The sequence below is a fragment of the Capra hircus genome (genome assembly GCF_001704415.2).
Source record: "Capra hircus breed San Clemente chromosome X unlocalized genomic scaffold, ASM170441v1, whole genome shotgun sequence".
In the NCBI taxonomy this organism is placed as follows: Eukaryota; Metazoa; Chordata; class Mammalia; order Artiodactyla; family Bovidae; genus Capra; species Capra hircus.
Window position 1 is genome coordinate 9,969,848 of NW_017189517.1, and position 288,358 is coordinate 10,258,205.

Genomic DNA, 288,358 nt, shown 5'->3' on the forward strand with positions numbered 1-288,358 from the left:
TTTCCACTAGAGCCATTAGCATATCGATCATATTTATTTTAAATTCTCAGTCTGATAGTTTCATAATCTCTGTTATACCTGAATCTGCTTGTGACACTTGCTTTGTCCTTTCAGACCATTTCTTTTTTCCTTTTATCAGGCTATGTATTTTGTTGTTGTTGTTGAAAGCCAGTAATGATCAGGCATTTGGAAGTACACAGGCCTTTGTATGACATCTTATTTTTATCTGGCCAAGAGATATGCTGTGTTTACAGTTTTCTGTATCTGTAGTATCAGAGGATTCAATTTCCACAAGTGTTTTGTTTTTGTCTGCTGGCATCTTTCGTTTCCCATAGAAACTGCTTCTTAAATAGAGTCTGAGCCTTCCGTTCTTTTAGCTGTGACCCACTGCATTATAAGGAGAGCTAGTTGATGTTTGGTCAGGTCTGGGCTGAGGAGACACGTTCTATAATCTTATGGTTTGGGCTCAGTTGTTTAGTGTCCCTGAACCCCTGGACTATGACCTTCACTAGTACTCCTCAGCTTTTTTCTTCTCTTCTGTAAAGGTGAATGTCTAGAGGGTTTGAAGTTTGGTAATTTCCCCTACCCCAAGTCCAAGAAGGCTCTGGTGAAGTTTTCTCCCTTGCTGGGTAGGCCATTGTTACGAAGAATGCTCTTGGCTTGTTTCCAGATGGTTACTTCTCCGCTCTTTCTTGGTCAAACAGGAGGCAATTTTTCTCTGATCTTTACCAAGAAAACCTGTTGAGGATCCTAGGGGTAAACACCATGATTGTAGGGGAGGGGGTTGCTTCGATGTGGTTCCTAGGAATTTTTAATTCTCAAGTTAGTCTACACTCAGTCACAAGCAATTCACTGAAGCTACCTTTTAAGTTCCAGGTTTTTAGATTTCAGCATTTTCTGCCTCAGGTGTGCTGATCTGTGTTCACTATAATCTATAATCTTGAGAATCAGTTCTTTCTCCAGTTCAGGGATTACAATTTGTCCCTGGTTTCAGTTTTATTTGTTTTTATTTATTTTTTTAATCTAAATTTATTTATTTTAATTAGAGGCTAATTACTTTAAATACTGTATTGGTTTTGCCATACATCAACATGAATCTGCCATGGGTGTACATGTGTTCCCCATCCTGAACCCCCCTCCCACCTCCTTCCCAATACCATCCCTCTGGGTCGTCCCAGTGCACCAGCCCTGAACACCCTGTATCATGCATCGAACCTGGACTGGCTATTCGTTTCACATATGATATTATACATGTTTCAATGCCATTCTCCCAAATCATCCCACCCTCGCCCTCTCCCACAGAGTCCAAAAGACTGTTCTATACCTCTGTGCCTCTTTTGCTGTCTCGCATACAGGGTCATCATTACCATCTTTCTAAATTCCATATATATGCATTAGTATACTGTATTGGTGTTTTTCTTTCTGGCTTACTTCACTCTGTATAATAGGCTCCAGTTTCATCCACCTCATTAGAACTGATCCAAATGTATTCTTTATACTGGCTGAGTAATACTCCATTGTGTATATGTACCACAGCTTTCTTATCTGTTCATCTGCTGATGGACACCTAGGTTGCTTCCATGTCCTGGCTATTATGAACACCACTGCAAGAACATTGGGGCACACATGTCTCTTTCAATTCTGGTTTCCTCGGTGTGTATGCCCAGCAGTGGGCTTGCTGGGTCGTATGGCAGTCCTATTTCCAGTTTGTTTAAGGAATCTCCACACTGTTTTCCATAGTGGCTATACTAGTTTGCATTCCCACCAACAGTGTAGGAGGGTTCCCTTTTCTCCACACCCTCTCCAGCATTTATTGCTTGTAGACTTTTGGATAGCAGCCATTCTGACTGGCGTGAAATGGTACCTCATTGTGGTTTTGATTTGCATTTCTCTGATAATGAGTGATGTTGAGCATCTTTTCATGTGTTTGTTAGCCATCTGTATGTCTTCTTTGGGAAAATGTCTCTTTAGTTCTTTGGCCCATTTTTTGATTGGGTCGTTTATTTTTCTGGAATTGAGCTGCAGGAGTTGCTTGTATATTTTTGAGATTAGTTCTTTGTCCATTGCTTTGTTTGCTATTATTTTCTCCCATTCTGAAGGCTGTCTTTTCACCTTGTTTATTGTTTCCTTTGTTGTGCAGAAGCTTTTAATCTTAATTAGGTCCCATTTGTTTATTTTTGCTTTTATTTCCAACATTCTGGGAGGTGGGTCATAGAGGATCCTGCTGTGATTTATGTCGGAATGAGGCCTATGTACTCCTCTAGGAGTTTTATAGTTTCTGGTCTTACATTTAGATCTTTAACCCATTTTGAGTTTATTTTTGTGTATGGTGTTAGAAAGTGTTCTAGTTTCATTCTTTTACAAGTGGTTGACCAGTTTTCCCAGCACCACTGGTTAAAGAGATTGTCTTTTCTCCATTGTGTATTCTTGCCTTCTTTGTCAAAGATAAGGTGTCCATAGGTGCATGGATTTATCTCTGGGCTTTCTATTTTGTTCCATTGATCAATATTTCTGTCTTTGTGCCAGTACCATATGGTCTTGATGACTGTGGCTTTGTAGTATAGCCTGAAGTCAGGCAGGTTGATTCCTCCAGTTCCATTCTTCTTTCTCAAGATTGCTTTGGCTATTCAAGGTTTTTCGTATTTCAATACAAATTGTGAAATTATTTGTTCTAGTTCTGTGAAAAATGCCATTGGTAGCTTGATAGGGATTGCATTGAATCTATAGATTTGGGTAGTATACCTATTTTCACTATATTGAGTCTTCTGATCCATGAACATGGTATATTTCTCCATCTATGAGTGTCTTCTTTGATTTCTTTCACCAGTGTTTTATAGTTTCCCATATATGTCTTTTGTTTCTTTAGGTATATATATTCCTAAGTGTTGTATTCTTTTCTTTGCAATGGTGAATGGAATTGTTTCCTTAGTTTCTCTTTCTGTTTTCTCATTGTTAGTGTATAAGAATACAAAGGATTTCTGTGTGTTGATTTTATATCCTGCAGCTTTACTATATGCATTGATTCAGTTCAGTTCAGTTCAGTCGCTCAGCCGTGTCTGACTCTTTGCAACCCCATGAATCACAGCACACCAGGCCTCCCTGTCCATCACCAACTCTCGGAGTTCACTCAGACTCACGTCCATCAGGTCAGTGATGCCATCCAGCCATCTCATCCTCGGTCATCCCCTTCTCCTCCTGCCCCCAATCCCTCCCAGCATCAGAGTCTTTTCCAATGAGTCAACTCTTCGCATGAGGTGGCCAAAGTACTGGAGTTTCAGCTTTAGCATCATTCCTTCCAAAGAAATCCCAGGGCTGATCTCCTTCAGAATGGACTGGTTGGATCTCCTTGCAGTCCAAGGGACTCTCAAGAGTCTTCTCCAACACCTGGTGGAGTCTTTAGGGTTTTCTATGTAGAGGATCATGTCATTAGCAAACAGTGAGAGTTTTACTTCTTCTTTTCCAATTTGGATTCCTTTTATTTCTTTTTCTGCTCTGATTGCTGTGGCCAAAACTTCCAAAACTATGTTGAATAGTAGTGATGAGAGTGGGGACACTTGTCTTATTCCTGACTTTAGGGGAAATGCTTTCAATTTTTCACCATTGAGGATAATGCTTGCTGTGGGTTTGTCATATATAGCTTTTATTATTGAGGTATGTTCCTTCTATTCCTGCTTTCTGGAGAGTTTTTATCATAAATGGATGCTGAATTTTGTCAAAGGCTTTCTCTGCATCTATTGAGATAATCATATGTATTTTATTTTTCAATTTGTTAATGTGCTATATTACATTGATTGATTTGAGGATATTGAAGAATCCTTGCATCCCTGGGATAAAGCCCACTTGGTCATGATATACGACCTTTTTAATATATTGCTGGATTCTGTTTGCTAGAATTTTGTTAAGTATTTTTGCATCTATGTTCATCAGTGATATCGGCCTGTAGTTTTCTTTTTTTGTGGCATCTTTGTCAGGTTTTGGTATTAGGGTGATGGTGGCCTCATAGAATGAGTTTGGAAGTTTACCTTCCTCTGCAAATTTTTGGAAGAGTTTGAGTAGGATAGGTATTAGCTCTTCTCTAAATTTTTGGTAAAATTCAGCTGTAAGGCCGTCTGGACCTGGACTTTTGTTTGTTGGAAGATTTCTGATTACAGTGTCAATTTCCGTGCTTGTGATGGGTCTATTAAGATTTTCTGTTTCTTCCTGGTTCAATTTTGGAAAGTTGTACTTTTCTAAGAATTTGTCCATTTCTTCCAAGTTGTCCATTTCATTTGAATATAATTGCTGATAGTAGTGTCTTATGATCCTTTGTATTTCTGTGTTGTCTGTTGTGATCTCTCCATTTTCATTTCTAATTTTATTGATTTAATTTTTCTCCCTTTGTTTCTTGATGAGTCTGGCTAATGGTTTGTCAGTTTTATTTATCCTCTCAAAGAACCAGCTTTTGGCTTTGTTGATTTTTGCTATGGTCTCTTGTTTCTTTTGCATTCATTTCTGCCCTAATTTTTAAGATTCCTTTCCTTCTACTAACCCTGGGGTTCTTCATTTCTTCCTTTTCTAGTTGCTTTAGGAGTAGAGTTAGGTTAGTTATTTGACTTTTTTCTTGTTTCTTGAGGTATGCCTGTATTGCTCTGAACCTTCCCCTTAGTACTGCTTTTACAATGTCCCACAGGTTTTGGGTTGTTGTGTTTTCATTTTCATTTGTTTCTATGCATATTTTGATTTCTTTTTTTATTTCTTCCGTGATTTGTTGGTTATTCAGCAGCATTTTGTTCATATGTTGGGATTTTTAATAGTTTTTCTCCTGTAATTGAGATCTAATCTTACTGCACTGTGGTCAGAAAAGATGTTTGGAATGATTTCAATTTTTTTGAATTTACCAAGGCTAGATTGATGGCCCAGAATGTGATCTATCCTGGAGAAGGTTCCGTGTGCACTTGAGAAAAAGGTGAAATTCATTGTTTTGGAGTGAAATGTCCTATAGATATCAGTTAGGTCTAACTGGTCTATTGTATCATTTAAAGTTTGTGTTTCATTGTTAATTTTCTGTTTAGTTGATCTGTCCATAGGTGTGAGTGGGGTATTAAAGTCTCCCACTATTATTGTGTTATTGTTAATTTCCCCTTTCATACTTCTTAGCATTTGTCTTACATATTGTAGTGCTCCTATGTTGGGTGCATATATATTTATAATTGTTATATCTTCTTCTTGGATTGATCCTTTGATCCTTATGTGGTGTCCTTCTTTGTCTGTTTTCACAGCCTTTGTTTTAAAGTCTATTTAAGCTGATATGACTATTGCTACTCTTGCTTTCTCTTGGGCTCTATTTGCATGGAATATCTTTTTCCAGCCCTTCCCTTTCAGTCTGCGTGTGTCCCTTGTTTTGAGGTGGGTCTCTTGTAGACAACGTATATAGGTGTCTTGTTTTTGTATCCATTCAGCCAGTCTTTGTCTTTTGGTTGGGGCATTCAACCCATTTACATTTAAGGTAATTATTGATAAGTATGATTCCTTTGCCATTTACTTTGTTGTTTTGGGTTCGAGTTTATACATCCTTGTTGTGTTTCCTGTCTAGAGAAGATCCTTTAGCATTTGTTGAAGAGCTGGTTTGGTGGTGCTGAATTCTCTCAGCTTTTGCTTGTCTGTAAAGCTTTTGATTTCTCCTTCATATTTGAATGAGATCCTTGCTGGGTACAGTAATCTGGGCTGTAGGTTATTTTCTTTCATCACTTTAAGTATGTCCTGCCATTCCCTCCTGGCCTGAAGAGTTTCTATTGAAAGACCAGCTGATATCCTTATGGGGATCCCCTTGTGTGTTATTTGTTGCTTTTCCCTTGCTGCTTTTAATATGTGTTCTTTTTGTTTGGTCTTTGTTAATTTGATTAATATGTGTCTTGGGGTGTTTCCCCAGGTTTATCCTATTTGGGACTCTCTGTATTTCTTGGATTTGGGTGACTATTTAGTTCCCCATTTTAGGAAAGTTTTCAACTATTATCTCAAGTATTTTCTCATGGTCTTTCTTTTTGTCTTCTTCTGGAACTCCTATTATTCGTATGTTGGGGCGTTTAACATTGTCCCAGAGGTCTCTGAGGTTGTCCTCATTTCTTTTAATTCTTTTTTCTTTTTTCCTCTCTGCTTCATTTATTTCTACCATTCTATCTTCTACCTCACTTATCCTATCTTCTGCCTCCATTACACTACTGTTGGTTCCCTCCAGAGTGTTTTTTATCTCATTTATTGCATTATTCATTATATATTGACTCTTTTTTATTTCTTCTAGGCCCTTGTTAAACCTTTCTTGCATCTTCTCAATCCTTGTCTCCAGGCTATTTATCTATAACTCCATTTTGTTTTAAAGATTTTGGATCATCTTTACTATTATTATTCAGAATTCTTTATCAGGTAGATTCCCTATCTCTTCCTCTTTGGTTTGATGGGCATTTATCCCATTCCTTTACCTGCTGAGTATTTCTCTGCCTTTTCATCTTGTTTAGATTGCTGTGTTTGGGGTGGCCTTTCTGTATTCTGGCAGTTTGTGGTTCCTCTTTATTGTGGAGGTTCCTTGCTGTGGGTGAGGTTGGACGGGTGGTTTGCCAAGGTTTCCTGGTTAGGGAAGCTTGTGTCGGTGTTCTGGTGGGTGGAGCTGGATCTCTTCTTTCTGGAATGCAATGAAGTGTCCATTAGTGAGTTTTGAGATGTCAGTGGGTTTGGTGTGACTTTGGGCAGCCTGTATGTTGAAGCTCAGGTTTATGTTCCTGTGTTGCTGGAGAATTTGCATATGTCTTGCTCTGGAACTTGTTGGCCCTTGGGTGGTGCTTTGTTTCAGTGTAGGTATGGAGGCTTTTGATGAGCTCCTATCAATTAATGTTCCCTGGAGTCAGGAGTTCTCTAGTGTTCTCAGAATTTGGACTTAAGCCTCCTGCCTCTGGTTTTCAGTCTTATTCTTACAGTAGCCTCAAGACTTCTCTATCTATACAGCACCGATGATAAAACATCTAGGTTAGTGATGAAAAGTTTCTCCACAGTACCCGGAGAGGTACACAGAGTTACATGGAGAAGAGAAGAGGGAGGAGGCAGATAGAGGCGATCAGGAGGAGAAGAGGGGGAATCAAAAGAGGAGAGAGCAAGCTAGCCAGTAATCACTTCCCTATGTGCTCTGCACAGTCTGGATTCCTCAGAGATGTTCACAGAGTTATAAAGAGAAGAGAAGAGGGAGGAAGGAGACAGAGGTGGCTAGGAGGATAAAAGGGGAAATCAAAAGGAGAGAGACAGATCCAGCCAGTAATCCGTTCCCTAAGTGCTCTCTACAGCCTGGAACACACAAAGAGACTCACAGAGTTGGGTAGAGAAGAGAAGGGGGAAGGAGGAGATAGAGGTGACCTGGTGGAGAAAAAGGAGAGTCAAATGGGGGAGAGAGGAATCAAGCCAGTAATCTCGCTCCCAAGTAAAAATGGATAGTGACAATTGGGTTCTTAAAGGTACAAAATTGATAACAAATACTGAAAAGTAAAGATTAAAAATCTAGAGTAGAAGTTGGATTCTCAAAAACACAATATTAAAAAAACAAAGTCACAAAAATTATAAAATATATGTATATGAAGTTTGTTTTAAAAATAGAGTCTTTTTTTGCAAGGTAATAGTAGGTTATAAAAATGAAAATTAAAGGAGTAATAAAGGACTTAAGAATTTAAAAAAAATTTAATTAAAAAAATGATAATAGTAAAAATATATCTAGGACTTTCTCTTGAGCTGTTGTGGACAGTGTGGGGTCAATTCATTTTCAGATAGTTCCTTGATCCAGCTTATATTTCTCAAGATCTATAGGCCCCTTCCTATGTGCTGCTGCTGCTGCTAAGTCACTTCAGTCATGTCCAACTGTGTGTGACCCCATAGACGGCAGCCCACCAGGCTTCCCCATCCCTGGGATTCTCCAGGCAAGAGTACTGGAGTGGGGGGCCATTGTCTTCTCTGCCCTTCTTATGTAGTCAGTGCTAACTACAGGGTTTTAATCTGTTGCACCTGTCACTTCCAAAGCAGTTCCCTCTGTTTATTTTAGCTTCTTCTGTTTGCTGGTCTCTTCAGTGTTTAATTTCCGCCCTGACACAAGGGGGCGAAGATGGTCACTTATTTAGGCTCACTTGTTCAGTCGTTCTGTGGGGAGGGAGAAACATTGCAAACAAATATCACTCGCATGTGTGGGGAGTGCTCACAGTGTCTCAGCCACACTGGGTTTGCCCCCGCTCACGGCGTGTGTGCTTTCCCTGTCTACACTGTTCAGGCTCTAGGTTGCTCTGCTGGGAACTGTCTGAGGCAGACCCTGGGTTGTGTGCACTTCCCAGGTCTAAGCCACTCAGGTTGAGGTTCTCAGGTACTCCACAAAGGTGCAGACTCTGTTGGGCCTGTGCTTTGTGCCCTTTCCAGGTCCGAGCAGCTCAGCTGACCAGGTGCTTGGCGAGTGCAGTCACCCCCAGTTGGAGGCTGCGTCTTATCACGTCCCCCATCCCAGCTGCTCGGTTTTCTGGGTGTACAACGGGCGCACCTTCTCAGGTGGGCCTTGTGTCTCTTCTGGGGAACTGATCTCTGGCTGCAACCCTCCCGGCGGATGTCAACCATCCAGAATCCCAAGAAGTCTTGGTTAGCAATGAAGCCTGCTTGCAGTTTGGTAGAGGGTGCCTCTCTGGAGCTGTGATTTCCCCCTTCTGGCTCTGGCTGCCCTCGCCTGCCTGTCTCTGGTGAGGGATGTGCCGGTCCACAGCCAGCTAGCTCTGCTCTGTCCTCTGTTCTGTGAGTGGGCCTGGGGGTGTCTTAGGTTAGGGCTTTTCGCAGGATAGCTATCCCACAGTCTGGTTTGCTATCTCAAGTTAGTTCCCTCAGATTGCCCTCAGGGCATTCAGGCCTGATCCTTACCCTAAGCAATGCAGCCTGCACCTCCCTGTCCAGCCTCTGCTTGCTAGTGGCGGATGCGATGGTCTGGGATGCTTCTCCACTAGGAGTTGCCCTTAGGCATGTAATCTGTGGGGTTTAATTAATTAATTATTTTTCTTCCCGGTTATGTTGCCCTTTGAGATTCCAAGGCTCGCTACAGACCCACTGGTGAGAGTGTTTTCTGGTGTTTGGAAAATTCTTTTTCAAGACTCCCTTCCCTGGACGGATCTCCATCCCTACCTGTTTTCTCTCTTTTTATCTTTTATATTTTGTCCTACCTCCTTGCGAAGACAATGGGCTACCTTTCTGGGTGCCTGATGTCCTCTGCCAGCATTCAGAAATTGTTTTGTGGAATTTGCTCAGCATTCAAATGTTCTTTCAATGAATTTGTGGGGGAGAAAGTGGTCTCCCCGCCCTATTCCTCCACCGTCTTCAACATTATTTTTTAGATTGTGCACATGGATACAGATAGATATAATTCATTTGTTTTAACCACTGTGTGAAAAAAGGCATAGTTTATTTAGTGGTTCTCCAACTGAGAAACGGTACATTATTTCAACTTTCCCACTTTTATATAGAGTAATTCAATAAACATCCTCATATATGTTTTTTACTCACATGTACAAGAGTTTATGTACATGGGCTTCCCTGGTAGCTCAGACAGTAAAGAATCCTCCTGCAATGCAAGATACCTGGGTTCAGTCCCTGGGTGGAGATCACCTGGAGAAGGAAATGGCAACCCACTCCACTGTTCTTGCTTGGAGAATCTCATGGACAGAGAAGCCTGGTGGGCTACAGTCCACAAGATCTCAAAGAGTTGGGTGTGACTGAGTGACTAACACACACAAGAGTTTATCAGGGTAGCCACATAGATGTGGACTTGCTGAAGAATGAAGAATGTTTGGTTATTTATGCTACATAACAAATCACCTTAAAAGTTAGTGGTTTAAAACAGTAACTATCATGTACTTTTGCTTGTGAATCTGCAATTTGGGTGGGAATGGCTCATCTTTACTCCACACAGTATCACCTGAATGGCTCTACTGAACCTGGAGCATCCACTTGCAAAATAGATCCTTCTCATTCTTGGCAAATTGGTGTTGGGTTGTCAGGTGGGCACTCAGACAGCACTGTTGGCTGGGGACCTCAGTTCTTCTCTACATGTTACTCTCCATGTAGCTGCTCAGATTTTCTCACAGCATGGTAGATGAATTTCAAAAAGTCTCAGGCAGAAGATCAAGGTTTCTTCTGATCTTGTTAGTAGAATCTTAGAATGTCACATTGTATTCCATTAGTCAAGCAAGTCCCTAATGACTGCTCTGATTGAATGGGAGAAGTGACAGCCAATATGCAGCCATTTGAAACCTACCACATTTCTCCCTCTAACCATAAATTATTTAAATTTCTCATTCATGCAAAATATACCCACTCCTTCCCAAGGCCTCCAGAAATCTCAGTCCATTTTGACAACAAGTTCAGGTTTGAAGACCAAGATCTTGTTAGCTAAATCAAGTCTGTGTGTGCTAAGTCGCTTCAGCTGTGTCCAACTCTTTGCAACCCTATGGACTGTAGCCTGCCAGACTCCTCTGTCCATGAGGAGTGGGTTGCTGTGCCCTCCTCCAAGGGTCTTGTTTATGTTCATATTAATATAAAGTATTAACAATAATCACCGTCTGCATGGAGAGATTATAACTGATTTTTCAATATGCTTTTCTAAATTTTCTGTAATAAATATATTGCTTCTGTAATCAAGGGTAGAAACAATAAATATTGCCTTTAAATAAAATGTCCTGTTTGAGGGATTCCTACCCTGGGGTCTGTATGAACCCCTACAAGTTTCATAGCAAATTTCTGGAAGACTTTGCACTCCCCAAAATTGTACACTAAATTTGTGTGTGTGGATGTGAAAGATTAGAGCTCATGCACATCGTTTTGAGAGGAAGGCCCATGGCTTTCATCAGCCCATGGCCCAACAAATTTAGAACTCTTAGCAAAATGGTTGGCCTGGTAAATCAAGAAAAATGATTAAGCCTCTGCCTGTTTTACAAAGGCCTTGGGTTTGATTTTCTGTGATTTGAGAGGCTTTCCAGATGGCTGGATTTTATGAATAAACAGTGGTTGTAAATAGGCTCAGACCTGCCAAATGCTATCCAATATGGCATGCATCGATCATAGGTCCCACAGTCATCAAAAGTTATTTTGACGTACTACAAAACATGTTGAATGTAGGCACTTGTGAGCTGGGGCCGATGAATCTCAGGCCCCTTCCTCTCCAAGCGCATCAAAATCTGCAGAGCCCTAACAGAACAAGGTAGATACTAAATTCTACAACTCAATACCCTGCCATTCAGCTAGTCATTGTGCTTCTACTTGGAACATCAAATTTCAAAAGGAGAAATGATTTTTAAAAAACAGCAGCTAGTATTTACCAGGGATTTGCTCTATGTTAAGCACTGTACTCAGTGGGTTTTTAAATTTTATATGTCATTTAGTCCTCATGACAACACTGTGAAATTGGTATTCTTTTAGCTCCATTTTATTGATGAGAAAATCAAGGCTCAAAACTGAGGTTGCGACTACCCAAAATCACACAGCTAGTAAGAGATGAAGATATCAAAACTAATGCTATTTACCTCTCGACTGTAGTGCCCCTCCCTATCCACCAAATTACCCCCTAACACAGTCCATATACTCTCTCAAGATATTGGTATCCACAGGAACAACAACCAAAGCTTTTTAAAAAATACTTAGAATGTGCCAAGCACTTTGCTGTTTTTCATACAACATTTTAAATTTAATGCTAACCACAAAATCCAATACTCTATTGTCAATATTTAGTGTAGGTTTGCTGCTAAGTCGCTTCAGTAGTGTCCGACTGTGTGTGACCCCATAGACGGCAGCCCACCAGGCTTCACCATCCCTGGGATTCTCCAGGCAAGAATGCTGGAGTGGGTTGCCATTTCCTTCTCCAATGCATGAAAGTGAAAAGTGAAAGTGAAGTTGCTCAGTCATGTCCGACTCTTCGCGACCCCATGGACTGCAGCCCACCAGTCTCCTCCGTCCATGGGATTTTCCAGGCAAGAGTACTGGAGTGGGTTGCCATTGCCTTCTCCGAGTGTAGGTTTAGGAGTCAGACTAACATTTTATAGAAGAAACCAACGCTCAGAGAGGTTAAGTGACTTGCCCAAGGTCACACAGGTGGTAAGTGGCAGAGCTGAAATATGAATTTAAGATTATCTGACTCCAGAGGCTTATACACAAGAAAAGTCTTTTTTAAATGTTTTAATGCAAGACAATTTTTCATCAAGGTTTATACTATTTCATGAGGTGGGAAAAAGGTGTAGACACTTAGCTTCATCTTCCCTTCCCCGGGACATATTCTCTTTCCTTTGTCCCTCTCTGTGTGACAGAACTTCACATGCAGTAATTTGTGCTAACATGAGCATGAGACAGAGCCTGGGCCCTGTGCATGCATAAGTCAAACAATGCACGAAACTTCCAGTCAACTAAACCAGTCGTGCCAGATTTATGAAGACAAAAGTGTAGAAGACGTGACCAAAATACACTCTCACTGAGGACTTTTTGTCTACCACCACCCCACCCCCACTTTATTGCCTTGTTAAACAAGAATTATGGCAGAAAGCACAAGGCTTATATCACAAACAGGTCACATGTGGTGCTGGTGATGTGCAGCTCTTATCTACCCCTAGCAGATTCACTTACAGCTCTCTTCTGTCTCTGCACATTTGCCTGAATATAAGCGTGCTTGCTAAACGTTTTGTACCTTGCTTCTACTCTTTCCCTGCACTTGCCTTGGGTGGGGAACACACAGCATCCTGGGATCAAACATGAGGCTCCAGAGTGAGATAATAATCTTCTTTTTAATAGAAAGGGAGAGATCTACTGCATTTTTGTTGCAGATGGCATTAGGGGAGGGGGAGAAGTAATCAGAACACTAAATCATCTTTCTTTCGGCACATGGTCAAATTTTCCATTGGAAATTCAGCAAGCTATGAAAACATGTCGCTGAGCATGGCCTCCAGGCTTGGCAGCTCCTCTTTTTCTGTTGGGATGAGTGCCCAGGCTCAGGGAATAGTTCCTTTAGATGTCAGCTACACACCTTGCCCAGAGAAAGCTTGACTTATTCCAAAGAACCCCATGGCAACTGAAAGGCTATTAGCATGGTTAGATGTCAGGTAGGCTGAGCTGCACTTGGGGAAAGATAGGGAAGTGGAAATGAGAGGGATATAGTTTTAAGAGTGGGGGGAAAGCCACCAATAACTTGTAGATAGCATATTCAAAAGCAGAGACATTACTTTGCCGACTAAGGTCCATCTAGTCAAGGCTATGGTTTTTCCTGTGGTCATGTATGGATGTGAGAGTTGGACTGTGAAGAAGGCTGAGCGCCCAAGAATTGATGCTTTTGAACTGTGGTGTTGGAGAAGACTCTTGAGAGTCCCTCGGACTGCAAGGAGATCCAACCAGTCCATTCTGAAGGAGATCAGCCCTGGGATTTCTTTGGAAGGAATGATGCTAAAGCTGAAACTCCAGTACTTTGGCCACCTCATGTGAAGAGTTGACTCACTGGAAAAGACTCTGATGCTGAGAGGGATTGGGGGCAGGAGAAGGAGACGACAGAGGATGAGATGGCTGGATGGCATCACTGACTCGATGGACGTGAGTCTGAGTGAACTCCAGGAGTTGGTGATGGACAGGGAGGCTTGGCGTGCTGCGATTCATGGGGTCACAAAGAGTTGGACACGGCTGAGTGAATGAACTGAACTGAACTGAACTGAACATGTAGAAGAATCTTAGGCTCTTTTCATCAAGGTAGCATAACGGTCAACATTGAGGTTAACTTCTGTAGAACTCTTCAACTCCAGATTTTATTGTTCCAAGAAAAGTGTACTCTTTAAGAAAGATTAAAATCTTTCCATATGGTACTTGGAAATAGCATTATGAGACTGTCAACTTGAGGATCTCAGCATTCCCACCTTCATGTTCACTCATTCGCACAACCCTTAAGCAAAGGTTACAAAAATATCACACACTGGGGATTTTTCAAGAATTCCCACAGGGAATGTTTTATTCAAAAAAGCAGGATTTACCCATATTTGTAGGCTAATGACTCAGAAATATTTATTGTGAGCTTTAGTGGTTAAAAGAACATGTTAAGGACTTAGACTTAGCTTTGAGTCCCCTCTCTGCCACTCACTGATTGTATGATCTTTAACAGATGACTCAACCTCTCTCTGACTCAATTTCCTCATCTATAGAATGGAGATCTTAACAATCCCATAGAGTTGTTGTATTGAGCAGATAATACATGTAAAATGCTTGGCACAGCACAGAGCACATATCAAGCATTTAATAAATGGTAGATCTAAACAGTAGTGGCATTTTAACCACTAGTCATAGTGCGGGGGAAACAGTAGGTATGAGACACAGCCCCTTCCATCAGAGTTAAGAAAATAAATTATTCCCCCCTCCAAAAATTACTACTAACACTTGACAGTAAATGTTCACTGCCACATGAGTGAAGAATAAGAAATTTCTGGGTGGTCCTGTGGTTAAGACTCTGCCTGCCAATGCAAGGGACACAGGTTCAATCCCTGGTCTGGGAATATCCCACATGCTGCAGAACAACTAAGTCTGTGTGCTACTGAGCCTGTCCTCTAGATCCAGGAACTGCAACTACTGAGTCGAAGCACTGCAACTACTGAAGTCTGAGCACCGAGAGCCTGTCTCCCCAACAAGAGAAGCCACCACAATGAGAAGTCTGCACACTGCAACTAAGAGTAGCCCCTGCTCGCCACAACTAGAGAAAGGCCACGTGCAGCAATGAACACCCACCACAGCCAATAAAAAAATCTTTTCTCCAAAAAAGAAAACTGCTACTCAATAACAAAAAAGACAAATAACTGACTTTTTAAAGGATATGAACAGAGATTTCTCCAAAGAAGATATACAAATGGCCAGCAAACCCATGAAAAATTCTCAGCATCATTAGTCATCAGAAAAATGCTGATGAAACACCACTTCACATGCACTAGGATGGCTAGAATCAAAAAGACAATAACAAGTATCGATGAGCCTTCATACATTACTCATGGGAATATAAAACGGTGCAGGCACTTTGGAAAACAGTCTGGTAGTTTCTCTAAAAGTGGAACAGAGCTACCATTAGTTCAGGCACTCAGTCGTGTCCCACTCTTTGCGACCCCATGAATCACAGCACGCCAGGCCTCCCTGTCCATCACCAACTCCCGGAGTTCACTCAGACTCACGTCCATCGAGTCAGTGATGCCATCCAGCCATCTCATCCTCTGTCGTCCGCTTCTCCTCCTGCCCCCAATCCCTGCCAGCATCAGAGTCTTTTCCAATAAGTTAAATCTTCGCATGAGGTGGCCAAAATTTTGGAGTTTCAGCCTCAGCATCAGTCCTTCCAGTGAACACCCAGGACTCATCTCCTTTAGGATGGACTGGTTGGATCTCCTTGCAGTCCAAGGGACTCTCAAGAGTCTTCTCCAACACCACAGTTCAAAAGCATCAATTCTTCGGCCCTCAGCTTTCTTCACAGTCCAACTCTCACATCCATACATCACCACAGGAAAAACCATAGCCTTGACTAGACGGACCTTAGTCGGCAAAGTAATGTCTCTGCTTTTAAATATGCTATCTAGGTTGGTCATAACTTTCCTTCCAAGGAGTAAGCGTCTTTTAATTTCATGGCTTCAATCACCATCTACAGTGATTTTGGAGCCCCCCAAAATAAAGTCTGACACTGTTTCCACTGTTTCCCCATCTATTTCCCATGAAGTGATGGGACCAGATGCCATGATCTTAGTTTTCTGAATGTTGAGCTTTAGGCCAACTTTTTCACTCTCCTCTTTCACTTTCATCAAGAGGCTCTTTAGTTCCTCTTCACTTTCTGTCATAAGGGTGGCATCATCTGCATATTTGAAGTTTTTTATATTTCTCCTGGCAATCTTGAATCTAGCTTGTGCTTCTTCCAGCTCAGCGTTTCTCATGATGTACTCTGCATAGAAGTTAAATAAGCAGGGTGACAATATACAGCTTTGACGTACTCCTTTTCCTATTTGGAACCAGTCTGTTGTTCCATGTCCAGTTCTAACTGTTGCTTCCTGACCTGAATATAGGTTTCTCAAGAGGCAGGTCAATTTGTCTAGTATTCCCATCTGTTTCAGAATTTTCCACAGTTTATTGTGATCTACACAGTCAACGGCTTTGGCATAGTCAATAAAGCAGAAAAAAATGTTTTCTGGAACTCTCTTGCTTTTTTGATGATCCAGCAGATGTTAGCAATTTGATCTCTGGTTCCTCTGCCTTTTCTAAAACCAGCTTGAACATCTGGAAGTTCATGGTTCACGTATTGCTGAAGCCTGGCTTGGAGAATTTTGAGCATTACTTTGCTAGTGTGTGAGATGAGTGCAATTATGTGGTAGTTTGAGCATTCTTTGGCATTGCCTTTCTTTGGGACTGGAATGAAAACTGACCTTTTCCAGTCCTGTGGCCACTGGTGAATTTTCCAAATTTGCTGGCATATTGAGTGCAGCACTTTCACAGCATCATCTTTCAGGATTTGAAATAGCTCCACTGGAATTCCATCACCTCCACTAGCTTTGTTCGCAGTGATGCTTCCTAAGGCCCACTTGACTTCACATTCCAGGATGTTTGGCTCTAGGTGAGTGATCACATCATCATGATTATCTGGGTCATGAAGATCTTTTTTGTACAGTTCTATGTATTCTTGCCACATCTTTGAACTGCACAGAAGCGTGCTGGCTGCGATGGTTGCACAGAAGCGTGACATAGAGGAGCTACCCCTCGCCCAAGGTGAGGGGTGGCGACTGAGAGCACCAGGCTGCAATGGCGCAGGAGTGGCCGAGAGGAGCTATCCCACGTCCGAGGTCGGGGGTGGGGGGGCGGCCGAGAGAAGCAACCCCACATCCAAGGAGCCGCAGCTGCGTGGCGCAGGAGGGCCGAGAGGAGCCACTCCACATTCAAGGTCAGGAGGGGCGGCCCTGAGGAGATACCCCTCGTCCAAGGTAAGGAGCAGCGGCTGCGCTTTGCTGGAGCAGCCGTGAAGAGATACCCCATGACCAAGGTAAGAGAAACCCAAGTAAGAGGGTAGGTGTTGCAAAAGGGGCATCAGAGGGCAGACACACTGAAACCATAATCACAGAAAACTAGCCAATCTGATCATACTAGGACCACAGCCTTGTCTAACGCAATGAAAGCCATGCCGTATGGGGCCACCCAAGATGGGTGGGTCATGGTGGAGAGGTCTGAGAGAATGTGGTCCACTGGAGAAGGGAATGGCAAACCACTTCAGTATTCTTGCCTTGAGAGCCCCATGAACAGTATGAAAAGAGCTACCATAGGACTCAGCAATTCTGTTCCTCGGTGTATTCCCAAGACAGTTGAAAGCATATGTTCACACAAATGTTCATGTCAGCATTATTTGTAATAACAAAAGGTGAAAACAACCGACATGACCATAAAATGATGAATGAATAAATAAATCTGTCATATGCGTACACTGGAGTATTATTTAACAATAAAAAACCAAAGTATTGATATATGTACAACATGGATGGAGCTGGTGAAAGAAGACATACAAAAGGTCACATCCCATTTATATGATTTCACTCATATGGGCTGTCCAAAGTAGACAAATCCACAGACAGGGTTGTGGTTGCCTAGGTGGTGGTGATATAGTCAAAGCTATGGTTTTTCCAGTAGTCATGTATGGATGTGAGAGTTGGACAATAAAAAAGACTGCCAAAGAATTGATGCCTTCGAATTGTGGTGCTGGAGAAGACTCTTGAGAGTCCCTTGGACTGCAAGGAGATCAAACAAGTTTCCTAAAGGAAATCAGTTCTCAATATTCATTGGAAGGACTGATGCTGAAGCTGAAACTCCAATACTTCAGCCACCTGATGTGAAGAGCCGACTCATTAGAAAAATCCCTGATGCTGGGAAACATTGAAGGCAAAAGGCGAAGGGGACGACGGAAGATGCGATAGTTGGATGTCATCACTGACTCAATGGACATGAGTTTGAGCAAGCTCCGGGAGATGGTGAAGGACAGGGAAGCCTGGTGTGCTGCAATCCATGGAGTCACGAGAGTCAGACACTACTGAGCAACTGAACAACAAGTGGTGGTGATAGTGATGGCTGGGGAGTGTTGGCTAAAATGTTTCAGTTTGGGGAATAGGTAATGAAAATGTTCTGAAATCATAGTGGTAAATATTGTAAACATTTACAGAGTTGTGGCGGGCTACAGTCCATAGGGTCGCAAAGAGTCAGACATGACTGAAGCGACTGATCCCTCACGCACGCATGACCTTCACTCAGAGGAGTAAGGGTCAGGAAAGAAGAGGCCTGGTGATTGTGGATTAAAGAGGAAGTGGGAAGTAAGAAAATGAATATGGTGAATGTAGGCAGTTCTCTGGAGAAGCTTGGATGAAAAGTAAAGAATATCTATGGAGGTAATAAAGAGTTAGAGACATCCAATGCTAAAAAAGCTTTGTTTCATTCTGTCTCTGTAAACTTGCCTTATCTGGACATTTCATATAAATGGACTCACTTAATATGCAGTTTTTTGTGTCAATCTCCTTTCATTTAGTATAAAATGTTGAGGTTCATTCATGGCATAACATGTATCTACAATTTGTCCCCTTTGATGGCTTAATGGTATTTCATTGTATGGAAGAACTTTTTATCTCCATTTTCTGGTTAATGTGCATTTGGATTCTGTTTTTCAGTATTGTGATTAACGTTGTGGGCATTCATATATGTAAGTGCCTGTTTACATATATGAACAAATGTTTGCATTTCTCTTGGGTAAATACCTAGACATGGGACTGCTGAGTCATTTAGTATTTGAATTTAACTTTTTAAGAAATTCTCAGTAGCTGTACTATTTTATATTCCCACCAGCTCCAGTTTCTCTATGTAGCAGCATCTGCCTTTTTATTATAGCCAATCTAGTGGGTGTTGCAGTGGCATCTCACTGAAGTTTTAATTTGCATTTTCCTAATGATTAATGATGTTCAGTATATTTTTATGTGCTTATTATCCATTCATATATCTTCTTTGGAGCAATGTCTCTTAAGACAATTGACAATTTTCAAAATTTGAGTTACTTGTCTCTTATTATTGAGTTGTAAGAGTTCTTTAAATTTTTAATATAAACTCTTTATCAAATATATTATTTGCAAAAATCTCCCAGTCTATGGCTTATATTTTTCACTTATTTAATGGTATCTTTTTAAATTAAACTTTTAATTTTGAGATAAGTGTATGCTCACATGACATTGTAAGGAAGAATACAGAGATACTATGTACCCTTTAACCACTTTCTTCCACTGGTAGCACCTTGCAAAACTATACAGTATCATAACTGGGGTATTGACATTGATATGGTCAAGATACAGAACAGTTCCATCTCCACAAGGATCCCTCATGTTGCCCTTTTGTAACTATACCCAATCCCCTCCCGCATCCTTAACTCTGGCAAATGCTAATCTGTTCTCCATTTCAAGTTTTTTCCCTTTAAGAATGTTATGTAAATTGAGTCATACAGTATAGTCTCTTGGGGCAGATTGTTTTCTTTTTCTCAACTTTATTGGGAGTATATTAATAGTTAAATTAAAACTGTAATATATTTAAAGGGCACAATGTGATGATTTGTTATACATACACATTGTGAAAGGATTACTATCATCAAGTTAATTCACATCACTCGCATATTTACTTTTTTTTTGGTGAGAACACTTAAGTTCTATTCTCTTGGCAAATGTCCATTATCCAATACAAATTTTCAAATGTGTGTGTGTGTGTGTTGAAAGTCGCTCAGTCGTGTCCATCTCTTTTTGACCCCATGGACTATACAGTCATGGAATTCTCTATGCCAGAATGCTGGAGTGGGTAGCATTTCCCTCCTCCAGGGGATCTACTATAGTCACCATGTTATACATTAGATCCTCAGATCTTATTCATCTTATAACTGACGGTTTGTACCCTATTACTCTATTTCCCCTACACCCCAGTTCTGGCCAATACCATTCTGTACTCTATTTCTATGAGTTTAACTCTTTTTAAAGTTCCACATATAAGTGATACCATGCTGTATTTGTTTTCCTCTGTTGGTTTACTTTATTTAGTATAATACTCTCCAGGTTCATACATGTTGAAAATAGCAGTATTGCAAATAGCAGTATTTCCTTCCTTTTAGAGGCTAAATCCTTTGTGTGTATATAACACATTAGCCTTATCCATTCTTCTGTCAATGGATACTTAGGTTGTTTTCATACCTTGGCTGTTGTGAATAACGCTATAATGAATATATAGCAGTATAGCTATTTCTGCTGCTGCTGCTAAGTCACTTCAGTCGTGTACAACTCCGTGCCACCTCATAGACGGCAGCCCACCAGGCTCCCCTGTCCCTGGGATTCTCCAGGCAAAAACAAAGGAGTGGGTTGCCATTTCCTTCTCCAATGCATGAAAGTGAAAAGTGAAAGTGAAGTCGCTCAGTCCTGTCTGACTCTTAGCAACCCCATGGACTGCAGCCCACAAGGCTCCTCTGTCCATGGGATTTTCCAGGCAAGAGTACTGGAGTGGGGTGCCATTGCCTTCTTCAACAGCTATCTCTTCAAGATAGTTATTTTGTATCACACTATGATATTTCTATTTTCAAATTATTTTGGAATCTTCATACTCTTTTTCATAGTGGCTACACCAGATTACATTCTTGCCAACAGTGTACAAGGATTCTCTTTTCTCCACAACCTCACCAGCATTTATTCTTGTTTTTTTGATAGTAGACATTTTACCAGGTGTTAGGTGACATCTCCCTGTGGTTTTGATTTGCATTTCTCTGATGATTAGCGATGTTGAACACCTTTTTATGTACCCATTGGCAATTTGTGTATCTTCTTACAAGATGTCTGTTCATGTCCTTTGTCCATCTTTGAATTGCCCATTTTTTGCTTTGGAGATGTGTTGTTCTTTGTATATGTTAGAAATTAACCTCTTGTTAGATATGTGGTTTGTAAATATTTTCTCCCATTCCATATGTTGTCTCTTCATTTTGTTTATGGTTTCCTTTACTGTGCATAATCTTTTTAATTTGAAATAGTCTCATTTGTTTATATTTTATTTTTTTGCCTTTGGTTTTGGTGTAAATTTTTAAAAAAATTGCCAAGGCCAATGTCAAGGAGCATAATCTGTATGTTTTGTTTTGTTTTTAGAAGATCTCAATTTTAAGTCTTTATTTCATTTTGAGGTTATTTAGTGTTTGTGTAAGTTAGGGGTCTAGTTTCATTTTTTTCCATGTGGATATCTAGTTTTCCCAGCACTATTTTTTTGAGAAATTATTCTTTCCTCATTGCATATTCTTAGCTAGTTTGTCAGAAATTAATTGGCCTTTTTATGTATGGGTTTATTTCTGGGCTATCGATTATGTTTCATTGCTATATGTGTCAGTTTGCATGTCAATACCATACAGCTTGATGACTATATATAGTTTTACAATATAGTTTGGAATGAGGAAGTGTGATGCCTCCAACTTTGTTGTTCTTTCTCAAGATCGCTTACCTATCCAGGGTCTTTCATGGTTACATATGAATTTTAGAATTGTTTTTTCTATTTCTGTGAAAATGCCTTTGAAACTTTGATAGGGATTACATTAAATCTGCAGAATTCTTTAGATAGTAAGGACATTTTAACAATTGAGTGTGGCAAGTATTTCTGTTTCCTTGTGTCATCTTCAATTTCTTTTATTGATGTCTTATAGTTTTCAGTGTGCAGGTCTTTTACCACCTTGGTTAAATTTATTCCTAAGTATTTTACTATTTCGAAGTTATTGTACATGGCATTTTTTTTTTACTTTCTCTTTCTGATAGTTCATTGTTGGTGTATAGAAACACAACTGATTTTGAATCATGCAACTTTATTGAATTTACTAGTTCTAACAGTTATTTGGTGGATTTTTTAGAGTTTTCTAAATATCAATATAATACAATGTCATCTGAAAACAGACAGTTTTACTTGTTCCTTTCCAACTTGGATGCCTTTTATTTCTGTTTCTTGTCTAATTGCTCTGGCTAGACTTAGAGTAGTATCGAATAAAAGTAGTGAGAATGGGCATTCTTGTCTTCTTCCTGATTTTAGAAGAAAAGTTTTTTTTTTCCCCCATTATTAAGTATGATGTTAGCTGTGGGCTTGTCATATATGGCTTTTTTATGTTGGTGTACATTCCTTCTATACTCAATTTGTTGACAGTTTTTATAATGAGTGGATGTTGAAATTTATAAAATGCTTTTTTTTTGCATCTATTGAAATGATATATGATTTTTATTTTTTATTTTGTTAATGTGGACTCCCACACTGATACTGTCCTTGACTGGCTTTGGTATCAGAGTAATACAGGCTGATTAGAACCTGGACCCTCTAGCAGCAGCTGGGAAGTAGTCAAACTCCTACCAGGGAGAAACTGGGAGATGCATGGTTTTTGCCTGCTCCCGCTGCATGAAGAGTGATCCTGTGCTTGTTTAAAGACTGTGTCATTGTTTGCTTTAGTCCTATGGAACTCATGAATGCTAGTTATGTTGGCTTCCAGAGCTAGGTGATTTGGAAGCCTGATACTCAGGTGGCAGCCATAAAAGTTAAGGCACTAGATATGTGGACAAGCTCCTTCAAGGGAAGTACTGGCAAACTGGTTTTATTGTTGGAGAGAACAAAAGGGAGAAATTGAGGAAAGTGCCCACCAGATTTGGGGGCTCCAGGAAGGAATGCAGTAATCAGCTGCATGCTAATTAAAACCTCGACCCTCAGGCAGCCGTTGTAAAATATGCAGTCAAACTCTTTCATGGGAAAGATTGGGAAATGAGCATGTTTGTGTGTTCCCTCTGCACTGAGCCCTGGAGGCCAGCCACAGTTGAGTGCTTGCATGCCTATTACTGAGCTGGTTCTTTGTTTGCCATAGTCCTGTGGGACTCAGGAATGCAAGCCCCATTGGCTTTCAGAGCTAGGTGTTTTGGGGGCCCATCTCTCAGGTGAGCATCTTAAAACTTGGGGCAGTAGATGTGTGGTCCAAATCTTTTCTTCCTCAGGGAGAAGCTAGGAGTTTGAAATTCATTCCTATTTGTATGGTACTGTGCTAGGGGTGGGGTTTATGGCTAGTGTCTCAGTCTTTCCTATCTGTTCCAATGATGGTATTTCCTCAGTCACTTGATGTTTAAGAGTCGCTCAGCTAGTTTCTGGATTTCTCTCAGAGGAAATTGCTCCATGTGTAACTGTACATTCAGTGTGTCCATGAGAGGAGGGAAACTCAGGATCCTCTTATGTTACCATCTTGGTCTGGAATCTTCTTGTACTGAGTTTTTTCACTCAATATAATTCCTTGCAGACTCATCCATATAGATGCATAAAATAATAGTTCATTACTTTTCATCCCCGAGTAGTATTCCATGATGTGGATGCATGTACGTTTGTTTAACCACCCACCTATTGAAGAATATCTGGGTTGTTACATTTTATGGCAATTAAAAATAAAGCTGCTATGAACATTTGTGTCTAGGTTTTTGTATGTACATAAATTTTTATTTCTTTGGGGAAAATGACCAAGAGTGCAATTTTTTAAGAATGTCCTATGAAATACAAGTGCTTTTAATTTTAAGTCCACTTATCGGCTTTTCATGGATTGTACTTTTGATGCTGTATGTAAGAACTCAAGACCATGAGTTCCCAGGGTCATGAAGATTTTCTCCTATGTTTTCTTCTATCAGTTTTACAGTTGTAGCTCTTACATTTAGCTTGATTACCTATTTTGAGTGGATTTATATATATCCCCGAATTAATTCATTTTGCAAGTAGATATCCAATCATCCTGGCATCATTTGCTAAAAAGACTATCTTGTAATTGAATTTCTCTGACACCTTTGTGGAAAATCAGTTGATCCTAAGTGTGAAGACTTATTTCCGGACCCTCAGTTCTGTTCTATTGATCTATATGTCTATCCTTGTGCCATCACTATACTGGCTTGTTAACTGTGGCTTTATAGTAAATTTTGAAATTTAGTAACATATTGCCTCAAATTTTTTCTTTCTTTTTCAAAATTTTTTGGTTCTTCTAAGTCTTTGCATGTCCATATACATTGAGGGTCTATTTATCAGTTTCTGCCAAGAAAAGGATACTAGGATTTTAATAGGGATTGCAGTGATTTATAGATCAAGTTTGTGAAAATGGCCGTCTTTACAATATTGAATACTCCAATCCATGAAAATGAAATATCTTTCCATTTATTTAGATCCTCTTTAATTTCTCTCAACAATGTTTGTAGTTGTTATTATACAAATCTTTTACTTATTTTGGTAAATGTATTCCTAAGCATTTTATTCTTTTTGATGCTATTATTAATGGAACTGTCTTATTAATATCAATATCTAATGGTTTATTGCTAGTATGAAACAATACAATTGAATTTTGTACATTGATCTTGTATCATGCAACCTTACTCAAGTCATTTATTAGTTCTAGTAAATGTTTTGTGGATTCTTCTACATCGTGCAATCTGCGAATAATAGCAGTTTTAAATCTTTCATTCCAAACTTGATGCACATTATATATTTATTCATCATTTATTTACATTTGTTTTTCCCTTATTACACTAGTTAGATATTTCAGTGCAGTGCTGAAAGAAGTGGTAAAAGCAGAAATCCTTGCCCCGTTCCTGAACTTAGGGGAAAGTATACAGTTTTCACCAAAAGTATGATGTTAATTGTGGATTTTTTTGGTAAGCACTGTTTATTAGGTTGAGGAAATTCTCTTTTATTTCTGGTTTGTTGCATCATGACTGCTAGCTTTTGTCACATTCTGTTTGTGTTTCTCTTGAGATGATCATGTTTTCTCCCTTTATTCTATTAATATAATATTGATATATTACATTAATTGATTTTTGGATATTAAACAAATTTAGCATTACTAGACTAAATCTCATTTGTGTCATGGTGTATAATCCTTTTTATATGTTGCTGAATTCTATTTGCTAATTTTATTAGTTTTCTTTACTGTGTAACAAATGATCACAAACTCAGCAGCTTAAAAGAACACCCACTTATTAGCTCACAGTCCTGTAGGTCAGAGGTCTAGCATGTCATGACTGAGTTATCTGCTCAGTGTCTCACAAGACTGAATTCTATCACACTAATATTTTCTTAAGGGCATTTGCATCTATGTTCATGAGGGATATTGGTTTGTACTTGTCTTTCACTGGGATATTTGGATCTAACTTTGGTATCAGGTAACACTCTGAGCATGGACTTTTAAAATTTTTATTATTTCATTTTCTTTACTTGTTATAGCTCAGTTCAGATTTTCTATTTCTTCCTGGATCAGTTTCATTAATTTGTCTCATCCTAGAAGTTTGTCAATTTCATATAAGTTTTTCAATTTATTGACACAAAAGTTGTTCATAATACCCCCCATTGTACAATAATATTGTCTCCCCGCAAAATTCATGTCCACCCAGAACCTCAGAATGTGACTTTATTTGGAAATAAGGTCTTTGCAGGTGCAATTAGTTAAGATGAGATCATCCTGGATTAAGGAGAAGGCAGTGGCACCCCACTCCAGTACTCTTGCCTGGAAAATCCCACGGATGGAGGAGCCTGGTAGGCTGCTGTCCTTGGGGTCACGAAGAGTCAGACACGACTGAGAGACTTCACTTTCACTTTTCACTTTCATTTATTGGAGAAGGAAATGGCACCCCACTCCAGTGTTCTTGCCAGGAGAATCCCAGGGACGGGGGAGCCTGGTGGGCTGCCGTCTATGGGGTCGCACAGAGTTGGACACGACTGAAGCGGCTTTGCAGCAGCAGCATCCTGGATTAAAGTGGACCCTAAATATGCATCCTCTTATGGTTACCTGAAGACGCAGAGTAGACACACACTTATGAAGCCACAACCCTTGGAATGTCAACGATTGCCAGCAACCACCAAAGGCTGGAAGAGGCAAGGAAAAGTTCTTTCCTAGAGCTTTTGGAGGGAGTGTGGCTCTACCAACACCTTAATTTCAGACTTCTAGTCTCCAGAATTGTAAGAGAATAAATTTGTGTTGTTTTAAACTACTCAGTTTGTGGTAATTTGTTACACCAATCCTAGGAAATGAACACACCTCCTTAAAGTCCTTTTAATTTTTGCAGGGTCAGTAGAGTTTTCTTTTTCATTCCTGACTTTGATAATTTGTGTCTTTCCTTTTTTTTATTTTTTGTTAGTCAGTCAAGTTAAAAGTTTGTTAATGATAATCTTTTCAAGGAATAACATTTGTCTTTAACGATTTTTATTTATTTATTTATTTATATAAATATAAATATAAATATATATATATATTGTTTTCTCTTTCATGGTTTCCCTCATAATCATATTATTTCCTTCTGCTTATTTTGGGCTTAATTTCCTCTTTTTTACTCATGGTAGAAGCTTAGATTGTTGATTCAACTCTATTTTTTTAGCATATTTTCTGATATAGGCACATAAAGCTATAGTTCAGTTCAGTCATTCAGTCGTGTCTGACTCTGCAACCCCATAGACTGCAGCACACCAGGCTTCCCTGTCCATCACCAACTCCCAGAGTTTACTCAGACTCATGTCCATAAAGTCAGTGATGCCATCCAGCCATCTCACCCTCTGTCGTCCCCTTCTCCTCCTGCCTTTGACCTTTCCCAGCATCAGGGTCTTTTCAAATGAGTTAGTTCTTCACATCAGGTGGCCAAAGTATTGGAGTTTCAGCTTCAGCATCAGTCCTTCCAATGAATGTTCAGGACTGAGTTCCTTTAGGATGGACTGGTTGGATCTCCTTGCAGTCCAAGGGACTCTCAAGAGTCTTCTCCCAACACCACAGTTCAGAAGCATCAATTCTTTGGCACTCAGCTTTCTTTATAGTCCAACTCTCACATTCATACATGACTACTGGAAAAACCATAGCTTTGACTAGACGGACCTCTGTTGGCAAAGTAATGTCTCTGCTTTTTAATATGCTGTCTAGGTTGATCATAACTTTTCTTCCAAGGAGCAAGTGTCTTTTAATTTCATGGCTGCAGTCACCATCCGCAGTGATTTTGGAGCCGAAAAAGATAAAGTCTGTCACTGTTTCCATTGCTTCCCTATCTATATGCTATGAAGTGATGGGACCAGATGCCATGATCTTATGATATTAATATAGCCACTCTAGCTCTCCTATGGTTACTGTTATGATGGAATATATTTTCTCCATTCTTTTACTTTCAACATATTTGTGTTTTTAAATATAGCATGTGGTTGAATCCTTTTTTTAAAATCCTGTCTGACTGATCTCTACCGTTTGTTTAGGGTATTTAAAGTATTCAGATTTAATTCTTATTATAGTTTAATTTCATTTGCCATTCTCAATTTGTTTTCTATATGACTCCTATCTTTGCTATTTCATTTACGTCCTTCTTTTGTGTTAAATATTTTCAGTGTACCATTTAATCTCTCTACTAATTTTTGTTACTACAGTTTTTGATGTTTTATAACTGGGTACTCTAGGGATTACAATATTTATCACAGTCTACTAACTTATCATAGTATACTATCATGTAAGAATTGAATCGCCAGTCTATGTCTGACGCAGGATATAGCATGCTTGGGGCTGGTGCATGGGGATGACCCAGAGAGATGTTATGGGGAGGGAGGTGGGAGGGGGGTTCATGTTTGGGAACGCATGTAAGAATTAAAGATTTTAAAATTAAAAAAATAAAAAACTAAAAAATAATAATAAAATAAAATAAAATAATAAAAAATAAAAAATATATATTTCAAATTAATGCTAAATTCTGATAAAATAAACTTTGCTCTGATATAATTCAATTTACTTCTCCCCCTTTGTGCAATTATTGTCATACGTATTACATCTCTGTATATTTTAAGCCCAGCAATACAATATTATAATTATTGCCTTATATAATCTCAGGTTGTTTTGAGGATTAAATGAGACAATGTATAAGGACAGAGTAAGTGCTCAATAAATAGTAGTTGCTATTAACTACATGTGTCCTTCTATTTCTTTTTACTTACTAATATTTTCTAAATTTTCTACATTGAGCATATTTTGTGTGAAAAGACTAAAAATGGTGGAATTTAGATAGATGAGAGAGTGACTTTTATTCCTTCACCCTAGAAGAACCATCTCATCCCATTTTTTTCAGATCTTCACCCAAATCATCTTTTGAAGAGATTCATGTGAATTCCCAGCAATAAAATATTTGTATAGTCTCTCCCAACTCTTTCTGATACAGTTTTAGAGAGAGGAACACCAGGTTGGGTTTGAAGCCCCCACTTCTCAAAGATTATAATTCATAAGCCTAAAATGCACAAGAGAGGAAATTTAAAGAGGGAGCCTTCATTCATCTTATTCAGAAATAAAATTTCTGGAGAGGGCTGTGTGTAGCGATGTGTGTGGGGTTCGGAGCGGCGCCGGCACAGCCAAGGGGAGCGGGCGAGCGGCGGCGGCGGCGGCGGGCACAGATTAATTAAAAGAAGAATGAACAGTAATCCTTGAAGATAACTGGGCAGATTTTTCTTTAGGTTTCATTTTTAATCACAGAAATTCAAGTGGATTCAGAGTCTCTTGTTACTGGTGTGAGGGTTTATTCAAGCCTTCATTTTGTTCACACAGACCAACAGATCATTTTTAGAGAAGATATTCCTGCCCCCCCCATTTTTTTTGTGTGTCCTTGGTGCCAAATACTAAATTGGGGTGCATAATTTTGACACGTGATTTTTGACACAAGCATAGACTTTTTGGGTGTTGTGCCTAAAACTAAACCAAACTGTTGCATTGAACTTGGACATCTTGAATTGAGAGAACTGATAACTTTATTTTAGTACATATACCTGAAGATTAAAAAAAAAAAGTTTCCTAGGAGGTGTGCCTCTTAAAATTATTCTTTGTTATTAGACATAATTTTTTTTATAGTACTGGCGGTACTTATACTGAAGTATTAGCAGAACCAAACAAAGTTGCAAAATCTATTGAGTAGTGTAGGGATATCTCTTTGGAAATTTAAATTTTCTTTGAGAATAAGTTACCATAAGAATTGGTACACATTAATTCTCTCTCTTAAAATAAGCAACTAAATAATAATGCAAATTTCAGACTTACTTGTTTAACACAATAGTTTTTAGCAATGGAAAACCTACAGGCGAATTTTTCCTTGGTTCAGAGCTCAAATAAAAAATTGAATGGGATGGAAGATGATGGCAGCCCTCCAGTGAAAAAGATGATGACAGACATTCATGCAAATGGAAAAATGATGATAAACAAGTTGCCAACAGTAAAGAAGGAACACTTGGATGACTATGAAACACCAACGGAAACCGACGAAGAGCATGTCAAGAGGACCTGTGCCTCTGTGCCTGAACCTTTACATTTAAATCCTAGTTTGAAATATACTTTGGCACAATTCCATTTAAGTAGTCAGAGCTCTTTGGGTGGACCAGCAGCGTTTTCTGCTCAGTATTCCCAAGAAAGCATGTCACCTACGGTATTTCTGCCTCTTCCATCTCCTCAGGTTCTTCCTGGTCCACTGCTCATCCCTTCTGATAGCTCCACAGAACTCACCCAGACTGTGTTGGAAGGGGAGTCTATTTCTTGTTTTCAGGTTGGAGGAGAAAAGAGACTCTGTTTGCCCCAAGTCCTAAATTCTGTTCTCCGAGAATTTTCACTCCAACAAATAAATACAGTGTGTGATGAATTGTACATTTATTGCTCCAGATGTACATCAGACCAGCTTCATATCTTAAAGGTCCTGGGAATACTTCCATTCAATGCCCCATCCTGTGGGCTGATCACATTAACTGATGCACAAAGACTATGTAACACTTTATTGCAGCCACGCACCTTTCCTCAAAATGGTAGTATACTACCTGCAAAAAACTCATTGGCCCAGTTGAAGGAAACTGGCAGTGCCTTTGAAGTGGAACATGAATGCTTGGGCAAATGTCAGGGTTTATTTGCACCCCAATTTTATGTTCAGCCAGATGCTCCATGTATTCAGTGTCCAGAGTGCTGTGGAATGTTTGCACCCCAGACGTTTGTGATGCATTCTCACAGATCACCGGACAAAAGGACTTGCCACTGGGGCTTTGAATCAGCCAAATGGCATTGCTATCTTCATGTGAACCAAAAATACTTGGGGACACCTGAAGAAAAGAAACTGAAGATAATTTTAGAAGAAATGAAGGAGAAATTTAGCATGAGGAATGGGAAGAGGACTCAATCCAAGATAGATACACCGCCAGGAATGGAATTGCAGTCATGGTATCCAGTTATAAACCAGGTGACCATGTCTCTCAGACACATTCATTTTTACATCCCAGCTACTACTTATACATGTGTGATAAAGTGGTTGCACCAAATGTGTCACTTCAGCTGTACCTCAGCCTAAAGAGGTCACAAAGACAGAGGCAAGCAAATCTATACCAAGACAGTCAGAGAAGCCTCACAGTAGTGGGAAACATCAAAAAATAGTGTCTTATCCAGATGTCTCACTAGAGGAACAAGAGAAAATGGATCTAAAAGCAAGTAAAGAATTATATAGCCACCTAGATCCATCAGTCTCGAATAATTCTACCAGCAAAAAGAAACCTGAGTCTGCCACTTGCAGCTTAGCCAGAGACACAAGCAAATCAGGAACTGACTGTGATGTTGCAGCTTCATCTCCATTTCTTGTCAAAGATGTCACTTGTGAGGACGATAAGGGAAAAATCATGGAAGAAGTAGTGAGAACTTATGTAAAACAACAGGAAAAACTGAACTCAGTTTTACAGAAGAAGCAACAACTTCAGATGGAAGTTGAAATGTTGAATAGTTCAAAAGCTATGAAGGAACTTACTGAAGAACAGCAGAATTTACAGAAAGAGCTTGAATCTTTGCAGAATGAACATGCTCAAAGAATGGAAGAATTTCATGTTGAACAGAAAGACTTAGAGAAAAAACTAGAGCAGGTTATGAAGCAAAAATGTACCTGTGACTCAAATTTAGAAAAAGATAAAGAGGCTGAATATGCAGCACAGCTGGCAGAACTGAGACAGAGACTGGACCATGCTGAGGCTGATAGGCAAGAACTCCAAGACGAACTCAGACAGGAACGGGAGGCAAGGCAGAAGTTAGAGAAGATGATAAAAGAGCTAAAGCTGCAAATTTTGAAATCATCAAAGACTGCTAAAGAATAGAAACCTTCAAAGAAATCCATCTGTGTGTTCCCAACAGGGTTTATTTTTATTTGTTTGTTTACTTTGGTAAATGGATTCTGAACAATTTATCTGCATGAAATAACGGCATTCTATTCATTTGTAGATCAGAGAAAGTGAAGAGATTATATATTAGTATATAAATTTTTACATTTTCCAAATGAATGAAAATGTATGTTTCTTTGTACTTTTCCTTTCAACCAGCTTCAAACCAATACTTTGCAGTTTCAACTATTAGATATGATGCCTATATTTCTAATGCAGTTTAACGATTGCATACTTTTTAAAAGCTGCATTGTGTGATGGAAAATAGTTTTGATCAATTTTGTTATCCATATTTTAGACTCAATTTTAGATATAATGGTGGCTTCATATTTCATATATAGAGCTACTCAAGGAGTTGTCCATTTTTTTTTCATTAACAATCTCCTTTCTAAGTTGAAAGTATACTCATTATTCATCTTGTGGCATGAATTTCCACCAGTTCCTTTCTATTTAATGTCTCCTAAGAGACATTTTGTCAGTAGAGGAATTTCACTGATGAAGTTATAGCACACCCCAAGGGAAAAGATAACATGCTTTCTTATACACTGCTGTTAAACTCAAGAACCAGTTATAATTAGATTTTCTGTTTAAATGTGGTTATATTTAGAGAAAGTTTTTTATACAGCAACTTTAGAAGAGGGAATAAAATGTCATAATTTTTGAACTTTTGTTTATGTTGTTAATAGTGTTGTGAAAATATTAATGTACTTGAGAAAAACTGATACCATTGATGTACATCAGTTTCTATACAATCCATAATCCTCCTGTATAGTTTTTATATGTAGTTGTGGGTCTTACTGAAATTTATATAATGGATTTGTTTTCCTTTAAATTGTAAGATATTAAACACTTTGAAGGTTATTTTGGACTTTTGTATGTTTAAATGTTAAGTCTTACCAAATGTGCATGAATGGACCATTTTCAATTATTATTTAATATCAAAATCAGGAATTTACAGTCAACTAGTAGTGTATGATAGATTAATATAGGGAAGTTTACTTATCTGCTAGATAGTTTTTAGAAGACAGAAATTCCATAGTTTGGGGAGGGACAACTTCTTCTGCACTTTTTTTTTTTTTTTGCACAGAAAAGTCTATCATTAATGGCAAATTTCATGTTAGTTAATTCTTGGCTTAAAAGATACTAGGTAAAATTCTTAGTATGCATTTTTTAAAAGAAAGTTTCCTGAAGCTACCATTAATTGACATTATTATCCCATGAATTTAATTTTTATATTCTTGTGTATGGTACTATATGAAATTACTTGAGAGCTAAATTTATTTTATAAATCAGTTAAAGTTAAGGTTATTTACTCTTCCCATCATAGACAATAAATGCTTGGTATAGAACTTCAAAAGTAAGTAGGTTATCATTTAACCAGTTATTTTCTTATTTTGCTTAATGGTACTGATATAGCCTAAAAGAATTTTTGTACTTCCCAAAGTATAGTTTCTTTACTAAAGTATCATCTAAATGTGTATTTTCTATTTTCCATTTAAGTTTTACTGTGTTAACTCTGCAATTTAATTGGTCAGTCCTTGGAATCTCCTTAAGGAAGAACACATGTTAAAATGACATACAGGAATAAATATTAAAAATGAAAAAAAAAAGAAATAAAATTTCTGAATTTCAACTCATCCCCTTGTTAAAAAAATAGGAAGGATCAGTTCAGTTCAGTTCAGTTCAGTCGCTCAGTCATGTCCGACTCTTTGCGACCCCATGAATCACAGCACACCAGGCCTCCCTGTCCTTCACCAGCTCCCGGAGTTCACTCAGACTCATGTCCATCGAGTTGGTGATGCCATCCAGCCATCTCATCCTCTGTCGTCCCTTCTCCTCCTGCCCCCAATCCCTCCCAGCATCAGAGTCTTTTCCAATGAGTCAACTCTTCGCATGAGGTGGCCAAAGTATTGGAGTTTCAGCTTCAGCATCAGTCCTTCCAGTGAACACCCAGGACTCATCTCCTTTAGGATGGACTGGTTGGATCTCCTTGCAGTCCAAGGGACTCTCAAGAGTCTTCTCCAACACCACAGTTTAAAAGCATCAATTCTTTGGCGCTCAGCTTTCTTCACAGTCCAACTCTCACATCCATACATGACCACTGGAAAAACCATAGCCTTGACTAGACGGGCCTTTGTTGGCAAAGTAATATCTCTGCTATTCAATATGCTATCTAGGTTGGTCATAACTTTCCTTCCAAGGAGTAAGCGTCTTTTAATTTAATGGCTGCAATCACCATCTGCAGTGATTTTGGAGCCCCCCAAAATAAAGTCTGACACTGTTTCCACTGTTTCCCCATCTATTTCCCATGAAGTGATGGGACCAGATGCCATGATCTTCATTTTCTGAATGTTGAGCTTTAAGCCAACTTTTCCCCTCTCCTCTTTCACTTTCATCAAGAGGCTTTTTAGTTCCTCTTTACTTTCTGCCATAAGCGAGGTGTCATCTGCATATCTGAGGTTCTTTTATATTTCTCCTGGCAATCTTGATTCCAGCTTGTGCTTCTTCCAGCCCAGCGTTTCTCATGATGTACTCATCTCCTTGTTAAAAGAAATAGGAAGGGTACAAAGAGAAAATTCTCCACGTGGAGAATTAACTCCGAACCCGCTTGGAATTTCAGGAACTGTTCATGTGAACAAGCTTAATTTCACACTCTGTTCTTCTCATCTTCAATATCCAAGAAAACAAATTCAACAGGAAACAGTTCTTTTAGGCTAGTGCCACATGGCAACCCACTCCAGTATTCTTGCCCAGAGAATCCTGTGTACAGAGGAGCCTGGTGGGCTGCTGTCTATGGGGTCGCACTGAGTCAGACACGACTGAAGCGACTTAGCAGCAACAGCAGCAGCACGTCAATTTACTTGGTGTTTTTCAAGTGTTGATGCAACACTTGAGAGGCCCCTTTTTTCAATCCAACACTGCAGGAACCTGAGCGGCACTGTGCTTCAATGCCCCTAGTGGCCTAACACGTTTATAAAACAAAGCTGGTTTCTTTCAGTCCCCTTTCTATAGGCTGGATGGTTTCCAGAGTTGAGTGGCCTAGATACTTCCTATGTAGTGACTTTTGACCCAGGACCTCCTGGTGGGCCTCAGGAATTCCATGAACCCACTAAAACTGTATGCTCAGTTTTGTGTGTTTGTGCTTTCCCCAGATTTCCAAAAGACACCATGACCCAAAGGCAGACACTTCTCTCAAAGATGTGATTTTACATCTACCATTGATACAGTTTTTAAGTACAAAATACTGAAACCTTACTTGATTTTTAAAGGCCTAATGAGGAGGACCAGCAACCTGGATTAAATAAATGGTTTAAGTGGTGAGACTGAAAGGCCATTTGCCTTAAATACATCCTTTCCATTGGTTTACCAGGGTGCCCAAAATTCTTTCCATCAACATAGCCCTGTAGGGATCTCCTTTGATGACATTCAAAAGCTTTTAGAGACTTTAGTTTCCTCTTGCCAAGAACAAGAGAAATGCTGCATAATATACAAAAGCATTCCCTTAAAAATATATACATGATTAAAAGATAGTGTGAGAACTGTCAGGTCATGTTTTCAGAAGAAAGCCTGATCCCTGAGAAATAAACTGGGTATCAGAACACATCAAAACCACTTTACCCTGAGAGAGCATTTGCTGATACAAACACTTTGAGCATCAGTTCCACTGTCTCAAGGGACTAAGTACAGAGATGGCAAAGCCCAGGGTCAAACTAAGTAAGATTCACTTCAGTTCAGCTCAGTCACTCAGTCGTGTCCGACTCTTTGCGACCCCATGTACTGCAGCACGCCAGACCTCCCTGTCCATCACCAACTCCCGGAGTTCACTCAAACTCATGTCCATTGAGTCTGTGATGCCATCCAACCATCTCATCCTCTGTCACCCCCTTCTTCTCCCGCCTTCAATCTTTCCCAGCATCAGGGTCTTTTCAAATGAATCAGCTCTTCCCATCAGGTGGCCAAAGTATTGGAGTTTCAGCTTAAACATCAGTCCTTCCAATGAACACCCAGGACTGATCTCCTTTAGGATGGACTGACTGGATCTCCTTGCAGTCCAAGGGACTCTCAAGAGTCTTCTCCAATACCACAGTTCAAAAGCATCAATTCTTCGGTGCTCAGCCTTCTTCACAGTCCAACTCTCACACCCATACATGACCACTTGAAAAACCATAGCCTTGACTAGACAGACCTTTGCTGACAAAGTAATGTCTCTGCTTTTTAATATGCTGTCCAGGCTGGTCATAACTTTCCTTCCATGGAGCAAGCATCTTTTAATTTCATGGCTACAGTCAACATCTGCTGTGATTTTGGAGCCCAAGAAAGTAAACTCAGCCACTGTTTCCACTGTTTCCCCTTCTATTTGCCATGATGGGATGGGACCAGATGCCATGATCTTAGTTTTCTGAATGTTGGGCTTTAAGCCAACTTTTTCACTCACCTCTTTTATTTTCATCAAGAAGCTCTTTAGTTCTTCTTCATATTCTGCCATAAGGGTGGTGTCATCTGCATATCTGAGGTTATTGATATTTCTCCCAGCAATCTTGATTCCAGCTTGTGCTTCTTCCAGCCCAGTGTTTCTCATGATGTACTCTGCATATAAGTTAAAAAAGCAGGGTGACAATATACAGCCTTGACATACTCCTTTTCCTATTTGGAACCAGTCAGTTGTTCCATGTCCAGTTTAACTGTTGCTTCCTGAACTGCATAAAGATTTCTCAAGAGGCAGGTCAGGTGGTCTGGTATTCCCATCTCTCTCAGAATTTTCCACAGTTTATTGTGATCCACACAGTCAAAGGCTTTGGCATAGTCAATAAAGCAGAAATAGATGTTTTTCTGGAATGCTCTTGCTTTTTCCATGATCCAGCCGATGTTGGCAATTTGATCTCTGCTTCCTCTGCTTTTTCTAAAACCAGCTTGAACATCTGGAAGTTCACGGTTCATGTATTGCTGAAGCCTGGCTTGGAAAATTTTGAGCATTAGTTTACTAGCATGTGAGATGAGTGCATTTGTGCAGTAGTTTGAGCATTCTTTGGCATTGCCTTTCTTTGGGATTGGAATGAAAACTGACCTTTTCCAGTCCTATGGCCACTGCTGAGTTTTCCAAATTTGCTGACATTTTGAGTGCAGCACTTTCATAGCATCATCTTGTAAGATTTGAAATAGCTCAACTGGAATTCCATCACCTCCACTAGCTTTGTTCGTAGTGATGCTTTCTAAGGCCCACTTGACTTCACATTCATTCCAGGATGTCTGGCTCTAGGTGAGTGATCATACCATCGTGATTATCTGGGTCATGAAGATCATTTTTGTACAGGTCTTCTGTGTATTCTTGCCACCTCTTCTTTTTAAAAAAAATTTTTTTATTTTTACTTTATTTTACTTTACAGTACTGTATTGCCACCTCTTCTTAATATCTTCTGCTTCTGTTAGGTACATACCGTTTTTGTCCTTTATTGAGCCCATCTTTGCATGAAATATTCCCTTAGTAGCTCTAATTTTCTTGAAGAGATCTCTAGTCTTTCCCATTCTATTTTTTCCCGTTATTTCTTTGCGTTGATCACTGAGCAAGGCTTTCTTATCTCTGCTTGCTATTCTTTGAAACTCTGCTTTCAAATGGGTGCATCTTTCCTTTTCTCCTTTGCTTTTCACTCCTCTTCTTTTCACAGCTATTTGTAAGGCCTCCTCAGACAGCCATTTTGCTTTTTTGCATTTCTTTTTCTTGGGGATGGTCTTGATCACTGTGTCCTGTACAATGTCACAAACCTCCGTCCATAATTCATCAGGTATTCTTTCTATCAGACCTAAGTAAGGTAAGGAGTCTTAAAGGAGATCCAACACACGTGAAGCTGATACTCTAAAGGGCTCTAAGTCAGGGTATGGACAAACCATAACTAAAACAGCTCCCCTAGGAAGAATACTTAGGAAGAATGCCTTCTCCAGAAGGCAATGGCACCCCACTCCAGTACTCTTGCCTGGAAAATCTCGTGGATGGAGGAGCCTGGTAGACTGCAGTCCATGGGGTTGCTAAGAGTTGGACATGACTGAGCCACTTCACTTTCACTTTTCACTTTCATGCATTGGAGAAGGAAATGGCAACCCTCTCCAGTGTTCTTGCCTGGAGAATCCCAGGGATGGGGGAGCCTGTTGGGCTGCCGTCTATGGGGTCACACAGAGTTGGACACGACTGAAGCGACTTAGCAGCAGCAGCAACAGGAAGAATACATGTATATGTATGGCTGAGTCTCTTCGCTATTTACTCAAAACCATCACAACATTGTTAATCCACTATACTGCAATATAAAATAAAAAGTTTAAAAAATAAAAGAGGGGAAATATGCTAAGTAAAAATGAATAAATAAATAAAAGTAGCTCCCCTATATCAATCAGGACTCGGTCAGGAAAACAGAAGTCACCCTGTGTACGAAGTACGAGGAGATTTTTTTTTTTTTTTAAGATTTCTACAGTAGTATTGTTGATTTACAAAGTTGTGTAAGACTTTTAATACAAGGAAACAGAGACTTACGTATCTGTTGGAAAGGCGAGAGGAACAAAAGTCAGGGAAGGTGCTGGCAGTTTTCAGCCTGCAGTACCAGCGCAGGTGATAAGAGCTCACCTAGAAATCTCTGTGAATCTCAAGAACCACTGGGTAGCTCCCATCAATATAACATATTTCTGACTCCTTCACAGTGAAAATCTCAGCTCCTAATAACATTAGCATACTTATTTGCTTTATCTTGTGATACACATTCAATTGTTTCAGAATTCAAGTAGTATTAACAATGAACCTAATGAAGAAAACTAAGATGTCTCAAGTTATTTTTTCTCAGAATATGTCTCACTGAATATTTACAAAATACTATGTTCAAAGGTTACTTGGAAGATGATTTACTCTGCATACACAATTAGGTTCTTTGAATATGTGGTAGAACCCTTGTGGAGCCATCTAGTCCAGAAGTTTTTCTGTAGAAGAATTTTTCCACAGTTAAAAAGAATTCAAAAGGTTGACAGAATTAGAAAGTGTATAGCTATATACCCTCTATTTTTTTTAGTATTTTGCCTTATTTGATTTATGTAGATAAATAGTAGATGAACACCTTTTATTTATAAATAGTAGAGGAACACCTTTTTATTTTTTGCCGAACCATTTGAAAATTGCAGGGGTTGTGAGAGTTCACCTCTAAATTTTTTTTAGCATGCATTTCCTAAGAATAAAGACATTCTGCAGAACCACAATATTATCATACCCAAGACAATTAACAACAATTCCCTAGTAACATCTAATATTTGATTCATACTAAAATTTCCCCATATCCCCAAAATATTTATAGTTTTTATAAAAACATAGTACAATCAAAGTTTGTGAAATGAATTTTGTTTTTTGGCCGCATGGCATGTGGGATCTTAGTTCTCAGATTAGGGATTGCTCTCATGCTGCTGCATTGGAAGAACGGAGTCTGAACCACTGGAGTGCCAGGGAGATTCCATACATTTGGTTTCGATGTCTCTTTTGTCTCTTTCTTTTTTGTTGAGTATAGTTGTACAAAATTAGGTAAGTTTCAGGTGAACAACATAGCAATCCCAACTTTAAAAGTTGTATTCCATTTATAGTTATTATGAAATATTGGCTACATTCCCTGCGTTGTGCAATATATCCTTGTAGATTATTTATTTTATACATAGTAATTTGTACCTCTTTAGTTTCTTTTAACCAAGAACACGTCCTTTACCTTTTTCTCCATAACATTTGCGTTTGGTGGAATCCAGGCCCATTTTCTTACAGAATGTCCCACATTCTGGATTTAACTGATTGTTTTCTTCTGGTGGCTTTAATTTATCCCTCTATCCCCTAAATTTCTTCTAAACTCAAAGTTAGAGATAGAGCTATGCTGTCCAATATGTTAGTAACTAGCCATATGTTTGCAACGTGGTTAGACTAAAATGAAATGCACTGTAAGTATAAGATATACAATAGAATTGGAAGACATTGTTTAAAAAGACTGTAAACTATCTTATTAATAATTTTATATTGATTCCATGCTGAAATAATACTTTGGCTATATCTGGTTAAGTGAAATATATTATTAATATTAGTATCACCTATTTGTACTTTTCATGTGGTTACTAGAAATTTAATATGACACTTGTGGCTTGCATCATATCTCTTTTGGACAACATTGGTAGAAGCTTGAGTAAATTCAGGTTAAACGTTTTGGGAGAGAAAACTTCACTGGTAGTACTGTGTACTTCATATTACATCACATAAAGTGACTGCTGCTGCTGCTGCTGCTGCTGCCAAGTCTCTTCAGTCGTGTCCGACTCTGTGTGACCCCACAGTCGGCAGCCCTACAGGTTCCCCCGTCCCTGGGATTCTCCAGGCAAGAACACTGGAGTGGGTTGCCATTTCCTTCTCCAATGCATGAAAGTGAAAAGTGAAAGTGAAGACGCTCAGTCGTGTCCGATTCTTCGCGACCCCATGGACTGCAGTCTACCAGGCTCCTCCGTCCATGGGATTTTCCAGGCAAGAGTACTGGAGTGGGGTGCCATTGCCTTCTCCACATAAAGTGACTCTATTAGCCCAATCAGACTACTGTAAAAAAAAAATACCATATCTTGGGTGACTTAGAATACAAATATTTATTTCTCACAGTCAAGAGGCTGGAAAGTCCAAGATCAAGGTGCTGGCAGATTTGGTGTCTGGAGAGAACCTGCTTCCTGGTTCCTATACACTTTTCTTCTCACTGTCTCCTTACACAGTGCTTCCACAGTGCTAGAGAGCTCTCTGGGGTCACTTTTACAAGCGTGCTAATCCCATTCATGAGGGCTCCACTCTCATGACCTCATCATCTCCCAAAGGCCCCATCTCCTCATAACATCACATTGGGGTTAAGATTTCAACATATGAATTTGGTAGGGGACACAAACATTCCGTTAATAACATTTTGGCCCCTGAAACTTCATGTCCTTCTCACATGCAAAATACAATAATTTCATCTCAACAGCTCCAGAAGTGTTAACTGGATCCAGAGTTAACTCTAAAGTCTAAGTTCAAGGTCTCATCTAAGTACCACCTAAATCAGATATGGGTGCTAAACTCTCACCAGAATTGCCTTTAAAACTCTGTTCACAAAATTGTAGGCTTTTCCCTCACATGCATCTCAAAACCCTTTCAGCCTCTACCCATTACCCGATTCCAAAACTGCTTCCACATTTTTAGGTATTTATTATAGCAGCACCTCACTTCTCAGTATCAACTTCTGTCTTAGTCCATTCAGGCTGCTATAACAAAAATACCGTAGGCCTCAATAATGAACATCCATTTCTCACAGGTCTGGAGGCTGAGCAGTCTAAGATCAAAGTGCTGGCAGATTCTGTGTCTGGTAAAGATCTGCCTCCTGTTCAAATGACTGTCTTCTTTCCCTGTTCCCACATAGCAGAAGAAGTGAGAGAGCTCTCTGCAGTTCCTTTTATAAGGGCACTAATTCCATCCATGACCTAATCACCTCCCAAAGATCCCAACCATAGCTATATGATATTTCATTCTATCATTACACTAGGCATTACTTAAATCTCCTATGGTATGTCGTTTAGCTTCATTCCAAATTTTTTTAAATTATAAAGAATACTGCACTGACATCACTGAGAACGGCATATTCCTTATTTAAAGTTGTATAGTTCATTAATCCAATTCTAATCCTGAAGATAAGAATTTACTTTTAACATTTCATCTTTGTAATGAGGTTTTCTTTTTAATTTATTTAGCTGGGCCAAGTCTTTGTTGCTGCCTGTGGGCTCTTAGTTACTGCATGCAAGATCTAGTTCCCTGACCAGGGATTGAACCAGGCCCCGTGCATTGGGAATGTGGAGTCTTAACCACTGGACCATAGTGAGGCATTTAATAGGGTATTGTCCTTTTCCCACCACATGACTCTTGAACTTTTAGACGTTGATTTATAAACAGCATGTACCAGCAACAGACATTGCAAAATTTTTACTCACCCATTCTACTTCCAAGGCTTCCCTTACCTCATCTTCTCACATACATTAAACATGAGAGAATATTCAGGAGAACCTGAAGACAAACTCCCATCTGTACAAGTGGGCTCTACTGATGTCCATACACTTTGCCCTCGGTTAAATGCAAAGGCCTTGTGTACCTCTAGACGTCTATGTTTCTATGATATCCTGATTTGGGATTTATACCTACTTCTCGAATAATTTGAAATGGGTTTTAAGATTAAACATAATGCAAAAAAATGGGGGGACCAAAACATGAAAGCAGAACAGAGGCCATTCAGGAAGTAGTGAGACTTGTACTTATCAGAAACCTAAGGAGACAAATATCAAAGTAATGTTTTTCAGAAACCTGGATGCATTTGGAAGCCATCATCAATATTCTGCTAAACCAGCACTGGTGCCATTCTCTTTGTTTCTGCAGAAGAGAATTTTGAACCACTGGCTCCAGAACCACTCTGCCTGTGCTACAGTCCTTGCTAGCACAATGGATGGCCCACCATATCTGCCCCCTATCTGTTCTCCAGACTCATGCCTTCCAGCATCCCTTTCTTGCACTAGGCTCCAGATATACAGAAGCGTTTGCACTTACCAAAATGTGCTGAGTTACTTCAAACCTTTATGCCTTTGCTCCCATTGTCCCTCTTCCTGAAATAGCCTTGTCCCCACCCCAATGTATCCATCTAATGAAAACCTATTCATCTCTAATTTATGAAGCCTTCCCTGAATTTCTCTGGAATAACTGATCATTTCTTCATCTATGGCCCCATCATGCGTTGCAACAGTTTAGAACATATTTCCTGCTACAACACTATGAGCTCCTGAAGGGGAAAGAACATGTCTTTTCATCTTTGTCTCCCCAGTGCCCAGCACATAGTAAATGACTAAATTAATCAATTTTGAGGCTGAATTGTAAAAGTAATTTCATAACAGTTTTTAACATCATTTAAGTTATTATATAATCCCACAGTGACTACTTTGAAGGCAAGAACATTAATTTGGAGGACTGTAAATTTTGGCAAGTTGTTAAAAATCAGTCACATTAACTTTATCTTCACTTTTCACACTGTGTCCTCAAAGATAGTACTAGGTATTAAGTTAAGGGACACTTTGATTTTACTTTCTGAGGCAAATAAATCAAGGTAGGTCATGTTATGCTGCAATAGTAAACGATTTAAAGATCTCAATAGGTTAAAACAGCATGAGTTTCTTTCTCTCCTAAACAGTCCACTGCTGGTCGGGGTGACTTTTTAGGGTAGCTGTCCTCTACCTGATGGCTCAGTATTGCATTTCTGTTATCAATGGGTGCTTCCCTCTTTGACAATGCAGAGGAAAAGAGCACTGGAGAGTGGAGAACCAACGATTAAATGCTTCTACTTAGAAGTGATATAGCTCATATGGCCACATCTAACTTCAAGAGAGGAGAATAGAAAAATTCTCCTCTGTGCGCAGAAGGAAAAACACCAACAATATTAGTGAGCAAATTATTTACCTCCTCTGAGACTCAATCTCCTTACATGTGGAAGGAAGATAATGATAATAAAGCCCATCTCATCACTGCAACCTTAGTAGTAGAGCTTACAAAGTCCTTTATGATGTGACCTGACTTAATTCTCCAGGTTCATCATTTATCTTTCCATGCTCATATTTAACTTTCAATTTAATGAGCTCTTTTCATTTCCCAAAAAGCCTTACCCTATCTCCCCTTTTTGGCCTCTGAATGTTCATACAAACCACTCCTTCTGCCTAGAATGTTCTCTCCTAGTGCACCCCTGTGTTTTTTGTCTAACTCCTACCTGTGCTCCAGCTCTCAACCCAAGTGTCACTTTTTCCAGGATACTTTCTCTGCCTCTTTCCAACTCCATGAGAAAGGGATCAAATCTATCTTGTTCCCACAAATCTTCAGCTTCTAACAGAAAACCTGAAACATGGTAGGATATGTTTGAAGTTGGGTTTAAGATATGCAGGGTATAGAATGAATATTACCCAAGTTTAGCAAGAGTCACATAACGTAAGTATTTGATATAGTTTCTTTGGAGTATAGGAGCATAAAGATATAGTGAACAGGGAAACTGTGGACAGCTTGGGATGCTAAGCTGAGGCATTTTTTACTTAACCTGGTAAACAGATGTAATCATAGAGAGTTTTTGCACTAAGGAGTGACATGATATGCAATGCATGTACAGCTGTATATATATATATATTTGAAACATAGGAACCAATAAATAGGATGATTAGAAAGCACCCACAATTTTACCCTTTGGGAAACAAAAGATGGGCTACCTAACCAACTGTATTACTCAGGATTCTCCAGAGAAACAGAATCAAAATTGTATGTGTGTGTGTGTGTGTATGTGTGTGTGTGTAGGGAGAGAAAGAGAAAGAGAGATTATAAGGAATTGGTTTAAGTGATTACAGAGGTTTGGTTTAAGTCCAAAATCTGCAGGGTAAACTAGAAAGCTGGAGATCCAGAAAGAGCTGATGTTGCAGTTCTAGTACAAGGGCAGCCTGAAGGCAGAATTTCTCCTTTCTCAGGGGAGCCAAATCTTTGTTTTCATAAGGCTTTCAACTGATCAGATGAGGCCCACCCACATTATGGAGGGTCAGTTCAGTTCAGTTCAGTTCAGTCGCTCAGTTGTGTCCGACTCTTTGCGCCAGGCCTCCCTGTCCATCACCAACTCCCGGAGTTCACTCAGACTCACGTCCATCGAGTCAGTGATGCCATCCAGCCATCTCATCCTCTGTCGTCCCCTTCTCCTCCTGCCCCCAATCCCTCCCAGCATCAGAGTATTTTCCAATGAGTCAACTCTTCACATGGGGTGGCCAAAGTACTGGAGTTTCAGCTTTAGCATCATTCCTTCCAAAGAAATCCCAGGGCTGATCTCCTTCAGAATGGACTGGTTGGATCTCCCTGCAGTCCAAGGGACTCTCAAGAGTCTTCTCCAACACCACAGTTCAAGAGCATCAATTCTTCAGCTCTCTGCCTTCTTCACAGTCCAACTCTCACATCCATACATGACCACAGGAAAAACCATAGCCTTGACTAGACAGACCTTAGTCATCAAAGTAATGTCTCTGCTTTTGAATATATTGTCTAGGTTGGTCATAACTTTTCTTCCAAGGAGTAAGCGTCTTTTAATTTCATGGCTGCAATCACCATCTGCAGTGATTTTGGAGCCCAGAAAAATAAAGTCTGACACTGTTTCCACTGTTTCCCCATCTATTTCCCATGAAGTGATGGGACCGGATGCCATGATCTTCGTTTACTGAATGTTGAGCTTTAAGCCAGCTTTTTCACTCTCCTCTTTCACTTTCATCAAGAGGCTCTTTAGTTCCTCTTCACTTTCTGCCATAAGCGAGGTGTCATCTGCATATCTGAGGTTATTGATATTTCTCCCGGCAATCTTGATTCTAGCTTGTGTTTCCTCCAGTACAGCATTTCTTCCAGTACAGCGTTTCTCATGATGTACTCTGCATATAAGTTAAAGAAGCAGGGTGACAAGATACAGCCTTGATGTACTCCTTTTCCTATTTGAAACCAGTCGGTTGTTCCATGTCCAGTTCTAACTGTTGCTTCCTGACCTGCATACAGATTTCTCAAGAGGTAGGTCAGGTGGTCTGGTATTCCCATCTCTCTCAGAATTTTCCACAGTTTATTGTGATCTACACAGTCAACGGCTTTGGCATAGTCAATAAAGCAGAAATAGATGGTTTTCTGGAACTCTCTTGCTTTTTCCATGATCCAGCGGATGTTAGCAATTTGATCTCTGGTTCCTCTGCCTTTTCTAAAACCAGCTTGAACATCAGGAAGTTCATGGTTCACGTATTGCTGAAGCCTGGCTTGGAAAATTTTGAACATTACTTTACTAGCATGTGAGATGAATGCAATTGTGCGGTAGTTTGAGCATTCTTTGGCATTGCCTTTCTTTGGAATTGGAATGAAAACGGACCTTTTCCAGTCCTGTGGCCACTGCTGAGTTCCAAATTTGCTGGCATATTGAGTGCAGCACTTTCACAGCATCATCTTTCAGGATTTGAAACAGCTCAACTGGAATTCCATTGCCTCCACTAGCTTTGTTCGTAGTGATGCTTTCTAAGGTCCACTTGACTTCACATTCCAGGATGTCTGGCTCTAGGTGAGTGATCACACCATCGTGATTATCTGGGTCATGAAGATCTTTTTTGTACAGTTCTTCTGTGTATTCTTGCCACCTCTTCTTAATATCTTCTGCTTCTGTTAGGTCCATATCATTTCTGTCCTTTATCGAGCCCATCTTTGCATGAAATGTTCCCTTGGTATCTCTAATTTTCTTGAAGAGATCTCTAGTCTTTCCCATTCTGTTCTTTTCCTCTATTTCTTTGCATTGATCACTGAAGAAGGCTTTCTTATCTCTTTTTGCTATTCTCTGGAACTCGGCATTCAGATCCTTATATCTTTCCTTTTCTCCTTTGCTTTTCACCTCTCTTCTTTCCACAGCTATTTGTAAGGCCTCCCCAGACAGCCATTTTGCTTTTTTGCATTTCTTTTCCATGGGGATGGTCTTGATCCCTGTCTCCTGTACAATTATGGAGTGTAATCTGCTTTAAAAACACCTTCACAGAAACATCGGGAATGCTTGACCAAGTATCTTGGCATTGTGACCCAATCAAGCTGATATAGAAACTTATCCATTACCCACATGTATTTGGTAACTCGTATATTTGAGAACTCATTATAGGGACTAACTTATCTGCTCATGTTCAGAAGAAAGCCATGCTGCCTATCAGAAATCTAATATTTCCCTGGCAGAGTCCAATTAACATTTTTAAAGTAGAAATGTTATCCATAACCTCCCTATGAAAACCCTTTTCCTAATCTTTTGCTTGATATATTGATCAACTCTTCAATAAGAGAATCTCTACCAACCTCTGCCATTTCAGAAGTAATTTTCCTTTCTATATGTCAGAGTCTTTTTGAGTTTTTTAGTATTAATTTCTTTTAGTGTGTGTGTGTGGTGGGACTCTGGAGAGTGGCAGGGTTGGAGAGCAGGGAGCAGAATGTGCTTGGGGAATGATATACATGAGTCTACAATTGTATTTGTAAATATAATTATTCTATATGTTAAAACTTGGTGATGAGTGCATTTACATTTGCTATTTTATTCTTTTTTACCTTCTAATGTTTTATGTTTTGAGTTTTTCATACTTTTTTGAAATCTGAGGCTCAGTAAATTTAGGTCATATTTTCAAAATCATGCAGAATTCAAACCTAAGACTGGGTGATGCCAGAGTCCTTGCTGTTATCATTCTGCCTCAGAGTACTCCATTATTAATGCCCTCTGTACAGTTATATGAATTCTCATCATTGATTATTTTAGTCAAGGATAGATAACCCCTCTTTCTTCTCCTTGACCTCAATACAGTCTTCATAGCACACTAGTAACCATCTAAGTCTCCACAGCACTACAAACACAGCCTTGGGAAAACACCATCAAAAGTATTAAAAGTTGGAATTATTTATAACAGCCAAGATATGGAAGCAACCTAAGAGTCCATCAAGAGATGAATGGTTAAAGAAGTGGTATATCCATACAATGGAATACTACTCAGCCATAAAAAGAACGAAATTTTGGCACTTGCAGCAACACTGATGGATTTGAAAAGGATTATGCTTAGTGAAATGTCAGAGAAAGATAAATACTGTATGTTATCACCTATATGTGGAATTTTAAAATATAAAAAAACAGGTAATATAATTTAAAAATAAATGGACTCACAGATATAGAGCACAAACTGCTGCTTGCCAGTGAGAAGAGGGAAGCAGGAAGAGGCAAGATAGGAATAGGGGATTAAGAGGCACAGACTACTATGTGTGAAATAAGTAAGCTACAAGAATATATTGTTCGGCACAGGAAATAAAGCCAATATTTTATAACTTTAGAGTATAACCTATAAAAATTTTTAATCACTATGTTGTACATCTGAAAATAATGTAACATTGCAAATCAACTATACCTCAATAAATACATTTTTAAATGATTTCTAAAGATAACCTTTGTATCTGCCCACACAGACGGTGATGCAGAATACAATATAAGGGTTCCCAGAAGAAGGCCTATGCCACATGGTGAGGAAGACACAGAACATTCTAAGAAGTAAGGGGAAATGAGGTCTATTACACTGGTTAGGTCAGGTAACAGCGGAACATTCGACCATTTGATCACATTAGTACAACATGCCCTGACTATGAAGAATCCTTAAATCTTTGGATTGGGATCCAGTGACATTTCTTCTTCCTCTCCATTCTGGATCCTATTTTCCAAAAAAGCAACTGTCAAGGGAGCAGTTAATTGTTTTACAGCTACCTAGGCTCTCTGTTCTAAGCTGTTTATACACATCATCTCATTTTTTAAAAACCCTGTGTGGTAGGTATTAAAACAATGTCCAGCATTTATCATGAGCTCATCTGAGCCTGGTACTTTCATATGCATAATTTATTCCTGCAAACAATACTGCAAAGTACAAAATGCTGTAAGTGCAACAATTCTCTTCTTATAGATAAAGAACTTTAGGTTCAGAGAAGTGAGATAATTTGCTCAGCTTCACACAGTAAATGGCAGAACTGGACTATGTGACATCTAAGCCTAGGCTCCTTGTAACTGTACCATGCTAATTCCCCATTTACAGATGAGAAGAGATGGGGTGAGAGGGAGACAGAGAGAGAGAGAGAGAGAAATATCACGGACCCGATTCTGTTAATTTTTCTCCCTAGAAGAAACAGTGAGAAGGACAAAATGAAGGAAAATAGATGCTATGTACTAACGCAGGAAAACAAATCCATCTTCTATTGAAGTGATTCACAGATCATTTTTATCAATCCCATTCTAAGTGACCACGAGGATTAGAGGGATTATCGGAGGAAGGAGTGGGCCCAAGAAGAAGAACTAGCCATGAGAAGCTGCCGATTAACAACAGATGCACCAAATGAGATTGTGTGTGTGTGTGTGTGTGTGTGTGTGTGTGTGTGTGTGAGAGAGAGAGAGAGAGAGAGAGAGAGAGAGAGAATGAGATGGGAAAATCAAGACAAAATTAGCAGCAGATGCTGAAGTCATGCTCTCCCTTTGCGGGAAGGGAAGTTGAAATAGGACATGCAGCTATAAGGCAAAAGCAAAAACATCCCAAGGAGGACTGTTATTGTGAGCACTTATTATCCTATGGAAATGACCTTCGATCAGGATGCATAATCACCATATTGCATCCAATTACAAGTTGAAGATGACACATGGTTGCTAGTGTCATGTTTATATCTAATCAGAAGTTGGGAGACGATTATGGTAATGATGTGGGGTGGAGGAGGGAGCTCATATCAGGAGAAGAGGGCAAACCTCACTCAAGGACTCATGTCTACTCTACAGGAGACCCGAGTGGTGAAATGGGATTCTAAAGTCATGCAAATTAAAGAATACAAGAGGATCTCAGATGGCAGCATGGAATGGCCAGGGGTGCCATGGGAGGTAGGGAAAGAAGAGAACCCGCTTGCCCATGGTTTCCAAAGTCTGACTTCTGGACCCTGGCATCTCAACCACCTGTGGTGCTTCTGATTCCTGGGCCCCATTCCAATCCTTCTGAGCCTCAACCTCTAAGGATGGAGGCCCAAGAGACTGAATTTGGACAGGATGTGCAAGTGCCAATTCTTCTCATGTGCCCACTAAAAAAATGATGGATCAAAGAGCAATGAGATGTTGCATAGCTCAGCTAATACAAAGTATGGACCCCTAGGTCCCATCACTTGATATATTTTAAAAACATATATATTGTTACCAATAGTTAGAGTGACATTATAAGTTATGGGTGACAAAACAGAAGTTTTTTGCAGACTTCTCTTGAGTTTTGCAAATCCTAGCAAAGAGGCAAATTGCCCTGGTGGCTTCCCTGGCACCTTCCCTGGTGGCTCAGATGGTAAAGAGTCTGCCTGCAATACAGGGGGACCTGGGTTCAATCCCTGGGTGGGGGAAGATCCCCTGGAGGGGGGCAGGGCACTCCACTCCAGTATTCTTGCCCAGAGAATCCCATGGATAGAAGAGCCTGGTGGGCTACAGTCTATGGGGTTGCAAAGAGTTGGACACAACTGAGTAACTTTTACTTTCTCACTTAATTTAGTTTAAAATCTTAATTATGAAACCCTCAGATACAAAGAAAACAGACACATGAGTATATATTACTTATTCATCTGTCCTCACAATTTTTTGTCCTTTTCAAAACACCTTTAATCTGATCAAACGAATTGAATCAACCCCCAAAGCACACACACATCCAATTCATTGCATATTTGCTTTAAATGACTGTTATTGCTTCCATTAGACTATAACCTACTTAGTGCGTACTGTGTGTCAGGCACTGTGTCAATGACTCCAAATGCGTGACCTCACTGAACACTCTCAACAGTTCTCAGAGGTAAGTCCCATGATCTTCTCCATCTTACACAGGAGACACTAAGGTTCAGAGGAATAATTCAACCAAGGTCACACAGCCAGTCAGTGGGGGAGTCACGATAGTAATAAGCCCCTGTATGCATTGCCCTGCAAGAAAGAAGGAAAGCAGTAGTACAGATGATGCAAAATAACAAAAACTCTCTAAGCCCTTTAGGTTTGGCTTTGGAAGGCAGTTCATGATTTTTGGCAGCAGAACAGCCTCCCTAATTAAGTTTGCTTAGGTCGCCATTAAAACGACTCTGCTAGTGCTGAACTCATGTCTGCTGGGGCCACTACAGAAGAAGGCCTGACCTTGTTTTAAAAGAACCAATGACTAATCCAAACTTAACAGGATCTCAAAGAGTAAAAAAGTGATATGAGGTCAGAGCAAAGCTGGAAGTCTGAGCAGCCCGCAGAGTGGTTTGGTGTTCACATCTTGAATAGAAGTACTTGCTTTCATACTGAAAGCTCCTACTTCTAGCCAATTTATCGCTTTCATCTTCATGCTCCACACAGATTTACTCTTTATAGTCATATCCATGTCATCTAATGACAAGATGCGATAACTAATCTGAGCTTGTGCCTGACCCCTAATATTCCCACACTGAAACTCTATTAGATTCTACATTGACAGCTCCTTCTGACTCCAATCTACTAGCTTATCACTGAGCCAAAGAGTACAAGGTCCCTCAAGAGCAAAGCAATTTATTTAAATAACAGAGTTAAGTAGATGGGAAAGTGTGTTGCATTCAGTAAGTCAACATTCTCCTGTGAAAAGCAAAATGTCCAGTGTAGCCGCTCCTGATGCAGTAATATAACTGTCACACATCCCTCTGCCTCCACTTCAGTCCTTCCATTGGGTTGTTTCCCCATTCATCTCAATGGAACCAGCTAAACTGGTTTCTGAAAGATATATTTTCAAGAGGGTGGTAGTCTTTCTATGGGGAAAACCCAGACTTTGGCTTACTGAACTCAACACCCAAGGACCTCACTTAAGAATCCCAAGACAGCCAGAGGCTGGAACAGACACACCTGTGTCCCCCAGGTGGTGCAGCAGAGCAAAAAGCGTGAGCTTCCCACGGTGTAAAGAACAGCCTGGACTCCTTCCTCTTCAGAAAGATTAAAGGGATGCCTGCATCCGGGTGGACGGGGGGGGGGGGGGCGGGGGGCTATTACCGGGTCATGAGTAAAAAAAACAATACTGTAAATAAAACCAAGAAAAAAAAAAAATAAAAAAAAAGTAAAAAAAAAAAAGGATCTGTAGTAATGAAATCTTTCCCCTTAGAGAAAGTGGGAGAATCTACTGTTTCTAAGGTCATGTTTACATCTTCCCCTTGCAGTGGTTGGGGGCGCCTCGACTGTAAGATTGCAATAATCGTGAACGTGGAAATGCAAAGTCTACTCAAGCAGACCTTGAACTGCCATCCATTCCTTTCAAGTGATGGCGGTTTAATTGGCTGTGTGATGAGGCTGCCTAGGCACCGAGTGTAGCCTTTTCTCAGGGGAGAGCCATTTATATTGTCTTTGAAGCCCCACCAGAAATGGTGTCAACAGCACCACAAGAAGAGGCTGAGCCGACCGCCGCTGCCAGGTTGTCTCTGACTGAAGCTGAAGAGAGTCAGTCAGGCCATAAATCTTTTGAAAGAAGCCTGGATGATGGACAGGCTTTGAGAAATGTGTTCTGAGGATTCTGCCAGGAGAGTAGGCTCTGTATGCAGGCCTGAACAAACTTCTGTTACTCTTTCCTTTACTCATGGCTCTTCCTCAAAATATTTCCTTTCAAGCCTCTTCCTTTCATCCCACATCTGAAAAAGCAAATGCTCCTTTCCAAGGAAAACTCTTCCACCAATTCCCATCGCAACCCTCCTCCCCTGTGAATTCTTTGTATGAATTAGCCAGTCTCGCCCACATTTCCAGAGTTTCCCTCTCCACAGGCCCCTTCCTCTCTGGCTTCAAAGATGCTGCCTCCAGAATCCACCCTTCAGGCCCCTGGGCCCTCTAGTTGCTGAGGCTCATTCATCTCCCCTCCATTGCCACACTCACCCTTGTGTATCTTTGAGATCCAGGTTTTGCTCCCACCATTTTACCAAAAGTATTATGTAGGGAGGTATTGAATGCATCAAAATCAACAATATAATGGATATTTTCTTCATGCTTATTCACTTGACCTTTCTCCAATTGTTTAAAAGAATTGGCCACCCATTGACATATATACACCGCCATGTGTAAAATAGCTAGCTAGTGGGAAGCAGCTTTATAGCACAGGGAACTCAGCTTGGGGCTGATGACTTAGAGGGTTGAGAAGGGGTAATGGGAGAAAGGCTCAAGAGGGAGGGAATATATGTATACATATAGCTGATTCATTTTGTTGAACAGCAGAAACTAACACAACATTGTAAAGCAGTTATCCTTCGATTAAAAAATACATTTTAAAAAAGAGAGTGGAGGAGACAAAAAAAAATTGGCTACCAATTTGATCATCAGAGCTATCTAAGGAAATAAATCTATGTTATTATTCTGGTGCATCTCAATCTTCAGTGTCTCCATAATGCCTACTGAATAAAGAGCAAATTCCTTAGTCTGGCATTTCAGCCCATAATCTTCTTTCCCATCCCTCACTCCCCACTCCTCCCTGGCATATATCTTTTACTCTAGCCTAAACCACTTCCTGTTTCTAGGACACATTGTGACCATCCTATCTTATTTTGGTAAGAACACTTAACATGAGATCTACCCTCTTAACAACTTTTAAGTGTATATACAGTGTTTTTGGAGGAGGGCATGGCAATCCGCTCCAATATCCTGGAGAATCCTATGGACAGAGGAGCCTGGCAGGCTATACTCTGTAGGGTCACAAATAGTTGGACATGACTTAAGCGAACAGCACAGCAGCATACACAGCGTTTTTGACTCTAGATGCAATCTTGTACAGATCTCCAGGACTTATTTATCTTGCATAAAAATGTTTATACCCTTTAACCATCATCTTTCCATTCCCCTTCCCCCCAGCCCTGACAACCACCCTTCCATTCTTTGATTCTATGGCTTTAGATACCTCATCATGCAGTATTTGTCTTCTGTGATTGGCTTATTACACTCAGCATAATGTCTTTAAGGATTCATCCGATGTTGTCACATTGTGAAATTTTCTTTTCAAGGACTGAATAGTATTTCATTCATGTATGTATCACATTTTCTTTATCTGTTGATAGACATTTAAGTTGTTTCAATTTCTTGGCTTATGGTGACTAATGTTGCAATGAACATGTGGGTGCAGATATCTCTTTGAGATCTTGATTACCATTCTTTTAGATCAACACACAGAGGTGAGCTTGCTGGATCATATGGCAGTTCTATTTTTAACATTTCTGAGGAACCTCCATACTGTTTTCCACAATGGCTGTACCATTTTGCATTCCCACCAACAGTGCACGAGTGGTCCCTTTTCTCCACATTCTCACCAACACTGGTTGTGCCTTTTGGTGGTTTTTTTTTCTGTAATAGTCATCTGACACTGACTATTTTTGACTGCACAACATTGCTCATACAATCCCCTCCATTTATAATGCCCTTTCTCACATTATGTCTCTCTAACCACAATTTAATAAATGTTTCTTGAGCACCTGTTTTGTGCCAGAGCTGGATCAGACATCACTTCCTTTGTGAAGTTTTATCTGGTCGTACAGACAATGAATTCCCACAGAATTTTGTTTTCCTTTTCTGTATTTTCCTTGTGGAAATTCACACTCTACAAAGACATGTAAGATTGTTTTAACCCACAGTTAACCCATATGCTTTGTAAGGACAGAGACCATGTCTTCGTAATCCTGCAGTATCTCAGCACAGTACATCTTCAGAATACACTTTCAATAATTTTCTGTCAAATAAATTCAGGCCATGCAATTAATAATGATTCCCACTCACAATTCCAATAATTTCTCTGAGACATTAATCCTACTGAATCCTTGCTCTCCCCCAGATTCAGCAAGACAAATGTGCTCCTATTCACCCCTCTACGGGGTAAGAATAGTGAGGCATTAGAAACGCTATATGCTAGCAATACTAAACAGACATATGTGAGTGATACCTTAAAAGGGCATGTTATTAAAAAAAAAAAAGTACCAACACCAAAGCTGCAGAGATGATCAGATGCCAGCAATGCCATGTGCCAAACACTGAAGGCAAAGGTGCGAGTGCAGCATGGTTTAGGGGATGAGGAAAGCATGTAGGATCTTCTGAAAATGTACCTAGAATCCCCTATGTAGAAGCCTGGCACTTAGCATCATCCTCACGAAAGATACTGAGGATCTAGAAAAGATCCTTAGATCTGAGGCCCTTGTATTTGGGGCAGCAGTAATCTACCTGAAAAAATAAAAAAGCTGCCAGTAAAGTGGCTGTTTAGCAAGGAGATGAAAAGGCTGAAACATCAAAAACACCTTTGTTATCAGTGGAAATAACACTAATTTAGTGAAAAGGGGGAAGCAGGCTTTAGAGAAGAAAAAAAATTGCTCCACCCAAAACGTAGATAACAAACAGCTCCTTTTCCCTAGAGTTGAAAGCTGAGCGAAAATGAGTAGCAGGGTACCTCAAGGGCAAAGGAGCATGTTTGGGGTTTGTTACTGTTATTATGTTAAGGTGGTAGCTAACTGTGTGCCTCTCATTTCTGGAATGGGAACAATGTTTCTGGGAAACATCATGGAGTGGTAGAAAGATCACAGGCTTTGGGGCAGATCAATCTCAGTTCAAATTCTAGCCTTGTGCTTATTAACTGTACTTTAGACAAGCTATTTAAGTCCTGTGAGTCTCAGTCTTCTCAATTGTAAAACAGGGTCATCATACCTAATTAGCAGGGTGGTGTGGCTCAGAGGTTAAAGTGTCTGCCTGCAATGTGGGAGACCTGGGTTCAAACCCTGGGTCGGGAAGATTCCCCTGGAGAAGGAAATGGCAACCCACTCCAGTATTCTCGCCTGGAGAATCCCATAGATGGAGAAGCCTGGTGGGCTACAGTCCACGGGGTCACAAAGAGTCAGACACAACTGAGTGACTTTACTTCACTCACTTTGAAGGCAAAGGATAATAAGAACAGCATTTAATAGGAGACAGGCACTATAAGCTTACTTCCCATGTATTATTATCTCACCTGTGTTATCACACAATCCTCTGAACTAAGTGGTACTAGCTTCCCCATTTTGCAGATGAGGAAAGAGAGGCTCTGAATGGTTAAGTGAGTTATCCAAGATCATACCGCTAATGGATGACACAGCTAGGACTGACACTCAAATCAGGATGTTATCTTATTCACTACAACAGTCAGCCTTGCTAGAAACCGTCTCCAAAAGTTGGCACACCCATCCCCAGGGCTGGGAACTGGGGCAGTTCTCAGGCTATCTTTTGCTTCCAGACCATTGTTCCTCTGCCATATCTCTCAAGAAAACTATTCTATTCCAGCTGTCTTGATGAATCTAGCAAGAATTTTGGTTAGTAGCCCCTGAACTGATTTTGGTGTTGACCATCTGGTGATGTCCATGTGTAGAGTCTTCTCTTGTGTTGTTGGAAGAAGGTGTTTGCTATGACCAGTGCATTTTCTTGGCAAAACTCTATTAGTCTTTGCCCTGCTTCATTCCGCATTCCAAAAGCCAAATTTGCCTGTTACTCCAGGTGTTTCTTGACTTCCTACTTTTGCATTCCAGTCCCCTATAATGAAAAGGACATCTTTTTTGGGTGTTAGTTCTAAAAGGTCTTGTAGGTCTTCATAGAACCATTCAACTTCAGCTTCTTCAGCGTTACTGGTTGGGGCATAGACTTGGATTATCGTGATATTGAATGGTTTGCCTTGGAAACGAACAGAGATCATTCTGTCGTTTTTGAAATTGCATCCAAGTACTGCATTTCAGACTCTTTTGTTGACCATGATGGCTACTCCATTTCTTCTGAGGGATTCCTGCCCGCAGTAGTAGATATAATGGTCATCTGAGTTAAATTCACCCATTCCAGTCCATTTTAGTTTGCTGATTCCTAGAATGTCGATGTTCACTCTTGCCATCTCCTGTTTGACCACTTCCAATTTGCCTTGATTCATGGATCTGACATTCCAGGTTCCTATGCAATATTGCTCTTTACAGCATCAGATCTTGCTTCTATCACCAGTCACATCCACAGCTGGGTATTGTTTTTGCTTTGGCCCATCCCTTCATTCCTCCTGGAGTTATTTCTCCACTGATCTCCAGTAGCATATTGGGCACCTACTGACCTGGGGAGTTCCTCTTTCAGCATCCTATCATTTTGCCTTTTCATACTGTTCATGGGGTTCTCAAGGCAAGAATAATCAAGGATAATCACAATGGTGTTATCACTCATCTAGAGCCAGACATCCTGGAATGTGAAGTCAAGTGGGCCTTAGAAAGCATCACTATGAACAAAGCTAGTGGAGGCAATGGAATTCCAGTTGAGCTGTTTCAAATCCTGAAAGACGATGCTGTGAAAGTGCTGCTCTCCATATGCCAGCAAATTTGGAAAATTCACCAGTGGCCACAGGACTGGAAAAGGTCAGTTTTCATTCCAATTCCAAAGAAAGGCAATGCCAAAGAATGCTCAAACTACCACACAATTGCACTCATCTCACATGCTAGTAAAGTAATGCTCAAAATTCTCCAAGCCAGGCTTCAGGAATATGTGAACCATGAACTTCCTGATGTTCAAGCTGGTTTTAGAAAAGGCAGAGGAACCAGAGATCAAATTGCCAACATCAGCTGGATCATGGAAAAAGCAAGAGCATTCCAGAAAAACATCTATTTCTGCTTTATTGACTATGCCAAAGCCTTTGACTGTGTGTATCACAATAAACTGTGGAAAATTCTGAGAGAGATAGGAATACCAGACCACCTGACCTATCTCTTGAAAAATCTGTATGCAGGGCAGGAAGCAACAGTTAGCACTGGACATGGAACAACCTACTAGTTCCAAATATGAAAAGGAGGACATCAAGGTTGTATATTGTCACCCTGCTTCTTTAACTTATATGCAGAGTACATCATGAGAAACGCTGAGCTGGAAGAAACACAAGCTAGAATCAAGATCGCCGGGAGAAATATCAATAACCTCAGATATGCAGATGACACCATCCTTATGGCAGAAAGTGAAGAGGAACTAAAGAGCCTCTTGATGAAAGTGAAAGTGGTGAGTGAAAAAGTTGGCTTAAACCTCAACATTCAGAAAGAGGAGGGTGAAAAATTTGGCTTAAAGCTCAACATTCAGAAAACGACGATCATGGCATCTGGTCCCATTAGTTCATGGGAAATAGATGGGGAAACAGTGGAAACAGTGTCAGATTTTATCTTTGGGGACTCCAAAATCACTGCAGATGGTGACTGCAGCCATGAAATTAAAAGACACTTACTCTTTGGAAGAAAAGTTATGACCAACCTAGATAGCATATTCAAAAGCAGAGACATTACTTTGCTGACTAAGGTCTGTCTAGTCAGGGCTATGGTTTTTCCAGTGGTCATGTATGGATGTGAGAGTTGGACTGTGAAGAAAGCTAAGCACCGAAGAATTGATGCTTTTGAACTGTGGTGTTGGAGAAGACTCTTGAGTCCCTTGGACTGCAAGAAGATCCAACCAGTCCATTCTGAAGCCTGGGATTTCTTTGGAAGGAATGATGCTAAAGCTGAAACTCCAGTACTTTGGCCACCTCATGCAAAGGGTTGATTCATTGGAAAAGACTCTGATGCTGGGAGGGATTGGGGGCAGGAGGAGAAGGGGACGACCGAGGATGAGATGGCTGGATGGCATCACGGACTCGATGGACGTGAGTCTGAGTGAACTCCGGGAGTTGGTGATGGACAGGGAGGCCTGGCATGCTGCGATTCATGGGGTTGCAAAGAGTCCAACGACTGAGCGACTGAACTGAACTGAACTGAGACCCTGAACTTTGCTTTTCAAGGCCGCTGGTTGTGTCTTATCCTAGTAACTCAATAGTAGTAGTAGTAGTAGTGACAATAACAGTAATAATAGCTCACTTATTATGGGCTTGCTATGCACCAGGCATTGCACTAAACACTTCATATGAATGAGCTTATTTAATCTTTATAATGACTCTGTGGTGTGGGTACTATTATTCAATACGATAATGAATGTTAAGTCCCTGGCACAGAGTAAGCTCAATAACTGCTGGTTCTTACTCTGAATATTACTTCTCAGTAGGTCTGCAGAATGCAAAGCACTCACAGAAGGGATGGGCAATCTTGTTTACATTAAGAGTAACTGTCCGTTCAGTCCCTTCAGTCGTGTCCAACTCTGTGCGACCTCATGGACTGTAGCCCACAAGGCTCCTCTGTTGATGGTGATTCTCCAGGCAAGAATATTAGAGTGGGTTGCCATTTCGTTCTCCATGGGATCTTCCTGACTCAGGGATCGAACTGGCATCTCTTATGTCTCAGCATTCCAGGTGGATTCTTTACTACTGAGCCACCCAGGAAGCCCCACTAAATAGGTGAGGTTTTATGGGAAAGAAATATAAGAAATCCAGTTGACTTGCTTTTACAATAAAAGGTAAAACTCTGTTCAATAAATAAAAGTCAATAAAGAAAACTTTGCTAGCATTTTATGTCAACACAAATGATAGAAGAACTAAGGGAAAGTAGACTCAAGGAAATAGGAACTTTCAAAGAAGAGGGTTCTACAGATGCAGAGCCTTGTAGAGCCCTATCCATCCTTCCCTTCAGCGAAATTTCATTGAGCTCATAGCCTCTCTGAAGCCCATCCTTGCCACTCTTACCTTGGGAAGAAGAGGGAGAAAGAACAAATCAACAGAGAGAGAGAGAAAACTGAGCAGAAAGAGAAAAAATGAAAAACAGCCAGTGTGCTCTGCCTGACCATTTCTCAGCTGCTGTTTTCAGAAGCCTTTACCACTATACCCTCTCCAGCTTCGCCACCTTCCCATCATCTCCAGTTGGCACTCAGCAAGCCAGACACATGAAGATCAGCAACTTGCTTCACTAACTTCCTCTCAAACTTAATCTCAATCAATTCAAAAGTGGTATAGACTCCATCCCTTCTCCCATTGCTCTCATCCTCCCAACTCCTCCTCCTGGAGATTAGGTGTCTGCACAAAGCATCTCTCCCTTCAAAGGCTATCTCAGGGCCCTGAGGCCGGCCTTTTCAACTCCCCGAGGTCTCTTTTGAATTCATGCAACATTCATTGAACTCGACTTGAAGAAGTTGTCTGTATGTGTGTATGGGTCAGTGTAGGACGAAAGGTAAGAACTCAGGAAATTGCTTCAGGTTGTGGTTAAAAAATAAAGCCCAGGGTCACANCTGCTGAAGCCTGTCTTGGAGAATTTGAGCATTACTTTACTAGCATGTGAGATGAGTACTATTTTGCGGTAGTTTGAGCTTTCTTTGGCATTGCCATTCTTTACGTGGGGTCGCTCCTCTCCCTCAAGCCCAAAGACATGAACAAATCAATCCCCAAATCCTGTTTTTGTGAGTCTGGAGTTGTCAGTTTTCCGGGTCTATCTCCAGGCCATTTCAGTATTTATTTGGGGAGGGAAACTACACAGCCCTACAGAGCAGGGAAGGTTTGATATGAAGAATTATTTAACATGGATAGAATAATGAGGGATTACTTAGAAGTAAAGAGAACTCTTTAACAGCATATGTAGTAACCACTATTCCTAGGGCCAAGATGGAGTACTCAGGAAGAGCCCCACTCCCACCCCAGGGCTGAAATCTAGACCTTGTTGGGGAGGCATGGCTTTGGCTTGTTGAATGGTAGAGAAGTCACTGTGGTGCCACACCCACAGAACTTGCTAGAACTCTACCCTTTAGGGTACTGAAAGTGAAACTGTCGCTTGCTCAGTCGTGTCCAACTCTTTGAGGCCCCATGGACTGTAGCCCACGAGGCTCCTCTGTCTGGGATTTTCCAGGCAAGAATACTGGAGTGGGTTGCTGTTTCCTTCTCCAGGGGATCTTCCCTTCCAGGGATCAAACTCACGTCTCCTTCATCTCCTCCATTGGCAGCGAATTCTTTACCACTAGCGCCACCTGGGAAGCTTTTAGGGTACTGAAGGAGGCTTTTGGTACTCAGCTGTAAAACTTGAGCAGGGAGGGCAGTTTCTGGGGCAACTGCTGCCCAGAGCACACTGCAGGAGCTCTGAGCACAGTAGGGCCTGAGGCTGGAGAAACCCACCTCCACCAGAAGAAGCTGCCCTGGCTGGAGAAACACATGCTGCAGGAGCCTGCCAGGCAAGCCTATGTCACCCCGAAAGCAAAAGTCCTTTTCTCTTCTTATAATCTCTCTACAGTGTCCTTTACTGACAAAACATAATATGATGTTGTGATGGGATAAGAAGTACGTACTTGAATCTTCATCCCCAGCTTCTTCTGAAACAGCCCCAGAGTGATAGACATGAAAAGAGCATCTTTTGCTGTAATACTTGGTTTTTGTCCTCAGTTCCTGAAATAGTTCCAGAGTGGTAAATGTGAGATGATTTTCTTTTGTTGCAGGCCTGTTTTCACCACACCCAGGGTTTGTGCTAATAGAATGACTTTTGGAAAGTCCCTAAGGGTGTGGGGCTGGTTGCCAGGAAACCAACTCTGTGGTGAGAGGACTGGAACTTTCAGACCCACCTCCTGACCTCAGGGAGTGGAGAGGAGTGGTCAATGATGTAATCATGCCTATATAATGATACCTTCATAAAAACCCTAACCAAAGAGTTAACAGGCTTCCCCCGCTGGCTCAGCGGTAAATAATCTACCTTCAACACAGGAGGCTGGGGTTTGATCCCTGGGTCAGAAAGATCCCCTGGAGAAGGAAATGACTACCAACTCCAGTATTCTTGCCTGGATAATCCCACAGACAGAGGAGCTGGGCAGGATACAGTTCGTGGGGTCGTGAAAGAGTCGGAGACGACTGAGCAACTAAACAACAGCATGAAGGGTAAACTAGTCTTATAAAATGAATTGGGAAGTGTTTGGTCCTCTTTTTTGGCCATGCTGCACAGTTTGTTTAATCCTAGTTCCCTGACTAGAGGATTGAACCCAGGTCCCTGGCAGTGAAAGCACAGAGTCCTAACCACTGGGCAACCAGGGAACTCCCCCTCCTCCTCTCTTTTCTGAGAGTGTGTTCAGGGTTGGTACTACTGTCTTTTCTTTAATGTCTGATAGAATTCATTAATGAAATCCCCTGGACCTGGAAATTTCTTTGCGGAAAGATTTTTTTTAATTTGCAAATTTAATTTATGAAGTAGACATAGATCTATTCAGGTTTTCTATTTCTTTTTGTATCTGTGGTAGGCAGGATTCCAAAATGGCTCCCCAGATTTCCCTGCCTAGTCCCTGGGACATGATATGTCATAGTCACAATTATGTTCCTTGATAAAAGGGATTTTGCAGATATAATTAAGGTTATTAATCACTTGACTTTTACAAAAGAGAGATCACCTGAGTAGGCCCAATATAATCTCATGAACTCTTTAAAAGCAGAGGTTTTTTTTTGCTCTAGCTGTTAGCACAAGAGGCAGTCAGAGAGATTCAGATGTGAGAAGGATTTCATATGCCCTGACTTTCTTGAAGATGGAGGCAGATCATGTTAAGGAGAAAGGGTAGCCTCTGCTGCTGCTGCTGCTGCTAAGTCGCTTCAGTCGTGTCCGACTCTGTGCGACCCCATAGACGGCAGCCCACCAGGCTCCCCCGTCCCTGGGATTCTCCAGGCAAGAACACTGGAGTAGGTTGCCATTTCCTTCTCCAATGCATGAAAGTGAAAAGTGAAAGTGAAGTCGCTCAGTCGTGTCCGACTCTTAGCGACCCCATGGACTGCAGCCCACCAGGCTCCTCCGTCTATGGAATTCTCCAGGCAAGAGTACTGGAGTGGGGTGCCACTGCCTTCTCCGAAGAGTAGCCTCTAGAAGTTGAGAAAGGCCAGCAAGGGAAAGGAACTAAATAATACCATCAACCCAAATGAGCTTGGAAGCTGATTCTTCCCCAGAACCTCAAGAGAATAGCCCAGCCCAGGCAGTGCCTTAATATTAGCCTTAGATGACCCTAAGCAGAAAACCTAACTGGGTTGAAAACATCCGTTTGATTAACTTTCTCATTTCCCTCAAGTCTTTGCTCATCTCAACCCCTCAATGAGGCCTACTCTGACTCTCCTATTTAATGCTGCAATCTGCCCATCCCAGGCTTCCAGGGTGGCTTGGCGGTAAAGAATCCACCTGTCAATGCAGGAGACACAAGAGATATGGGTTCAATCCCTGGGTTGGGAAGATCCCATGGAGAAGGAAATGGCAACCCACTTCAGTATTCTTGCCTGCAAAGTCCCATGGACAGAAGAGCCTGCTAGTCTACAGTCCATGGGGTTGCAAAGAGTCGGACATGACTGAGCACACATGCAAAGCCCATCCCATCTCTCCCCATGCCCAGCAGGCCTGAGCTCCATTACCCTGCTCTAGTTTTCCCCCATAATTTTATTACTTTCTTGCCTACTATTATACCCATTATTTATTTTCTGTCCTTCCTTGTTAGAATATAACCTCTGTGAGATTAGGAAACTACCTGTTTGTTTATTGATGTGTCTTAAAAGTCTGGCAGAGTAAAAGTTCAACAAATATGTCGAATGGTTCAATACCCTTTTCTCCCCTTACTCTTCCCAAAATGTCGCTGCTTAACACACTTTGACTATTTTGCATATACCCCAAATATACTGCTCCATTTTGTTGTTCAGTCACTCAGTCATGTCTGACTCTTTTTGTGACTGGACTGTAGCCCACCAGGCCTCTCTGTCCATGGGATTTCCCAAGCAAGAATATTGGAGGGGGTTGCCATTTCCTTCTCTAGGGGATCTTCCCTACCCAGGGATCGAACTTGCATCTCCTGCATTGGCAGGTGGATTCTTTACCACTGAGCCACCAGGGAAGTACCATACTGCTCCACGGCCAACCCCAAAGAAAGATAACCCAAATTTTGTGAATAATTGCATTGGACTCCAAATGCAGAATTTCTGGGCTCTTACCTCTATATTCTCCTAGATATGGACTAAAAATGCTAACTTTCTCCCCAAACATTCTATATAAAGTATTGGGAGGAAACAAGAGTATGATACAGCAAGGGACAAAATTCAAGTAGAATCTATAGCCCTTGCTTAGGTAACTAGTCACAAGGCCATAACTGGTATTTATAAGATTCTCCCTAAAAGATCCATTTATTATACCCTTTTACTTCAGTTAATGGTATTTTACTTGGTGATATAACCTAAACCTTCATTCCTGAGGAGTCCAACTACCTGTGTGTTGTAGTAATTTTCTTTAGCTTTTAAAAAGCATTTTAAAAAATATTGAAGTGTGACACAGAAAAGTCAAGAAAGCAACTTCCAGCTTTGACCATGATGGAGTAATTGGTACTGAACCCACTTTCCCACCATAAGCAACAGTAAAACTGGATAAAATATGAGACAACTATTTTCAGGCATTGCTCAGTAAATGTTACAGGAGTACAATCCCTGAGAAAAGAGAAACACATGAGGGGAGCCGCATATTCACTCCAGTTCTCTGGCCTGGGACACTTTCCTGACTGTAACATGGGGAGGTAGAGTCCAAGTCCCATCGAGTTAAAGTCGGGGTGTTAGGACAGTTGCATTCCTCTCGGTAGGCTCAAGAAGATCCATTTTCTTGCTCATTTGCTTTGTTGGTAGATTCCTTGTGGTTGCAGAACTGTGGTCCATGTTTACTCACAGGTTGTAAACTGAAGGATACTCCCAACTTCTATGTGCTCAGTAGCTTCAGTCATGTCTGACTCTTTGAGACCTAATGGATTGTAGCCCATCAGGGTCCTCTGTATGGGATTCTCCAGCAAGAATACTGGAGCGGGTCGCCATTCCTGCAGGGGATGTCCCTGACCCAGGTACTGAACCTGGTTCTCCTGTGTCTCCTGCATTGGCAGGCTGATTCTTTACTGCTGAGCTATCAGGGAAGCCCTCCCAGCTTATAGAGGCTACCAGATTCCTTCGCTTGTGTCCCCCTTCCTCCAACATCAGAGACAGCAATGGCAGGTGAAGTCCTTGTTACGTTACATCTCTCTGACCTCTTCGGCCTCTTTTTTCCACTTTTTACAATTCTTGTGATTAGATTGGGCCCACATGGATAATCCAGAATAATTTCTCTATTTTATGTAAACTGATTAGTAACTTTAATTCCATCTATATCTTTAACTCCTTTTCTCCATGTAACATAACATATTTATAGGTTCTGGGGATCAAATGTAGACATCTTTGGGGGCACCATTATTCTGCCTACCATATAGGATATGTTCTCTAACTATAATGGAACCATGCTAGAAATCAATATCAGAAATGCAATAGGAAAATCTATGAGCACTTAGAAATAAATCTTTAGCACTGCTAAATAACCCATGGATCAAAGAGAAACTCTCAAAGGAAATAAAAAAAGACCTAAGAATTGAATAAAACAGATCAAACTATGTGGGACTGAGCTAAAGCAATGCTGAAAGGGAAATTTTTTTTTAGATAGTAGCTTGAGATAGACTTTACCCTTTTAAAGTGTGCAATTCAGTGGTTTTTAGTGTATTCACAGAGCTGTACAACATTACCACTATCTAATTTAAGAATACTTTCATTGCCCCCAAAAGAAATCCCATACCTATTGCAGTTTCCCATTCCTCCTTGCTCCCAGGCCTTAGGAATAACTAATCTACTCTCTGTTTCTATGGATCTGCCTGTTTTTCACTTGCATGTGAATGAAATCATACAATATATATGATTGGCTTGTTTTAGATAACACAATATTTTCAAGGTTCATCTTTGTTGTAGCCTGTATCAGAACTTTCTTTTTTGTCAAGTAACATTCCATTGTATGGATATAAGGCATTTTGTTTACCCATTCCACAACTGATGGGCATTTGAGTGGTTTATTCCTTTTGCTTGTCATAAGTAATACTGTGTGGGTTTTGGTGTGTGTGTGAACATGTTTTCAGTTCTCCTAGGAACATACCTCAGAGTTAAACTGCTGGGTCATATGGTAACACATTGCTTACCATTTCGAGTAAAAAAAGAAAACAAAACACATCGTTTTCCAAAGTGGCTACACCATTTTACAATTCCACGAAAGAGAAATTTATAACACTAAATGCTGTTTACATTAGAAAAGAGAGGTCTCAATTCAATAATCTAAGTTCCTTTTTCAATCAACCAGAAAACAAAAAGCAAAATGAAACCAAAGGAAACAGAAGGAAGGAAAGAATAAGAACAGAAATCACTGAAATTAAAAACAGGAAAACAGTAGAGAAATCAATGAAGCAAAAGGTGATTCTCTAAAAAAAAAATCAATGAAATTGATAAACTTCTAGCAAGACTGACAAAGATTTTTTAAAAGTTATAAATACCAATATTGGGAATCAAACAAAGGATAGAACTACAGATCCTACACACACTGAAAAGATGTAAAAGGGAATGTTAGGAACAACTTGACACTCACATATTTGAAAACAGAAGAAATGTACCAACTCCTCCAAACCCACGAGGTACCTGTGATGTTTAATTTTATGTGTCAACTTGACTGGTCTAGGCGAAGCCCAGATAACTGGTAAAATATTATTTCTGGGTGTCTGTGAAGGTGTTTCTGAAGTAGATTAGCATTTGAGTTGGTAGACTAAATAAAGAAGACTGCCCTCATCCGTGTGGATGGGCATCATAGATTCAAGGCCTTAAAAGAACAAAACAGGCAGAGGAAGGATGAATTTGCTCTCTGCTTGAGCTGAGAAATCCATCTTCTCTCGCCCTTGGACATCTATGCTGGTCCTCAGGCCTTTGGACTTGAACCGACTTATACCATTCAGTTCAGTTCAGTCACTCAGTCGTGTCCGACTCTTTGCGACCCCATGAATTGCAGCACATCAGGCCTCCCTGTCCTTCACCATCTCCCGGAGTTCATTCAAACTCACATCCATAGAGTTGGTGATGCCATCCAGCCATCTCATCCTCTGTCGTCCCCTTCTCCTCCTGCCCCTAATCCCTCCCAGCATCAGAGTCTTTTCCAATGAGTCAACTCTTCGCATGAGGTGGCCAAAGTATGGAAGTTTCAGCTTTAGCATCATTCCTTCCAAAGAAATCCCAGGGTTGATCTCCTTCAGAATGGACTGGTTGGATCTCTTTGCAGTCCAAGGGACTCTCAAGAGTCTTCTCCAACACCACACTTCAAAAGCATCAATTCTTTGGCGCTCAACTTTCTTCACAGTCCAACTCTCACATCCATACATGACCACAGGAAAAACCATAGCCTTGACTAGACGGACCTTTGTTGGCAAGGTAATATCTCTGCTTTTGAAAATGCTATCTAGGTTGGTCATAACTTTCCTTCCAAGGAGTAAACGTCTTTTAATTTCATGGCTGCAATCACCATCTGCAGTGATTTTGGAGCCCCCAAAAATAAAGTCTGACACTGTTTCCACTGTTTCCCCATCTATTTGCCATGAAGTGATGGGACCAGATGCCATGATCTTCGTTTTCTGAATGTTGAGCTTTAAGCCAACTTTTTCACTCTCCTCTTTCACTTTCATCTTATACCGTTGCTCCCCCCCACCAATTCTTGGGCCTTCAGGTTTGGACTGGAACTATACCAGCAGATTTCCTGGGCTTACAGATGGAGATGGGACTTCTCAGCCTCCATAATTATGAGACACTTCCTCATAACAAATCTCTTTCTGTATATCTATATCTTGTTGGTTCTGTTTCTCTGGAGAACACTAATATAGTGCAGGCTTACCTCAGGGATATTGCAGGTTAGGTTCCAAACCACCACAATAAAACAAATATCATAATAAAGAGAGTCACACCAGTTTTTTGATTTCCCAGTGCATATAAAAGTTATGTTTACACTATACTGTAGTTAATTAAATGGGTGTTAGACTGCCCCTTTCAGGCTTACAAGTCCTGTGCTCACCCAGCTTCAAGACCAAAGAAAGAGCCCTTGGTCAGTGACAGAGACATCACTGGTTTGATGGATGGGGGGAGCTTACATGACAGAAGCAAGGTCCTGCAAAGATACCCCACCCACTGTGTGTGGTGGATGGAGGGGCTATCTCCAGTTATAGGGGAATTGACATCAGGTGGGCTCATTAGTTACCAGGGCAACTAGGGGCAAGCCCCTCACCACCCCTTTGACAAGAACAATGACTAGCTGGGGCCTGAGAAAAGTACATAGGAAGGTCAGGCATGTGAGTAGCGTGTAGGTGAAGCACGCACTGGTTGGGCAGGGGATATACAGAGAGCAAGAGAACAGCCATCTTGAGTGGCCTAACCATACAATGTGCAATAGCATTACGTCTAAAATAACAATGTACATACCTTAATTACAAATACTTTATTGCTAAAAGCTAACCATTATCTGAGCCTTCAGTGAGTCATAAGCTTTTTGTAATGGTAACATAAGGTATCACTGATCACAGATGACTGTAACAAATATAATAATGAAAAAATTGGAACTATTGTGAAAATTAACAAAATGTGACACAGAGTCATGAAATGAGAAAAGACTGATGGAAAAATGGTGCCAATAGACTTTCTTGATGCTCATAAACCTTCCATTTGTGAAAAACACAGTATCTGCGAAGTGAAATAAAGTGAAGAACAATGAAATGAGGTGGGCCTGTACTAAAACTCAACGAAGATAAAATAGATCATCTGAATAGCCCTTTTACCACGAAAGACGTTTGAATTCACAAACTAAAAAAGCTCCTTAAAAAGAAATCTTGGGAACTTCTCTGGTGATCCAGTGGCTAAGACTCCAAGCTCTCAATGCAGGGGGCTGGGGTTCAATCCTTGGTCAGGGAACTAGATCCCACATGGCACAGAGAGTTTGCATACCACAGCTGAAGATCCTGCAGGTCGCAATGAAGATCAAATATCCTGAAACTAAGACCTGGCACAGCCATAAACAAAAAAAAAAGTGCTACCTCCATAGCATGGAGTAATGTGCAGCAATAAAGAAGAATGAACTTGATTCATGCCACAAACTAGATAAATCTCCAGAGCATCGTACTAAGTAAAAAAAGTTAATCCCAAATGTTACATAATATATAGTTTCATTTATATGACATTCTTAAAATCACAAGTTTATAGAGATGAGAAGCATATTAGTAGTTGCCAGGGACTGGGCACTGGGGCATGGAAGGTTTTGAGGTTGGTGTAAGAGATTGCATGAAGGAATCTTGTGATGATGGTGTTGCAGAAACCAGTACTCGAGAAAGCAAGCACCACACTCGGAGAGTTAGAGAACTCATGTTAATTACACCGGCAGGCCCAGAGGGGTTAACACTCCAAGCTCTGAGCCCTGAACAAAGGGGTTGCAGAGTTTTTATACACAGACAGGTATGATTAAGTGGGTTTGTGGGTTTGTGGGTTTGCAGGGGCTGGGAGATTGCAAAGAGCAGGACAAGGGTGAGTGAGATAAGCTCCAGTTCCTAGTATTGTGAGTCCCCACTTTCTGAGACCTACGTGATCCAAACTTTGTAAGCAGCAGGAGGTTATGCAAAATTTTAACTTTGCCTCTTCAATGGAACAGTTAGTTCTACACTTTCACTTTCAAAGTACTGAAAGAAAAATCTGTCAAACGAAAGTCCTATATCCAGAAAATGAATATGAAAGTCACTCAGTCGTGTCCGACTCTTTGCAACCCCATGGACTTATATAGTCCATGGAATTCTCCAGGCCAGAATACTGGAGTGGGCAGCCTTTTCCTTCTCCAGGGGATCTTCCCAACCCACGAATCAAACCTGGGTCTCCCACATTGCTGGCAGATTCTTTACCAGCTGAGCCACCAGGGAAGCCAATATCCAGAAAACTTTTCTTCAAACTGAAGAGAGTTGCTAACAGAGTAGATCTTAGGAAAAAATTATCACATCACAAGGAAAATTATTATGTGTTATGTATGTTAACTAGATTTATTGTGTTTATTGTGGTGATCATTTTGTAATTAAACAAATGAAAACTGAAGGCAACACAAATTCCCAGATAAACAGTGAGAGAATGTATTGCTAGCATAATTACTTCACAAGAAATAGCAAAAAATAAGTTAATTAAATTAAATGGAATAAAAATCAAAAGAAGTTTTTTTTTAGTGTGAAAAGATTTGATACCAGAGAGTAAATCAAATCTATACAAAGAAGCAAAGAGCATACTAAAGGTAATTATGTAGGCAGTTATACAAAGACAGAAATTATATATCTATAGTACGTTCTCTTTTCTCATCTGAATAGATTTTTAAAACAACTCCATAAAATAATAACTATAAAATTGTATTATTGGGCTTTTAACATAAAAAGATGTAATCTATATGACAATAGTATCAAGCGGAGGAGAAAAGGAATGAAACTATATTAGAGCAAATAAATGACATAAAACAGTAAGTTGAAACCACAGGGGAAAAAAAAAAAGAATGCCACAAGTGATAATATCTATGTTACTACAAAAAATTCGAGCAACCACTAAGAAAAATAACTCAAAAAATAGAGAAATTATTCAACAAAGGAATGAAAAAGATACAGTAGAAAATGTGTTTAATAAAAAATAAGGCAATAATTAAAAGAGGGACAGAATATTCCTCAGATGACACATACATAAAAAATTAGCAAAATGGCCAACATAAATCCAACCATGACAATAATAACATTAACTGTGAACGGATTAAGTGACTTAATCAAAGGTAATATTATGAGTGGATTAAAAACCCAAGATGAAACTATGTATTATCTATGAGAGATGTACTTTAGTTTCAAAGACACAAATATGTTGCAAGTGAGAAGATGTGTTCATACAATGTGATAAAAATGTTCCTAGAGACAAATGATATTTTATAATGATTATTTGCATGGGTGCTAGGTAGTTTCAGTCATGTCTGACTCTTTGCAACTCTATGGACCATAGTGGGCCAGACTCCTCTGTCCATTGGATTCTCCAGGCAAGAATACTGGAGTGGGTTGCCATGGCCTTCTCCAGGGGATCTTCCCAATCCAGGTATTGAACCCATATCTCTTATGTTTCCTGCATTGGCAGGTGGGTTCTTTTCCACTAGTGTTACCTGGGAAGCTCAAAATGATAAATGTTAGCAAAAAATGTAGAGAAATTGGAACGCTTGTGTATTGATGTTGGAAATATAAAATGTTTCAGCCACTTTGCAAAGCAGTTTGACAGCTCCTCAAAAACTTAAACATACAGTTACCATGTGACCCAGCAATTCTCTCCTAGTTATGTATCCAAGAGAAATGAAAACATGTTCACAGAAAGACTTATGCATGGATGTTTGTAGCAGCTTAATTCGTAATAGCCAATGGTTAGAAACAATCCAAAATCTCCATCAACTGGAGAACAATAAAATGAAATATATTCATTCAGTGGAATACTATTTCCATAGTATTTCCATAGAGATGAAAAAAAACCAGACTACTGTTTCATGCTAAATATGTGAAAGTTGCTCAGTCATGTCCGACCCTTTGTGACTGTATAGTTTACAATGAAATTCTCCAGGTCAGAATACTGGAGTGAATAGCCTTTCCTTTCTCCAGGGGATCTTCCCAACCCAGGGATTGAACCTAGGTCTCCCACATTGTGGGCAGATTCTTTACCAGCTGAGCCACATGGGAAGCCCAAGAATACTGGAGTTGGTAGCCTATCCCTTCTCTAGAGGATCTTCCTGACCCAGGAATTGAACTGGCATCTCCTGCCTTGTAGGTGGATTCTTTACCAACTGAGCTATGAGGAAACCCTGCTATAACATGGATGAACTTCAAAAACATTCAGAAACTAGGTGCAAAAACTACCTATTCTATAATTGCATTTATATTAAATGTCCAGAAAAGACATATCTATATAGACAGAAACTAGGTTAGCTGTTACCTAGGTTTGGGAGTGAAGATTAACTGCAAATGAACATGAAGGTGATGACTGCACAATTCTGTAGAGCTACTAAAAACTGTTGAACTGTTACAGAGATGAATTTTATGGTATGCAAATTATACCTTAATGAAGTTGAAAATATGATCAATATCACTAGTTACTATGAAAAGGCAAATTAAAACCCAAATGTGATAACATCACATATCCACTAGAATGGCTAAAATAAAAAAAAGTAGACAATAACAATTATTGATAAAGATACAGAGAGATGGGAAACCTCATAGATGCTGATGGGGATGTACATGGTGCAGAATGTGCATGGGAATGTGCATTGGAAAACAGTTTGGCAGTTTCTTAAAATGTTTAGTTATAAGTTTACCATATGACCCAGCAGTTATTTTCTAGGGTGAATGTGTACCCAAGAAAAGACTAGTACAAGAATGTTCCAAGGAGGGTGCTACATTATAGCCAAAAAGTAGAAGCAAATCAAATGTCAACTAACTGATGAATTGATAAACAAACTGTAATACAACAGAGTGTCATTCAGCCACAAAAATGTGTAAAGTACTGATACATGCCACTATGCCACTGAACCTCTAAAATGTGATGGTAAGTGAAATAAACCAGATAAAAAAGTTTGCAGATTGTAGCTACATGTATTGATACACATACTGTATCACATGTATTATATGATACCATTTATATGAAATGTCCAGAACAAGCAAATCCATAGAGACAGAAAGTGGTCGCATGGGCCTCATGATGAGAACAAGCATTAACAGTAAATAGGATTTTACTGGGATGATGAAAATGTTCTAAAATGGATTTATGGTGACAGTCATACAGTTTAGTAAATTTACCAAAAATCATGGAATTGTACACTTGACATGGGTAAATTATATGATATGTAAATTTGCAGCAATAAAGAAATATATACATTTTTTTTGCTCTGCCACTTGGCTTATGAGATCTTAGTTCCCTGACCAGAGTTTGAACAAACAGGAAGAGCATGAAGTTCTAACCACTGGCCCACCAGGGAATTCCCAATAAAGTTATATTTTTAAAAAACTGATGTGTGTTAGGGATGTGTAGTCATTACTGTTGTTCTGCCTGGATTCCCTCCAGGGATACTGTGATTTACAATAAGAAATATATACTTGGTTTTCCTCATCATTGCTCGCACAGAGGTGCTAAAACATTTAAAATTTCCTAAGTGATAAGAGATATTAAGGTATCCTTTCTTTTTTTTTTGATGAATAATAAATAACTAATTTTTATTAAAAAAAAACTTTTTTTTTTGTATTGGTTTTACCATACATCAACATGAATCCACCATGGGTGTACATGTGTTCCCCATCCTGAACTCTCCTCCCTCCTCCCTCCCCATACCATCCCTCTGGGTCATCCCAGTGCCCCAGCCCCAAGCATCCTATATCCTGCATCAAACCTGGACTGGCGATTCGTTTCTTATATGATATTATACGTGTTTCAATGCCATTCAAATCATCCCCCCCGCCACAGAGTCCAAAAGACTGTTCTATACATCTGTGTCTCTTTTGCTGTTTCGCATACATGGTTATCGTTACCATCTTTCTAAATTCCATATATATGCGTTAGTATACTGTATTGGTGTTTTTCTTTCTCGCTTACTTCACTCTGTATAATAGGCTCCAGTTTCATCCACCTCATTAGAACTGATTCAAATGTATTCTTTTTAATGGCTGAATAATACTCCATTGTGTATATGTACCACAGCTTTCTTATCCATTCATCTGCTGATGGACATCTAGATTGCTTCCATGTCCTGGCTATTATAAACAGTGCTGCGATGAACACTGGGGTGCACGTGTCTCTTTCAATTCTGGTGTCCTCGGTGTATATGCCCAGCAGTGGGATTGCTGGGTCGTATGGCATTTCTATTTCCAATTTTTTAAGGAGTCTCCACACTGTTCTCCATAGTGGCTGTACTAGTTTTCATGCATTTATTGCTTGTAGACTTTTGGATCACAGCCATTCTGGCAGGCATGAAATGGTACCTCATTGTGGTTTTGATTTGCATTTCTCTGATAATGAGTGATGTTGAGCATCTTTTCATGTGTTTGTTAGCCATCTGTATGTCTTCTTTGGAGAAATGTCTATTTAGTTCTTTGGCCCATTTTTTGATTGGGTTGTTTATTTTTCTGGAATTGAGCTGCAGGAGTTGCTTGTACCTTTTTGAGATTAGTTGTTTGTCAGTTGCTTCATTTGCTATTATTTTCTCCCATTCTGAAGGCTGTCTTTTCACCTTGCTTATAGTTTCTTTTGTTGTGCAGAAGCTTTTAATTTTAATTAGGTCCCATTTGTTTATTTTTGCTTTTATTTCCAATATTCTGGGAGGTGGGTCATAGAGGAGCCTGCTGTGATTTATGTTGGAGAGTGTTTTGCCTATGTTCTACTCTAGGAGTTTTATAGTTTCTGGTCTTACGTTTAGATCTTTAATCCATTTTGAGTTTATTTTTGTGTTTGGTGTTAGAAAGTGTTCTAGTTTCATTCTTTTACAAGTGGTTGACCAGTTTTCCCAGCACCACTTGTTAAAGAGAGTGTCTTTTCTCCATTGTATCTTCTTGCCTTCTTTGTCAAAGATAAGGTGTCCATAGGTGTGAGGATTTATCTCTGGGCTTTCTATTTTGTTCCAATGATCTATATGTCTGTCTTTGTGCCAGTACCATACTGTCTTGATGACTGTAGCTTTGTAGTAGAGCCTGAAGTCAGGCAGGTTGATTCCTCCAGTTCCATTCTTCTTTCTCAAGATTGCTTTGGCTATTCGAGGTTTTTTGTATTTCCATACAAATTGTGAAATTATTTGTTCTACCTCTGTGAAAAATACCATTGGTAGGTATATTTTCTTATTCACAACAAACTCCTTTGAACCACAACCAAGTTTCTATTAATGAGGTGACTTTTGGAAAGCCCCCAAGGATAGGGCTGGTTGCCATGGGAACCAATCTTGTGGTTAGAGAGTTGGACCTTTCAGCACCAACCTCCAACCTCTAGGGATGGGAGAGGGGTAGAGGTTGAATCAATCACCAATGACCAATGATTTAATCATTCATGTCTAAGGAATGAAACCTCCATAATAACTCAAAAGGGTGGGTTTAGAGAGCTGCCCAGTTAGTAACCACATGGAGGTGCTGGAAAAATGGTATGCCTGGAATGTGCATGGAGCTCTGCTTTCTTTCCACAGACCTTGCCCAAGGCATCTTGTAAGTCTTGATATTCCTGAGTTGTATCCTTTTATAATAAACTGATAATAGTAATTACAGTTGATCTTTGAAAAATTCGAGAGTTAGGGGCACTGACCCTGTGAGCAGTTGAAAATCTGCTCCATTTGGGTGGTTCCTCCATATTTGAGGTTTCACATCTCAGATTCGGCCAATGGTAGATGGTATAGTAGGTCATATTTATTACTGTAAAAAAACCCAATGCATATAATTAGATACTCGCAGTTCAAACCCTTGTTACTCAAGGCTTAACCATAAACTTTTTCCTGACTCCTGTGAGCTACTCTGCTGCTGCTGCTGCTAAGTCACGTCAGTTGTGTCCAACTCTGTAGGACCCCATAGACGGCAGCCCAGCAGGCTCCCCCGTCCTTGGGATTCTCCAGGCAAGAACACTGGAGTGGGTTGCCATTTCCTTCTCCAATGCGTGAAAGTGAAAAGTGAAAGTGAAGTTGCTCAGTTGTGTCTGACTCTTGGCGACCCCATGGACTGCAGCCTACCAGGTTCCTCCGTCCATGGGATTTTTCAGACAAGAGTACTGGAGTGGGTTGCCATTGCCTTCTCCGCGTGAGCCACTCTAGCAAACCTCGAATTCTTTTAACAATTTGTGAGCACAATTCCACTGGCTTTTGTTGTCACTTTGCTTCTGTACCTGTGTCTCTACTGCTCTTAGAAGCCTGGTTTTGGGTTAATGGAGCCACTTTGCTTGTACATGCAGAGAGCTGGCATTGTCTCTGAGTTTATAGTCATCCTTACACAAGCCCTTTTCTTCCCATCTGCAAGTCGTGGACAGTCTTTACTCAGTGACTGACTGCTGTGAGAGTATGTGTATGTAGTTCCTTTGCCTCAAGTAGGAACAAGCTCTGAGGCAGAATTTCCATTTAGTGTCCTCCTGCTGGATCACACTGAAGCAACCCTCCACAAAATGTTGCCAGAAAGTACATATTTGTTTAGCTTCTTCCTCTTTCCGGTTCCACTTCCTCCATTCTCTTATCAGGTTGTCCTGGGAGAACTTCCTTAAGTTCATTGCAAGTACATTTCAGCAGCTGCTTCTGGGGAACCCAACCCAAGATGAGGGAGATATTTATTCCTCATTCCCCCAGTTTGCAGGTGGAGGAACACCCACTGAGATAACACTCCAGGCTTCTCTGTCCCCTCACTTGCTTCTCCCTATGGGACTAGGAATTTGGCATGTGTGGTTAGAGCAGATGCTCTGTGAGCCCTCAGATAGAGATGCTGCCTGAGACCTTGTGGGCCAGTCAAGGCAAATCCATACTTTGCATTGTGTGTCAAAATGAACTGTTGACTTTGTCAAAGGGCAGGGGTCATGTAATCATTTTGACAGCAAGTGAATGGTTGATATCCTCAAGGGATGGTGCCATACTGGGGACTTGGTGTTGGTCTCTGTTGCTGGAATGTTAACATTTGGCCATGCCAATGTGTACATCAGTGAAGCCCTGGCTGATGGGCTCATGCATAGCTGCCGTCACTGCCACTGTGCCTACTCCATTGTTCAAGGACTAGGATGGCAGAGGACAGACTGGCTGACATCAACTGACCAGATCATCCTGTCTCCTTGGTCATTTTATGAAAAGACAAAATCCTTCATTTTATGCCCATTCCCATAAGTCTATCCACATGCCTCTCCCTCAGACCTCCTTGACCCCAATCTTTCCATCTTTCCCATCCAAGCTCCTGACCAACCGACCAACCAAACCATTCACTGTTGGCTGTGAACCAATATATATCATAACCTCAAGCCACTTCTTCCACACAAAGTGGATGACCAAGTGTACCATCAAAAGCTCTGCCCACTGTCTTTCAGGGACATCCTTGAGCGGAGTGGTAGGGAAGCAGCTGCACATTTTCAGCTTATACCCAAACACTGAGCCGACACATCCAGGAACCAAGTTTGAGCTCTTTTTTGCTTGCAGCTTGTCATAAGGGATGCTCCATTTCATGTGCCCATAGGTGAGATTTGAAGGAGAGACCCCAGTGCAACAGTGGTGGGTGACATAAATGTCTGGACCACTTGTTCCTACAGCTTCCTTGTTTCCTCTGCTTGATCCCAATCCGGTTGGATGTACCACTTCATCTTAGAATGAATTTCTGCTGGGTCTGCCCAACCTTGTAGCTGGGCAGATCAGACAGGATCCAGCTCATGATAGGCAGTTCTGGGAACATGGTCACTTGATGTCCCAAGTTCAGGTGTTCAATCTCTTTTAGGGCCCAGTAGCCTGCCAGGAGTTCTTTTCAAATGGTATACAATTCTCTCCTTCCTGATGGCATGGCCCTGCTCCAGAACACTGAGTAATAGCACTGCATTGCTCCTATTTGGCCTCGTCAGAGACTCCACATGGCTTTTTTTTTTTTGAAAACCACCAATACCTCTACCTTCATGGAACTTTCTGGATCATGCATTTCACTGACCGAAATAACAGGATTGCATTTACTACATCTGGGGCTTGCTACAGAGGCCTTTCTTGCTCTGCTGCTGCTGCTAAGTCGCTTCAGTCGTGTCCGACTTTGTGCGACCCCATAGACGGCAGCCCACCAGGCTCCGCCGTCCCTGGGATTCTTGCTCTGAGCCCCATTTAAAATGAATAGCCTTCTGGGTCATTCAATAAACAGACCAGTGCAGTATTTCCAAGTGCAGAATGTTGCTTCCAGACCCAAAGGGTCCAACTTGCCTCCTGAATGTTTGTAGGGTTTCTCTCCAACTCTCTAGAGTGTGTGTCTTATCAGGGCATCCAGGGTACTTTTGCGTTTTGCTCCTCACATCCAATTAACATGATACCATCTGTATGGTGGACCAATACGATGCTTTAGGAAGTATCCAGATGGCTTAGTTTCCTTTGTGCTATATTATGAGAGAGAGTACAAGAAATAACATAGCCCTGGGGTAAGACTGTGAATATATAGTCTTGATGTCTGTCCCATGTGAATGGAACCTGTTTCTGATTTTCCTTCCTGATGTGTGTGAAAAGAATCTATCTGCCCAAATCTGTGGCCACCTGTTAATCTGCTCAAGTAAAGAGACCATGTCCAGCTCAATAAGTGTAATTAGGACTGTTACTGGGCAGATGCCAGACTGATTAAATGGGCATATGGTAGAGATCATGGCTCTTTTTGTAAAAAAAGTTTGTTTATTTGTATTTTTGACTGTGCTGGTTCTTTGGCTGTGATACACACGGGCTTTCCCTAGTTGCAGTGAACAGGGGCTACTCTTCACTGTGTAGTTCACTGGTGCACGGGCTTCTCATTGCAGTGAAATCTCTTGCAGCATGCAGGCTCAGTAGCAGTGGCTCCCAGGCTTTAGAGTGTGGTGGGCTCAGTAGTTGTGGTGCATGGGCTTAGTTGGCCCATGGCATGTGGGTCTTAGTTTCCTAACCAGGGATGAAACCAGTGTCCCCTTCACTGGCAGGCAGATTCTTAACCACTGGACCATCCGGGAAGCCTGGGATCATGACTCTTGCATCATTTAATGTTTTGAGAGTGACACTAATCTTTGCTCCCACCCCCATGCTTGTGCAGGGATTTGAGGGTTTTTTTTTGTTTGTTTGTTTGTTTGTTTGTTTGTTTGTTTGTTTTACCATTTTGGCCCTTAGAATGTTTTCTGAGGGAGAGAGTTTCAGGGTCTTTCATAGGGCCTTTCCTATTATAATATCTCTTACTTTGTAGATCAAGGAACTAATGTAAGATATCTACTAACTGCTAATATATTCATTGCAATTATTCATCTGGGAGTCATGGAGATAACTACTGGACCTACAGAGACAGACCTGAGCTGATACTGTTTATCTCATTATTATCTGACCCTCGTATACCCCTCTCTAACAGGGCAGCCACACAGCAGTTTGGGCTTCTGTGTATCAGTGTCAATTTATTTCCTGGTTCCAATAGACCTTGAAAGTGTACTCTCCTTTCCCCAGCTGAGTAAATGGTCATAGATCCTGACTTTTACCAGGTATACGTGCCATGTTTTTATAGGGTCCTTCCTTATGGGAACCTGGCCTTACCTTCACTTTATGGATTTTGGGATCTGAGAACTGTCTTAGTTCTGGAAGTTGGGAAAAGAGATGTGACTTTCCACTGCAGCAGTTAACCTGTGTCTTAGTCTGTTTGACCTGCTATAAATAAAAACACCAGAGACTGGGTAGCTTATAAACAATAAACGTTTATTTCTCACACTTCTGGAGGCTGGAAAGTCCAAAATCAAGGTGACAGCAGATTTGTTGTCTGGTGAAAGTCCACTTCCTGGTTCACAGACAGCCATCTTTTCATTGTAACTTCAAATGGCAGAAAGCATGAGAGATCTGTATGGGGTATCTTTTGTAAGGACACCAATCCCATTCATGAGGGCCCCACCCTCAGGACCTAATCATCTCCCTAAGGTTCCATCTCCAAATACCATCACCTTGGGGATTAGGTTTCAACATATGAATTTGAGGGGGACGCAAACATTCAGTCTATAGCAACCTCAGACTTCTGCTTATTTAATTCATATATATATATATATATATATATATATATATATATATATGTCAGTCTCTCAGTCGTGTCTAACTCTTTGCGACCCCATAGATGCAGCACACCAGAATTCCCTGTCCATCAGCAACTCCCAGAGCTTGCTCAAACTCATGTCCATTGAGTCGGTGATGCCATCCAACCATCTCATTCTCTCTCTATGAAAGAGAATAATCATGCCCCTAGGAATTCAGTGTTCTATGAATCATCTCATTTGAAATGCATGGGTCAGGCACACTTTGGTGAGATTGTACCTTTGGTGCCCGTTACAGTAATTATACCCACCGTGCTTCTCATGCTTAAGTGCTATCACCTGACCTCACATTTTCCAGAATCTTATCACCCCTGTTGCTACTAGGGAGTCCAGTCCTGCATCTTCTACCATAAGCCCTGGCTCACATCCACAGCCTCCCTTCCTCCCATGTTTTCCTCTTTCTTTCTCTCTCTCTTTCTTCCCTCCCTTCCTTCCTTTCACCCTCCTTTCTTTCTGTTCCTCTAGTGGATAAATCTATCTTTATTTGCTTTTGCTTATGAAAGAGTCCATTTAAAAAAATTTTATGTATTTATTTTATTTATTTTTGGCTGTGCTGGGTCTTTGTTGCTGCACAGGGTTTTCCCTAGTTGTGGTGATAGGGGGCTGCTCTCTAGTTGCAGTGCACGGTCTTCTCATTGCAGTGGCTTCTCTTGTTGCAGAGCATGGGCTGTAGGCATGTGGGCTTCAATAGTTGGAGCACGTGGGTTTCAGTAGTTGCAGCACGTGGGCTTCAGTGTGTACAGGATGCAGGCTCAGTAGCTGGGGCACACTGACTTTAGCTGCTCCATGAAGTGTGGAATCTTCCTGGACCAGGGATCAAACCCATGTCCCCTGCATTGGCAGGAAGATTCTTACCTGTTGGACCACCAGGGAAGTCCTCAGGAGCCCAGTATTTATGGCAAAGAATTCCTCATGGGTTTTGAGACTCCTCTATTGTTTTTTTCTAGTCATTTACAGGAAAACAGAGAAATTTGTTCTACTAGTGTTGTATATGGTTTGTCACTAATCTCAGAAACCAAAGAACAATATAAAATTGATTGATACTTTGGCTTTGGTACAGTTCTTTGCTTCAAAGGGGCATAAGGCCTCACTGGACAAATCAAAATATTGCTGATCTGAGTAAAACAGGACATCTGTTGTCAGCTGTAGGCCACAGAGTGTGGCAGTCTGGGAGATAGCCCATTTTGCAGATCTATCTGTTACTTAAAAAACCTGAGATAATTTTGTGATGAGTACAAAAGAGCTGTAGACAGTAGATTCCAGTTTTTGCAGAGGGGACAAATCTTCTGATGAAGCAATTGCCTGGTTCACCTCCAGATTTTCTGGTTTGGTCCTTAGAATCTGAAGAGGCTTTTGAAAAACTGAAATTGATGATAGCCTCTCCTTCAGCTTTGAGGCGTCCAAATTTTGAAAAAAAAAATCCTGACTTGTTTTATGTGCTGTTCTTATTAGAAATGCAGATTTAAGGGAATTCCTTAGTTGTCCAGTGGTTAGGACTCAGCGTTTTCCACCCACTGAGGTGGCCTGGGTTCAATCTCTGGTCCAGGAACTAAGACCCCTCAAGTTGTGTGGGGTGGCCAAAGGAAAATAAATGCATATTTAATGATATTTACCAATGGGCAATGTACTGTAGCCAAAAGTGACCCACTTATGTCCTCCAATGCTGTGCTGACTGGTCATACAGTCATGGAAGCTCATGGTTTGTCTGGAATTAAGCCAACACAAGCAGATAAGTTAATATCAGTTACTAGAGCTACAGTCCTTGGTCTGGGCTTAAATATATAATGTATTGACTAATAATAAAGGGTTTCCCTGGTGGCTCAGTTGGTAAAGAATCCACCTGCGATGTGGGAGACCCAGGTTCAGTCCCTGGGTTGGAAAGATCCCCTGGAGGAGGGCATGGCAGCCCATTCCAGTATCCTTGCCTGGAGAATCCTCATGGACAGAGGAGCCTGGCAGGCTGCATACAGTCCATGGGGTTGCAAAGAGTCAGACATGACTGTGCGACTAAGCACACAGCACTAATAATAAATGTATGTTTGGTATCTGTCATGCAACAGAACAATTTAAAAAATGGAGGATTTTCACTTTATTTAGAAGTAAAAAGCACAAAATATCACGGAAAACTGCAAGGTGATTTGTGGTACCAGTAGTTCACATTGCTGACAGAGTGGCGAAAACTGCTGTTAAAACATGGCAGACTTCACAAACTTAGAAGCCCTATTCTTTTTTTTTTTTAATTTATTATTATTATTTTCAGCTGGGAGATTCTATTCTTTGAAAAATTTAATGTTTTGTACAATTTTTAAGAAGTCACTTTCCACTTGCAGTTATTCCAAAATATTGGCTGTATTCCCTCTGTTATACAATATATCTGTAAGCCTACCTTTTTTCAATATAAATTTATTTATTTTAATTGGAGGCTAATTACTTTATAGTATTGTATTAGTTTTGCCATACATAAACATGAATCTGACACAGGTATACATGTGTTCCCCATCCTGAACCCCCCTCCCTCCTCCCTCCCTGTACCATCCCTCTGGGTCATCTCAGTGCACCAGCCCCAAGCCTCCAGTATCAAGCATCGAACCTGGACTGGCGATTCATTTCATATATGATATTATACATATTTCAATGACGTTCTCCCAAATCATCCCACCCTTGCCCTCTCCCACAGAGTTCAAAAGACTGTTCTATACATCTGTGTCTCTTTTGCTGTCTTGCATACAGGGTTATCGTTACCATCTTTCTAAATTTCATATATATGCGTTCAGTTCAGTTCAGTTCAGTTCAGTCACTCAGTCGTGTCCGACTCTTTGTGACCCCATGAATTGTAGCACACCAGGTCTCCCTGTCCATCACCAACTCCCGGAGTTCACTCAGACTCACGTCCATCAAGTCAGTGATGCCATCCAGCCATCTCGTCCTCTGTCGTCCCCTTCTCCTCCTGCCCCCAATCCCTCCCAGCTTCAGAGTCTTTTCCAATGAGTCAACTCTTCGCATGAGGTGGCCAAAGCACTGGAGCTTCAGCTTTAGCATCATTCCTTCCAAAGAAATCCCAGGGCTGATCTCCTTCAGAATGGACTGGTTGGATCTCCTTGCAGTCCAAGGGACTCTCAAGAGTCTTCTCCAACACCACAGTTCAAAAGCATCAATTCTTCAGCACTCAGCCTTCTTCACAGTCCAAATCTCACATCCATATATGACCACTGGAAAAACCATAGCCTTGACTAGACGGACCTTAGTCGGCAAAGTAATGTCTCTGCTTTTGAATATGCTATCTAGGTTGGTCATAACTTTTCTTCCAAGGAGTAAGTGTCTTTTAATTTCATGGCTGCAGTCACCATCTGCAGTGATTTTGGAGCCCCCAAAAATAAAGTCTGACACTGTTTCCACTGTTTCCCCATCTATTTCCCATGAAGTGATGGGACCAGATGCCATGATCTTCGTTTTCTGAATGTTGAGCTTTAAGCCAACTTTTTCGCTCTCCTCTTTCACTTTCATCAAGAGGCTTTTTAGCTCCTCTTCACTTTCTGCCATAAGGGTGGTGTCATCTGCATATCTGAGGTTATTGATATTTCTCCCGGCAATCTTTTTTTTTTTTCTCCCGACAATCTTGATTCCTGCTTGTGTTTCTTCCAGTCCAGCATTTCTCATGATGTACTCTGTATAGAAGTTAAATAAGCACAGTGACAATATACAGCCTTGACGTACTCCTTTTCCTATTTGGAACCAGTCTGTTGTTCCATGTCCAGTTTTAACTGTTGCTTTCTGACCTGCATACAGATTTCTCAAGAGGCAGGTCAGGTGGTCTGGTATTCCCATCTCTTTCAGAATTTTCCACAGTTTGTGGTGATCCACACAGTCAAAGGCTTTGGCATAGTCAATAAAGCACGAGTAGATGTTTTTCTGGAACTCTCTTGCTTTTTCAATAATCCAATGGATGTTGGCAATTTGATCTCTGGTTCCTCAGCCTTTTCTAAAACCAGCTTGAACATCTGGAACATTGGCTACAGTCCAAGGGGTCGCAGAGTCAGACACAACTGAGCATGCACTCAGGATTATTGTTAGGTAATTCCCACAGCCCAAATTTCCTGCAGAGTTTGGGGCACTGAGTGTAGCAGTAAATTTGGGCTGTGGGAATTACCTAACAATAATCCTTGAGTGCATATTAAAGATATTAAACATATTCAAGAGATGTGCTGTTTGTCAGCAGAATTCTTTACAGGTCTCTCCCAAGTTAACACAGGAGAATCTCCTAACTAACTTTACCAAGCACCTGGTGATGACTGGATTTCATAGAACTAATGGTTGTGAAAAGTAAGAGATTTTGTCTGTTTATGGTATGTATGTTTGGATGGCCTGAAATGTTGCCCACTTCAAAAGCCAATATTCTGGAGATGGTAAACCCCTCTTAATGTATATATTTCCCCCTTTTGAGATACTAGAGCATATTGGCTAGGACAGAGGAAGTCACCTTATTTCTACTGTTGTTCAGGAAGTATGCAAATTTTTGCAGATTCCTGTAAGCCTCAGTCCTCCAGATGTGTAGAGGAAAGAATCAAACTCCCTGGCTAAGACTCAGCAATCTACCCTGTTAACATGGCCTAGAACCTTATTTAAAATTTGAGTGACGCCTGCAGGCAAGTATGGAATTTCTCCCTTTGAAAGTTTGGCAGCTCTATGAATTTGGGTCTGAGACCACCAGGTCCTGTGCCTGCTTTACCTGAATCTTCTCATAATCATGTGCAATACTTGGAAAGCTTTCTCTTGAGACTTCCTTGGAGGTCCAGGTGTTACGACTCCACACTCTCACTGCAGGGAGGGCGGGTTCCGTCCCTGGTGAGGAAACTAAGGTCCCACATGCTGTGAGGTGTATCCAAAAGTAAGTAAATACCTACAGAATTAAATAAAATTTCTCTTCCTTTGGCCTGAGAAAGAGAAGGTGATCTTAATCAGGATCTTTTGGTTTGAATTAGTAAGCCTAGGTTCACTTCCGGTTTCGGCAGGGTAGATTTTTAAAAAATTATTTTTAATACAACATAGTCCATGGGGTCACAAATAGTCAGACACAACTAAGAGACCTCACTTTCACTTTTCATTTTCATGCATTGGAGAAGGAAATGGCAACCCACTCCAGTGTTCTTGCCTGGAGAATCCCAGGGATGGCGGAGCCTGGTGGGCTGTCGTCCATGGGGTCGCACAGAGTCAGACAGGACTGAAGCGATTTAGCAACAGCAGCCTGTGTAAAAGACAAATCTAACTTTTCTTTTAAATCTTGTTTTAAATTAAGTGCTTCTGATAGAAAAACTAGATATGTTAAAAGTCAAGAATCATAAAGTAGGAATTACAGCTTTAAATTTCATATTTACAGGAGGATGCATTTACGAGACTCTTAGAAACTTATATATAAGACCACAGAAAATAGGATAATAATCAAATCCCTGGAAATATGATAACTTGTAAACCATGAAATGATAGAAGTCAGGGGGCTGCTCTGGCTATCCAGTGGTTAGGACTCCACACTGCCAATGCAGGGGACAAAGGATCCAACCCTGGTCAGGGAACTAAGATCTCACATGCCATGTGGCATGGGCAAAAGATTTTTTTTTTTACAACTGAAAAATGGCATAATTTAATACAATCTCATTACTGTGTCATCTGTTATAATGCTTTAACTATTAAAGAAATCATACTACTTACTGAATTAAGACTTTTACTCCTGTTCTAGGTATTCAGAAATGTTCTACGGTCATTAACTCATCACTTTTCATAGCATTCAAATGAAATGATATATGAAATCTGTATTTATACATAAGTAAAATAATTAAAATAAATTTTATGGTTGTTAATAACAGGAGATTCATGTTCACTGAAGAAAATGTAGAAAATACACACGCGGAGAAAATTATAGAATATACACAAGCAAAAAAAATGTTCTCAGACTAAACATCTTCTGCTAATATATGATACATATCTCTGAAATGTTTTTATTAAGGATATACAATTTTATTTGTAAACATGTGTGTATATATATGCATATATACTATACATTTATCTGTGTATATATGTATGCATTTAAAAAGATTTTTTAAAAAAGGCTTCTCTCTTCCCTGGAAACCTTGAGACAATGATATAGGACCTGGAAGGACCCATCGGAGGAAGTCTTCCATCTCTACCAACTGGAAAACTTCATCTGTATAGAGGTATTCCAGTGAAAAAATGGGCTGAGTTGAATGTTTTTAAGTGCTGCTGATCACCCATATGGCTATAAATGTAAAGGAGAAACTTAGCTGGATTCATGCTTCCCACTGCAGGAAAACTGCACTGTTTTTCACAAAGGATTTTTCTAGAACCATGGATATTGATACCGAACTCAATTGAAAAGAGATATTCTAGAAAATTGATTACTATTCTCAGAAGCTACATGGCTGTCCTACTCACAGCAGTGCTTATTCTAATTACTTTAAGAATCAAGTTTACTAAAAAAAGAAACATTATGACATAACTTTTTCTTTCTGCACTCTTAATGGTTCCCGAAATCACATATTTTCAATCAACTCTAACTTGTGCTCTCAGTTTGTACTTGATCTCAGTTTAAAATCTCACAGTCCAATTATTGGCAGAGTACAAGTGGGACTATCCTCATTAATAATTTTTGATTGTTGTTGTTCAGTCACTCAGTCGTGTCTGACTCTTTTTGGCCCCATGGACTGCAGCATGCCAGGCTTCCCTGTCCATCACTAGGTCCCAGAGTTTGCTCAAACTCATGTCCATTGAGTTGGTGATGCCATCCAACCATCTCGTCCTCTGTCATCCCCTTCTCCTCCTGCCTTCAATCTTTCCCAGCATCAGGGTCTTGCATCTATGTACTTGAGCCCTAAATATAACACAGAATATTTCAACTGGTTTGATTGGAAGGTTGATGTAATTTTAAAAATCATCTAATTAGCAGACAAATGGAAAGCTCACATCTACAGATAAAAAATGCAGAAGACAGGTCTGATTAACACTTAGAGACAAGTCTCAGTATTGTGGGATAACAAAGGTGGATGCCTATTATCTATAGATATTCAATTGACTGTTACAATAGTGTGAGTATTGATTTAGACCAACATGAAAACGGCCCATAAAATGGGTTTGCCCTCAAGACATAAAACATTAGAATCGGGTACATGAAACACTACAGTTTCAATCTGTATTTTTTTTTCATTTTTTTTTCAATCTGTATTCTTGAACTGGTGTCTCATAATGAGACTTTGATATTAGATGATGGGCGTGTGTCTCTTTGTATTTCACATTTGAAAAAAAAATTTGGAAAGATGAAACAATTATTGAAAGGCCTAACATCATGTAAATATGATGGTACTTGTATAATCAATGGAAACTCAGGATAAATTTATTGCCCTTAAAAGGAAGACTCTTTGGACTTCACTCATTGGATGCAGTTTCCCAAAATTAAAATTTATTAAGAACTAGTTAGCGACTTCTTGCGTGGCCCAGTTGTTAAGAATCTGCCTGGCAATGAAGGGGACAAAGGTTCGATCCCTGATCTGGGAAGATTCCACATGCCAAGGAGCAACTAAACCTGCGCAATGCGATTACTGAGTCCACAGTTTAGAGCCCACTAGCCACAACTACTGAGCCCATGTGTTGCAGCTGCTGAAGCCCACATGCCTAAAGCCCATGCTTTAGCCACCACGAGAAGCCTGTGCACCACAACTAGAGAGTAGCCCCTGCTCGCTGCAACTAGAGAAAGTCCTCGAAAAGCAATGAAGACCCAGCACATCCAAAAATAAATACATAAATAAATATTTTAAACTAGGAAGACATTTTTTTTAAGCTTATTTTATTAAAGCATAGTTGGGCTACCCAGGTGGCTGTGTGGTAAAGAATCTGCCTGCAATACAGGAGATGTGGATTGCATCCCTGGGTAGGGAAGATCCCCTGGAGAAGGAAATGGCAATCCACTCCAGTATTCTTGCCTGGAAAATCCCATGGACAGATGAGCCTGGCAGGCTACAGTCCATGGGATCACAAATGAGTTAGACACGACTTGGCGTCTTAGCACACATGCACGTAATTGTTAATTTCTACTGTACATGTAAATCAACTATACTTCAATAAAAATTAAAAAAATTCTAATGTACAGCAAAGTGATTCAGTTATACATATATAGACATTCTTTTTCATATTCTTTTTCTATTATAGTTTATCACAGAATATTGAATATAGTTCCCTGTGCTATACAGTAAGACCTTGTTGTTTATTCATTCTATCAATATGTATAATACTTTGTATCTGCTAATCCCAAACTCCTAATTTATCTATCCTCCTCCCTTTCCCCTTCAATAACCATAAGTTTGTTTTGTGTATCTGTGAATCTTTTTCTGTCTTGTAGATCAGTTCATTGTAGATTAACTTGTTTTTATAGATAAGTGTCATATTTTAGATTCCACATGTAACTGATATCATATGGTATTTATCTTTTTCTTTCTGACTTAGTATAATCTCTAGGTCCATCCATGTTGCTGCAAATGGTATTATTACAAGAAGGTTAATTCTCCTGGTTGAAAATAAAGTATGAGATTTCTTTCTCCTTTTTCTCTAAGCACTTATTTTAGAAAACTTGTAATAATAAGCACTTTCTCAGCTCTTTGAAATTTATTTTATTTTTTAAAATTAATATATTTATTTTAATTGGAGGCTAATTACTTTACAATATTGTGATGGTTTTTGCCATAGATTGACATGAATCAGCCACAGGTGTACATGTGTTCCCCATCCTGAACCCCCCTCCCACCTCCTTCCCCATCCCATCCCTCAGGGTCGTTCCAGTGCACCAGCCTGAGCACCCTGCCTCATGCATCAAACCTGGACTGACGATCTATTTCACATATGGTAATATACATGTTTCAATGCTATCCTTTTGACGACTATAGACTTTTTGCCAGCTTTGTGACCCAGGAAGTTCTCTCTTATGGACCTGGGAACCAACTCTTTGATATAAACCTCAGGAGAGATTGCCCCCTTATCTCCTAGTTTCTGTGGGAGGGTAGGAGCCTAACTTTGGTAGGTACTTCACTCAAGTTGCAAAAGCATAATTTGCCATAAAGATATGAGATGTTTGTTTTTTAACTGGATAAATTTGCTAACACAGATGATCACCCCAATTACCGAGTAAAGTTAGGATTAACTGTGTGACAAATGGTGCTGTCAGGTCCTTTTGCTGAAGAAGTAATTACTATTTAGGGACTTCCCTGGCAGTCCAGTGGTTAGGACTTAGCACTTTCACTGCTGGGCCTGGGTTCAATTCTGGTTGGGGAACTAAGATCCCACAAGTCGCATGGCAAGGCCAAAATAAACAAAAACAAAAACAAACAAACCATGTATATAATAGGTTGTATTTGCCTGGCCATACAAAAGGGTGAGATTGCTTTCAGTCTTTGCAATCTCTTAGTAGATTACCTGTGATCCACATCACATTCTGGTTTAATGCCTATTGACTAACATGTGTTTTTCTTTCTCTGCTACCACTGTGGAAGGGATTTCTGAGTTTGGAGAGATTTTGTTTTTAATTGTATTTCTCTAACTTAGGCAAAATCACGCCCACCCCCACCAAGATGCCCATGTACTAATCCCTGAAATTTGTGAATGTTACCTTACATAGCCAAAGATGCTTTGCAGATGTGATTAAAGCTATAAACCTTGAGATGGGGAGAATAGCCTGGATTATCCATGTGCTAATCCAGCTGGGCCTCCCTGGTGGCTTAGTGGTAAAGAACTTGCCTGCAATGCAGGGAGCTGCAGGAGACTTGGGTATGATCCCTGAGTGGGGAAGATCCCCTGGAGAAGGACATGGCAACCCAATCTAATTACATGAGTTCTTAAACAGTGAAAGAGAGAGGCATATGAGTGGGTCAGAGATTCGATGTGAAGACTCAACTAGCTGCTAGCTTTCAAGATGGCGACAGGGGGCCAAAAGCCAGGGAATGGTGTTCAGGCTCTTATAACAAAATGCCATATACTGGGTAGTTTAAAAAACAACCTCTTCCTGGTTCATAGCAACTGCCTTCACATGGTAGGATGGACTGGGAGCGTCTTTTATAGAGACTAATCCCAATAATTCTGGAATTAGTGGTTAGGCCTCAGCATTTTCACTGCCATGGACTGGGTTCAATCCTTGGTGAGGGGAATTAAGATTATGTAGTGTGCAAAAAAAAAAAGAAGAGATGAGATGGATGAAACTGGAGCCGATTATACAGAGTGAAGTAAGCCAGAAAGAAAAACACCAATACAGTATACTAACACATATATATGAAATTTAGAAAGATGGCAATGACAACCGTGTATGCAAGACAGCAAAAAAGACACAGATGTGTATAACGGACTTTTGGACTCAGAGGGAGAGGGAGAGGGTGGGATGATTTGAGAGAATGGCATTGAAACATGTATACTATCATGTAAGAATTGAATCGCCAGTCTATGTCTGACGCAGGATACAGCATGCTTGGGGCTGGTGCATGGGGATAACCCAGAGAGATGTTATGGGGAGGGAGGTGGGAGGGGGGTTCATGTTTGGGAACGCATGTAAGAATTAAAGATTTTAAAATTTAAAAAAATAAAAAACTAAAAAAAAAAAAAAAGAAGACACTAATCCCATTTATTATGGCTCCACCCTCATAGCCTAAGTACCTTCCAAAGGCTTGATCTCCTAATGCCATCATTTTTGAGGTTAAGGTTTGAATAGAAGAATTTAGTGGTGGTTAGGAGGCAACTATTCAGAACATAGCAGTAAGTAACCTCTAAAAGCTGGAAAAGGCAGCGAAATGAATTCTGCCTTAGCATCTAGAAGGGAGCACAGTCCTACTGACACCTTGATTTTAGTCCCATGAGACCCATGTTGGACTTCTGAATTACAGAACTGTAAGGCAAACCAGTATTGTTTAAAGCCCCTAAAATTGTAGCAATAAAAAACTAATACAGCAAGGTAGTCCCCAACAGCCAAGAGCAAATCCAAGGAGAAGGCTGCAGTTGTAAGCTGTTGGCTGCAGCACTCCCAGGAACTGGAAAATGGGTACACTGTTCATAAAAGGGACAGAAACCATGGCTGCTATAATACGTGTATGCATTGTGCTAAGTCACTTCAGTTATGTCCGACTCTTTGTGGCCCCATGGTCCTCTGTCCATGGGATTCTCTAGGCAAAGAGACTGGAGAGGGTTGCCATGCCCTTCTCCAGGGGAATCTTCCCAAACCAGGGATCAAACCCGTGCCTCCTGCATTGCAGACAGATTCTTTACCATCTGAGTCACTAGGGAAGCCCATGGTTTTGTACATAAAGATTTATTTCATTTCTTCTGAAATTTATTTTTGTTAGTGGTATGAGTTGGTGATCTACCTCTTTTCCAAATGGATAGTCAGTTGTCTCAACATCATTTATGGAGAAGTCAATATTTTCCCTGTAGATTCAATTTAATTAAATTAATTTTTATTTTGGTCATGTCACACGGTATGCAGGATATTTAGTTTTGGTATGTGGGATCTTAGTTCCCCAACCAGGGATTGAACCTGGGCCCCCTGCTGTGGAAGTGTGGGGTAGGGAATTCCCACCCTATTGATTTTTTCTTTTTAAAATATTTATTTCGTTTTATTTTGGCTGTGCTAGGTTTTCATTGCGTGTGAGCTTTCTCTAGTTGCAGTGAGTCGGGGCTACTCTCTAGTCGCAATCTGTGGGCTTCTCATTGTGGTGGCCTCTCTCGTTGAGAAGCACGGGCTGTGATGCTCAGGATCAGTAGTTGTGGCACACAGGCTTAGCTGCCCCGAGGCATGTGGAATCCTCCTGGACCAGTGATCGAAACCATGACCCCTGAATTAGGCATATTCTTTACCACTGGACCTCCAGGGAAGTCTTCCTTTTCTTTTTTTTAGGTGTATTTATATTGGAGTATAGTTGCTTTACAATGTTGTGTTAGCTTCTACTGCACAACAAAATCAATCAGCTACATGTATACATATATCCACTCCCTTTTGGATTTCCCTCCCATTGCGGTCACCACAGCTAATTAAGTAGAGTTCCCTGAGCTATACAGTATGCTCCTCTCAGCTGTCTATTTTATATATGGCATCAACAGTGTATATATGTCAATCTCAACCTCCTAATTCTCCCACCATCCCCCTTACCTTTCCCTCTTGGTATCCATACATTTTTTCTCTATGTCCATGTCTCTATTTCTGCTTTGCAAGTAAGATCATATACACCATTTTTCTAGATTCCACATATATGCATTAATATATGTTTTCCTCCCACCCTATTTGTTTTAAATATCATGTCTAGTGAAAGTGAAGTTGCTCAGTCATGTCCAACTCTTTGCGACCCGTGGACTGTAGCCCACCAAGCTCCTCCATTCATGGGATTCTCCAGGCAAGAATACTGGAGTGGGTTGCCATTTCCTTCTCCAGGGGATCTTCCTGACCCAGGGATAGAACCCAGGTCTCCCACATTGCAGGCAGATGCTTTAACCTCTGCACCACCAGGAAAGCCCCAATACCATGTCTCAGTTCAGTTCAGTCCAGTTCAGTCGCTCAGTCATGTCCAACTCTTTGTGACCCCATGAATCGCAGCACGCCAGGCCTCCCTGTCCATCACCATCTCCTGGAGTTCACTCAGACTCACGTCCATTGAGTCGGTGATGCCATCCAGCCATCTCATCCTCTGTCGTCCCCTTCTCCTCCTGCCCCCAATCCCTCCCAGCATCAGAGACTTTTCCAATGAGTCAACTCTTCACATGAGGTGGCCAAAGTACTGGAGTTTCAGCTTTAGCATCATTCCTTCCAAAGAAATCCCAGGGCTGATCTCCTTCAGAATGGACTGGTTGGATCTCCTTGTCTAACATATACCAAATTCCCACATGTGCATGGGTTAGTTTCTGGGCACTCTATTTTTAGGGGAGACACTGATTTGTTCACTTAATTCTGAGTCAACACCACATGTGTTTACTTATTGTACCTTTATAACATTTCCTTATGGAAAGGAAAGTTGCCTTGTGGGTAAAATCTCTTTTTTTAATTTTAATATTTAAAAATAGTCTTCTCTATCTGAGAGGAAATGTAGCATGACCCTAGATGAAATCACCTAGGGAATGAACATAGATAGAAAAGAGAGGGTGCCCAACAACTGAGCCCTGCTGTGCTCCAATATTTAACTTATGGAAGGAGGGGAGGAACCAGTGAAAGAGACAAACAGAAAGCAGTGAGGCTGGAGGAAAACCATCGGGCAGTCTGGAAGCCACATGAAGAATCTGTTTCAAGCGGAGCAACTGCTAAGCCATATTGTTCCTTTGTGAAACCAAAACAAAGCCAATAACAAGACAAACAAGAAGCCTTATCTCTTCCTCAAGTTAAAAAAATGATTGTTAGTGTGCTATTTATTTTCCAATATAACAATTATAAAACTATAAGGTCATTGTGTATAAATTATACAAATCAAATATTGAACACAAGAGTAGAAACAACTCAAAGATTTAATCACAACATTAGGAACTCAAAACTGTCAGAATATAATAATTTATTATTTAACAGTTTTACATCTTGTTTTTATGAAAACAGAAATCTTTATGACAGTTTCAATACTGACTTGCTCTATGTCTATAGAAATAATCGCTGTATATGGCAGTTTTCTTTTGACACTGTAGACATTAAGTAGTTCTTTTTCTTTTCTTAAAGTGTCTTTTGTTATGCTTTTTACTTTATTTATTTATTTTTGTCTGTGCTGGGTCTTCCTTGCCTTGCACAGGTTTGTTTTAGTTACAGTGAATGGGGCTACTCTCTAGTTGCTATGTGCGGGCTCCTCATTGCAGTGGCTTCTCTTGCTGCAGAGCATGGGCTATAGGGTGCAAGCATGCTTCAGTAGTTGTAGCACATGAGCTTAGTTGCCCCGTGGCCTGTGGGATCTTAGTTCCCAGATCAGAAATCGAATCAGTGTCCCCTGCATTGGCAGGTGGAGTCTTAACCACTAGACTCTCCGGGAAGTCCTTAAGTAGTTCTTAATACATTTTAATTTGGGGAAACTGCATTCTCTATTGGTGACCATTATTGATGAAATTAAATACATCCTGAGAGCTCTAGAAGTATTCAGAAATGTATCTGGTGAACTATTGCTACCCAACTGAATGCAGAGTTCCAGAGAATAGCAAGGAGTCATAAGAAGGCCTTCTCAAGTGAACAATGCAAAGAAACAGAGGAAAACACAATAGTGGGGAAGACTAGAGATCTCTTCAAGAAAATTGGAAATCCAAAGGGAACATTTCATGCAAAGATGGGCTCAATAAAGAATAGAAATGGCAAAGACCTAGCAGAAGCAGAAGAGATTAAGAAGAGGTGGCAAGAATACACAGAAGAACTATACAAAAAAGGTCTTAATGACCCAGATAACCACGATGGTGTGGTCACTCACCTAGAGCCAGACATCCTGGAATGTGGAGTCAAGTTGGCCTTAGGAAGCATTACTATGAACAAAGCTAGTGGAGGTGATGGAATTTCAGTGGAGCTATTTCAAATCCTGAAAGATGATGCTGTGAAAGTGCTGCACTCTGTATGCCAGCAAATTTGGAAAACTCAGCAGTGGCCACAGGACTGGAAAAGGTCAGTTTTCATTCCAATCCCAAAGAAAGGCAATGCCAAAGAATGTTCAAACTATAGCACAGTTACACTCATTTAACACATTACCAGGGCTTCCCTGGTAGCTTAGCTGGTAAAGGATCTGCCTGCAATGCAGGAGAACCCAGTTCAATCCCTGGGTCAGGGACTTCTCCTAGAGAAGGGATAGGCTACCCACTCCAGTATTCTTGGGTTTCCTAGGTCACTCAGATGGTAAAGAATCTGCCTGCAACGAGGAAGACCTGGGTTCAGTCCCTGGGCTATGAAGATCCCCTGGAGGAGAGCATGGCAACTCACTCCAGTATTCTTGCCTGGAGAATCTCCATGGACAGAGGAGCCTGGAGGGCTATAGTCCATGGGGTCACAAAGAGTCGGACATGACTGAGTGACTAAACACAGCACAGCACCTCAAAATCCTTCAGCAGTATGAGAACTTCCAGATGTACAACCTGGATTTAGAAAAGGCAAAGGAACTGGAGATCAAATTACCAACATTCATTGGATCACAGAGAAGAGAATGAAATTGCTCCCTTTCCCCTCAAAAAAATCTACTTCTGCTTCACTGAATACACTAAAGCCTTTTACTGTGTGGATCACAACAAACTGTGGAAAATTCCACCACCTGTCTCCTGAGAAGCCTGTATGCAGGACAACAAGCAACAGTTACATGAAACAATGGACTGGTTCCAAATTGGGAAAGTAGTATGTCAAGGCTGCATATTGTCACCCTGCTTATTTAACTCATATGCAGAGAACATCATGTGAAATGCCAGGCTGAATGAAGCACAAGCTAGAATCAAGATTGCCGGGAGAAACATCAACAACCTCAGATATGCAGATGATACCACTTTAGTGGCAAAAAGTGAAGAGGAACTAAGCCTCTTGAGGAAGGTGAATGAGGAGAGTGAAAAAATTGGTTTAAAGCTCAACATTGAAAAAATAAAGAAAATGGCATCCGGTCCCATCACTTCATCACAAATAGATGGGGCAAAAGCAGAAATAGTGACAGATTTTATTTTCTTGGGCTCCAAAACCACTGCGGACAGTGACTGCAGCCATGAAATTAAAAGACGCAAGCTCCTTGGAAGAAAAGCTATGACAATGCTAGACAGCATATTAAAAAGCAGAGATATTAGTTTTCCGGCAAAGGTCCATCTAGTCAAAGTTATGGTTTTTCCAAAAGTCAGGTACAGATATCAGAGTTAGACCATAAAGAAGGGTGAGCACTGAAGAATAGATGTTTTTGAATTGTGGTGTTGGAGAAGACTCTTGAGAGTCACTTGGACAGTAAGGAGATTAAAGCATTCAATTCTAAAGGAAATCAACCCTGAATATTCATTGGAAGGACTGATGCTGAAGCTGAAGCTCCAATACTTTGGCCACCTGACGTGAAGAGCTGACTCATTGGAAAAGACTCTGATGCTTGGAAAGATTGAAGGCAGGAGGTGAAAGGGGCAACAGAAGATGAGATGGTTGGATGGCATCACTGATTCAATGGACATGACTTTGAGAAAAGTCCAGGAGATAGTGAAGGACAGAGAAGCCTGTAATGCTGCAGTCCATGGGGTCACAAAGAGTCAGACATGACTTAGCAACTGAATAACAACAGCAACATTGCTGCAAATATATGGCGTACTTTAACAAGAGGCTTACTAGATTTTAGTAACCAGCTTTGCAGTTCCATATTTTAGTTCCTCATACATCAAAGAGTATCAATATCTCATTTCTTACATAATCAGTTCAGTTCAGTTCAGTCGCTCAGTCGTGTCTGACTCTTTGCGACCCCATGAATCTCAGCACGCCAGGCCTCCCTGTCCATCACCATCTCCCAGAGTTCACTCAGACTCACGTCCATCGAGTCGGTGATGCCATCCAGCCATCTCATCCTCAGTCGTCCCCTTCTCCTCCTGCCCCCAATCCTTCCCAGCATCAGATATTATCAGTCATTTCCATTTTAAGCCTTCCCAGATGTGTTAGCTTATTTATATTATTTTATATACTATATTTATTAATGACATATATATATATATATCAGTTAAGTTCAGTCACTCAGTCATGTCCAACTCTTTGTGAACCCATGAATTGCAGCATGCCAGGTCTCCCTGTCCATCACCAACTCCTGGAGTTCACTCAAACTCATGTCCATTGAGTCCGTGATGCCATCCAGCCATCTCATCCTCTGTCATCCCCTTCTCCTCCTGCCCCCAATCCCTCCCAGCATCAGAGTCTTTTCCAATGAGTCAACTCTTCGCATGAGGTGGCCAAAGTACTGGAGTTTCAGCTTCAGCATCAGTCCTTCCAGTGAACACCCAGGACTGATCTCCTTTAGGATGGACTGGTTGGATTGCCTTGCAGTCCAAGGGACTCTCAAGAGTCTTCTCCAACACCACAGTTCAAAAGCATCAATTCTTCGGCACTCAGCTTTCTTCACAGTCCAACTCTGACATCCATACATGACCACTGGAAAAACCATAGCCTTGACTAGACAGACCTCTGTTGGCAAAGTAATGTCTCTGCTTTTCAATATGCTACCTAGGTTGGTCATACCTTTCCTTCCAAGGAGTAAGCATCTTTTAATTTCATGGTGGCAATCACCATCTGCAGTGATTTGTGAGGCCCCAAAATTAAAGTCTGACACTGTTTCCACTGTTTCCCCATCTATTTCCCAAGAAGTCATGGGACCAGATGCCATGATCTTCGTTTTCTGAATGTTGAGCTTTAAGCCAACTTTTTCACTCTCCTCTTTCACTTTCATCAAGAGGCTTTTTAGCTCCTCTTCACTTTCTGCCATAAGGGTGGTGTCATCTGCATATCTGAGGTTATTGAGATTTCTCCCTGCAATCTTGATTCCAGCTTGTGCTTCTTCCAGCCCAGCGTTTCTCATGATGTACTCTGCATGTAAGTTAAATTAGCAGGGTGACAATATACAGCCTTGACGTACTCCTTTTCCTATTTGGAACCAGTCTGTTGTTCCATGTCCAGTTCTAACTATTGCCTCCTGACCTGCATATAGGTTTCTCAAGAGGCAGGTCAGGTGGTCTGGTATTCCCATCTCTTTCAGAATTTTCCACAGTTTATTGTGATCCACACAGTCAAAGGCTTTGGCATAGTCAATAAAGCAGAAGTAGATGTTTTTCTGGAACTCTCTTGCTTTTTCAGTGATCCAGCAGATGTTGGCAATTTGATCTCTGGTTCCTCTGCCTTTTCTAAAACCAGCTTGAAAATCTGGAAGTTCACGGTTCACGTATTGCTGAAGCCTGGCTTAGAGAATTTTGACCATTACTTTACTAGCATGTGAGATGAGTGCAATTGTGCGGTAGTTTGAGCATTCTACAAGACCTTTTAGAACTAACACCCAAAAAAGATGTCCTTTTCATTATAGAGGACTGGAATGCAAAAGTAGGAAGCCAAGAAACACCTGGAATAACAGGCAAATTTGGCCTTGGAATATGGAATGAAGCAGGGCAAAGACTAATAGAGTTTTGCCAAGAAAATGCACTGGTCATAGCAGACACCCTCTTCCAACAACACAAGAGAAGACTCTACAGATGGACATCACCAGATGGTCAACACCGAAATCAGATTGATTATATTCTTTGCAGCCAAAGATGGAGAAGCTCTATACAGTCAGCAAAAACAAGACCGGGAGCTGACTGTGGCTCAGATCATGAGCTCCTTATTGCCAAATTCAGACTGAAATTGAAGAAAGTAGGGGAAACCACTAGACCATTCAGGTATGACCTAAATCAAATCCCTTATGATTATCCAGTGGAAGTGAGAAATAGATTTAAGGGACCAGATCTGATAGATAGAGTGCCTGATGAACTATGGACTGAGGTTCGTGACATTGTACAGGAGACAGGGATCAAGACCATTCCCATGGAAATGAAATGCAAAAAAGCAAAATGGCTGTCTGGGGAGGACATACAAATAGCTGTGAAAAGAAGAGAAGCGAATAGCAAAGGAGAAAAGGAAAGATATAAGCATGTGAATGCAGAGTTCTAAAGAATAGTGAGAAGAGATAAGAAAGCCTTCCTCAGCAATCAATGCAAAGAAACAGAGGAAAACAACAGAATGGGAAAGACTAGAGATATTTTCAAGAAAATTAGAGATACCAAGGGAACATTTCATGCAAAGATGGGCTTGATAAAGGACAAAAATAGTATGGACCTAACAGAAGCAGAAGATATTAAGAAGAGGTGGCAAGAATACACAGAACTATACAAAAAAGATCTTCACGACCAAGATAATCACAATGGTATGATCACTCACCTAGAGCCAGACATCCTGGAATGTGAAATCAAGTGGGCCTTAGAAAGTATCACTACGAACAAAGCTACTGGAGGTGATGGAATTCAGTAGAGCTGTTTCAAATCCTGAAAGATGATGCTGTGAAAGTGCTGCACGCAATATGCCAGCAAATTTGGAAAACGCAGCAGTGGCCACAGGACTGGAAAAGGTCAGTTTTCATTCCAATCCCAAAGAAAGGCAATGCCAAAGAATGCTCAGTTGTGTCCGACTCTTTGCGACCCCATGGACGGCAGCCCACCAGGCTCCTCCGTCCATGGGATTTGACAGGCAAGAGTACTGGAGTGGGGTGCTATTGCCTTCTCCAAAGAATGCTCAAACTATCGCAAATACATATATATAGGTATGTATAAATTATATATTTATTGTTTGCATGCCAAGTCGCTTCAGTTGTGTTCGACTCTTTGTGACCTCATGGACTGTAGCCCACCAGGCTCCTCTGTTCATGGGATTCTCCAGGCAAGAATACTGGAGTGTTTTGCCATGCCCTCCTCCAGGGGATCTTCTTGACCTGTATCTCTTACATCTCCTGCCTTGGCAGGAGAAGTTTTTTTAAATATAAATCATGATTATATTTTTTATTTGTATTATTACTCTCTAACATTGTTTGCAATACTGAAAAGGCAGATTTGTACTAGGCTGAATTGTTGTTTAGTTGCTAAGTCATGTCTGACTTTTTTTGACCCTATGGACTGTAGCCTACCAGGCTCCTCTGCCCGTGGGATTTTCCAGGCAAGAATACTGGAATGGGTTGCATTTCCTTCTCCAGAGGAACTTCTTGACCCAGGGGTGGAACTCAGGTCTCCTGCATTGGCAGGTGGGTTCTTTACTGCTGAGCCACCAGGGAAGCCCACTAGTCTGAATAGCCAGGACCCTGGAACGTGTAAATGTGATATTATTTGGAAAGAGGATCTTTGCAGAGGTGATTAAGGGCCTTCAGGTTATTACGAATTTTCCAGGTGGTCGCTATATGCCATCACAAGTGTGTTTATAAAGGAGAGGCAGAGACTTCCCTTGTGTTCCAGTGCTTAAGACTGTGCTTCGACTGCAGAGGGAGGGCACAAGTTCAATTCCTGGTTGGGGGAACTAGGATGCTGTGCAGTGTGGCCAAAAAGAAGATAGATGCACAGGTTTTAGTGATGTGGGTAGAAGGCAGGGAATGCTGGTAGGACCAGAGAATGGCTTCTCCCCTAGAATGTCTAAAGAGAGCAGAGCCCTATTTGATTTCAGACTTCAGGCCTCCAGGACTATGGAAGAATAACTTTTTGTTGTTTTTCTGTTCACACTGCTTTATTGATTTAGTTTGGCTGTGCTGTGTTTTCAGGGCTGCACTCGAGCTCTCTATAGTTGCCGAGAGTGCGGGTCACTCTCCAGATGCGGCGCACAGGCTTCTGTCGTGGAGCACAGGCTCTGGGAGCACGGGCTTTAGTGGTTGCAGCATGCAGGCTCAGCAGTTGCGATTTTCTGGCCCTATGGTTCTTGGGCTTCAGTAGTTGTGGCACAGCGGTTCATTAGTTATGGCTCGTGGGCTCTAGAGCTCAGGCTCAATACTTGGGGCACATGGGCTTAGCTGCTCCCTATCCCCACTGCATGTGAGATCTTCCTGGACCAGGGATCACACCTGTGTTCTCTGCATTGACAGACAGATTCCTATCCACTTTGCCACCAGTTCAGTTCAGTTCATTTCAGTCTCTCAGTCGTGTCCGACTCTTTGCGACTCCATGAATCCCAGCACGCCAGGCCTCCCTGTCCATCACCATCTCCTGGAGTTCACTCAGACTCACGTCCATCGAGTCAGTGATGCCATCCAGCCATCTCATCCTCGGTTGTCCCCTTCTCCTCCTGCCCCCAATCCCTCCCAGCATCAGAGTCTTTTCCAATGAGTCAACTCTTCGCATGAGGTGGCCAAAGTACTGAAGCTTCAGCTTTAGCATTATTCCTTCCAAAGAAATCCCAGGGTTGATCTCCTTCAGAATGGACTGGCTGGATCTCCTTGCAGTCCAAGGGACCCTCAAGAGCCTTCTCCAACACCACAGTTCAAAAGCATCAATTCTTCGGCACTCAGCCTTCTTCACAGTCCAACTCTCACATCCATACATGACCACAGGAAAAACCATAGCCTTGACTAGACGGACCTTAGTCGGCAAAGTAATGTCTCTGCTTTTGAATATACTATCTAGGTTGGTCATAACTTTTCTTCCAAGGAGTAAGCATCTTTTAATTTCATGGCTGCAATCACCATTTGCCACCAAGGAAGTCCAATTTTTGTTGTTTTAAGCCACCAAATTCTGTGATAATTTGCTATAGCAGCTCTAGGAAACTAATACAGCCATGATAGTCTTTAATTATTGTAAACTTTTCTTTTAAATATGATACTGTATACAATATAGACAAAAGCTTAGCTTGAAATTGATCACCATAGATATACAGTTTAAATGAGTTGTCTTTCCCTGTTTTATGTTTTTACACTGAAGAGGTTAGTCTCAATTTTAATAGGCCCTACAATTTGTTTAGCATCATTAATATATTTGGCTTAAACATCATGGTTCGTTTTTTGTCAAACAATTTCTAAGTTCCTTCAATGCTTTCAAAGGCACCTGTATGTGGATGACCAATAGTGATAACTGTGATATTTCAATTGTGATAATATGCTACAAACTGATTCTGTGATTCTCTCCAAACTCATTTCTCCTCAAGGAACTGAGAAAACAGGGTATTGAATTGATCATATACATGGATATTGAAATCACCAGTTGAAAAAAGCTTTCAGGTTTTAAACTTAGAGTCCTCAAATTGTAAAAATATGAACACTTTGCTAATAATTAAAATATCTATGATTGTGAATGGCACTTACTTAGATATAAGGCACTTGTGCAGTGGACAACCTGAACAACAGTATGTAGTGACCTTGATTTCAAGGAGAAAGTAATCTGATATTTCAAATGCCACTGAGAACTACTAATGTGTCTTTATAATTGACCACTGGGTTTGATAACATGGAGATTGTGATGGGCTGATTTCTGTCCTCCCAAAATTCATATGCTGAAGTCCTAAACCCCAGTACCTTGGAATGTAATTATATTTGGAGATAAGGTCTTTAGAGAGGCATTTAAGTTAAAGTGAAGTCTTTAGAGTGGGTCTTAATCCAGTATGACTGAAGTTCTTATGAGAAAAGAAGGCTACAGAGACAGCAGACACGATGTGTGTAGACAGCCAGCTGTCCACGTGAAGATACAGAAAGAAGGGAACTATCTGTAAGCCAAAGAGAGAGGCTTCAGGAGAATCCAGACTGCTGAAGCTTTGATCTGACTTCTAACTTCCAAAATTGTGAGAAAATAAATTTTCTGCTGTTTAAGCTACCCAGTCTGTGGTATTTTTTTATGGCAACCCCAGTGTTACTGAGTCCAAACTCATATTGCTTGCAGCACAACAGGTCAATCAATGGAAAAACAAGCTGTTGGGGCAAGCAGTGTTGGCTTTATTAGGAAAGCCAACAGGCTGGGAAGATGGTGGACCAGTGTCCCAAAGAAACATCCTGCCCAGGTTTGGATGCTAGTTTCTTTTATTGTACAAAGAGGGGGAGGTGTATGTGTGTGTGTTAGTCACTTAGTCGTCTCCAACTCTCTGTAGCCCCATGGACTGTAACCCACTAGGCTCTTCTGTCCGTGGAATTCTCCAGGGGATCTTCCTGACCCAGGGATCGAACCTCTGTCTCCTGCACTGCAGGCAGATTCTTTACCATCTAAGCCACCAGGGAAGCCTCAAAAGACAATAAGTTGTTGCAAATATTTCCTGGTTCCGGCAGACTCCAGAGGAGATGTGTTGATGTCTTCTTTCCTGCAGCCTTTTACAGGTGGGCCTGGTCAGAATGTTTCCTGTGAGCTAAGATATTTTAGCTTAACTTCATTGCTTAGGAGGCAGGGTCCTGGGAAATGGACCATTATGTCTACTTTAAGCTATATGATGCTGCGAACATGCTGCACTCAATATGCCAGCAAATTTGGAAAACTCAGCAGTGACCACAGGACTGGAAATGGTTAGTTTTCATTCCAATCCCAAAGAAAGGCAATGCCAAAGAATGTTCACTCTACCGCACAGTTGCACTCATCTCACACACTAGTAAAGTAATGTTTAAAATTCTCCAAGCCAGGCTCAACAATACGTGAACTGTGAACTTCCAGATGTTCAAGCTGGTTTTAGAAAAGGCAGAGGAACCAGAGATCAAATTGCCAACATCTGCTGGATCATTGAAAAAGCAAGAGAGTTCCAGAAAAACATGTATTTCTGCTTTATTGACTATGCCAAAGCCTTTGACTGTGTGGATCCCAACAAACTGTGGGAAATTCTGAAAGAGATGGGAACACCAGACCACCTGACCTGCGTCTTGAGAAACCTGTATGCAGGTCAGGAAGCAACAGTTAGAACTGGACATGAAACAACAGGTTCCAAATAGGAAAAGGAGTACATCAAGGCTGTATATTGTCACCCTGCTTATTTAACTTATATGCAGAGTACATTATGAGAAACGCTGGGCTGGAAGAAGCACAAACTGGAATCAAGATTGCTGGGAGAAATATCAATAACCTCAGATATGCAGATGACACCACCCTTATGGCAGAAGGTGAAGAAGAACTAAAGAGCCTTGTGATGAGAGTGAAAGAGGAGAGGGAAAAAGTTGGCTTAAAGCTCAACATTCAGAAAACTAAGATCATGGCATCCAGTCCCATCACTTCATGACAAACAGATGGGGAAACAGTGGAAGCAGTGGCAGACTTTATTTGGGGGGGCTCCAAAATCACTGCAGACGGTGACTGCAGCCATGAAATTAAAAGACGCTTACTTCTTGGAAGGAAAATTATGACCAACCTAGATAGCATATTCAAAAGCAGAGACAATACTTTGTCAACAAAGGTCCATCTAGTCAAGGCTATGGTTTTTCCAGTGGTTATGTATGAATGTGAGAGTTGGACTGTGAAGAAAGCTGAGCACGAAAGAATTGATGCTTTTGAACTGTGGTGTCAGAGAAGACTTTTGAGAGTCCCTTGGATTGCAAGGTGATCCAACCAGTCCATCCTAAAGGAGATCAGTCCTGGGTGTTCATTGGAAGGATTGATGTTGAAGCTGAAACTCCAATACTTTGGCCACCTGATGCAAAGAACTGACTCATTGGAAAAGACCCTGATGCTTGGAAAATTGAAGGCGGGAGGAGAAGGGGACGACAGAGGATGAGATGGTTGGATGGCATCACCGACTCAATGGACATGAGTTTGAGTAAACTCCGGGAGTTGGTGATGGACAGGGAGGCCTGGCGTGCTGCAGTCCATGGGGTTGCAAAGAGTCGGACACAACTGAACGACTGAGCTGAGCTGAACTAAACTGAAGCTATAGGCAACATCTCTTTAGTGATTAACTTATAGCAAAAGCAATAGAACACAAAGGTTAAAGGAAAAGAAGTGGATACAATATGGAGTAAGATTTGTTCTTCCTTATTATAGTAGCAGACTAAGATAATACTGTTGCAGGAAATGGGGGGGGGGGATAATTGCAAGAGCAAAGTCCTTGAGTGGGTGAGGTTGATCTTCACAAGGAGCACCGACAGTTCATTGATTATAACAGGAGGGAGGACAGAGCAGATGAGTACAGATGCAGATAGCTTGGTTGACTTGGAGAAGAGGAGATAACTGGTTCAATTTTCTCAGTTAAATATGCAAGATTATCATCTGGCAGTGAGGAGCATAGAGAGGAAGATGCAGATCTGATGAGAGAAGCCAGTGTTTTCAATAATCTTCTGATGAAGTGGAACAGTAAGTGAACTAGAGAAATACAGTAAGATTACTTGGTAGTGCTAAACGCCCAATCAAGGTGTGAGATACTAAAGTGAATCCAGAGACTTCCCTCATGATCCGAAGGGAAGGATCGGCTAAGATTCCGAGCTCCCAAGGCAGGCAGTCTGGTTTTGATTTCTGGTCAGGGAACTAGACCCCATATGCAGCAACTAAAAGATCCTGCATGCCACAACTGAGACATGGAACAGCCAAATTAATAAATATATATTTTTTAATGTGTATATTGTACCTATGGCATTGTGAGACCTGTGGGTATCTTTCATTTCAAGAATGTTATATAAATGAAATCATACACTATGTAACTTTTGGGGATTGATTTTTGTTTCATTCAGCATCATTCACTTGAGATCCATGTAGGCTGTTGTGTGTATCGATAATTTGTTCCTTTTTATTGCTGAGTAGGATTCCATGATACGGATGGACCACAGTTCGTTTATCCATTTGCCTGTTGAAGGGAGGACATTTGGTTGATTTCCAGTTTGGGCTGCTACAAATAAAGCTGTTTTGAACATTTATGTATAGATATTGATATTTTTATTTTTTCTGGAATAGATTACCAGGAGTTTAATTGCTGGGTTAGATGGCAAATACATGCTTAGTTTTTAAACAAACTAAAAACAACTTTTTTTTAGATTTTTAAAAAATATATTTAATTGGAGGATAATTGCTTTACAATGTCATATTGGTTTCTGCCACACAACTTTTTTTCCCCACAAACTACTTTTCCATAGTGGCTGCAACATTATACATTCCTCCCAGAGATATAGGAGTGATCCAGTTTCTCTGCATCCTTAGCAGCATTTGGTGTTGTCACTGTTTTTTGATTTTAGCTCTACTGATATGTGTGTAGTCAGATCTCACTGTGATTTTAATTTGTATTTCCCTAGTAGCCAATGATATTTAACATCTTTTTCATGAGTTTATTTGCCATCCACATGTCCTGTTTCAAGAGCTGTTTATGTCTTTTGCCCATTTTCTATTGGATTGTTTATTTTTTAACTATAGTTTTAAATGTGTTTTAGACTTTTTAATATGTATTCTAGATAGTAGGTCTTTATCACATATATGGTTTCTAAGAGTTTCTTTCAGTCTGTAGCTGTCTTTTCATCCTCTTCAAATGGGTGTTCAAAGAACAAAAGTTCTTAATTTTGATGAAGCCTAATTTCTTAACTTTTTTTGTTCTGTAGATTATGATTTTATAATCTTCCAAACTTGCCATTATTTTCCTAGGATAAGTTTCTAAAATGACCTTGAGAAAGAACTTTAGGCATGATATAAAAAATGTACATCATAAAGGAAAAGATTGGTATATTTTATTATGTATAAATTTAAAATTTCTGTATAATAATTGCTAAGAAATTAATAAAATGTAAAAAAGGCAAATACTAACCAGGAAACAATTAAAAAATATATATATCAAAAGATTAATATCCTTAATTGGAGAAGGCAATGGCACCCCACTCCAGTACTCTTGCCTAGAAAATCCCATGGATGGGGGAGCCTGGTAGGCTGCAGTCCATGGGGTCGCTAAGAGTCGGACACGACTGAGCGACTTCACTTTCACTTTCACTTTCATGCATTGGAGAAGGAAATGGCAACCCACTCCAGTGTTCTTGCCTGGAGAATCCCGGGGACGGGGGAGCCTGGTGGGCTGCCATCTACGGGGTCGCACAGAGCCAGACACGACTGAAGCGACTTAGCAGTAGCAGCAGTATCCTTAATATCTAAATAGCGATTATAAGTGAACAAGAACAAACTATATTAGGTCTCACTTGTATGATATAGACGACATAATTAAAAGTAGACTGAGCCAGGGACTTCACTGGCAGTCCAGTGGTTAAGACTTTGCCTTCGAGACATCCTGGTGGTGCAGTGGATTGGAATCCAACTGCCAGTGCAGGCAACAAGGGTTCATTCCCTCGTCTGGGAAGATTCCACGGCCTCGGAGCAACTAAGCCCCCGCACCACAACTACTGCGCCCGTATGCTCTGGAGCCTGTGCTCCACAAGGAGAAGCCACTGCAATGAGAAGCCCAAGCACTGCAACGGAGAGTAGCCTTCACTGACCGCAACTAGAGAAAGCCCACGCAAAAGCCACAAAGACCCAGCACAGCCAAAAAACCCCAACAACTTTGTCTTCCAATACAGGAGGTGCAGGCCTATCCCTGGTCAGGGAGCTAAGATCTCACATGCCTTGTGGCCAAAAAACCAAAGCATAAAACAGAGGCAATATTGTGACAAATTCAATAAAGACTTTAAAAATGGTGCACACCAAAAAAAAAAAAAGTAGGCTAAGCCAACCTCTGCTTCTACCCATGAAGGATTATGTGGTATGGACTTGTCCTCCCAATATAAACAACTTGAAAACCAGTCAGAATATATGAAACAACTCTTTCCAGAAATTGAGACAACCAGCAGTGTAGGACTTTGATCCCCAAGAGAAGGGAAACAAATGGGGAAGAACCCTATGGTCACTCAGATTTTTGCCTAGAGGCAAATTCAGTTCTATGACACGAGGAGGGGTAAATTGATTGGATGCTGTGTTGAAAAAAAAAATCTCTGAAAGACATTTTAGGGACAAATGGGAAAGTCTTAATATGAACTGAAAATTGGATGGCATTAGTGAATTTTGCTTATGTTGAAAATATCCTTAATTTGAGGAGAAGCATGCTGAAGTATTTAGGGTGATTTAGGGTGATAGGATGTCTGCAACATATTTAATCATTTATTTACAAAAATATAGCCACTGCGCCTATTTAGGCAAGTGAAATATGGCAGAATGTTTCCAATGATTAAATCTAGATGGTGGGGACAAAGGAGATCATCATATTCCCTCAGTCTTTCAGTAAGTTATACATTTTCCTTATTAAACTGTGTGTGGGGAGTTTCAGTTTTAGTCCCCCATCCTGACATTTTGGTTGGAATGCAAACATCATGACTAGTGTCCAAGCAGTCTGTTTTATTTACTTTTTTTTTTGCTCATCACAATTGCTTTTTAATTTTATTATTATTATTTTTTGGTTGCACCTCACAGCTTGTGGGATCTTAGTTCCCTGACCAGGGATTGAACCTGGGCCCTTGGCAGTGAGAGTGCAGTCCTACTACTGGCCCACCAGGGAAGTCCCACAATGGCCTTTTAAAAAATAGCAATCTTGTTGAGACATGATTAACATAGTATATAACTTACCTATTTAAACTGTACAATTCAATGGCTTTTAATATATTTACAGAGTTGGGCAACCATCACTAAATCAATTTTAGAATATTTTCTTCACTTCCCCCTCCCCGCCTGGAAGTCCCACTCATATCCATTGGCAGTCAATCCTTATTTCCCCTCAATTCTCACCTCAGTCCTAGGCAACTGCTGTTCTACTTTCTATCTCTGTGGATTTGCCTATCCTGAGCATTTCATATAACTGATCATACGATATATGATCTTTTGTGACTGGCTTCTTTCACTTAGCATAATGTTTTCAAGGTTCATCCATGTGTAGGATGTGTCTGTTCTTGATTTCTTTTTGTAAAATGAATAATATTTACTTGTAACATTTTATTTATCCATTCATCAGGTGGTAGAAATTTGAGTTTTCACTTTTTGGCTATTATGAATAATGATGCTATGAATCTTTGTGTAAAAGATCTTATGTGGACATGTTTTCATTTCTCTTGGAGTAGAATTGTTAGCACATATGATAACTGTATTAACATTCTGAGTCACTGCAAAACTGTTTTCCACTGCAGCTGTACCATTTGACATTTCCACCAGCAATGTATGAGGGCTCTAATTTCGCAACAGCCATGCCAACACTTGTTATTGCCTGTGTGTGTGTGTGTGTGTGTGTGTTTTATCATAGCCATCCTAATAGGTGTGAACTGGAATCTCATTGTGGTTTTGATTTGCATTTCCCTGAAGGCTAATGATGTTGAGCATCCTTTCTTGTGCTTATTAGCTATTTGTATATCTTCGGAGAAATGTCTCTTCAGACAATTTACCCATTTTTAGCTATTTGTCTCTTTGTTGTTGTAAGAATTTAATATATATATATATATATATATATATATATATTCTGGATACAAGTCCCTAATCAGAAATATGATTTGCAAATATTTTCTCCCATTCTGTGAGTTGTCTTTTCAGTTTCTTGATGGTGTCCTTTGAAGGACAAAATTTTTAGTTTTGAGAAAGACCTGTTTCTCTCTTCTTTTCTTTTGTGGCTTGCGGCCTTGGTGTGATATCTAAGAAACCATTGAGGGGACTTCCCTGGTGGTCCACTGATTAAGACTCTGTGCTTTCACTGCTGGGGGCGTGGGTTTGATCCCTGGTCCAGGAACTAAGATCCCACATGTTGCGCAGCCACAACAACAACAACAACAAACCCACTGCTTAATCCAAATTCACACAAAGAATCATTTTGAACTATGAGGTGGGAAGCTAAAAATGGCAAAGTAACTGAAAAGTAGCATCCTGGATCTCTGATGACTAGGAAGCTGCATGCTAGCCTTGGACTGCCAAATTCTGTATTTGTTTTATATGAGAGTGAGAAAAAGTATCTTATTTAAAAAATTGAGGACTTCTGTTTCCTAAAATGTGCTACAGAATGAATTATTTGCAAACAAATAACTGACATTAATTTAGTATACACAAGGTGTGACAAACTTTTTTTTTTTTGGTTGCACACTTCAGCTTATGGATCTAAGGTCTCTGACCTGGGAACAAACACAGATACCCCTTACCTGCCCCCCTTCCCATTGCACAGTGGAAGCGTGGAGTCCCAGTATGACAAAATTTTATGAATCGATAACAAGAAGATAAACAACCTAGTAAAAAATGGGCAATAGAAATGAACAAAGATTTTACAGAAGAGGAAATATGAGTGGCCAATCAACGTATAAAAAAATTCTCAGGACTTCCCTGGTGGTCCAGTGGTTACGACTCTGTGCTTTCACTGCAGGGGTCCTGGGTTCCATCCCTGGTTGGGGAACTAAGATCCCCCAAGCTGTGTGGTGCAGCCAAAAGAAAAAAAAGGCTCAACCTTATTAGTAGTCATACAGGAGTAAATTTCACACCCACAAAAATTTTTTTTAATTAGAAAGTCTGTAATATGGAGTGTTAGCTATGATATGGAGCGACGGGAAATCATACCCTGCTTGTGGGAATGTAAATTTGTATAATCATCTTAGAAAACCATGCTTTGAGGATCGCTATGTGGCTAAGGACTAATTGTAGTGGGAATAACTGAATAAACAAGCTGAAAAGACAGTTGATTGTGGTTAGAAAATGTAGTGCTTGAATTCATGATGCAGGAGGCAGAGAAGTTTGTTCGATGACCAAGTACAAGGTGTGACCTTGCAAGTGGTTAGCTAAAGTGGAGGTGAGTTCACTGAAGATGATGAAGCGTGTTAGTCTGGGTCCAATTAGGACAGAGAAAGCACAGGGGGATTTTAACAGGAAAAGTTTAACATAAAGAATTACTAACGATAACAGGGGACTGGAGTAATAAGAGATTGGCTGGTAAGAAGTCAAAGGAACTCTAAAAGAATATAGGAAGAGCAGATATAATATACAATGGCAGACAATATAAAAACAATATGTAATAGTCACTACTCACAGAGCTGTGATAATCTCTCTTTCCCTGTATAGCTGAGATCCAGGCCTTGTTAGAGAAGTTGCCTGTGGTGTGCTGAGTCAGAGGAACTTGCTGGACATCCACCTTCTGGAACTGGCTGAAAATGTGCTTCTCTAGGATGTTTCCCATTCATAGGGGAGGTATCGCACCAGAAACACTGCTACAGAACCACCCAAGGGTGGTGCCAGGGGAAATTGCCACTCACTGTGCATTGAGGAAGCCAGTGCACAGAAGGTGGGTGCTAGGAAAGAGGAGGGTAGGGTGGGTGGGGGTGAGGTGTCAGCGGGGGTGGGGTAGGTAAGGGGGTGGTCTCACCAGGAGTCTATGGAGGAAACACACAGGAAACAGGAAGTAAAGCCCCTTCTTCCTGCCAGGTCTTTCCACCACCATCTACTAGATAACATATATCAAACCTGCTGGCAAAAGAACACAGCCTGAAAGGCCCCAGATCCATTTTCACAACAAAAAGAGGGACTGAGAGGTACTATATCAATTACAGGCACAGGCGGTCTAGAAACTGAGTGGTCATGCAGTTGGGTTGCTGTTCTTGTGAATACTGAAATTATCACCGGTGTTTGCAGACGTTTTGGTGGAGCATAAGGTTATAAAACAACTTGTTTCTTCAAGTGTGACCTTGGTCCACTGCCTCAGAATCAAGGGGATACTTTAATAATACAGATTCCTTTGTCCCACTGCAGATCCTCTAAACTGGGATATTAGGGAATTGAGCCCCCAAATCTTTTTAACAAGTGCTCTAGATTTAAAATTCCAAAAATCATTTATGATTATTCCAAACACAGAAAAGTAAAGAAAATAACATAATGGGTTCCGATGTACCCAGAAACAACAAATGTTAACACTTGCCTTATATATAATATTACCAATTTACCAATCAGCACAAGTTCCACTCTCATGCCTTTCTCCTCCCTTCATCACAAGAGGTGATTATTTTTGTATGTTGTCATTTGTAAATGACTGCTTTAGGTGATGCAGGGCCTTTGAGGGTTTTTGAGCAGGAATATTAAACTATTACAGAGGTGTTTTTGGAAAATCAACCAAACTGTGCTCTGTAAGGGAATTCATTAAAATGAGAAGATGAAGGGGGAAAGCCAGTGATGAGGCAGTTTCAGTGACCCAAGGTGTGTGGTATTAAGGATCTGAAGTAGAACCAGAAACCTTTGCTCTTTGTATGGCAAAAACCATCACAATATTGTAAAATAACTATCCTCCAATCAAAATAAATTAATTTTTTGAAAAAAGAGCACTATACTAAAAAAATTTTGTGGGAGGCATTTAATTAATTAATTTAAAAGTAATTTTTATAAGAGGATAGTTGTCTTATCTTTTTTAAAAATTTGATTTGCTCATAATTTATGTTCTACTTTATTTTAGGTGAAATCTATATGTAATTTCAAGTTGAAAAAATCAACTTCAGTGCTCCCATTTCATTTAGTTTATGTTTTCCAATTTCTCTCTCTTTCTTTTTTCTTTTGATGTTCTTTCTCAAGCCTTTATCTATCACATATAGTAGAAAAGCTTTTGTATACATATATAACATATGTATAATATATATATTTTAGAAAACTTATGAATTTTTGCCTAGCTAAAAAGTTTATGACAGTTTGATTCCATATGTTTGACTTAGTATGAATAGAATGTTACATTTTTAACTCATATGCACTCAAAATTTTGGTACAGTTCCATGTATTTGGTATCTAGTATTACTGCTAAAAGTCTAGAAAGTTTATTATCTTAGTGATTTAAAAAAAATGAATAAGGCTTGAAACTTCTAATCCAATTCTGAGAATATAAAGAAATACCATGTTGTAAAAAAAAAAAAAGAAAGAAAGAAAATTAACATGTTGTACAATATTATTGATTAAAGTACAGCTTTTGTTCAAATTTCAAAAAAAATGGGGGCATTAAGTTAATTAATTTAAAATTAATTTTTATTGGCATATAGTTGCTTTATCTTTTTATTTTATTTTTTTTAAATTTTATTTTTACTTTATTTTACTTCACAATACTGTATTGGTTTTGCCATACATTGACATGAATCTGCCACAGGTGTATACGAGCTCCTAATCCTGAACCCCCCTCCCCCCTCCCACCCCATATCATCTCTCTGGATCATCCCCGTGCACCAGCCCCAAGCAGCCTGTATCTTGTATCGAACATAGACTGGCACTTCGTTTCTTACATGATAGTATACATGTTTCAATGCCATTCTCCCAAATCATCCCACCCTCTCCCTCTCCCTCGGAGTCCAAAAGTCCGTTCTATACATCTGTGTCTCTTTTGCTGTCTCGCATACAGGGTCATCATTACCATCTTTCTAAATTCCATATATATGTGTCAGTATACTGTATTGGTGTTTTTCTTTCTGGCTTACTTCACTCTGTATAATTTTTAAAAAATTTGCTTATAATTTATGTTCCACTTTACCTTAAGAAATCTATGTATAATTTTAACTTGAAAAAATCTGCAAAAAATATAGTTTGCAAAATAGAGCACATACTGGCTACTTTTTAACAAATCTGAGCAATATTCATTCAGTTCAGTTCAGTCGCTCAGTCGTGTCCGACTCTTTGCGACCCCATGAATCGCAGCACGCCAGGCCTCCCTGTCCATCACCAACTCCCGAAGTTCACTCAGACTCACATCCATCGAGTCAGTGATGCCATCCAGCCATCTCATCCTCTGTCGTCCCCTTCTCCTCCTGCCCCCAATCCCTCCCAGCATCAGAGTCTTTTCCAATGAGTCAACTCTTCCCATGAGGTGGCCAAAGTACTGGAGTTTCAGCTTTAGCATCAGTCCTTCCAAAGAAATCCCAGGGCTGATCTCCTTCAAAATGGACTGGTTGGATCTCCTTGCAGTCCAAGGGACCCTCAAGAGTCTTCTCCAACACCACAGTTCAAAAGCATCAATTCTTCAGCACTCAGCCTTCTTCACAGTCCAACTCTCACATCCATACATGACCACTGGAAAAACCATAGCCTTGACTAGACGGACCTTAGTCAGCAAAGTAATGTCTCTGCTTTTGAATATACTATCTAGGTTGGTCATAACTCTTGAAAACAATACCAAGATTATAGAAATTCAAAGTTACAATCCTGCTCAGAAAACTCAGATTTAAAACATCTTTTCAGAAAGTTCAGTGTCTATCTTCTAAAGTTATTATGAAATCGATTTCATATCTGGTGTCATGTTGTGTGCTTAGTCAATAAAGTAGAAATAGATCTCTGCTTTATTGACTATGCCAAAGGCTTTGACTGTGTGAATCACAATAAACTGTGGAAAATTCTTAAAGAGATGGGAATACCAGACCACTTGACCTGCCTCTTGAGAAACCTGTATGCAGGTCAGGAAGCAACAGTTAGAACTGGACATGGAACAACAGACTGGTTCCAAAGAGGAAAAGGAGTATGTCAAGGCTGTATATTGTCACCCTGCTTATTTAACTTCTATGCAGAGTACATCATGAGAAACGCTGGGCTGGAAGAAGCACAAGCTGGAATCAAGATTGCCGGGAGAAATATCAATAACCTCAAATATGCAGATGACACACCACCCTTAATGTCAGAAAGTGAAGAAGAACTAAAGAGCCTTTTGATGAAAGTGAAAGAAGAGAGAGAAAAAGTTGGCTTAAATCTCAACATTCAGAAAACTAAGATCGTGGCATCCGGCCCCATCACTTCATGGCAAATAGATGGGGAAACAGTGGCAGACTTTATTTTTCTGGGCTCCAAAATCACTGCAGATGGTGACTGCAACCATGAAATAAAAAGACACTTACTCCTTGGAAGGAAAGTTGTGACCAACCTAGACAGCATATTAAAAAGCAGAGATATTACTTTGCCAACAAAGGTCTGTCTAGTCAAGGCTATGGTTTTTCCAGTAGTCATGTATGGATGTGATATTTGGACTATAAAGAAAGCTGAGCACCGAAGAACTGATGCTTTTGAACTGTGGTGTTGGAGAAGACTCTTGAGAATCCCTTGGACTGCAAGGCGATCCAACCAGTCCATCCTAAAGGAGATCAGTCCTGAATATTCATTGAAAGGACTAATGTTGAAGCTGAAACTCCAATACTTTGGCCACCTGATGCGAAGAGCTGACTCATTTGAAAACACCCTGATGCTGGGAAAGATTGAAGGCGAGAGGAGAAGGGGATGACAGAGGATGAGATGGTTGGATGGCATCACCGACTCAATGGACATGAGTTTGAGTAAACTCTGGAAGTTGGTGATGGACAGGGAGGCCTGGCGTGCTGCAGTCCATGGGGCCACAAAGAGTCAGACACAACTGAGTGACTGAACCGGACTGTGTGCTTAGATAAAACAATTGCTAGATTTCTGTATGGCAGAAGGGGAGCAGATAATGTTGTTCATCAAAATGGCTACACTCTAATATTCATATGATGGAAGAGAAAACTTAGGCTTCTGCTTGAATTAAATTAAATGAGTCAATAAGGTAATTTTATGCAAGTTCTGGATACATGTATCCACCTTTACTTCTGCCATTCTCTTCTTGCAAGCTTAACAAGGTAACTTTTGCATAGTGTTTTATTTTTTCATACTCTTACATAAAGCCTGTGCTTTGTGCTGCTGTGCTCTCCTGTCTTTCAGCCTTCCACTCTGTTCCCCCAGGTCCTTAACTTCTTTTCACTGCCCTGGGTTCCGTGGCTAGTCATTTCACCTGTATGGTTGCTACTGTCCTGGAATGCCTTGCTTTCTTGACATTTGCCCATACCAACCCTAACTTCCAATCTTTATACTAGTAGAAGTGTTTTTCTGCTTTGAGATGGTCTTGCCTTTCTGATTTTACTCTATTGCTTACAGTCACTTGCGATAGCCAATGTCTAAAATGAGGCAGATTTTCACCCCAATAACCCCAGTGGGCTCAAGCCTATTTTGAACGAGGCTGGATTCCTGAAATTACCCAGGCTTTATTCTTCAACAAAAAATGTAAGTGATACCTCAATAATACTGCCGGATTTGTTTGTCTGTAGGATACAATTCTGATGAGCATATGTGAGAAAACTGGTCAAATGAGATATCAAAGTATATTCAAGCAGGTTACATTTAAGAATTTCATTGATCAACACATGGATTTTGGTTTTATTTCCATTACATAGATTTGGTCATGGATCAAAAGTCAATGAAAACTTTTGATTGACTATACTTATTTTGCTCATAAATATAATTATATCAAACTGAATATCTGGAGGTCAAATCTTTCTTATAGAACTATTGATAGATACAACAACATGAATGAAACTCAAAGGGATGATGATAACTGCAAGAAACTAGACAACATAAAGTTCCATATTGTGTGATTCCATTTATACAAGATTCTAGAAAATGCAAACTAATCTATAGGATTGAAAAAGGTTGTTCATTGTCTGGGATTTTAAGGGAAGGGAGGAAAGATAGGGTTGAAAGGGCACAATAACACTTTTTGGGGATGACAGAAAAGTTTTCTGAATTGTGTGTATATGATTGTATCATGGGATGTATACCATATGTCAAAATCTATTAAATCATACATCTTAACCATATGCGATTCATTATGTCAGTTATATCTCACTAAAAGTACAAAAATCATTAGCAAGGAAAACATGTTGGTTTTAAGTCAAAATGTCTGCTGTGTACCAGGCACTCTGCTGGGGACAGTGTTCATCAAGGCAGACAAGACCCCTCCCTTAGTGGGGGCTACATTCTGGTGGAGGAGACAGATCAACAAATGACAATAGTCAAGTCTGGATAACTGTTATGACAAGGTAAAAAGGGGAAGCTTTGAAAGAATGTAGCCAGATTTTTTTAAACAAATTTTTATTTGGTTGCACCTGGTATTAGTTGCGGTATGTGGGATCTTCACTGTGGCATATGGGATCTAGTTCCCTGATCAGGGATGGAACCTGGGCCCCCTGCATAAGGCGTGTGGAGTCTTAGGCCCTGGACTACCAGGAAAGTACCCCAAACATGTAGCAGGATTATCTAAGCTGATTATTTGGTAGTAGATGCCTGTCACTGTATTGAAAAGATTCTGAAAGTTAGCATGATCCCATGCATCAGGAGAGGGTAGGGAGTACCATGCATTTGCCCAGATCAGGCTATACTGTTGGCCTTATCATAAATTTCCTAATCATGTGGCTATTATAACTGGTTATGAAGATGTTTTAAGAATAGTGTAAATCTCTTGTTATAGACCAGTTTTTTTCCAGAGCAATATTTTTAAGGCAAAGTGTTTCTTGTTGGGGAAACATCAACCTTCAGACTGTAGTATAGACAGAGGACAAGTGTTCTTTTGTTCTCAAAAATTCTGTTTCCAAGTGCTTTTTACTCACCGATATGACTGTGTCTGAGCCTTTGCTAAGGGCACTGCAGCTGGATTGTGTAGTGGAACCAGGTCCAGAAAAAGAATCGCTCAAGAATGCAAGTAAACAGGATGTCAGATGTTATCCTTAGTCTATTTCCCTAAACATAGCTTTTTGGCTGCAAAGTAAAATGCCATTCTTCTAGTTTGTGCTTACACAGAGTGATGGCTGACAGCAGGCACAGTCTTCATCTGCTTGGCACGTTGTCACCGTGCAATTCAACGTGTTTTGCAGAGGAATGATCATGACACATTATCTCGGTGAGACAGTAAGAGGACATCCGGCCATTTCTTGGAAGAATTTTCGCAGCTTACCTTCTCTGAGCCCTGTTGTGCCAGCACAGCTCCCCACGAGGCTCAGATCTGTCTGACCTAAGAGCCAGTTGGCATCTTCCTCTTGACATAAGCCAGATTTTCACTGGGGCTAGACTATTTATTGACAGCATTTTCCCAGACTGGCCCATGAGTATCTCATTTCCAAGGTCCCCTGAAGTGCTGGCTCGCCTCTGTTTTCCCAGAGCACTCACTGCCTTCTCTTTCCTCCCTCCCCAGCATCCTGCTCACTTCCTTCCCTTACAGCTTCTTGCACTGTTGGTTTTTTTTGGGGGGGGGGAGGGGTGTGAGTGTGTGTATGTATTTCTTCTTTTTTTAAAAAAAAAAAATCCTAATGAATTTGTTTTGCAGCTTTTGAAAAAGAATCCCAGTGTTATCCAGGATTTTCCCCTCATTCATTCTATTTCTACATCTTTGAGTGTGAGCTCTGTGGTTTTCAAATCCCAGAATTGGAGTGGCTTCCACCGTTGTCTAAGGAACGTTGTTTTAGAGCTTTGCTCTGCAAGCACGAGAAGAGAACTCATAAAAAGGAAGACAACAGCAGATGCAATCGCGGATGTGGCTTAGTCCTTGCAGCTGCCCCAGAGAGGTGCTCGGGAGCGTTCAGTCTGCAGTAATGAATCCAGAAGAGCGCGTCGTGACCTGGCTCATATCCTTGGGAGTATTAGATTCCCCCAAAAAGACCATCTGTGATCCGGAGGAGTTCTTGAAGTCCTCGTTGAAAAATGGGGTAGTGCTGTGCAAACTGATCAACAGATTAAGGCCTGGCTCTGTAGAAAAGGTAAGGGAAATTTGCAGTATCTTTAGGGTTGCTCACCACCAGAGAGCAGCGGTAATGTCACTCTGGAGATTTTCGGTTGCCTGGGTCATGGGACACTCCTGCTTTCATCTCTTTTTGAGATTTAACCGTTCTTTCTTACTGTTTTCATAGTCGGAAAAAGTCAGAAAATGAAAGGTTTTCCTTTAGTGATTGGCCACTAGAGGTTAGTACAGTAAAAACCTTTGACACCACTGGTACCAGGGGACAAGGAGAACACCCCTGTCACGAGCTGGCTCTGCCACAGAGATGTGTGTTGTGCCTCTCTGTGCACTGAGGACATGTCTTGAACCTGAGGTTCATGTGAGTCTGTGGAGTAATGGGATGATTTGTAACAGATATTCAGGGTGCTTATTGATGGTATGACTAAATTTACCGTGGATTTACTTCTCAAAGAAATAAAGTATCCATTGAAAGAGAGGCTATTTAGCAATCAGAAGAAATAATCCAAAATGTCACAACGGGTTTGTTAAAACAATAGAAACCAAATATATGTTTTGAATGCAACACGTGTTCAAAGTGAAACTAACCTTACTCATTTTTAAAAATCCAAAATTGTGAAGGTTGGAAACCCATGATCACCAGTAAGAATAATTTTTAAAATGGGCACCTTAACCAAGTTTAAAAGTGGAGCCATAAATTATTTTCTTAAGGTCAGCAGGGAATGAGACACTGAGTACAGTTCATTTCCCTCCTTGAGGCAGTGTTTTTATTGAACATACCGATTTACTTATAATTTCTCAAACTTGGAAAACAGTGATAAAATGGAAAATGTCGAGAAATGTGATCAAATGTAAAGAACAGCGAAGAGGGAAATACAATTTTAATACATTATCATGAGGAGGATGGAGGGAAATGATAAGTTGAAAGCAGGAACCAGGATGAAAAAAACTTGCAGGGTCTCTCTAATTTGCTATCACCATGCTTTGCATGAGAAAGTTTGTTAGTGGAGATGACATGGGGCTAAGGATTTGGTGACATTTGGAACAAGACCAACCGTTTAGATTTTTGCATCACTTCCTTCAGTGGTTAATTTCTCTTCCTGGATTGACAGTAATGTTGGCCCCACCTTAAAAAGCCTACTTTATCTACTTATCAGAGAATGATGCAATGATGTGTCCCACTTGGGATGACAGTCTCCAAGTGATATTTGACTGTGTTTCTTTAGTACTGTCTGGAGCCCCAAACTGAAGCTGACTGCACCAACAACATCAATGACTTCCTGAAAGGATGCGCAGCCCTTCAAGTGGAGGTAAGCCCATCCAGGTTGCCTTCCTTGTGGTCATTTTTCACTCTGCTAATGAACATGGTGTCGTGGTAAAAGGCTTATTTTTACTGTTGAACAGAGGAAGCATTTTTATGGAAACCATGGTTAAGATAGATGGTCCCCAGGCATGGTTTCCTAGTTTGTTTGTTTGTTTATTTTTTTTCCGGAAACCAATTCCAAAGCAAAACAAAATCAAAATTCAAAATATGGTAACTTTTATCTTACTGTATAGCACAGAGAACCATATTCAATCTCCTATGATAAACCATAATGGAAAAGAATATTAAGAAAAAGAATGTCTGTATATGTGTAACTGAATCATTTGGCTGTACAGCAGAAATTAACACAGCATTGTAAATCAATTAAAAAAAGACAAAATATGGTACCACTTAGAAACATCTCCCAAAATTTGTTGTATGACTCAGGGAATTCAAACCAGGGCTCTGTGACAACTTAGAGGGGTGGGATGGGGTGGGAGGTCGAAGGGAGATTTGAGAGGGTGGGGACATATGTATGATTCATGTTGAAGTATGGCAGAAACCAACACAATATTGTAAAGCAATTATCCTCCAATTAAAAATAAATAAAAAAAAAAACACAGCTCCCAAGCTCTGAAAGCAGGCTTTTGGTGCCAGAGGTTGTATGGTATGCATCCCTACTAAGTGGAGCCCAAAGTGGGCCACTGGATGCTGCAGAGGGTTACTGTAATCCTTTTGAGTTGGGAAGGGTGGAAAGATTATAACCACTTTTCCCTACTAACACTTTAGAACAGAGGCCATGAAAGAACTTGGCCCTGAGGTAGAAATTGTATATTAAGTTACACTGTATTCTTTTATGTTATGTGGATCCTTGCAGTAAGTATAGGGGGTGTTGCTGAAAAAGAGGTGACACTTTTGCTTGTATGTCACATTATTTAATGTCTCTGTGCCTTAGTGTTTTAATCTGTAAAATGGACACAATAATAACTACCTCATGGGGCTGTTTTAAGGATCAAATGAGATACTGCATAATAATTTAGAGCTGAGAGCTTGAAATTCCAAAGATCTATGAAGTAACGTAGGTAGAGTACTCAGCACAGGACCTGGGGTGTAAGAAGTATAGACATGCATTAGTAGTATCACTTGTGGAGAAATGTTAGTACTGGTTTGAGCCTGGACTCTTCCCTACTGGCTCAGACAGTAAAGAATCTGCCTGTAATGCAGGAGACTCGAGTTCAGTCCCTAGGTTGGGAAGATTCCCTGGAGAAGGGGACAGCAACCCATTCCAGTATTCTTGCCTGGAGAATCCCATGGACAGAGGGGCCTGGTGGGCTATAGCCTGTGGGCTTGCAAAGAACTGGATACAACTGAGCGACACTTTCACACACCTTCTGATATTAGACTACTTGGATTCAAATCTCAGTTATCTCTTGCTAGTAGCTTTGTGACCTTGGGCATGTTATGGCTCTGTGCCTCAGTCTCCATACCTGCAAAATGGGAAGAATAGCAGCACCTGTCTCATGGGATTGGTGTAAGGTTTCAAAGAATTCACATCCTTGGAAGAGTGCATGGCACACAGAAAGTTTTCTCCAAGTGTTAGTTAACTACTAGTAGTACTAGTACAAGTAACTTTCCCCCAGATAAACTTTGCTTTCTTCAGAGTTTTTCTGAAAGTTAGCCATAGCATCAAGCTATGCTTGTTTCAGAATATTTTATTCCAGATTTCCGTATTGCCAAATTTTAGCTCCTTCCCTCTCTCTCTCTTTATCTTTCTGTGTGTGTACCTGGGCACATGGTGTGTATGGCTTTTAAGGCAGGTGCAACCTACTCTATATCCCTTATGGAATGATGTCTGCTACGAACAGATCATGGCATTTTCTTTTCATTTGTTAAATAAAAACATGGTGAGGTTGCCAAAGATTTATGCACTCTGAAGCTGTCAGAAGGTATATTGAGCTTCTATATGGTTCTAAGAATACTAGGTGATACAGAAACACCTCCTGGGTCTGGCATTTTTGGAGAATGAGTCGTTTCACATAAGTGGATTTTTCTGATAACTAATGCTTATTCCGTTAAGCACCCATACTTAAAATATTTTTGGCCACTTTGGACACAAATCTTTCTTTGAAAGTATAACATAATTTTCATTTCTTACATGAAGGTCGCCAAACATATTTTGATCTCTTTTGGATAATTCAGGCTGGTCTGAGCATCAGATGAATATTGTGAGGAGGCAATATCTGTCAGGATGGTTAAGCACATACCTTCTCCAGTTTGACAGACAGACATGGGTCAGAATTTTGGCTCTGTGTGATTCTGGGAAAAGTTATTTGCCCTCTCTCTGCTCCAGTTTCCTCATCTGTATAATGGAGACATGAGTAATAGGTACTGCATTGGATTTGTTTATTTATTTTTAATATTTTGACCATACCTTGCAGCATGTAGGATCTTAGTTCTCTGACCAGGGATCAAACCCTTGTCCCCTGCAGTGGAAGCAGGGAGTCTTAATCACTAGACGGCCAGGGAAGTCCCTGCACTGGATTCTTTTAAAGGTCAACTGAAATAATGCATCTAAAGCACTTCATATGTCATCGCACATAACACATGCATAATAGCTGTTCACTCATACCATTATTACTAGGTAGTGTTGCACACAAAATTATGCCTGAAAGGGGTGCATAACAGTCATACTGAGGCACTCCTAGAACCCTGAGGGAAGATTAATAAAATCAATACAGGAGGAATGAGGTTGAAAGCTGAGCTGGGTGCACCCAGCAGCCAAAAATACTGACCATTCAGTCTCAAGTTCCCAAGGTAGCTAGAATATAGACCTAAACACAAATATTTGCAAATTAAAAAACATTATTTTAAACATTGAAAGTATTTGACCTACAATATGGTGTAAATTTAAGGTGTACAATGTGTTACCTTAATGCACTGATATTTTGTAATATCATTGCCATTGTAGCGATATTTATCACATCACCTAAGTACAATATTGTTGTCTGTGTTCCCTATAGTGGACATTAGACCCCTATGGTGTATTTACTGCTCGTTGTAGGTTGGTACACTTAAACAATGTCAGTTTTCATCCCTCAGCCTCCACCCCCTGATAACAGCTCTTTTTTTCTGTTTGATTTTTTAAGATTCCATGTATAAGTGAGACCATACAGTATTTTTATTTGACTTACCTCATTTAGCATAATGTGTTCAAAGTCCATCCCTGTTTTTGCAAATGGCAGAATATCCTCCTTTTGCATGGCTGAATAACAGTCCATTGTGTGTATATACCACATCTTTTCTTGAAATCCATTCATCCGTTGATGAACATTTAAATTGTTTCTGTATCTTGTCACTTTAGATAGAGTATCTCTCAGAACTAAAGTACCCAGCACAGTGCCTAGTCTGAAGTGAAGTGAAGTGAAAGTTGCTCAGTTGTGTCCTACTCTTTGCGTCCCCATACATTCCATGGAATTCTCCAGGCCAGAATACTGGAGTGGGTAGCCTTTCCCTTAGGGCATACTTAATACTTTTTTTGTTGACACTATGAAACTGTTAATGTTTAAAAAGCAAAAAGAGCAGGGCTTGATTGTTGCCAAGGACACACTATTATTTATATACAGAAAGAGTGCCAGCTTGAAACGGTCGGTTTGGAAATCTAGAAAAATGAAAGCAGAGACGCAGCAGTACATTGACAATTTGAGTGTTGACTGTGGGGCACAGTGACCACATGAAAGAGCTGCTGCCTTCTGACCCTCTGAGTGGCCAGCTGGTCTCTGCAAGTGACCTCCATCTTTGTGTTCTCATGTGGCTTTAGTGTCCTAGGGTCGCTAGAGGCTCACGCCACTCGCAACTGATCAGGGAAGTCTGCTGAGACACCTGGGAGACAAGGGTGTTTCTGAAGTGCCTCCCAGACTTCGATAGCATCTTCCTAAAAATATTTCCCCATTTTCTTTCTTTTTAATTTAATTAAAATAGTTATTATTATTATTGGCCGTGCTGTGTGGCTTGTGGGATGTTAGGTCCCCAGTCAGGGATCAAACCCGGGCCCCCACCAGTGGAAGTGAGGAGTCCTAACCACTGGACCACCAGGGAAGTCCCTAAAAATGATTTTTTATTACATGAAAAATTATTTAAATTCTATAGTGCTTTCTAATTTTCAAAAGTTTCACACATGTGATTTCGTATAGTCCCATAATAACCCCTTTTATTCCCTTATCCCTATGTTGCCCCCTCCCTCCTTCCCTCTCCCCACAGGCAGTTTGTTTTCCATATCTGTGAGTCTGCCTTTTTTGTTTTAGTCACTAGCTTGTTGTATTTTTTAGATTCCACATATAAATCATATCATACAGTATTTGTCTTTCTCTGACTTGTTTCACTTAGCATAATGCCATCCAAGTGTCCATCCATGTTGGTATAAACTGGCATTATTTAGTTCTTTTTTATGGCTGAGTAGTATTCCATCACACACACACACACACACACACACACACACACACACACACACACACACACCACATTGTCTTTATCCATTCACCTGTTGATAGACACTTAGATTGTTTATACCTTGGAAATTGTAGATAATGCTGCTATGAACACTGAGGTGCATGTATCTTTTGAATTGGTGTTTTTGTGTGTGTGTTTATATATATATATATAAACCCAGGAGTGAAATTGCTGGGTCATATGGTAGTTCTATTCTTAGTTTTTTGAGAAACCTCCATACTGTTTTCCACAGTGGTTGCACCAATTTACATTCCCATCGACAGTGTAGGAGGGTTCCTTTTTCTCCACACCCTCCCCAAATTTGTTATTTGTGTTCTTTTCAGTGATAGCCATTCTGACTTGATTTGCACTTCCTTGATGATTAGCAATGCTGAGCATCTTTTCTTGTGGCTGTTGGCCATCTGCATTACCTCTTTGGAAAAATATCTATTCAGGTCTTCTGCCCACTTTTTAAATTGGGTTGTTTTTTGATGTTGAGTTGCATGAGCTGTTTATATATATTGGATATTAACCTCTTATTAGTCAGCATTTGCAAATATTTTCTCCCATTTAGTAGATTGTCTTTTCATTTTGTCAATGGTTTCCTTTGCTGTACAAAAACTTTTAAGCTGTAGGTTCCATTTGTTTATTTTTAAAATTTCCTTTGCTTTAGGAGATGGATCAAAAAATATTGCTGTGATTTATGTCCAAGAATATTCTGTCTATGTTTTCCTCTAGGAGTTTTATAGTATCTGGTCTTTAATCCATTTGAGCTTATTTTTGTGTATAATGTTAGAGAATGTTCTAATTTCTTTCTTTCACATGTGCTGTCCACTTTTCCCAGAATCACTTATTAAAGAGACTGTCTTTTCTCCATTGTATATTCTTGCTTCCTTTGTCATAGATTAATTGACCGTAAGTGAGTGGGTTTATTTCTGGGCTCTCTATTCTGTTCTACTGATCAATGTATCTGCTTTTGTGCTAGTACCATACTGTTTTGATTGCTGTAACTTTGTGGCATAGCCTGAAGTCAGAGAGTGTGATTCCTCAGCTCTGCTCTGTCTCAAGATTGTTTTGGCTATTTGGGGTCTTTTGTGTTTCCATACAAATTTTTGAATTATTTGTTCTAGTTCTGTGAAAAATGTCACGTTGGTATTTTTGATGGTTTGTTGTTGTTGTTCAGTCTCTAAGTCATGTCTGACTCTTTGTGACCCCATGGACTGCTGCATGCCAGGCTTTCCTGACCTCCACTATCTCCCAGAATTTGCTCAGATTACTGTCCATTGATCAGTGACGGTATATAGCCAACCATCTCATCCTCTGCTGCCCTCTTGTCCTTTTGCCTTCAACCTTTCCCAGCATCAGGGTATTTTCCAATGAGTTGGCTCTTTGCATCAGGTGGCCAAAGTATTGGAGCTTCAGCTTCAGCATCAGTCCTTCCAATGAATTTTCAGGGTTGATTTCCTTTAGGATTGACTGGTTTGATCTTGCACTCCAAGGGACTCTCAAGAGTCTTCTCCAGCACTGCAATTCAAAGGCATCAACTTTTCAGTGCTCAGCTTTCTTTATGGTCCAAGTCTCACATCAATACTGAAAAAACCATAGCTTTGACTAGACAGACCTTTGTTGGCAAAGCAATGTTTTTGGTTTTTAATATGCTGTCTAGATTTGTCATAGCTTTCCTTGCAAGGAGCATCTTCTAATTTCATGGCTGCAGTCACCGTCCACAGTGATTCTGGAGTCCAAGAAGATAAAATCTGTCATTGTTTTCACTTTTTTCCCATCTATTTGCCATGAAGTGATGGGGCCAGATGCCATGATCTTGGTTTTTTGAATGTTGAGCTTTAAGCCAGCTTTTTCCCTCTCTTCTTTCACTATCATCAAGAAGCTCTTTAGTTCCTCTTCACTTTCTGCTATTAGAGTGGAATCATCTACATATCTGAGGTTGTTGATATTTCTCCTGGCAATCTTGATTCCAGCTTGTGCTTCATCTAGCCTGGCATTTCACATGATGCTGCTGCTGCTAAGTTGTTTCAGTCGTGTCCGACTGTGCGACCCCATAGACGGCAGCCCACCCAGTTCTTCTGTCCCTGGGTTTCTCCAGGCAAGAACACTGAAGTGGGTTGCCATTTCCTTCTCCAACACATGAAAGTGAAAGTGAAGTCATGTCTGACTCCTAGCGATCCCACGGACTGCAGCCTACCAGGCTCCTCCATCCATGGGACAGAGTCTGCATATAAGTTAAAAAAATAGGGTGACAATATACAGCATTGTCACACCCCTTTCCCAGTTTGGAACCAGTCCATTATTCCATGTGATGTTCTAACTGTTGCTTCTTGACCTGCATACAGATTTCTGAGGAGGCAGGTAAGGTGGTCTGGTATTCCCTCTCTTAAAGAATTTTCCACAGTTTGTTGTGATCCACACAGTCAAAGACTTTAGCATTGTCAATGAAACAGAAGTACATGTTTTCCTGGAATTCCCTTGCTTTCTGTAGATGATTCTTTCCCCCACTGAATTAATGTAGCTGAGTGGTAAGTTTTCAAATCAGAAATCATGAGTCCTCCAACTTTGTTCTTCATTTTCAAAATAATTTTGGCTATTCTGGATCTCTTGTGTGCACATATGGATCAGGATCAGCCTGTACATTTCTGCAAAAAGGCAAACTGGAATTTTTAATAAGGATTGTATTCAGTCTGTATATTGCTTTGGGGAATATTGCCATCTGAACAACATTAAGTCTTCTGATCCATAAACACAGGATGTCTTGCCATTGATTTAAGTCTTTAAAATTTCATTCAACAATGTTTTGTAATTTTCAGTGTACACGCCTGTACTGCCTTGATTCAATTTATTCCAAAGTATTTTATTTCTTTTGATACTATTGCAAATGGAATTGTTTCCTTAATTTCACATTTGGGTTGTTCATTGCATAGAAATACAATTGATCTTTCACCATTAAGCATAATGGTAGTTGTGGGTTTTCACAGATGCTCTTTATCAGGTTAAAGGAGTTCCATTCCTTTCCTAGTTTTTTGAGTGTTTTTTGTCATGAAGGGGTGCCAGATTTTTTCGAATGCTTTTCTTTGCATCTGTTAAGATGACCATTGATTTTCTCCTTTATTATACCGCAATGTTTATTACATTATTAATTTTCATATGTTAAATCAATCTTGTATTCTTGGGATAAATGCCAGAGGGTCACGTTGTATATGCACATAGAGATTTGTGTACCTCTGTGATTATTCTTGAAGCATCTTTCTTCATAGAAATGGAATACCTGTGTTACAATTTGATACTCTCAAATTCCCCTACAAACATGCTGTATGAAGCTCTAATCCTACCAACAGTGTAGAAAGTGCCTTCTTCCTCATGTCTCTGGTGGCCCTGGATATTATTTATCATTTATGTTGGCTAAAATGTTGGGTGCAAATGGTATTTCTTTATTGCTGTAATGTTAATGTCATGATTCCATGTGCGTTTGGACATCTCTCATGCCTTTATTGTTTATTTGTATTTCCATTTTTGTGAACCAAATGTATCTTTCTTATTTATTTACAGAATGGAGAAGGCAGGGAGGACACTCAGGCCTCAAGAGAAAATCTTCCAGAACATATGGAAAAATCCTCATGTCTAGGTAGAGTGTCACTAATGTGACCAATAAGTCCCTCGACAGCACTGTCCTAGCAATGGTCTTTTTTCTGCCTTTGAACTTGCTGGGAGTCAGGGACAGATACAGTTCTTGTGATCATTTGGGACTGGCCTGGGTGGTACCTCTGACTACGCAGTCCTGGCTAAGCCCCAGGAAGGACTGGTCTGTCCCAGCTCTAGTCCTCTGGTTTTTCTTTCAGCCAGGCTTCCCCCAGCCTCATCCCCAGTAGGCACTTCTTTTTCACCTGCCACTTTTATGAACAACCCATTGCCAGGGATACTCTACCATCTCCTATTCTGCTCCTGGGCCAACCTTACTTCGCCGTTTTGTTTATGAAGGATTTCACTGAAGGTATATGAAGCTCAGTTAGGGCTTCTTTCACTCTCTTTCTCCCTCCTTCACCAGCTGGTATCAGTATGGCTTTTTCTGTGCCCCCACCCGTAACTGCCTCCTGTCTCCCTGAGTCACTCCATCTGCCTTGTCACTGGAACAGCATGGGTGCTCTCCCCAAAGTGGGGCCTGTGGGATGGACGATTTGCCATTTCCCAGGGCCGCTCGACAGGGAAGCAGTTCTGGAAGGAAGGCAGCTCTACTAATGATCATGAGTCAAGGGCTAAATCTCCCATAATCGATCTGAGCTCTAGGAGAGCAAAGCCTCCCTGGAGCAATGAGGCAGAGGCCAGGCAACTAAGCAGTAGCTGCAGTGGGTATCAGGCCCTGAAACGGCGACGTTCTCTCCGAGAACTCAGAGTCCCCTTCTCTCGGCCTCAGTTGACTCATCTGTAAAAATGAGGAGACTGGAGTAAGGATTGGTAATGTCTCACTGTTGGACACTGTTTTTAACTGGCCGTTTCCATCAGTTTCCGCTGGGGAAAGCTTTGTATATTTAGCCGCTCAATTTGAGCTAGTGAGAAGACTAAAGAGGATTTTGGTAAGTTTTTGGTCTTTTTTTTTTTTTTTTTCCTCTTTCTGTCGAGCCAGTCTGACACTCCTACTGGAATTTCCGTGAGTTACATCAAATGACACCCATGACTGGCCATCCTAATCTACCGATTCCATTGCTTTTCGGTAAAAACTGGACTTCAAGTAAGGTCGGAGATATTTGCCTTCTCTCACGAACCTTTTCATTCTCCCTCGAAGAGACTATTTGGTGTGGGGCCTGTTATCCGAGAAGTCCGGGAAGGGCATCCAGGACAGTTCGGGGAAGGGAGGGGTGCGGAGGGCCGCTGGAGCGCGCTTCCTCTCTGGGGTGGCTCAGCGGCTCACCACAGGGTTTAGGGGCTCCAAGCCGCGTCCGGGGCTGGAGGAGGAAGCGGGCCACCTGGCAGGGCTGCTCAGTGAGGCCGGGATTCCCGCCCGAGGCTCTAGCAGAGGCCCGCGGCAGGCCAGGCGGCGGCAGCCCGGGGCTCGGGGTTGAACCCGGCGGCAGCAGCATGCGCAGTGTGGCGGCCGCCGCCGCTGCTCCGTGGCTTCTGCTGCCGCCACGGCTACCGGGCGGCGGCGGCGGCGGCGGCGGCTGCTCTGCCCTGCGCCGCTGTCACTTCCAGTTCCTACTTCGGCGATCCAGGTCCGGGTCACTGCTTCCCCGCCGCTGGCCCGGTCCCTCCAGGCCGCTCTCCCTCCCGGGCTCTGGCTCCCGGCTGGAGGGGGCCGGCGAGGTACTGAGAGCCGGGTGCGGAGCGGCCGCAAAGGCGGGTTCCCAGGGCAGCCGCTGCCCGCCCGTCGCCGCCCCGCGCGCCCTCGGCCGGCTCGCCGCCCGCGCACCCAGCAGGGCGCGTCTCCTGCACCCCGCTTTCGGCCCCGCGCTCCCCGCCGCTTTGGAAACAAGAACTTGAGGGCCAGCATCTGGCTTCCCTTTAGATTAAAAAAGGCGGGGGGGGGGCATTAAAAAAAAACAACAAATAAAAAAAAACCCTGGTCTGGAGAGGTTGCGGGCGCTGCTCAGAGTTTGGAGACGGGCGCCCCCTCCTCGTCCGCGTCCAGGAGCAAAGTTGCAGTCGCCCCTCCCCGCCCCGGCGAGCCGAGCCCAGCTCTCCAGTTTCGCCCTGGTGGCGGCCGCGCTTAGGGCAGAGTCCCAGCTCCGGCCGAGTGGAACCGTTCCCGCAGCCTTGGCACCGGCTCGGCCGCCGGCTCGCCGGCCCGGTGACTCGGGAGGGCGAGCGGCTTCCCGGAGGCGGCAGCGGCGCGGATAGAGCGAGCGAAAAACTGGAGGACCAGAGGGCAGCCGCCAAGCCAGGTGACCTGCCCGGGCGAGGGGTCAGGGGAAGGGGACCGCGCGAGGGCCTGGGGTGGGGCCGAAGGACCCTCGTTGGCGAGGAGCCGCCCTTCCTCCCCGGGCCGTGGCCGCGGGGTCCGTCCTCCGCCAGGGCCTCGCGGGGCTCTGAGCGCCTGGGTGCCGGGAGCGGGGGCGGGGGCCGAGGGCGCAGAGCGGGGACGCGCCAAACTTAGGGGCGAGTTGTCCGGCTCTGGCCGCGAGGTTTGCATCAGACCCGATTCCTTCTTTTCCCTGAAACCAGGGCAGGAATCAACAGTACTATTTTTCTTCTATACTAATTGACATCCCCCACCCCCCCGCCACCGTCCCCGGCATCCGTACATTTGGGGCTATTTTAGGCGTTGAGTACACAGGTCTGTCGCAGGAATGGTTTGTGGATGGGGAAAGTCCTGTATCTACAAGGTGTTCTAACGTACCTGTGGTTAATTTCGAGTTTTCATTTTCCAGTCATTTAGGAACCCAACAGGTATTTGAGCGATTTCGTTTCTCAGCTCTGGAGTGGAGAGCCCTTAAGTTTATCTGTCTCTTCGAAAATCTTATAGTTTTATTTTTGGTTTGTTATTGTTTTTGGATACAGGGGTGACTCACATGATTTTTTTTTTGTCTCTTCTTAATGTGTAGTGGGAGAAAAAATAGAGTCCTAAGGGAATATATTTTTCTATGCAACTATGTACCTTTTGTCAAGAAAAGCTTCACATAAACCAGAAACCATTATAGGAGAGGAGACAATTTTAAAAGCAAGATTCTGAGGTTCAGACTGTTTTTCTAACTTGTATTTGCCTGGGAACCCCACGATTTGTCCTTGAACTTCCTATCTTAATTTTGACATTGACCATGGTAAGAAGAGCTCCGATGACATCATTTGCTCCAGCCACAGTTCTGGTGTTCCGTGACTGAGAGCGCCTGTCTCCAAAACGTAAAGCCTGGGCCTGCCCTTGTAGTTCAGCTGAGGCATTTCCAAGGATTTCTCTTAAGCAAAGTATTATGCTACATGCCAGGCAGTGCTGCAGTCTCTTCTTACATAAGCGAGCTTCAGGCTGGTGGAGTCTCTGGGTGTGCTTGAAGCAGTTAATATCAGAGAGTTCTCAGTCTTGGGGAGGGAGGGTGGTGGTTGGTGACTGGAGTTTGGAACAAAGTAAATTTCCAGCCTAGAAATCTCATCTTGCCTTCTTTTGCTGCTTCAAGTTTTGGAAAACATTCTATTTATCTTATCTAAAACTCACTGTGCCCTTGTGAAGGATGTAGGAGAGATGGCATTGCTTTCACTGGCCAGAGAAACAGAAAAGTTTAGTGATCCAAAGTCACAGAGCTGACGGGTGGTGTCATCAAAACTCTCACCCGAATCTTCTGCTCTCAGCCCATGATTCTGCTTTGTGTTTATGCCAACGTGACATTTGATACAAAAGTGTCTCATTTGGTACATATCGTGGATGGTATGTCGTCCAAGCTACTGTTTCTTTCTGTTCTTTCTTGCCAGCTCACAGGACTGGTACTGTTACTGTTACTAGAAGTGAGGTCAGGGACAAAGCTTTCCACAGGAGGGTCTGTGGTTGGTATTGATCTATGGTCTGCCTCCTCTCCAATCATCTTTGGGGGTAGCAGTGTTGAACAGAGTGAGCCCCCAGGGCCCAGAAATGTCTGACATTCATTTGACATCACTAGCCCAAGTATAATATTACTTCAGTCTTTACAAAGAAACTCATTCAGGAGGAGAAACCGGAGAGTGTGAGTTTTGTTCGTCTGCAGCAATCTGCTCATCACTGGGCTGAGACTTAGGAACTTGGACTTGAAGGAGAGAGAGGAGTTGGGTACCTACCATTTCTCAAGCACATACTGTGTTCTAGGTTGCCTGCTAGGTGCTCTAAGTATATTATTTCATTTCATCCTCACAATAATCCTAGGGGGGAGAGGATATTGTGCCCATTATACACTGGTGGAAACTGAGGTTTGGGGATGATCCAGACAAATGCCACACACTGCCAGTGCAAAACAGAGCCAGAATGTAATCACTGATGTTCCTTACTTCAAAATGTGTTCCATTTGCCACGTGCCAAGCTGTTAACCCAAAGGAGCTATTGAGAATATGGGAACATCTAGCCTTGGTTTTTCAGACGTAGCTGTACATCAGAGCCACTTGGGGTGTTTTTAAAAAAATACAAATATTGGGGTCTACCCACACTGGGCTTTTGTGTTAATTGGTCTGCAGTGAGATCCAGGCCTTCCTCACTATTTCTTCTTTTTTTTTAATGTTTAAGTAAACTTTATATTGACGTACAGCATGAATTCAGGAAACTGCACAAGTCCTGAGTAAAAAGTTCATTGGATCCTTACAAACTGAACACATCTGGAACTGGTGGTTCAGTGGTTAAAAATCTGCCTGCTAAGTGCAGAGGACACAGGTTCAATCCCTGGTATGAGAAGATTCCACATGCCTCAGGGCAGCTAAGCCCATGTGCCACAGCTACTGAGCCCAGGCGCCCTAGAGTCTGTGCTTCGTTGTTCTTTCTTTTTTATTGCTAGTGGTATTCCATTGTGTAGATGTCCCCTATTTTCTTTATCCATTCACCTGTTGATGGACATCTGGGTTGTTTCCAGTTTGGGGTTGCTATGAACAATGCTACTATGAATATCCCTGTGTATGTCTTCTGGTACACATTTCTGCTGGGTTTATACATAGGAATAGAACTGCTGGGTCATAGGGTATGTGTATGCTTGGCCTGAGTAAGCGCTGCCCCCAAATTTTCCGAAGTGGTCTTATTATTTGGTTTTGAAAGCTCCCCAAGTGATTCTAATGTGTAGCCAGAGTAGAAAACGATTTCCCTGGTTTATTTAGAGTTCAGCCGTCCAGCAACCCCTAGAGTCTGCCACCAAGCTGAGAACCTCATCAGCCTTGGATCGTCTAGAAAATCTCTGCTGAACTGGGCAGCTAGCATCCATTTTCCCATAATCCTTTGTGCACAGCTACCTTTTTGCTGCCTGCCCATTCTCAGCATGGTAATCTGTGATTACATTTCTCTCTCTACTAGTCTCAGGGCTTCTCAAAGGCAGGAACTAGGAGTTGATCATCCTTGTAATGCCAGCAGTCATGACAGAACGTGGCACATAGCAGGTGCTCAGTAAATGTTTATTAAATGAATGATTGCTAGAATGACTGAGTGGTCAGGCAAGGTCTGGGCTGCAAAAGAGGTGCCCGCTCTTTGTCCTTGGACATGTGCACTTCATTCCTAGGAGTCTTCCTTAAGCCCTCACTCAGAACCTAATTGCTTTTATTTATCGAAGCCTGTTGGAATTATGGGTAATCTGGTTGCTCATCCCCAAACTGATTAGAAATAGCAAATTAGATTAGATGAGATAAGGTATGTGGAAGCACTTTGTAAACTGGAAAACAGCATCTAAATGGAAAGTTGTGATAAAGGGAGAAGAGACGTTGCTCCAGATTCTACTTGCTGGTGATGGTAGAAAGTCTATATCTATGTGAAACATGGAAGCAATGAAATCAGCAGGAGACACAAACAATAAAAAAGCAGACTGCCAAACGTAACCATCCGGGCATTTTTGGCATGGGGTCAGGTAACCCAACACATGCTGTGTGGTCTAGTGGTCAGAATTTCTAACTTTCTCCACCTTGGTCTAGGTCTGATTCCTGCTCAGGGAACCTTTGTTCTTGAAAAGTCTTGTAGTAGTGCAAAGGCTAAGAGCTTGAGTTTTAGACTTGAACTGACCTGAGGTAGCCACTTGTGAGGTATATGACAATTTCCTTCATGGTGAAAAGCGTTAGTCGCTCAATTGTGACCCTATGGACTGTAACCTGCCAGGTTCCTCTGTCCATGGGATTCTCCAGGCAAGAATACTGGAGTGGGTTGACATGCCCTTCTCCAGGGGATCTTCCCAACCCAGGGATTGAACCCAGGTCTCCTGCATTACAGGCAGATTCTTTACCAACTGAGTCACCAGGGAAGCCCTTTCTTCATGGTAGTGTTAGGTAATGTTAGGTATATATATTACTTTCTTATTATTAGATATATGTTGCTGCTGCTGCTAAGTCGCTTCAGTCATGTCCGACTCATAGACGGCAGCCCACTAGGCTCCTCTGTCCCTGGGGTTCTCCAGGCAAGATTACTGGAGTGGGTTGCCATTTCCTTCTCCACTGCGTGAAAGTGAAAAGTGAAAGTGAAGTCGCTCAGCTGTGCCCGACTCTTAGCGACCCCATGGACTGCAGCCTACCAGGCTCCTCCATCCATGGGATTTTCTGGGCAAGAGTGCTGGAGTGGGTTGCCATTGCCTTCTGCAGATATATGCTACCTCTTAGCATTAAATGAGAGAAGTAAAGCACTTCACACTAGTGCCTGGCACTGAGTAAACACTCATTAGCATCTAATTAGTTCCTAATTTAGCTGTATTTTAGTTTTTTGGCTGCATTGGGTCTTCGTTGCAGCATGGGCCATGTGGGATCTTAGTTCCCTGACTAGGGATTGAACCCACATCCCCTGCATTGGGAGGTGGATTCTTAACCACTGAACCATCAAAGAAGTCCCTGGAATTTTAATATATCCTAGTAGACTAGTGTTCACAAATGATCACATTGCAGTATCCAAAAAAGGTTCACTTTCTTTCTTGTTGACAGGTTAGGCAAACTATTTAAGAAGGGAATCGTGCTTAATAGAAAGATTTGCTTTAGAAATTTTAACATCAAAAAAACCTTGGGACTTCCCTGGTGGTCCAGAGGTTAAGAATCCACCTTGCAATGCAGGGGACATGGGTTTAATCCCTGGTCCAGGAAGATCCCATATACTGCAGAGTAAGTAAGTCCGCAGGCCTCAACAACTAGAGCCTATGCTCCACAAAAGTAGCCACTGCAATGAGAGGCCCCCAGTCACTGCAACTAGAGAGTAGCCCCCGATTGCCACAACTAGAGAAAGCCTGCACAGCAATGAAGACCCAGTGCAGAGAAATAAATAATGAAATAAAATAAAAGCCCTTGGAGACAGGAAAGGGTAAACTGTGGCCTCTGAGGAATGATGGCTTCACCTGGGGTTCTGAAGTTTTACACTTGTTCCACTGAGAATTTAGACGAGGATGAAATGTAAACCAGGAAAAAGAAAATCCAGCCATCTTGTTTCACAGTTCTATGCTTTATTTGGCAGAGATTGCTTGTTTTTGGAAAAAAAGTTGTTAGAAAATAAAGTTGAAGGTTAAAATCCCCACATATTTTTTAATACTTAACATCTTTCTTCCAAAGATAAAACAAAGTTGAACATTTCTGGGAATTTCCGGTAAAAAGTGGTGGTGGGCTTGACCTCTGTTCTCCTAGTGAACAGCAGAACTCCATCCTGCCAACATTATTAACCTCTTTGACTCACTAATTGAAGTGGTTTTTTTTTTTTTTTCTTTTTCGGAACTTGAAATTCTTAGTGTCTCGCATCACAGAAAATAATTTGACTTTAGATTAGAGGGTGTTGAAATGTGTTGAAAATTATCTGTAGGTCATATTTACTGTGTTTACATATTTTATTTGGAAGATTGCGTAAAGACAGTTTAAATTTTGGTGATGTTATAGCCCAGTGATAGCCATGGGACAGAAACTGGAAGCTGTAACTCTAATTTCTGATAATATATGTGTAATCTTAAGAGTTTTATGAACTGGTTATAAAAGTTCCTGTTAAGTCTCCAGCCTAATGTCTTGCTGCTGTTTTTAGTGCTTAGTGTGGTTGATTTTTAAGTTCTGAGAAGAAATTTGTATATGGGTTTCTTTATAACAACTCAGGACACGAAATATGTTTGGGGATCCAGTTCTAAAGAGAAACTGGAGAAGACAAAGCGACTGAATTCTTCTGAGACTATGAATTATTCAGTTGTTAACCACAGTAACTTCTTTAGCTACCATTTTGTGTGCTAATAATAGAAACGGTTTGGACGGATTCCTCTTGGAATTGAAAAATCAGGAAAGCTTTTCACTCTTTTCTAGTCTATGCATAAACTAGGAGAATGTTTAAAAGGATATTTTCAGTTTCTCATGTTTACCTGGATAAAATAGTAGGTGTGTCTTCTAAAACAAAGGTATTGATATTCATTTTTATAATTACTATAGCTTGAAATTTAAAAATCCACCCCAGAGCAGTTTGCTTCTTGTTTTAGTTGAATGAAACAGTTCAACAAATGGTTTTTTGTTTTTGATGATGACTGACAAAACCTTTCCCCTTTGCTCCCAGGAAATAAGTAATAAACCTGTTGAATTGGGCACAGTTGAGGGGGAAAAATAATTAACTGCCTCTATACAAAAAACAAAAACAAACAAAACCCCCATGGTATGTAATACTTAAAAAGGAAACATATAGTTTCTGAATTGAATTGAATGTGTGTTGATAATACCAAAAGGAAGGCATTTTGTTGGAATTAAATCTAAGTCAACTCTAATTTGGTTTTAATGTTGACTCGAATCCAGGCTGTTTCTGGGGGCAACAGAGCACAATACAGGCCTTTATTAAGACCACACAATCTTGGCCAGTTCTCCCCTGCTCCAGCCCATTCTAATTTGGTCGTATGCTATAATTGAGGCGACCCCCGAGGATCGGTCTGAGAGGTGAGGACGTTGCCAACACAGCATAAGGTAGGAGAGCCATTGGTGATGACACTGGGGCTAGCACCAAAGGGAAGTACAAGGTCTGGCCAATTGCTTAGGGCCTTTGCTTAGCTCCGTTTTAAGAGGAGGTGTATGTCCACTCAGCCCAGAAGGCAGCTCCTTATCTACATTTCAACATTGACCTTGCCACTTCCTCTGTTGTCATCTGGAAGAAAGACTTACAACACCAGACATCTGTCTAATTAGTTCCCAGCTTTGTCAGACCCTGGCAAACTGGACCCTACCACACAGAGGGTTGTGTGGCTTCAGATGACATCTAGTCACGTGTCATTTTTATTTGACTTCTTGGCAGAAGATTTACCTTCCTAATTAAGTTCTGCTTAGAGAAATAGAGTAAAATCCCAGCTTTGTACTTTCTTAGGGACTTGAATATTATTACAGAGATCAGACGTGTCAACTGAGAGATTGAATAGGCCAATGGGGAAGAGAAAGAATTAAATTAAGGTGAGATGAAGTGCAGCAGTTTGCAAAGCAGAGAGTGAAAGTGTTATAAGGACTTGCTTGTCTCACCCTAGACAAAACATGAAGGTTTCCCTACCCTTTGGAAGCACGGGCATTACTTCAAGAGGCATCTTTAAGGGGTCAAGCTGTGAACAGCTTTTATGAAGAGCTGGCCCTGTGAAGCAGTCCCTCAACACTGAGGAACATTCTGTCTTGTATTAATAACTTGTCTGTTCTTCATGGCTAGGTTTCCAGCAAACTGGGGCTACTTACCAATGATTTCTGAGAAATGTATGCAAACCAAGAGAATTCGGTATTTTACTAACCAAAGAAATTTAACCACTTCTTTGGAGAAATGTGTGTTGTGATAGTGTAAATCACCATTTTTACTGTGAAATAACCCGCTTGCACTCTTTGAAGATATGCTGGTATTTGGGAATGGATTGGGGATTAAAAAATCACCTTCAAGGAAAGAGAACAGAATGAAAAATAATGTTTGACAGTTGGTGTATACTTGTAGGGACTTTTTTTTCTTGATAGATGTCATATAGCATCCGTTTTGTTTCTTATCTTAAAACAAATTTATGCATTAGTGCCTGGCATATACCAGGTGTTCAGTAAATATTTGTTGAATGGGTAATGAGTGGATGAATTGTTAAGAATTAATTTTAGATAGCTTGAATATCTAACAGCCTAAATGTAGATTATCAAGAGCTGACTTAATTTATTGAAGTGACTCTTTAGTGGATGAAAATAAGGCTAACAGGAAAACTGGGTCTCTCCTAGTCAGTATTATTACTCAGTTTCTTTATACCAAGCTGGAGCACCTGTTTCATGTTTTTAAAAGTTAAAAAAAAAAGAAAAGAAAAAGAAAAACATGAGAGATTAGGTCACACAGTGTCATATGGAAGCTTTCTCTGCCTTTCCTGTCCTCAGGTCACTTCTTATTCCTTGTGTTACCCAAACTCTGTCAATTTCACTACAATTTCAAGTGTGAGATTTGCATATCCAGGACTCTAACTTTGATTCTCCAAAGTGGTCCCATGCAGTAACCACACTTCTTTTGGGTGAGGTAAATGCTTTATCAGCATTCTTTTCTTCTCTCAATCATATTCTTCAAAAACAAACATCTGTCTTCCCATGTGATGGAAAATATATGAGCCCTGATTTAACAAGTTCTATGAGAAAAAAAAAATGACCTCCCCCTGCCTTTCCTTCTGGAGAAGGTAGGCCCAAAGGACAGGTGTTTCTGGTGGAAGAAATAGCCACTTAAATTTTAGGTTGAAAGGAAAGAGGAATAGTCAGCAAATGTTTGTGGATCGTCTGTGTGGCAAGTGCTGAGCATTGTGGAAAAAGGCAGCATGTGTACGGGAAATAGTCATGGAGTTTTGCAGTGGATGTCTGGCTGGGTAGCCATGCTGCCAGAGTCTAGAGCATAATACAGAGTGGAAAGAGAAGCTCATTGTGTACTAAGGTAGAGTGTTGGAGGAAGACCCTATGGAGGAGAGTGGCGGAGGATGGGCCCCGAAGACCTGCTACAATTCAGATGATTGAGGGAACTTGTTCATAAAGAGAAGGGTGCCTAGCAGAGAGCGGCACAGTGAAGGAAGCAGAGGATTCTGGGGCATACATAGAGGTGATGGTAAGAAATGACATACTTGCTAGTGGTGAGACCAGCTTGAGAAGCACTTTGAATGCTGGCTTGAAGCGTGTGGACTTGATCTTGTAGGCAGTCACAGGCAAGGTTACTTTAGGCTGAGAGACGTGACTTTTAACAGAAAGCACTGTTCATGCTGGCTTGGATGTCTGAGCTCCTGAATGCCCACTTTCCTGTGTTTGGATGGTTTCCTAGGCACAGATCTTGTTTGGGGTCAGATGGAGGAAAACTAATTAACTTATTCATTAATTGGTTGATTGATGTCTGCTGGGCCTTGATGGGCATCTCTGAAAAGGGCATAATTTTGAAAAAGTGACTCACATAGAGAAGTAAGCAAAGTATGCCAAAAGTCTTCGCCAAATGAATTGTTGAAGGTGATCTCGAAAGAAAGGAAGAAAGTGGGAGAAACTTTGGCACAACATCCTTCCTACCCAGATTAGCTGGTGTGAGAGGGACTTCAGGCGTGTGATTTGTGGTCTTGCCAATGGCCTGTCACCGCTTCTTCCTTCTCCTGGGTTACTTTGCCATATTTTGTCATGTCCCACTGTGCCCTGCTGGGACTTGGACTCTGTTTTAAGGCAAGGGATAAACAGGTTAATGTGGCTCGTAGTGGCTGTCTTTTAAGCTGTTTTACAATAGACTGTTCAAAAAAAAAAAAAAAAAAAAGATAACCCAGCCAGCCAAACAGTGACATCTCACAGTTCTTTCCAGCATCCCTTCTCTATAGTGCCTACATCATGGTGCTTTGGGAGGAGATTTGTACCACCTGAGACAAGCCAGAAATTGCATGGGCACATGAATCACTGAAATCCATCCCCGTGGAGTTTGAAGCGTCTTTAGTCACCTCACAGTCACTGGGCTTCAGTTTGGGGATAAGCACAGGTGTGTGTTAGTTTAGATAACAGATGTTTCCTGAAAAGTCATATGGAAATGGATTCTTTTTCTTTGCTAATCATATTTCTTTTTGCCTTTACTTGTGATCTTGACAATGCCTTTTCCTCAATTATAATTAATCACCAATTGGTGAAAGCTTCTAAACTGTAATTCATCAATTTTTGAACACCTACTATGTGACACTCTTCTAGACATTGAGGATCCAGAGATGAAAAAAAAATTTAAGACTATTGCAGTATAGTTGATTTACAATGTTATGTTAATTTCTGCTATACAGCAAAGTGATTCAGTTATACATATTTAATATTCTTTTCCTTTATGGTTTGTCCCAGGATATCAAATATACTTTCTTGTGCTATACAGTAAGACCTGGCTGTTTATCCATTCTGTAAGTAATAGTTTGCGTCTGCTAACCCCAAACTCCCAGTCCGTCCCTCCTCCACAACCAGATATGAAAACGTTTTAAAAATCTGGCTTCATGGGGCTTATTTCAGTTTTTCTGATAGTCCACCCTACCAATCCACCAATGAATGGTGGTTTATTGAGTGTCTCATATGTACTGAATGCTGGACCAGGATTGGGAGACACTGTGCTGCAAAGAGTTGGCTTTCCAATGGGAAAACCAGGGCTAATCTTAAACCCTGCAGAATAAGTAGAGAGTAGTACACTGGAGTTGATTGAGAGTTTATGTGTGTGCCATCTATGCAGACAGCAAGAAGAAAGAGAGGCATGAGGGTGGAGGACTTTAAGGAAGGCAGTGGATGAGACTGCCAGAGGGGGGACTCCTGTGTTCATTGCCCACCTCCCTCCCTCAGCTTTGTGCTCGTAAAGGCTATATATCGTCACCCTGCTTATTTAACTTACATGCAGAGTACATCATGCAGAATGCCTGACTGGATGAAGCACAAACTGGAATCAAGATTGTGGGGAGAAGTATCAATAACCTTAGATATGCAGATGACACCACCCTTGTGGCAGAAAGTGGAGAGGAAATAAAGAGCCTCTTGATGAAGGTGAAAGAGGAGAGTGAAAAAGCTGGCTTAAAACTCAATATTAAAAAAACTAAGATCATGGCATCTGGTCCCGTCACTTCATGGCAAATAGACGGGGAAACAATGGAAACAGTGACAGGCTTTCTTGGGTTCCAAAATCACTGCAGATGGTGACTGCAGCCATGAAATTAAAAGACCTTGCTCCTTGGAAGAACGCTATGACCAACCTAGACAGCATATTAAAAAGCAGAGACATTACTTTGTCGACAAAGGTCCGTCTAGTCAAAGCTACGGTTTTTCCAGTAGTCATGTACGGATGTGAGAGTTGGACCATAAGAAGGATGAGTGCCGAAGAACTGATACTTTCAAACTGTGGTGTTGAAGAAGACTCCTGAGAATCCCTTGAACTGCAAGGAGATCCAACCAGTCCATCTTAAAGGAAATCAGTCCTGAATATTCATTGGAAGGACTGATGCTGAAGCTGAAGCTCCAATACTTTGGCCACCTGATGCAAAGAACTGACTTATTTGAAAAGACCCTGATGCTGGGAAAGATTGAAGGCGGGAGGAAAAGGGGATGACAGAGGACCTGGTTGTTTATCCATTCTATAAGTAATCGTTTGCATCTGCTAATCCCAAACTCTCAGTCCATCCTTCCCGAATGCCCAGACATGAAGATGTTTTAAAAAACTGGCTTCATGGGACTTATTTAAGTTTCTCTGATAGTCCACCTTACCAGTTCACCAGTGAGTGATGATTTATTGATATAAGCTTGGCGTGCTACAGTCCATGGGATTGCAGAGTTGGATGCAACTGAAGGACTGCGCAACAACATGTAACACTAGTCTCTCCTGTGCATGGAATTTGTTGCGAAGCAGTTGCTTCTACTAGGTTTTCAGGCTCTGACCCTAAATCATAGCAGGGGCTTTGGGAACCCTGTCTTCACAGGAGAGTCCCCTCCTTCACTGCCTGGACAATTAAACCAGCAGGAGCTCTCGGCTCTTAGACTTTCCGAGCCTCTTCTCATGGTCTTTATACCTATGGCTGGATTCATCATGGGGAGTTCTAAAAGAAATAGTACCTGGAATATCTAGGGTGTTTTTTTATCTTTTTAATTTATCCTTTACATGAAAGGACAAGGAAGAAGTATAAAGGATGAGGATGTTGATTTGGGACCCCATGTTCAGGCATCCTTCAGTGTAAAAATGGATTTTCCAAAAGTTTGTTTTTAAGTTATTGTAAGGAACACGTAGCAGATTTTCCCATAGAAATATGGTGCTACATGGTGACTGTTTGGCCGGCCCACAGGGGCTTGTTTAATAAGTAATGTGACTGAATTACAGATGTCACAGAGACTAAGTGGCGGGAATGACGCTGTATCTCTGGGAAAATATGTTCCTTGTTCCAATCTGCAAGACTAAGAAATAAGTCGCCTTCTCTGAAGGGGTGGGGACTTAGGGCTCAGGGAGGACACCCCCAGCTCCGGTGCACAGATGCTCCAGCGGAGGGGGGAGGGGTCTGGAGGGTCTGTCCGCCCTACCCTTCAAAACTGGCAGCTTGTGTAACTCTAGTGGCAGAGGCACAGGAGGACGGTGGGGGGTGGGAGGTGGGCCACAGTGGCCATCTGGCTGGGCGGCAGCTGGTTCTAGGTCTTCGGCTTCTCTCCTTGGCTTGGCAAGTGCTATTGACAAGAGAGATTTTGTCTTTTCCTTTCTTTCACGTCTACTCTCTTTTTGGTGAGATTATCCAAAGCCAATTGTCCTCTCTCTTTCTCTTTTTAATCTTGGCACTGTTTCCATGCTGCTGCTACTGCTTAGTCGCTTCAGTCGTGTCCGACTCTGTGCGACCCCACAGACTCCGCCGTCCCTGGGATTCTGCAGGCAAGAACACTGGAGTGGGTTGCCATTTCCTTCTCCAATGCATGAAAGTGAAAAGTGAAAGTGAAGTCGCTCAGTCATGTCCGACTCTTTGCGACCCCGTGGACTGCAGCCCACCATGGGATTTTCCAGGCAAGAGTACTGGAGTGGGGTGCCATCGCCTTCTCCGACTGTTTCCATAAGGATGCCCATATCATTCCTCATTCCTTTCCCTCTTTCCTGAACACTTGCTACTCAACTGAAGATAAATTTCTGTCGTAGAGAAAGTGGTTTTTGCCGTAAACATGTGCTCACAAGGAAGAATGGAGATCATAATGCGGTGATGTCAGTGATGCTGAGGAAGCCATCTGGAAGTGGATTGTGGGATTTCGAGATGAGGTGTGAGCAGTCACAATTATGCTCAGACCTTTGCTCATTTTACAGGAGCTCTGTGAAGCTGGACTTCCTGGCTCTGGATATCATGAGGTCCAAGTCATCAAGAAGCCCATATTAGTTATCTAAGGTAACTCTGTATAAATCCACAGAAACAAAAGGACATAGATGGTCAAAGCCATCCCCAGTTGCAACGCGAGTCCCACAAAGCACTGGCAGGAAGATAGAGCCAGAATTTATAAATAAGCCATTTAAAAATGACATTTTGGAAAAAAATAATCGGCTGTAAACAGGTAATAATTATGTTAGGCTGTGATACTCCAGACTCCCTTTGCTCTGATTCTGTATTATCCAACAAATTTCTGATTGTAATTTGGCTTACCATGTAGATTTCTCTGTTGGGAGAGAGTGATCTAGGCTGTAAAATGGAAGGATCCAATCCTCTTAATGGTTCATTTTTTGAAAAATTAGTACATTGGCTTTTCACTTTATGTATTAGCCTTTTGTGAATGTGGTTAATGTGAGTCTATTTTCAAGAGCCTTGAGATTTGAAGACCAGATTCTGGACCTTGGGGACCCAGCCAAGATGCTGCCTTTGGGAGCCCCTGTTCAGAGGATGAATCAGCAGGCCTTTTACTGGGCTCCTTTGGTCAAAGACATCTCTCACCATCCAGATGGGAAACAGAGACACAAAGAAAGTAGTGTTGCTTTCCTTGAGTCCTCACAACTGCCCTGCAGTGACAAATCTTGGATTAGAGTCAAGGTTTCCTGACCCTCACGTCGGTGTTCTTTTCAGCACACCGATGTTATTGCAGCTATGTGCATAAGTCAGACCTTGTTCTCTAAATGGCTGAAGTGTAGAGAAAGGAAGGAAATAAGGGAGAGAAGTAGCGAGCAGGCTTTGCACCATATCAAATTGGAAGAGTTATCATTTAAAACCAAGCAGAGTAGAAATGCTAACTCCTGTATTCTAGTAAGTGGAATACCAATATCAAAGTGAGTCCAGTTTCTGAGATGAGAGGATTATTTGTTGCTGACTGGGTGACTGCTTTCAGGAGGAGCTGGGTGGAAGCATTACAGGTTGGGTCTACAGAACCAGGAGCACTGCCACCCAGTGAAATATGACTAAGCAGCTCAGATGTGCTTGCTCTGTCGCACGACGTAATGACATTTCCTCCAAAGTTCAGGGGTTAACAGAGGCAGTGTGCTCAGCTGTGAGGATTAGAGAATGGGATTCAAGATGGTCTAAGTTAATTTAAGATCTTATTCAATAAGAACAAGAAGAACAAGGAAGAGATGGAATGTTCCTAAAATATTTGAAAAAAGTAATTTTCTTTTTCTAAATGGGCCTGAAACATAAGCTATATACATGTGGTCTCACTGAATCACTTGCTTTGCAGTTGATTAGGCTTTAATAGTTGAGTGATGGAGTCTATTGTGATCCCCCCAAACCCTGAATTAGCTTTAAATGAAATGCACTGAGTGGTACTGAAGCCACATGGTATTAGAGGCATCACGTAGTTCTGAACTGGTTTGTGGTATGGCTTCTTGTCTTAACGAGGATGTGGCGGGGGCTATGACTCGTTAACGCAGATGCTTAGAGCATGACCTGTAACCATGGGCCAGATCCCCCACCCCGACCCCCACCCCCACCCCGTCAGCCAACACTTAACGTATATGGACGATGGAACCAGACGAACAAACAGGAGTAACTTAGTACAGCCCTGAACCCCTTCTGGCAAACACGATGAGGTGCCTGCTGGGTCAGGGCTGCCCCCTGAAATGAGAAAGACAGCACAGGAGTTAAGCAAACCCCTGCAGAGACAGTCTTCTCATACAGGTGAATTTCTCTTTGTCACAATTAGTTGAACTAAGTTGACTTAGAGGTTGTAACCAACTTGCTGCGGGTGGTAAAGGTACTCCTTGTATTGACAGCAGCAAGGGATTTCTTTTCATGTACAAACTCACAGATTTCATTCTCATCTTTTTAATGTCAGGAAAACATGGTGGCTCAGATGGTAAGGAGGCTATCTGCGATGCAGGAAACCTGGGTTCGATCCCTGGGTCAGGAAGATCTCCTGGAGAAAGGAATGGCAACCCACTCCAGTATTCTTGCCTGGAGAATCCCATGGACAGAGGAGCCTGGTGGGCTACAGTCCGTGGGGTTGCAAAGAGTCAGGGCATGACTGAGCAACTAACACACACACAGTAAAACTTCGAGTATGCATACAGGGCTAAAATGCTCCTCAGAGCACTTTCTTGTATATTTTTATTGATTCCATCACATTCTTGCTTTGTGACTTAACTACTTACTTTGAGTCACCATTTACTTATCTATAAAATGAGGGAAAATAACTGTACCTAGATTACAGGCTTGCTGGGAGGATCAAAGGCAATGAATGGATGGTGTCAGCCCATAGCACATAGCAAGGGCTCAGTAAGTCAGGAAATTGTAGCAGTAAGATTACCAAATGGTTGGGGGAGTGTCTTCTGCGCTTCCTTACTTTTGTCAGTTTAGGGAGGATGTCATAAAATAGCATACATGTTGAAACTGAAAACTCCTCCAAAAAGGATCTATTTGTAAAGCCATATAAATATTAACTTCTGTGCAGCTTATACTGGCAGATCCCCAATGGTTCAGAATTAACACCTGGTGTTTAGTGGATGGAAAATAGGTTTTGCTGTCATTGTGGATATCCAAAATGGAAAAATGTGGGGAAACATTTAAAAATGAAGGGCCTTGTCTGATTTCAGCTGCTGATGTAGGATTAGACCTTAGGCTAGCCCTATGTAAATACTTAAAATCTTTAATGAACTTTACTCCTTGTCTCTCCATTGCTTACCCAGTGTAGAGTAAATGTTTTTTTGCTGTTGTTATTCTTGAACCTTGCCTCATTCCATGGCAGGCCTGGGACCTTGAAACCGTTGAGCTGTAGTCTAAGAAGCAATCTTTTCTTTCCTGTCTGCCTCACAGTAGTGGTGAATGGAGGGAGGGAATCCTGCTGTTCATTCGACCTTCACAGATCCAACTGGAACTAAGCAGCTAATTTCTGCACCAAAATAAGTATCAAGAAAGTTCAGCTAGGGACTTCTCTGGTTGTCCAGTGGTTAAGACTCCATGCTTCCAGTGCAGGGGACACAGGTTCAATCCCTGGTCGGGGAACTAAGATCCCACATGCTGCATTGTGTGGACCAAAAAAAATTTTAAAACAGCTAATCTGAAGCTCAGTTTCATACCAGAGACACTAAACAGGTGCATGAAGCTTTCATAAAGGAGCCAGAGATGCGTGTCATCTGGCCACTGTATTGGGAAATCGCATATAGCATCTGAGCAGAAATTTGCATTACCTTTTCACCATCCCAGTGCTTTGCAGATAGAAAACGGGAATTGGTTCTCCATTTTGTACATGTAAATGATTGGGATTAATCCTAGGCAAGTGACTTGTATTGGAGTCTACTTACCTCATACCCTCTCCATGGTGGGGGAGTCTCCCTTGCTTTTTCCCAGATGGATGTCAGTGCCCTTAGTTTTTCTCCACATCATCATCTCTAAACTTGGTTTCACACCTCTCATTTCCACTAAGGTGTAAAAGACTGATAGCAGCTCAAAGTATTGCACTTTCTGTAGACAGTATTTCCATTTTAGTAGGTGACCAATCTCAAGAGCGAGGAAGAAGGTCTGGGACGGAATGTTCAGTATTATTCCATGTGAGGCTCATGAGGGTGTGGTGCAGTGGAGGGTGACATGGTTCTGTCTAACTTTCCATTGGCTCAGAAATCACAACCCTCTGGCTTTGCCTTCTCTACTAGTCCCCAGAGGCCGCTTCCAACTTCTTCCTATGTAGTTCCGAGTGCTTCAGAACAGCATCTGTGGGTAAATTCTAGTGTATTGAGGTTTTCTAAAAAAGGGAACTGTGTATAGTGCAGGCAACTTCCCTCAAGCAGACGCAGTACCTCTTGCTGATGCATGTTTCGTTTTCTGATCAGTGTCTTTATTCTCAAATTCGGCCAAGTACCAACACAAGTGGGCTTCCCTAGTGGCTCAGTGGTAAAGACTCCGCCTGCCAATGCAGGAGATATGGGTTTGATCCCTGTGTCGAGAAGATCCCCTGGAGAAGGAAATGGCAACCCACTCCAGTATTCTTGCCTGGGAAATCCCATGGACAGAGGAACCCGGCAGGCTACAGTTCATGGGGTTGCAAAGAGTTGGACATGACTGAGCGACTAAACAACAACTAATACAGGTGAATATTGCCAGTGTGGTTGCCTATAGGAGGTCAATTAACCTGGATAAGGAGCAACCTCAAAAGAAAGGTGGAGGTTTTTTATCACAGTTCTCAGCCTTTTTCTGCTAATATTTACATCCATTTATTATTTTAGACACTGCTCATCTCCACCACATCTACCCAATGCACACATCCATGTGCATACACATGCTCACACTCCCACTAGGAGTTTTTTGCTTTGTTACCATTTTGGCATGCATGTCATTAAAGTGAAGTTGAAAGTGACGTCGCTCGGTCATGTCTGACTCTTTGCGACCCCATGGACTGTAGCCTACCAGGCTCCTCTGTCCATGGGATTTTCCAGGCAAGAGTACTGGAATGGATTGCCATGTCCTTCTCCAGGGGATCTTCCTGACCCAGGGATCGAACCCAGGTCTCCCACATTGTAGACAGACGCTTTACCATCTAAGCCACCAGGGAAGTCCTTACATGTCATTAACACTTTCCCATTGATATCACTTCTAAGGGAGATACAATAAGTTTGGAATCCCATGGGATACTTGATAGTGTCTCTAGGGTCTGTTGCATCTTGTTCACTCAGGTCTTGGCAAACTAAAACAGAATGCCTATCCATTTATTCCTGGAAACCTTTGCATTTTAGATTGTAGCATTCAGGAACATATTTGGATTGTAGTGTCCTTTAACTCTTTAGTAATATTGACATCTCCCCTTTGCTAGAATTATATTAGAATCTCATTTTTAGATGTGATTGGGCTCATCAGTCATTTTAAGCTTGAATGCAAAACATTCATTGATTAAATGAATAAAGACTTGTGGGTCTCAGAAGAGGCCCATATTTGCATATATTGTTTACACTGACGGCCTCCCTCCCAAATGTGGGAAAAAGAAATGGATACTATATATTTTCACTCAAGAGACAGATTTTAGGTCTTAAAGAATATGTACACAAAGAAGACAAAATTGGATTTTGACAAAGCTCCCAGAAAACATGCAGATTAGAAATGGAACAAATGTCTCTACCTTCCCATCAGGGAAGACAGATCCTTCAGAATCTTAGGCTCATTACCAACCATGCCCCACATGAAAAGGTACATTTTATTCCCATCACCACACTGGGGGAAAAAAAAGGATACAAACTTCTTGACATCCTGGAACAAAATGTTTTAAGGTGTATTTCCATCCAGAAAGTGGGCCTCTGGTTAAGCATTGGAGGGTGGTGCTAGTGGTAAAGAATCCACCTGCCAATGAAGGAGATGTGGGTTTGATCCCTGGGTTGGGAAGATCCCTGGAGAAGGAAATGGCAACCCACTCCAGTATTCTTGCCTGGGAAATCCCATGGACAGAGGAGTGTGGTGGGCTACAATCCCCTGGGGAGCAAGAGTCAGATACAACTGAGCACAGCATGGCACAGCACAATAGATATGTATATAGATCTGGGAATCCAGGTGGCTCGGTGGTAAAGAATCTGCCTGCCAATGAAGGAGATGTGGGTTCGATCCCTGAGTTGGGAAGATCCCCTGGAGAAAGAAATGGCAACCCATTCTAGTATTCTTGCTTGGGAAATCCCATGCACAGAGAAACCTGGCAGGCTACAGTCCATGGGGTCATAAGAGTCAGACAAGACTTAGCCACTAAACCATATATAGATCTGTATCATTGACTGGCGGATTAATAGGTTGAGCCTGTCCTTGAGCAGACTTCTAGTTTCAAATACACATTTATGAGACTAGAAGACATCGCCATACACTTTAATACATTGAAAGCATTTAAAATGTTATTCTTAAATTTGTGAAATTATTTTTTACTAAAGTATAATTGATCTACAATGTTTCAGGTGTACAGCAAAGTGATTCACTTATACATCTATAGATCTATTCCTTTTCAGATTCACTTCCATGATAGGTTATTACAAGATATTGAATACACTTTTAAATGAACAATTGTCTTTAAAACACTAACTGCTTGGTATCTTCCCTAGGGACAGGGGATATCAGAATGATGGTTACAACTGGCCATGTGAAATATTGTATTTCTTCAATGTTTTGCTGCCAGCAGTTGAGCAATACCAGGAAGGGCAGAGGTCATATCCGGAAAAGTTACCTAAGGCCAGGAAGAACCTAGAGGCTCAGAGTGGCCAAGGGTCAGATCCATGAAGATGAGCTGAGAGGGGCAAGATCAAGCCGCAGAAACTGGGCACTGAGGCTGGGAGCAAGAGGCAGGCCTAGGCAGGAAGTTTGGGCAGTGTGAAGTTGGGACCCAGTGTGTGGCCACAGTGAGGATGGGCAGAAGTGAGGAAGGCAGTGCTGATGGCGCCCGGCTGAGCACAGTGAATAAAGTGTACTGAGGGGAGGGTGTCACAAGGGCTCCCCCTCCTTCGGTAGTTGATGGGCACTGACTGTAACCTAGCACAGGGTTTCCGGTAACTGGGCCGAGAGTATTGATGGGTTCAGGTCAGAAGAGCAGGTCTGTGCATTTCCTGGTGGGCGCTGCACTCGGCGTAGTTCTCATTTCCCATTACTGCTTCTCTCTGACTCACTGATGGCTGCCATATGTCATTAGGCGGCTTTGCTGCCGCTTTCATTTTTTCCCAACGGTATACAGAGGTTTGGGTCTTGGCTTTTACATTATTTTCCCCTGAGAGCTGGAGGAAGTAGCCTTCTGATACTTTGGTTTGTTGAGTTGAATACTTACAGTGTCTTAACAGTTTCAATTTCCTTTCTCATAGATATTTGATCCTGAGGACCTTTATGCAGGGGTCAATTTCTCCAAGGTTCTGCACACTCTTTTAGCTGTCAACAAAGCAACAGAAGGTAAGTAGGGCTTGAGATGGGTGGGGGGGCCTGGGTGACATGTTTGGGTTCACGTGTCTCTGATTCCTCTAGGATCCGACTATGGCCACAACTGTGCCCTTGGGACAGATTTCTCTCTTCCCCTTAAAAGAACCCCAGTGGGTGCCAGATGCTTTAATTCGTCATACTTTAGGATTTCAACATAACTATTACAGATGTTTTCTAATGCCCTTAATATAGTAAGAATCAAGAAACAATTTCATTCAAAGCTATCAAATAGACCCCTGAGTATAACAGGCAGAAAATTAAAAGGAAAAAGATCAGTTCCTTTTTTCATAAAGTTTACAAAATGCAGCCGTTACTTCCCTTTCCCCGCCAGAGACATTTTTTTTTTTTTCTCATAGTTTTCAGTATGTCTTTGTCCATGTTAAGGAACCCTTCAGTAACCTCGCACTGGAAATGAAACCTCAGGTTCATAGTGAGAGAAAAGAACATCATTTATTTAAATGTTTAATACCCATCACATTGGCAGAATGAAATAAATATAAATCCTAGTACATGTGAACCAAATGATGATAACCTTAAAGGATAGCTTCATTCCTTCCATGATACAGTATCTTACTGAGAGCAGGGCAGTAATAACCATAGTTAGCATGCGTTGACCCCTTACCATGGGTCATGGCTGTCCTAAGAGCCATCGGTAGTCCCATTCAATCTTTGAAACAAGCCTGGGAGTAGGTGGAGTAGGTGTCAGTAGTAGGTCCATATTACAGATGAAGAAAGTCAGGCCCATAGTGGTTCGAGCAGAAAGTAAGCAGCAGACCTGGAATTCAGACCCACATCTCACTGACTCTAGAGCCCTGACGCTCCAACTTGGGTCTTGCTGCTCAAAACACTGAAAAGTCAACACGCTGTGTGCCCAGCACTGCCAGGTGCTACAAAGAAAGTGTAAGACGTGGTCCCCGCCCTGGAGAAAATTACCATCTATTTAGGGAGACTCAACTTACCCATGTGAAACAATTAAAGAACAAGAACAGACAATATAATCAAGTGCCAAAGAGGCTGGGGCATCTTGGAAGCTATCAAGTAATTACAGTTTTAGTCAAAAGAGCTGTATATAATAGCAATAAATGTAAAAATACTTCTCTGAAGTTGTTCTTTTGCTTTCTGGAAGAAAATGCTTTGGCGCTATTGCAAGGCGTATAGCAGAAAGTACAGCTAATTCAAGTAACTATATTTAACACACATGACAACTATCCAGTTCTGGGCAGGGAGGATCGTATAATTCTAACATTATGCCATACAAATTATATGTTCCTTTGCCAAACTCTCCTAGCAAGTTTTACAGTCTCTTCCCTTGCCACAGATATTTATAAAATACAAGGAGGTGAAAGTTAAAACCCACAGCATCAAGGAAATTACTTGGATACTGAGCTTGTCGCCTAGGGAATGTTTGGGCTTTAGACTTTTGCAGTTTATATCTTTTAAAAATAAATGGAGAGGAAAAGAACTCTCATTTGAATTTGTCAGGAAGCCAACTCCTCCCTTTAGTATGCTCTGGGCATTCTGAAAACACCCAACTCAGCGCTGGGCTGATCGAATTTCACATGGTTTCAAGGAAAAGACTCTTGAATTTGAGTTAAAAAAAAAGATTTTAGTATCAAGACTGCATCTTTCCCAGACACACATTCTGTCTCATTCTTATTCTCCCATCCCCCAGGCACAAAGGGAGATTTGACATTATATGTGCCACATTGCTCCATGTGAGGAAGAAAAGAACCACTCAGTTATGGGCCAAAAAACAAAGCGAGAAATTTAAAATATTTCAAAGTAATAAGAGCCACAGACAGCTGTTTGGTATCCAATATAGTTCTGCTGGGGATCAGAGGGCATACTGTTGCAACGGGTTCAGAAGCAAAGTGTTGTAGAGACATGGGTTAAGAGAAAATGTGGTTGTGTCGCTGTTTTTCATTCTACTGGGGAACAATGGCCAGTAAGGTTAAGAAAGAGAAGTTGGCCACTGCAATGGAGGGGCGGGGGGATGAAATAAGCTCAGCATGTTCATCACGGAACAGTTAGAAGTTTGGTCAGATTGCCTTTGATAATGTCCCGTGAAAGATAATATTTTGCTGGAGACGTTTTTCTGACACAAGGGCCTCTCTTTACGGTGCCTTTTCCTCTTTTCACAGATCAGCTCTCAGAAAGGCCATGTCGACGTTCCTCTTCTCTTAGCGCTGCTAATAGTTCTCAGACAAACCCACAGGGAGCAGTTTCTAGCACAGCTCCAGGACTGCAAAGGCAGTCAAAGCCAGTGGTAAGTATGGTCCCCAATTCCCCTGGCCTGTTTTTAAATCCGTAAAATTCGATGGCTATCTTGGTTACATCTCCATAGGTGGTGACATACCATCCTGTTGGTTTGCGGTGTTGTGATAAAATGAATTTGGAACCTCACCCCAATTCAGGCTGGCCCAAGGGAACGCATCAAAGGCATGTGGGCCGCAGAGTCAGAAAGTCAGGGTTGAAGCCTCAAAGTTCTATCCCTTTCTACTGGAGTGGGTAGCCATTCCCTTCTCCAGGGGATCTTCCTGACCCAGGGATTGAAACCCAGGTCTCCTGCATTGCAGGCAGATTCTTGACTGTCTGAGCCACCAGGGAAGCCCATCCCTTTCTAGAATTGAGCAACTGAGAACCCTATGCAAATGTCAGTTGTTAGTCCAACTTCCTGAGGGAAGTTTGCTGTTATTTCCCCGTCACCAGCCCCTACCCCTCGCCCCCGCCCCCGCCCCCGGCTTATTAGAGAACTAAATAGTGCCTGGCACAGTGCAGGCAATCAATATATATTACTTGCTCTCATCATCATCACTGCCATTTTCTTTTTCTCTTTGCATTCCTATTGAGCTCCTGTATTGGGATGGCTCAGTTATCATTGCATTTGGTCTTAATGGGAGCTTTCGTTTGGAAGGAAGCACCCTAGCTTCTGCTCTTTTGAGACCTTTATTCCCTGTCAAAATCCACCCACTTGCTTTAAGCCATCAGGAGCTATTAGTTCCAAAGTACTTTAATTACTTCCAAAGCACTTAACCTTTTGAGATCAGAGATCCCTTTCAGAAGCTGATGAACACTGTATGGTTCCATACCTCTTGGGCCCTCTCCAATTGTATGCAAAATCTTCTCCCTGAACTTACTAGTCTCTGTTTTGGGTAAAGGCACATTGTGCCATCATCTTCTCAGGGACCTGTGACAGGTTAAGAGCTCCTGACTTGGGTAACTATGGGATATTTGATCTTTGCATATGACTAAGCCTTAGCCAATTTAAGATATTCTTAGTAATTGGGAGGTGGGAGGCAGATTTTATGAGATGAGGTTAGTACCTAATCTTGGTCATGTAATTATGTAAGACTTTGTCTGAGTGTTGGGTACAGGCAGAGTGGGATAGTTTATTAATCTACTTTGTTTCCTAGCTCATTTAAATAAGTATCTTTCAGGAATTCCCTGGCAGTCCAGTGATGAGGACTCCATGCTTCCATTGAGGGGAGCCTGGGTTTGATTCTTGATGGGGAAACTAAGATCCCCACAAGCTGAGTGGTGTGGCCAAAAAAATAAAAGTAGTATCTTTAGATAACTGGTGGGGGACAAGGAGATGAAGGCATGACCCCCTCCAAAATACACATTCTCACAAATGCAAAAGTTTGCCTACAATTTTGAGGGCTTTATTAATCCCCTTCTTCTCACTGCCTGTGCCCCCGCAAGGCCTACCTACATTAGGCCCATTCCTAAGTTAAAGATTCAAGACTGAGATAGACCTGGGGTTTTATCCTTGGTCACCCTACTTTATTTGCCTAAATTCATAGAATTTCTGCCCCAGCCTCATTGACATAAGTACCTAATCTGGTGTGACTTTTATTTCTCCAGGAGATGACGGAAAATGGAAGTCACCAGTTGATAGTAAAGGCGAGATTCAACTTTAAGCAGACTAATGAAGACGAGCTATCTGTCTGTAAAGGGGACATCATTTATGTCACTAGAGTTGAAGAAGGAGGCTGGTGGGAAGGCACATTAAATGGGAGAACAGGCTGGTTCCCTAGTAATTATGTCCGAGAAATTAAATCCAGTGGTAAGTCAATCTTTTCAGAGCTTTTTTGACTCTCAAAGCTTTTTTTGGTCTTTGGACAGAAAATCTTTCAGTTTTCATTGGTTCACAGAATTGTTTGTACTGGTATATGTGAAAAAGACTAGAACAGAACTGGGGTAAAAAAAAATCTGTGATTAGATATTTTGAAGCCAAGTTGTATTTAGATTACATCAAGGCGGCAAGAAACTAAAAAAGCAAAAGAATTCAAAGCTTAGACAACTGTTCCACCTTAACTATGTCCCTTTCTGCTACTAATTCTAGCCCATGTAGCCCATCTACAAAGTCCTTCCTGCTACTCCAAGAATCACTGATGGCAGAATACAATAATAAGAGAGGCCATGTGCTCGCTTCCTTTTTTTATCCCTAAGCTCTTTGAGCAAACTTAAGTCTAAATGTCTCAGAGATATGTAGGAGAAATAACAATCACAAGGCTGCAGGAAGCTGTCTGGCCACTTTGATTCTGAATAAGATTGCCCTTAAAGTCATTGCACACTGCTAACCGTTTACCCTTTTTTATGATGATACCCAGAGAAATGCAATCTAATCGCTCATCAGTAATCATTCTAGAACTTTCTTAGGTAACTCTCTTGCCTTTTATTCTTCAAGAAACTAAATCTTGCTTATATTACAAAACCAACAAAAATCCCTGGCATTATAAAAATGGGTCATAATACAGATAAAATAAGGTTCAGTTATTCACATTATTATTGCTCTTCATGCTTCAAAACTATTTACCCAGGGGCTCCTTTTGAGTAGTTAGCTCCTTGGTATATTTTTTCCTTTGGTTGATGTCTTTTTTGCTTTTTTAATACCTCAAAATTAATACTATTATTTAATAAGATTATAGGCTCACTATAAGTTAAAACTTATCAAAATAGATAATGGAGACAATAAAAGTTCCCCTCTTATCTCCTCCTCCAGATAACCACTGTTAGGAGCTTTTCCCTAAAGTATTTGAGCTGAAATTTAGCTTCACGCTTTTCTGTGTTGTGTGTCAGGTGAAGGCAGAGCATTTCCTTTAGTGGAATAAGTATTTACTAACAGATTTATAATTATGTGTGTGTGTGTAAATGTCTTGGTATCTTTTAGTACTGGGAATCGAGGAGTTTCTGTTGAGCCCTGAAGTATCTTCATGGGCTTTGCCTGGAATTTCCTTGGGTTTTGATGATTTTCACGGCTGATTTTTGCCCCTTTTACATCTTTCAATGTGTATAATCTGGTTGTTAGACTCTCTAAATAATTTGACAGATTCACTGTAACTTTGTTCACTGATTCAATGCCTTCATCAGAAAAGTAAAAGGAACGGCCCTTGCTTCCTGGCCTGGCCTGGGAATCCCAAGCATTGTTGAGGGGATGTAGGTAGCCAACAGACAGCACGCCACACTCCTTATAGTGTCCCTTACTGAGATGCCTTGTAGCATATAGTCTGGCTCCTCCCTTGTGAACCAACCACCCTAAGTTTGTCCTGGTCTTGGACCCCTTCTCTTTGAGTTTTTCTAAACTCTCTTTGGTTTACAACTCAGTTAAGGATACACTTGGCAAGCTCTGGCTCTTGTTTGAGCACCTGGGGAACCTAACCCTTAGAAACTCTTTTCCAGCTGTCAAGAATAGGTCTGCCTAACTGGGGTCAGGAGGCCTGCCTCTCAGGGAAAGCCTAGGACTGGAAGAGTATGGACCACTTCCCGCCTAGTTTACTGCAATAGCTTCTTAACTGGCATCCCTGCCCCTGTCCTTGTCACTCCTATAGTGTAGTTTAAACTCAATAGCCAGAGCGTACTTTTAAAATGTACCTTGAGCATTATTAAAATGATTGAGAAGGTACTTTTAAAATGATCCTTTTAAAATGTAACTTGAGTACTATAATGGCTCCCAGCTCAAAAACAGTGAAGGTCAAGGTCATCCCAATAGTCTACATGGCCTCCAGTATTGGCCTCTGGTGTCCCCTCTGACCTTCTTTCTGACCTCTCTCCCCCTCACTTGTCCCACTTCAGCCATGTGGGCCTCCTGGTTGCCTGTTCCAGACAGGTTCCTGCCTCACCTGCTGTCCCTCCACCCTTACCTACTTCAGGTCTTTGCTCCCTTGTTGGCTTCGAAGTAGCATCTTATCTGATCACCCAGGGGAAAATTGGACCCTGTTGCCACTACTCTTGTCCCCTTTCCCTTTTGTAGGTTTTTTTTTTTTACCATTTATTTCTAACAGTGTATATTTATTTATTTATTTCATTACCATCTGTGTTCTACCATTAGCATATAAGTGCCACAAGGGCAGAGATGTTTCTTCTGTTGATTTGGCTCGGTAAATATTTGTAAAATGAATGAATGTTGTGGGACAGGTTATTCAGTTCTGTTCAGCTTATTTGTTGAGTATTTCCTGGGTACTGGGTGGGGCTGTGCTGTACTTACCCACTGAGACGTGTCTGACTCTTTGCGACCCCAGACTGTAGCCCACCAGGCTCCTCCATCCATGAGTATTCTCCGGGCAAGAATACTGGAGTGGGTTTCCATGCCCACCTCCAGAGGATCTTCCCAACCCAGGGATTGAACCCAGGTTTCCTGCATTGCAGGTGGATTCTTTACCATCTGAACCACCAGGGAAGCCCAAGAATACTGGAGTGGGTAGCCTATCCCTTCTCCAGGGGATCTTCCTGACCCAGGAATTGAACTGGGGTCTCCTGCATTGCAGATGGATTCTTTTTACCAACTGAGCTACCAGGGAAGCCCACTTGGTGGGAAGGGGGTTGTAATAATCTGTCCTCATGGACTCTGCCCCCAAGGACTTTTCAGTCTAGTAGTCAGGATAGGTGTGTACATGACAGGTTAGGACAGAGTCACACAAAGTTATATGTACAAAGCTGTTGGAAGAGTAAAGAAATTATTTGATTAACAGTAACCTAAGAGGAAAGAAGCACTTGACTTCGGTCTTGAATGATGAAAAGAGGCTTCTGATGGGCAGAGGATAGAAGCAGTTACTAAGTTAAAGCTGGGAAGTAGGGAAGCATGGAATGAGTGGTAGGAGGATTTGGGTTGAGGGTCAGGTGAGTGAAGAGAAGGGGTATGGCTGGAGCTACTTTAAGAAGGCTGTCAATGACAAGCTGTAAGCAGGGGATTGCATGTGGTTTAGAGAAATCTTTCTAGTGGTGATGTTGGGGCTGGATGGCAGGGAAGTGGTGGGGATAATCAAGGAGGATGTGGGGAAAGCAGTAAAGACTACTGCTGAGGTCCCAGCAATTGACTTTGATGACTGTGGAGAAGAAGAGAAAGTGGATGGATGCAGTTGCTGCTGCTGCTGCTAAGTCGCTTCAGTCGTGTCCGATTCTGTGCGACCCCATAGACGGCAGCCCACCAGGCTCCCCCATCCCTGGGATTCTCTAGGCAAGAACACTGGAGTGGGTTGCCATTTCCTTCTCCAATGCATGAAAGTGAAAAGTGAAAGTGAAGTCGCTCAGTCGTGTCTGACTCTTAGCGACCCCATGGACTGAAGTCTACCAGGCTCCTCCATCCATGGGATTTTCCAGGCAAAAGTAGTGGAGTGGGGTGCCATTGTGTTCTCCGGATGGATGCAATAGATACTGTGAAAACAGAATCAAGAAAACTTGCTGATGATTAGCTATGAGGAAAAGGAAGAGGTGAACATAATGCCAAGCCTGGGGGTCCAGGTGGATGGTGAGCTCCTTAAGGGCATGCAGTGTCATCCGCCTAGCTGGGCAGCAAAGGTTTATTTGCCAGGAGTAGGATATCAGTTCTATGATGAGGGAACCAGTGAAGCACATAAACCTGAACCATGCCTCTTGCCCTCGTGGTGTTCATAGTCTTGTGGGGAGATGGTCTTACTAGCATATCTAATGTTAAGTTCTAAATACAAGGTAGTCTGGAGAATGGTGAGCAGAAGAGAGGTACCCAGCTCATCCTGACAAGGAGGTCAAACAGAAATTATTCATCTCTGTATATCTTTCTGTGTCCATAGTGCCTAATTGTAGTCCTTTGCTGCTGCTGCTGCTGCTGCTAAGTCGCTTCAGTCGTGTCTGACTCTGTGCGACCCCATAGACGGCAGCCCATCAGGGTCCCCCGTCCCTGGGATTCTCCAGGCACGAACACTGGAGTGGGTTGCCATTTCCTTCTCCAATGCATGAAAGTGAAAAGTGAAAGTGAAGTCGCTCAGCCGTGTCCAACTCTTCGAGACCCCATGGGCTGCAGCCCACCAGGCTCCTCTGTCCATGCAAGAGTACTGGAGTGGGGTGCCATTGCCTTCTCCTGTAGTGCTTTAGACATAGGAAATGTTTGGTAGATGCTGAACTCCCTTAATAGAGAAGATAGGAGGTTGTGTGTGTGTGTGTGTGTGTGTGTTGGGGGTGGGTGATTGGTACTGGAAGATGATGAGTTGTTTTGGACATGTTAAGTAGAGGTGCCAGCAGGTTATCATTTTGAAGATTTCTAGCAGGTTGGCAGGATGAATTTAGAGCATGGGAGAGAAGTAAGAGCTGGAGATTAAACTGCCAATGAACACTACAAAGTGGTAGATGATGAAGTGTCAAATAGATAGCAGATCATCAGTGGACAGAGAGTACACTGTGACTGGAGTGGTTGGGAGAGGCTTCCTGGAAGAGACAGGACTTGAGCTGAACCCTCAAAGACACGGAAGCTGTGTGGATAGGTCCAAAAGAGAGTGGAGGACAATATAAGTTGTAGTGATTATTTGGGGAGAATGAAAACCGTGAAAGATCTGTGGTAGTTCAAGTGGAGCATATTTAAGGGACTGCGGAGGAGATTAACTTGGTGTAATGCAAACATCTTGTTGGGAAAGTAGGTATCAGCTCTTTGCCAACTTGAATCCTTTCCCACCCAAATCTTGCTGCACAAAACAGTAAGAAGGCCACAACCTGCTTAGAAGGCTGCTGAGGGACAATATAAACTCAATGTTATGCTGTTTTATCCCCTGGAGAAGGGAATGGCTACCCACTCCAGTATTCTTGCCTGAAGAATTCCATGGACAGAGGAGCCTGGTGGGCTGTAGTCCATGGGGTCGCAAAGAGTCAGACACGACTGAGTGACTAACACTTATCTTTGGAATGTCTTTCCATAAAATCCATAGTGATGTGTCCACTTAGGAAAGAACATTTATCTTTAACGAGTCTTTAAAAATGATTTCTAGATTAAATGTGTAGCTCAAAGAAATGAAACCTTCAACTTGGAGTTTTCAACCCCTCTGCTATACAACTTCTGGGTCCTTTATAAAGTTGAATCAGGCATGGAACAAAGGACTCCTGTGATCTCTATCTGCTTACTGTTGGGCCAGATGTGTAACATGGAGATCACTGGAAGAGTCAGGAATTCTGGAATACTCATTTACGGTAGTCTGGGTACAATTCAGGCTGATGCTACAGGTTCTTTTGTCTTAGAAATCAAATAAAGGAACTCCAGTCCCAGGCAACCCTCAGCCTGCAGACAGCTCTGCTGGCTCCGCGGTGGAGAGCTGTGCAGAGTTTGGTTCCACTGACAAGAGCGCTTCATGCTCTGGTAAGTTTGCCCTTGGGGAATGGATTTTTAAGTTTGAGAAATCCTCTGTAACTTTTGTCTAGAGATAATTATGGCCGAAGCCCTGGAGACAGTTTCTTCCTCTCTTCAGGAGGAGGTTGATTTCTGAGGACTTACAGAACCACCACTCTAAAACTGTAGAAAGTTGAGAAATAGAATATTTGAGTATAATGTGTTACACACACACACACACACACTAGACACACCTTTTAACATGAGTTTAAGGCTGAAGATAGAATAGCTTTTTGTGACCATGATGACGAAAGCCTCTCCACAAGAATGACGGAACTCAGGCACAGGTGACATTAGGGAGCGCTGGTCACCAGTCCTGCTGGCCACCTTTCAATTTCCTGTCACATGAGAAAAATAAACCCCATTTTGAAGAAAAAATATTTTTTTCAAGGATCTTACTTCTTGAAAAGTACACATATGAATAACTTAGTCATTATATAAACTACAGAAGCTCTTTTTTCTCCATCAGTTCACTTGACCCAGATACATTATAAATAAGAAAATTAGCCATTTATCCTGTTTTCAGTCTTTTTCTTCAAAATTAGTGGTAACTTGTGAATGACCTTGTTGTTTATACACGAAAATCATGTTTGCCACTATATCACAGTAAGTTATATCTCAGTAACACAGTAGGTTATATCTCCCCTTAAAATTTTTGTCTGTTACCGAGATGTTGTGGGGAGGGAGGTGGGAGGGGGGGTTCATGTTTGGGAACGCATGTAAGAATTAAAGATTTTAAAATTTAAAAAAAAATTTTTGTCTGTTACCAAGAAAGGGTGAAGGTTTTTTTTTTTTTAAGGGTGAAGGTTTTATCAGGACTTTGCATTAAAATTTTCCTGGCTATTGAGGCAAATATGACTGGAGCAGATATTTTAAGCAAGTTCTGTTTTCTTCAGCTGATTCAGTTAAAGGGTCAATAAATCCTTCTAAAACTTCTTCTTTGCAGGTAAATATAGATGTCAAATGAGGGGATTAGGTAGATGGCTAATTAAATTGTATTAAGGCAGATTAAGAAATGACTCTTCCTACTTATTCTAATCCAAAAGCATGATGGGGCTTTGTATTTACACTTCCTGTTTTAATCCCCAGGGTGTATCACACAGATCCTTCACATCCAGAGAAAACCAGTTATCACTAGATTTCTTTTTGACTTGTCACCACCAACAGGCATAGGAATCTATACCTTAGCAAGGGAGAGGAATGAATGGAGAGTTAATGGGAAAAGGATTGTTACATAGGAATAAGGGCGATTTCTTTTTTTCCCAGCATTTGTAACTTTTTTTATTGAAATATTTGTTATTGTTGTTTAGTCGCTAAGTCGTGTCCAACCCTTTGCGATTCCATGGACTGTAGCCCGCCAGGCTCCTCTGTCTACAGGATTTCCCAAGCAAGAATACTGGAGTGTGTTGCCATTTCCTTCTCCAGGGGATCTTCCTGACCCAGGGATTGAACCTGGGTCTCCTGCATTGCAGGCAGACTCTACCGACTGAGCTACAAGGGAAGCCCCAGTTGTATAGTATTATATAAATTATACAATATAGTGATCACAGTATTTAAGGGTTATACTTATAGTTATCATAAAATATTTGCTGTATTCCTCATGTTGTACAGTATATCCTTGTAGCTTATTTTATACCTAATAGTTTGTACCTGTTACTCCCCTATCCCTATATTGCCCCTCCCCCTTCCCTCTCTCCACTGGTCACCAATAGTTTGTTTTCTGTATCAGTGAGTTTGCTTCTTTCTTGTTATAGTCACTAGTTTGTTTTATTTTTTAGATTCCATGTGTACGTCATATTGTACAGTATAGTATTTGTCTTTCTCTGACTTATTTCACTTAGCATAATGCCCTAGGAAGGTTACTTACGTCTATACTTATATGACACTGTTGTTGTTTGAGTTATGCTAAATAACCCATTTGAATTCTTCACTGCATTGATTGATTTCTTTTTTGTTGATTGAATTGAATTGACTAGTTTTTAATGGCCTTAGAAACACCACCTAAAAGGTTTATGTTTTCATATTAGTTCTGGTTAGGTTATATTGGGGAGGAAGAAGTTTTCCTCTACCCTTCTAGGTTCTTTTGAAATTGATGAGACAGATCAACAAGTGAAAATCACAAAAAATTTTTAATAATCTGTCTACATGGGAGAGACCCAGGGGAACTGAGTAAGTTGCCAAAATGGTGAAACGTTCACCTTAAATACCATCTTCAGCTAAAGATAAAAGAGGGTGTTGGGGGTAGTGGTTTGAGACTTCAAAGGGGAGGAAGGCAATTGACATAGAGATGGAAAAGCAAATGTTTGGCAAATAAATGTTTGCTGGGCCTTGCAGAGACCATGGAACGCAGAGTGGACTCTGATCTCCAAGAGTTGTCCCCACCACCCCCAGCCCATGTTCTTTCTTTGCAGATATCTCTGCTGATAGCTCTGTTCTGGGAACAAGCCTTCTACCTAAATTCTCTAGGCATCTAAGGGGGAGGTAAAAACCTCATGGCGGATTCATGTTGATGTATGACAAAACCAATACAATATTGTAAAGTAATTAACCTCCAATTAAAATGAATAAATTTATATTAAAAAAATAAAAAAGAGAAAGACTTCCTGAGTCTTTAGAGCCTTGATTGTTTTCAGCTCAATATAATCCACGTGCCAAAGAGACATTTTGGGGAGGGAAAATTGACCCCCCTTTTGCACTTGGAACCACCCCCAGGGACTGAACTTGTCTCTTCTGAACCTCCACGTATTCATTCCTTCTCTGCGTGTCTCGCTGAGAGTGGGTCTCAGCTAAGACCACACGTGGTAAGAGTAGGCGGTGGTGGGCTGGGGGGTAGAGGGCAAAGGAGGAACAAGAGGCAAGAACTGTCGCTGTAACCTAGTACTGGTGTTTTTCTCTTTGCATCCACCCCTTGAGTTTTTTCATGGGGCCGGTTGTTTGCAAAGACTACATTTTTAAAGACTATCCAAGGTTATCCTTCCAAATCTGTTTTCCTTCTTCTCTCGGGATTGATTCCCCATTCTGCACCAAGACTGCAGAGACATCCAGACCTTCCAGCACGACGCTGAGTGAGAGCAGGCATCCTTGCCTTGTTCCTGATCTTGGGGTTCGGAATGCATTCAGCCGTAGGTTTTTCTCCACTAGGTAAGATGCTAGCTGTAAGGTTTTTGTAGATGCTCTTTATTGAGTTGGAGAAGTTCTTTATTCCTATTTCTTTCTGGAAGTTTTTGTTGAATGGGTATTGAATTTTGTCCTGTGCTTTTTCTGCATCCGTTGATATTATCGTGTGATTTTCCTTTTTAGACTATTACTAACATGGGTTTCATCTATTGATTTTTGAATATTTAACCAACTTGTATCCATGGGATGAATTCCATGGTATAAAGTTCTTATAAAATATTGCTGAATTCTATTTACTGATACTTTGTTAAGGTTTTTTCATTGAAATGCATGAGGGATATGGGTCTGCAGTTTTATTTTTTGTACTGTCTTTGTCTGGTTTTGGTGTCAGTGTAGTAGTGACTTTATAAAATGAATTCTTTTATTTTCTGGAAGAGATTGAGAAGAATTGCTATGACTTCTTCTTTCAACATTTGGTAGAACTCTGCATTAGAACCATATGGGCCTGGAGATTTTCTTTTCTCCAAAGTTTTAAATTTATAAATTCAGTTTCCATACTTGTTATAAGGTTCTTCAAATGATGTATTTAATATTGGGTGAACTGTGGTAGTTTTGGTTTTCTGAGAAATTGCTCCATTTCACACCTAATTATCAAATTTATGTGTTTTGAGTTGTTCATACTATTTATTATCTTTTTGGTATCTCTAGAGTCTGTAGTGATATCCCATATTTCACTTCTCATATAGGCAATATGCGTCTTCTCTCTTTTTTCCTCTGTCAGTCTTTCTAGAGTTTGACTATTTTATTAAAATTTTTTTTACTATAATTTTTTTATTGAAGTGTGATTAATTTACAATATTGTGTTAATTTCAGGTGTACAACAAAGGGATTTGGTTATACATATATATATCTCTATATTTTGAAAAAATCTTTTCCGTTATAGATCATTACAATATACTGAATATAGTGCCCTGGGCTATTCAGTAAATCCTTGTTAACAATTTTATTGATCTTATCAAAGCACCAGCTCTTTTAGCATTATGTTCAGCCACCCAGCAATCTCCATGGCAGTCACTGTTTTCTTTCATGTTTCCCTGTTCTTCTTTACATAGTTACCATTTTTTTTCAATTGCAGTAGTTCCTTTGGGCTTTCCTTTCCTCTTCTGCATCTCAGCAGACTTTCCATTACTCTTTACCCTTCCTTTTGGCCTTGCTTTCGAAAGGCGACCACATCTTGCTGATTTCTCTGGAACGTTCTATTTTTAATCAGACTGGTTTATGTCATAATTACACAAAACAACTGAGTTTTAAGTAACATCAGAGCTATACTGTAGAAAACTTGCTTAATAAAAACTAAAAGAATTTGGTAACTGTTGATTTCAAGTATGCTGAAGAGTCAAAAACCATAGTGTGGTGGTGGGGGGCGAACACCAAGCTTGGCAATATAGTACTTGGGTTCATGTCCTGACTCTGCCACTTATGACCTCAAGTAATAGTCTGGGTGGCTTTGAATTGCTCAGATTTATCCAGTAGAGCCTCGTGAAGCCACCATGTGGATCCAGGCAGATCTTAAACTAGATATGCCCCGTTTTTTGTTGCTGAGGAGTGGGAGAATTGGCCCTCATTTCTGCGTTTTTGCTGTATTTCCGCTTTATACAGCCTGGTCCAGATGGACAGTTCACTGTCGCAGGAACAGCCCTGTCTTGAATGTTGCCATTTCTACAGCTGTGCTCCTGGAATCTTCCCTGCTGAGAAAACGCTCTACTGTCTTCTCAGCCTGTTTGAATTCTAGCCCCCATCCTGGGACAGATCAAATATCCCCTGCCCAACAAGGTCTTCTCTGACCATCCCAGATCGAACTGATGGCCCCTCTGAGCTCCGAGGTAGATGGGGAACCACTGCTCCTGCCATCGACCAGGCCTTTCAGTAGCTTCATCTCTGGACGTTCTGCTGCTTGGGAGCACAGGCTCTTGTCAAGACACACCTGGCTTCAGTCTTGGCTCTGCCATTTCCCAAATTCATGTCCTTAGGCAGCTGACCTCACCTTTCTGTACTTTAGTGACCTCTGCAAAATGAGAAGATCATCTCTGCCTCACAGGGTCATTGTAAAGATCAAATAAAATGTCCTAAAAGCTGTTAATTGCCAAGTAAACATAAGGGATATTTTAAATATAAAAATTATTAGAAATCAAGGTTAAATGGAAAAATGTTCATGAAATAGTGTTGTAATAGGAGAGTTAAGCTGTAGATGAATTAAGAAAGATCACTGTGTGTGTGTGTGTGTTCACAAACACATGATAAAAGGAATAGGAAGACATACTTCAAAACGTTACTGTGGATGATGGTTAGCTCTTGGTGACGGGTTAATTGTTGGTTTTTCTTTTCTGTATATTGCATTTTTTAGGAGTGGAATGTCATAGATATAAAACTAGAAAATATTACTTTTAGCAAAGGGAAGATCAAGGCCTGATGATAATACTTGGTTATGTATACTCTACCATACTTCAGAAGGAATTTAAAGCAGCCTGCAATATAATATAACAAGGCAAAAATGGAATATAAAGCAATGATACAAAGGACAAAATGAGAGTAAGGAAGATAGTCTGTAGTAACACTTAAACATTTATGATTGCTGTCTTGTACTTTTTATTTTTAAAATTTCTTTTGGCTGCACAAGGTGTCTTGTGGGATCTTAGTTCCCTGACCAGGGATTGAATCTGATCCCCTTGCGGTGCAAGTGAGGACTCTTAGCCACTGGACCACCAAAGAAGTCCCCTGTCTGTATTTTTATTAAGTGGTTTCTTTGTTTTTTAAAAAAAGCATTCTGGGATGTCTCTTAGTCATGAGTTTAATAGATAAGACAAACTTTGTAAAAGAAAGACAATATTTTATAGCACAATATAATGATATTAAAATGAATTTCCTGCTACTTTTCAGTGTATTCAAGATTCTGATTATTTTATTCTGGGCACAATAAACAGCCAGCCCCAGGAAAGAATGGCTGCTATTATCTGTATTATGTTATTTTTGTATGGTTACTTGCAAGTTACAAACATAATGTATTTGGTTAGCATTCCTTTGCTTATCTGTTTTATAATAAGTCGAATGGAGAGGCAGATGAGTAAAGAAACAGCCCAAACTGGATCTGAAGTTCTTGCCTTGACCCTGTCATTAAGAAGCTGTGACTTGGCCATCTGTAGTTTAGTAAGATTATAGCTTTACTTGTTTAGAAATGTACATTTCCTTTGAGCCTTCCACTTGACAATATTTATAATATGTTAGTTGACCTATGTTATAAGATGTTCATCTTAGACTTGTGTGATATTAACATAATTTAAATGTCTTTTTCACAGAGAGACCTCTCTCCCCCAAGGCTGTCAAAGGATTTGAAGCGACTCCACTTACCAAGAATTATTATACTGTGGTGAGTGTTCAGATGATGAACAAAAATTTTCTTGACTCTCTATATGGAGAACCGCTGAAGTGTCGAGGCGACACCAATGGAAGACTGGAGAAAGTTGCATTGCAAGGGTCTAATGTCAGCTTCATTATAATGGAACTCTTCTACTTGTAGGTTTCTTACAGATGTCTAGAAGTTTTACATCCACTGTACTGAGTAATTCAAGGGGATTCAGAGCAAGGCCTTTTAAACTGCAACAAAAGAGAAATTGGCCGATATGTCAACATTATGCGGAAATTCAGCAGTTAGAGCTTGCCTTACAGATAGGAGGTGAATTCCCAAGTTCCTTTAATGCAGTAAAGTTTACATGATTGCATAGTGTGATTTTATTTTAGAATCAATCAATCTGCTATGATATCCTCGGAAATATTATCAACCTTGTTCTTGAGGAAAGCCCAAAGGGAAGACTGCCCTTTGGCACAGAGGGAGGAATGAAATGGCTCTGGCTTGAACACAGATGTGACAAAATATATAAGCTCTAAATAGGGCATGTGCAATACTCAAAATAAGTTCCTGTTGAAAAAGAAATTGTATAATTTCCCTTAATCTACTCTGTTTTCCTCCGTGTCTTCTTTCCAGACTTGGCCCAGTCACTAATGAAAAGGTCAAGTCCTCATAACCCTGAAGTCTCCCCGTTTGGTAGCCTTGTCATCTTCCTCATCACAGCTGGAATATAGTTTCACTTTTCACCTAATGTACTATGTGTGTTTTTGCTGCTGACTCCTTTCATTCTGTGCATGGATAAAAAGTTTTTATTTTATTTTTTGGCCATACTGTGTGGCTTGTGGGAGCTTAGTTCCCAAACCAGGGATGGAACCCGTGCCCCGTGAGGTGGAAGTGCGGAGTCCTAACCACTGGGCCGGCAGAGGAGTCCCTCAAGAGTTTTAAAATCTTTCTATACATTTGGTTTCAAAAAATGAAATATCATTCTTCAGTGAGTTTGCTTCATAATGATAACATGAACCGTAGTTGGTGTGAAAAATCAGGTAGGAACTTCATACCATGCTTCATTGTAGCATGAACAATAATCATAGGGGATAATTTTGTCACTATTTTCCTTTTACATTTCTGAGGTTAAAATATATCACCCAGCAGAGCTAGGTTCCCTTCTCTCTTCATCCCTGATCACTTGTTTTAAAAAACTGGTAATGTTTTGATGCATTTCCTACACATATATAGCTATATATCATTATGTAGTTGTAATCATGCTATCTATACAATTTGTGTTCTGAGTTGTCATGTAAGGTTATCATATTTTCAATTATTTATTTGCCTTGTATTTTTTCTTCTAGTTTTATTGAGAAAAAATTGACATGCAACACTGTAAATTTAAGGTGTACAGCATAATGATTTGACTTACATGCATCATGGAATGATGACCCCAGTAAGGCATTGAATATCCATGATCTCATAGAGTTACAAAATCAAGGAAATAGAAAAAAAATGTGTTTTCCTTGTGATGAGAACTCTTAGGATATACTATCTTAACAACAGTCATAAAGAGCGTACAGCAGTGTCAATTATATTTATCACGTTGTACTTTATATCCCTAGTACTTATAACTGTGAGTTTGTACCTTTTGACCACCTTCACACAATTCCCTCCACCCACCTCTGGTCCTGGCCATTTCTTTTAGCTTCCAGGTGAACCCCAGTGATTAAATTTTTAATGGAAGGGTGCAGTCAAATGGTGAATGAAAGTGTTACAATAGCTGCTTCTCCCTGCTGGTCTGGAACATACAATCACTCTGCTTTGACTCTTTCTCTGCCTCTGCTGAGTCTATGGGCATTATACAAATCCTATCTATACTATATACCAACTCAAGATGTACTGCAGTTTCTATCACCCACCTCCTGTTGGAGTCCATGTACCTTATTTCCACTTCTCGCTGTTATAAACAATTCTGCAGTGAACATCCTGTGGGTAACTTTGGCAAAGTGTATAAAGATCTGTAAGGTGAAGTCCTAGAAGTTAAATTGTTGAGCCAAAAATATATATATATTTAAATTTTTTCTCAAACCAAACTTAATTTTTAAAAACCCAAAAGGTCTTGGGGAGCCCAGGATGGCCTGAGAAGGAGCTGTAGAGCTGTAGTATGAATATTGCTAGATTATTGAGGCCAATTGGACTTACCATTGTAATTAGATATGCATGTGAAAGGATTTGGGCTAGTTGTTGGTGTTTTTAAAAAATCTACGTTTTTGAGTATTTAGGCAAATTTTTAGCAGCAACAAATTCAAAATATGTTCCGATTCTTCTGATCACCCTCCCAACCTGTGTTGAATACCTGAGTACTCACCCACAGTATTTGGAGATCTGGAAAATCAAGTTCACCCATATGGAAGGTGTCCCTATCTCATCTCACATTAGCTCTTCTTCCTAAGAGTCATTAGTTGTAGATGTTTTCCATTGCTAGTTCTATAAGAGCACTAGTGTCTGATTTTTACTTCATTTTTTTAAAAACAGGAAGAATTTTTTATTATATAAATAATGATTAAAAAATCAGTGCAGGAAAAGTATAAAGAAGAAAATAAATATCACCTGCAATTCCACCACTCAGAGATGATCATCATTAACATCTTACTGAATCTGATGCCAAACTTTCTTTGATGTGTGGGTGTGTGTATACATGTATACATATACATAGCCTGTTTAAATATAAATATAGCTATAAATAAAACAGGAACTATGTCTTCTTCATTATTTCTCCTTCATGGAGATTTTTTTGTTCTCACACCCTAACGATACTGTCTGTGATCAGACATGTTCTGATGCTCTTGCATTCAGCGAGTCCTCACTAGTCTAAATGCTTTCTTTATTTTGGTCTTGTGTATTAGTCAGGGTTCTACAGAGAGACAGAACCAATAGATATAGAGAGATTTACTGTAAGGAATTGGCTTGTGTGATTATGGAGGCTGAGAAGTCCCATGATCTGCCATGTGTAAGCTGAAAACCCAGGACAGGTGGTGGTGTAGTTCAGTCTGAGCCTAAAGGCCTGAGAACTAGGAGAGCTAAGGGTGTAAATTCCAGTCCTTGGGCAGATGTTCCAGCTCAAGCAGTGAGGTACAAATAGAGCCAATTCTCCCTTCCTTCACCTTTTTGTTCTCTTCAGGCCAACAGATTGGATGATGCACATTGGGGAGGGCAATCTGCTTTACTCAGGCTATTGGTTCAAAGTTCACCTTATCTGGAAACACTCTCACAGACCTGCCCAGAAATATTATTTAGTCTGGGCATCTCATGACCCAACCAAGTTGACACATAAAATTAACTGTCACATCCTGTAAGCTTGGACAGGATAGAGACCTCTTGGAATTTGCAGGTCTGCACACATTCTCTCCCCTTTTTCAAGTTTCTGAGGGATTATCAGCTAATCTCAGACCCATTTAAGCCTCAGTTTGCTTCTGGTGGCACATCAGTTCTGAAATGTTTAGAAGTTCTCCAGTATGATTAAAGTGACGTAGGGAGCCCAACTCAGACCTACATCTGCCATGAGGCATGTTTAATGTATCTAACTGAGGCTTGGCCTCTCCTAGCCGGTTGTTTTGAAGGGGAGTTTAGCATCCTTTAGGGACATGGCAGCCTAGAGGAGGCTTTTGCTGTTCCTGACTTTGGTTCCTTCATTGTCCTAAAAATTCACTGTAATTTGTTAAACATCTCTCACCATTAAACAAAAGCATATCGTTTTCTATGAGTTATTTTTCTAATAATCTTCTGCTCAGTGGCTCTCTTTGCCTATTGTAAGTTGATGTTATGTGCCAGGAGGGATTAAAAATAAAGAAGAAAAGCAACAAAAGAAAATGGTGACTATGTGAGGTGATGGATGTGTTAATTAGTTTGATCGTGGTGATCATTTCACAATGTGTGCATACATCAAAATGTCAAGTAAGATATCTTGAATATATATAATTTTTATTTGTCAATTAGATCGCAATAAAACTGAAAAAAAAAAGAAAAGAAAGAGGAAATTATGTAGCTTAGTTGTCAGGCTTCCTTTGCATGCAGCGTTTAGGTCTTGGCATCCATGGTCTCACTGGGAAGACACGACCGATGTGGTGTAAGCCACATGGCAGGCAATGATGTCAAGTGACAAACTGTCCTAAGATGAGTTGCTCCAGATGTGGTTGGGAAATCTTTTGCATTTGAAAGCCCCCAGGGAGACCATTAAAACTGTAGATATCTGGGATCCACATCTGGCTTGTTACATCAGAGTCTTTGGCCACAGGTCCTAGTAAACAGCATTTTTAAACAGTTCCCTCAGCTGCCTTCTCTCCATTCCTCACAGGCGATTCTGATACTCACTAAATTAAAATTCAAAAATCAATAAAGGAAAATATTGGTTTTCCTAGGTGTATCAGTGGTAAAGAATCTGCCTGCCAATGCAGGAGATACAGGAGACATGAGTTCGATCTGTGGGTCGGGAAGATCCCCTGGAGAAGGGAATGACAACCCACTCCCATATTCTTGCCCTCAAAGATATTGCAGGTTTGATTCCATGAGTGCTCAGTTGCTCAGTCATGTCTGACTCTTTGTGACCCCATGGACTGTAGCCCGCCAGGCTCCTCTGTCCATAGGATTTCCCAGGCAAGAATACTGGAGTGGGTTGCCATTCCAGTTGCCATTACTGGAGTGGGTTCCATTCTCCAGGGGATCTGCCCGACCCAGGGACTGAACTCATTTCTCTTGAGTCTCTTGCTTTGGCAGGCAGATTCTTTACCACTAGAGCCACCTGGGAAGGCCCATTTGATTCCAGAGCATTGCAAGAAACTGAGTTACATGAGTTGTTTGGTTTCCCAGTGCATATGAGAGTTATGTTTCCACTTTATTTTTCTTTGAAGTCCTATCCAATTTTTAAATTTTAATTAAAAAATTTTTGACCGTGCTACACAACATGTAGGATCTTAGTTCCCCAACCAGGGATCAAACCCATGCCTCCTGCAGTGGAAGCGTGAAGTCTTAACCACTGGACCTCCAGGGAAGTCCCTGTTTATGCTTTACTGTCATCTGTTAAGTGTGCAATGGCATTATGTCTTAAAAAACAATGTACAAACCTTAATTAACAAATACTTTATTGTTAAAAATGCTATGATCTAAGCCTTCAGCGAGTTGTTATCTTTCTGCAGTAGTCATATCAAAGATCACCGATCACACAATGAATATAATAATAACGATAAAGTGTAGACTCTTGGGAGAATTACCAAAAGTGACACAGAGACCTGAAGTGAGCAAATGCTGTTGGAAAAATGGCACCAGTAGACTTGCTTGATTCAGGACTGCCATACACCTTCTGTTTGTGAAAAAACACGATGTCCGCAAAGTGAAATGAAGCAAAGTGCGATAACACGAGGCTTGCCTGTACTAAACTCTGGAAGTTGCCTCTGTCTGCAACTGTATATCTGTAGAGATATTTCCCTACAGCCAAACAGGCAAATATAATAAGTAAGGCCCAGTATTGTTTATTTTTTCTAACTTTCTTCTACTTTATTGTAATGTATAGCAGATGCCTAACCAGTCTGTCTTCAGTGCCTCCATTCGGTAGGAAAGGTGGGAAGATTTTTTTCTCTATCTTTCTAGTGCTTATCTACCCTTCTTAAAAAAAAAAAAAACCCTTTATATTTTAGAGCAGTTTTAGCTTCATGGTAAAATTGATCAAAAGGGAGAGATGTCTTGTATACCCCTGCCCCCACACATGCATAGCCTCCCCCACTATCAGCATGTCCCATTGGAGTGGTATGTTTGTGACAATTGATGAACCTACATTGACACATCATTAGCACCAAACTCCAGAGCTGACATTGCCATTACTCCTGATGTTGGACATTCTAGGGGTTTGGACAAATGTATAATGACATCTATCTACCTTTAGAGTGTTGTTCAGGGTAATTTCACTGCCCTAAAATACTTCTGTGCATTCTCTCTTTTTTAAACCACTAATCTAAACTACCTTACCCATCTATCCATTTATTCCTTCTCCATATGCCCTATTCTTTTTTGCCTTCTTACTTCCTGTTTGACTCATCCATCTATGTCTTCCACCTGAAGCTGGGGAGATGATGAGAGTTTTCAGAGTCCAATTCTGTTTTGCTGAGTCTGTCAGTTACAGGGCATGGTGCTGCTTGTTGTGTGAAAACCAAGGACCTGGAGAAGTGAAACTGACCACTGCACTTGAATGTAAGCAGGTGGCTCTTCTGTCATATAAGCCAAATATGGTATAAATACAAAATGTATTGCCCTTTCCTGTTTCATAGTAGTTTACCAATACAAACTCATTTTTTGTAGGCATCATGATTATCTCAGAATTCCTATAACACAGTGGTTTGGCTTAGATTTAAGTTTTCCTAAGGCCGTTATAGTTTTCCTTTATCATGGGACTTATCTCTATATTCAGCCTTTGTTTCTGCATTTTAGCCCCGTAAAATAATTTCCTTAGACCTATATGATTTGTTCCCTTTGGAAAACAGAGTTATCAAAATGAATTCACTCTAAAGCCTTTCCAGGAAATGGAGGAAATATATTTTACTGGAAAATCAGTAGCCTAGGATGAGGTTCAAAAGGCCTCTACCTCTTTTTCTATGGCTTCTAACCATCTGTTTTATTCTGAATTTAGTCAAAGGTTAATTGAGCAAAAGGACACTCCGTTGTCCTTGTGAAGAAGGAGTCAGGGAAGCAAAGGCAATGTCTGGACAGTCTATTTTAGTATTTGAGTGGATTTCATCTCAATCAGATTGTACTGCTCTGAAGTTGGTTGGCCTGCCAAACTCCCTGCCTTCTGACTCACCACTGAGGCCTTCTGTTTGGGAACACATAGCCTTCTCTGTCTGCTTCCCTTTTTAATCCTTTTACAGTAGATGCCCTGTGGCCTGAAAAATAAAGAACCAGTCTCCAAAGTTCATCAGTTGGTCTATTGAGATTGAGGAAAGCAGTAAAAGTCCAAGTGAATTTGGGAAAGAATTTTAGGCATCCACCGGGATGAGCATTTCTACTAATCACACCACAGCAAGGGCAATACTGTTTAGTACATCATCATTCAAACACATTTTGCATTATTTAACGAAGGACTCATTAATCCCCTTTGTCAATCTAGCTTATAAAATCAGCATTTAGTTCAGTTCAATTCAGTCAGTCGTGTCCGACTCTTTGCCACCCCATGAACTGCAGCACGCCAGGCCTCCCTGTCCATCACCAACTCCCGGAGTTCACCCAAACTCATGTCCATCGAGTCGGTGATGCCATCCAGCCATCTCATCCTCTGTCGTCCCCTTCTCCCCCTGCCCCCAATCCCTCCCAGCATCAGAGTCTTTTCCAGTGAGTCAACTCTTTGCATGAGGTGGCCAAAGTACTGGAGTTTCAGCTTTAGCATCATTCCTTCCAAAGAACACCCAGGACTGATCTCCTTTAGGATGGACTGGTTGGATCTCCTTGCAGTCCAAGGGACTCTCAAGAGTCTTCTCCCACACCACAGCATGGTTTTGATGCTTCTTCCACATCAAAAGCATCAATTCTTCGGCACTCAGCTTTCTTCACAGTCCAACTCTCACATCCATACATGACCACTGGAAAAACCATAGCCTTGACTAGATGGACCTCTGTTGGCAAAATAATGTCTCTGCTTTTGAATATGCTGTCTAGGTTAGTCATAACTTTCCTTCCAAGGAGTAAGCGTCTTTTAATTTCATGGCGGCAATCACCATCTGCAGTGATTTTGGCCTGGAAAAGGTCAGTTTTCATTCCAGTTCCAAAGAAAGGCAATGCCAAAGAATGCTCAAACTACCGCACAATTCCACTCATCTCACACACTAGTAAAGTAATGCTCAAAATTCTCCAAGCCAGGGTTCAGCAATATGTGAACTGTGAACTTTCAGATGTTCAAGCTGGTTTTAGAAAAGGCAGAGGAACCAGAGATCAAATTGCCAACATCAGCTGGATCATGGCAAAAGGAAGAGAGTTCCAGAAAAACATGTATTTCTGCTTTATTGACTCTGCCAAAGCCTTTGACTGTGTGGATCACAATAAACTGGAAAATTCTGAAAGAGATGGGAATACCAGACCACCTGACCTGCCTCTTGAGAAACCTGTGGATATGGAACAACAGACTGGTTCCAAATAGGAAAAGGAGTACATCAAGGCTGTATATTGTCACCCTGCTTATTTAACTTCTATGCAGAGTACATCATGAGAAACGCTGGACTGAAAGAAGCAAAAGCTGAAATCAAGATTGCCGGGAGAAATATCAATAACCTCAGATATGCAGATGACACCACCTTTACGGCAGAAAGTGAAGAGGAACTGACAAGCCTCTTGATGAAAGTGAAAGAGGAAAGTGAAAAAGTTGGCTTAAAGCTCAACATTCAGAAAACGAAGATCATGGCATCTGGTCCCATCACTTCATGGGAAATAGATGGGGAAAGAGTGGAAACAGTGTCAGACTTTATTTTTCTGGGCTCCAAAATCACTGCAGATGGTGATTGCAGCCATGAAATCAGCATTCAGCCACCCTCAAAACTTGCAACAGTATGAGTTTAGTATATGTTTTCATTCAGCTCTCCAGAACTCAGTCAAAGGCAGTAAGGAGTGTCTGCCTTCCTACTTCTGTTTGTCCTGTATGAGTGATTGCAGCGCAGATAGAACCCTTGGAATACTGCTTTGCTTAGCACACTCCAAAAAACCCATTGGAGCAGGGCAGTTGGCACCTTTCTTGCAAAATCTTAGTCCTTTCTCTTAAGGGAACTTGAGATGATTGCATTTTAAAGGAAGTTGAAATAATAAAACTGTTTCAACAGGGAGAGGGAGGTTGAATTATAGCAACCTTGGAGTTAAAGTAGTGATGTTTAATTGTCTTAAAAAATCACACTTTATGATGTAAATAATGTCTTCAAATTTTCTAATTTAAAAATTCCCTCAGGCAATGATTGTGTTTTGTTTTCTTTTTCGCTTTTTCTTTTTCTTTTTTTTAACGAACATTATTATCTGTGTAGTATGACAGTTTCAGACAACGGTGCTTGAAAGCAAGGTTGAGAATTTGAGACAGTACATTACCAGACATGGTCTCTTCAGAACAATGTGAACAAAGGAAGTGATAAACTGACTTCATTCTCTCCTGGATATAAGTGGGAAGTCAGGCCACCAGCCTCTTTCTTTCAATACGAATACTGTAGACAAATAAATATTGCTAAAAAGGAAATCTGTATATGAGTTTTACCTCTTAATAACTGTGGTCCTGTTGAATTCTAGTGCAGCTCTTTCCATTTCTAAGAATAAAAAATGAATCCTAGGGCTGAGTGTGAGTAAAAGTGATTATTTGATACACTGCAGTGAACAACAGCTCAGCTGGGCAGAGAGGTGTAAGGATGGACAAATTGAGTTTGGAAGGATATTCTACTGGATGAGAACTTGAACTCAGAAAAAACAGAAAAATTTCCATTAACAGATAAGAAATTTGTCCTTTGACTTTAAGATAACAGCTATAATGAAATATAATTCACATACCACAAAAGTCACCACTTTAAAGTGTACAATTCACTGATTTTTAATAAATTAACAGAGTTGTGTGATGATCACCACCGTCTTATTTTATAACATTTTCATCACCTCAATAAGAAACCCTGTACCCATTAGTACTCACTCCCTCCAGCCCTTAACAACCACTAATCTACTTTCTGTCTCTCTAGGTTTTCCTTGTTCTGGATGTTTCATATAAAATGAATCATACAATCTTTGTTCTTTTGTGTCTGGCTTCTTCCTTAGCATAACATTTTGAAGGTTCATCCACGTTGTGTCTTAGTAACTCATTGCTTTTTTTTCACTGATTAATTTTCCATTGTATGGATATAATAGGTTTTGTTTATCCATTCATCACCTAAGGGACCTTTAGGTTATTATTTATAATGCTGTTGTGAAAATCGATGTGCAAATATTTACATAGACATATTTTTTCATTTTTTCTAGTAATGGATTACTGGGTCATATGATAACTCTATGTCTGACTTCTTGAGGAACTGCCGAACTGTTTTCCACAGTAGCTACTTTCCATAGAAAGTTTTTGACTTTCCCACCAGCAATGTATGAAGGTTCCGGTTTCTCCATATCTTCACCAACCCTTTTTGTTTTCTATTTTTTATTTTTATTATAGCCACTCTACTAAGTGTGAAGTAGTATTGTGGTTTTGATTAGCATTTCCCTGCAGAAGGAAATGGCAACCCACTCCAGTATTCTTGCCTGGAGAATTCCAGAGACGGGGGAGCCTGGTGGGCTGCCTTCTATGGGGTCACACAGAGTCGGACACGACTGAAGTGACTTAGCAGCAGCAGCAGCAGCAGTGGTTAACTATGTTGACTATCTTTTTATGTGCATATTGGCCATTTGTATATCTTCTTTGTGAGATGTCTATTTAAATCCTTTGTCAACTTTTAATTGATTACTTTTATTGTTGAGTTGTAAATTCTGAATAGTAGACCCTTTTCAAATACATGATTTATAAATATTTTCCCCATTTTGTGGGTTGTCTTTTTCTTGACAATGTCCTTTGCTGAGCTTCCCTGGTGGCTCAGTGGTAAAGAATCCAAAGGAGACACAGGAGACATGGATTTGATCCCTGGGTTGGGAAGATCCCCTGGAGAAGGAAATGGCAACCCACTCCAGTATTCTTTTTTTTTTTTTATTTTTAAAATAAATTTATTCATTTTAATTGGAGGCTAATTACTTTACAATATTGTAGTGGTTTTGCCATACATTGTCATGAATCCATTCCAGTATTCTTGCCTGAGGAATCCCATGGACAGAGGAGCTGGTGGGCTATAGTCCATGGGGTTGCAAAAGAGTTGGACATGACTTAGCGACTAAACAATGTCCTTTGATACATAAAAGTTTTTAATTTTCATGAATTTCAATTTATCCATCTTTAGTCTCTTGTTGCTTGTGCTTTTGGTGTCATCCAAGAATCCATTGCCAAATCCAAGGTCAGGAAGATTTCCTCTTCTGTTTTCTTCTCAGGGTTTTGTAATTTTAACTCCAGCATCCATTTTGAGTTAATTTTTTAATATGATGTAAAGTTGGAGTGCAAATTCTTTCTTTGCATGTACTTATCCAGTGGTCCCAGCACCACTTTTTTAAAAATATCTCTTTAAAAACTATTTTATATTGGGGTAGAGTTGATTAACAGTGTTCGTGTTGTTAGTTTAAGGTGTACAGCAAAGTGAGCCTCCAGCAACTCATCAATTACAGTTCAGGTTTTCCTACCTTGCTTCCCATTCCTGTGGAGGCTTCTCATGATTTTCTGCTCTAGCAATATATGATCTCTATCTGCTTGTCTGTTTCTCTAATTTTGAGTGTATCATTTTCCCCCTGTGACCTCAATTCCCTGACAAATGTAAGCAAAGTTCTTTTTCCCATTTTTTAAAGCTATTTGCTTGTTTTTAGGGTGGAGTGATGACTAGCAAATGCCTTAAATGCTGGAGTGGAAACCAGAAGTCCTGTTTCTTCCTTTTTGATGTAGGCAGTCTCCAAACACTATTTTAACTGCATCCTACAAGTTTTTTATGTTGTGTTTGTTTTTTTTTTTTTTCATTCATCTCAAGATGGTTTCTAATTTCCTTTGTTGTGCTTTGACTTCCTATGGGGGGTAGCATTTCTATTCCATTATTGGATTAATTTCACAGCACATTGGTACCTCCAGGCCCCTAGGTGCACGCTTATTTTTAGAGTAGCATTCCTTCTTAAGGAACAGAGAAACTGAAAGTAGACATGAGTGGCTGGCAGGAGGGGCTACAACTTAAGCCCTAACTTTTGAGGCCACCCCATAGCCTATGTCCTTGTCAGCTAGGGTGATATTGTCCTTTAGGTGACATTTGGCATGGTCTGGGCACATTTTTTATTGTCATACTTGGGTAGGGGGTGGCGTGCAGCTATCTGATGGGTAGATTCCAGTGATGTTGCTAAACATCCTACAGTGCACAGGGCATCCCCTCACAACAAAGAGTAATCTGTTCTGAAATGTCAATAACTGCCATTGAGGAACCTTTCTTTTAATCCTTTAAATTGGAAGGGACTGTTTCCCAACTCACCCAGCACCTCCATGTACAGTGTCTCCCTTACCTCTTCACAATGGTCCCTGAGGTAGGTGAGATGTCACAATCTGAGATGAGGCAAGTGAAACCTTAAAACTGAAGCAACCTGTTCATTGGTAGCAGAGCCTGGACTACTACCCTTCAGTTCAGTTGTTTCAAAAAAACCCACAGCTACCTGGACCTCCAGGCGGTTTTTCCATTCCACCTTTCCAAAGCAGATCATCATGCACTGTCTTGTGAGTACACATCTGGCATGTTGGTAGGTTAGGGGGCTTCTCCTGGCTAAGAATGCTTCACGTGGTCTTATGAGTCCCCCGTTTAATGTCTCCCTCTGCAGATAGAGTAGAAACTCCCTGAGGGCAGGTATGGCCTTTGTCACCACATAGTGAAAGTTTCTCAGTCGTGTCTGACTCTTTGCGACCCCATGGACTGTCCATGGAATTCTCCAGGCCAGAATACTGGAGTGGAGAGCCTTTCCCTTCTCCAGGAGATCTTCCCAACCCAGGGATCGAACCCAGTTCTCCCACATTGCAGGCGGATTCTTTACCAGCTGGCTTCCCACAAGGGAAGCCCTGTCACCACATAGACACTCAGTAAATTTGTGTTGAATGGATTAGAAGATATGAGAGAAAGTACACCAAAATATTAGCTTGGTGGATCTCTAAGAGCTTGGAATGAAGGTTGTAGCTGCCTCCACAAAAGGCTGGGAAATGGGGCATGACTCCAGGGCTGGTGGGAGAAGAGAAACTGTGGACCTATTTATTGATTATTTTGCCTAGAGGATTCTCTTTTGGCTATCATTAATAATACTGGTAAACATCATTTAATTCCTCACATTTCAGCTTCTTTTTCTCTTTGAAATGTTTATACTAGCACTTTTTACTTTTAATTAAAAAACCAGTTTTAACCCTGTTTAAAAATTCAGTGTCCTCAGATTTTGTCACCTAAAGATCTTCTCAAAAACATCATTAAAAAAAAATCTGTTTTGGTGTTTGATATCAGTTATCATGAAATTATCCTGACATTGAATCTCTGTGTCTTGGGGTAGTTGGTCTCAGTCTTCTCAACCATAAAATGGAAATGATGATCCTTTGTTAGCTGAGACTTTTACTGAGAATAAAATAATTTAAAGCACACAAAAGCATTCTGAGCCATGCTATGTAAATGATAGGGCCCCTCCAAATCAAGGTAGTTCTGAAAAAACATGTTTGTGTGAGTTATACAACCAGTTGTCATACAATTATTAGTTTGCTAGAATGAGTTCAGATTTTGTGTTCCTTACTCACAGTGCTAGCCTGAGTAAATAATACTTTTCTTTCTTATAATTTGATCAAAAGATCTAAAACTGTATTTTATTTTGGACTTTTCTGACAATTACAATACCTTGATGTTTGTTTCTCCATAGGTGTTACAGAATATCTTGGACACTGAAAAAGATTATGCTAAAGAACTTCAGTCTCTTCTTGTTACTTACTTAAGACCCCTGCAGTCCAATAACAAGTAAGTTTTATATTTTAAACCCCTCACTAAGGAAAGCAAGACAATGTCAGCATATGGAGTCATTACTCTTATGTCAATGAATAATTGATTTTGCCCTTTAGAAGAATTTCCACAGATCACAGGTTGCCAAGAACATGGTCAAGGCAACAGAAATTATGCAAGATGTTGCTTTTGGAGAGCCTGACTTTCTCTCTCTTCTGGCTGTGGCGGGAATGAGTCGATCTGCTTTTCTGTCTGTCACCATTTTTGTCTTGTCTGTTTTTAAAGGGATATATTTGGTTTTACCTTCCAGAAAAAGGACTTGCTGATGTTTTTATGCAAAAAGCACAGACACTGGAAATTCTGCTTGCTGTGACCTTTGCTTGCCAGGGCAGAAACTCTTTCCCATGCTCTGAGAGTGGAAAAAGCGTGGCGTTTTGTGAGTGTTCCTAAGAGCCATTCAAGCCAGTATTTCACCCAGGCCAAAGAGAATGAGAAAGAGATGTTAGGATGTTTTGCACAATCCAATATTCAAACCTTATTCTGGTCGTGGAAATCTGAAGGCCTGAATTGCAAACTTACTTTTCACAAAAGAAAACTGTTGACCACTCATTTTTTTCAGTGCTTGTAGACCTGGCATATGTAACAAATAATGTCCAACTGCATTTGTGTGTTTTTATTGTAATGGGTTAAACTTTCCTAGAGATTATGATTTAAGTCAAATAGAAAATTAGCAGTTGATAAGTAGAGTGGAGGACAAAAACCTCTTCTTTTACTTCAGTTTGAGTATATTTTTGACAAACAATTGCCTAAATTGTTGGCTTCTAGCTTAAATAAGTTTAATGATGTATTTCACTATTTTCTTCCTTTTTCTAAATCATGCTTGCTTAGACATAATATCCTATTAAATTTCCCACTTGGTTATTTTCATGACACTATGGGAATCCTACTTCAGTATGAAAGGATTTTGTATTCATGTGTTTTTTCAGAGTTTAAATGATCAACAACAAAGTAGCTTTTGTTATTATTTTGTAGAATATGAAGTGTTCTGTGAATCATAGTTCTTAGAGCTGAATGGAACTTCAGTGAATCATTGGGTCTAGTGCCCTGGAAGAAATGACTTTCCTCACTGAATAAATAAGAAAACCAAATCCCAGAGAGGCTCACTGCCCTGCCCATCACATGGTCTAGTCAGTGGCCAGACTCAACCCACTGTGTCTCCTGCCACTGAGTGAAATGTGGGTCTGTGTTCTAGAGGTGACAGGCAGAAGAGGAGAGGGACACTGATGTGTTAAAGCTGGCAGCAGAGATGGCAAGATTTCAAATAAAGGAGTGATTGATGAGCAATCAAGAACTAGACAAAGGCAAGGAAAGGAAAAGAGCCAGGGCAGAGGAGGTGAGAGAACCGAGCCCGAACCACACTGTTCCATGGAAATTCAAAATGCACTTGCAGTCACTTTCCATTGGTTCTGCCTTGTAGACCCCGAAATGATTTGAGCAAAGCAGACTGTTTACTGTTTAATCCTGAAGGAGCAACAGCCAGGAAAGCTGGCTAAACGGTTTCACTTTTGACCCCCAGGAGAGGGGTTTTTCAGCTTGTGGTTCAAGAGGGCATCAGAGTGGAGGAACTGGGTGCTTTTTATACTCTAGGGGTTACTGGTAACATCTGTTTGGGTCTTCCTTTTCTTTGTCAGCAAAAATAACTCTTCTGTAAACCCTCTCCTAGTATTATTATATTAAGGAGAAATAATGTGTGGCAGACATTGGCCTTTTAAGTCAATCTTCAGAAAAGTTTTCTGTCAAAAGGTGGTTAAGAGCATTTACTCTGGAGCTAGAATGTTTGAGTTCAACTTCTGGCTTCACCATTCACTGGCTTTGTGACTTTGGCTGATTTGCTTAACCTCTCTGTATGGGAGTTTCCTTATGTGTAAAATGGAGACAGCAATAGTATCTATCTCATAAAGTCATTGTAAGGTTAAGACAAGTTGTTATTTGTAAAATGCTTACCTCAGTGTTAAGCGCTATACTAGTGTTGGCTCCTTTTTTTTTTTTTTTTTCCGGTAGGAGAAGAAAAGATGGGAAAATTCTTAGTACAGAGGTGATGGATAAAATTGTTCAGTTTGTCTTTGTCTGATTCCATTCCATTCCAAAAACAAACACACACATCAGTACTATTTCTTCCCTCCTACTTCCTCCCCAGATTTCCTTGAGTTGATTTATAAGCCTTTTAATTTAAGAGAAGCTGGATTTTGCTCTTTTTCCTTGTGCCTTATATGGCATATATAATATCTTCCAATTACTGTCCCAGCTCCTCTAGGGAAGAGAATTCAAAAGTTTTTACACTTATTCCCAACTGTGATGTATTCTACCTACTTTAGATTCTTATTTATTTTTTATTGAGATACAATTGACATGTAAACATTATATTAGTTCAGATGTACAGTGTAATGATTCAGTATTTGTATATATTGTGACATAATCACTACAGTAAATCTAGTTAACATTTATCATCACACATAGTTACACAATTTTTTTCTTGTGATGAGGACTTTTAAGACCTACTCTCTCAGAAACTTTCCAATATGCAGTACAGTATTATTGACTATGGTCACCATGCCGTACATTCCATCCCTATGCCTTCCTTATTTTATAACTAGAAGCTTGAACCTTTTGACCACCATTATCCATTCCACCCACCCCCTCTCCCCACCTTTGGCAACCACCAATCTGTTCTCTGTCAATGCTCAGATGTTAAGCACTTGTTACTTATTTACTCCTTGCTTTGTAAAATACCTAATGTCCCTTGTAAACACTCATTTTCTTTAGGATCATTATTCTTGTTATAGAAAAGGAAACCAAGAAAGAAGTTTTAGAAAGTTATTTATTGATTAAGACCACAGAGTTGGTTTCAATTCAGAAGCAAAAGTTAAAATATAAGAATTGCTTCTTTTGTCCCATTTGCCAGTTACTAGCAAACTATCACCTAACCAGACTAGAGAGAGATAGCTGATGTCATCCCCAAGTTCTCTTCACTGAAGCTGCATATATATATTTTTCAGTCTGAGTACTGTGGAGTTTACATCTTTATTGGGAAACTTTGAGGAAGTATGTACATTTCAACAGACGCTCTGCCAAGCCTTGGAAGAATGTTCAAAGTAAGTATCTCACATTGCCATTAAGATAGCTGGCAACATTGGGTTTTTTTAATGTGCGTTTTGCTTTCTTTTGACTGTTGTCTTAGATATGGGCACTTTGTACTTATGCATTTATACATTTATTACAACTTTAGTAAATTGCCCCAATACAGAGAAAATCTGGACTTCCCTGGTGGCTCAGTGATAAAGAATCTGCCTGCACAGCAGGAGATGGGGGTACAATCCCTGGGTCAGGAAGAGCCCCTGGAGAAGGAAATGGCAGCCCATTCCAGTATTCTTGCTTGGGAAATCCCATGGATAGAGGAGCCTGGCAGGCTACATGCAGTCCATGGGGTCACAAAACAGTTGGACATGACTGAGCAGCTATACAACAACAACAACAGAGAAAATTCACTAGGTGGTGGTATTCACAGTGTCAGACCACTAGTTGCGTATCAGTGTTCTACATCTAGTCAATTACTTCTGGCTCTATTTAAAAATTATATTGACAAATAAGGTCTAAATTGACTATGGATATTAGATGATAATTCGTGCATAGCAAATTACTTTTCCAAGTAATGCCTTTATGTGAAGCACAGTACATCACTGAAGGCTAGCTAGATCATTGAGGTGTTCAACTTCATACTGCAGAGTGAACTGTGATGATCATCAGGCAATTTACTTCTGGGGCAAGATTAGTTGTCCAAGTGGTGGATCTCAGACATTGGTGACTTTTGTTGTCTATAGGGAACTTGGGGGCAATTGCCTGTTTCTTGAACTTAGCGAATCACAAGTGGTTGTCCACGGAGGAAGCTGGTGAGAGCCCTCCCAAGGAGACCTCAAGAGCCACTCCAAATGCTGATAGGGATCCAGATGATTGGTATGGAAAGATGGTGACTAAGAGCAGATTGCCATCTAGATTTGTCATCTTTGTTTTCCATTTTATAGAGAAATACATAGAAGAGTCCAAAGAATAAGCCAAAATTATTATAATCGATATCTCTGAGTGGTGGAATTCCAAGTAATTTTTTTATTGTGCTTTTCTGAGTTTTTTGCAAACTAAGATAGGTGACTTGTAATTTTAAACATCTGGGTGTCACCTTGCCTAGCAACTGCCACCAAGACTACATAACACTTCTTTGTGATATGTCATTTCTGGATTCAGTTAGTTTTGTCTGTGCTTGAAGTGAAGTGAAGTGAAAGTTGCTCTGTCACGTCCGACTCTTTGTGACCCAATGGACTATACAGTCCATGGAATTCTCTAGGCCAGAAGACTGGAGTGAGTAGCTGTTCCTTTCTCCAGGGGATCTTCCCAACCCAGGGACTGAACCCAGGTCTTCCACATTGCAGGTGGATTCTTTACCAGCTGAGCCACCAGGGAAGCTCAAGAATACTGGAGTGGGTAGCCTATCCCTTCTCCAGGGGATCTTCCCAACCCAGGGATCAAACCAGGGTCTCCTGCATTGCAGGCAGATTTTTTTTACTAACTAAACTATCTGTACTTGAACTTCATGTAAATTAATCGGGTATTTTTAGTGTATCTGACTAAATTTGAATATCATAATTTGAATAAGCATCTTAGAACCCCTATTAATGCAAAATAAGTATCTGACTATGTATTGGAGCTATGTTTGGTGGCTGGGGTTTAAAGCAGTGGCCAAGAACTTGCATTTCATAGATAAAATGGTTATAATATAGAAGTTTCTTTTTAACTTTGGCAAAAGAATTCAAAAGGTTTACATGTTGCCAGGTTTAGCAGAAATCATCTTCCTTTATCTTGTTTTCTCTATTACATTGTGTGTTCCATTTGTTTTACTTACAGGTTTCCAGAAAACCAACACAAAGTAGGTGGTTGTCTTCTGAGCCTCATGCCTCATTTTAAATCTATGTATCTGGCGTATTGTGCAAATCATCCTTCAGCTGTAAATGTGCTCACCCAGCACAGGTAAATTATTAACATTTCCCCCCAAAAGCTGTTTTGCAATGATACCCTTTCCTCAGACTACCTATTTGGAAATCTAGAGTCTCCCTCTGAACTCTTGATTATCCCTGTTCATCATACCAGAAATTGATTCATTGTTATATGGTTTTATTGCCCATTCATGTAACAAGTAATTTATTGAGCACCTACTATGTGCAAAGTCCTATAGTAGCTGATGGGGATCCAGTTGTGAACAAGGAAGAGAAGGTCCCTTCCCTCATGGAGTGTAGACTCTTGAGAGAAATAGACATGAAATTATGTGTCATGTACTTTAAGCAAAGATCTCTGATTATAATTATACACGAATATAAGCTTTTGGATTCATGGAGAACAGCAGAACACTGTCTCCTTTAAGAGTCCTTGCAAGGGATCCAGCTGAGCTCACGTCTCTCCTGCCCTTCCTTACCCTCTGACAACTCATCCTTGACACATTCACTGATAGAGTCATCGGGACCAGGATTCTGTAGGATAGACATGAAGACAGTTTTGACTTTGAAATTGTGTGCTAGAAATCCAGGTGGGAAAATAGGAAGAACAACACATAGAGGCTCTTATGAGTGAACTCAGAGTCTAGATTCAGACCAACATGATCCTGGAGGCTGCTATAGACAGAAAAGACTTTTCTCTTAATTTGACTTGAACTCCCAGAGCCAGGCTGGAACACTAGTTGACACCAACCCTCAGAAAGTGATGGAAACTTTGGTTTTGTCCTGTTTTGAGAGGGGCTTGATAGGCTTTATAACGGCATTTTGAAGGTAGAATTCAGTAGGTCCTCCTTGGAGGTCAGTTTTACTTCCCTGATGAAAGTTGTGAATTTTTATGAAATAACAAATATGGACGTTGGAGTTTAAAGAAAGAGAAGCCATGACTCTGGATTATTTAGGCAAGTGGCTCAACTGCTTAGAGCTAATAATAACACTGACAATGTGCCAAGCGCATGATGTAAAAGCCTATGATAGAGTTACTATTATTACCATCTCTGCTTTACAGATAAGACATTGGAAGGTTAAGTAATCTGCCCAAGTACTCATAACTGTTAAGTGGTTGAGCCAGAATTAGAATCCAGGTCTGTCAGACTTCTAAAAAAATGTCTTTATGGAGGCATGTGTTTCACCTACAAAGAGAATACTCTGAATGCAAATTTAAAGGATTATCATAAAATGAACACTTATGTACTTAAGAAATAAAATGTTGCCATTTCCTTTTTAATATAACAGCTTTATTGAGATATAATTCACATACTTTACAATTCACCCATTTAAAGTGTTAAATTAATGTAAGTAAATTCAGAGTTGTGCAACCATCACCATGATCAATATTAGAAGATTTTCATCATTCTCCAAACAAATCCATATTCATTAGCAGTGAGTCTCTATTGCCAGACCACGGCAACCACTGAAATACTTTAGGTCACTATAGATTTGCTTATTCTGAACATTTCATATAAGTGAAATGGCACAACATATGGCCTTCTGTGTCTGGCTTCCTTCACTCAGCATGTTTTCAAGGTTCATCAGTGCTGTTGCACTTATCAGTACACTGCTTTTTAAATTGTCATATAATGAAAAGCATTCCATTGTATGAATACCACATATTGTTCTTCCATTCACCAGCTTGTGGACATATGGATTGTGAATGGTGTTATTATGAAGGTTCATGTACAAGTCTTTGTGTAAACATGTTTTCATTTCTTTTGGGTAGATACCTAGGAGTGAAATTGGTGGGTCATACAGTAACTCTGTTTTGCTTTTAGAGGAACTGTGAGACTTTTCCAAGTGGCTGCACCAATTTATATTCCTACTAATAATTTATGAGGGTTCCACTTTCTCCACATCCTCACCAACATTTGTTATCATTAGTCTTTTTGACTATAGATTATAGCCTTCCCAAAAGGTATGAAATGATACCTTATTGTGATATTGATTTGCATTTCCCTAATGACTTGTGATGTTGAACCTCTTTCATGTGCTTATTGGCAATTGGTGCACCTTCATTTGGGGAAATGTCTATTCAGATCCTTCACCTGTTGTTAAATTGGGTTACTTGTCTCATTATTGAGATATGATTAACATACCATAAATTCACCATTTAAAAATGTACAACTCAGTGGTTGCTTATATATTATGTTGTGCAACCATCATCTCTATTTAGGTCCAGAGTATTTCCATCACCCTCAAAAGAAACCCCTTACTAGTAGCAGTCACCCTCCATTTCTCTAAGGGCTAATGATATTTCCTGTGCTTCTTGGCTATTTTAATATCTTCTGTGGAAATGCATCTACTCAAATCATTTGTCCATTTTTTATGTGAGTTAATTCATCTTTTCATTTTTGAGTGGCAACATTTCTTTGTACATTCTTCTTTATATACTCTTATCCAATGTGTGATTTGCAAAAAATTTCTCCCATTTTGTGGGTTTTCTTTTTACTCACTTGATGGTGTCTTTTGAAGCACAAAAATTTTTATTTTGTTTAATTTTGATGATGTCCAATACATCTATTTTATCTACTTTGCTTATATTTTGGTGTTATATCTAAAAACCTATTGCCTAATCTAGGCTATGAAGATACGCCTTTCTAAGAATTCTATAGTATTAGCTTTTTAATCCTTTTTTGAGCTAATTTTTACATATGATGTGAGGTAGAAGTTCAATTTCATTTTTTTGTATGTGGATAAGAAAGTAGAGAAGACCACTAGACCATTCAGGTATGACCTAAATCAAATCCCTTATGATTATACAGTGGAAGTGACAAATAGATTCAAGGAATTAGATCTTAGATTAGAATTAGATAGACAGAGTGCATGAAGAACTATGGATGGAGGTTCGTGACATTGTACAGGAGGCAGTGATCAAGACCATCCCGAAGGAAAAGAAATGCAAAAAGGCAAAATGGTTGTCTGAGGAGGCCTTACAAATAGCTGTGAAAAGAAGAGAAGCAAAAGGCAAAGGAGAAAAGGAAAGACATATCCATTTGAAGGCAGAGTTCCAAGAATAGCAAGGAGAGATAAGAAAGTCTTCTTCAGTGATCAGTGCAAAGAAATAGAGGAAAACAATAGAATGGGAAAGACTAGGGATCTCTTCAAGAAAATTAGAGATAGCAAGGGAACATGTCATGCAAAGATGGGCTCAATAAAGGACAGAAATAATATGGACCTAACAGAAACAAGATATTAAGAAGCGGTGGCAAGAATACACAGAACTATACAAAAAATATCTTCACGACCCAGATAATCATGATGGTGTGATCACTCACCTAGAGCCAGACATCCTGGAATGCAAAGTCAAGTGGGCCTTAGAAAGCATCACTACGAACAAAGCTAGTGGAGGAAAAAGATGATGTTAAAGTGCTGTGCTCAATATGCCAGCAAATTTGGAAAACTCAGCAGTGGCCACAGGACTAGAAAAGGTCAATTTTCATTCCAATCCCAAAGAAAGGCAATGCCAAAGAATGCTCAAACTACTGCACAATTGCATTCATCTCACATGCTAGCAAAGTAATGCTCAAAATTCTCCAAGCCAGACTTCGACAGTACATGAACCGTGAACTTCCAGATGTTCAAGCTGGTTTTAAAAAAGGCAGAGGAACCAGAGATCAAATTGCTGACATCTGCTTTATCATCAAAAAAGCAAGAGTTCCAGAAAAACATCTACTTCTGCTTTATTAACTATACCAAAGCCTTTGACTGTGTGGATCTCAACAAACTGTGGAAAATTCTTAAAGAGACAGAAATACCAGACCAACTGACCTGCCTCCTAAGAAATCTGTATGCAGATCAAGAAGCACCAGTTAGAACTGGACATGGAACAACAGACTGGTTCCAAATAGGAAAAGGAGTACGTCAAGGCTGTATATTGTCACCCTGCTTATAGTGCATCATGAGAAATGCTGGACTGGATGAAGCACAGTTCGAAGGAAGATTGCTGGGAGAAATATCAGTAATGACACCACCCTTATGGCAGAAAGCAAAGAACTAAAGAGCCTCTTGATGAAAGTGAAAGAGGAAAGTGAAAAAGTTGGCTTTGGAGGTTGGTGATGTTCTGTAACTTTTCCTCCATAGTGTTTAAATTGATGTGTTTGTTATGGAAATATTCCATGAGCTGTACACGTGTAAAAAAAAAAAACAACTCAATATTCAGAAAACGAAGATCATGGCATCCAGTCCCATCAATTCATGGCAAATTGATGGGGAAATGATGGAAACAGTGACAAACTTTATTTTGGGGGGCTCCAAAATCACTGCAGATGGTGATTGCAGCCATGAAATTAAGAGACACCTGCTCCTTGGAAGAAAAGTTATGACCAACCTAGACAGCATATTAAAAAGCAGAGACATTACTTTGCCAAAAAAGGTCCATATTGTCAAAGCTATGGTTTTTCCAGTAGTCATGTATGGATGTGAGAGTTGGACTTATAAAGAAAGCTGAGTGGTGGAAGAATTGATGCTTTTGAACTGTGGTGTTGGAGAAGAATCTTGAGAGTCCCTTGGACTGCAAGGAGATCCAACCAGTTCATCCTAAAGGAAATCAGTCCTGAATATTCATTGTAAGGACTGATGCTGAAGCTGAAACTCCAATCCTTTGGCCACCTGATGCGAAGAACTAACTCATTGGAAAAGATCGTAATGCTGGGAAAGATTGAAGGTGGGAGGAGAAGGGGACAACAGAGGATGAGATGGTTGGATGGCATCACCGACTCAATGGACATGAGTTTGAGTAAACTCTGGGAGTTGGTGATGGACAGGGAAGCCTAGTGTGCTGCAGTCCATGGGGTTGCAAAGAGTCAGACACGACTGAGCGACTGAACTGAACTGATCCAATTGTCCCAGCACCATTTGTTGATTTCTGTTGTTATAAATCTGTTCCATTGTATTTTATGTCCCAGAATTGGATCTATCTTTGTAAATGTTCAAGTGAACTTAAGAATTTGTAATTGCTGTTGTTGAATCAATTTTTCAATAAATGTTGATTAGATCAACTAGATGAATGATACTATTCTTTTCAATTACATCCTTATCAATTTTTGACCTGCTGAATTTACTGATACTGATAGAGGGATGGATTATAATAGCGGAGCCATCTATTTCTCCTTCCAGTTCTATCACTTTCTTTTCCCTGAAGTGTTTTGATGTTCTTTTGTTAGATGCATTTGTGTTAAGGATTGCTTTATCTTGTTGGAGAGATGGCCTTTTTATCTCCATGTAATTCTCTGTCTTTATCCCTGATAATTTTCCATGTTCTGATAATCAGCTTTTTCTGAAATTAACATAGCTAGTCCAGCTATCTTTTGATTACTCTTAATATGTCTTTTTCCATTCCTTTGCTTGTAATCTGTGTCTTATAGACAATATATAATTGAGTCTTGTTTTTTAATCCACTTTGAGAGTCTCTATCTTTTAACTGGCATATTTAGACCATTCATATTTAAAGTGATTATTGTTATAGTTGGATTAATATCTAAAATGTTGTAACTGTTTTCTATTCATTGTACTTGTTCTTTCTTTGCTACCCCCCTTGTACTACCTTCTCTGGTTTTAGTTAAACATTTTGTATGATTTCATTTTCTCTTCTCTTTTAGGAAGAATTTTAGTGATTTCCCTAGAGCTTGAAATATCCATATACAACTACTCTGACAGCACTTACAACAACTACTCACATAACAACATTTCACAAGTAGTAACTTAGAGTATTATCAGTTCTTCCCCCTCATCTCTTATTGTTCTCATTCATTTCATTTATTCATAATGTAAAATCACTCAATATATTGTTGCAATTATTATTTCGAATAGTTCTATTAAAAATAAGAAAAAAAGATTTTATTTTACCTGCATTTATTCTCTGACACTCTTCCTTTTCTATGTAGATCCAAGTTTCCTTCTCTCTGAAATACTTCTCTTAAAAATAGTTGATAGAAAATCTACTGGTGACAATTCCCCTCAGTTTTTGTTTGCCTGAGAAAGTTTTAATTTTGCTTCCACTTTTTTTCCTTTTATTTTTATTGAGTAAAATAAACAAACAACTGTATAACATGAGATCTATCCTCCTAACAAATTTTTAAGTGTACAGAACAACATTGTTAATTATTAGCACAATTTTGTACAGCAGATCTCTAGAATTTTTTCATCTTTTGTAACTGAAACTTTATATCCATTGAAGAGTAACTCCCCATTTCCCCCTTACCTCAGCTCCTGGAAATCACCATTTTACTTCCTGCTTTTATGAGTTTGACTAATGTAGATACCTTATATAAATGGAATCATGTAATGTGTTTCTGTGACTGACTTATTTCACTTAGCATAATGTCCTCAAAGTTCATTTATATTTTCACATGACAGTATTTCCTTCTGTTTAAAGACATAGGCATGTACATAGTACATTTCTTTGTCCATTCATCATCAATGGACATTTAGGTTGTTTTCACAACTTGGCTATTGTAAATAATGCCTCAGCAAACATGGGAATGCAAATGTCTCTTTGAGATTCTTATTTCAATTTATTTGGATAAATACCCAAAAGTTGGATTGCTGGATTAAATAGTAGTTCTATTTTCAGTGTTTTGAGGAATTTCCATACTATTTTCCACTGTGGCTGCACCAATTTATATTCCCACCAACAGTGCACAAAGATTCCAGTTTCTTCACATCTTTGCCAACATTTGTCTTTCTTTCTTTCTTAATTTTAATTATTTATTTATTTTTGGCTGCACTGGGTCTTCATTGCTTTGCGTGGGCCTTCTCTAGTTGCAGCGAGCAGGGACTACTCTCTAGTTGTGGTGCACAGGGTTCTCATAGGGGTGGCTTCTTTTGTTGTGGAGCACAGCTCTAGGCATGTGGGCTTCAGTAGTTGTGGCGCACAGGCTCTGGAGCATAGACTTAGTTGTGGTGCTTGTGGTGCCCAGTTGCTTTGCAGCACGTGGAATCCTCCTGGACCAGGGATCAAACCCATGTCCCCCACACTGGCAGGTGAACTCTCATCCACTGCACCACCAGAGTTCTCTTTCTTCAATTTTTGATAATGACCATCCTAATCAGATGTGAGGGAATGTCTCATTGTGTGTGTATCTCTGTGTGTGTTTCTACAGTTCTTTATCTGCTGCTGCTGCTAAGTTGCTTCAGACGTGTCCAACTCTGTGTGACCCCATAGACGGCAGCCCACCAGGCTCCCCCGTCCCTGGGATTCTCCAGGCAAGAACACTGGAGTGGGTTGCCATTGCCTTCTCCAATGCATGCATGCATGCTAAGTCGCTTTAGTCGTGTCTGACTCTGTGCGACCCCATAGATGGCAGCCCACCAGGCTCCTCTGTCCACAGGATTCTCTAGGCAAGAGTACTGGAGTGGGTTGCCATTTCCTTCTCCAGTTCTTTATGTAAATGTATACAATCTTATGTAGTAAGGATCATGTATCTGTTTTCCTCAGATAAATACTCATGTAATATTTTAATTGAAGTATAGTTGTACAATGTTAATATAAGTTACAGGTGTACAATATAGTGATTCAAAATTTTTAAAGGTTATACTCCATTTATAGTTATTATAAAATATCATCATAGTTCTGATTTGCACTTCCCTAAATATTAGTGATATTGAACATCTTTTCATATACCATTTGTATGTCTTCTTGGGAAAATGTCTATTCAAGTCCTTTGCCCACTTCTAAATTGGGTTATTAGTATTTTTACTATCGAGTTGTAGGAGTTCCTTATTTGTTTTGGAGGTTAGCCTTTTATCAAATATATGAATTACAAATTTTTTTTCCTATTTTATAGATTGCCTTCTCATTTTCTTGATTGTTTCCTTTGCTGTGAAGAAGGCATTTAGTTTGATGTAGTTCCACTTGCCTATTTTTCCTTTTGTTAACTGTGCTCTTGGAGATCATTACTAAGACCAATATTGTAAAGCATTTCTCCTGTTTTCTTCTAGGAATTTTATAGTTTCAGGTTTTAGGTTTAAGTCTTGAATCCACTTTGAGTTGATTTTTGTGTGTGGTGTGAGGTAAGGGTCCAGTTTCTTTCTTTCTTTTTTCACATGTGCATGTTCAGTTTTTCTAGTACCATTTGTAAAACAGTTTTTTCTCATTATATATTCTTGGCATCCTGGACAAAGATCAATTAAATATATATACATAGACTTATTTCTGGGCTTTCCTATTTGTTCCATTGATCTATTGTCTGTTTTTGTGCCAATACCATACTGTTTTAAATACTGTAGATTTGTAATATGTTTTGGAACAAGGAAGTGTGAAGCCTCCAGCTTTGTTCTTTCGCAAAATTCTTTTGGTTATTTGGGGTCCATTTTGGTTCCATATGAATTTGGAGATTTATTTTTCTTTTTCTCTAAGAAATGCCATTAAGACTTTATAGGGATAACTTTGAATCAGTAGATCACTTTAGATATCTAGACATTTTAACAAATAATTTCTTCTGATCTGTGAACATGGGATGTCTTTACATTTGTTTGTTCCTTCTTTAATTTTTTCATCAATGTTTTGTAATTTTCAATGTACAAGTCTTTGGTCTCTTTTGTTATGTTTAGTCCTAAGTATTGTATTCTTTTGATGCTATTGTGAATGAGACTTATTTACTTTCTTTTTTCCCTCCTTTCTTACTCTGTTTCTTTTTATTTTGGATAATTCATTGTTAATGTTTAGAAATGCAACTGATTTATGTATGTTAATTTTGAATACTGCAACTTTACTGAATTCATTTATCAATTTCACCAGTTTTTTTGGTGGCGTCTCTAGGGTTTTCTATGTATAAAATCATGTCATCTGTGAATAGAAGTCATTTTACTTCTTCCTTTCCCATTTGGATACCTTCTGTTATTCTTTCTTGCCTGTCTGGCTAGGACAGCCAGTACTATGTGAATAGAAGTAACCAAAGTAGGCATCTTGTTCCTAATCTGAGAGAAAAAGCTCTGTTTTTCACCACTGAGTATGTTAGCTGTGTGCTTTTCATCTATTGCCTTCTTATGTTGAGGCAATTTCCTTCTGTTTGTGATTAGTTTAGTGGTTTGGTTTTTTTTTAATCATGAAAGGATGCTGGATTTTTGTCAATGCTTTTTCTGCATCTCTTGAGATTATCATGTGATTTTTATCTTTCGTCCTTTGAGTGTGATGTATCACACTGATTGATTTTTCTATGTCAAATCATTCTTGTGTCCTAGGGATATTTCCCACTTGGTCATGGTGTATGATGCTTTTAAAAAGTGCTATTAGACTTGGTTTGCTCATATTTTGTTGAGGATTTTTGTATCTGTGTTCATCAGGATAATGGTCTGTAGTTTTCTTGTGTTTTCTCTGGCTCTGATATCAGGGTAATGCTGGTCTCAAAAAATTAGTTTGAAAGTGTTCCTATCTCTTTAATTTTTTTGAAAAAGTTTGAGGAGGATTGGTGTTAATTCATTTTTAAATGTTTGATAGAATTCAGCAGTGTAGCCATTGAGTTCAGGGCTTTCCTTTGTTGGGAGGTTTTTGATTACAAATTCAATCTTCTTACTCATTATTGGTGTGTTAAATTTTTTTTTAAATTTTTCATGATTCAGTGTTGGTAGGTTGTATGTTTCCAGGAATTTGTCTATTTCTTCTATGTTATTCAGTATGTTAGTTTATAATTGTTCATAGAATAGACATATCTTGGAGATATTGCAGGTTTGGTCCAGGCCACTGCAATAAAGTAACTCACCTGAAATTTTCCTAATGCATATAAAAGTTATGTTTATGCTATACTATAGGCTATTAAGCATGCAGTAACACGTTTTAAAATGTGCATATCTTAATTTAAAAATAATGCTGTTGGAAAAATGGTGCTGATAGATTTGCTTGACGCAGGGTTGCCACAAACTTTCAATTTGTAAAAAACACGATATGTGTGAAGCACAATAAAGTGAAGTGCAATAAAGAGAGGTATGCCTGTAGTCACTTATGGTCCTTTTTATTTTCATGGCATCAGTTGTAATGTCTCTTATTTAATTTTCTTCATTTATCTGAGTCTTTTCCCTTAGTCTACTAAAGGTCAATTTTGTTATTTTTTTCAGCTCTAATTTTTATTATTTCTTTCCTTCTGCTAACTTTGGACCTAGTTTGTTGTTCTTTTTTCTAGTTCTTTAAGGTGTAAGGTCAGATTGTTTGAGCTCTTTCTTCTTTTTAATATAGGCATTTATCACTATAATCTTACTTTTTAGAATTGTTCTGTTGCATTCTGTAAGTTTTGACACGTATTTTTATTATAATTTGTCTGAAGATATTTTCTAATTTCCCTTTTGATTTCTTCTTTGGCCCTTGGTTGTTCAAGAGTGTGTTGTTTAATTTCCAAATATTTGGGGATTTTCCAATTTCCTGTTAATTTCTAGTTTCATTCTGTTGGAATCAGAATTTTTCAGTATTTTTAAAGTTAAGTTTTGTTTTGTAACATAACATATAACCTAACCTGGAAAATGGTCTCTGTACACTAAAAGAATGCATATGCTGCTCTGTTGGGCAGATTGATATGTATATGTTTGCTAGGTCTATATGATCTATAAACATTTTTCAGGTCATTTTTTATCTGGATATTATATCCATTATTGATAGTGCAATATTAAATTTCTCTGGTATTATTGTGTTGCTATCTATATCTCCTTTTAGTCTGTTCATATTCGCTTTATATATTTGTGTGCTCTGATGTTGTTTGCATATATACATATTTTAATTGTTATATCTTCTTGGTTAGTTAATCATTTTACTGTGATACTTTTTTGTCCTTCTTTGCCTCTTTTGACAGTTTTTGATATCAAGTCTATTTTGTCTGATATAAATGTGGCCACCCATGTGCTCTTTTGGTTACTATTTGCATAAAATGTCTTTTTCCATCTCTTCAGTTTCAGCCTGAGTTTGTCTTTAAAGTGAGTTTTTTTAGACAGCATGTATTTGGGTCTTTAAAAAAAAATCCATTCAGCCCTTCTATATCTTTTGAGGACTTTAATCCATTTAAATTTAAAGTAATTATTGAAAAGGAAGAACTTACTATTGCCATTTTGTTCATTGTTTTCTGTTTATCTTGCAGCCTTTTTTGTCTCTAGCTGTCTTCCTCCATGTTTTATTGATTTTTGTGTAGTGACATGTTTTGATTCCTTTCTTATTTTCATTTGTGTATCATCTATAGGCATTTTCTTTATGATCACTATAGGCTTATATAAAATGTGACAATCTCTTTTAAGTTGATAAAAATTTGACTTCAGTCACACACACAACTCTACACTTGACTTCCCCTCCACTTTATGTTATTGATGTCACAAGATACATCTTTTTACATTGTATATCCATTAGCATCTTTTTATAGTTATTTTTATACTTTTATCTCTTAATTTATATGCCAGAATTAAAGCAAGTTATGTACTATAGCTAACAGTATTATAGTATTCTGTATTTGTTTATATATTTAACTTTACCAGTGACTTTATAAATAAGAATGCTATTGTGTTGCTGTTTATTGTCTTTTAATTTCAACTTAAAAGACCCTGTTTAGAATTTCTTGTAAAGGCAGACCTAATGGTGATACAGTCTCCAGCTTTTGTTTATGTGGGAAAGTCTTTATTTCTCCTTTGTTTATGAAGGATAATAATGCCAGATATTATATTATTGGTTGGCAGTATTTTTCTTTCAGTACTTTCAATATAGGGCTTCACTGGTGGCTCAGCAGTAAAAAATCGACCTGCAATGCAGGAGAGGTAGGTTCAGTCCCTGGGTCAGAAAGATCCCCTGAAGAAGGAAATGGTAACCCACTCCAGTATTTTTGCCTGGGAAATCTCATGGACAGAGGAGCCTGACAAGCTACAGTCCATGAGGTCACAAGAGTCAGACATAACTAGGTGACTAAATTCTGTAAAGCAATTATCCTTCAATTATAAAAAATTCAAAACAACTTTCGATATATCATCCCTCTCCCTTCTGACCTGCAAAGATTCTGCTGAGAGACCCACTAATAGTCTTATGGGAATTCTATTATATATGACAAGTTTCTCTCTCTCTCTCTCTTTGAGCTTGACATTTTATTTAGATTCCATGTGTAAGTGATACCATACAGTATTTTTCTGTCTGGTTTATTTCACTTTAGCATTATGCCCTTAATGTTCATCCATGTTGTTGCATATGGCAGGATTTCTTTTTCTCATGGCTGATTAGTGTGTGTGTGTATATATATATACAACTCAATTGCAAAAAAAGAGCCAAACAATCTGATTTAAAAATGGGCTGAAATGTTATATAGATATAGATATAAAACAGCTTCTTTATCCATTCATCTACCCATGAAAACTTAGGTTGTTTTCGTATTTTGGCCATTGTAAATAGTGCTGCTATACTGGGGTGAATGTATCTTTTCTAAATTGAGTTTTTTTGTTTTGTTTTTGGATATATACCCAGAAGTGAAATTACTGGGTTATATGGTAGATATATTTTTAATTTTTTGAGGAACCCCTATACTGTTTTACATAGTAGCTGCACCAATTTACATTCCCACCAATAGTGAACAAGGGTTCCCTTTCTTCTACATCCTTTCCAACACTTGTCATCTCTTGTCTTTTTGATAAGAACCATCCTAGCAGGCATGAGTAGTATTTGATTATTGTTTTGATTTGTATTTCCCTGATGATTTGTGATACTGAGCACCTTTTTATATACCTGTTGGTCATTTGTATGTTTTCTTTGGAAAAATGTCTTTTCAGTTCTTCAACCCATTTTTAAATCAGATTGTGTGGGTTTTTTTTTTTTTTTTTTTGCTATTGAGTTTAGTTCTTTACATATTATGAATATTGCCCCTTAAAGGATTATGACTTGCAAATATTTTCTCCTATTCCATAGGTTGCCTTTCTTTCTATTGATAGTTTCCTTTACTTGTTCAGAAGTTTCTGAGTTTGATATAGTCCCACTTACTTATTTTTTCTTCTTTCATTTGTGCTTTCTGTGAGTACTCGAGGCTTTAGTTTTTTTCTAGTTTCTTTGTTTTTTTCCCCTCCCTCTGTATCTTTGTGTTTCTTAAGAATTTCTTCACAGAGTCTATATCTTGCAGCTCTCTCAGCTGTAATCCACCGTTGTTATATTGGAGCCATGTTGATGTAGTTGGTATAAGGTATAATGGAGGGGATGCATTCTATAATATTATGGATAAATTTTACTTATTTAATAGACCAGTGTCCCTGACCTCTGATCTGTAGAAATGTTTCTTAGACTTTTTTCCTCCTCTTACTTATGAGAGGAAGATTAGAGAGGGTCAGATAAGTCTCTGACAACATAGTTTCCTTTGGAGAGCAAGCCTTTGTTACAGAGAATGTTCTGGGAGCATTTCAGTATGGTCACTTTTCTCTCCCCTTCTCTGAAACACAAAGGGATTTTTCTCTGATTTTCTCTGTGAGAGCCTGCTTGGGTTAATGGATATAAAACACACAAAAGTTTTGGGCTCCCTAAGACTGGATCCTTGGGAATTTTTAATTGTCAAGCCAGTTCCACGCTCAGACTCTTGCAGTGTATCAAAAGTACCGGTGGCTTCTCCTCAGGGAAGTTGATCTTGGTTTTAATTCTTTGTGTTTGACTGTCTTTCTAGATTTGGGGCTGGTGGCTTTCCCTGTGATCTCAATTCTCAGTGGATCTAAGAAAAGTAATTGATTTTCAGTTTGTTCAGTGTTTTTCTTGTTGTGAGAATGGTAATGATAACTTCTAAGCTCTTTGGATGTCAGAGCTGAAACCCAATTTCCTTTAATGATTTTTTAAATTATTTTGTTTTTTAACCAGTTTGCTTAACTTATATTTAGTAAATGTATAGAGTTGTACAACCATCACCACAATTCAAAATCATTTCTGTCACAGCAGATCCCTCATGCCCATCTGAGTCAATCTCTTCTCCCACCCCATAAATTATTTTTTTAGTGTTTGCTTTGAGGCTTTCCATATACATCTTGCCTGAATCTGCTTCATAGTAACAGTAACTTAATTCTGGGGAGATATAAAAACGTTGCTCCTAGTCTAGCTCTATTTCTACTTCCTTTTCTTTTTCTCTACTTCCCTTTTTGTGCTACTTTTGTTATACATATCATGTCTATATGTTATAAACCCAATAATACATTCCCATAATTATTATTAGTCTAATAATTTTCTGTCTATTAATGAAATTGAGAGAAGAATGAAGAGTAAGGATATATTATAGTATTTGTTATTTTCCATTTGTGTGAGGTGATACCTCATTTCAGTTTTGTTTTGTATTCCTCAAATAATTAGTGATGTTGAGCATCTTTTCATGTGCTTATTGGCCATCTGTATGTCTTTTTCAGAGAAATGTCTACTTATTTGACAAAAATGTCAAGTCTATTTTTGGATTGGATAGATTTTTTGATATAGAGTTGTATGAGCTGTTTGTATATTTTAGAAATTAAGCCCTTGTCAGTCACATGGTTTGCAAACATTTTTTCCCATTCTGTGGGTTGTCTTTTCTTTTTGTTAATGGTTTCCTCTGCTGTTCAAAAGCTTAAAAGTTTGGTTAGGTCCTATTTGTTTATTTTTGCTTTTATTTCTATTGCCTTGGGAGATTGACCTAAGAAAACATTGGTACAATTTATGTCAGAGCATGTTTTGCCTATGTTCCCTTATAGGAGTTTTATGGTGTCCTATATTATATTTAAGTCTTTAAGCCATATTGACTTATCTTTGTGTATGGTATAAGGGAGTGTTCTAACTTCATTGATTTCCATGTGGCTATCCAGCTTTCCCATACCATTTGCTGAAGAAACTGACTTTCCCCCATTTTATACTCTTGCCTCCTTTGTCGAAGATTAATTGACCATAGGTATCTGGGTTTATTTCTAGGGTCTCATTCTAGGGATAGTTTTTTGAGACCAGTGTTTGAAGTTTCTTCTGGCCCGCCTTAGTTGTCTCTTTCCCTGGATCTCTCTAGCAGCCTAGCTGGCCTCTTGTGTAGCTTGTTGTTCTTAATTAAGAGGACCAGCCTCCTTTCAGTTTTTGTTGTTGTTCATTCACTGAGTCATGTCCAACTCTTTGTGACCCTATGGACTGCAGCACTCCAGGCTCCTTTGTCCTCCACTGTCTCTCAGAGTTTTCTCAAATTCATGTCCATTGAGTCGGTGGTGCTACCTAAGCATCTCATCCTCTCTTGCCCCCTTCTCCTCCTGCCTTCAATCTTTCCCAGCATCCGGATCTTTTCCAATGAGTCAGTTCATCAGGTGGCCAAAGTATTGGAGCTTCAGCTTCAGCATCAGTCCTTCCAATGAATATTCAGAATTTATTTCCTTTAGAATTGACTGGTTGGATCTCCTTGCAGTCCAAGGGACTCTCAAGTCTTCTCCAGCACCACAGTTCAAAAGCATCAATTCTTCACCACTCAGCTTTCTTTATGGTCCAACTCTCACATCCATACATGACTACTGGAAAAACTATAGCTTTGACTATATATATATATCTTTGTAGGCAAAGTGATATCTCTGCTTTTTAATATACTGTCTAGGTTTGTCATAGCTTTTCTTCCAAGGACCAAGTGTCTTAATTGCATGACTGCAGTTACCGTCCGCAGTGATTTTGGAGCCCAAGAAAATAAAATCTGCCATTAGAGTGGTATCATCTGCATATCTGAGGTTGCTGATATTTCTCCCAGCAATCTTGATTCCAGCTTCTGATTCATTCAGCCCAGCATTTCACATGATGTATTCTGCATGTAAGTTAAATAAGCAGGATGACAATATACAGGCTTGTTGTACTCCTTTTGCAGTTTTGAACCAGTCAGTTGTTCCATGTCCATTTCTAACTGTTGCCTCTCGTACTGCATACGAACTTCTGAGGAGACAGGTAAGGTGGCTAGTACTCCCATCTCTTTAAGAATTTTGCACAGTTTGTTGTGATCCACAGAGTCAAAGGCTTTAGCATAGTCAGTGAAGCAGAAGTAGATGTTTTTCTGGAATTCCCTTACTTTCTCCATGTTCCAGCGAATGCTGGCAATTTGCTCTCTGGTTCCTCTGCCTCTTCAAAACCCAGCTTGTACATCTGGAAGTTCTTGGTTCACATGCTCCTGAAGCCTGGCTTGAAGGATTTTGAGTATAACCTTGCTAGCATGTGAAATGAACTCAACTGTATGATAGTTTGAACATTCTCTGGCATTGCCTTTCTTTAGGATTGGAATGAAAACTGACCTTTTCCAGTCTCTGAAGCTACTTAGCAGCAGCAGCAGCAGCAACAGCAGCAGCAGCCACCACTGAGTTTTCCAAATTTGCTGACATATTGAGTGCAGCACTTTAACAGCATCATCTTATAGGATTTTAAATAGCTCAACTGGAATCCCATCACTTCCAGTAGCTTTGTAGTGATGCTTCCTAAGGCCCACTTGACTCCATACTCCAGGATGTCTGGCTCTAGGAGTGACCACACCATCATGGTTATCTGGGTCATTAAGACCTTTTTTGTATAGTTCTTCTGTATATTCCTTCTACCTTTTCTTATTTTCTTCTGCTTCTGTTAGGTCCTTGCTGTTAGACCCTAAACTTTTTCCCACTTTTATATTGTCTTAGTTTACAGTTCTGCCACTTAGAAGCTGTGTTATCCAGGGTGATTCACTTCACTTTTTAAAAATTTAATGAATTAATTTTAATTGGAGGCTAATTGCACCCAATATTGTGGTGATTTTTGCCATACATTGACATGAATCAGCCATGGGTGTACATGTGTCCCCGCGACCTGAACCCCCACTCCCACCTCCCTCCCCATCCCATCCTTCTGGGTTGTCCCAGCGCACTGGCTTTGAGTACCCTGTTTCACGCATCGAACTTGGACTGGTCATCTATTTCACATATGTTTCACATAAAAGTTTCAATGCTATTCTCTCAAATCATCTCACCCTTGCCTTTTCCCACAGAGTCGAAAGTCTGTTCTTTATATCAGTGTCTCTTGTTGTCCACATATAGAGTCATCGTTACCATCTTTCTAAATTCCACATATATGCATTAATATACTGTATTGGTGTTTTTCTTTCTGACCTACTTCACTCTGTATAATAGGCTCCAGTTTCATCCAGCTCTTTAGAACTGACTCAAATGCATTCTTTTTAATAGCTGAGTAATATTCCATTGTGTATATGTACCACAGCTTTCTTATCCATTTGTCTGCCAGTGGACATCTAGGTTGCTTCCATGTTCTAGCTACTGTAAACAGGATTCACTTCACTTTTAAACCTTAGTTTTCTCACTTGTAAAGTGAAAATTAAACCACCTACCTTGCCAGGTTGGTGTGAGAAGTCAATGAAACAGTGTGCATAAAGTACCCGGCAAGGTAGCTGCTGTCACTCCTCATTTGTACTTTATTCATCTTCTACCAGCTACTTGTTGTTTTTTAGAAAAAAAAATCATGCAATATTTCAAGCACACAAAGAGCAGAGAGAAGATAAAGTACACCGACATTCCCACCATTCAGCTTGAGAAACAAATTATAGCGGCAGTTGGAGCCCTGTGCACACTTTCCAATATTTCCTGCTCCTCCTTTGCTCCCTCCCCCAAGGGAACGCCAGTCTTGAATTTGTTTTCATTATTCCCAGGAATGTTTTCATACTTTACTACTTATCTTCAATAAAGACAAAATGGTTCAGAGGCATTTTTCCTGTGATGGATACTTAAACATCCTGTGTAGATAGGGTGAATTTCTTAATACTTATCCCCATCATGTTAGGTTGCCATTTATATGAGTACATATTCTCTTTTCTGAGCCAAGAATAGCAATCCTGAATAAATACCAGAAAGAAATGGTGTACCTCAGATGGCAGATTTTTGTAGTGTTTAGAGAATTTTCTGTCTTTAAAAAATTATTTATATGTATTTATTATTGTTTTTATTGGAGTATAGTTATTTTACAATGTTGTGTTAGTTTCTGCTGTACAACAAAGTGAATCAAGTACATGTAAATATATATCCCCTATTTTTTGGATTTCCTTCCCATAGAGGCCATTGCAGAGTACTGAATAGAGTTCCCTGTGCTATATAGTAGGTTCTCATTAGTTATCTATTTTATGCATGGTATCAGTAGTGCATATGTGTCAATGCCAGCCTCCCAGTTCATCCCACCCATCACTCCCCTGTTGGTGCCCATTTGTTTGTTCTCTTTATCTGTCTCTAGTTCTGCTTTACAAATAAGTTCATCTGTATCATTTTTCTAGATTTAACATATAAGCAATATTATATGATACAGTAAGTCCCCTACATACAAACAACTTCCATTCTGAGAATACATTTGTAAGTCCAATTTGTTCATAAATCCAACAAAGTTAGCCTAGGTACCCAACTAACACAATCAGCTATATAGTACTGTACTGTAGTAGGTTTATAATACATTTCACACAAATAATACATAAAATACAAACAAAAAATAAAAACATTTTAAGTCTTGTAGTACAGTACTCTGAAAAGCACAATAGTACAGTACGACAGCTGGTATACAGGAGCTGGCATCGAGTGAACAGGCAAGATGAGTTACTGACTGAAGGGCGAAGAGGAGGCAGGAGATGGTAGAGCAATAGGAGACGGAGGGCAAGCTGCAGTTTCACTCATGCCTGATGTTGATGGCACAGGTTCTGGTTCCTTGATGGATTCAACTCTATCTACCCTCTTGAAAAAACAATCCAGTGATGTCTGGCTAGCAGCTCTTTTTCCCTCTCATCAGAGATGCCGCGGTAGCACTGGATTGCAGTCTGAACGGCTGCTGCAACCTTTGTGTACTGTTCTGCGTGTGGGTCCTGTGACTAACAGAGCCTCCTCAAATAAAGAAAATCCCCTTGCCTTTTCCTGCGTCGTGAAATTATTCAGTTCTGCAGTTATTTCTGCTTCCTCTTGTCTCCCTTCATCCTTTCTCTTGGCCCCCATTTCCAACAGGTCTTCATTAGTAAGCTCCACATTCGCATCTTTGAAAGTTCACAACTGAAGAATTTTCTGTTGTATTTCTGTGTGCTAAAATGCTTCTGAGTCTGTATTTATCCATGTTAGGAGTTTGAAATATAAATAACAGTAGAGACTCCTTCAAACGTTATGATTTAAAATTTGTTCCACAGTTAATATAAAGATTCTCAACTTTGGGAGGAAGATTACTGTATCTTATTGGCTTGATTTTGGTTAATGATTTTTTCCATTGAACTATAGTTATTTACAATATTCCACGTTTACAGCAAAGTGATTCAGCATATATGTGTGTGTGTGTGTGTGTGTGTGCGCGCGCACACGTGTGCATGTGTGCTAAGTCACCTCAGTCATGTCCAATTCTGTGCAACCCTATGGACTGTAGCCTGCCAGGCTCTTTTGTCCATGGGATTCTCCACGCAACAATATTGAAGTGGGTTGCTATGCCCTCCTCCAGGGGATCTTCCTGACCAAGTGATCGAACCCGCAGTCTCTTACGTCTCCTGCATTGGGAGACAGGTTCTTAACCACTTGGGGCACCTGGGAAGCCATATATATATATATATATATATATATATATATATATATATATATATATATAGTTCTTTTTACTCTTTTTCATTATAGGTTATTACAAGATATTGAATATAGTTCCCTGTGCTATATCATAGCTCCTTGTTTATCTATTTTACATGTGGTTAAGGAAATGGCAGCCCACTCCAGTACTCTTGTCTGGAAAATTCCATGGGCTGAGGAGCCTGCTAGGCTACAGTCCATGGGATCACGAAGAGTCGGACACGACTGAGCAACTTGAGTTCAGTGATTTTTTTGAGAATTTTATAATATCCCTTGAATTGATGGAAGACTTACTGGAGTCCCATAGAACTGAATTTTTATTTTAGTAACTTATTTACATGTAAGGAATGAAAATTAAAATACTTGGGGTTATCCTCAATGGTGTTTCTAGTATAATCTCAGCTATTTTTTTAGGCATCCTGTGGTAATTTATGCTGACATACTAGAGGCAAAGCATAGTTGAATGAAAATTCAGATTAAAATCCTGTTTTACATGAAGGTTTCAGCTGAAATAGGGACATTGTTTTATTTCGGCTAAAGCTGTAGATATTTAGCAGCTGGACAATCACAGGGGCTTCCCTTGTGGTTTAGCTAGTAAAGAATCCGTGGAGACCTGAGTTAGATCCCTGGGTTGGGAAGATGCCCTGAAGGAAAAGGCTACCCACTCCAGTATTCTGGCCTGGAGAATTCCATGGACTATGTAGTCCATTAGGTCGCAAAGAGTCACAACTGAGCGACTTTCACTTTCACTCACTAATCACCGAGTCAGAGCAAGCCAGTCAGGTGAACATCTTTCTTTCTGCCGGCAGGTGGCAGTAGCATACTAGAAATGTTTATGACGATTGGCACTGAGACCACACAGCCTTAAAATGATATGATCGTGTGTTGGTACCTTGTGAAAAGTACAGTAAGCCATTTTCTGGATTTCGAGATATAAAGCAGACCCCAACCTTGATATGTTCCCCATATTTACATATATTTGAATGACTGCCCCGGTCTTTTGCTCTGCCCTGGGTGAGGTCTTTTGGGATTTCCCCTCTCTCTCCCCTTCTGGCTTCCTATTGTAGCTCTTGTTTCTTTCTGGGAGTAACTTCACCCTTACAAAAATACCCGCTTCTCTCCCATGCTTCAGTGTGGCATCCATTCTTTTTCACGAGGGAGAGCTACCCGGTGTGAAACGACAGAGTAGGGAGAGAAGAGAGAGCATGGAAGCAGATCTGGACCTCACTTCCGGCTCTACTGCGGCAGCTACCACAAGCACCACGTGTCCTTTTCCTCTTGTTAGTTTTATTCACTCTCTTGTTTACCATTATTGTCAGCAGTGAAGACTTTGAGAAAAACTCAGAGCTGTGTACTTGCTTCTGGGACATAAAACATAGGGAAAATTCTGAGACTAGATTCTGTTCTGTCTTTGAGGAACCAGGGAAGGGAGCAAGTGAGACTAATCACAAACAAAAAGTGGTGGGGACAGAAAAGAAGCAGGCAGCCTAGGTTCTGGGACTGGATCAGTGAAAAAAGGGCTAAGTGAGATCCACCCAACACAGTGGGAGTGGCATCCCTGGGACTTTCCACTGGCCAGACCCAGCCTCCCAGCTCCTCATGTCTCATCACCACTTTCCCAACTACAGCAATTCCCAAGAAAGGCTGGTGCGAGAGAGTGAAGCGAAAAGGGGGAAAAACCTGACCCTTTTCTAGCTGCTTTAGATGGAGTTATCATCATTAGAAGTAGAAATCTATGCAGAGATTCTACAGAAACACTGTTAGATGAGATAGTTAAGCCCTGTACTGTTATTATAATGTACAATAATTTTCTTGAGTTTTCCAGCCCAACCCAGAATGTGCCAAAGCCCCATCCACCGTGTGCATTCTGTGAGATAAGGTTATATTGAGTTGCAAACAACATTCACACATTGAAAACTGCTTCTGTTGTATCACATCACAAATACAGAACATGTTAAACTCAAAAGACATTTCAAATAGGCTACATAAAAGTTAAAAGCTGTATTTGAAAGACAGATTGTGTTTTGGTAAAGTGATATATATTTGCATATTATATTTGTGTATAATGATATTAATTTGTGCATTAAATTTATTTGGCTATGTAAAATGTGTCTTTGAGGATCTATTTATCATAATGGGCAGTGGCTTTAAGATAATTTTGTTCTTTTGTTGCAATAGTCAAATGTTATTTTTCCCCCAATAACCAGTGTTTTATTCTGAGATAGCGATCTCATGTTATTTTGGAAAAATTAAAGAAATTCTTTTGTAATATTTGACAAGCCTAGAAGTTAGAATGCTGCATGGAAAGTAGTAAAATACACATTGACATTTGCTTTTAATTGTTGTAACTCTTGTATCAATTTGAGTAGAACATTGAGTATGCGGTAGTTATTTAGTCATGGAAAGGAAAAATAAGACTTGTTTACCAAATTGAAAAGAAGTTAGGAACGCGATTTTCTCAAAATTACATTTCTACTCAAACGCACTCTCCCACTTCGAGTTATTTTCCTAATTATATTTTATATGTTAAGATTTTTTTCTAATTTTAAGCCAATCTGACCCAGAGGCAGGCTAACCTAGGTGTTTCCCTAGTGACTTGCATTAAGCACTATTTTTAAAAAAATTTTATTGAAATATAGTTGATTTACAATGTTGTGTTAGTTTCAAGTGTACAGCAAAGTGATTCAGTTATACATATAGAAACATATTCTTTTTCATATTCTTTCCCATTGAGGTTTATCACAGGATATTGAATATAGTGTTGTATAGTAGGACCTTGTTGTTCATCTGCTTTATATATAGTAGTTTGTATCTGCTAATCCAAACTCCTAATTTATCCTTCCCCCATCCTGTTACCCCTTTAGTAACCATCAGTTCAGTTCAGTTCAGTCACTCAGTCGTGTCCGACTCTTTGCGACCCCATGAATCGCAGCACGCCAGGGCTCCCTGTCCATCACCAACTCCCAGAGTTCACTCAAACCCAAGTTCATTGAGTCAGTGATGCCGCCAGCCATCTCATCCTCTGTCATCCACTTCTCCTACTGCCCCCAATCCCTCCCAGCATCAGAGTCTTTTCCAATGAGTCAACTCTTTGCATGAGGTGCCCAAAGTACTGGAGTTTCAGCTTTAGCATCATTCCTTCCAAAGAACACCCAGGACTGATCTCCTTTAGGATGAACTGATTGGATCTCCTTGCAGTCCAAGGGACTCTCAAGAGTCTTCTCCAACACCATAGTTCAAAAGCATCAATTCTTCGGTGCTCAGTTTTCTTTATAGTCCAGCTCACACCCATACATGACCACTGGAAAAACCATAGCCTTGACTAGACGGACCTCTGTTGGCAAAGTAATGTCTCTGCTTTCCAGTATGCTGTCTAGGTTGGTCATAACTTTCCTCCCAAGAAGTAAGCGTCTTTTAATTTCATGGCTTAACCATAAGTTTATTTATTTTCTATGTGAGTCTGTTTTGTAAACAAGGTCATTTGTATCATATTTTAGATTCCACATGTATGTGATATCATATGATATTTGTCTTTCTCTATCCAATTTACTTCACTTAGTATTATAATTTCTAGGTCTGAAGGACTATTTCTTACAGAAGTTCTCCCTGTGTTATTCAAGTCAGCTCAGCCCCCCCCCCCTCCTTTTATTCATGATTTAGACCTCAGAGGTGGCCCATGCCATTGCTGTGTTCCACATCAAGCATCAGATGGTACTGATTTCCAACAGACTTGGGTATGAACCCCAACTTAGCTATTTACTTGCTTTCACTCACCCTTCCTGAGTCTTATGTTTCTCATCTGTAAAATGAAGATAACACCTGTTTGAAAATGTTGTAGTTAATATTAAACATGAACAAATGCATGCAAAGACTTAGCATGAAGCAATAGCCTTATAAACCTCAATATTTAGGCCTCACGATTTTAGTAGGAAGTAGGTTTTATCCCTGTTTTACAGATGAGTCAGCTGAGGTTGGTAACTGATCCAGGGTCACCAAATTTGTTTTATGATTTCAAGTCCAGGGCACTTTGATCTCCTTGGCTGCTTCTGGACCAAGACTGCAGAAACTAATAAAACAGGCAGCACTGATGGTTAGGTGTGAGCACTCAGATGAGCTCTAGCTGCCGTGGAGGTAGCAGTTCCCAGTTGTTTTTTCTCTGACAATTCCTTTAATTCTGTGTGATCCAAGGTTTCTGTTTAACAACTGAAACTCCATTCTTTTCTCTCCTGCTCGCAAAAGCCCAGGGAGAGGGAGAGTGTTTATAGTAGGGTTAACCTGCAACCCACCCCACCCCCTAGCATGTTATCACTGATAGTGAGTTTCTTTGAACACAATACAACTTATTCCAACATGCCATAGTCAGAAAGTGCTGTGTAAGATGTATTCTAGGGCGAATAAATAGGTCATTTGGTAGTACAGGGTTCCTTTTGGAGAGTGATGAGAAGATTGGTGGGGTCAGTGGGAGTCTAAAAAGTTAAGAATTGATCTCATAGGCAATTGGAGGTTTTTAAGTAGGAAAGCAGCAGGAGTAAAATAGTGGTCTGCAGGAGGTTTCAGAAGCCAGAAAGCCTGGAAGCCAGGGGATCCACTGAACTATTGAAGTGAACTAGACTGAATGAGATGAAGGCCTGAACCAGGTCAGTGGCAGCGGGAATGGAAAGGAGTGAACAGATACAAGAAGGCTTGTGATGGATTGGATATGCATGGGCGAGCAAGGAAGGAGAGGGGTCAAGTGATAAAGCAGATTTCCTTCTTTATTTCTATTTTGCAGAAATGTAAACTATAATGATCTTGCAGCCCTAGGACTCAGAATCCTGATGGAGGAAAGGAGAAAATCCAGAATGTGCTGAAGGGCAGGGAAAACCCAAGGTTACACGTTGGCAGGACATGGTTCCTAAGAGGGTTTTTTTTTTTTTTTTGGCCCCACCACTTGACATGTGGGATCTTAGTTCCCCAACCATGGATGGAACCCATACCCCCTGCCAGGGAAGCTCGGAGTCTTAACCACTGGACTGCCAGGGAATTCCCTACAGTCCTTTATTTTATTTTTGGCCGAGTTATTTGGGTAACCTGCTGCATGTTTTCAGATCCTAGGCTAAGTGACTTTGTGATTAGTCGTGGAGACATGCTGTTGTCTGAATTTAGGACTTGATTCTGGAACATTGCAAGTGATGTTCTGGTGATGGAAAGCACTTGGTGAGTTATTCTCTTTGGCATCTCACCAGCCAGTAACTAAATGTTTGCAGTGACTCAGAAAAGACTTTCTGAACCTGACATTGAAATCATCTGATAGATTGTACACCCCATGACTCTGGGTGTAGGCTTCCTTAAGGGCAGAGATTTTTGTTTTCTTCACAGCTGTATTCCCAACAGAACACAGAGCTTGTCACTTAGTAGATGGTCAATAAATAATTGTTGGATGAGGAAACGAAGCCAGGGGTCATGGGTGCCTGGCTCACCACTATACCCAGTGTTGTGTGCCATGCTGATGGAATTGAGTTGAAATGCGTTGGACAGCATTTGGGCTGGTAACACAAAATTTATTTGGTTTTATATGCTGTGAAATACAGGAAAATCATGTTCAGTCCATAGCTCTTTACATGGAATATTAAGCAATAACAAAACTATATTCGTCCTTTTGCCAGTGATGAGCTGGAACGATTTATGGAAAATCAAGGTGCGTCCAGTCCAGGCATCCTCATTTTAACAACAAGCCTCAGCAAACCTTTCATGCGACTGGAAAAGTACGTTACACTCTTGCAAGAGTTGGAACGGCATATGGAGGTAAGGGAAGGTGAACTGTTTTAAGCTCTCATACAAAGTATGGGCCTCTGCTATGGAGGCAGCAGCCAGTCCGCCTCCAAACTAGCCTTGGTGAGGAGTTCAGGAAAAATCTTGGTTTCAAAATTTACTTGATCCAGTCTTTCCTCTTCCCGGGCTTTTAGTTTTCCTCTTTATGCAGCAAGATAAAAAGGGGACTTTTTTTTTTTTTTTCCCTCTGAAGATTTTTAAATTTTTGGACTTATTTTTTTAAATTTTTTCTAGCTTTGTTTTTGAGGTATGACTGACCGATAAAAATTGTATACATTTAGATTGTATAACGTGACTTTTAAAAGGTGTATAATGTGATTATTCATTATACATGTACTTTGTGAAATGATAACCATACAATCAAGTTAATTAGCACATCCACTTTTTTTGTGAGAACGTTTAATGTCTTTTTTTTAGCAACTTTCAAGTATACAATTCAGTGTTATTAACTATAGTCACCATGCTGTACATTAGATCCCCCAGATTTACTCATCTAAAAACTGAAAGATACTCCTTCTTTATTATGAAATATTCATGGTTATTCTCCCTCCCCTCCCTTCTCCCAGCCTCAGTCTTGCTCACTGGTTGACTCAGATGGTGGTTCTACAGAGAGATCTTTCACCAAGAAATCTTCTATTGCTCTGATATATGAACCAACTTTCTTGTGGGAGATAAACAAAGCAAAACAGCATCAGAAAATGCACAGAAATTTTTTTATTATTATTATAGACAGGAGCATTTATCCCTAGGTCACTGCAGTCATTCAGCTTTCTGAGGCTAGATTACAGTGGAAGATTCTGGTATTTCTTGAAAGAAGAATAAATGGGTCCACTCTCAGTTTCTTTCTTTATGCAGCCAGACATCTCCATCAAAGTCCTCTTGAATTTTTTGCCTCAAGAGCCCAAATCCTCTTATTAAAAGCCAGTCAAGAGGGGTAGCTTCTTGAGTGGTTCTTGTGTGCAGGAGCCTGGGGGATGGGGTTGTGGGTGGGTGAGGGGGGCCTGGAGGCTGCATTTACCCTACTTGTTCTTCCTGTGTCTGGGGAAAGGTTTTGAGGTTTGAAAGGGTTTGAATATCTTTAAAGAAAAAGGTTGCACGCTGCCAGTCATGTCAGCATTTGTAAGGATTGAAAGTGTGTACTCTGAGCGAAACCACATTCTCAGGTTCTTTGACCTGCCAGAAATCTGCAGGCAGTGGGGAGCCAGTGAGTAATGCCAGCCAGAATGAAATTTCAGTTAGAGCCCGGCAAGGTGTTGAGCCCTGGATGGCTTTCCAAAAGCTAAACCAATTTGCTGAATCGTTTGAGGTTGGCCCCTCCTGGTTTCTCACAAAAATTCAGAAATGAGCAGCCTCAGGTTCCGTGATTGCTCAGTGCTGAAGTGCAAATATTAATACACGCTTCACTGGAGGAGATAAAATCCCAGGTGCTCCTCCTGCCTGGATCCTCTGTGTTGGAGCCTGTTTCTACTCCTTCTCCATGTGCTGGTGGTCCCCTGCCTTTGGCTGCCTTTCATTTCCCACTATGAGATTATACATACCCCAAGTATGAATTCACCATCTGGTAAGACACTTTATCCAGCCTTCTGATCATTGAGCATGGCTGCCGGCTCATGATAGAGTAACATTCGAACTTCGCAGTGGTCAGCTGATTTGGGGGAGGATGAGTTTATAAAGGAATACAACCTTTCTTTTCATAAGCAGTGCTGTTCTTGGCTTGGATTAGACCCGTAATCTACTCAGCTCTGTATTTTATCACTGGAGGCTGGTTGCACAGCAGATATCTTCCCATTACTCCAGCTGAAATTCAAAGCTTAGCAGGATCCCTCCCCAAGAAGCTCCACTTTCTTTCATAAAGAGTTATGCAAGTGTGGACCCCTCAAAGCCATTTTTTTTTAAAATGGCTGTTTATTCATTCTGGAGTTAATTCATTTTTTGACTGTACCACCCAGCTTGTGGGATCTTAGTTCCTCAACCAGGGATTAAACTGTTGCTACCTGCCTTGGAAGCACAGAGTCTTAACCACTGGACCGCCAGGGAAGCCCCTCAGAACCATTTTTGAACCTGTTCACTTTTGGGGATTGTAAGTCCCTTGAAATTGCAGATCAAATAAGCTTGCTGAAGAAGGAGCACATGGTATAAACTTGGAATTTTTTCCCATCCGCCAGGTTTAGTCTGCTAAAAGAAAACGGAGGAGGTTTAGCTTATGAGATTGGATTAATTTTTCTCTGAGCACCACTCGGTTTCTACAGTTCCCTACCTCTTATCATTTACTAACAACATGACCTAATGATGACCCCAAATAATTATTATTTATTATCCACAGTATAATAGCAAAAGGGGAAATGGAAACTCTTGCCTCAATAACCAAATATATGTTACCAAATATATAATGTATTCCAAACTGTCTTAATTTCTTTATCACCTAATCATTAAAGGTGCTGAGATTCCAAATGCTCAAGTGCTGTCTTACTTTTTAATCTTGAAGTTAGCATATAGCAAAACTGATTTTTTTCTTTGAGGTACAATTCTATGACTTTCAACCCATGTATAGATTTGAGTTACCACCATCACTAATGCAATACACAACAGTTCCATCATCCCTCAAAATGTCCTCTTTTGATCTCTTTGCAGCCACACCTTCCTCCCACCCCACCCTCTGGCAACCACTGATCTGTTCTCCTTTAATACTGTTTTAAAATGTATTCCTTTGATAGGATACGCATCCAGATCACCAGGATATTCTGAAAGCAATCGTAGCATTCAAAACTCTCATGGTAGGTGATGCTCTAAAATTATTATTCTCTATTTCATAGTCTTTGTTTCTAAAACAGTGACTTGTGTGTAATGTTTCTTTCCTTTTGCAAAGGTCTTTGGAGTGGAAACAGTAAGCTCTAGTGACCGTATTGCAGTGATTGTGTCATTTAATGTTGTCTTCCAAACATCATGCTTACCTGTGAAAGGTTGCCAGGCTGAGGGTATAAAGTACTCACATTTGAAGTCTCTGCCACATTAAGCATGGCTGTGTAGGTGGGGGGTTTCCTTTTGTCTCTTTGTCTTTACCCCTGTGTTGCTCACCTTACGTCTGTGCAACTCGTCCTTCACTGATTGGCATCAATACTGGATTCATTTACTTATGCCAAAAGGTGTGAGTCTATTCTTTGCATAGGAAAAAGAAATCCTTCATCAAATCTAAAAGGAAAAAAAAAACCCAGCTAAAATGCAATTGCCGTATACAGATTGCTATCAAAGATACCTTTATCTTAAATCTCGAGCATGATGGCTTAATGTCCTCTCGAAACCACTGATGTAAAACCGCTTGGTGGCATTTTAGGAGGAAAGTAAACGTTATTTGGGGTGATTGATTAAGTTGAGCTTCATTTTAGACATTTCCGTAGTATTCCAAGTGATGGGATCAATGTTCAGTTATTGATTCTTGCTGTAAGATTATGATGCACCTTTCACCGTCACCTCATTTTTGTTGCTGTTGAAAGATCTGTACCTGACGTGTCCACAGTTAAACAACAAGTTGAAGACCAGAGCGTAAGGTATCAGTTTAAATTCGCTGTGGTAGACAAAAAATGGTCAAATATTGGCAGTTTGACATGGTTCAACCTAATAGAACAGGCCACTGAAACCTGTGGCATTTGTTATTGTTCTTTGTGTCCCCTTTCTTTTTTCCTGTGTAGATTGAATATAACATGTCTCTTTTGAAAACAAATTAATTCTAATCCTTTTACATGTTGTACAAGTTGCTTTGATGGTTACAGTATCCTTATTCCCATTCCAGGTGCTTCAAAAATGTATCAGTTTATTTCTTCAAGCTTCCATTTACCTGAAAGGGACAGCAGAGATTTTATAGAAAACACATCCCAAAATGCTATGACAGTCATTTGGAAACAGGAATATGACTAATCATATGCTTATTTTCATATTCAATTTGGATTGAATACTGTTAAATTAAGATAACTGCATTTTCTGAAACAGTGGTATATATATATAGTAATATAGTAGTGTATGTATATATATATATATATATATTTAGTAATTATAGCCTACATATTGTTTCTTGGCTTGTATTCTCAATTTGTATTTGTGCGATTCAGTTGTATCTCTTTTTCTAATCCTTTTAAGGATAAAAATGAACTTAGTCCTTTTTATAGCAACCTACTACTAGTCCCAAAACAAAGTGTAGCACAGTGCACATTTTTCATTATAAGATCAGTTTGAGTCGCTGTGGCATAAAGAGTTTAATTTTCTCTTTTGCAATAACTCTTGGAGTCATTTTATAAATTAAGATGTTATTTGGTTGGAAACTGAGTTAGAAAAATAAGATTGCCTTGTAACTCAAAGCGCTATTGATGCAAAGATAGACAAGATGGAGGGGAGGTGGAGTCAACAGGAATACCAAGCAGCAGATCTGAATGTGCTGTCCCTGTCTGATGTAATTCTGCTTATTTTCCCATGCTCCTTGCGGGGAGGGAGAGGCAATCCCCTTCTACCAGTTTATCTTGATGTTTTGACCAAATGAGAAGTAGCTCTTTCTTACAAAATGTCTGGGGGCTCAAGGCTAGCGATTTAAGGTAGTAGACCTTTCTGCCTGTCCAGAATGGAGCTGGTGATGGGATTCGCGATGAAGAACAGGGACTCAGTGGAAATCTGAGAGTCAAGAACCACATCTTATTTTAGTCTTGTTTTAGGTCTGTTTCGGAAGATTCCTATTCCATTATGTTCTGCTTTGGTTCTGTAGGGGCAGTGCCAAGATCTCAGAAAGAGAAAACAGCTGGAGCTGCAGATCCTTTCGGAACCTATTCAGGCATGGGAAGGGGAGGATATTAAAACCTTGGGAAATGTGATCTTTATGTCACAGGTCATGGTGCAGTGTGGAACAAGTGAGGTAAGAGGTTTCACAGCTCAATACCACTTCTTCCATCTCTTCTTCCATATGTTTCTTCCTTTATGTTTTCTCCCATCAAGGTCAAACACTCGAACTTTCGCATCAGAAACTGAGGACCTCTTCTTTGCCCAGGCCTCTGCTTGGTGCTGTGGGAGGGAGGTAGGAGGAAAGAACAGCCATGATCTTGATCTGTGCCTTCAAAGTACTCATTAGAGACAGATGAAAACCCAAACTGCAACTAGAAAACGAATCAAAATAGTCCATGACAGATTGTGACATCCCAGCAGTAGATTCCACAGAAGTTCAGAGAAGGGAAAGAGCAAGGAAAGACTATATGGAGACAGGACCCGAGGAGGGGGCCATGAAGAGAAGAGGGGAAATTTTTGTAAGGGAGAGGTCCTTATTGTCTCCGGAGAGAGCAGGAACTTGGCGGCCTTTGTTCTTCAGGGCACTTGATTGGGAGCAGAGGAAACCTCCCAGGCAGAGTGCAAGAGCAAGCTGATTGAGAGGCAGGTTGTGAAGAATGTCAGATGTCAGGCAAGGGTAGTTCAGATGGATGCAACAGGCAGCATGAAACCATGCCAGACCTGAGTGGGAGAGAAACACAATGAAAGGGCTGTTCATGACGCCATCTGGCAGCCGTACTGTCCACTAAACTGGAAGGGATGGGGCTGGAGACAGGCCAGCTGGGTTGGAAAGTGGTAAGTAAGTATCTCCCCCCCACCAAGAAGGTGATGGTGGAGAGAATGAAACTTAAGGGGCAAGTCTGAGACCTGTTTGGAAGGGAAAGCCTATAGGAAGTGGGGAGCCATGGGCTAAAAGAGATGACAGGTGTCATTTCAGACCTGGTAACTTTCACGTGGTGGTCGGTATACAGATGGAGGTGACTTGTAGGCAGGTGTTGAGAAGGTATAGAAATGTGGGTAGGAGGTCAGAATTAGAGGCAGAGGCTTACAGGTCGCTGATAGATGTGCTTTCTTGGGAAATAAATGTCCGGAGAGAAGCACAAAGGCCTGAAGATGGATTATATCTTTTAGGAAGAGGGCAGGGTAGGGGAAGAAGGTTGATTACATCATCTGGCATGATTTATTGGGTACTACAATCATCTTCTCCTTCCCTAAATATCTTCTTCTACTCCCTGACAGGTCTGTGTCAGAGATTCATTACTTTGGGTTAATGTGGTTACCAAAGAGGAAAGTGGGGAGGAATAAATTAGGAGTCTGGGATTAACACATAAAGCAGATAAACAACGAGATTCTACTGTATAGCGCAGGGAACTATACTCAATAGCTTGTAGTAACCTATAATGGAAAAGAATCTGAAAAAATATATATATCTGAATCACTTTGCCATACACTTGAAACATTGTAACTCAACTAGGCTTCAATAAAAAAAAAAAACACTAGAAGAAAAATAAGCAATCTTATGTAAAATGCAGATACCCTGGGGAAAGTTAATGTAGCGACTCTAACAGTCTTTCATATCTTTGGGATAAGCCTCTTGGGTAAAGCAAGAAAGAAATAGTGCCAGAAAAAGAAAGTGGAAGATAGAGGGAAATTATGGGAGTGTGTTGTCATGGAAATTCCAGAAAGAACATTTGAAACTGGTCAGACTGCTGAGGGCTGCAGAGGGTTCAGAGTATGGAGACCGAGAAGCCATGAGATGTCACAAAAAGGCAGTGATTGATGACTTTGAGAGAGCGACAAGGGTGCAGTTATGGAGGGATCAATGGGGAGAAAAAGAAAGCAGCCAGTAATTTGGCAATAAAACGTCAAGAAATAAAGCCACAGGGGGCAGATGAAAGCCTATGAAATGGACAGACATTTCATATGCTAAAGGCAGCAGAAAAAGCGAGTTAGACAAGAGAAGTGGTTGGAAGCAGGAGCAGGAGATAAGATGTCTGTAGAAGGAAGCCAACCAAGAGAAAGATGGGAGAGAACGCAGAACACTTGTTAGAAAAATTAGCCTTGAAACGTTGCTCTTCTCAAGCAGGAGGAAGGAGATGGAACTGGGCTTGAGGATCTTTGGCATTTACTCACTGCATATCTGCTCAAGGAGTTCAGAGAAGCATTTGTGTCCAACATTTCCTTTCAGTTCAGTTGAGTCGCTCAGTCCTGTCCGACTCTTTGTGACCCCATGAATTGCAGCATGCCAGGCCTCCCTGTCCATCACCAACTCCCGGAGTTCACCCAAACTCACGTCCATCGAGTCGGTGATGCCATCCAGCCATCTCATCCTCTGTCATCCCCTTCTCCTTCTGCCCCAATCCCTCCCAGCATCAGAGTCTTCTCCAATGAGTCAACTCTTTGCATGAGGAGGCCAAAATATTGGAGTTTCAGCTTTAGCATCATTCCTTCCAAAGAACACCCAGGACTGATCTCCTTTAGAATGGACTGGTTGGATCCCCTTGAAGTCCAAGGGACTCTCAAAAATCTTCTCCAACGCCACAGTTCAAAAGCATCAATTCTTTGGCACTCAGCTTTCTTCACAGTCCAACTCTCACATCCATATATGACCACTATTTCCTTCTTTGTTTTATGTGGGTATAATAATTATTGTGTAGTTACTGATTAATAGTAATTTTAGGAAGAGTTTAACACATGAGTTAAGAGCAGTGGTCCCCAACCTTTTAGGCACCAGACATGGGTTTTGGGGATAACAATTTCTCTACGAATGGGAGAGGGGTGGCAGGATGGTCTGGGGATGATTCAAGCACATTACATGTATTGTGTACTTTATTTCTATTATTATTACATCAGCTCCACCTCAGATCATCAGGCATTAGATCGCAGAGGTTGAGGACCCTTGTGTTAGAGCATAATAAATTTCTTATCACTTGAACCCCTTTATTTGGCCACTTTTCAAAGTAAAATCATTTTCACTTTGAGAACCTCAAGACTTATATTGTGCTATATGGTTGCATCATGGGCAAGAAGGCATTAACAGTGTGACTTTTCAGGCTTCATGCTTGGGAAACAAGCATGGTCATTTGTATTTAACTGTTATGTATAGATGGACTTACCAGGTGGTACTAGTGGTAAAAAACCCGCCTGCCAGTGCAGGAGATGGGGGTTCAATTCCTGAGTCAGAAAAGTCCCCTGGAAAAGGAAATGGCAACCCATTCTGGTATTCTTGTCTGGAAAATTCCATGGACAGAAGAGCCTGGTGGGCTACAGTCCACGGGGTCACAAAGAGTTGGGCACAACTGAACGACTGAGCACACACGTTGTGTATAGGAAGGAGACAGATAAACTGGATTTATATACATTTCAAAGTACAATTAAATGAGTTGTGTACTTTTAAGTTGGGTATCTTTTTTAAAAAAATCACTGTTTGTGTTTCATTGCCTTATATAAGATCTATCTTACAAAAACGATTCCAGAAATTCTTAATAAACAAAATGTGCAATTTCTGTTTACATGTAATCTTTTTGCCTCCACTTCAGGAAAAAGAGGAGCGGTACCTCATGTTATTTTCAAGTGTTTTGATAATGTTATCTGCAAGTCCTCGGATGAGTGGCTTTATCTATCAGGTTAGTAGATTTCATATAGAGCAACAAGACAGATAATGAAAATAGGTTTTCATCTAGATGCCCTGTTTCCAGTCTGGCTCCAGCCAGAAAAGGCAGAATGTTCTGACCCTTTGTATAATTAAACAATTTATGAGAGCAGATATTCCTTTGAACACAGACCTTTGTGTTAGCATAATGAGTTTATCCTGAACCTCCACTGCTCTGGTTATGAGATAGGTCATGAATGTGTAAACAGAAATCACAGTCTGCAACTAAGTAAATTAACAGCAGCATTTTCCAGGCCTAGATCATATCATTATTGCTGAGAAGATACAAAGCTGACAGTTGCCTCTGTGATTGTCTTATTACAGTCACATCCTATGACCCAAGTTTCTGAGATGGAAGTCATTCAACTCCTTAGGAAATTCAGCTTCTTTCAGTTGACTCCCAAGACACTGAGTATTATAAGTTATTGTTGCCTATCCTGTCTTGCCCTAGCAATGACTAATTTTCATGAAATTTGAGTTTTTGCTTTGTTGATGGACTCTCCTGAAAATCTGTTAGAAACGTAAACTGTGATTTAATCCTGACCTCATGATTTATGGTGTGTTAGCAAAACACAACCCACATTTTCCCGTTGCTTTCTTGTCTGATTAAAATTTAAAGCAGAGAAACACATTATCTATTGACACACTGGAGAAATATGTCTCACCATAATTCAGCAGTGGTTCCTAAGAGGGTCAGAAAATCCAACAAAAACAGAGACATGTATAAGCACAGAATTAATGGGGATGTTCTTTTTCTGCTAGGGAAAAATACCAATAGCAGGAATGGTGGTGACTAGATTAGATGAAATTGAAGGGAATGACTCTACATTTGAAATCACAGGTAGGTAATTTTCTCTTCTTCAAATCCTTTTTGAAATGAACTGGGGTTTAAATAAATAAACAGTATTATTTTCTGTTATATAGTCCATGAGCAAGTTTTCCATGGACATGGTAAAGTATATTCCATTTCCTTGGATAATTAGGTTACAGCAAGAGGAGGGAAGACTCATGGTCATTCATGAGCCTCAGCTTGGCCATTAGTTTCAATCTTCTCTTGCATAAGAGCTACGAAATAACAAGATGAACTGATTTAAATAGTTTTCTCTCCCTTCTGTCATCTATTCCCTGGTGGCAGAGGAGCCAAAGATGTGAACTTTTATCAAAATTTTATCATCAGCCTATGAATTAGCAAGATTTGTGTTTCTAAAAAGTGCTGAAAAGCCATGAAACTTTTCTCACAGATTGAGCAATATGCCACACCTTGGTCACGCCCCCCAACTGGCCTGCTGTCCCTTTTCCCAAACCTGTTTGATGTAATGGTTGCACGTTTTTCACTGATACAACTCAATGGCTAACACTAGGATCCTGGCCCCAGACCTTAACCCCTTCTTTCCCAATAGGGAGCCCGAGATTTGGTATTGGCCTAAATACCAGTCTTAGTTGGATCTGGCTTCATCTTTGATATTGGGTAAAGCAGTATGCTATTTGCCTTTTAGACTATGAACTAGATGGGCCCTGTGCTTAAATTTGGGGACTGTGAGTTTGTTTGGAGTGAAGTTTTATATTACTTCCAAGATTCTATAAGCAGTAGAAATCAAGGATGGTTTTTATAAATCAAATACGAGTATTTATATCTTTATTATCACGGCTTATCTGTTCCTGATAGAAGAGTTTCAACAGGGTTAACTCATAGGTATGAAAACTTCTCAAGGTAGACACCCAGGTCCTAGCTGCACGAAGTGTGTTTATGAATGAGGCAAGCTCAAGGTCCTCCTTGTCTTTTGTTTCCAAATGCTCCTAATCGGGTAATCCAGGTAACACAGTAGAGAGAATTGTGGTCCACTGCAGCAACAACCAGGACTTCCAGGATTGGCTGGAGCATCTGTACAGGCTGATCAGAGGACCTGCCTCTTGCAGTTCATTATCCAAAACATCATCGTCATCTTGTAGTGCTCACTCCGTAAGTAGCGTGTCTGTCCTGTCCGGGGATTATTGAGTCTCTTGTCAAATCCTGCCTACTGAGGACTTACAAGAGTGGTGAGCATGCCCTTAGCCTTTGGATAGTTTGGATTTGTAGGATTAGAAGTACAGTCAAACCTCATTAATTCTGCTTTCTTTTTATGGGGGAGGCCTATCCCAATTAACACAGAGTTTGAGATATGCAGCCTTATTTGACAGTTATACTCCAACTGAACTGCTAGCAGAGTTTTTCTAACCAGAAGTCCTGCTAAGATGTTTTAGTGATAAACAGGATTTATTTTACTTAGCAACCGTTATGCTCATCAATGCTTCGGCTCCAATCCTTTGGCCACCTGATGCGCCGAGCCGACTCATTGGGAAAGACCCTGATGCTGAGAAAGATTGAAGGCAAAAGGAGAAGGGGGTGACAGAAGATGAGACGGTTAGATAGCATCACTGACTCAATGGACATGAATCTGCACAAACTCCGGAAGATAGCGGAGGACAGAGAAGCCTGGGGTGCTTCAATCCACGGGGTCGCAAAGAGTCAGACACAATTTAGCAACTGAACAACAACAGCGTGCTTGTACTGATAATGTGCTAAGGCAAAAGAGATAGTTTACCTTCTTAAGTACTGAAACATCTCCATGCAATCCCATCTATGCTATCACATTTCTTCATTAACCTTTAAGGGTAAACTTTGAGAGCTGCCTTCTTCTGCTTTATCACAGAGTTCACAGAATTTGAATTGATGAGATTTTACTGTACTTGCTGAGTGAGACTGAAGATGTGCTGTGTCGTCTGTTAACATTCAAACCTGTGATGCCCAAATTCCAGTTTTGAGCATAGTGTGTCGTGAGAAGAAAAAGGGCTTTTGGCATCAGATCTGGGTTCAAATCTTGACTTTGCCGATTGCTGACTGGTTACTTCACTTTGCTAAAGTTTGCCTTCAGCTTTTCTGAAAATAACCTATGTAAGCACCTAATTGAGTGCCAAACACATAACTGAACTCATTAAATGTTGACTGTTATTCCACTTTCCTCCCTTTCAGGGGAAAAAGAAAACTTCTGACTTGAATGAAATTGCAGGACAGAGGGAGGGCAGGCTCATGGGATGTGGAGTCATTGTTGTGCTGTTCCTTTGAGGCCCCAGGTCTTGACTGGAGAATGCCAGGTCTCCAACTGGAGACTTGTTTTCCCATCTTTTCCTTTCTGGGCCTGGCTTTTCAGATCCAACCAAGCTATTGTTCTTTCAGTGTGTGGCCCAGGGTTGGGTTCATATGGCCAATTGCTACCATCTCATCAGACATTTTCCCAGTCTTTTAGCTCTACTGGACAGCCCCGAGGACCCTTGGAGCCTCCTCAAATTATAAAACCGTGGAGCTTAAGTTGTCTACGACCTGCACCTCCACTTAGACCATCAGCAGCACTAGGTTATAAAGAGGTAATTTTGCTACATATGGTATAAAATGCTTCTGACAAGCTGATTTTGTAGCTTATTAAAAATAGTTCTGTGGGGATGTGCTAGAATTTATGGTAGGTGATACAGTCAGTCAGTCTTGAGTTGCCAGACTCAGTGATTTTTTTTTTCTTAATTTTTCATTTCCCCATTGTCCGTCTACACATATATCTTAAATACCCACAGGCTTTCTGTGCACTGCCTGAGTTTCTCCAGTCTCCTCCTGAAGGGCCCCTGGTTTGCCTTTATGATGATATGATAATTCTATAAATTGGTCATGATGTACACACATCTCAAACAAAAGTCACTTCATTAGCGTGGAATTGCTAACCAAGCAGACCCAGTTCTGCATTTTTAATCATTTTGATCTATGAAACCAAATCAGTAAAAGTTTTATGGGACCAAACCCTGGGTCTGAACTATGAAAGTCTGAATTATTTGCTGCAGTTGGAAAGAAAGAATTTAATGAAAGGAATGTCTTTTAAAAAGAGGCTTCTAAGCAACAAGCCTAGAGGACATTTGATATTTGGGTAGAATGGGGATTTCAAGTTGGTTTTTTTTTTTCTTGTCTCGAAGTTGCAGTCAGGAAATGCCAGTCACTATCTTCTGAAACTGTGTGGAGTGTTACCTTTTCCATCCAAACTTTTTTTTCCCTAGCGTGGTTCTCATCATTTCAGCTTTCAGAAAAGATCCTCATTTATTAGCAACTGTTCTTTAAATAGGTATTAACGCATGAAGATTTAAGTTTGTGACAGTTATGAGATGTGTCTTAGAATTACGGTGCCAAGGCAGCATATATTTTTGTACCAAATGTGTGTTTTTGATGCGTAACGCAGACTTAGCTCAGTTTGAGTTCGTTTTGATTTAAAACACCATGCCATTGTTTCACTTGTTGCCTCCAATGCTTAGTGCAGTAAAAGTAGAACAATGTTTGGATACAAGAGGATTTTTTGATCTTTTCAACCTGACATGATAGGAAAATAATCCTTGAGCTGAATCTTTATTATGTACCTCTATTCAGAATTTGGCCAGAAAACAGCCCCAGAGATTGGCTTTGGAAATTGATCGGTGATTCCTGCAATCATCCAATTTTCTCCTCTGATTACCTTAACCAGGAGTGCCACTTCATAGTTACCTAAGTCCCCTTTTTAATGATGGATATTTTATAATTGTCAGTTACTAAATTCAAATTAAGGTGAGCTTTGAAGTGTAAAGTTGACTTAATCCTTCACAGAACTAATCCATTAAAACTAAGGCATGATCACTTTGTTTCTGCTGGGAGAAGTGAGTTATTAATATGTTCTTACTATATAGTGTGTATTTCAGTAATTTTCAGCATTTGTAATTCTTCACAGAACTGTATTCCTTGGGCTTTTGCATGACGATATTGCATCTGAAACTAATGTGGGAAACATGATGATATTCTCTCTGTGTAATTTATGATAACACTAACATTTCAAATGTTGTTTTAGAATTATTGATAAATGGATTTGGTCACTATAACCATCGACCTCTCACGCTCATCTTCTCTTTCTTTACATATTCACTTTAGAGGATGTCTTATATCTTAAAGGTAAGGGTAGAACAATATCTTTGGTGTACAGTGACATCATTTAATGCTGTGCTGTAATCTTTGATGAATGAAGCTTTCCTTTATGCTTGTTTTGTCCCTTTTTACAATTGGTAGCTAAAATATGAAGATACATGTCTGACATGTAAGTACTTTCTTCAAAAAAGTAGGCTCTTGGGAAATATGAACAAAAATGAAAAACTACGTGTGACTAAAGTAACAGGGAAAATAGAAATAGCATGTAAAATGTCTGTTTTCCGTGGGCTTTTTTTTTTTTTACTATTTCTATTTTTCCTGTTATTTTTGTCACATGTGAGTTTTTCATGTCTATCTGCTTTCTAAGGAGATCACTGAGGCTAATAGGAAGAAATTAAATTCTTTGTCATATGTATTTTTAAGGTAGCAATTGTTATCCATTCATCCTGTATATACATTGCATGGAAGGTTGAAATAAGATGATCACTGTTTACTCGGATACTTAATAAGCACTTTTTAGACTTTCTGGTTATTCATATGGCAAATCCAACAATTCATATATCTTTTATCTGCTAATTAAAAATATGCCTTGCTTGGCTGTCAGTACATTATGTGTAACCCCACATTATTTATCAGGAAATCTTTCATTTGGCTATTCAATCTGAATACAGGGAATGTACTTAGTCTCTCTGCCTTAATTTTCCTGTCTGGCCAGTGGAAGTTGATATTCTTCTTTGTAGAACTGTTGCTAAGGCAAATTTATTAGTTTTGAAGCTCTTTGAAAAGTGGTCTATACCCCACTAAGAGTTATCATTGATATTTCATTCCCTTAAAACTGTATCAGTGGGAAGTATAAACCCAGTTAGGAGTAGTGTTATTTCTCTAGGAATGGCATCCATCACCATCTCTCCAGATTGTGCCCTAAAGGCACTTTGCCTCCTGCATCTGCAGTTGGCCCATGCCATTCTTGGAGCCACTTTTACTGTGTCTAGTATTAAATTTTGATTCCCTCCTAAGTGAAACTGTAAAAATCAGAGAGCCATTCTACTTAATTTCATTTGCTCTTTTAATTTTTTTTTTCGGGGGGTGGGAGGGGCGAGAACCTTAATTCATGAAAAAATCTCTACCCTTATAGGAGTCTAGTAAAAGCCCCAAAACGATGAAGAAGTTTCTTCATAAAAGAAAGACTGAAAGAAAACCATCAGAGGAGGAATATGTCATCCGGAAAAGTATGTATGTGTTTTTTATTTTTCGAAAGTTGATTATAGATGAGGAATTTTTTGAAAGCAGAAGATTTGAGCAGTATGTTCTCAGCGTCATCTTTCCCATAGGGAAACACGCATGTGAAGGCTTAGCCTCCTCTAAGACTTTGGAATAAGCTGTCTCCTGCTGCTTTTCACCTGTATGGTTTTCGTGTTGACTGTTTGGCCTTACCTGGTTTAGAAATACTAAAGGGACCTATTTGCAGTGGATACGTTGTTCCGTTCTTAGTTTCTGAATTCGTGAGATATTTGCCTTTACTGAGACTGACTCAGTAGACCTGAAGGGAGTTTAATGTTCAGTGATGTTCTCAGTTAGTCAAGGAATCTGCCTGCTGTCATATAGAAACAGGGCTGGATTTAGAGACAGACTGCAAAGTCGGTCAGCCAGTGGGTACATACACATTTGCCTCTGCTGCTGGGAATGAGGCACTCTGGGACACATATGAAGGAGTAAGTGACGCTTCCTAAACGGGTGACAGAGCTGTGCGTGTCAGTCAGAGATAGTCTGGATAAACCTTTGCTAGACTTTAGCTTCTGTATCCCCCATCCCCCGCCCCACTCCTAGGTCTGTGCACATGAGCGTGTTAATAGTCACTTCTAGGATGAGTTGGAGGGGCTTGGAGAGGAGAGGGAGAATCAGTGACTAGCCTGGCTGGTTGGGAAAAAATGTGTTATGTTACTGGTGGAAAGCTTCCTTAGAGAAGGTGAGCCTTGAAATTTGATGGAGAGGAAGGGTGTGGCGTGTCGGCTAAGAACTGAGGCCAGCGCCAAGCCCAGTGCTGGCCCTGAAGCCTCTGAGACACTTGGGAGACCCTCTAATTTAGTGCTCTGAGTGGCTTCCAGAGCAGACCACTCTCGGTGCTGATCTCACTGGCGCTGACCGCAGAGCTCCTCGGGGCTACTGTCACTCTTGCTCCACCATGACAGCTGGTCAGCTTTTCTCTCCTGCCTTGCATGAACACCATTGGTCAGAGAAGCCAGTGCCCAGCACCCACGTGCATCATTTCAAGGGTCCAGAGGTGTGTATCTCTGTGAAAAGTCACAATTCATTACATTTGACAGGTACGGCTGCTCTGGAAGAAGATGCTCAGATTCTGAAGGTGATTGAAGCCTACTGTACCAGCGCAAGCTTTCCACAAGGCCATGGCTCAAGTAGGTCCCCCCAGCCACTTTCTCTAATGAGTGATGTTTCTTCACTACTACTGCTCACTGCCTCTTGGAAAAAGAGCAAAGCAACCCAGATGGGCTGCAGGGTGTGGAAAGCAGGTGACTTGAAGCAGAGGAGTGGGTACAAGGCTGCATCTTTCAGATAAGCTGGTTTTAGCTACCAAGCGGTTTGTTTACCCACTATTTCTTTTCACCCAGAGAGAAAGAGAGATGCAAGAATAAAAAAAAGTTGGAGGTGATAGAAATGAAAAAAAATTTTTTTTTAAAGTCAATTTCCTTTGAAGTACACAAATACCTTCACCAACACTAGTTAGGAATTAAAGAGCCCAAAGGGTTCCTGTGTCTGTGAACTGATGCTAATCTCTTCTTATAGGCAGATTTGGAAAGGAAGTCAAAATATTATCTTTGATCAGCTGCATATTTAAGCAAACAGAGCTTCACCAAGCTCAAGTTTCAGAGTTGCTCTGAAAATCTGGAAATGTAGCTGCTTAGCAGGGCCTGTTGAGAGTGTCTACAATTTATCAGGGACCTATTAGCTGAGGGTATTTCCCCCAGCCTGAAAGTGAGATGATGTTTTCTGATTCTTCCTTGTGCTTTTATAAAAGACATGTCACATGGCTTATGTCCTTGGCCTTTCATTATTAGAGACATTAAGGATACCTGGTGTCACGGTCTAGCCTCTGCAGAAGCCATGAGGTCTCCCTAAGGCTCCACTGGGACAGCCACTGAGCCCATGCTTGAGCATGGGCAGGGCTTCCTCAGTGAACCACCCTGAGGGGTGCTGTCAAAGTGACATGTCTCTAAGGGCATCATGGGAAAAGCGTTCTATGTGGACTTTGATACGTTTGACTTTGAAGGAGAGAGTGTCACACCTTGTGCTTCTCAGACCCAACCTGGCTTCAGCTTTGGGCATGCCTAGCCCTAATAACAAGATTCCAGGAGCCAGGAAAGGCAAGTGAGAGCAGTTTTTATCATAGAAACCAGGAAAGAGAGGGACACAAGGAGACACTAGAAGCAGCAGCTCTCCTATGATATCTGACCTCACCTCCTGCCTCCTCCTGTCTTCACTCTGATAGACACAGGAAATTTGCTCAGAGGTGCAGGCAGGCATTCTGGCCTCAAGAGTCACATTGTCTCTCCTCCTCCCTGGCCTCCCTTTTATGTGTGGAAAGTGTCTAGCACAGTGCTTGGCACGCAGTAAGCCATTTAGCATCATGGTGTCATGGTGACCGACACCATACATTCCTCTCCAGCCAAAAGTCCTGCTCCCCTAAAACTGATCCCTACTGTTTCTCGCTGCATCCAGTTGGTTGGTCAGTCAGCCAGTCTGCTACCCACTTATTAAGCGTCTACGAAGTCCTTGGCCCTGCAGAAGACAGAGACAGATCCCCTTCGAGGAAAGCATGGAGATTGAGTGAAGGCAGTGAGTGTTCAGAAGTTGAAGGGAATTGGCTCAGAAGAGAGGAAGCCAGTGGTTCAAGGAGACAGAAGATTAAGGGATCTAGCTCTCAGAGGAAGGATACAGAAGGGAGGCGGAGGTTGGAGGTGCAGGAGAGCTGTCTGGTCAGGTCCCATGGCTGCTCTGTCACCTTCTCAATCCCAGAGCAAGGAGATGGTGAGCAGACAGTGGTCAGGACGCCTGCATCTTTGCAGCTGTTGTGATCATCTCCCCACCCCCACTCTACCCTTGATCAAAATAGTCTCCACTGACTCTGCGTCACCCTGTAAGGTGGAGAACAAATGGGGTGAATGATGCTTCTGAAGACTTTTTAAGCATGTTGCATCTCCATGTAGTGCTATGTTCTGCATGATTTTTACTAAAATACAAAACACACAGAGTGTGGTATGCCATTCCCCAGAGATGGGCAGGGAGGAATGGTTGCTGGCCAGCTCTTTGCTTTGGAGGAGGCGGAACAGGAAAGGAGGGAGCCTTGGTTGAGGATAATCTCACAGCAGCCTTTTCACATTGTTTCTGGATACAAAATGTGCCCCTGCCCCCAGGGCTGAAACAATGTATTTGGCCATTTCATTTCTCATGTCAGAAAGATTTCATCAGAAAACGTGACTGCTCTTGGGGTGCCAGTCAGCCAGATGCCGTCAACAAAGACCCCTCAAAAACAATCGTAGAAAGGAACAAACCCCCAATAAATAGTCTCCTCTAGTAATCCCCCTCCTCTGCCTCTGGCTACCCTTGTCTGTAGGTGCTCGCAAAGATTCCGTTCCCCAAGTCTTACTCCCCGAGGAGGAGAAACTCATCGTTGAAGAAACCAGAAGCAACGGCCAGACCATCATTGAAGAAAAGTGAGTAGAGCTGGCTAAACCTTTTCTGGTATTTCCAGGGGCTGGAAAGAAGGTTCCAGCAGACCAAGCTAGCACTGAAGGGCAGACCCTCCTCATCAGAGCATGAGGCCCTCTTGGTTGATCGTACAGTTGGGAGCCCAGGGAGGGCTGCTCCCACAACAAAGGGAAAGAGAAAGGAGAGGCAGAGGTGGCAGCCAGCTCCCCGGACAGGAAGGGACTTCAGGGTAGAAAGGAATACTGCTCCAGATGGGTTTGGGAGGCATTGGGAAGGCCACAGCCCCAATTCCTCTGCCCATGGCAATGCCCCTCACATTTATGGACTCAGGCACTGGACTTTCAATACTTGACCTCATTTAAACTCCTAGAGCAATCCAGTGAGATACACCACCATTGAGATTCACCACCGTTACAGATGAGAAAATTGTGATTCAAGAAAGTTATGTCCTTGACCTACCTTTGCACAGTAATGAGGGTGACCTACCAGGGGAAAATCAGGTTAAATACTTGTTTAAACTTGAGTCATTTCTGAAGTCAGGCCTAAATTTGCATAGGACAGCTTTTTTCATAGCACTTGGCACCGTCAATATATTTTTCCATCTGGTGTATGAAGTGATACGGCCAAATGGTAAAGCACTTGGGCTCAAGAGAAGAACAGCCCTGGTTCAAGTCCAGATTCTGGTACTTGTTAGCTGTGTGACCTGGGACAAGTTCCTTCCCTTCTCTCTGCCTCAGTTTCCTCATCTATAAACTGGATGTGATAATAATACTTTCAGGGTTGTTGTGAGGTTAAATGGAATAGGAAGTACAAAGGCTCAGCACATGATAATCACTCAATAAGTGATGATCATATAGTAATAGTTATTTACTCAATAGTAATAGTTGATAACTCAATAATAGTAATACTTTAATTACTATCATTATGGCTACATTCACCCGCCCAACGACTTTATGAGGCTTTCAGGGAATGGGTTACTATCCCCATTTTGTATGTGAAGAAAATGAGACCAAGAGAGGGTGAAAAGAAAACTGGTTACCCAAGGTTAGAGGACTGGTAAGTTGTAGAATAAGTGGAACTCTGATCTCCAAAGTCCTCGTCCAGGGAGAGAGAGTGAGAGAGGAAATGACTCTTCTACAACTCAGCCAAGGTGCTTTATCCCTTTCGGAATATGTGGAATCTTCCAGAAATAACGCCCTGACTTTGTGTCACGTATGCTGGTGAGAAGGGCAATGTGCTCGTGCAGATACTATAGGCTAGGCAGGGCCTGGTGCCACCTCTCATTACAGAATGTCAGGTGATGCACCTTCCTCCCCCAAGGGAGAAATCAAAACTTTATGAGCAGCCCTAGTCTCTTTTTTTTTTTTCACTTTTTTCTATTTAAAAATTGAAGTAGAGTTGATATACAATAATATATAAGTTGGACTTCCCTGGTAGCTCAGATGGTAAAGTGTCTGCCTACAATGTGGGAGACCCAGGTTCGATCCCTGGGTCGGGAAGATCCCCTGGAGGAGGAAATGGCAACCCACTCCAGTACTGTTGCCTGGAAAATCTCATGGACGGAGGATCCTGGTAGGCTACAGTCCATGGGGTCACAAAGAGTTGGACATGACTGAGCGGATATATAAGTTACAGGTGTACAATGTACTAGTCGCTTTTTCCGTACTCGAGCTGGGGAGTGAGCAGTGGAGGAGAGAGGTAATAGAAAAAGTGTGGTGACTCGGCATTGGAATGAGCTGGTGTGATTGTGGTTGTTAGCCCATAAAAATGAGGGACACAGGGGACATTCATAGCAGCATCTCTCCCCAGAAAGGTCTGCCAGAAAGGTCACTGGTTTTCAGAAACTGTGTTTCTATAAAGCTGCTTTTCTTCTTAAGTATCACTTAATACTTCGATGCCAACTATTACTCTCTAAACTTCATGTTCTAGGAGCCTTGTCGATACTGTTTATGCCTTGAAAGATGAGGTTAAAGAGCTGAAACAGGTAATGAAATTTCTCAGATCCTAACAAGCCTGCTCCCTCTTCCCTGCCTCAGGAGAAAGCCAAGAACAAGGTGGTGAGGTGGGGATTTCCCTTGTGTCATCCAGGTGAGTTTTGTCGATTTTACCATGTGGCCTTGGATTTCAATTTCTGAGGCTTGCTTATATACCTATTTAGCGTTCAAAATAGGGTTCCAAACTTAGTTACAATTTTCATGTTCCCTGACATTTACAAACAGAATTTAAGAAAAGATAAGTCATTCATGGGACTTCCCTGGTGGCTCAGACGTTAAAACGTCTATCTACAATGCGAGAGACTTGGGTTCAATCCCTGGGTAGGGAAGATTCCCTGGAGAAGGAAATGGCAACCCACTCCTGTACTCTTGCCTGGAAAATCCCATGGACGGAGGAGCTTGGTGCATGGGGTCGCACCCATTACTGTCCATGGGGTCGCAAAGAGTCGGGCACGACTGAGTGACTTCATGTAAATAGAACCAATAAGTCATGAATTGTGGGCTCCTCTGGCACTCTTCCTTGAGTTTGAGGACTGCCTGTACTTGGTGATGGGGTAAAGGCTAGATTGTAAGGAGAGAGACCAGAAGCTGGAAGATCACTTAGGAGGCTATTACAGAACTCAAGGTGAGACGTGATGAAGTCCTGAGCTGAGGAGAGAGAGCCACTGAGGCTGCAGAGGAGGGACGTGGGAGTAAAGGAGGTATATAGCCGAGTTAGAGCCTGCGGAAAATGGTGCTGTGATGTGGGAGTTAAGAAAGACTCAGAGGGCTCCCCTGGTGGCTCAGTGGTTAAGAGTTCAGCTGCCAGTGCAGGAGACATGGGTTTGATCCCTGACCCAGGAAGATCCCACATGGCCCAGCGTAGCGAGGCCTGTGCACCACGGCTATTGAGCCGGTGCTGTAGAGCCCATGTGCCACAGCTACTGAAGCCCGCATGCCTAGAGCCCATGCTCTGCAACGAAAGAAGCCACTGCAATGAGAAACCTGTGCACCACCGCTGGAGAGCGGCCCCCCTCCAAAACTAGAGTAAAGTCTGTGCAGCAACGGAGACTCACCACAGCCAAAAAGAAAGTAAATAAATAAAATTATTTAAAAAAGAGAAAGAGACAGAGATGGCAGATGAAACTTTTTCATCTGGGTATATACTTTGATATGGTGGTGTCCTTCCTGAAAATCAGAAACTACAGGAGGAAGAGATGTTTGGGTGATGGGGGAGATACTGGGTTCACTTTAGAACATAATGAACCTGAGGGCCTTATAACAAGTGTAGGTGGAAATATCAAGTTGGCCCTGGGGACTGTGGACCTGGTGTTCCTGAGCTGAGATGAGGTCAGTGCCAGAGAGAATTGGGGTGGCCTCTTCATAGATACTTGAGTTGAAAGAAAAGAAACAGTAAGTGAAAAGAGTGAGTCAGAAGAGGGCCCAGGCCAGAGCCCTAGAGAATATTTGTCTTGATATTCCAGGGGTTGGTCAGTGAGAAGTAGAATAATCCAGAAGCTGCTGAGGGAGAGGAGTTTGAGGAGGGAGAGTGTCCTCAGTGGTGAAGGCTGCTAGGAGGTTGAGCATGAGGAGCCCTGTGGCAGGGACTGTTTGTTTGGTAACCAATCAGCCTTTTCCCATTGTAGGAGAATAAAAGAATGAAGCAATGCCTGGAGGAAGAGTTGAAATCAAGAAGGGACCTAGAGAAGCTGGTCCGGAGGCTGTTGAAGCAAACTGATGAGTGTATTCGGGCCGAGTCCAGTAGCAAGACCTCCATTCTCCCATAACCATCACTGTGTGGCTGGCAGAGGGTGCCTGTAGGGTGTCAGGAAATGTCCAGCTGAGTGATCTGACTCAGTTTGCTCACTTCTCTGGTTTTTATTTCACATCTTAGTCTGTGTGTGTGTGTGTGTGTGTGTGTGTGTGTGTTTGGATGAGTGTTTGTGGTTGTTTGGTTATTGATTGGTTGTTTATTTTTTTGACAGGAGTAAAAAAGCAAGAGGGGGTGGGAGAAGTCTCCCCAGAGTCTTTTCCATCAGTAAGCAAAGGGAAGCTATTGTAGGCAGATGACTCACAGGGTCTTTAGATGGCCTTCAATTCATAGTGCCTCTTTACCAGCCATTATCCTTGGGTCACTCTTGTTGGGCTGGCTGCTCTCCCCAAGTGGCTGGCCACAGCTTATTAAAATGTGAACTTGACTTTCCCCTTAATGCTTCCCTCTACCTGGCAGCCCCTTAGTACCTAATTTACTGAAGGCAACATTTCTGGAACTCTGACTGGGGAAGGTGAAAGGCAAATATGTTTGCCCAGTGATCCAGCTGCCCTTCCCTGACACAGCCTGTGCCACCCTCAATACCCGCTTTTTAAAATGACTACCCTGTGTTGTCTATAAGACCAAGAAAACTGTAGTACCCTTTCTCCTTTCATGTTGGTTTATGTTTCCATTCTGTGGGGCAGAAGCTCTGGTCACCCATGCCAACACCAAATCCATTAGCAAGCTGCACTGGAGCGTCTTCCCCTCAGTAGCCAACTTGCCCATCTCTTGCCAGTGCATGCTAGGTTTTGTCCCTGGCCTTCTGCCTTGTGTAGAAGTTTTCTATTTCCCCAGTGCTTTAAGCCAACCATCCCAATCAGTGTGTAAACTGGTTTGTGTGTGCTTTTGCTTTTTAAAAATATAGACTGTGAGCAGTTCCTTTTATCTACATCACATACTCAAGTTGCAACTTCTCATCCTTCAGTCTACACTGAGGTGATGTGGCGCCCTAGCAGACAGCTTTAATTCCCTTGATTGTCCTCCCATATATGCTGTGAGATGCTGTAATAGTCATCAGCCTCTTTGAGTAGGACTCTAAGCATGATTTGCAGATATGTGCTGTTGGGCCAGTTTGTACAGCTGGAAGGAAAGGGCCCCTCTAGTAGCTGTGTGCTGGTTCCTAGCAAAGCTGATTATTTAGAACTGGTTTACTCAAGTTGTTCATTGAATCAAACCCTTGCTGAGGGTTTCTAATATCTGAGAAATTAGAACTGTGATAAACCAGGTATAGAAGGCAGTCATGGCAGAGCAGCACACATCCAAATCCAGCACAGTTGAAAGTTGCAACCTGCCACTGTCTCTCCCAAAGAGAGACAATTTGACCAGATGGGAGAGATCGCTGGAAAGAGAGGTCAAGGACCAATGGACAGATCAAAGTTGTCTCCCAGATATGTTCAGTAGGTACCTATAAATATGGGTTTTGCAAATGTTGTTTAGGAACCAAACTTGAACTCCCCAGCTTGCTAAGCCCTTTTCCTTTTTAGTACAGGGTGGGAAGGGGTCTCAACTCCCATAGCTACTTGTTATGGGGCTGTTGACTGCTTGCCACATGGCAGAAATTACATCGTCCACAGGAAATGGACTTTTCCTGCAGACCAATCTCAGCCAACCACACACAGCCGTCTTTGGAAGCTGAAGACCAAAGAAGACTTCTTGGAATGGCTGTGTTCTGTTTTTAGCCCAATGATTTAGAGATGCCATCCTTCACTTCCAGAAGAAAAACAACAATAACAACACAGATCGTAGCATCTGCCCTGTCTGTGGTTAGTCAATGGCTTACAATAAATGTGCAAACAATATCTGTAGGAAAAATTTTTTGTGATTACAAATACTTTAGTTGATAAGGTATATAGGATTGCTTAAAATATTGACAGGTCTTTATTTTAAAGTGACGTGTCCATATGCATGTTTTGGGGGTGTGGCCCTTCTGATGAGAGGCCCTGGGTACTCTGGGTAATGTAGTTTTTGCAGAGTGGTGTCCACGCTCACACTCAACAATCCTATACAGGAAATGAAGCCATGTTAGCCTGACAGCAGTGTCTCCATAGTTGTGTTGTTTACAATACTCTATAAATGGGTCCCTGTAACCCTGTAGTTAAACTGCTACCCTTCGAGGCCTTTCAGTTCCTCTTCTGTCATGTCCCTTCTTACACAAGCTCAAATTTTCTAACTTGTTTTTATTTTGAAGACTTTTAAAATGGACATTTTCAATAAATAAGAACAACAATGCTTTATAAAATAAGTCCTGTGTTTCTTCTTTTTCTTTTCTTTTATTTATTTATTTATTTATTTTTTGCTAGCTGGTGTGTGGAAAGATTTCTCATGCTGTGTCAGCTTCCTTTCCTGTTTCCCTCATTAGTTATCCATGCTCATCAGGCCCCTGAACTAGCTTCTATCTTTTTCACTCAGGGCAGATGATATTTGTTCCCCACTTTGCAGAGATAATATGTCTCTTGAGGGAGAACCTCCCTTAACTTCACCACCCCTCTCCTCCTGGCCCCAAACTATAATCTGTCTGTACCTCTTCTTGCCATTTTTCTTCAATATTAGAGATAGAGATATTCACTTTCCTCTTCAAACTTATCCCTTGATCTTCAGTCTTGTTTCCATCTCTCTGTATATTTAGCAGGATTTTGCCAATTTTGCTCTATTTTGACCACAGTTGGAATGCCAGTTTCAGCAGTCAGGGTGAAAGTATTTACTCCCAAACAAGATAGCTGCACTAGGTATTATTGGTTGCTACTCAGCATCCATTCCTCCCCTTACCTTACCCCAAGGCTGAAAAATAACTATCTCAGACTCCCTTACAGCTAGGATTCTGGATATAGTGTGAGTTCTGATACATTTTCAGTTCTGCCAATGAGATGCCTTTGCACAAGGTTGAAAGGCTTCAGTTAGGCAGAGCCTCTCTTCCCCGGGGCTTGGTGGCTGGCAGGGAGATCCAAGGACACGTCTGTGGCTTCTGTACTACATCCTGTACTCACAGCTTTGTGAGTGACAGACTCTAGCAGCAGCCATATCCCCTGAAACTAGATTTGGATCACGACCACTGTGCTATGACCTTGACAGCCATTAGTCTAATGGAAGCCCCCTGACTTCCACTTCTGTAGTCATCAATTTTGTAGGCACCTGATACTACTTTTCTGCTTGAGATTGCTTCAGTGGTTTATGTTTCCTACACTGAAGCAATAGCTATAACACCATACCTCCTGTGTGTTAGACTCAGCACTGTTTTACGTGGTTAAACTCCTATAACCCTCAAAACAACCCTATTAGGTATTCACTATTAATATCCCCGTCTTACAAGTGAAGAAAGGTACAGTGATTGAACAATATGCTAGTGTGTGTGGAGCAGGGATTTGAAACCCTGGTCTGTCTGCCTCTTGGATCCATGTTCTTTCTACCACATTGCCTCTTCTACACATGACACTTGCCAGGTTGGCTTCTACCTTGGCCATCTACTCTCCTGAAGTCACTGATGAGCTCTTATTGATGAATGCAAGGAGCACTTTTCAATATCCATCCTGACTTTTCTTCAGTATCTGATCCTTTGTTATTCAGTTGCTAAATCATCTCAACTCTTTGTGACCCGGTGAACTGCAGCATGCCAGGCTTCCCTATCCTTCATTATCTCCTGGAGTGTGCTCACACTCATGTCCACTGATTCAGTGATGCTGTCTAACCATCTCATCCTCTGTCATCCCCTTCTCCTCCTGCCTTCAACTTTTCCCAGCATCAGAGTCTTTTCCAGTGAGTCAGCCCTTCACATCAGGTGGCAAAGTATTGGAGCTTCAGCTTCAGCCTCAGTCCTTCCAATGAATATGCAGGGTTGATTTCCTTTAGGATTGACTGGTTGGATCTCCTTGCAGTCCAAGGGACTCTCAAGAGTCTTCTCCAACACCACAATTCAAAAGCATCAATTCTTTGGCACTCAGCCTTCTTTATGGTCCAGCTCTCACATCTGTACATGAGTACTGGGAAAACCAGAGCTTTCACTATGTTGACCTTTGTCCCTTGCCTCCTTGTTAAATCTCTACTTCCTTGGCTTTCATGATCCCAACTTTCCTGGCATTCATTCATCTTTCTGACCACCCCACAGTCTCCTTTGCTGAATCTGCCTCCTGCCTGCCCCATGAATGTGCTGATCCTTAATGCTCTTTTCCTCTCTCTCTTTCTATTGCCTCTTCTTGGACAATCTTGTCTATTCCTATAACTTCATTTATCAAAGTACAGATGACTCCCTTGTCCATATTTTTCCATCCTGACCTTTCTCCTGAGCTCCAGACCCGTGGAGGCAGCTACCTTGTGGACATCTCAGTATGGATGTCCTACAGCACCTAAGAGTCAGCATGTCCCAAACTGGACCCCTCATTTGTAGTCCCAGATCTGCTCTTCCAGTGTTTCCTATCCCAATAAATGGCATCCATGGCCACTTAGTTGCCCCAACCAGAAAAATAGGTGTTATCCTTCATTCCTTTCTCGCCCTCAACCCTGTATAAATGTATACATTAACCCTTTATACATATAGTCATCAAGTCTTACCATTTTTAACTCTGCAGTAGCCCCTGAATTTCTCTCCATCCTCCATTGCCTATTTCTGGTGCTTGTCATCTCTTCCTCAGATTCATGCATCTCTTTGCCTCTTGGTGTCTGGCCTCTTTAATGCCAGTAGAATGATTATCTAAAAGATCTGACTATATCATTGATCTGTTTAAAAGTGTGGTGTCTTGCCTCTACCACACTCAGTTAAGTTTGATCTCCTTGAATTTCTCTTAAGTCCCAAATATGCCATTTGTCCTGTCTAGAATCCCTTTCCCATCCCTGTACATCAAACAACTTCTTATCTTTTTCCATTTAGACTCAGGTCAAGTATATGTATGAATTCATGATTTCCAAAATGCATATGCATATATATCTCTGCATGTGTATGTGCCATTTATGTACATGTAGTGTGTGTGTTTGTATGTATTAGGATTGCCAGAGAAAATACAAGATACCCAGTTAAACTGGAATTTCAGCTGTACATCAGATAATGTTTTGGTATATATCAGGTCCCAAATTTTGAATGGAATATATTTATACTAACTTTTTCAGTGTTTACCTGAAATCCAAATATGACTGGGTATCCTGAGTTTTTATTTGCTAAGGCTGACAGCTTTAGTGTGTATGTGCATATACATGTACATCTAAATGCATACATTTCCTAGGAGAAGTGACATCTTAATACAATGGATACACCTAGTGCCCACAACTTGGTTTCTAAACACTATATTCTGCACTGAAAGGAAGAAGAGCTTCTTGGAGAAATGGCTGATTCTGCGTCTGAGGCAGGAAAGGTACAAAATGAGCCTGGAACGTCTTGTTCTGCCAGAAAGTGATGCTCAGAAATATGAGAGGGGCATGTGAGAAAGACCCAGGTGTGAACTTAAAGAGGCTCTTACTGGCCAAACTAGGGAAAATTTGAGCACCAAAATACAGTAATGAATTAGAAAACACTGGAAAAAGTAGAAATCTATGAGTCTATACCAATAAATAAATGGGGAGAAACGGAAGGTTCTTGTTTATAGTACCATGAGTATTGACTGGTAAACGAGAAAGGAACTCTGGAGTTGGAAAAATCCCCATTTTGCAGCCATCGTAGTCAAGACCGATTCAGGCCAAAATTACCATTGGATGCTAAACATAGAGGGAAACTTTGATGATGAGCAAATTACTTGCATAGTCTTTAAGTGTTTCCCCAAAGAGTGCTTACTAGTTGCAAGGTAGGAAATAGTAACTCTAGATAGAGTGCGGATATTGGACAGCACCTGAAGTGAGGGATCACAGTTTACATCAACAATGAGAGGCCAATGACCATCACATGCCTCCAAATAGGACACCCGAGAAGAACACATCAGGTGTGTAGTTTTCCATCCAAAAAGCATAACCTGAATTTAACCATGGGGAAATATCAGACAAACTCAAAATAAGGAACAATCTTAGGGACTTCCCTCACAGTTTAGTGGTTAAGACTGTGCTTCCGCTGCAGGGGGCACAAGTTCCAGCCCTGTTTGGGGAACCAAGATCCCACATGCCACAGAGCCAAAAAAAAAAAAAGGGGGGAACAAAAGAATTTAAGGAGCTCAGAGAGCTGTTTTTCTCTGCCAGGTGAGCACAAATGCTCTTCTAGATTGGGCTTCAGCATGTGCTGTTAGGCCAGTATATCAACATATTTTTTTCACATGAGGCCCGCTGTGAGCTGACTCCTCCTGGCTGCTCCCCAGAACCCTTTATTTGTCGTCACACGTTTGCTTTTACACGATTCACTCTGTCTCTTGGGCCCTCCTTTCCTCCATGTGGTCCCTCTCCCCCAGCATCCCCTAAGGCTCGATCTGTGCCACATGTCCTGGAAAGCCTTTCCTGAAAGCCACCTTCCCCCACTTGTCCTAGTTACATGTCCTCCCCGTGTATCCCTTGCAACACTGATTCTGACCCATGTTGCAGCATTCACGGTGGGCTTTCAACGTTTGCACACCTGTGATGCAAAATTCTGTAAGCTACTTGACAGCAGAGACTGGGTCATATCCATTGCATGCAAAGCACAGAACCTATCATACCACTCACTGTTGGATGGGTGGGTGGATGGATAAAAAACCAAGTCTTTGGGACTTCCCTGGTGGTCACTTTCCAATGCAGGGAGTGCAGGTTCAATCCTTGGTTGGGGAGCTAAGATCCCACATGCCTTGTGACCAGAAAAAGAAAACATAAAACAGAAGCAATATTGTAACGAATTCAATAAAGACTTTGAAAATGGTCCACATTAAAAAAAAAATCTTTCAAAAAATACACATCTTTAACTCACAGTAACAAGAAATGTGAATCAGATTGAAGTTGTGTTAAAGGTTTCATGTGGGATTTCAAGAAATGGCAACCCATTCCAGTATTCTTGCCTAGAAAATTCCATGGACAGAGGAGCCTGGTGGGCTACAGCCTATGATGTCGAAAAGAGATGGACACACCCGAGCGTGCATGCACAAACACATGCAATTACCATCAGAGAGGTACAGAAGATAAGTTTAGTTACCAAAATTATTGGGCTTTAAGTGGAGTTACATTAGCAGGGAAAATGTGATGGATAACTCAGTGGAACTCCAGGAATGAAGAATGGAAAGCAGCTATATATTTAAATGGTTTTCTTGAGAGTTGCTGAATTGCCTCTTAGGGCTACTCAGAGGAGTGTGGTATGGGAGGAGGAGGTTTTATTATTATTAATAATTTTATTGAAATACAGACTTCCCTGACAGCTCAGTTGGTAAAGAATCCGCCTGCAATGCAGGAGACCCCAGTTCGATTCCTGGGTCAGGAAGATCCCCTGGAGAAGGGATAGTCTACCTGCTCCAGTATTCTTGGGCTTCCCTTGTGGCTCAGCTGGTAAAGAATCCTCCTGCAATGTGGGAGACCTGGGTTCGATCCCTGGGTTGGGAAGATCCCCTGAAGAAGGGAAAGGCTACTCACTCCTGTATTCTGGCCTGGAGAATTCCATGGACTGTATAGTTCCTGGGGCCGCAAAGAGTCGGACACGACTCAGTGACTTTCACTTCACAGTTAATTTACACTGTTGTGTTAGTCTCTGGTATATATGATTCAGTTATACATACATATGCATATTCTTTTTCATATTCTTTGCCATTATGGTTTATCACAGGATATTGACTATACTAATAGGTCCCTGTGCTACATAGTAGGACCTCATTTATTTTGGAAGGGGAAAGTTTATAAGCTGACATACTTTATATTGGGAATCAATGATTAAAAAAAAAAAGTCTTCCTAGATATCCTGAGGATGGAACTTGGAACTGCTTAAGACTACTGAAAAGTCTGGCAGCCCTCAGCCTTTGATTGTTAATCATTTTTGACAATGAAACTATAGGAAAGTCTTTGCTACACACAGACCTGCTCTAGTATTCGGTATATGTTCTTGTTCTATACTTGCCTTTTTTTTTTTTTTTTTTTTTTTGCTTTCACTTTGCTTCAAATTGGGTGTGGTCTTTGGTTTACTACATGGCAAGGCCTTTCATGTGTACCTGGGCTGCTATTCACCTTGGTCTCGGAAGTTTCAAACATTTAAAGGTACCATCCTGTCTACCTATGCCACTGGATGCAGGCTGGTGTGCTGAGGACCACATGGGGACCCCCTTTGGTGCTCTTTATAGGATGATCTGTTCCAGAGAGCAGACTCTGCTGGGGGCTTTCTGAGAATGGTCTCATCAAATCCTCATCAACTTTGCAAAGCAGGTATTTTTAGCATCTCCTCACTTTACAGATGAGGATACCGAGGCCCAGAGGAGATGAAATGATGTGGTGATGATATTGGAAAAACAGTGGAGCCTGGATTAAGACTGTCTCTGTCTGACTCCAGACTTAACCACTGCACTACACTGAGGATTTCCGGTATTTTTTAAAATGGAGATGTGCTTCACAGAGCAAAAGAAAAATAATGAAAATCATGTTCCCTTTTTGTGTCTCCAAAGTATTTCAGACTGCTCTAAAGGCCTAAGGCAGTGCGACTTCTAATAATGCGGTCAGGCCCTCTGGGAATAGTCATATTCAACACAAAATGTCTTCCCTCCTAGAGCCCAGGAATCTATATGTTGTTTCTTTTTAACTGGGGCCCCTGTATTGATAGCTTGCCAGGGCACACTGTTCCTTTTGTAGACATTTGCTTCTTAGCAAGGAACACAGACAGTCCTGTTCATACTTTATTTTCTCTTTTTCTGAAAATAAAAATCACTGATCATTTCACGCAGTCCTCTCTCCATTCGTTAGCGAGAATGCAGAGTGATACATTTACAAAAATAAATTCAGTTTGATAATTTATGATCAGGATATTATTAATATAGGTAGATCAGAAATGGACCCAAGTCCTTGTCATTTACTCGAACAACTTTGAAAATATTACATGAAGTTTGTAACCAACATCATGGTCTATCTTGCCAATGATCATGTACTATTTTGCAAAATATAATAAAAATATATTATCTGTTTTTATTGACAGTATAATTTTCAGTCATTCTCTCCTCCCTGAGTATATTTTCATCCTATAGATATTTTTGATGTCATGAAGGTTTTTACAGTATGGCAAATTCTTGCTTTCACCAACACACAGAATTATTTCATGGATTCCTGGGTTGGAAGCAGCTACACGCACTAATTCACTGATTCCTTCCCACACAAAGAATAAAGAACCAATTCTGTGCCAGATCGTCAGTAGACACTGAAGTTACTGTCTTGGAAAAAGTCTTCCTTACTGTCACAGAGAAAGTCTTGGTCCCTAAGCAGCTCCCAACGTAGGAGGAAACACCTTAATCTTGTAAGTGCTGTGAGCCTCAATGCAGGGGTCAGTGGGGAGGGAAATGGGGTCACAAGCAGAGAAAATTGCACTCCCATCTCCTAAGGCAGGAAAGCATTTGTAGCTTTGCACAGAGGAGCTGAGGTTTGGCACTTACACTGGGACAGACATTGGCAGGATACAAAAAATCAGTTCATTATTTTTGGTCTTTATTCTCAGGTTATTAAGAAGGAGCAGGGCATGAGACTTCCCTGGTGGTCCAGTGGCTAAGACTTGGCGCTCCCAATACAGCGGCCTGGGTTCAATCCCTGGTCAGGGGACTAGATCCCACATGCTAGAACTAAGAGTTCAAATGCCAAAACTAAAGATCCTGTATGCTACAACTAAGACCAGGCATAGCCAAATAAATAATTTTTTTTTTTTAAAAAGGAGGGGAGTGGTGGGCATCAGGATTGTATTTAAGAATTCCCTCTGGCTGCTGAATGATGGATGAGAAGGATGAATGGATGAGAGGGAGCAGGCGTGGAGGCAGGGAGTCTAGGATGCTGTTGTAACTTCCAGAAGACAGACGGCAGGAGTTCAGACTAAGATCCTGGCAGTAGAGATAGAAAAAAGTAGGTTAAGAGCTATTTAAGACGTGTTGGGTTGGGGGAACGGGATGTGGGATTGAGTGCAGTGAGAGTTCAGGCCTGGTTGGTGGCTCGGGAAGCAGATTGGGTAAGGCTGTCCTGAGTGGAATGGGCAACACTAAAAGTGGGTCCCGTCGTGCAGGGTTAAGATCAAGGACTCCATATGGATACCTCGGATTTGACCGCTGGGCCCACCGTTTGGAAATGTGAGCAGAGGGGACACACTCTGGGGGGCAGGTCAGGACCAAAGGCATGACATTAGTAGCCTGAAGGGGGTCATTCGACCCCTTAGCTGGGACAGATGACCCCTTGTGAACAGGTAGAACAGGAGGAAAACAGGAGGAAAACAGGAGGGGACGGGCCTTTGAGTTCTTGGCACGGGTAAGGCTGACCTCAGGTGGAAGCCATCTGAGGGGTTGAAGGCACTTGGATTGTGAGGCTGACACTTAGGAGAAAGTTCTGGGCTGGGGCTGTAGGAGGTGGCATTTAGAGGACAGTAGGAAGCACGGCCGGAGAAGGCAATGGCACCCCACTCCAGTACTCTTGCCTGGAAAATCCCATGGATGGAGGAGCCTGGTGGGCTGCAGTCCATGGGGTCGCTAAGAGTCAGACACGACTGAAGCGACTTAGCAGCAGCAGCAGCAGCATGAGGAAGCACAGCAGCAGAGGAGATAGCCTAGAAATTTTGAGGTTCTGTGTCTACAGCGTTCCTTCTGATAACATTTTATTAGCCACTCAGTTCCTAGAGGTGGAGATAGCCTGGAACATCATGGTTTCCAAAGAAGAAGAAGGCAGGGTGAGGTTCAGGGACAAGGTTTCAATCAGAGGATGTGAGGGTAGAAAGGCCTGAACATGAACTCCCTTCTAATGACCCTCTTGCCCACCCAAGGCTGTGCTCCACAGTGGGTTCTCAGCAACCGTGAGGCGAGGACAGTCATGGCCGGTGTATTGTCTTCTCTTGGGACTGGGCCAAGCCTTCCCGTCAGCAAGATGGGGGCCTGGCCTCCGTGTGAGAAGATCATGACCAGGGTCTTCTTGCTGCCACAGCTGCTGCCCCTCTTCCTTCAAGTCTCCCATGTGAGAGTGACACTGTAGAAGGATCTTCACTCCGGAGGACAAGATAGCACTGTGGACATATCTCTGAACCTACAATGTCACCCAGGCTCAGACCAAACTTCTCTTGGAGAAAGTACACAAGCCAGCAAGTTTGCCCAGCAACTCTTCAGCCTCATGTTAGAAATTCATGCTCTAAGGCCTTCTGAGTCACTCAGCCAAGAAGCGATTGTGCTGTCCAGAGGACCAAAAAGCAGGACCAGCAGCCGAGAACTGTGCCGACCTCTCCTCAGCCTCATTCTTATTGCTACAGTAATGTTTTTCTGCTTGTATTTACCAGAGGAAGGGCCCTCTACTGGTAAGGATGATGAAGCCGCTCTGGGCTTCTTGTGTGAAAACCCCCTCAATTGGAGGTGACAAGACCGAGGGACAAATGCTTCCCTGTTCCATGCCCTCTTACCTAAGGTGGAACCACTTCGACAGCTATTAAAAAGATAAGCAACTGCTTCTCATTTAAGCTTCACTTAGCTGTGACTAATCGAGAAGAAAACCCAGCCTCTTTGCAATCCCCTGCAACGTTTCCAGAGCAAGCTTCTCACTGGCTAAGCTCCCGTGTCATCCATCAGAGGCTATCACAGCCCTCCAGGGAGTGTACTGTCACCAAGATATTTTGTGGTGCCACAAGCTTCAGAACCAAGTTTCTGAAAACACCACACTCTTCCTCTCCCCGAAACTCACACCCCCGCAACCTGGCCTGGGGCTTCAGATGCTAAGTAACAACAATCATGTTAAGAGATCTTTATTATTCAAAAAATAAATAAGATAATCACAAGTTCATTCTGGAAACAATGAGGACTACAGGTAGATACAATAGGTTTCCTTTAAATACAGTCATTTCTCAGGGAGGAGTGTGCAGCCTCAGAGCCAACTTCTCTTCCCCCCCACCCCCCACCCCATCGACAGTAGTGGAGACAGGAACAGGGTTGAAATAAGATACTTGATGAGCAACAGCCTGACTCAGTGTGTGTGTGTGTGTGTGTGTCTGTGTATGTAGGAGAGAAAGAGAGGATGAGAATGAGTGTCAGGGTGGCTGGTGGGGGCAGGGTTTTGGTTCTCTACTGCCTTATACTTCCTGAAGTCTGCCCCACCTCCACCAGGGCCCTGGGGACCCAGAATCCACCATGATTGAATGTGAGCTGAAGCTCCCCGTTTCCCTTCAGCATCTTCACTGAGAAATCAAATACATCCTCCACTGAAAGACACTGCATGCAAAGAAACAAAACTAAACTTGGCTAATTTTCTGCTGTTTACTCAAATTCGAGCTGTGCATAATGGTGTCTTTTCACAGGACTCTGAACGTCTGTGTCAGTGGAGTTGCTGCTTCAGAATATAAGCTCTTATGGATCAGGGCCTGTTGGGGTTTCCCCTGCCTGGTAATTTACTCATTGCAGCCCTACATGCCTTAGGATGTATAATAAATAGTTCTCCGTCAGGAGGATACTAGGGTTATAAATAGGCAGTTCAACGGGGGAGTTATCTTAACTGCTTTCCTGGATTGTGAAGACCACCAGCATCAGCCCAGCCGCAGCCTCCCGGCTTACACCGTTCAGAGTTTGAGTAAGCCAAATGATGTGAAGCCGGTCCCGTGGCTCACTTGACTTGGATCAGTCACATTGACAAACACCGAAGCACCCGGTTGTAATTCAAAGACTCCTCCCAAGTGAATGGATTGCTGCCCGCATGGTTTGGAAGAACTGTGGGTGTTTGCAGCTCTCAGTAAGATTCTCTCCGATCCACTTGGGGACTTCAGGCAGAGGCTGGCTATAAATGGAGCTTGATTCAAAGTTTCCCGATTGGAACAGAAGGTGACTTGGGTGTAGATGTAATAGAGTCCTTGTCTTTTCACGGCCAGCTGTTTCCCGTTTTCGAGGGTTACCAGGTTGGTGCTTAGGGTGTAGTATCCTTTGGGGGCCCACTGGAGAACTGTAATGGAGAAGGGGGAAAGCCATGGTGAGGTTGTGCATACATGATTCAGATTCTCACAGACAATAGAGTTCCATACTGGATACTGGCTTCATACAAGAAGGCAAGTCTTCGGTGTCAGGGAGTCTAAAGGATCCCTCCAGCCCTCAGAGACTGTGGAGGAGCCACGGCTGACCAATCAGCCTGGGCTGCACTGTTGGACAGAGCTGGGTTCCAATCCAGATCTTATTCAAGCTTGGGCAAGTCAATCTCCCTGAGACTCGCTGTGCAGACTAACTCAGGTAACAGAGCACAGGGAGTTTCCTTCTCCCCTTAAAAGCTCTTAAAGCCAATTGACCCTTGAACTTCAGACGGTGCAAATGACTTAAAAAATCCCATGTCATAAATCATGCATGCCAAAATGCTCAAAGCCTTGCTAATATCAACTTTCATATCTTGCTTTCCTTGAAGTTTCTAAAGTCAAAGACTTGCTGATCTCTCTCACTCAGCCACAGCACAGAGCAAAGATAAGACCCCCATTTCTTCCTACCTGATCGGGCTCTTGCAAACCCAATCTGCCTCCCACAGCAACGACTAAAATTAGGCAAGGAAGTATGAAAATAAACCTGTCATTTCACTGTGTGTTTTGATTTCCCATTGTAGTGGGCGCCACCAACTTGAAAGTGCCTGTATTCTTGTGGCTAAGCCAGAGTACCCACCAACAATGTGCCATTTTCTCGGCTGAGATGTTGAGTGGGTTCAAAGTAGTGTGTGCAGCCGATTTCAAATCTCAGCTCCCACAGAGAGCGAGGCTGGGGGGTTGGGGTGGGGAGAACTGAAAGTACTGAGGCATTTACTTCCTTGAGCTGTTTCTTTTTTACTCCTGCTTGGTGGTCTTAGGCCTATCAGGGTACAAGAAGCCACCTGTTCAGACTCACCCTTCCGTAATCAGGAAAGGCATCCTGAAATACCTGACATTGCTTGGGCCTCCAGACCACTCTAGAAAGGCTTCATTATGATCTGTTCACTTTTAGACTATCAGATTGAGAAAACATGGGCAATTTCCCTATCTTTCCATCCACAAGGTTTATTGTTATCAAGTCCTTACCTAATTTTTGTCCTTGCTGTAAGAGGTAGGTCAGGATTAAAGCAGCATGACCAAGTAGGTCTGAGAGATTTGTGGCTGGGGTGGGGTAAGAAATGTGACTCTCTTCTCATCTGATCCTCTGCAAACCTACCGGGTTGCAGACTGTCAACTACGCTAGGATCAAGAGCCATCATGGACCTTTAGACAGAACGTGGGAGCACTGTGACATCTATCCAAGGCAAGCTATTCATCTAAGAGGTGTCTCTATAGCTGGCATCCATCCAATCCGGATGAGAGGGTATCACGTGGATGACCACCCTGGATATGTCGATATGGTTGTGATATTCTCCCCTAAGTGTATTTTCTGAGAAAGGGGTACTGGCAGAATTACAAAACATTGTGGGAGTAAGTGTTATTCAAAAAAGGCTTTATGTTTCTCTTCTGACAGCTACAGGGAAGTCAGTTAAGGAATGACACTTAAGATTTGTACAGTGCTTGACAGAATAATTTTCTTCCATATTAGCTGATCTGATGCTCAGAGTCACCTCGTGAAGTGAGACAGGAAACTGCTGCATAGGTAAAGGGACTTGCCCAAGGTCACCTAGCAAGTGGCAGTCGTGGTTCTTAAACCTTAGTGTTCAAAACCTTTCTATCCAGCGCTCCTACTCCTGTACCATGATCTGGGATAACCACCTATGTGTTACACCCACTGAGAAGCCCAAGCCACCTCAGAGATGAGGCTGTATCTCCTCTCTCTCGGTTTCTATCTGTTTCTCTGTGTCTCACACACATGCATATGCATATGCACACACACACGTGCACACACACACACACACACACACACACACACACATACACACTGCTTAGAACTCCATTCCAGAGCACTGTGCTGAAATTTTCAAAGACTGCTCTAATGCTCTTGGCCTGCATTTATGTAGATGGGAGATTTTATGCTAGTGTGTATATTTCCATCCGTTTATCAGATGGGCCACATTCTCCAACACCAGCCGGTATGAGGTACAGATTTGGGAAAAAAGATCTGAGGGCTAGAATCATGCAGAACATATATGGAAAGAAAAATCATTCAGAGTTGAAAAGATTCCAGTATGTCATCTATTGTTACTTCATTGGAAAATCTAACGTCCCGGCACCTATTGATCATTACAGAATGATTTTACCTTTAATTTCCCTAAGGTTGGCCCCAAAGAGGTGGGGGTTAATCATACAGGGATTGGAAGATGGCAGGAAATACCCCTTGAGGCCCATTTACACACAGTGAAGAGGGGTTAGAATGAGGGATGCTCCCAGTCAAGAGGTCACTACCTGCCATCTCTTCTATGTTATCAGCATAATGGTCCTTCCACCCAGTAATTCATCACTCAGAATCAGCCACAGAGCAAGAACCTAATGAGAACATCAGGATTGCTTTCCACTGCCTTTTGTCCCTTCAAGTCCCATCTGTGCATTTGAGCCCACTTTGAAGACAAAGGCAAGCGTGTGAGACGTGTCTGGGGAGCTTTGTAAATTGGGCCCCAAAGGAAGAGAGGAGCCTAATCGTTAGGCTGCCTGACTGTAGCCTCCTGGCCCGCCCCTCACTCAGATGACTGATGCGCAGATGCTTTGGACTTACCAGAGGCTGTTTTACTACTGGCCTCACTGATGACATGTGCTGCTATTTGAGGCTCCTGATCACCTGAAATGAAACCAAAGGCCAACTGTCAGGCCAAAGAAACACGAAACTGGCCACCAAACAATTTGGTCTAGTTCTGCAGCTGGGTCATAGAGACTGTACTTAAACAGGTTATGTGAAAGGAAGCATAAGATGGCCTGAAATCCCTCCCACAGAGGGCAAAGTTTGTTTCTAAAATCTAAACAATCGAATTGATTATTTCCACTGAGCCCAATTCTTCCAAGAGAAGTTCAGTACTTGACTTCGCTTTACATAGATTGACACAGTCTAAAGATAAATGATCCTCTTTAAACACATTTTGAATCTTACTTTGAAGAAAGCTCCCATCCATTGGTCATCTTCGTGAGCCCCAAGGTCATGCCTACACACTTAGCTAGTAAGATGCTTACGGTGTCTGATTTGGTCAAGCACTGGCCACAGTATATCTACTTCCAACCATTGCTCGTGTAAAAGACTTGCTCCTTAATTAGCTGTGCTGATCTTCTAAGTACAGATATGATGTGGAAGTTCCTTTTTTTTTTTTCCAGTAATGAGCTTGGAGCTGGACACCTTGTAGGTGTCCTATAAATACTGAGTCAAGCTGTGTGACCTAAATGACTGGTTTTGTTAAGTATGTATTTTCTCAAAGGCTGCTAGGCAGCATCCGCATGAACTGGTTCCTCAAATTTCATGGCAATTAACAGACAATTTGGTACCACTCAACATATTTTACAGTCATTCTGAAAGCAAAGCCTTCATGGAAATCAGGCAACCCCTTGCATTCAGACCAACAGTTAAAGCAAGCTCTTTGCCTCAGAGAACAGTATCTGTATCTCTATATGTATGAATGCATATCTTTGTGTATATTAAATTTGTATAAGCCATACCATCTTTACATTGACTTTGTGATATAGTAGTCTCTCTAACAACACCCGTCTACCAGCATTCCATTTCTCCCGTACTCAGCAGCTCAGGTCACCCCAGGAATTATTATATTGGTTTTGGGTGCTACATTCTAATAGGAAAAGGGAAGTCAGTGTGTCCAGAAAAGGACAGAAAAATCCTGGAAAGGGAGAACAGTGGAAGACACTGAGGAGGTTTATCCTAGAGAAGAAAAGTCTCAGGGGCCATGATTGCCATTTTCAACATCTGGACAGCTGCTGTGTAGAAGAGAAATTATATACTTTGCTTAGTATGGCCCCAAAGATCACAAGTCGATTCAGTGAATGGAGATTACAAGAACAAATTTCAACTCCAGAGAAGAAAAGACTTCTCTTGAGTATATAGTAACCTTCTTTTAATTATTAGAGTCATTAAAAAATGGCCCAGGCTGCTTTATGAGCTAGGTGTCTAGACATGTTTGTTCAGAGGGAAGATGGTTAGTGCTAGTGTAAAGGAGATTCATGACCTGGGGATGGTGTGAGATTTGAGGACAGTCAATAGGTCCCTTCAACTCTGGGATGTTTGAGATGCTCGGACATCAAGAACAGAGCAAAGGACAAGGCTGTCATACTGAATCACTTCTTGATCCCTGAGGTTCTACTGGCTGTGGTTCCCCACGAAAAACTGTTATTGTTGAGTGATGAATGACACCACTACCAAATGCTGACTGGTCATCTTATCCTCCGTAGGTGGCACTAGGCTGTATGGTTGCTGTAAGGTGTTGAAAATAATACAATTTCCTCATACTTGGTATTGTCAGCACTAAAAGAGCACAGCCTTCCCTGTAAATATGTCCACACAAATCCTTTACAAGTAACAGGCACCAACAAAGGTGTTGATTTTGCAGCCGTGTTCCTGCTTTATTTCCAGGGCTAAAGGTTCCCTGATTCAGCTTGGCATTGTTCAATACAGTCAGCCTAAAGCTTCCTTTTTGCTTTTAAGTATTCATAGAAATGGTAAAGAGCAACCTACCTTTGTGCATTTCGAAGTTTTTTTCTTTCTTCTTTACTTCTTTGTTTTGCATTATATCCTAAAATAAGAATCATAGCAAAAGGTCATTTTTACAGGAACTCTGGCAGGGCCTTTAGAGGGAGGTTGCATGCATTTGACATCTGTCATTACTCTGTTGTCTGTTTCTGGTGAGGATTATTGTATAGACTCTGATCTTGTCATTAATTCCATCCTACTGTAATTCAGAGCCCAGGGCTTTGACAGATGAGCTGACAGCCCAGAAAGCCCAGGGGTAGACCTGGAAACAGAATTTGGGCTCTGTTATTGTGCCAGACCAGAGGTTGCCATCCCTACCCCTCTTATGACCCCAACCTCCCCAGCTTTGAGAGATATTGACAAATAATGCTGAATGGGGAGCTGATTCTTCCTTGGGAACTGGTAGATAGAATATTACTAAACATAAAACATGGTGTGTATCTATTAGAATAAAATTAGTCTGAAACCTCTTAGGAAATGGAAATAGTAAATTTGACATTGGGAAGAAATCCCAGACCCTGAAAAGACCCTCAGACTTTTTTTTATTTTGTTGTCCATTTCAATGGGCTGAAGAGATTCTCTTGTTGTTGGTTGCCTCATGTGGCCTGTTCTTATTTAGAATAATCTACATAGAAGAAACCTAAGTAATCTCTCAGTGCAGCTGAGATTCCAAGGCAAACACAGTATTTCTTAAGGGGTTGCTTCTCACTAGCAACTGCAGGATGGTTAGAGGTCCTTACGAAAGCTAGCAGAAAGTATCATCTGCACAGGTTGGAAGCTGGTAAAGGCTGCTGTTGCCATTTTAAAGATGCTGAATAAAAGGTCTGGTGGGCTTAACTGGCAGACATGAGGTCACCCAAGGAGTCTGAGGCTGAAGCTGAGAGTAGAAACTATGAGATCACACTCTGAGGAAGGGCTTAACCCACACCATCATCCTGTGCTCTGAGCACAAAGGAGGAAGGCAATAATATTTTCACATCTTTGGATAATTAAAGGCTTGTGGTCCTTCACGTTACTGGAGTCAATTTTCCACAGCACCCTTCCTTTTTCTTCCTCCCTTAAAAGGAATTAATGTTGTTTCTGCTGAGGGGCTCAGGTGTCAGGTGTGAGAGTGTAAGTCATGGAGCCTAATGGGCAACCTGCACCTCAAAATGCTTGCACGGGGCTCAGAGCTTCAACTTTCCACTTGAGCTCAAGGGTGGTGGCTTGAAAGTGCGGCGACAGGAAAATGTTTGTAAGATAATAAGCCAACAAAAGAGTATTTCGTGTCTTTTCAAAAGATGGAGTGTGATGATCGAAGTCGAGATACTTTTAGACTAGGTGGTTGCCCTGGTGTCAGGGCTTGGCCAACATGAAAATGTGAAGTCAGCAAAGTTTGTCTTTTATGCGTCCGGCCTTGCCTTTCTGTGAACTTTCCCCCAGCCACACGCCCCAGAGCCTTCCCCCTTCTCTTGCTTCACTCCCCACCTCAACTGACAGACTTTTTAAAGTTGATTTTAGAAAATCTGGAAGGAGTTATTTCTTTCTTAGTGGGAACTCGATTGGCAGGGCTGGATAGGTTGATCTTTAACTTGAAAAGGAGATGCTCTGACCTTATCAAAGACATCGTGGACATTGGCCAGCAGACAATCATGGAACTGATCATTCTAGCAGGCGGTTGGTGGGGAGGAAGATTTAATGTGAAATTATGCTAGTTAAAATGCTGCCTCCATTTACCTAATGTCAACCATGAATCCCATCTTCTGCCCAGAGTGACAGCTCGGTTCTACCTGCCTCAGGAAGTAATTAGTTCCTTGTCCCTAAAGGTGTTCCAACAGAGATGGAGGGACTGCTGGGTAGAGACTGTGGGGAGAAGCAGCAGCTCTGGGTTGATAATTGGATCTGATGAATTTGAACATCCCTTCCTGAGATTTAAACTTTGGATTGCTCTGGAGTAGTCAGATTGTAACCCAGAAGGGAAGCCTGTTAACATTAGCTAAGAATATAAATGATCCAATTTGGGGTTATTTTGTTGTTGGCCTGTAGGGTTAAAAAAAAAAGTCCAAAATATTTTGTTTTAGAATGAGAAGTTTCATGGCATGGATAGTGGAGTGGGGTCAGTCATTGGCAGAGGAGAGAGAGCTGGAGTATTTTAGGTCTGACTGTCATGGGCATCGGAGGTACAGATGACATTGACTTGGACTCTACTCCGCAGCAGTGGAGGCAAGAGGCTTCCTCTGTTTCACAGGAGGCACTCTGGTGGACATGCCTGAGAAGGTCTGCCTTTTCAGAATATGAAACTTGGGAGCTGCCACTTTTTTCATGCAAGTATAAGCAGAGAGACCAAACTGACTTTTTCCTTGCTTTTCTCCTGGTAGCTGATTTGGGAAGCTTTGCATATCTGATTGGAAATATAGCCATGAGATATTGGTAATATAACTATAAAACTCTCAGTAAGAGGGAGGAAAGAAACCAACAACTATTCTCAATGCCTTTGGGGGAACTGGCGGCTGATCCCAGAATTATAGAATGTCGAAGCTGGTAGTGCCTGGCGGAACATCTCAGCCCTCTCATTGGATAACTGAGAAAAATGAGGCCCAGAGAGGTGAAGTCATCTGCTCAAGATCACACAGTCAAGCACACTTAATATGCTAAGGATTGATCTCAAAGTGGATTTATTCACATTTAAATTTGCAACACCTTCCAATATTCTGTAATACTGGCCAGAAGCCTCAAGGAACCAGAGAAACTCAAATCATTTCCAAGCCTTGCATGTAAAGCGTTAGGAGTCTTCCTCTAAAACCTGTATTCCTGTGGAGAACCTAAAAGCCAGCCACAGATTTGAGCTGCATTCTGATTCCCATAGGTGACTCAGGGATAATCTCCCAGAGTCCTCACTACTGGATTAAATGATACACCAGGGACAGAATAGGAGGACAGGAAAAAGCTCAGAAATAAGATCTCGGGCCGTTCCACTCCTGGGTTAAATGACACATTATCTGTATGTGAGAACTCCTGTTGGTTTCTCTAGCTACCCACCCACCTGGCACAGCACTGTCCTCAGCCTGGATGTGGCCTCCTACTCACAACCCCCAAGTTCCCTGAGGGCCCCAGGTGTTTAACTTTGTTCTGAGGGGCAAACAGGCACAAAGATTTCTAGATGCTGTTCTGGAGAAAGAGCTCCTAGACCCCTTGTCTACGACGATGGGATTAATATTGTAGGCACATCCTCAGTAAACTGTCCCAAAACTCTTGCTTTAGGTACCCATCATAGGTCACTGATGGAGAAGGAAGTGGCAACCCACTCCAGTATTCCACCTGGGAAATCCCATGAACAGAGGAGCCTGGTGGGCTACAGCCCATAGGCTCACAAAGAGTCGGACACAACTTAGCGACTGAAAAACAACATGAACCACCGCAGTGACTTAATGCTGGGCACCAGTCTGTTGGGCAAGACGACTTTCAACTTTCTCTGCCTTGGGTCTTGACTGGCCCTAGAGCAGACTGGCTCCATGAGTAGGGGGTATTCTATGGAGTCTGGTTTAAGTGGCACTGAGACAATCCATTACCCATTGCCCATACCTCTCCTCACAGTAAAAGGAAAAGATCTTACTTACGTGGTACCTGAAATTCCATCATGAGAGAAGCAAAGTGTTCCTTCACATGTTAAGAGTCTATCAGTGTTCAGAAGTCCCCATCACCCCCAGTGAAGGCAAACCCTTAACTGGTGGCCTGCCAACACTGCAGTGGCCAGTGTTTATTGCTTCCCTGGGAAATGGGGACCAGACTCTGGGTCCTCAGTGGGAAGGCACCAAGATTTGGATGGAAAGATAAGAAAAGCGTGGTGGACTTCATCCTCTCCCCCGCCCCGAGGCATCTGCCTGTCTGAGCTCACATGCATGTGTGAATGTGCCCAGGAGAGTGTGTATTTTCTCCAGAGAGAGCCTTTTTTGTTCTTAAGGGCATTTCTATGAGCGAGCACACTTTAAACTTTCCTTTCCCTTTTAACCATAGGGTTTTGGCTTCATTTTTGCTTTTTTATACACACACCCATATACACGTGTGTACGTATGTATGTCTACCTGTATCTATAGTATATACCTGACACATGTTTAAACTTTTACATGGTGAGGTTTTAGTTTCCCAACCTAGCAAGTTCACCCCTCCAAAACTTTTCAATGATATTTTCCCCAACGACTGAGGTCCTTACCTTGACCAAGTCTTCAAACCGGCTTCTAATTTCCTCACAGTTGAGTAAGGATAAGGACCCCTCTCCTTTATTGCATCTCTGTATCGTTTTCATGAACACAAAATCTTCATGAAGATTCCTTTCGTCTTCTATCTATTTTTGAAATGACAGGGACATGAGAAATTGTAATTCTGAAGAAGGCAGCTAATGATGTCTGCCTCTACAATCACTTCCATGGCCTCAGCAACACAAGGAGGGCTTTGCGAATATAAATGGGGAATGATAACACATTAGTACACTGGACTGGTGCTTCCCACGTGGCTCAATAATAAAGAATCAGCCTCCCAATGCAGGAGACTCAGGTTCAATCCCTGGGTGGGATTGAAAAGGAAATGACAACCCACTCCAGTATTCTTAATGGAAAAATCCCATGGACAGAGGAGCCTGGCAGGCTACAGTCCATGGGTTGCAAAGAGTCAGACACTACTTAGGGACTAAGCAATGATACTGAATTAGAGATATTTAGTATTAGCAGTTTAAAAAATCTACAAAAGCCAGCAAAGAAAATATGATGTTGCCTGAAATACTAGATAGAAATCATAGCTATTCTAGTGAAATTTCATCACAAATTGTACATTTTTCCATGTATAATAGCAGCAACATTCTTTAATGGTCATATTTCCCATTGCTTCAATAATGATAGGTCATTATAAACACAATCTATAAAATAGTTTTCTGGTGAGCTAATTTGCCCACTTAGTTTTAACATTTGTGATCCAGCGCTTTATAAAAAGAAGGGGATTTGCAATGCGTGTCAATTACTCAGAGTCTAATTACATCTCTCTCTTTTTAACTTTAGTATTTGCAAAAAGCATTTACATTTTTAAAGAAATCATCTTTCATTCCCAAAGTTGAGATATTTTATTTTCTGATGTCCTAGAATAATTAAATGTATGGAAGTCACTTGGTTAATCAACAAATTCTGTGCCATTTTCTTGTATTCAGATTACAGTTTTAGATTCAAAACAAGGTCCAGTTAGCCAGCAGCTTTCACTGTCATTAAGAGAACACCCAAGTGCCAGGGTAAATTTGAGTCTCTGTGTGTGTATGTGTTAGTTGCTCAGTCGTGTCCAACTCTGCGACGCCGTGGACTGTAGCCCACCAGTCTCCTCTCTCCATGGAATTCTCCAGGCAAGAATACTAGAGTGGGTTGCCATTCCCTTCTCCAGGGGATCTTCCACCCAGGGATCTACCCAGGTCAATATTTCCCCTATTGAGGCTAGGGGAAATATTTGATTGGTAGGGCATTTGATTAGCAGAGCCCACCAGCCCACCAACAAACAACCAGACACAGAATCCCACTCTTTTCTAAGCAGTGAAAACTAAAATTTGTAGTAACCCAGTGAATTGCCTCAATTCTGCCTGCCCCACCTTATCCTGATAGAAAATCTTAGGGTCGTAATTCAAGGTTGGTGGCTCAATAAAGACCCCGCGCACATCCCTGAGAAAACACAGTCTCCAGATGCTGTGCATCCACAATTCCCACATCCAGACCAGACAAATGATTGATAAAATTTCTCCTTTGCATCCATGATTGATATTTTGTCAACACAGCCAATGATGCTTATCAGTGGAGAGGGGTACACACATGGAAACAGAATAAATCCTAATGGTAACTTTTTCTTAAGAATGCAGAGCAACCTACTAACTTACTCCACTCTTCTGTTTTACAAGTTCCGCTATTTAAGAATGCACAGCATCTCAGAGGGAAACTGAGCAGCTTACAGCTACAATCAGCATTTGAGAATTACACAGAGACCACCACTTCCACTAAAAGTTGCAAACTGGGGACTTCTCTATGTCTATGTTAACCTGAAGCACTATGAATTTTCAGGTCAAATTGATGCTTTCCTTCTCTAAAATTAGAAGAAAAATAGTTGTCTCCATCAGAAAAAAAAATAGTTTACTTTTTAAGCAAAATATTAGCAAATCATTATAGCTAATGTCTCCACAGTGCTTATTTTGTGCCTGGTTCTGGTCTTAGCTTGAATTTAATCTATGAGGTGAGTACCATTATCATCCCCATTTCTCAGATGTGGAAACTGGGGCATAGAAGTGTAAAATAACATGCCCGGGATCTGAAAACGAGTAGGGGATTGAGTCAAGATTTGAACCCAGCAGTCTAACTCCACAGCCAAGGGTCCTGACCAGAGAAAAGAATAGAATATCTCACTAGCTAGACCACAACCACTATGCCACGAGACCATTTATCTATTTGGCTTCTTAACATTGTCCATCATTTGGGTAACACTAAATCCAACCAACCCACACATCAATAAGAACCCTAAATTTAGTTAATGAAGACCCATGGTTCATCTTACCTTGTCCAATCTTCTGTGAAGATACACAGCAAAAAGCGCTGACCCAATCATCTGGGTGATAAGAAAAACTGTAAGTAAATACATAAAAATTTTCATACTGACAGGTGGTCCAGTGGCCACAGAGCGGGGAGAAGGTTGACTGTATGTTTCGATCATGCTGCGTTAGAGTTGAAATGATGTCTTCTGACTGAGAAGATGGCAGAGGCAGCATGAGAAGACTGTCAAAGTGGCCACCTTACTCAGGATTAGTTAAGAGCGCACAATCGTCGCAGCCCACACTTCCTGGAAAATGTGCTTCGCAGTCTTCTCTCCCAGCAAAAAAGTTACGTAAAGGTTTTTTTTTTTTTTTTAACCTACCCATATCATTCACTTCCAGGCTTTCCCTTTCATTAGTAAAGAAGAAATAAGTTTCTTCTTCCATATATTCATTCTTGCCTTGAAATGTCATAGACTCCTTAACAGACAATGGCAGTATTTTCCTATCACTGTCTAACGTATGGGGTTCACCAGTTTCAAGGAAAGTGACAGATGAATCCACCAGCAATAGGCTTATTTCAATTTCAATCTTACTAATATAAAGCGGGAACCTGGTAGATGGAGAAAGAAAGAAACACCAACGGAAGTTTGGATTGATTTTATGACTGGCTTGCTGCTGGTTCCCTAAGATTTCTTTCATCTTTAAACCCAACAAAATCCCTGTGGCATTTCAAGTCAAGTCTACACAGCATAAAGCAAAAAGGAGTGCTAACAATTAGTAAAGAAAATTTAACTGGAAAGATAATTCAAGAAAAATACACTTCTTAATGAGAACCTACTGTATAGCACAGGGAATCCTATTCAGTGTTCCGTGGTGACCTAAAGGGAAGAAAACCCCCAAAACATGGTGCATATATATATATATGCACTATATATATATATATAGTGTGTGTGTGTGTGTGTGTGTATGTCTGTACATTTTGCTGTACAACAGAAACTAGCACAATATTGTAAGGCAATTATACACCAATAAAAAAATAAAAGAAAAATACATTTCTCCAAGGCCAAGAGAAGTAGCTGCTGCTGCTAAGTCACTTCAATCGTGTCCGACTCTGTGTGACCCCATAGACAGCAGCCCACCAGGCTCCCCCGTCCCTGGGATTCTCCAGGCAAGAACACTGGAGTGGGTTGCCATTTCCTTCTCCAATGCGTGAAAGTGAAAAGTGAAAGTGAAGTCGCTCAGTCGTGTCCGACCCTCAGTGACCCCATGGACTGCAGCCTACCAGGCTCCTCCACGCATGGGATTTTCCAGGCAAGAGTACTGGAGTGGGGTGCCATTGCCTTCTCCAAGAGAGAGAAGTAGAGTGTTGAGTAATTCAGGCCAAAATCCTGCAATTGAGATTAAAGTAGGAATATTAGGTTGATTTAGACAAGTTGCCTAGCTATACTGTTCCAATTCATCAGATAACTGTTGATGCTGATCTGTCGGTTTGGAATAGGGAAAGTAGGCTACAGTTAAGAGACCTGAATTCTAGACCTTGGGGTACCAATGAATTGCTGTGAACCTCCAGCAAATCTACTCTCCCTCTACAGATCTCAGATACCTCCTACCCAAAGGGGCAATTGTACCTCCTTTGCCTGTCCTCTAGGTTGTTGAGAAATCAAGTAAAGATGTGCCTGAAAGATCTTTGAAACAAGCAATAGCAAAACACTCTCACCTTAAGTTTTCTGGTATTTGTTCAGCCTATGAGGAGTTTTCCAAATGATTGCCAACTCCTTACATACTAGTAAACAGCAAACAAACAACAATAGCTTCAAAAACACCCAATGTTTTGACCGTGATTTGAATTACTGAAGTGTGTAGAATTACCCGTTTCTGAATGGCTTTTGATGGTCTTATCAGATTGCCTTTGAAATAAAAACAGCTGTGGAAATCCCTACCCTACATCCAAACCTTTTCTAGAACCATGATAAGATTGCTTTTGTGATTCCTATAAAATTGTTTTGAGAGACAAATAGGAAATGTAACAAACTCCTCTGCTAGGCATGCTATCTGCATAGTTACCACCTGCTCTCTTCCCCTCCCACGCCCTAGCATCCTGTCCTGGGCCCAGATCTCACTACATCTGCCAAGTAGGTGGCTTCAATGCATGTGATAAACTTTGATCAGTCAAATCAGAGGCTTCGGTTCTTAGACAAGGAACCTTAGTTCCACTAAAGGAAAATTATCACGAGAGCTAAAAGGGGCTCAAGGACATCTCCAGGGCCAGTTTCATGCTATGACAGCATGCCAGAGTTGCAAGGACCCTGTGACCATCAGCTCAGCCAAGCTCCGAGGGAGAGGTCGCTGGAGGGACCACAGAGATGCTGACAGTGGCACGTTTATTCCTGGGACAAATTTCAAGAGAAAATTATTGCCCCATCTCCCTGCTTACCCTTCCTGACTTCTGCTCATAACATTCCCCTGAAACTGCTTCCACTATTCTCAACACAATGGTTTGAGTTGAATACTTTATAGGGTTAATTTTTAGTGACCTTTCCAGTAGTCTGTTGACCTATTTTTTTGCTGGCATCCTTCTGAAATCTCTCCCCTCTTGCCTCTTAGTATCCTTCTTCGTGTGCTTCCTTTTCCCCTTGTACCCCTTAAAACTTTGGCATCTCCCATCCTCATGCTCCTCCCACCCTTCCCCTCTTCTCACTCTATATGTTTACCTGGGATGGCTGCCATCCATTTTCATGGTTTTCACTATTACTTTCATTGTGATAAACCCCAGATGTATACCTGAACCCTGAACTGAAGATTTGTAAGTGCAGGTACCTCTGAGTCCAAGATATCTCCACTTGGACACCCCAAAGCCACCCTGCCTCTGCCAGGACCCCATATTAACTCATCCCGCCACTCCACTTCCTATCCAGACTTGTTTTCCCTCCAGACTCTCCCCATCTCAGTGACTGGTACTACTATACTCACCTAATTGTCCAAGACCTAGGAGCCATCCAGGATTCCTTCCTTGCTCTTGCCCAGATTACTGCCCAATCCCAGTGGCTTCCTCATCCCCAAAAGCTTCTTGATTGCCACCACTCCTTTCTAGCCTCCAGGGAAACATCCTAGTCCAGGGCCACATCCCTTCTCTCCTAGATGACTGAATTGATTACCTTGTTGCCTTTCTAGCCCCACCCCATCCATCTTCCAGAAGAATGTTAACTCTGAATCTTGTCACTGACCACATTATCTAATCTATTTTTACCCTCCTACAACTCTGCATCTGGACCCAGGGAAGCAGACTGACAGTTTCCTGGCATATTCATCATGAATGGGATTAGCTCCAAATAGACTGATAGTCCTTTAATCCTTGAAGTACCCTCTTTCTCCCATCCTTCCTCTGCCTGGTCCTCTAGGTTACTGCAACTTGCGTGCATGCTCAGTCGCTCAGTCGTGTCCGACTCTTTTTGACCCCACGGACTGTAACCCACCAGGCTCCTCTGTCCACAGGGCTCTCCAGGCAAGAATACTGGAGTGGGTTCCCATGCCCTCCTCCAGGGGGTCTTCCTGACCCAGGGATCAAACCTGTGTCTCCTGCACTGCAGGCGGATTCTTTACCACTGAGCCACTAGGGAAGCCCCCAGATTACTGTAACATTGGCTACCTTTCCAGCTCCCACATTTTAGTTCTATTTTCTGATTCTCTGTCAGATGTCCTTTGTCTAAAGACCTCCCATACCTGTCTCTCCGCGGAGAAGGAGTGGACTGGCCCTGATATTGGGAACCCTTTAAAAATTTCAGTTGTTTACTGCATCCAGAAGTACTTTTTAAACTAGATTACCAAGAAATCTATAGACCTGAGGAGTACAGGAAAGTGCCTTTAACTAAAGACAAATATTGACCATCTTTTTCTTAGTTCACAGAAAGAATCAAGTTAATGGATTGAATTGTTTCATTTTTCAGTTTTTCTTGCCTAAAATTTTCTGAAATTTCTGTCACCTTTCTCTTCTTTCCTTCTTGCTGGTGATTGATCTGCAATAAACAAGCATCAAGGGAAAAACTCAAAAAAACAATGGATCTCATGTATTCTGATGTGACTACGCTTGTGGTTGTGATTTTATATTGATAACCTAGAACACAGTCAGAGTTTCTGCTAGGAAAGTTATTTCCAGTACATAAGAAAGAGTTAAATATATCAGCGTTTTGTTTGTTTTACAAAGGGCCTCTCAAGGACTCTTTTCCCTGAATATGTCTGTAAAACCCTAGCCTAGAGGATAGTGTTTCCATTGTAAGCATAGCACAAGTTCTGACCCCTGCCCACCTTTCTGTCTTCATCCTCCACAACTCACTCATGCTCAACCTTGAGCATCACCCAAGTCCAGCTGAGTTTATTTCCCTAAACATATTGTTTGTTCAAGTTGTCTGCTATGAATATCATGAATGCATCCATGCATAGTCACTCAGTCGTATTCAACCCTTTGTGATCCCATGGGCTATAGCCCTCCAGGCTTCTCTGTCCATGGGGATTCTCCAGGCAAAAATACTGGAGTAGGTTGCCATGCCCTCTTCCAGGGGAATCTTCCCACCCAGGGATCCAGTTCGCATCTCCTGAATTGCAGGCGAATTCTTTACCCACTAAACCACCAGGAAAGCTCATGACTCCTTCCTTTGTTATTCACTAATGTTGAAGAAATACCCACTCTGTGAAATGAGCCCTCCCAGGTGATAAAATGCCCTCTTCTGTGCTTAATCAATCATAGAGTTTGACATACTACATCATAATTGACTTGTCTGATTTCCCTACCATTAGCTTTTAGAGGAAAGATAATTAAAAAGCAAATCTCAGAATCCTTGCATCCTGACACATTGTAAGGAATTAGTAAATCTTTACCAATTTACTAAATTTTCTTTTCAGGGGATAGAAGGGAAAGTGTAAAACGTTCTAATCTGGTAGTACAGCACTGGCGAGGCCCTCCGGTGATAGACATCACAATGTATTTGTTTTCTGTTTTCTTCTATTCCTTTATCTCTCTTTCCTCTAGGATCAGTTTCATTTTCTTTATTTTGGTCCTTCTGTTTTATGTTGACAGTTTTCCTCCAATGTCTGATGACTTTAGTTGTCTGGATTCCCCTGGAGGAGGGCATGGCAACCTACTCCAGTATTTTTGCCTGGAGAATCCCCATGGACAGAGAAGCCTGGAGGGCTATAGTCCATGGAGTCACGAAGGGTTGAATACGACTGAGTGACTACACATGGATGCATATTTATGAATCTGTTCGCTTTTATGGTTGGATGGCATGGGTCTCCTCTACAATTGTGTTGATCTTCTTCCCCCACGAACCTCTCTCTGGAATGGGAGAACTGACTGTGGGTTCTGTTTAAGTGGGCAGGGCTTGTCAACAGGCAGTCTTCCCTTTAGGTTATGTGGGTGGAGAGGTAGAAAGGCTGGGACCCCCACAACTGATAAAGAAGGGCTTTTCTCTGGGGGTAGAGCCCTTTAGAGGGTTTCACTCTTGACTGAGGTTGGTTTTCTTTTTCCTATCCATTGGAGAGCTCTCAGGGGCCTCCCTAGGCTTTAGCCTGAGGGCAAAGGCCCAGTATTGCTGCTGACAAAGAATCCATGGGGGTAGGGAGAGAGGAAGAAAGGAGTCACTTGTCCTAGCTGTTCCACTCTAGCACGTTAAAAAGAAATAGTTGTTTATTTATTCATTTATTCCACTGTATTCATTTTATTTTTTTATTTTAATTAATTTATTTATCTTAATATGGAGGCTAATTACTTTACAATATTGTAGTGGGTTTTGCCATGCACTGACATGAATCACCCATGGTGTACATGTGTCCCCCATCCTGAACCCCCCTCCCACCTCCCTGCCCATCCCATCCCTCAGGGTTGTCCCAGTGCACTGGCTTTGAGTGTCCTGTTTCATGCATTGAACTTGGACTGGTCCTCTGTTTCACATATGGTAATATACATGTTTCAATGCTATTCTCTCAAATCATCCCACCCTCGCCTTCTCCCACACAGTCCAAAAGTCTGTTCTTTATATCTTTGCTGTCTCACATATAGGATCATCATTACCATCTTTCTAAATTCCATTTATATGTGTTAATATACTGTATTGGTGTTTTTCTTTCTGACTTACTTCACTCTGTATAATAGGCTCCAGTTTCATCCACCTCATTAGAACTGATTCAAATGTGTTCTTTTTAATAGCTGAGTAATATTCCATTGTGTATATGTACCACTGCTTTCTTATCCATTCATCTGCTGATGAACATCTAGGTTGCTTCCATGTCCTGGCTATTATAAACAGTGCTGCGATGAACACTGGGGTACACGTGTCTCTTTCAATTCTGGTTTCCTTGGTGTGTATGCCCAGCAGTGGGATTGCTGGGTCGTATGGCAGTTCTATTTCCAGTTTTTTAGGGAATCTCCACACTGTTCTCCAGAGTGGCTGTACTAGTTTGCATTCCCACCAACAGAGTAAGAGGGTTCCCTTTTCTCCACACCCTCTCCAGCATTTATTGTTTGTAGACTTTTGGATAGCAGCCATTCTGACCAACGTGAGATGGTACCTCATTGTGAATTTGATTTGCATTTCTCTGATGAGAATGAGTGATGTTGAGCATCTTTTCATGTGTTTGTTAGCCGTCTGTATGTCTTCTTTGGAGAAATGTCTGTTTAGTTCTTTGGCCCATTTTTTGATTGGGCCAAAATAAAAAAAATGGGGGGTCCCTTATTTTTATGATATTGAGCTACATGAGCTGCTTGTATATTTTTGAGATTAATTCTTTGTCAGTTGCTTCGTTTGCTATAATTTTCTCCCATTCTGAAGGCTGTCTTGTCACCTTGCTTATAGTTTTCTTCGTTGTGCAAAAGATTTTAAGTTTAATTAGGTCCCATTTGTTTATTTTTGCTTTTATTTCCATTACTCTGGGAGGTGGGTCATAGAGGATCCTGCTGTGATTTATGTCAGAGAGTGTTTTGCCTATGTTTTCCTCTAGGAGTTTTATAGTTTCTGGTCTTACATTTAGATCTTTAATCCATTTTGAGTTTATTTTTGTGTATGGTGTTAGAAAGTTTTCTAGTTTCATTCTTTTACAGGTGGTTGACCAGTTTTCCCAGCACCACTTGTTAAAGAGATTGTCTTTACTCCATTGTATATTCTTGCCTCCTTTGTCAAAAATAAGGTGTCCATTTACTATTTTTTTTGAAGTCGCTCAGTCGTGTCTGACTCTTTGTGACCCTGTGGACTGTAGCCCACTAGGCTCCTCCATCCATGGGATTCTCCAGGCAAGAATACTGGAGTGGGTTGCCATTTCCTTCTCCAGGGGATCTTCCTGACCCAGGGATTGAACCCAGGTCCCCTGCATTGCAGGTAGATGCTTTAACCTCTGAGCCACCAGGGAAGCCCCAAGGTATCCATAGGCGTGTGGATTTATCTCTGGGCTTTCTATTTTGTTCTATTGATCTATATTTCTGTCTTTGTGCCAGAACCATACTGTCCTGATGACTGTAGCTCTGTAATATAGTCTGAACTCAGGCAGGTTGTTTCTTCCTGTTCCATTCTTCTTTCTCAAGATTGCTTTAGCTATTCAAAGTTTTTTGTATTTCCATACAAATTTTGAAATTATTTGTTCTAGTTCTGTAAAAAATACCACTGGTAGTTTGCTAGGGATTGCATTGAATCTATAGGTTGTTTTGGGTAGTATACTCATTTTCACTATATTGATTTTTGTTGCAGTGTGTGGGCTTCTCACTGCGGTGACTTCTCTTGTTGAGGATCACAGGCTTTCAAGCACAGGCTTAATAGTTTGGGGGCACAGGCTTAGTTACTCCAAAGCATGTGGGACCTTCCCAGACCAGGGATCAAATCTGTGCTTCCTGAAATTGGCTGGCAGATTCTTATCCACTGGCCCACAAGGGAAGTCCCTATTCCAGATCTTAAACGAGTTACCATGATTCCTTCCCCATCTACCCCACTCTTTGCATTTACCAACCCTGAGATTGCTGTGCTGTTGAGAAAACCCATTCAGTCTGATTTTTTGAATTGCAGTGTTTTCTGCTGTGATTTCTCTGTTAGTCCAAATTCATTGACTTTTTTACTTCCCAATATCCCTTAAAATTTATTTTATATTGGTGTCATCTTTTCTTGTTTAGCATTGTTGCTGTGATTTCATTCTTTTTATATTTATTTATTTTCAATATTTATTTATTTGTCTGTGTCGGGTTTTAGTTGCAGCATACAGGATCTTCAATCTTCATTGCAGCATGTGAACTTTTAGTTAAAGTATGTGAGAACTAGTGCCTTGACTAGAAATCGAACCCTGACCCTTTGCATTGGGAACACAGAGTTTTCGCCACTGGACCACCAGGGAAGTCCCTACATTTACTTTTGACTAAGTAATACATTCACATGTTTAGATATATAAGTGATACAAAAGTGTGTGCAATGTAGAGTCTTCTTTCAGCCTTTTCTGCCTAGTTCTTCACTGGCAACCAATGTTGTCAGTTTCTTAGTATCTTCCAGAGATGCTTTTATGTACATTCAAGCAAATATAGTTATTCTCTTTCACTCTTTTTTACACACAGTAGTATACAATGCACTGTGTGCATCATTCTTTTTTCATCTAACACTATACCTTGGAGATTAGTTTAGAGAAACAAAGTGCTCTTTTTTCTTTTTTTTAAAGAACTGTATAATATTCCATTATATGAATGACATACCACAATTTATCTAACTAGTCCCCTCTTGATGAACATTTAGGTTGTTTCCAGTCATATGATATTAAACAATGCTGCAACAAATAATCCTATACTTATTCATTTTTTATTTAAAATTTGTTAAAATTTTACTTTAGAGTATATTTGATTTAAACGTTGTGTTAGTTTCAAGTGTACAGCAAAGTGACTTAATTACACTGATTCACTTTTTAAGCATTTCTGTGGGATCTGGTAGGCTAAAAATCGCACTCACAAACACACACATACACAAAGTTCTTTTTTAAAATATTTATTTATTTGGCTGCAGTGGGTCTTAGTTGCAGAATGTGAGATCTAGTTCCCCAACCTGGGCCCCTTGCATTGCATTGGGAGCATGGAGTCTTAGCCACTTGACCACCAGGGAAGTCCTATATATGTAGGACTTATATTATATATTAACATTGGCTAATCAATGTGTTAACCTGAATACATCACACTCAAAGGAAGATAATTTAAAAGTTATTGTTTATTTTCCATTAGTAAGATCAATGAACAGTTCAGTTCAGTCTCTTAGTCGTGTCCGACTTTGCGATGCCATGGACCACAGCACGCCAGGCCTCCCTGTCCATCACCAACTCCCAGAGTCCACCCAAACCCATGTCCATTGAGTCGGTGATGCCATCCAACTATCTTCTCCTCTGTCGTCCCCTTCTCCTCCTGCCCTCAATCGTTCCCAGCATCAGGGTCTTTTCAAATGAGTCAGCTCTTCGCATCAGGTGGCCAAAGTATTGGAGTTTCAGCTTCAACATCAGTCCTTCCAATGAACACCCAGGACTGATCTCCTGTAGGATGGACTGGTTGGACCTCCTTGCAGTCCAAGGGACTCTCAAGAGTCTTCTCCAATGCCACAATTCAAAAGCATCAATTCTTTGGTGCTCAGCTTTCTTTATAGTCCAACTCTCACATCCATACATGACCACTGGAAAAACCGTAGCCTTGACTAGATGGACCTTTGTTGACAAAGTAATGTCTTTGTTTTTTAATATGCCGTCGAGACTGGTCATAACTTTCCTTCCAAGGAGTAAGTGTCTTTTAATTTCATGACTGCAATCACCATCTGCAGTGATTTTGGAGCCCAGAAAAATAAAGTCAGCCACTGTTTCCATTGTTTCCCCATCTATTTGCCATGAAGTGATGGGACCAGATGCCAGGATCTTAGTTTTCTGAATAGTAGATGCATAGTAAATTATGTTATTCACCCTCTTCAAAGCCAGGCGGACTTCCCTGATAGCTCAGTTGGTAAAGAATTGTCCTGCAATGCAGGAGACCCCAGTTCGATTCCTAGGTCAGGAAGATCCACTGAGGAAGGAATAGGCTACCCATTCCAATATTTTTGGGTTTCTCTTGTGGCTCAGTTGGTAAAGAATCTGCCTGCAATGCAGGAGACCTGGGTTCGATCCCTGGGTAGGGAAGATCCTCTGGAGAAGGGAAAGGCTACCCACTCCAATATTCTTGGGCTTCTCTTGTGGCTCAGCTGGTAAAGAATCTGCCCGCAATGCGGGAGACCTGGGTTTGATCCCTGGGTTGGGAAGTTTCCCTGGAGAAGGGAACGGATACCCACTCCAGTATTCTGGCCTGGAGAATTCTATGGACTGTATAGTCCATAGGGTCACAAAGAGCTGGACACAACTGAGTGGCTTTCACTTTCACTTTCAAAGCCAGATATTACATTTTAAAGCTTTCAATGCAAAGTCCTGTCTCGCCTTGAGGATTCTGGTTGCACCTTGTGGGATTCTCCATGCAAGTCTACAGCAGAAAGCCTGAGATGACTTGATATCTGCTGCTTCCATCCAGATGTTGCACTTGTTGGCAAGATTGTAAGATGCGTTTTCTGGAGATTTTTCCTTCGATCAGTTCATTTGCTCAAATCAACATTCACAGAGTGCTTACTGTGGCCCAGGTGCTGAGCTGGATGCTGGGAATACAAAAAAAAAAAAAAAAAGATAATCCCTACTCTGTCAGGAGCTCCCAATCTAGAAAAGCCCATGAACAGATAACCAGAAAACAATGTGAGAAGAGCCCCAGTGGAGGTGAACACAGAATGCTGTGGGAGCATTAAGGAAGAGTCACAGCAGGAAAGTAGGATAGGAAGAATGTCCAGGAAGGCTTTCTCAAAGAAGATACACCTGTGATAACTTTGTATACATGGGGTCACAAAGAGTCAGACATAACTGAAGTGACTTAGCACACACACACATTAGTTTTGATAGTGTGACTGGAATCTTCAATCTCTAGCTGCATACCTCCATCCTATGTCTCCAAGATGAATCTTTTTGACAAATATCCACTCTTTGTTTCTAACTTGTGGGCACCATGACTCCACTCTCCATTAGTGTGAGAAAAGCCCTATTTGTTTATGTGCTTAAATAGACAAGAGACACAGGTAATAGTGGTTACTGCTGAGAAGTACAATGGAGTTTACAGGGAACAAGTTTTAATTTTTGATCTATGCCTCCGTACCCTTTGCATTATTTTTATAATGAGAATATTTTACTTTTATAATTTAAAAAAATATTTTCTTGGGTGCACTGTATAGTATGTGGGATCCTAGTTCCTCAACCAGGAATTGAATCTCGCCCCTTGCATTGGAAGCACAGAGTCTTAACCACTGCACCATCAAGGAAGTCCTGAGTTTTATAATTTTATAAACTCATTGAAGTAAACCTTTATATACAGAAAAGTGCACAAATCATGCTAGTGAATTTTCGTAAAGTAAATACAGCCATTGTAACCATCACCCAGATTGAACAGTTGTAGAGTTTTACTAGCATCTTGAAAGTCCACCTCTTGTCTCCTTCCAGTCACCTCCACTTCTCACAAAGGTAACCACTATTCTGCCTGCTATCACCAAAGAATCATTTTGACTAAGATTTCCAATTGTTCCTTATCCTCACTAGCAGTTGGTATCATCAGTATTATTTATCTTAGCCCTTCTAACAAGTCTATAGTATTGTCTCATTATAGTTTTGATTTGACTAATGGGGCTTTCCATGTGGCGCTAGTGGTAAAGAACTTGCTTGCCAATGCAGGTTAGATGTTAGAGACATAGGTTCAATCCCTGGGTTGGGAAGATCCCTGGAGGAGGGCAGGCCAATACATCCCAGTATTCTTGCCAGTATTCTTGCCTGGAGAATCCCATGGACAGAGGAGCCTGGCAGGCTGCATAGGGTCACAAAGAGTTGGACATGACTGAAGCAACTTAGCATGCATGCAGTGGCTAATGATGTTGACCATCGCTGCATGTGCTCATTTGCTATCCACATGTCTACTTGTGTGCTAACATCCTCCATAAATATAGAACATAATCGTTTAAGAAAATTATTTGAAAATAATTGAAATAATTATTTTGTGATTATTATTACACAATAATATATAATAACATACTATTATATATTACTATTGTTATATAATTAATCATAATTATTGCAAACAATAATAATTATTTGAATAAATAAGTAAAAATAATAAATAATAATAAATATTATTAATAATAGCTATTATTTCAAACAATCCCCTCGAAGGGGATATCCTTTGAGCGTAACAATTCTTCCAAGAGGCAGATTAGGGTGGTGGAAATAGGCAGATCTCAGTAGCAGGCATTTCAGACTACCCTATGTGCTGTGGGATCTTAGGCATATCTTTGAACCTCTTTGTGCCTTGGTTGCTTTGCCTAAGAAGCAAGGATAATAATAGTTCTTGCTTTATAGTCTGGGTCTGAGGATTAGATGAGAAAATTATGCAAGGTTCTATGCTTCATGCCTGAGATGGTCAGTGTTCATCAGTGTCTCTCTGCCCTTCTGGCAAAGCCTGGAAAGAGGCAAGAAAGAGAAGGTTGTCCTTGAGGCAGTCAACTGCTTACTATCTGAGAGAGAAAGGATGAGAGATTCTTCTTTCTCTAGCTCTAAGGGTAAAAAAACCTCTAGAGTTGTGTTCTGGGGGTAGGATTCTGTCCCCTCACTTCCTGCTGCCTCCCCAGCCCCAGCCCACCAAGCAGTAGGAGCAATCTGTTTTGAAGGAAATTCTATGAGAAATTCTAGTCATAACTGGGCTTTTGGACAATTTAAATACCTCCTGCTGTGTGTCTAGCAGAGAGACACAAGCCCCATGGCATCTTTCTGTATAAGTCCCCCAAGTTCTCCCATTGATGTTTCCTGCGGGAGGATTGGGCTTCCCTGGCAGCTCTCCTGCCTGCCAATGCAGGAGACACAGGAGACCTGGGTTTGATCCCTGGGTAGGGAAGATCCCCTGGAGAAGGAAATGGCAACCCACTCCAGTATTCTTGCCTGAAGAATCCCACGGACAGAGGAGCCTGGCGGGCTACAGTCCAGGGTGTCACAGAGTTGGACATGACTGAGTGACTAAACAACAACAATAATGGCAGGACTGCACAAGCGCCCTTGATAACTACTCGATATCAAGTAGTTAGTGTCTGTTCAGCAAATATTTGCCCAGGACTTAGCAAGCACTAGGCTCTCTGATATGTCTGGGGAACCAAAATGAGAAAGAAAAGAGTGCTAGTTAAGGAGAAAAGCATGGAGGAGGAAAGTTCCTGGAAGAAGTGACACTAGTGGAATTTTCTGGGTGAGGGAAGAATGCTTTCCAGGTACAGGGACTAGCCCAGGCAAGGACCCAGAGGCTGGAGCCCATGGGCTCTTTCTCTTCCTGAGTCTGCAGTCTTGGGACCACAGCCTTGCTCTGGGCTCTGCACAGTATCTATCCCAGGGTTTTCCAATGTGCCCTTAAAATGGAGCATCACCTAATGAGGACTTTATAGTAAAAACACCCTCTTTGTTCCAGGGTGAAGGGTCTCAGGGATCAAGTGCTGCATGGGTGAGTAAATTTGGGGGCACCCTTCTCTCTTCAGAAATCAGCCTGGTATGCTTGAACATAAAAGACCTGTCTGTGTGCTTCTAGCTCATTTTTTACCTCCCTTGCTGCAGTCTCGGACTACCTTCTGCATTTCCCCCCGAGTCCAGAACTTCAGTAAACTGGTTCCTACCTCTTATTCCCCTGAATTCTGCCATGTAGCCTCTCCCTGGGGCCCTAATCTATCTCCACATTAATTCTTCTTCTTGACTTACTTTGTTCAAGGTTCTCTCTTCTCCCTGCCCCCACCTCAGCTTCTAACTCTTCTCCTCCAGGCTTTCTTCTTCAGTTCTGACTGAAGGCTCAGGCAGTCCTTCCCAGATCCCTTCTGCATCTGTTCAACAACCTCTTGGGGCTATTTCTCAAATGAGAGCTTCTGCTCCCAACTTGTGTCCCAGGTCTCCTCCCAGGAGACTGTCCTCTTCATGGGGACTGACTTAGGTGCCCTCCAGTTCTCCCACAGTGTCTCCTGGGGTCAGCCTCAAGGTTTCTGAAATGGGGAAACTGAGGCTCAGAAAAGAAGGGTGACTTACCAGAGTCTGGCAGCAATTTAGTAACAGAGTAAAACTAGCCCAGGCCTCCAGACTTCTAGCCAATGCTCTTTCCCAGGAATCAGGCTGCCTCTCAGAAGGCTCCGATGTTGTTGCTGCCATCAGCTCCCACCCACTGACTGCACCAGGCACCCATCTCTCTCAGCACTTCCTTCCTGACCCACTTCATTAAGACTGAAGCTGGCCTGTCCAAGCTTCTGACTCAGCAGCCCAGCAAAGAACATCCAGCCCTGTCTGCATCTGGCTAAGGGAACACCCAAGGCAGGAAGCCTTTTTTTTTCCCATCTGGCAGTGTGCGGGATGCAAAAGAAGTTGAGGGAAGTCAATGAAATGGTAAGATGTCAGCGACTAAAGGGAAGGGGTGGGAGGTGAAAGCGTTATATCAAAACATTTAGGATTCTGGAGACATTCCTGACTGTCCAGAGGTCAAGACTCCGAGCTTCTACTGCAAGGGGCACAGGTCTTATCCCTGGTTGAGAAACAGAGATCCTGCACACTACATGTTTTGGCCAAATATATATATATATGTATGGAAAAGTTCAAAAGGAAAAAAAGGTAGTAATATCCCTTTAAGAATTTCCCAAAAAAAAAAAAAAAAAAGATTTAGGATTTCTAGTTAAATACATTTGAGTAACAGAAATATATTTACTGACTTAGAAGGACCCCTGTGATACACTGTTAGTGCAAATATGGCAAAAATAGAATGTTCCCATAGTTCTACTTCTGTACAAATAAGTTGAGAGTGTCCCCAAAGTGCCTATAAGCAGTAGTTAGAAATTGGCTGTATGTTCCCTTCTACTCTCTGCACCAATGTTAATTTTTGCCTAGAGAGTAATGGTTGACAAAGACTACAACCTTGGAGAGCTGCTGTAACACAGGCATTCACTTGCAAATAACTGGAGCCAAGAACTTTTCTCTTTCACAATGTGCCACAGTGAATGGTGCCATCTTGTTCAATGTGGATATATTATTATTTTTTAATATATTTATTTACTGGGTGCACTGAGTCTTAGTTGTACCATGCAGGATCTAGTTCCCTGACCAGGGATCGAACCCTGGCCCTCTGCATTGGGAATGCAGAGTCTTAGCCACTAGACCACCAGGGAAGTCCCTGTTCAGTGAGGATCTGGAATGGCTCCCACCAGAGAACATCTACATCTAATGCAACATCTAATCCAGTCAGGGGTCTTGACATCAAGATGTTTTCTGACTTGGAGGAGCAGGAAGCTCTGGGGACCCCTATTGTCACAGGATCACTGATGCCTACAGATCTCTTTCCTGACATGAGGGTCCCAACTATATCTAAAGCCTGTTCAAATAAGCAACAGGATTGACACTTGCAGTGGTTTGAATAGCTTCACCCCTCCCCCGCCAAATTCTTGTCCACCCGGAATCTGTGAATGTGAACTTAGTTGGAAATAGAATCTTTGCAGATATTACTTAAATTAAGATGACCTCATACTGAAGTAGGACGGGCCCTAATTCAATGACTGATGTCTTCACATGAAGAGGAAAATTTGGACATGGACTCAAATTGAGGGAAGATGGCAATGTGAGGATGGAGGCAGAGATTGGAGTGATGAAGCCAAAAGCCAAGGAATGGCAAGGATTGCTGGCTGTCACCAGATGCTGGAAGAGGCCAAGAAGAACTCTTCCCTAGAGCCTTTGGAGGGAGCACATCCCTGCCAAAACCTTGATCTCAGACTTCTGGCCTCCAGAACTGTGAAAGACTACATTTCTGTTGTTTTAAGCCACTCAGTTTGTGGCACTGTATTAAAGCAGTCATTGGAAAGCAATACCACACATCTTTGAAAATAAAAAATGACTCCATCTTCCAAAATGTTGCTCTAGTTGAGATGCAAGGTGAAAGATGCTCATCAATAGAGGACACACTTTCAAGCCTGGGGACTGTGTGGTCCCTCTGGTTATGCTCTACACTGGTCTATACATGCATAGAGAAATAAATCTGCAAAGAACCCCAAGACTTGTCTTTGAGTCATAAATTCTGGGAGATTTTTATCTTTTTGCTTTAACTTGTATTTTCTAAGTTTCCCACATGGCTATGTATTGCTTGTGTAAAATATGTGTATATACATCTACCTGGCATCTACTTATCCATCTACTGATCTTTAATTACTAGTACGCTTATATACTCAAAGAATTTTCCAAGTCAGATAACCTTCATTTCTTATGGATCCAAGGCTAGGAACTACTCCTGAAAAGCCCAGTGGTGGGGAATGTAGACAATAATAAAACCCTGTATCTGTGTGGTATTCCATGCTCTTTAAAGAGCACTCCTCATCAATCCATTCAATGCCATACCCTCCTGTGGTGGATAAAGAATCTGAGACTCAGAGAGTTGTTGAGGAACTTGTCTAAGGTTTCATAGCAAATAACTCATAGGGCTGTGACTAGCACTCATGGTCCCAACACCTGGTCCAGTAGCACTTTCTAGAACGTAAGATCTATAAAGACACTGCTTTTTGTCTGTCTTGTTCTCCTAGCCCTTATATCTCCAGCACTTAGAATGGTGCCAGGTACACAGTACGTGATCAGTACCTTTTCAGTGAATGGATGTGACAAAAGCAAGCTTCTCCTTAGAAGCATTTTCTGCTACTAAGAACATTTTTGTTCAGACCAAGCTTTGTGCTCTGCAGAAGATACCCCACTCTCTTCTCAATCCCTGTCCTTCCACACAACCTCCTCCTTTGCCTCCATCCCCCAAAGGGTAGCTAATTTCCAAGGCTGACCTCTCAGATCACCTACAGGGATAACCCCAAGTGGTGTGGTTCAAAGTGAGTCTGGAAAAGGGTCCTCATCCAAAAATAATGCCACTCAACAAAAAGATCCAGGGTCAAGAGGAGGGCAGGCTTTGCCAGTGGGTGGGGTTGTCAACCTCAGAATGATTTATTTGGTTCTGAGACAAGGAATAGGACATATCAAGAAATACTGACACACAATAAGGGGACTATACCCAATATTTTATGATAACTGTAAATGAAAAGTAATCTTTAAAAACTGTATACAGATAAAAATTAAAGTGAAGGAAAAAGAAAGAATTATTAACAGAGAAAAGACATACACACGGAGGAAATGGCAGCAAGGTGGATGGAAAAGAGTGTCAGTTCAGAAAGAGGACATGAGAAGTACAGAAAATGTACCAAAGTGAGTCTAGAAGGAAGACTTGGTGAAACAATGGGAAAAAGGAAGTGAGGTGGGGCAGGCGGAAAACACTCCCACCTAGCCTTTCATCTTCGCCCAACCCCCAGTCCTCACATCCTCTCCTAAGGCTACCCCTCCACACAGGTGACATCTTCCCACAAGGCCTTGTGTGTGGGGTGAGGTGGAGGGGGTGACTCCCTGAAGGCAGGCTTTGTACAGAGGGGCTGGCTGCCACCCCAGGTCTCCTTTTTAAGTGCAAATTTCCGGGAAGCTTTAAAGTTGCTCCCTGCCCTGCCTGGGGGGTTTCCTAGGTGCCTTAGTGGTAAAGAATCCTTTTGCAATGCAGGAGAGAAAGGTTCTATCCTTGAGATACAAGATCCCCTGGAGAAGGAAATGGCAACCCAATCCAGTATTCTTGCCTGAAAAATTCCATGGACAAAGGAGCCTGGTAGGCTACAGTCCATGGGGTCCCAAAGAGTCAGACACCTACCAACTGAGTGACTAAACAACAGTAACAAAGCCCTGACTCAGAGGGTGTGGGTGTAGCTACTTTTCAGGCTGAGAAGGACTGGGTTTCTGGAAGCCCAGAAGCCAAGGACTTCAATTGGAGAAGGGGATGGAGTGGGGGCTTCTGAGCACAGAGGTCAGGGAGCAGAGCTCTGGGGACTCCTCAGGATTTCACAATTCTCCTTTTCCCATTTAGCCAGGACAACAAAAGGAAGCTTAAAAAGAATTATGGGCCAATTAACTGAAGGTAAGGAAGTTACTTAAAAAGGAATGCCTACACCCGGGCACCATTGTCTTAATTAAAGACCATTCCTGGCTAATTTATTTGAGGAGAGGGGTGCTATTTTCACGGCAAAAGATTTCAAGAGATCACATATTGATGTGGTTCAATTACTAATTCTCCAATTTTTGTACTTCCAAACAAAAGACCTGTCTCAAAATCTACTCCCAACTGCACGCAAAATAGACATTTGCAGCTTAAGACACAAGAATTTTCCATCCATAGAGTGGGTATCCATAAAGTTGATGAACAAGGAAAATTACTGCATTTTCAGAGTTAGCTCCTCTGAAACCGGAAATGTGACAGAGCTGACTTAGAGCTAAGACTTTCTCTTACTCCTGTAAGAAAGAGGAAAGGCTGTGTGCAAGGTAGCAGTGATGTGCAAAAACCACAGTAGAGGTTTTGTAAAGAAGAGCAATTGTGGCTTTTGCACAAGTTATTCCTAAACCGAGGCTGGGGACGGCATATGACACCTTTCAAAGCAGCTTCTGGACTGGTATTTCACTGAAATGAAGAAGATCTCTGAGCAAGACCGGAAAGCCAAAACTCTGTTTCATGACCTCTGCAGGAAAGTAATGGTTGCATTATGGAACATTCTAGAATGGCAGGCTCAAACCGTGGTGCGGAAGAATAGTAGGCCTTTTTGGGTGGGAGGGGGAGAGGCAGGGAAAATATAATTCCCAATTAGGTTTCTGATAGATTTTCCACTCTCTCTCCCCACCCCCTCACTTACTTCTGTGCTTCTTCTTTAGCCATCTGCTCTAGCACAGGGGATTTGATTCAATAGCTGGAAAAAGGATGTAGAGGAAACAGAGGAAAAAAGGTAATGTCAATCTCAGGAAGTCCAGAATATTTTTAAATCAAAAGCTGCCTGCGCATATATAGAGAATCTACATCACGTACCCATTACACTGGGAGTGCCCCTAAGTAAATCATGCCCTTAGATGTAGCCCTGGAAAAGAGTTTCACAGTAAATATTGTTTTAGAACTAATCCGTATTTGGATAAGAAGAAAAGAAGGCAGGTTAACTAGGTGAACAGAAATCACTAATGAGTAAGGAAATGAACAGGGAAAGCAAAGAATTGACCTGATACAGTATAATGAATTTTTTTTGTCCCTCATGGGGTTCCTTGGACTGACTTAAGCTCCTATAGGATAAACTAGGAATTTTTTGTTGTTGCACTACACAGGATGCAGGATCTCAGTTCCCTGATCAGGGATTGAACCCATGCCCCCTGCAGTGGAACCTTGGAATCTTAACCCCTGGACTGACAGGGAAGTCCCAGGAATATTTTAAACAGCTAACTCCTATAAACAGCATTAGGCCCAGACAACTTCATAAATGAATTCTTTCAAACTTTCAAGGAACAAATAATCTTGATACTTAAAAAAATGTTCTAGAATAGTGAAAAATAAGGTCTCCATTTTTTAATCAAAGCTGGTGTAACATTAATATCAAGTTCTAAATAAAGAAAAACTTAATTTAACACTTCAGGAAATTAGAAAAAGAAAAAAAAAACACTAAGTCCAAAGTTAGCAGAATGAAGGAAATAACAAAGATTAGATATAAGTGAAACTAAAAATAAATAGAAAAAAAAAACAAAACTAAGTTGGTTTTTTGAAAAGAGAAACAACTAACTCTTAGCTAGACTAAGAAAAAAAGAGAGAAGACTCAAATAAATAAAATCAGAAATGAAAAAAAAGACATATATATTGAAAGGACATGTAACAACTGGTGCCACAGAAATAAAAAGCATCATAAGAGTCTAGTGTGAAGAATTATACACCAACAAACTGGATAACCTAGAAAAATGGATACATTCTTAGACACATATAACCTGCTAAGTCTGAATCATTAAGAAACATAAAATCTGAACAGACCAATATGAGTAAGGAGTTTGAATTGACAATCAAAAACTTCCCAATAAAGAAAAAACAAATAATCTGTTTAAAAAATAGGCAGAGGATCTGAATAGACGTTTTTCCAAAGGTGTCCAACAAGCACATAAAAAGATGCTCAACGCCATTAACCATCAGGGAAATGTAAATCAAACCCACAATAAACCAACACCTCAAACTTGTTAGAATTGCTATTACCAGAAATACAAGAAATAAAGTATTGGTAAAGATGTGGAGAAAAGAGGACCCTGTGCACCATTGGTTAGAATGTAAATTGGAGCAACCACCACAGAAAACAATATGAAGTTTCCTCAAAAAAATAAAAATAGAACTATCATATGATCTAGCAATTCCACTTCCAGTTATTTATCCAAAGAAAACAAAAACAATAATCCAAAAGATATATGCACCCTCATGTTCATTGCAGCATTATTTACAACAGCCAAGATATGGAAGCCAATCTGTGTTTGTTGACTAATGAATGGATAAAGAAAATATGATAAGTCTCCTAACACAGAAAAGCCCAGAACCAGATGGCTTCACTGGTAAATAACATTCATTCTCAAACTCTTTAAAAAAATTAAAAAGAAAGAAATACTTCATCCTCAAATTCATTTTATGAGGCCAGGATAACTAAAGCCAAAAACACCACAAGAAAACAAAATTGCAAGCTAATGTCCCTTATGAACATAGATGCAAAACTCCTGAAAAAAATACTGTTGTTGTTCAGTCACTAAGTCGTGTCCAATTCTTTGCAACCCCATTAACTACAGCATGCCAGTGTTTCCTGTACTTCACCATCTCCCGGAGTTTGCTCAAACTCATGTCCATCGAGTCAGTGATGTCATTCAAACATTTCATACTCTGTTGTCCCCTTCTCCTTCTGCCTTCAATCTTTCCCAGCATCAGGCTCTTTGCTTCAGGTGGCCAAAGTATTGGAGCTTCAGTTTCAGTATCAGTCCTTCCAATGAATATTCAGGACTGATTTCCTTTAGGATTGACTGGATCTCCTTGCAGTCCAAGGGACTCTCAAGAGTCTTCTCCAACAACACAGTCTGAAAGGATCAATTCTTCAGTGCTCAACCTTCTTTATGGTCCAACTCTCACATCCATACACGACTACTGGAAAAACCATAGCTTTGACTAGACAAAACTTTATTGGCAAAGTAATGTCTCTGCTTTTTAATAGATTGTCTAGGTTTGTCATGGCTTTTCTTCAAGAAGCAAGCGTCTTTTAACTTCAAGGCTGCAGTCACCATCTGCAATGATTTTGGAGCCCAAGAAAATAAAGTCTGCCACTGTTTCCATTTTCCCCCAACTATTTACTACAGAGTGATGAGACCAGATGCCATGATCTTCGTTTTCTGAATGTTGAGTTTTCAGCCAGCTTTTTTCATTCTCCTCTTTCCCCTTCATCAAGAGGCTTTTTAGTTCCTCTTCACTTTCTGCCATAAAGGTGGTGTCACCTGCATATCTGAAGTTATTGATATTTCTGCCAACGATCTTGATTCCATCTTGTGATTCATTGAGCCCAACATTTTGCATGATATACTCTGCATATAAGTTAAATAAGCAGGGTGAAAATATACAGCCTGACTTACTCCTTTCCCAATTTTGAAAAAACAAAAAAACATTAGCAGAGGAACAAATTGGGAGATTGGGATTGACATATACACACTGTTATATTTTAAATAGATAACCAACATGGACCTACTGTATAGCACAGGGGACTCTGCCCAATACTTTGTAATAATCTAAATTGAAAATAATTTGAAAAACAATAGATATATGTATATGTATAACTGAATCACTCTGCTGTACACCTGAAACTAACACAACAGTGTTAAATCAACTATACTTCAATATAAAATTTTTAAAAAATAAAAAACAAAAATTTAGCAAACCAAAGCAAATTAAAATGATCAAACACCACAACCAAGTGAGATTTATTCCCAAGATGCAAACATGGTTGAACATATGAAAACCAATCAGTGATGCTCCACATTAACAGCATGGTCATCTCAACAGGTGTAGAAGAAACATTTGACAACATTCAACACCTTTTCATGATTAAAAACTCTCAACAAACTAAGAATAGAAGAAAAGTACCTCACCATGATAAAGGCCATTTATGACAAGCCCACAGCTAACATCATATTGGATAGTGGAAAGATGAAAACATTTCCTCTAAGATCAAGACAAGGGAGCCCACTGTTGCCACCTCTATTCAATGTTAAAAAAAGTACTCTACTGAAAGAAATTAAAGGCATCCAAATCAGAAAAGAAAAAGTAAAATTATCCCTGTTTTCAGATGACATGATCTTATGTACAGAAAACCCTGAAGATTCCATTAAAATAACTGTTAGTATTAATAAACAAATTCAGTAAAGTTTCATGACACATAACATAAAAAATCAGTTGTATTCCTAAACACTAACAAGAAACTATTGGAGAAGGAAATTAGGAAAGCATAGCCATTTATAATAGCACTGAAAAGAATAAAATACTTAGGAATACATTTAACTAAGGAGGTAAGGTCTTGCTTATTAAAACTTGAAAATATTAATGAAGAAAATTCAGCAAGACACAAACAAATGGAAAGACATTGCATGTCCAAGGACTAAAAGATTTAATAATGTTAAAATGTCCATATACCCAAAGCAATCTACAGATCTAAGGCATCTCTATCAAAATTATGATATTCTTATTTACAAAAACAGAAAAAAAATCCCTAAATATTATGTGGAACCACAAAGGACTCTGAATAGACAAAACAATTTTGAAAAAGAACAAAGCTGGAGACCTCATACTTTCTGATTTCAAGATATATTGCAGAGCTACAGTAATCAAAACAGTATGGCACTGGCATAAAAACAAACACACAGGTCAATGGAAGTAGCCAGAGAGCCAAGACATAAATCCACATATATTGTGTCAACTATCTTTGACAAGGGTGCAAAGAATACACAACAGTGAAAAGATAGTCTTTTCAACAAATGATGTTGAGAAAACTGGATAACCACATGTAAAAGAAATTGGACCCATGAAATTGGACCCTTACCTTACATGACACACAAAAATCTACTCAAAATGGATTCAAAACTAAAACATAAGACCTGAAACTATAAAACTCCTAGAAGAACACGTGGGGAAGAGTTTCACGACATTGGTCTTGGTAATGATTTCATGGATATAACACCAAAAGCACAGGTAAAAAATACTAAAATAGACAAACGGGATTATATCAAACTAACAGGCTTCTTACAGTAAAGGAAACATTCAAATGAGTGAAAAGGCAATCTACAGAATGGGATAAAATATTTTCAAACCATATAGCTGATAAGGGGTTAGTCTCCAAAATATATAAGGAATTCCTACCTAAAAAAAGGCTAAGGACTTGAATGGGCTTCCCTGGTAACTCAGTGGTAAAGAATCTGCCTGCAATGCAGGAGATGCGAGTTTAATCCCTGGGTCGCGAAGATCCCCTGGAGAATGAAATGGCAACCCACTTCAGTATTCTTGCCTGGGAAATTCCATGAACAGAGGAGCCTGGCAGGCTGCAGACCATGAGGTTGAAAGAGTTGGACATGACTTAGAGACTAAACCACCACCACCAATGACTTAAATAGACATTTCTTCAAAAAGGACATACAAAAGTCAATAAGCATATAAAAAATGTTCTATGTCACTAATCATCAGGGATATGCAAATCAAAACCACAATGAGCCATCACTTCACACCTGTCACAATTGCTATTCATCAAAGTGATAAAAGGCAACAAGCAATGGCGAGGATGTGGAGAAAATGGAGCCCTTGCACATATTGACAAGAATGCAAAATGATGCAGCCACTATGGAAAGCAGTATGAAAATTTCTCAAAAAACTATGAAGAGAACTGTCATAAGATCCTGCAATGCCACTTCTGGGCATATATTCAAAAGAATCAAAATAAGGATTTCAGAGAGATATTAGCATTCCTATTCATTGCAGCAATAGCCGAGATGTGGAAACAACACATATGTCCATTGATGGACAATTGGATTAAGAAAATGTGGAATAGACATATAATGGAAAACTATGCAGGCTTAAAAAAGAAGGAAATTCTGCAATATGGGACAATATGGATGAATCTTGAGGAAATTATGCTAAGTGAGGTAAGTCAGTCACAGAAAGACAGACAAATACTCGATGACTCCTCTTATATAAGGCACCTAAAATAGTTAAAATCATAAAATCAAAGAGTGGAATGGTGTTTGCCAGGGGCTGGAGTGGGGGAAATAGAGAGTTACTAATCAATGAGCATAAGGTTTCAGTTAAGCAAAATTAATAAGATCTAGAGATCTGCTGTACAACATTGTAACTATACTCACAATAAGTACACTTTAAAAATTGTGTACACTTAAAAACTGTTAAGAAGGTAAAGCTCATGTTAGGTCTTCTTACCACAATAAAATAAAAAATTTCCACTAATTAAAACTTTTTTATTTGAATAACAATGTGTTAAGATAAAATTTAAAAACCTCACAAAGAGCATGAAGAATTAAACTGCCTATCAGTTTCACACATAAATATTTAGTGAAACTATACTAAATAAAATATTAGTAAATGGAATCTCAGTTTGGTTCAGTTCAGTCACTCAGTTGTGTCTGACTCTTTGTGACCCCATGAATTGCAGCACGCCAGGCCTCCCTGTCCATCACCAACTCCCGGAGTTCACTCAGACTCAAGTCCATCGAGTCAGTGATGCCATCCAGCCATCTCATCCTCTGTTGTCCCCTTCTCCTCCTGCCCCCAATCCCTCCCAGCATCAGGGTCTTTTCCAATGAGTCAACTCTTCACATGAGGTGGCCAAAGTACTGGAGTTTCAGCTTTAGAATCATTCCTTCCAAAGAAATCCCAGGGTTGATCTCCTTCAGAATGGACTGGTTGGATCTCCTTGCAGTCCAAGGGACTCTCAAGAGTCTTCTCCAATACCTCAGTTCAAAAGCATCAATTCTTTGGCGTTCAGCTTTCTTCACAGTCCAACTCTCACATCCATACATGACCACTGGAAAAACTATAGCCTTGACTAGACGGACCTTTGTTGGCAAAGTAATGTCTCTGCTTTTGAATATGCTATCTAGGTTGGTCATAACTTTCCTTCCAAGGAGTAAGCGTCTTTTAATTTCATGGCTGTAATCACCATCTGCAGTGATTTGGGAGCCCATAAAATAAAGTCTGACACTGTATCCACTGTTTCCCCATCTATTTCCCATGAAGTGATGGGACCAGATGCCATGATCTTAGTTTTCTGAATGTTGAGCTTTAAGCCAACTTTTTCACTCTCCTCTTTCACTTTCATCAAGAGGCTTTCGAGTTCCTCTTCACTTTCTGCCATAAGGGTGGTGTCATCTGCATATCTGAGGTTGTTGATATTTCTCCCAGCAATCTTGATTACAGCTTGTGCTTCTTCCAGCCCAGTGTTTCTCATGATGTACTCTGCATAGAAGTTAAATAAGCAGGGTGACAATATACAGCCTTGATGTACTCCTTTTCCTATTTGGAACCAGTCTGTTGTTTCCTGTCCAGTTCTAACTGTTGCTTCCTGACCTGCATATAGGTTCTCAAGAGGCAGGTCAGGTGGTCTGGTATTCCTATCTCTTTCAGAATTTTCCATAGTTTCTTGTGATCCACATGCTCATACCTTCACCAAGAGGGACTCATTTCAAGCGATGCAAAATAGCTTAATATTAGAATATCTATTACTCAAATTCCCATTAGTAACAGAACACTATTGCAATAAATGGTGAAGAAGCAAAAAAATTCAACATCAATTCCTGACAATGCATTTATTTAGTTTTAGGCCATGCCATGCAGCATGCCAGATCCTAGTTCCCTAACGAGGGATCAAACCCTGCATTGAGAGTGTGGAATCTTCACCACTGAATTGCCAGGGAAGTCCTCCTGATAATGCTTTTAGAAGCAAAAGAATAGTGAGAATCTTTATTCATAAGATAACTTATATTTAAATCTTACTATCTCTATAATCTTAGGCATATCACATACTCATTTTGCCTCAGTTTCCTAATATTTTAAATAATGAAAATAAAATATACCTCTCAGTGTCTGAGGATTGAGTTATATATATATAAAGTGTTATCACACAATACCCAAGCCCCCCCACCCCATCTCTTACTGCCTTATTTTCTCACCTGTATAACACTCATTAACACTATGTGCAGGACACTAAGGTAAGTGATATACCATCAATTTTCGGCTTTCCTGGTTTTTTTCATTTGCACCAGTGGATGTGGGATAATTTTACTGGGGCTGTAGCTTGTTTGTTCATGCATGGTCTTGTAAATAAACTCTTACTGATCATCCCTCCATGGTAACTCCTGCTGCTGCTGCTGCTGCTGCTGCTGCTGCTAAGTCGCTTCAGTCGTGTCCAACTCTGTGCGACCCCATAGATGGCAGACCATCAGGCTCCCCCGCCCTTGGGATTCTCCAGGCAAGAACACTGGAGTGGGTTGCCATTTCCTTCTCCAATGCATGAAAGTGAAAAGTGAAAGTGAAGTCGCTCAGTCGTGTCCAACTCTTAGCGACCCCATGGACTGCAGCCTACCAGGCTCCTCTGTCCATGTGATTTTCCAGGCAAGAGTACTGGAGTGGGGTGCCATTGCCTTCTCTGATGGTAATTCCTAGACCCTCTTAAAACGAGATCATACTGATTGACTTCATTGGTTGTATTAGGCATTAGTTCCAAGCCCTGTTTGCATGTTTGAATTATCTGGGCAGCTTCCCTTGGTTCTATTGGGTAGCTAGAATTGCAAAATGCAAAGTAGTCATTTCACTCCAAGTTAAAAATACTTTTACTACCTCTACACAAATTGACATACACAGTCACCCCTTGGTATCCACAGGGTATCTCTTCCAGGCACCCCCGCAGATACCAAACTCTGCAGGTGCTCAAGTCCCTTACAGTGGTCCCTCTTTATCCAAGGATGCTCCACAATTTTGCAGCTGCAGATACAGAGGGTAAACATTCAATCAGCAATTGATTAAATCTGTAGATACAGAACCCATGGATACAGAAGGGGACTGTATATTATCTGATTCTGAAATCAGCTTTGATTCATTACTAAAAATTAGCTGAATGACCCGCAATACATAATAGATCATTCATTAGAGGGATCTTTCTTTCGGAAAGAAAGAAAACTTAAAAGAGAGGGCAAAGAGCAAGTGACCACAACTTGGAGGAATCTCAAAATTAGGTACAAGAGAAGCAAGGCGGGTGTCAAAGTATAAAGAATCAGGATTGGACAGTAGCATAGAAATCAGAGGGGGAAAAGATGCAAGAAAGATTAAGCTCACATTTCTTGTTTCCCTTCAAGCACTGCCTACCTCCTTACCTTAGGAATGCTTTTTCTGGGCTAAGCAGCTAAGTTTGACTCTCAGAACGAGAGCCACTCTTCCTGGCTTCAAATCTCAACTCCATCATTCTCTAAGCAGACAACATCAGACAAGTGAACTCCCGGTGCCTTCAGCTCATCACCTGCAAAATGGGGCCAACAGTGGTCTCTACTCCTCGGAGTGTTGTGAGCCCTAAACAAGGCACCAAGAACAGCAGCTGGAAAACAGAACATACTGTGTTGAATGTTAGATTGTCGTTTCAAATACTCCCACTGTAGACCTTCATAGCACCATATGTTCCCCTCTTGTAGCATTTGTCCCAGTTGTCATCTTACAGTTTCTTTTGGTGCTACATTGTCAGGTCCACCAGGATAAAATCTCTTTGGAATAACTCAAAGCCAAATGATTTGGGACCTTAATTACATCTGCAAAATCCCTTCACCTTTCACATGAAATGTAGCCTAATCACAGGAGCGCTGTCATCATAGCTGTAGATACAGCCCCTGTGCAGGGGAAGAAGATTATAGCAGGTGTGTACACCAAACCGTGGAAATCTTGGGGCTCGTCTTAGATTTCTACCTACCACAGCAATGATTTGATTGATCTTTCTCCCACTAGATCATAAAGTCCACAAGGGCAGAAGCCATTTCTTTTGGGGGGAATGAGTGAGTGAATGAAAAATGCAAGAGAATGAAGGGAAAATAGTTGTGGGGATATGTGATTTGATTCACCAAAAACCTTACCACTATGGTCAAGAGGGAGCCCTTATTAACTTCACAAAAAGTTGTGAAAGCTGCAAAGCTGTGTAATCCAGACAAACATCAAGGCTGAACCCCTCTTTGGGGCTTGTGTTGCCAGAGGCCATGGGGGAGCTGCTTGGGGCTTCTGCTGGCCTGAGTAGTTCCTCAACCCTAGGGTCTCCATACCCCCAGCCAGCTCCTTGCCAGCACCCAGAACATAACACCTGGGGCACCATCTGATCTCAAGTGTTTATGAAGAGATCAAGGGCATCCTGAGTGAGGGAAGGAGGGGGAGAAGCGGCATCTAAGGCCAAACCTAAGAACTTCAGAGAATGAATCCAATACCTCACCTCAGAGGCACCCAGGCTTTTCTGCTGGGTGTGAGTGGTTGTGCAGTGGAAAAATGGTCTGAACTGTACTGGCCTGCGTGCCATTCACTTGCCGCGTTCCTCTCCCAGCATCTGAATCCCTGTCCTGAGCTGAGACCCAGGACAGGCCCTGGGGCTTCAGTATTTTTTTTTTATAACACCTTGATGGAGATATAATTCCCATACCATATAGTTGGGTATGTTTAAAGTGTATGAAGTAAAGTCTCTCAGTCATGTCTGACTCTTTGCGACTTTTTCAGGCAAGAGTATTGGAGTGGGTTGCCATTGCCTTCTCCAGAGGATCTTCTCAACCCAGGGACTGAACCTGGGTCTCCCGCACTGTAGGCAGATGCTTTACCATCTGAGCCACCAGGGAAGTCCAAACATAGTTGGGTATGTTTCAAGTGTATAGTTCCGTGCTTTTTAGTATATTCACAAATTGTGCAACCATCACCACTCTCGAATTCTAGAACATTCTCTTTAGCAGTTATGCCCCATTTTCCCTCCATCCCCCCCCAATTCAGTTTTGCCTAAGGCAGGAGCCCTGCCCCCAAGCCTTTCCCCAGTCCAAGGTTTTAGTCTTGGTTGTGCTCCTGACCAGTTGTGTCACCATGTGGCCTTCCTTTTCCTGGGTCTCAGGTTTTCTAGATGTAAAATGAGAAGTTTGGACCATAAGATGTTCCCTAAGGGACTTTGCTGTTCCTATACTCTACCCACCAACTGCTACTGTAAGCAAAGTGTTTATTTAGGCTGACAGTCCAGCATCCTCTTTTTGCCTTCATTGTGCCTGCCTTCACTTTCATTCATCTCACCTGCCATATCCCTCTCTCTTCTTCCACACCCATTCATACCCCTCCCTTCAAGAGCCAACCCCAGCTGAGCCTCCTCCAGGAAGCCCAATAGGGCTCCCTTTCTCTAAACTCCATGGGCAACTGTATTGTCTACAGCTTGATCCTTCCTTATACAGAGACAATTTGTGCTTCTTGTGGATAGCTAGGAAATGGTGTCAAATATTTGCACTGCATCCCACATTGCCATCCTCTTTCTCCACCTGGTGCCTCACATTGCTATGTTTTTGTGATTCTTTCCTTTTTGACCTTTGGCAAGTTATTTCAATACTTCAGAACTAGGGGTGAGAGTCAGAAGGAAACAGGAAGGGACGAATATGGGCTGGGTCCTTACTACACGCCCAGTCCATGCTAAGGAGCTGATGTGCTTTATTTCGTTAGAAGCTCCCAGCGGCCACTTGTGAAATAGAATCCAAGCCGGAAAGGGTCAAGTTACTTGGCCAAGCTAGTAAGGAGGCTTACTTTCTGTTAAGAATTCATTTTCAGTTAGTCAGAGATTTCTTTAACATTGTTCTTAAGCCCATTTTATTATTTTTCACAGAGAACTCTTACATTTTAGAATGCTTCACCCATCAATGCCTGATGGAGCTCTGGTTTTTTGATGAGAAAAGTGATAAGCGCTCATTGTGGGAAACTCTAAAATGCAGAAAAATATAAAGGAGGAAACAAAAAGCACCCACAACCCAAAGATAACCACTGATAACATTTTGGAGTATTTCCTTCTAGGCTCACCAGCTTGCATGCTCTCTCTCTCAATAAAGAAAGATGCATACATAACACATCACTGGATTCCAACTGAGTATATAAGTTTATGACCCCTTTTTCCCTGAACACTATGTGGAAGCGAGCATCTCTCTGTTTCCCAATTTGTCCCTCTGAGGAACTGATTTCATAAATCATAAGAGGAGAACCCCCACTCTCAGAGGCAAATGTATCAAATACCGAAGGCTAATAATCAAATGAAATCAGCTCCAGTGCCCAGTGAGTGGCAGAGAAATTTAGAGGTTGCTCTGGTAGCCTTGGAGTTCTCTTCCATTCTTGTGGCACTTAATTATATAGCACCAGGCCCTGGCACTCACTCTTTCTTCTCTCCTCAACAAGCACTAGGTATAAAGCTTTTTGGGTGTCCTATTCCTCCACTCCTCATTTTGCAATAAACAATTGCTGGAATGATTCAAATGTATTTTCACGATCTTTTTTTTTTCTTTTGTCAATGTAGTAAGCAGGCCCCACAAAATATTTTGGGAAACCTGGTGATTCACTGGATGGTCTGTGGGGACTGGGGAAAGCTTTAAGTGGCAAGTCATAGCCACAAAGGTCATATTCCTTCCATAGAAGTGGAAGCACCGGCTTGCACCCAGCAGGCTCTGGGTCCCTTTTTCCTACTTCAGGCCCTTGGAATTGAAATCAGGGGGCTCGGGTTGTTCTTCATCCTCCTTCTTTGGCTCAGCTGAGACTGCACCAGCAGACACACAGAAGAAAGGGCTGCTCCACGACCTCAGTTTAGAGAAACGGATGGGAGCAAGACCGATGGCTCTCATTCTGGGGTGACTCAGAGTTTCTATGAACCTACTCATCACCGGCCAAGGACCCAGCTGAGCCCCGCTCCTATGAAACCTTTTTAGGACGGAGCATTGCTCACCCCATTGAGATTCTCCATTTCTGGAAGATTGAATTAGGCAAGGGGAAAAAATCAACTCATGCTGTCAACCTGGGAATTTAGCTTTACAATAACTGCACAGGAACCTTCCTCTTAAATAAAATGTTGAAAAGGATTCTTTAGTGATACTGCACACACAAAAAAAAGAGACTAAGAATAAAATGACTCACAAACCTAGCTTTCTAGCATAGCCATTGTTGTCGTATTTCCTTTGTCTTTTCTCCACAGAAATATTTTATTCTTGTAATTACAGAACCCACATGTTTGTATCCTGCTTTTAAAAACTTACCTTTTTTCAGCTTTATTGAAATATCATTGACAAATAAAGTTATAAGATATTTAAAGTGTATGTTGTGATGCTTTGATATACGTACACCTTGTGAAAGGATTCCCCCAGCTAGTTAATTAACACCTCCATCATCTCACGTATTTGTCTTCACTTACCCTTTCCTAATAAGCATTTTTCTGTTACCCCACATTTTAATAACCACTGTTTTAAAAGGCAACATAATAGAATGCTTCTTTTAATAACATCACACCACTGCGAGACTGTGGTTTTTCTCCTATTCCTCTGCAGTAGGTGCAGAATTAAGAGGTTTAAGACATGGCTGCTGCTCTCGAAGCATTTCTGTTCTTTCTGGTGGAGTTAGTCATTTCTTCAAAGACCCTGAAGTTGGTGTCCCAAAGCCTGAGTAGCATCAAGTTTAGGATTGTCTACACAGGTACCCCCCTCCATGAGCAATGGAGTACATATAAGTGCCACAGGATGAATTACTTTCAGTGACCCAAATCTACCACCCTCCAAGCTCGATTCTCTATTGGCACCTATGTGACCTACTCTCAGCCAGAGCTGTTGCAATGGCCTTGATGTGGGGGTTGTATATATGGAGGCCTCTCCCACACTTTTAATCTGGTTACTTGGTTTGATGGAGAAGGTAACCTGATGGGTTTATGCCCTACCTCTTCTGTGGTAACCAAGTGAGAAGATTCTAGCATCTTAAAGGGTATCACATTACATCTTAAGGTGAGAAGTGGAAACTTTCTAAGTGGCTCAGCTGATGGAGGTGTCACCCAGACTCTATAGTTGTGATAAGGGTTACTGCATTTTGTCACATTGCTGAAAACTTCCAACCCTACTTTTCGCTTAGAGACCAATAAATATTTAGACATTTTTACAATCTGTAATTTGTGTTTGTTGCTTGCCACAAGTATTATCAATCCAAATCATTTGCATTGTGAGCCCCATAAAAAGTATGGACCCTCTAAAGCAGTGGTCCCCACCTTTTTGGCACCAGGGACTGGTTTCATGGAAGACAGTTTTCCACGGACAGGGAGGGGGGGTGATGGTTTCTGGATGGTTTAGGCACATTACATTTATTGTGAACTTTATTTCTACTGTTATTACATCAGCTCCACCTCAGATCATCAGGCACTAGGTCCCAGAGATTGGGGACCCTTCTCTAAAGTAGCCCAAATTTCAGGGGAAAAGCATGACCTCCATACAAAGAAATCTTCATCGTTGGTTGCCCAGATTCAGGAAATAACAAAGTCCCCAGCAGCAATGTATTCTCAAGCGGAAAGAGCCATTTGAACATTTGGTGGCTTTAGCTATTCTGACATATAAACAGAGTATCACTCCTTTAGCTAAAGCTCAGCTTTGCTAACAATGACTTTTCTGCACTTTTCTAGCTAACCCTACAGTATGTTTTTTTAAAAATTATTTATTTGGCTGCACTTGGTCTTAGTTGCAGCATGGGGTATCTTTAGTTGCTGCACTCGAACTCTAAGTTGTAGCATGCAGCATGTGGAAACCAGTTCCCTGATCTGGAATGGAACCTGGGGCCCCTGCATTGGGAGTGCAGACTCTTAGCCACTGGACCAGTAGGGAAGTCCCTACAGTATGTTTTTATACAGACCCCAAGATCATGCGTATTTGTGGTCTTGGGACTCTGATCAAAACTATCCTGGACCAGAATGTGGACAATGCTAGATCAACTGGAAATCAGGGTTTCAGCTTTGAATTATAGAAACATTGTGAAAAACAGATGTTATAAAACATGCAGGAAAATAATACCATTCCCTACAACCTGTAGAGAGGGGGCCTTGAATACTCATATATTTTCTCCTCTTCCTTAAGAATACCTTCTGGGCATTTTGCTGCTAAAAGGTGGCAGATTGCACCCCATAATTGTAAAAAAGATGTTCTCCCATTTGAATTGCCTCTTTGGCTTCCTCGATAAAATATTTCAGTCGTGTGGTCCACAGCCATTGTCTTCCTCTAATTGCTCTGACTCAAATGAAGATTGACTTTGTGGTTGGAAATTGTGTGACATTACCAAGAAAGCTCAGTCAGTACCAGGACTCTTCTCAAACTCCTGTTTGCAAACCCAAGGAAAGACCTTTAGCAGGAAAGGCCAAAATACTGATATGCAAAACAATCATGCGAGGTAGAACTCAAAAGATTATCGAACCTACCCTTCTCTCCGTTGTTTTTTCAGTCAAAGGAACCAGTTCAAGGAAATTTTTAGTGAGGCTCCCTACTGATTATTTGTGCTCATGAAGGACAAACAAGTTCTGGAAAATTAAAAGCCAGACAATATCAAAAGTTTATGTTAAGTTAGAAGTTTCAAAATTATTTCCCATCAAACTTATTTTTGCTTTTCTCCTTGCTCGGGGCCATCCTTTGCTGGAAGTAGAAAGATGGCTTTTAGAGCCAGAAAGCACTGCACCAGCTGCAGCAAGGATAGAAGCAGAAGCACAGAGCAGCAAACAGCCTCGGGGAGAAAGTGATCTTGTTTCTAAATGGATGAAAGCGATGGGACAGAGGAGATAACGGGTCACAGGCTCATGAGACTCTGAGTTGAATGAGACCATGGAACAATAGGGCTTGTTAAGATGTAGATTCCCACACAAGAGATTCTGATTGGGTGGGTCTGGGTTAAGGCCCAGGATGCTATTGGGGACAAGTATCCCAGATGATTGGGCTGCAGCTGGTTCATGCTGAATCCTACCTTGAGAAATCCTGCTTTAGCAGGAAGCAGATGCAACCATTTATTTTT

General features: G+C 41.0%; 2 protein-coding genes, 1 non-coding gene and 1 pseudogene across 7 annotated transcripts; 2 read left to right on the plus strand and 2 right to left on the minus strand.

Moving 5' to 3' along the window:
- Window positions 1-28,771: 28,771 nt before the first annotated feature.
- Window positions 28,772-31,901, plus strand: LOC108634477 (annotated as a pseudogene).
- An 84,190-nt stretch (window positions 31,902-116,091) lies between these two features.
- ARHGEF6 (Rac/Cdc42 guanine nucleotide exchange factor 6) lies at window positions 116,092-232,336 on the plus strand. Of its 5 annotated transcripts, XM_005700425.3 has the most exons (22): window positions 116,093-116,369; window positions 117,574-117,657; window positions 147,907-147,991; window positions 150,160-150,284; window positions 151,883-152,084; window positions 164,117-164,187; window positions 177,691-177,785; window positions 180,824-180,919; window positions 182,721-182,843; window positions 208,003-208,141; window positions 210,883-210,942; window positions 212,916-213,062; window positions 216,508-216,594; window positions 217,383-217,461; window positions 218,435-218,580; window positions 219,897-220,022; window positions 221,590-221,610; window positions 222,719-222,812; window positions 223,908-223,997; window positions 226,214-226,313; window positions 228,238-228,292; window positions 229,928-232,336. In XM_005700425.3, the coding sequence occupies exons 1-22, from the start codon at window positions 116,133-116,135 to the stop codon at window positions 230,066-230,068; spliced, it is 2,403 nt and encodes an 800-aa protein (XP_005700482.2). In that variant the 5' UTR covers window positions 116,093-116,132; the 3' UTR covers window positions 230,069-232,336. The 5 variants fall into 5 exon arrangements, with proteins under 5 accessions (XP_013831750.1, XP_013831751.1, XP_005700482.2 ...); XM_013976296.2 differs by lacking the exon at window positions 221,590-221,610 and having other exon boundaries at window positions 116,092-116,369; XM_013976297.2 differs by lacking the exon at window positions 219,897-220,022 and having other exon boundaries at window positions 116,092-116,369.
- Window positions 232,337-240,766: 8,430 nt separating this feature from the next.
- On the minus strand, window positions 240,767-254,520 carry CD40LG (CD40 ligand). Its single transcript, XM_005700424.3, has 5 exons — window positions 254,301-254,520; window positions 251,941-252,072; window positions 247,737-247,794; window positions 245,784-245,846; window positions 240,767-243,087 (listed from the first exon to the last, which is right to left on the minus strand). Exons 1-5 carry the CDS (start codon window positions 254,454-254,456, stop codon window positions 242,711-242,713), a joined length of 786 nt encoding a protein of 261 aa, XP_005700481.1. The 5' UTR covers window positions 254,457-254,520; the 3' UTR covers window positions 240,767-242,710.
- A 14,956-nt stretch (window positions 254,521-269,476) lies between these two features.
- TRNAG-CCC lies at window positions 269,477-269,549 on the minus strand. The gene has a single exon. It is a non-coding gene; the product is annotated as a tRNA-Gly (tRNA).
- Between the last annotated feature and the right edge of the window lie 18,809 nt (window positions 269,550-288,358).

Excerpts from the sequence above, each read along its gene's own strand:
- ARHGEF6 (XM_005700425.3), top strand. The coding sequence starts at position 116,133 with ATGCAATCGCGGATGTGGCTTAGTCCTTGCAGCTGCCCCAGAGAGGTG. Across the intron at positions 210,943-212,915 it reads TAGCATTCAAAACTCTCATG|GGGCAGTGCCAAGATCTCAG; the intron begins GTAGGTGATGCT and ends TTGGTTCTGTAG. Across the intron at positions 220,023-221,589 it reads CAGCACTAGGTTATAAAGAG|AGGATGTCTTATATCTTAAA; the intron begins GTAATTTTGCTA and ends TATTCACTTTAG.
- CD40LG (XM_005700424.3), bottom strand. The coding sequence starts at position 254,456 with ATGATCGAAACATACAGTCAACCTTCTCCCCGCTCTGTGGCCACTGGA. Across the intron at positions 247,795-251,940 it reads GGTTTGAAGACTTGGTCAAG|GATATAATGCAAAACAAAGA; the intron begins GTAAGGACCTCA and ends TTCTTATTTTAG. Across the intron at positions 243,088-245,783 it reads CAGTAGTAAAACAGCCTCTG|TTCTCCAGTGGGCCCCCAAA; the intron begins GTAAGTCCAAAG and ends TCTCCATTACAG.